Source organism: Perna viridis, chromosome 7 (genome assembly GCF_037379345.1).
Source record: "Perna viridis isolate PV_CMFRI_1.1 ecotype Kerala chromosome 7, ASM3737934v1, whole genome shotgun sequence".
In the NCBI taxonomy this organism is placed as follows: Eukaryota; Metazoa; Mollusca; class Bivalvia; order Mytilida; family Mytilidae; genus Perna; species Perna viridis.
Window position 1 is genome coordinate 30,498,061 of NC_142451.1, and position 237,320 is coordinate 30,735,380.

General features: G+C 32.8%; 10 protein-coding genes, 1 long non-coding RNA gene and 2 pseudogenes across 12 annotated transcripts; 5 read left to right on the forward strand and 8 right to left on the reverse strand.

Annotated features, from left to right (window-relative positions):
- Positions 1-28,148: 28,148 nt before the first annotated feature.
- On the reverse strand, positions 28,149-32,165 carry LOC148612240 (BTB/POZ domain-containing protein 6-like). The gene is made up of 4 exons (XM_088593501.1): positions 32,111-32,165; positions 30,475-30,731; positions 29,489-29,772; positions 28,149-28,842 (listed from the first exon to the last, which is right to left on the reverse strand). Exons 2-4 carry the CDS (start codon positions 30,729-30,731, stop codon positions 28,364-28,366), a joined length of 1,020 nt encoding a protein of 339 aa, XP_088449627.1. The 5' UTR covers positions 32,111-32,165; the 3' UTR covers positions 28,149-28,363.
- A 2,172-nt stretch (positions 32,166-34,337) lies between these two features.
- LOC148612241 (uncharacterized) lies at positions 34,338-38,620 on the forward strand. The gene is made up of 3 exons (XM_088593502.1): positions 34,338-34,713; positions 37,530-37,676; positions 38,237-38,620. The coding sequence occupies exons 1-3, from the start codon at positions 34,509-34,511 to the stop codon at positions 38,386-38,388; spliced, it is 504 nt and encodes a 167-aa protein (XP_088449628.1). The 5' UTR covers positions 34,338-34,508; the 3' UTR covers positions 38,389-38,620.
- A 1,258-nt stretch (positions 38,621-39,878) lies between these two features.
- Positions 39,879-44,410, forward strand: LOC148612242 (uncharacterized; annotated as a pseudogene).
- LOC148612243 (uncharacterized) lies at positions 40,225-40,947 on the reverse strand (annotated as a pseudogene).
- Positions 44,411-52,422: 8,012 nt separating the features above from the next.
- On the reverse strand, positions 52,423-56,372 carry LOC148612244 (uncharacterized). 2 transcript variants are annotated; one of them, XM_088593504.1, is made up of 4 exons: positions 56,243-56,372; positions 55,532-55,694; positions 53,877-54,083; positions 52,423-53,587 (listed from the first exon to the last, which is right to left on the reverse strand). In XM_088593504.1, the coding sequence occupies exons 2-4, from the start codon at positions 55,692-55,694 to the stop codon at positions 52,536-52,538; spliced, it is 1,422 nt and encodes a 473-aa protein (XP_088449630.1). In that variant the 5' UTR covers positions 56,243-56,372; the 3' UTR covers positions 52,423-52,535. The 2 variants fall into 2 exon arrangements, with proteins under 2 accessions (XP_088449630.1, XP_088449631.1); XM_088593505.1 differs by lacking the exon at positions 56,243-56,372 and adding an exon at positions 56,203-56,221.
- Positions 56,373-57,000: 628 nt separating this feature from the next.
- On the reverse strand, positions 57,001-61,161 carry LOC148612245 (uncharacterized). Its single transcript, XR_015924621.1, has 4 exons — positions 60,807-61,161; positions 59,443-59,578; positions 58,015-58,354; positions 57,001-57,141 (listed from the first exon to the last, which is right to left on the reverse strand). It is a non-coding gene; the product is annotated as an uncharacterized LOC148612245 (long non-coding RNA).
- A 4,396-nt stretch (positions 61,162-65,557) lies between these two features.
- On the reverse strand, positions 65,558-76,143 carry LOC148612246 (uncharacterized). The gene is made up of 8 exons (XM_088593506.1): positions 75,936-76,143; positions 71,983-72,054; positions 71,380-71,409; positions 70,650-70,840; positions 70,061-70,149; positions 69,152-69,412; positions 68,670-68,797; positions 65,558-68,410 (listed from the first exon to the last, which is right to left on the reverse strand). The coding sequence occupies exons 1-8, from the start codon at positions 76,058-76,060 to the stop codon at positions 66,841-66,843; spliced, it is 2,466 nt and encodes an 821-aa protein (XP_088449632.1). The 5' UTR covers positions 76,061-76,143; the 3' UTR covers positions 65,558-66,840.
- A 2,209-nt stretch (positions 76,144-78,352) lies between these two features.
- On the reverse strand, positions 78,353-136,494 carry LOC148612247 (protein timeless homolog). Its single transcript, XM_088593507.1, has 32 exons — positions 136,424-136,494; positions 132,857-132,962; positions 131,945-132,098; positions 131,383-131,500; positions 130,141-130,203; positions 129,387-129,488; positions 126,799-126,954; positions 125,313-125,377; positions 125,001-125,069; positions 121,845-122,109; positions 121,374-121,486; positions 120,799-120,903; positions 119,978-120,081; positions 118,051-118,269; positions 117,272-117,428; positions 114,111-114,191; positions 105,411-105,508; positions 100,719-100,784; positions 96,008-96,077; positions 91,503-91,710; positions 89,960-90,102; positions 88,331-88,413; positions 87,853-87,979; positions 86,728-86,810; positions 86,029-86,250; positions 84,482-84,625; positions 84,094-84,153; positions 83,031-83,149; positions 82,590-82,900; positions 81,548-81,730; positions 80,940-81,175; positions 78,353-79,774 (listed from the first exon to the last, which is right to left on the reverse strand). The coding sequence occupies exons 2-32, from the start codon at positions 132,942-132,944 to the stop codon at positions 79,647-79,649; spliced, it is 4,140 nt and encodes a 1,379-aa protein (XP_088449633.1). The 5' UTR covers positions 132,945-132,962; positions 136,424-136,494; the 3' UTR covers positions 78,353-79,646.
- Positions 101,705-104,064, forward strand: LOC148612248 (uncharacterized). The gene has a single exon (XM_088593508.1). The coding sequence runs from the start codon at positions 101,834-101,836 to the stop codon at positions 103,964-103,966; it is 2,133 nt and encodes a 710-aa protein (XP_088449634.1). The 5' UTR covers positions 101,705-101,833; the 3' UTR covers positions 103,967-104,064.
- A 2,426-nt stretch (positions 136,495-138,920) lies between the features above and the next one.
- Positions 138,921-148,822, forward strand: LOC148612249 (all trans-polyprenyl-diphosphate synthase PDSS1-like). Its single transcript, XM_088593510.1, has 9 exons — positions 138,921-139,079; positions 142,015-142,128; positions 143,299-143,435; positions 143,831-143,969; positions 144,597-144,708; positions 145,626-145,735; positions 146,561-146,641; positions 147,146-147,340; positions 147,875-148,822. Exons 1-9 carry the CDS (start codon positions 138,921-138,923, stop codon positions 148,013-148,015), a joined length of 1,188 nt encoding a protein of 395 aa, XP_088449636.1. The 3' UTR covers positions 148,016-148,822.
- A 6,155-nt stretch (positions 148,823-154,977) lies between these two features.
- LOC148612250 (endoplasmic reticulum junction formation protein lunapark-B-like) lies at positions 154,978-173,660 on the reverse strand. The gene is made up of 11 exons (XM_088593509.1): positions 173,502-173,660; positions 170,356-170,397; positions 169,494-169,681; positions 168,748-168,806; positions 165,441-165,481; positions 164,844-164,930; positions 164,294-164,339; positions 163,472-163,660; positions 162,761-162,934; positions 158,805-158,909; positions 154,978-157,572 (listed from the first exon to the last, which is right to left on the reverse strand). The coding sequence occupies exons 1-11, from the start codon at positions 173,526-173,528 to the stop codon at positions 157,313-157,315; spliced, it is 1,218 nt and encodes a 405-aa protein (XP_088449635.1). The 5' UTR covers positions 173,529-173,660; the 3' UTR covers positions 154,978-157,312.
- Positions 173,661-180,193: 6,533 nt separating this feature from the next.
- Positions 180,194-206,315, reverse strand: LOC148612251 (dolichyl-diphosphooligosaccharide--protein glycosyltransferase subunit STT3B-like). The gene is made up of 17 exons (XM_088593511.1): positions 206,119-206,315; positions 196,819-196,927; positions 196,371-196,480; positions 194,793-194,881; positions 193,060-193,148; positions 192,679-192,744; positions 190,735-190,834; positions 189,527-189,625; positions 188,848-188,994; positions 188,311-188,514; positions 187,804-188,018; positions 186,861-187,048; positions 186,189-186,360; positions 185,652-185,825; positions 184,581-184,694; positions 182,575-182,778; positions 180,194-181,983 (listed from the first exon to the last, which is right to left on the reverse strand). Exons 1-17 carry the CDS (start codon positions 206,286-206,288, stop codon positions 181,903-181,905), a joined length of 2,331 nt encoding a protein of 776 aa, XP_088449637.1. The 5' UTR covers positions 206,289-206,315; the 3' UTR covers positions 180,194-181,902.
- Positions 206,316-211,658: 5,343 nt separating this feature from the next.
- On the forward strand, positions 211,659-219,063 carry LOC148612252 (uncharacterized). The gene is made up of 6 exons (XM_088595464.1): positions 211,659-211,740; positions 212,677-212,833; positions 213,986-214,227; positions 215,047-215,271; positions 216,715-217,254; positions 218,497-219,063. Exons 1-6 carry the CDS (start codon positions 211,671-211,673, stop codon positions 218,757-218,759), a joined length of 1,497 nt encoding a protein of 498 aa, XP_088451590.1. The 5' UTR covers positions 211,659-211,670; the 3' UTR covers positions 218,760-219,063.
- The last annotated feature ends 18,257 nt before the right edge of the window (positions 219,064-237,320 follow it).

Here is a 237,320-nt window from a genome sequence, read left to right on the forward strand (position 1 = left end):
AAATCAGCATATCCCGTTCAAAATCCCATTTTACATACAACTTAAATATGACGGTTTACCCCCATACAAGGTGTACATGCAGTTGACAGGTCAATGTCCTAAAAGGGAGACAACTTATGTCTGCCACAGGAAAAACACAAAGGTGATACTTTGGCATTTACTACTATTTTAGTACTTGACTTATTTTACCTGTACAGAAGCAAGTTCAAAATGAAGCGAGGCGGGTCAGTCATAATGCAGGTCTCAATTACGTTTAAGGAAATGCAATAAAGCCTTCAAAGTGAAAAAAAGTAAGTGAAGAAGACTGTTGCACTGACTTTTATTACTTTTTGTTAATAAATGTATCATATATTATGCATGTTTAAGTGAGAAATGTTATAACGTTATTAAACTTGATTTAATGCAGTAAGGCACGTACGCCTGAAAAAAGTAAATGTCCAAAACTTTGGTACAGTTCTTAGACACAACTGAGAAAAATATAATGCAAATTAAGGAGTTAGACCTAGGGAATGGGACATAACTCTTGAAATCAGTGATTTGTTTGTACCATATTCAATTTCACCAAAGCCTATCAAGCTTTCATTTGAAACAGAATGTAATCAGTCCAAGTTACTTTCATGCTTACATGGTATTAATTTAAAAATCTCAATACAAACGTTCCAATGACTTCTAAGAGTTGTGTCCCTGATCCTAGGTCTACCTCCTAAAACTATACAGTCAAACTACTTCTACAGTATGATAAATGAGACTTGTTATTACAAAATGCATCGTTGAAAAAATGCTTTAATCATCGAAATAACTATTCAATAAGATTAACTATGTGATATTTTAACATTTTATTTTTGCAGTTTCGCAAATTCTGTGAAATGAACATAAACGCGTGTTGTGGTTTTATTAATAACTAGTGTTTCATATTGTTATAACTACATGTTAATAAACCTTGTATTGTATCATAGCATCATTTCAAATATTTTCATGCTCGGATACCTGTTTCTATACAACTATCCCTGTTTTATTAGTCTTCAAGTCTGATATCCTTTTTTTTGGCTATTATATCGAGAATCGTATGCTAGACTAACGATAGATGTTCAGTCAAACCGGAATAGGTATCAGAGAGGTCCACAGAAATGGGTCAGGGAAGCGACAGTAGCATTTAAATTGGTTTAAAATTGAAATATGCCATTCCAATACAACATAAAATAATAAAATAAAAGAATTATCAATAGTTTTTAGAACCGGTACGCTGAATTATTGTAAACAAAAAAAAATGGACAACCATTTCCATATCCTTTCTCGCCCCTTTCAGCTATATTCCTTTTTTTCAATGATATTATAGATGTAAGAAAAATGTATAATTGCGATGATCGATAGTAGGCTGTGCCTACTCATATTAAGGATGTAGATCTAGGGTAAGGGACACAACTCTTACAAATCATTGGAACGTTTGTATCACCATTTTACATAAATCTCTTGTAAGCGTCAAAGTAACTTGGACCGATTTCATTCTATTTCAGAGAAAAGCTTGAAAGGCTTTGGTGAAATTGTATATGATACAAACATATCACTGATTTCAAGTGTTATGTCCCTTACACTAGGACTACATCCTTAAAACCGCACACTAGTTTCCTTCAGGTTTGACGTAAATCAGAATATCAAAAACGGCTAAAACAATGTGCTGGTGAATGCACAGATGGAGATATGAATAAATGGAAGTACAAAATCGATCGATCATTTACCATATTTTTGGCCGACTCTGCACGTCGGAGTTTATGGCAACGTATTCGACCAAGGCGATCATATATTTGCTGCATCATGAAATTTGAACGATTGCAGTACGACCAATATTATTACATGGTCTTTTCTTGGCGGACAATGGTTATATTAATTCAAAATTGACATTTGGAAGTAAAAAAGGCAATCCGCTTTTTACTGAATAATTCAAAAATATACCTAACAGGATGCACATATTTTTTTCTACTTTTACCATATTCAATATATATCGTTGACAATTCAAGTTGTTAAATCATGTCATACGAGAAAAGTGTTGCAAGAATACACATACACAATCCATTTAAAATAAAAGTTAAAAAAGGCAAGGAATCAAACGAAATATATATATGTATAAGTTTTAAACATCGTATGGGTATTTATGGACGAACGCAATTCGAGATTCTGTATTTTATTAAATTGTCCTGTTATCAATAGGAGTTATTTCCCTTTTAGGTAGATGTCAAATTTAACTATTTATTTTAGTTGACACAACACGTATGCAAATCAAAACAGTGCCTGTGAGAATGTGTTCACTGTTCTTAAGTGGAATGATACTTTACACACACGATTAATCAGCTGATCTGTGAAATCATACTGTATCTGTGTTGTTCAGCCTCCAGGTGTGTCTATAGTCTGTTCGACTATGACCTGACAACAAGGGTTAATTTACGGCCACCACCTCGTCTCATGATCAAAGGCAACATTACCAAAACGTAATACCGAGTGATTATTAATTTTTTAGACTGTGTTAAGTAGTCATCCCAATTTTTAGTCATTCAGTTAAAACAACTGTAAACCTAATATTCGCACAGGGGTGCTTTATTGGCCGAAAGAACATATATCTTTATTTTGGACGTTTTGTTAAGAATGTTTCAGATTTTAAAATTCTCCAAAGGTATCACATAATCTGTTTTCTAGTGGCAGGGAAAAATCAAAAGAATTATGTCAAACATTTCGTTGTACTTTTCATACAAAATATCTTTCTCTAGAATACTCTACAAGATAATAAGCGATTTCATTGTCATAAATAAAAATCAATATCAAACTCATTCTCCAATAACAAACAAACAAACACACAAACGAACCAACAAAACAAATATGTGACTTTTTTTTTAATAAAGCAGTTTATTTGGTGACTTTACGTTGCCAATTAGTCTGATATCGTGGTAATTTTCTTTATTGTTAAGTATACGCCTTTGTAAAAATCAGGTGGTGGGTGACACATTGTATAAAAAAAAACACCATTTTGATAGTGTAATTTGACTATTTGCATATTAGAATCAAAGGGAATAGACAATATTTTCCATATCATGTTGATGCATTGAGATATAATTTCATTGAAATATACTGTAAATGAGCATTTAAAGGACAGATAAGTGTCACAAAACCTCATTTTTCTAGCATTCTATTAGAAAATTTACGAGCAAATACAATGATGCAGAACCAAATAATGTTTTTTTCGTACAGCATTCATGAGTGAAACTATATTGTCAGATCGGTGGCGTTTACACATGCAAGTTTCTGATTTACCCATTTTGCCTGATTCTTACAAATACTTACACGTAAGGAAATCAAATGTGGTTTGTTTAATTCCAATAAATGTATTATAATGTTCCGCAAACTAGTTGTGTATATTCCGATACATTTCCTATACAGTGAACAAACCGGACTATCACTGAAATGAACAAAGATTTCCGTGGTATAACTTGGCGGTTTTCTCACAAAGATCTCAATTTTAGATAATGTTTTTGCAACTTTTATAGGTTTGATAGGTTATAGGAAAAGCAAATTTCAATGATATTTTGCAAAGTTCTGAATTAAATAAATTCAGCAAAGTTCATTGCATAACATTTTGTTGACTTTCGGATGAATGTATATGATATCAAACGAAACCGCGTTAACGTAATGTTACAACTTCAATTACTCATACGTAACCTTTATATCATGGCTCAATCAATATCTCTGAAGTGGACATTAGGCAGACACGAAATTTAAACTTTGAACCCCCCTCAAAAGAAAAAAAAACCAAACAAACAAAAAATACAAACAAACAAAACAAAACAACTAATCAATTACAAATTTACAAATGTTACGACGTTTCATGTTTTTTTTATATAAATGTTAACTTAATCCTTTGACGACATGAAAAAATATACTCAATGTATATAAAAAGTTTATACTAAGTGCAGTGTCGATTGATAATTTCTAGAAAAGATGAAAGCATTCATCAGTATGATCATTTTTGACAGCAAACGAAACATCAGAGTGGATCAATATTGTTAATCTGTATATAAGTTTTGACATCTTTGCGTTATTTACTATATTTGATTTATATTTGATGGAAACAGTTTTAATACCTATTTATGTTCATTTTGGTAATCATTTAGTTTTTAACGGAAGTTTACAAAGCGATTAATATGAAAAAATCCTCGAGAGAATGCCTGATTGGATGCGTATATTGTGCCATAGACACCAGCTGATATATCGAAGAGAAAAAAGGTATCGAACTGGATTACAAATTTCTAGTCCACAGAACTTGTAAAGAGCTATAAAAGCGAATTTATCTTAAACAAGTTAGATTGTGCAGAATACGGGCTTATACTTTTGTGTTTTGTTATGAAGTGGAATACATGTACTAAATACGAATGAAATGATTAAAGTTATCTCAAATACTCCAATAAACTTCGATATTGAGCATTCAACTTTTTAGACTTAAGTGTCCCCAACGCCAAAACCTTAATTGAGTATGATATTTGTCGTGTTTCGGAGTACATACTTTTTAAACACATTTTTTTTCAAAACAAATCAAAAAACAAAAAAACAAAAAACAAAACAAAACAAAAAACAAAAAATAAAGCAAATAGAAAACTTACTGAAACAAAAAAGTATTGAGCTTGTTAATTATTTAAAATAAGTCGTTTTACTCCGAATTGTATATACTAAGAACATTCTATTCTTACAGACTATGATAAAGTACAAGAAAGCTATTTATAAGGAAAAAAGTGAAAGAAATACTCACATGTTTAATACGATATTCTCAAGCAGTTAAGTGTTAATACACTTTCATTAATTAACCTTTTCTCGAAAGTCATACATTTTATCTAAAGTAAAATATAACACATTCATTCCTTAATCCATGATGTACACTCCTTTAAAAGAATGGTTTTTATCCACTTATATACGTTATAGAGTAAATAAAGACTTACCATATTAATGAAGGTTTCTGTATGTTTTTCATGTCTATTACCCCTCCTTATCTGTTTGTTCCTGATGAGAATAGCCTAAAACACAACATTAATTACCACAGTGTAAGACATACATTTTAACTAATCATTGACTAATTCAACCGCTTTGAACTTTATTTGCCTATTCATACTACATGCGTTTGTAGTGGTGCGATAACTTTTAGAGAGTTCCGTCTCTTTGGCTTTGCTTAGCAATCATTTGTCAAATACTCCAAATATTCAGTGCATTTCAATGTATTAGCACGTATTTCAAAGTTCAAGTATGCACACTTGAAATCCGTTAAATGATAAATTCAGGGTATTCTTAGTACGTGCCGCCTCTAGTTGTACGATTTGATAGACATATATTCCCTGAAATCTGGTACTGATATGGAAATTAATCTTTCAAAATTGATGCAATTATCAAAACAATGATCAATAAACATGCAATATTTCATTTATGGTATTTTACTTGTGAACTTTGCAGCCTATGTCAAATTTAAGTGTCTGATTAATCAATTGATATGCCATAGACACTGAATAACAGCACCGTCTTCCACTTGGGATCATTAATAACCAAATGATCACCTAGTACTCAATGAATGGATTTCAGTATGAGTTCATTGGATTTTACTATACTCCTCATTATTCATTTTGTATTTTTCTTGTCTTCAAATGTTATATCATGTGGTATATTTAAATATTTCAATGCCATATACGGAAGTTAACAACATCTAGAACAAAAAGGGTACCAGTTGGAATTCGATTTTAATCCGCTGTATATTATATGCCTATTGTCGGTATTGTTTTCAGTCTGATTGCTCTGGTTATTTTCTTTACTTTTTCTATTCGTCTTGTTGATGATAGCATATATATATTTTACATTTTATCTTGAATTATTTGCGAATACTAAAAAGAAGATTTAGGGTCTAACATTAAGCTTTTCATGCTTTCATATACAGTATTTTACAGTTTCTTATAGCAAACTGCACATATCATTAACTCTAGTTTTATTTTTAACGATTTTTTGGAGATCTGTCAAAGATGCAAATTATTTGATATTGCAAATTGTATTTTTATCAAAAAATTGCAATATATTAAGAATGTAGTTGTCGAATTGTACTCCGATCTTTATTTATGCACTTCGTGGAAAATTAATAAAAAATGAATTTTCAAACTCATTCAAATTAAGTCTAACCATTACGAAAATACGTGACTGAAAAGGACTCACAAAAAAAAAAAAAATGATTTGCTCACTTAAAATATTCTACTCCTATAAAACAACTAGACATTATGAGTGGCAATTTCTAGAGGCTTATTTTACTCCATGATGTACCCGGTTCTTTAGATTGGAATTATTTTTATGAAAAAAATAATATCCCTATCAAACATATAATTGACAAAATAACCAATTTCCCTTTAATCTTTTTGTCGTAATATATTTGACAATACAATATACTATAGCCCATCTTATGATATCAATACATCATGGAGTGCTGAAATACAACAAGTTTTATCAACACCGGCATTATTTGCATGTTCAGATGCCAAATTGAAAGGAAGAAAACCACTCAGTTGCACATTGAAATGTCAGTCATTCTATATTCGGCAAAGATACAGTCACAATGTGAAAAAATCAGCGGAAGCGGAATTGCCGGTTATTACAGTTAGCGGGTTAAGATCAAAACTTAAATAAATCACTGACGTTGACTTTATCAGATTTCCAGGTATCTATTAAAGTGCGTAGCGGATAGTGGGTGTTACTCGGTTTATTTGTTGTAAATAGTTCGATCCTTCCACAGGAAGAAAATCTGTTCGTCATTTTTATGTCGTATTTATTTGTCGTGATTCGAATTTGAATTTCGAATTACGTGCATCACATTGTAAACGTAATGACGTCATGTCATTAGAAGGTGAGTTTAAAAGCAGGCAACTGCACAATGAACATTCACTATAGATAGATAATACAAACAAAATGAGAATTACATTTACAAAAAAGGGCCAGGCAAACTTTAAAACGGGTGAGTTTGAAGTGCACTTTTAAAACAGATGTCTATTTAATTATAAAATCCGATACCATAGATAAAAATGCTATCACATTTTACAGACTTTGCTTCATAAAAATCACACTAAATCCCATGTTAGTGTGCAGAGAATCTTTATGAAATTAATTCATCTCTTTTTCAATGAAATATGATACAAGATGATATTCCAATTTTTCCCTGTGTTCATTTGAATATTTGAAAAGTATATTGAATATCTAAATTTTATAATATATTCAACGAGTACTCGTTATATCCCCTTTAAAAATGCTTCAGGAACCTTTCCAAAATAGAATTTCTTATATTATTACAGTTAATTTGTGCTTTGATTCAGGTAAGCGTTAACGCTACAGAACTTGAAAATGTTTATCGACTTAAAATGATGGAGAAAACCTCTTCGAAAATCAAGCCTGACGATATTTTTTTCTTTGATGAAAATCAAACAATATAAAATAAATCAATCAACGAATCGATCCACATGCACCATTCATAATGATCCCCGTGATCCAGGTGTCAAAAGAATAGACCCGCAAAAGCGTAAAGCTTGTCGACTAAATAGTGCTCAGAACCCTAGCCGGGGTTAGGGTGCTCTCCCCGCAGAGCAACTGGGTTGTGTGCCCCAGGTGGTGAAATGGGGTACCGTGGCATGGTACATGCTGTGGTATTCGATAGGAGTAAGAACATTTGCGTAATGCAACAGGAGTCTAAATTGCCCGACCCAACCCCCTTTATACCTATTTTCAGTGGCAGCATCAAAAATTTGTTGACCCTAATATCATTGTGACCCATCCAATTTTTCATTTCATCACTATTATATGTTTATTTCATTATCCATTTTATGTTAATAAAAAAGCTGAAATATTGCTGTTCAGGCGTTAAACAATATTATCAATCACTCAATCATATTGCATTGAAGAAAGGGTGGTATTTAACATCATTGCGCAGGAGAATGATGTCTAATACGAAGATTGTTGCTCTTTTTTTAGCTTCTATCTTGAAAACATTAATGTTCTATTAATGGACCAATACTTCTTACCATGATTGGACGAAGGCCTCATTTGGTAAAATATTTATATTTTCTTTCTTCAAACGTTATGTCAAACGGAAAGCAAGGTTTAACTATTTTTTAATGTTTTTGCATGAAACAATGTCAAAGTACTTTTGGAAAAGTTACAGCCGTTGATAGTGGTAATTTTTTCCAAGTGCTTCCAAGTAAGTGTTTCAAACTCTCCAGGGCAAATAGTTCAACTTCATATTTGAGTTTTAATTAACTTCGAAAAATATGGAAACATCCCACATGACACAAATGCACATTTGAAACATTAAGATATCTTCATCTTTCCGGTCTTCTTGTAAAAATAGCTTTTTATTATGATGGTAAACATTAAAGTAAAATTCATTGATGAGCATAAATTAAAGTAAATATCATACTGGATTTTTATTTATATTTCTCTTGCTGTAAACTAAAACACTTACGATGAACCTTAAATTAAATGAATTAGCCATCTGTTATTTACAGAAATAACTTAGTGTATTGTTTCTGTTTCTGTAAAATTTAAAAATCATCGATTTGAACTTTCGAATTGAACGTAATTAAATGATTCAGATGGTATCATCACGAACATGGCATTTAAAATGTGTGAAAGCTGCAATAATAACCAGTGTCTCGAAACCTCTAAATTTTAACTGTCATAGAAATATGTAAAAAAAGAAAAAACATGAAAGTATCAAATCTATGTCTGTTTTCTATATTAGTCAATTTATTGTCGAATGTCATGTTTGCCCTCGATTTGTCGAATAGTCTAATGATAAATGTCGCACACATCGAAGACAGACGTTGTCGTGTCATATATGCTTGTTATAAGATGGTTGTATATATAATCGATTATAACGGCTAATATTAGATAAATACTGCTTGTTTACACCGTCTTTGATAGGTCTTGTCGTTTCTTATATTAAAAGCTATTGAACAAAGTGGATCTTGAATCTTGCAATTGCAGAATTACAGATTTGAAGGAGCCTGTCTAGAAATCTGATATCTAAGACGTTTTATTTCCTTTCTGAAAGTTTGCTCCAATTCTGATTACGTCGAAACTATTGTATCTTATGTAATTCAAATAGTCTGCCTGTCTTGAAAAGCCATTTGATAAATTAATGTTTGTAACTAAAAATCTAGAAAAAAGGCATACAGTTACTGTGTCAAGTACATTTTCCAAAGTTTTATAATGACACTTGTTCCAAAAATGTCATTGTTCATTATGTTAATTTAGAAGCATTTCAAAATGTTTTGTCATGGTTTGTTTTGGAATAAAATGCAACAACTCAGAGAAATAAATTTAGGCAATGCCATAATATGATTTTTGTTACGAATCAAGCAAACATTTTAAGTACTCCTCCGTCTAAAAATCAGGCGAAATGTATTAATGGTGTGGCACATGAAGAAAAAACACACAGAGATTGTATTGCATTATCCAAGTATTTATATCTCATAACCTCAAAAAATTACTGTCAAAGTGTTTGTTAAGTTTGCCTTTTTTTAAGATATTGATAGGTCAAACTTAGTTGAAATGCACCATGTAAAAATGGCGGGAAATTTTTTCCCAATTTTTCCTTATATAAGCAGTCAAAAAATATCTACGTCACCAATGCTTTCGGATAAATCTAAAAATTGCTTTTCAGTTGTTTTCTAGATGTATTTGAGTATGTTTGTGGCAAAAAAGACCGAATTGATAAAAATGATGTTCCACTCATTGCCTGATTCTTACACAGAATGGTACTTAACATATAATACACGCACAATTTATGAAAGACAAATCTTAATATGAATTTTCCGCAACAAGATTTTCCGTGTGAATCGGACATTAAATTACTTAACAATCTAAATTAATGCGATTTTCACTTAAAGGTTATTTTATATGAACGACCTTGTAATTGGAAAATTGATTTTAAATTAATAACAAGTTCCAATAATGCAAAAAGTAAAAGGTCCCAAGACATAGAAAAAAGCAAAAAAGAATAGTTGCTTGACGATATTTATATGTTCGCAAGAACGCGTTCATTGAGGATGAATTTGTATTCCAAAAATTAGTATTGCCACATGTGGGTAGACTAAAATGGTGTTATATAATATAAAATGAAGAAGTTATACAAATGACTTTACTGTTAATGAGCAACTCGGTGGTGTTGAGAAGAGAGCGTTTACCCTACCGATGCACCTGGTCCATGCTCTCAGTTTTAAGTAGAGTCCGAGTTGCTCATTTACTTTTGTTACTTTGTATGTATTATTTTGCTTATTTCGTGTTCTTTGTTGTGTTTGTCCGTTTTCCATGTCTGGTCTTTGTTCCTGGTTATCATTCTTTTGATTTCCGCTAGAATATTGGTTCCCTTAATTACTTTTTCACTATGCTCTTTAGCTTCAAACCCGGCCTATGATGAAATTTAAGTCTATCTCGTTTAATACATATATTTAGCAGGGAAAAAAATTAGTGATGATGATGATGATGGTGATGATATTATGGTTAAACTTTGTTTTACCAATTATAACAGGCATTGGCCAACTGCTGCAGACCTTACTACGTGCATTACCTTTTTTAATTTCATCACCACGATAATACGTCGACCTTTATAAACCCTCGAGCTAAAGCACTCGTGCTAATACTATTGCCGATATGGATAATTCAATGACATAATCTAAAGATACCTTTTTGTTGTATAAGTGTCAGATCTTGCCTGAAAAGCAATATAATTGGATAATACATTCTGTACTTAGATTGATAATGATTTTATGCTTAAATGTGTATATACAATTGTAATTGAAGCACCGCGTCTGTCCTAGTTTTGATGCAAAATTTAAAATAATAAAACGTATTAAAACATTCAATAGTTGAACCCACTGAAAATACAGAGAAAAACTCTTTCTTATTCCAAGTTTGATTGGAGTTTCCTTCCCAAATGAACATTGAAACTAGTTTTTTTTCAAACTTTACACAGGAAAAACCGCAACATAAGTTTATTATATGTTTCAAGAGAAACACATGTTTTTTAGCTCACCTTGACGAAGGACATGTGAGCTATTGCCATCACTTGGCGTCCGTCATCGTCGTCCGTCGTCGTTAACAATTTTTCAAACTCTTCTCCTCTGACACTACATGACCAATTGGAACCAAACTTAGTATGAATGTTTCTTCGGGTATCGTGCATAGAACAGATGTGGGGATTTTTGATTCGTCGAAAAAGATGGCCACCGTTAGTAAAATAGAACATACGGGTCAGACAGTAGTTTTTTCCATATATCTCCAAAACCGTTAGGTGTAGCCAAATTCTGACAGGGGTAAAATTGTCCAACATGATGAGATCTATCTGTGGTCAAATTGTCATTTTAATATGTTATGCCATGTTGGATTTATTGCTCTTTTTCGACGTTTTTTTTGCTATTTTTAATATTATTTCTTTCCAAATCTTCTCCTCTGACACTAGTTGAACAATTGAAACCAAACTTGGTATGAATGTTCTTTTGGGGTATTGTGCATAGAAATGATGTGGGGATTTTTGATCTGTCGAAAAACATGGCCGCCGTTACTGAAAATATAACAAAGTGGTCAGACAGTAGTTTTTAGCATTTATCTCCAATACCGTTCGCCACTTCTGACATGGACTTAAAGTGTTCAGCATGATAAGATTGATCTGTGGAATCAAATTTGGTATGAATATTCCTTGGGTTATCGTGCATAGACCTAATGTGGGGATTATTGATCCATCGAAAAACATGGCCGCTTTTACTATAAATAGAACAAAGTGGTCAGACAGTAGTTTTTCACACATTTCTCCAAAACCGTGAAGATTAGCAAAATTATTTTTATAGCTGAAATGACCCTTTTTATAAGGCCTTCAAACGTCTTCAGGGATCAAAGTTGTCAGGTGACTCCTTGTAAGAGTTATTGCCCTCGAAAGATGAATTCTAACAGTTTTCAGCCAATATCTTGAAAACTATAATAGATAGAAAGAAACTTTCTATCCATGAAATGATCCTTTTGATAGTCCTATCAAAGTCTTCTTGAGTCATAACTGTTGGACAACTCCTTCTTAAATTTATTGCCCTTGAAAGACAAACTTAAACCAGGTGAGCGATTCAGGCTCTTGGGAGCCTCTTGCCTAATGTTTCGGACCACCATTAAAAATAAAGGAAAAAAACATATGTTTTTGGGAAACACATTTAATGAAAACAAGTAAGTATAAATCATATGGTAAAATATGTTTTCCATTGGCCTTGATATATAAACAAAGTATGGTTTCATATAATGTTGGGAAAAACAGTTTCCATGTATTTTATAGGCACAAAAAATTTTATGAAAACATATTCTATATAGCATTTTTTTCTATGTATCTCTCTTTTAACTGTGTCTGTACTATTATTGCACAAGGGGTTCAGACGCAAAAAAAAACATGATATGAAACGTACTAGACTAGCTCTGGCTCATTGTATCTAAAAATCTCTATTACGATAAATATATACCATAATTACATCACGAACAGGATGTCTTCATATCTAAACACTCCTTGTCTGACTATTCAAAAAGTCGTGCTATTGTAATCTTACTAAAAACGAGTAGAGAAATCATAAACAAGATGCCAAGCTGCAGTCTTTGATCATAGTCAATTACACAGGATAATATGACACTGTGCCCGACTTGTCCCTGTCTCCCGTCTGGTTCAGCCTGTGAAAAATTCTTTCAATCGATGTTGATAATGGTTCTCCTTTGTGAATGATGTAGAATTACCAAATATAGAAATACAGAATCAAATCACACCTTGAATGTCTATGTTGCCTTGTTTCAAGATATAAATTGTAGAATAATGAAAGTTTACTACCGTCGTTCGTTGTAAATTACTTGATAATAAATACACTCTAGGCTTTCTAGTGTAATATCCATACAATCACAAGAATAACCTTTCAGGTTTTGTGATATAAATTGTTTGTACACATTTTTTTTTCTTACATGCAAGATCATCATGTAGACTGAAGAAATCACAATTCAATAATTTACATTTATTATTCAACATTAACAACTAATTAATGATGTATGCAATTAATAACTGATTACAGATTGAACCAAGTGCACCGTGAATGTAATTACCTTAATCATATTAAACTCGCAGTTATCCTGTTTGTCTTGATGACTTTTTCATTTTGATTTTTTTTTCATTTTGGATAATTTTTAATAACTCTTGATGAGACGGGAAAACGAAAGTAAATTTTGATGGAATAGTTCAGAGGTAAACTTGAGGAAAACTGTGAAAACGAAAGTAAATTTACATTAAATTGTAACCCCAGGATTCTTCTGAACAAAACTAGTAATGTAATGTTAATTATGAAGATATTGGAAGTCTATAAGTCTTGCAGTATTAAGTCAGTCCCAAGATTTGGACCAGTAGTTCATGTTCTCCGCATGTTTTGTTCAGTTCCCGAATAGGGATTTAAAACACCACTGTCATTCAGTTCTTTTCAATTTATGGTATAGGTTTTTGTTGCCGTTGTATATTGATCTGCTCTTACCCTTACCATAAGTGGATCGAAGTTTGTTGGGTTTAACCCGGTATGGCAAGACAATTTGGAAAGAAAATTATCAATAGTAATAAAAGATGTAAATAAATGAGACTAAAATTTGTGTATAAAACTGAATACAGATACTTAAAACAGGGTCACACGCAGCAACATAGAAAGTTCAGTAGAAATTTGAAAGTTAATTCTAACGCGTCCTGGTAGGACTGGGAAAAGTTTACCACTCGCAAGATACTTTTGTATATTTAAGTTAGTTCAAACCTGTTACACAGAGCATTCTTTTCTGTCATCTTGCAAAACTGTACATAAGTATGTATTTTCAATGACCAAATAATGTTTGAAATGATGCACGAAAAATTTCTTTTATGTTTGTTTGTTGGGGTTTAACGTCCGAGCAAACAAACATAAAAGAAATTTTTCGTGCATCTTTTTAAACATTATTAAATTATCTAAAAAGATTTTTCGGCATAAAACCATTAACGGTAAAATTAAACACATAATTAAAAAACATCTTAAAAGGGGGAGATAGTTGGCGGGAAAATGTTCTATGGAAATGTAAAGGGAATTGTATCTTTTTTTTATTATAAGAAAAAAAATCGGTGAATAATTTCAAATAAGTGTTCTTTTTACATATTTCAAAAATATGTTTGTTCAAGGTCGTCGTTCAGCAGTCTAGAGTCTGTTGAACGAGTGAAACGCTGGGTAACATGTGTAAAGACAAATATTTTCACAAGTGAAGGAAGTCTTAGTTTTATTATGGACGGGTGTAATTTCCTTTTTCGTAAAAAAATGCTGCATTTTTAAAGTAATAAACGGAGAGAAAACCTCAAAAAACTCCAATAACGGTCGATGTGACGGAAAATCATAAATCGCCTGTGACATCACCAAATTTCTTGTTTTGATTTGATTACACAACGAGTATAGACGAGCATCTTGACGTCTGTTGCATTGGTTATGTGGACTCAAAACCGCCCATTTACAAATGTATCTATGCATACCACTTATAAAGGCATAAAAAAGAAGATGTGACCACATGTCTTAAATATAAAACAAATCAGATATTTCAAAAACGAATTTCGCATGACAATTTTTTTTCTTCTGATTATAGCCTGGTCTTGTTATAATATCAATATAATTTCTTTAAATTCTTCCATTTCTTCAACTGGTAGCAAAAATCATACTCTTGTAACTTCTATTCAAGTTAAAAGTTTGTCAACATCGTAGAAGAAATCATAGATCTTCGTTTTTTTTAGGTTATTTAAACTTAAGTTTTAGGTAGGCAAAAACATCAGTAAAATTGATGTTGATACTCAATGAAAAAAAACGAAAAGTCATTTACAGGAAGTTGATTTTGTTAAGGCAAACCAAAAACAATGAATGGATGAGTAATCAAGGAAACTAAGATTCAAGCAGAAATTATAAGAATATATTCCAAGGATAAAAAAAAATTAACATGAAATAACCAAAATTACTCATACAAAGTAATCATTGAATTGGCCAATTGGGACTTGAAAACAAACTAGGATCATAGACCGTATACCGTAGAGTGAGTTTCCTCTGCTCTTTCAGAAACACCCGCCTAGATGCTCATAAAACGTCACCTCCAGACTAAACAAAAGAGGAAAGAAATTTATGACATGGTAATAAATCGGTTCTCATTTCGCAGATGGAAACATCGTAACGAGCCACGAGTTTATGATGACGACATTAAAACTTCTGATTTCAATCTTCTAGTAATATTACCACGTTCCAGAAGCCTAATTGCAAGAAATCGCGCACTGTGCAGAAAGTCCGCGTTGTTTCGGATAGCTCTGTCATAACGTATGTGGTTTGAGATGATAACTCACATGTTGCCACATATGAATACGGGTAAAAACGAAATTACCCATTCATAATCAAGTCAAATCCAAAATAAATCAGGCAAAATAGATATAACACCACCGGAGCAGCTGGTACTGCTGTAGTCCTGACGTGAATATACCAGTAATGATTTAACAGCACGTGCATATTATTGTCATGATCAGTATATCAGCGGTCACATTTGTACAATAACAATCATTTTTCATTCAAGGATTGATGTAAAAAAAAAAGAATTCGCTAATAGACCTTTTCAGACGAATTTCCTCTTACCCCTGATTCAGGAAGTCTATTACGCAGATATATATGGCGTTCAAGGAAATCAGAGTAGTTAGTACATGCTCTAGTGTAGCGAATCAATTGTGAAATATAAATACCATATACAGGAGATGAAAGGATATTGAATATTACTGCACCGGTAAGGAAACTTAATGATCTTAAAATTAGTCGTCTCTTTTATCATAAATCTTAGTGCTGAGATGACCACTGTTGTCCAATTCGATATGTAGATCCAAAATAGATGCTGAACAAATTGTTTCTGTAATCTCGTTTATCTCGAGCCCTGGTGAATATATAGGCGGTAACCATTTACCAAAAGAAGGAGTAATCAAAGGAACCAAGGTTATAGCGGTAATCAAAAGAATGTAATCCAGGGACAAAGACCAGACATGGAAAATAGTCATTCACAACAAAGAACATAAAGTAACTAAAATCATACATACAAAGTAACAAAAGTAAATGAGCAACTCGGACTCCACTAAAAACTGGGAGTATGGACCAGGTGCACCGGTAGGGTAAGCGTCCTCTGTTTTTCTAGAAACACCCGCCGATTTGCTCATAAAAAGTCAAGTCCGGGGTAGACAAACGAGGAAAGGAAAACCATGACCCGTTGAATACATCAGTTTTCATGGTGCTGATGGATACACCATAACGATCCACGAGTTCATGATGACGACCATAAAACTTCTGTAGTGATGACTTCAATCTTGTAGCAACATAACCCTGTTCCAGAAGCCTATTTGTTATAGTTCTAGCGCGATACAAAAAGTCTGCGTAGTTTCGGCAAGCTCTGGCATAACGTATGAGTTGTGATATGAACACGCCATACGCAGGAGCCGAAGGGATGTTGCCACAGATGAAAGGAAAGTTAACAATTCTGAATGAAAAGTCATCACGTTTGTCGTAAAGTTTGGTCAATAGTTTTCCTTTACCATCGATTTCTAAGTGTAGGTCAAGATATGAGGCTGACTTCACAATGTCTGTGGTATCCTTTATCTCAAGTTCTTTTGGGTAGATGCGATGTATCAAATCCCCGAAATTAGGATTGTTTAAAGATAATACGTCATCTATATAGCGGAAACTGAGATTGAAGGATCTAGCCAAACGATATTCTTTCTTTCTGATCAGATCAGCTATAAAGTCTCATAAGAGTGAAGGAATAGGTCAGCAAGTAAAGGAGCACAATTTGTTCCCATTGGAATGCTGACCGTTTGTTGAAAAACACGTCCACCACACTGGACAAATATGTTGTCGATTAAAAATTCCAGCATTTTGTAAACATCTTCCTCTGTATATTTGGAAGATGATTTGGAATTATTTCTTACAAAGTATGAGGAATCTCTACCAAGAACTATATATTTGTATCTAGGTGTACCATCTTTTTGGAAAAACAACGACGTATAATGTTTTTAAGTCGGGATTTTAACTGAGTATGGGGAATAGAAGTATACAGTGTTGAAAAATCATAGGTTTTAATGCTATTATATTCAGATAATAGTCTTGAACTGATTGTCTCCAAAAGATCTTTCGAATTTTTCAGGATCCACATTGAATTAATACCACTACGGGAGTAACAAGTGTTGTGGCAGGACTGTAGACCCTCTTTGACAGTTGTGAGTATAGAAATTAAAAGTTTTGAAAGAAGTTTGGTGGTACATTTTGCAGGTCCAGCTATGAACGTTGTTTGTATGGATTCTTGTGAAGTTTAGGAATCCAGTACATAGACGGTAAATCACAATCATCGTCATTGGTAAAGAGACCAAAAGACGATAGCACAGATTTATGGTTTTCCACAATCTCTTCTTTGGAGAGAGTGGTAACAGTGCAGGTCCTATCACTGCTATTATTTTCTACGTCTACCTCTGATAATAAACATTGGATATAAAACGTTTTGCAGACAAAAACAATGTTGTTTTGGGCTTTGTCTGCTGGTACGACAACATACTTGTCATGTATAGTAGACAATGTAGACAAGAAGGGTTGTTGATGGACAATACATCATCAATATATCTGTATGTAAAGTTAAAAGATTAAACATATTTTTTCATTCCTTACGAGATTTGGAAGAAACCCAGTCTCGTATGAATATAAAAACAAATCGAAAAAGGAGAGGAGCACAGTTGGTGCCCATTGGAAAGCCAATTTGTTGTTGAACAATAGCTACTCCAAATGCAACAAATATGTTATCAATGAGGAAATCGAGAATATTGCAAACCTGCTTTTCTGTGTAGCATATTTTGCCCTTCTGTGATGCTTTTAGAAGATATGTGGATTCATAACCAAGAACTACATAATTTTTGAAAGTCTTTTCAAACGAGATCTCAATTGATCATGTGGTAACGTAGTATAAAGAGTTGAGAAGTCAAAAGTTTGGAGAGAACTACTTTCCGAAATATTTCGGGAATTGAGGTTTTGAAGTAAATCTTTAGAATTTTTAAGTATCCATATGTGATAAATACCACTACGAGAGTAGGTGGTATTGCCTCTAGCTTGCTGTCCAATCTTCACTGCCTGACAATATCTTTGTAAAAAAATTGACAGCTCCTTCGTGGGACAAGATGAAGATCCTGCTTTATACCATTCTATGTATGGATTCTCATGAAGTTTGGGAATCCAATACAAGTAAGGTAAGTCCTGATTTTGGGAGAAGACATGAAGGACTTATGGTTGTTTAGGATTTCATCTTTGTCAAAAGTAGTACGTTTGTATGTGGCAATACCTGAGGTGTTACTGTCAATGCCCAATTCCTTGATAAGGAAATTGAGGTAATGTGCTTTACAAACAAATACAATATTGTTTGAAGCTTTGTCCGCAGAGTTGATAAAATATAATATATTTTTCATGTAGTCAGGAAAGGCAGAAAATGAAGCTTTTATTGACACATTTCCGGCGATTGTCAATACGATTCCGTACCAACGATCGGATGGTGCGTATCCAATCTTATAAGGACTCGATTTCTGGTTCTTCCTCATTTTCTTTCTCTCTCCATGATCTGACATAATCTTTAACACAACCCATTATGGTTTTGAAATTAAGTTTGGTTCTCTGACCAATGGTATGGACCATGAGGTACTACCTTACATGGGAGTTCACTCTCAATTCAAATCACCAGGATTTGACTGTAATAAAAGAGAGAAGCACAGTCACATGTCAAAGGGGATTTAAAGTATTTCTCAATGTTTAGATTCTGCAATGCCTTTTTATGATTGGAATTTTACTACTTATTGTCTCAGTGTAAGTAAAGTTGACAATACAGAATGAGATGTCATACCGTTTGTCGCATAGGATTGTCATGTATGAATAAATGGTCACAAATACGAAGGAGCACATGTGGATATATTAAATCTTTATACATAAAAAATACTAACCATATGTCAAGTTACAACAAACGATAAATAAAAAGATGAAAAATCATAGTCAAAGAAATACTTTGATGTACCAAAGAGAAATGTTAACATAAAAAGAAAATCCCGAGTGAATCATTTTATCTCAAATCTTAGATTGTTTTATTGCAAGTTTCAAGTAGAAAATTAAAACGGAATTAAACGTATATTATAGTATTGTGTGAAACTATATTCGAGTCCATTCCAGGAATAAAAAGAATTGTTAAGTAACACTAGCCATCATATCGACGCTCTTTTTATAAATGAGTCCTCTTTGATAGAAAATATTTTATGCTAGTAATCATCGTGTATGATAAAAAAGAAACATACTCTAGATAAGCGACTACTGTATTTAATAAAATAATGGCAAAAGAAACCCTCTCATAAAGGAGATTTCGCGTCCTTTGACATGTTGCAAAGATGTCTTTGTACCTTTCCAAAGAGACAAAGAAACTACAAAAACCTTCAACTTGAGATTCCATGAGAGTTGTTAGTATCACAGAAGCTTAATATCGATACCTAAGTGTAGCAAACTACTCGGTATGTGACATGCAAAAAATCGGTCGCGAGGAGTCCTCAGCATGACTCATCTAAAGTATTTTCCCTGATTCATCCAATGCAGCCTTGGCACGGTGTCAGTCTAGACGCCCAAATCGATACAGAGATACATATTTAGTCTTTATTATTTTCATACGTATCCAGAAGAATCAAATCTGAATTAATTTTGACATAAACAAGACGATGACCGGTCGTATATAGATATAAAAAGAAATTGGTTATGATTATCACGAAGAAATCTGAATTGTTCATAATAGATTATTTCATGCATGATTAAGAAATGTCATAAAATTTTCATTTCTAGATTTAGGGTAAATTTCTCCAGCCTTATCTATCACATCGATTGAAATCTAAACCTCTCAGACTGGTATCTCAAAAGGACTCATTAGTGCAAATTTGCTCAGAAGATGTTATAAAAGGATATAAGGCAGACTATGCAGATATAATTGACGTGTTTATCAACTCCTATTCAACAACCATCATAATGTTTTGAAAACCTTTAATAATCCAGTACTGTATTGCATACTTTTTTCTGATCCGTATATAATTTACCAGTCCGTTAATTACTGGATACCGTAATCGGCGAAGTTTTCGCGGCGTCTTATTTATTTATGTTTGTTTTTTTTTTGCGATATCTGTAATCAATTTTCTTTCATGCTAATTCGCGATTGTTTTCCAAGTTATAGCAGTATGTTCCCAAAGAAAATGTTTGCGAAAGTTTTATTCACGTTACCTATCTTATCGCAAAAATAGCGATATAACACTGCCACGAAAATGTCTGGAAAATGATCAGAAATCTACACATTTATTGTTTGCAACATAAAATATATTGTGTTTTTTTTTCAATTTCAACTAATATATTAAATAGTCCTATAGTTTGAACCGATGGTATTTGTCTAATCCAAATTCAAATGGATGACAAATGTACATATAAAAACATATCTTATCTGTAATCCACGTTGTATTAGTATTTTTACATCTAATATTAGCCAAGGTTTTGAAAGAGTAATCAAGGGAACCAAGGTTATAGCGGTAATCAAAAGAATGTAATCCAGGGACAAATACCAGACATGGAAAACAGACATACACAACAAAGAACATAAAGTAACTAAAATCATACATACAAAGTAACAAAAGTAAAGAGCAACTCGGACTCCACTAAATCATGAATTTCCGTATTACTTGTTACTGTAGAATTCATGTTTAAAAAACCCACTTAGATTATGAGTTAAAAAACTATGCAGTACAATTTCTGTCAATAACAATCTGTAACAACCGATTAAAGCAAGATATAAAGACAAGATTTTATGTTAATTAAGTGAGTTAAGTTATAAAAATATTTCCAAGTGAATATTATGTTGGAGTACTTTCATTTATGATATTATCAACATTCCAAGTTATTCATAGGTTAAAAGGAAATAGGAATGGTAAGCTGGTCCAGTTTTAAATTTTCTAAGAGTTATTTTGTATTATTACTCTATATCGCATTGAGGGCTTTGATTATTGATAAAAAAGTAAACAATGATTCAAGGCTGTTTAAGAAAATGTCAAGAATCTTTGAGTTCCATGTATTCAAGTATCACTTTTCAAATACAAATGCTAACAAGAGAGTACAAACATTGGTTTGATTGTATTATCAAATGTTCCCAGTGTACTAAATTTCAATAGTTTACTTGTGATATCTATTCTTTAATTTCACTATTTGACTTTTTCTCAACAAAACGTTTACATCAGTTTTCTCTTATGACCTTAATTACCAGTATTTTCCGTCCTGGGTTTTTCGTACATATCGTGGGTAGGTCAAATCCTTAATTTTGGTTCCCAACGAAAAGAAGATTTCCATTGATATGTATACTGAAAACGAATGGCAAGCTGCATGACAAATTTGAATTAAGAAACAAGCTTTATACCTATACCGAGCATCGCATGCGTGGCTAAAGGTAGACTTTAGGTCAAACCGAAATAGGTATCAGACAGGTCCGCCGAAATGGGTCAGAGGAATGAAATCAAAGTAAATGTAAAAATTAAAATATGCAATTCAAAATCCAAGAAAAAAATACAGCTACTTGAACCAGTATGCTTAATTTTTTTTAAATAGACAACCTATCCTATCTCGCTCATTTCATCTGTCGTCCCTTTTTTCAATGACAACAAATGTAAGAAAAAATGTATAAGTGCTATGCTCAGCTATAAGCTGTACCTAACTCATATCAACACACATTATCACTTTACAAATGCGTTCATGTGATAACACACTAGAAGTTAATATTATTGAAAGAATAAATAACACATAACGTACATAATAAAAGTGTAAACATTTGGAAAACTACAAATATGGATAATAATAGTGCACTGACTAGACTGAAGACTTATATATCAGTACAACACTAAGGAATCCAGGAAATGCGAGATTGAACCAAGTATTTTCACATATTAGAGCGGAATTTTTATATAAAAGTTCTTGACGAGTCAGCGCAATGATACACTCTTTATACTGCAACGAACAGTTCAAAGAAAAATAAAGTTTTAAACCATAAAATTAAAGCATCCAGGCAACTTAAGGAGATAGATCAAAGTTAAGTGACACAACTCTTACAAATCATTGGAACGTTTGTATTCAGCATTTTGTATCAATACCATGTAAGCATCAAAGTAACTAGGATTGATTTCATTCTGTTTCAAATAAAAGGTTGAAAGTCTTTGGTGAAATTGATTATGATACAAACATATCACTGATTTCAAGAGTTATGTCCCTTACCTTAGGTCTGCTTTCTTATGATTTACAACTTAAATTTATATTCAGACATCAACCATTACACGGTCAAATTTTGACTACTCAAAGAGAACGGATGCAGTATAAAATTCAATTCATGTTATTTTACCGCTAATATGCATGTAACTTCGAGAATTGTATTTCTAAAAATTAAACACTCCATATGGTTTATAACTGTTTAATGAAAAAAATAGATTGCGAATTGATATTGCATAGCATTCTCAAAAAAATGGGTAAAAATGAAAAGGCATAATAATTGCGTATACGGATTGTTTAGAATGCATTTACTAAAAATAATGTCATCATGACGTAGAAAGTATCTTTTTTGTATTTTTTTAAATTTCAGTAGAACTGTATATTTGGATAAAATTTTCAAACATTTCGAAATTACATTTCTCGAATGTACGATTACTAATTTCTTCAAAAGATTATTCTACAAAAATCGAGGTTTTTTAACCAAAACATGAAAATAAAAACAACTTGAGTGTATTTGGCCAAGGACAACTTAAAGTAGATTTTTGGTCATATTTTAAAACCTTTAATCGTCTCTTGTTTTCTCGTTCGTTTGCGTATTTTCTGTTATTGAAATTGTCGTAGATATTATTAGGAAAAATCTATTTTGAAAAAAAAACCTAACAAACAAAAAAACAAAAAAACACCGCTAGAACGAAAGGAGATATACTGGAAATTACAGACGTTAAACAAATTTTATAGCAGATGCTTTAAATAAAATAATACTAGAATGCAATCAAATAATTCATTTTTGCTTTAAAAATGCGATGACTAACCACAGCTTTGCCGCCAAAAACTAAAGAAACATGAGCCCTGAAAGTGAAAATCAAATCTGATAAGGCGTCAGAAATAACAAGAATTGATAAGTTATTTGCATAATAGAGATATTACTAATCAGGTTTACTGATTTAACAAAAGTGTCTAGAGAAATTGGTCCCAGTAGTCTTATGAATTTACATGTAAAAATGAAATATTATTGCATATCGTAAAGTACATTTGTATTGTAAATTTGAAAGCTGTAATTGGCACAAGTCGGCTAAAAATTGGATTTCTTCAACAGAGATATAAAGTGAAATCAGGATCCGAACTAATTTGTTATTACAAGACGAAAATCAGGAGTCAATGACTCTGATGATAACTCAGAGATTAGAGAAGACTACATGGTTTGAAAGCACTTTTAAGAAAGTGCTTTTCTAAGAAAGTATTGGGTTGAAATATGGAAATACAGTCTTGAGCTAAGATATGAAACAAATTACCTTCAAAGATTGAAAGTCTCAAAGAGAATTTCTACTTTCAGCAGTAGAAATTCTCTTTGAGACTTTATGAGCATAATACATTTGTACAGTTGCGGTTTTTTAATGGTGCATACTTTTTCCCCATCAAAGTCACGGAATCAAATATTGGCATTTTATTGGCGTATTAAAAATTGTGTTAATATTTTGGTATTAAAAGGTATGCTTTTATATATTCTGTATAGGTCAAAAGCACATTATTCATTTCATTTCAAGCAGACTTTACTACATTAAGGGAAAAATTTGGGATCTCTTACTCTTGCAAAAAAAAATAGAAAGACAAAAAGAAAATAGACCTACCTTCTTCGGAACTCCAACAAAAGCTAAGACTGTTTCTATTGTTTTATTTTATGTCCCTACTTTATAGATTCATGTCTAACAAAACATAGTAAAGTTAAATTAGCGTGAACAGTTCCAGGCTCTCCCTCAAGGGATACATTCAGACAATTTCTGACTGTGAGAAGACTTTATATAATGTCACATCCTCTTAATTAAACATGTCATGGCTAAAACTACCGTCTTAAGTCATACAATCATATGATAGTAAAGATGGACATTTATGTGAAATTACTCATTCTGGGATTTGCTATTTTGCGCTGATAACTTTTGTGAAACGGAAGATATAAAAGTTTCAAAGCGATTGCCAAACAAAATTTTAATTCTGATTTTGAAAAGATCTATTCTGAATTTCAGACATTTACGATCAGATAAAACAGGGAGACCGCAATTCTGTCTGGTAAAGGCTATCAGCTGCCTTCCTGTGCTGTACTCAATCCACCCTGTGGACAAGACTGTCTCTAATGATAAGGAATCTAGCAGTACAAAATTGCATCATAGCATGATGGAAATCTTGCCTTCAGTAATATCACTAGGTGCTTGGCCGTTGCACTTTAGTTGACCTTGGTGATAAATTTTGTTTACTGCATTTGTTTATTATTTGTTACTGAACAAATATTGTTTTCTCTAAGCACTTTGTTTTAATTTGCTTTTAGCTTTAAATTGACTTTAAATTTCCAAAACAAGATCCATGTGTTGCATTTAAATTTAAAATTCAATTAGATCATAAGAAATCAGATATATCTTATGCAAAGCATGAACACAATAAAAGCAAGCAAAAATGTTAAATGTGACACAATTTCAATAGGGGTGGTAAGTATCGTTCTCGAGTCATTCTTGATCCAGAATGACTAACTGTTGAAAGAGTAACCAAGGTTATAGCAGTAATCAAAAGAATGTAATCCAGGGACAAAGACCAGAAATGGAAAACAGACATACACAACAAAGAACCTAACGTAACTAAAATCATACATACAAAATAACAAAAGCAAATGAGCAATTCGGACTAAAAACTAAAAACTGGGAGCATGGACCATGTGCACCGGTAGGGTAAGCGTCCTCTGCCTCTTTTCTGGGATTCAAAACCGAAGTCGAATTTATATTATGTTTGCTACATAAGTTTGATACATAGTTTTCGGAATGTTCTGTTTTGTGTCTATTCAAGACTTATTTTCATGTAGACATATACACACAAGAGATTTTCGTTGAAAAGATCGTGGTCTTTTCTTTATTAACAACCACAGATATGCTTTTGAATTTGAACTCAATACCAATTCTCATGGATTCTCGTGGTCACGTGATGAGGCACACAAGGCCTGAAGAAGCAACAATATCCAAGATGGATTAACATATATCCACACACTGATATTATAAGATTTTACACTTTACACATTTTATTATCGCTAGAACCTTGGTTTCCTTGATTACTCTTACACGAAATGTTTGCTTATCATGTTAATATAGTGGAAAAAAGAAAAGACTGTACCAGGTCGGTTATAAATGGTACGAAGAGTTGAACGAGTAAAAAGGAAAAGAGATAATGCTGAAATTAAACAAATTTAAAGAGAAGGGGAAATGGGGAAATTGGTTATATAAGACATAATTATCGACAAAAGACACAGATAAAGGTTTGAAGGTGTAATCAAGGGAACCAATACTCTGAAGGAGACGTTATGCTGAAAGCATAAGCGATGAAAAATTTGTAGATAAAAATGTGCAAAGAAACTAAAATGTACACACAGAAAATGAAAAACAAGAACCCCATTACCATAGTTGTTGAATTCAGATGCTCAGGAACTGAGAGTAGTTCCTGATACTTGGTGACGCCCGTCTTACCACTCGTTGAAGATTATTCCAGAGTAGGAAGAAGAATATACATAACAAATGTTGTCGTTTGCAAACTATTAATCCATACACCCCTAGATCTGAAATAAGACAGGGTTCACTTGACGTGGACCGATGCTACTCTTTCCCGATGCATATTAAAAATGTAGCCAAGTCAATCAAAGAAATAATTGCCAAAGGTGGGAATTTATTTTTTAAGACCAATTTATCTTTCCCATGTCTTAAAGTAAAATATAGATATCAATTGTTTTTTGTTTCGTCATCCTTGCAGTTAAAACGAAGAAGTTTCAAATTAAATTTTCAATCAAATACATAAATGGCCGATTTAGTAATTATGAAAAAAAAGCCTCGAGCTCACTTCACAGCTAAAAATCATGTCACAGTGATATTGGTAGCCTTCACAAGGTTTGTGCCATCGAGTACACCCTGTTATTTGAGGTCATGGTAACATGATATCAGCGTAAAAACCAGTGATATCTGTAAAACTGCGCATTAAACGTCAATAATAATCCATCGTAAATTATATTTGAATTTAATGTAAATAGATATAATGATATTACATGCCGTATCTTTACGAACGACAACAATTCTTCGATATTTTTTCAACTACAATTTTCTAAGAATATTGTTCGAAATATTTTTTGGCGACCTTGGTTTTTTAGACAATTTCTTGGAATGACATAACATCTTTAATTTTGAAAATCAAGTCTCATAGGTTAGAGTTTTACTACATCTGTTTTCTTCCAAAACTGTGTTTCGGATTGCGTAGAATGTGATTTTAGGCTTTATCTATGAAAAAGGGGTTACTTAAAACATTTGACTTAGATGTCTAAAAAGATGGTTCCTTTGTTTAATCACTGATGTCTCGATCAAAACAGGAATTAACGAAACTTCTCTTTACACAACCTGTGTGTCTGCGTCCCTATGATTCTTGACAAATGCGGTTCATGGGTGTTTTATTGTAGCTTCTGTTTCTATTTTCGTCATTCATTGGCTCTAGATTAAAAAAATACCACTCATTGGTGCAGTCACTGTCATCTGTAATTTTGTTCTCATATCTTAGATTTTGTGAACAGATTAATCTCATTTGCTACTAATTGTTTTTTTTACATTTGAATTATTATATATACATTAATAGCAAAAAAAGAAGAATTTAAAATATGTCTCATGCTGCAAAATCAGTATAATCTTCTCAGTTCAATAGCACCGACGAGACTTCTTTTCTTTGACCTAAAAGACTACTTATGCTTGCCGAGTGTAAATTTGATGCTAATCGGAAAGTGATTCTATTTCGGTGAGTAACTTACTCTGTATCAAACAAAAACATCATCAACTCAATAAATAAGATCAAACCGTATCAATGATATTTGATTTTATAGCATTTTTATCTTTTATGGAAAAACGTCTATAGAAATGAGAGTGACTTTTTATACTCCATAAGGGCAACTGCTTATACTAAAAGAGAAACCTTGGTACACTTAGTTTGATTTGAGAGCAATTATGCTACAAATTAGTTCTACAGACATCCATAGCTGACTGAATTGTCGTGTAAAACGAAACCCACAGACTTTATATATTCATGTTCATGTTGACAGTCCTCAATGGGAATGTTTTGGTGGCTGCTGTTAAGCAATCCTAAATATGGAGATAATAAAGAGTAATCAAGGGAACCAAGGTTATAGCGGTAATCAAAAGAATGCAATCCAGGGACAAAGACCAGACATGGAAAGCTGACACACACAACAAAGAACATAAAGTAACTAAAATCATACATATAAAGTAACAGTAACAAAAACAAATGAGCAACTCGGACTCCACTAAAACCTGGGAGCATGGACCAGGTGCACCGGTAGTGTAAGCGTCCTCTGCTAGAAACACCCGCCGAGTTGCTCATAAAAGTCAAGTCCGGGGTAGACAAACGAGGAAAGGAAAACTATGAATCGTTGAATAACTTAGTTTTCATGGTGCAGATGGATACGCATGAAACTGTGTTTATTTGAAAATCAAATTAGTGTGATGATGCTAACTTGGAAATGGTTATATTTAAAGTCCATTTATTGCTATGCATTCCAATTTAAAAAGCAATTATGAATGTTACGGAGATTGCTTTCCAAGACCCATAAACTGATCTATTCACTCAAAGCTATCTTTATGTTGCCATTAAAAAGAAATTCACAGATGTACGAGAGGTAAATTCACAATAATCAGGATAACAATATCATTTTCAGTTCTTTATTTTTCAAAATCAGCCATCTTAAATACAGTTGAATCTGTGTTAATAGACCCCTTCTAGATTTCGGTTTAGACAGGTGTTGGGTTTTCCAAAGTTCATTTGAATTGACTATTAAAAATGTTTGTTATATTGATTTTTTTTATTGTTCTAAGTTCGGTTTGAACTGGTTTCACTGTTTCGTCATTAGCTTTAAAAAAACATCAACCAAATATTTCTTGTGCCTCCACATCTTTGCTATCTAAGTTATCCTCCCCATAAACTGGTTCCGCGGGAAGTTGCTCCAGATTCACTTTATTACTGGAGGCAAATCTAACATGTCTCTTTCTCGGTGTTGTAGTCTTTTTAGGAACAGGCGGTATTTCGTCCAATGCTTTAATTCGAAGTCGAGGCTTTGTAGAAAAGTTTGCAACTGAAACTTTCGACTTTTGAGAAGGCTGAACTGTGAAATACTTAAAAAGCTGTAACTGTTCTTGTTCTGTAAGGAGCTCACTTGAGACTACTGTATTAGAATATTGCTTCAAGGTTACACATGGTATTCTTATTTTGTAAAACAAGTCACCCAGTAAATTTCTTTTATTTTCACCTTCATCTGGTACACTGTTCTTTTTGCATTGCAAATCTACCCAGGCAACAACGGCTTTGAAAACTTCGATTTCAGAGGTAGAGAGCCTTTCTAGATCTACAAATAGATCAAAACTTAATACTGAGAAATTATTGATTCCCAAAAATACACCGAAGCGTCAAATTCCAAAACGTGACCTAAACGTGAACGTAAAACAAAAACGATCTACATATCCAATGTAGCGAACCGAATTTTTAGAAACATTTTTGTTTTCAAGTTGAAAGGTGTACTCATTGGTGCTAGGGAAGTCATATACTTTTTTAAAAGTTGCTCATCTTGCAAGCAAGGAAAATACGAAATAGTTGCACGCTTCCTCGTGCTTACAATACCAACACTCAACCATTTACGGCAAACATGAAGTAGATAACGGTAAGCCTGAAAACGAGAGGCATAGTACAAGTCAGTATGCAAAAGCAATAAACCAAATATCTATCCAGTAGAAGCTGAGACACCTTTTACGAAAATTTATTTCCATTACGCGTTTCCTAAATTATTACATAGTAGTGCGGCAAAACGGAAGCCTATTAGTGACCAATTTTAAATGGAGAAAACGGTAAAAGTCATCATGTAAAACCAAAATAACAAATTTTTGAGCATTCCCTCCAATAGAAGCTGAGAAATATGTTACAGATGTGTGTAATGGGCGGACGGACAGACAGGATGGTTGCAAAAGAGTGGGGTATAAAAATGATTAAGGTACTACCAAGAATGGAATTCACACTTGTGTATGACAACTCCAAAAATCCATCTGTTTTGAAGACCTCTCTTGAAAAGCTAGAAATAAAGTATAATGCACTTTGTTTCAGCGAGTTAATTTCGAAGTTGATAGCTTCTTCAAGAATTCTACAAACATTGTTACGGTTGATTGATTTTTCCATATGGGTTACACAAAGGTCAGCTAATCCTTGTATCTGGTATTTCATTGCTGCCTGCAGTAATGAAACGCTATTTGAGTTAGTTACTTTTGTTATATTGGTGTAAATGTACCTAAAATATAAAAGAAAAACCATGATGAGTTGGTTATTTTCTATGAGCGAATGATTTAAGGATTAAATAAACTTTATATGTGTCTTTTCAAATGCTCTTGCTCATAATTGATGTTTAGGATTCTCTTTTCAGTAGAATCTGGCTAAATATTTGTTAAGTACTCTATCAGAATGGTGGTATTCTTTTCTGAAAATATGTCGTTCCTAAAATTCTTGTATAACTGTTTTTCAAATCATTTCAAACCCAATTGGTTCACCGTGTCATTGTTTTCCTTTCCGTTTTCGTTTACACCGGACGTGATATTTTTATGAGCAACTCGGCTGGAGTTTCTGGAAAAGCAGAGGACGCTTACCCCGCCGGTGCACCTGGTCCATGCTCCAAGTGTTTGGCGCATGTATTCCTGGTTGCTTATTTACTTCTGTTTCTTTGTATGTGTTATTTTGGTTATTTCGTTTTCTATGTTGTGTGTTTCTGTTTTCTCTGTCTAGTATATCCTAGGAATACTTTCTTTTGATTTCCCCTTGAATCTGTACATGTGTTCCATTGAATACGCTTTCAATGACGCATCCCTTCATTTCCACAAAGACTTGTTTATCTTATTGGATTTGTTATGATTTCATGGGCCCGCATTTGGTTTATCACATATAAAATAGGAGTATAGGTGTTTACATAAATGAACTAAAATAAATTGAAAAAGTATACTTTAACATCATTTCAAAAATGTCTTTTGAAATATCCTCCACTAAAATGTCTTCGTGTGCTGCTCGCTCTTTAAATAGCTCGTCTTCAAATACAGCACTGCGCATGGCAAGAACAAACGTGTGAGCTGGTACTCTACCAGAAGTGTAGTCATTATCAAAAATAAAGTGGACATCTGATAACGTCTCTTTGAAAAGCAAATATTTTAGACAGTCTGAGGGAGATTTTCCCTCTCTCCAATCTTCAACCTCTTCTGACATCTGTTACAAAAATGATGACCAATTAAGTTGTTGTATTCTGATCTTTGCTAGCTTCCTTTTATGTGGATTCAGGCAAAGTACTATGTCAGGTATTGACAGTCTCTTGTTGTGAACCGGGATGCAAAAAGGCAATTAAGTCTTAATATTCAAAATCATTAGCTTAAAAAAAACAACTGAAAATTATTCATAGAGTGTTGAAAATCCATAACAAACGAGAACGCACAAATACTTTTGATAATTCTTTCGTTACAAAACAGTTGCTTGAACGTGACTAAATTCAGGTATTCGGTCAGTATTATGCTTTTTTTTTATCGACGTACGATTGTGGCACGTCAATGAACTAATGCCGCAAAACATTTATTCCCTTTTATTCATATGTTTTACTATGTTGTGAAAATTGTTAATATGTAATTACAACATGAATGCTATTTTGGACAATATACATAGCTTAATGTTCCTATATCTTAATTACACTGTATTTACATCTATCCCTATGTTTTTGACACTATCCATAGATTTTGGCATTAAAATGATTTAGCGCCGGTATTTAAGGAGGTAGACCTAAGGTAAGGGACATTACTCTTGAAATCAGTGATATGTTTGCATCATATTCAATTTCACCAAAGCCTATCAAGCTTCCATTCGGATCAAAGTAAAATCAGTACAAGTTACTTTGATTCTTACATAAGATTGATGTAAAATACTGAGTACAAACGTTCTAATATTTTGTAAGAGTTGTGTCCCCTACCCTAGGTCTACCTCCTCAAGTCAAGTATGTGAACGCATGTGTGATAGAAGAAAAAATATTTGATTTCCACCTGATATTTTGTTAGATGTGGGTGTGTTTTAGATTCCTTTTATCGTATTTAACTTGATCTTTATATCCAGCAGAGTGAACCATCTACCGACCTATTTAGTAATGAGACCGAGAATCTCGTGAGAGAGGTTTGTTTTGTTTGTGTTCCCTGCATAATATAAGTTTGTAACGTCATCAGAATAAGTATTTTTTGTTAGGTATGACTTAACGCACAGAGGTTCAGTATCATTTGAATTTCAATTGTTAAAGTGATGTTTTTTTACAAACAATATGGAAAGTGTGTCTTACATTATACTCATCGATTATAATATTTCTTAAATCTTAAATCTCGACAGTAAAATGACGGCATTTTTACTTGCTGCTCGTCATTTACCTACCTTTATTGAACAATTTTTTTTAATGACAATATAAGCTATTTTTCTCCATCTGATGTCCTTTGATGTTACCTGCTACGTTTTGTCCATAAACTCCCCCTCGATTGACACTTCGATATACCTACTTTTGACATCAAATAAAATAAATCTTGTTTGTTTATTTTGTATTTGGATACAATATATCTTACCTTTAAACCATATCAAAACATGGTGGAGTGAGAACTTCTCTAAAAGACTTTCTATGGGTAAGTGAATCGAGTCAATGATTTATAAAGCAATCCGATACATTTCATTACGTTTTGTCAATTATTTCGTTTAGTAATAATATATATTTTCTATTTTTATTTTTAAAACAGGATGAATTAATTGGGAACATTAGTTATTATTAGAAATACACAAGTTTAACATGTGAAGTGTTGGAAACCACTATTTGTAAAATGACATCACCAAATACCATGCGTAGCACATTCGGCTGTGTGAAGATAGTGATCCACATATGGATAGCAATTGAAAATACAAATTTCAAGCAGATCTTTCTCCAAAAAAAACCCCAACAAAAACAATATCCAAAAAAGTCACGAGCTGAAACCCTAAGCGACAATTGTTTCATTATAAGACAAACATGTTGTTTCATGACAGTCTGTATTGTTTTAACATTATATTAAAAGTAAATATTAATGGTTTAGATTACTCATCTTTGATGTCATTTTTTGTTCTTTCACTATCGATCATAACAGATATTACAAAAAAAAACCCAAACAAATCATAACAAAACAAGACAAGACAAAACAGATCTTTCATATTTGTATCTATAAATTAAAGAAACCAAGGTGTGATTCTTGTTCGTTCTATGAAGATGACATGTCAATCATAACCATAGTGAAGTTTCGATTTCATTTTAATCTTACATAAAGTAATAAAACGGCTATCTAAAATGTTAGATTGGAATATATAAGGAAACCTGTCTTAACAAAACCCTTGTTAATCCGAAGACTTATCTAAACATGACATTTTTAAAGCCTTTCTATAACTTAAATTCACTTTGAACCTATGTAAATAGAGCACCTGTTTTAACTTAACCTCATTTAAAATCCAAAATGGATTTGGTTTAGACAGGTTTAACTGTGCAACAAATCGGTTACTCCAAGGACAAGACTGCTATTTTTAGCATTATCATTAAAATAGTAATCGTCAACAATTAAAAGGTATGTTTTAGTGTATATCATCTGCATGTTAAAGACCTTTAATTATTGTTTACCAAAATTGATATTTAATTTAACACCTTATCACCAATAAATTTAAACTTTAAACAATAACTCTTACAATTAAACTGATCGAGATACAGCTATTCCGCATAACAAAGAACAATATTTTACGTTTTAACATAGCAATCGTAGGCCAAACAAAGTATTTTTTTTACTAATTTAACGTAATGCATTCTTACTCAATGCGTTGCTTCATTAAAATGCTTATTAATTATGAAGCTTGACATCGTGTTTGGTTTTTACTAGTTATTGTTGGTGTGCGTTTTTGTTTATTTCTTGTGTTAACTAAAAATGTTTTAGTATCATATTTCATAAATGTAGGACTCAAAACTTTTAACCTTAACACACGACACTTGTTTCAAGTCGAGTTTCGTTTTTCCTTGTAATTTGTAAATCTATTGGATTAAATTCATTTTTTTTTCTCTAGTCTTTTAACGTTGATGATTATTCTTTTGTTTCTGTGTGCATTCTCTTAGCTAGATGACTGTTATATATTTTTCGGTCAATGAAGAAATAACCTCAATCATTTGGTGCACACTAAATAACTTGCGTAGTGTGCACCACGATTATTGGGTTTTATTCAAATAGACCTACAAAATATAAGTCATTCCATATAATTTAATATTAGTATCAAAATTTAACGAAATAAAAAGGTTGATGACGTCTCAGTCACATAACAAAATTTGGTTTATGAGATGATGGACACATTTTGTTATCCAATCAGAAAGCGTGTTACATCTGAAATTGATTATGATGTTTTGTCTGTTGTCTGCGTTTAGATATTTCTCCCAGTTTATGATATCTAGTTCTGATCAAAGAGTCATTGGTTTATTTTAATCTTCAATTGACTCTAGCTAGGTCATGCTTATTGTAAGTGACGTTATTATGAGGTTTACTTTCTTTTTGAATTTCTTATTGTAACTAAACTTTACCTAAGACGCCAGAACTACACGCAATCTTCTAGGAGTTTTGCATCCTAGAACATATTGTAATTCAAATAGTTTTTCCGAGAAGGTTTGATCATTCCGACATAAAATTGCCTTTTTGTCCATATACTTTGTGGGTTACTGCTTAAAATTTATTCCGAGGTTTTAAGAATCTTTAATTACGAAATAACGTCACCTTTCAATGGATTATTTTATAAAAAAAAAAAAACACATAGGACAACGCAGTTGTATTTTAGAAAAACGCGAAATCTAATGTTTTATAGAGAACTATTTTCATTGGCCTATCAAACTTTGACACTGCCATTCTGGTCATTTATGGTTGTTCCTGTTCCCACATTAAATGATTTGCCATGTTTTTAACACGTTTATGAAAAATGCCAAAAATACATGACATTCCCGAATTTGTGTTAGCTTCGTATGTTATGTTTTTGCTTGGATTTTTGTTTCAATTCATCGGTTTTGTTTCTCCTGGTTGGTATAGCTATTCACAGTACGGAAACACAACAGTCTATGGCGGATTGTGGAAATCCTGTAACGATAACACAGGGTGTACTAATGTTCTGGATGCTGACGTAGCATGTAAGTACTTGGAGTGCATAAATAGAAATGAAAGTCACATGTAGGTTCGGTTCTTATGTAAATAATTCACAAGTCCGAGCTTAATAGTATTACATTCACAAATCGTATTTACGTCTTGTGCGCTCGTATTTGAATGATTTTTTACTAACGTTCGGATATTAGCCTAAATGTGATTAAAACTGCCAATACAATACAAAATACAAGCTAATACGGGATTTAGCCTTCCAATACGGGATTTAGCCGTCCAATACGGCTTTCACCCGTCCGATACGTCATAGTGGCCTGGTTAAAATCCATATTGCCCTAGGCCAAAATGACGTATTGGACTAGTTACTCAATAAAGGTATAATTGCGTAAGGTCTTCCATATTGGCTGAGTTGTTCATTCTCGGCTGGCAATATTGGACTTCGGCTACGCCTCAGTTCAATATGGCTAGCCTGGAACGAATAACTGAGACAAAATTACGCAAAAATATTATAGTATGTACTGAAAAATAAGCAATCATGGACGGCAATATTCATAACTGTTGTAAGGTTGTGTCTGAACAGAACTGTTTTACTTGAATGATTCTACTTCACATTTAAGTGTAAGAGTTTGTAAGAATCAGGCAAAATGGGAAAAATCAGAAACATTCATGTCAAAACCCTACCGATTAGACAATATAAATCACTCAAGGATGCTTTCTCTCATTGAAAAGACCATTATTAACCAATTACCCAAAATACGTTAAAATACCTCAAAAACTGACCAATTGATATGAATTCAAACCGGGCATCTATACGGTGCCAATATGGAAAAAGATGGCCAATATGGATCAAACCCGGACCAATTCGGCATCATAACTTCCGGTCATTTGACACCGCCATTTTTAGTTAGAATTGGATTTCATGAACCAGGACTAAAAGCTGCAGAAATACAAAAAACAAATCATCCATTTTATACAAAAAGGATATTTACGACAGATTAAGGCCAATGAATCTACAGTACATGTTCTTGGTAAAACACGAAAACAACTGTTCTACAAATCATCTAGCTGAGTTGGTTAATAAAATTGTCAGTAAATATGTAATTTCATATTGGTCCTGTTATAGGTATTTGGTCAATCATATTGGCCTCGACAGCCATATTGGCCCTCGGCGATGCCGTGGGACCAATACGACCGCCTCGACCAATATGACAGACCTCAAACTTATAACAGGGCCAATATGAAATTACATATTTATTAACATATATTACTTGATCTCTGCTTCCCTGGATTTGCTCAGAAAAAATTTCAACAGAACCTTAGAAAAAGAAGCTTTTTTGACAGAGTTATCTGCCCTTGAAATGTTCAGTTATAGTGAAATTGTAACTCAGTAGTCCAACATGATAATGAAAATTTTGTCTTTGATTCTGATGATGCAAATAGTCAAATTACACTATCAAAATTATGGGTTTTTCATACCATGTTTCACTGATTGCCTGATTCTCACAGGGACTGGCACTTAAAGATCGGCTATTATATTCGTTAAATGGCTATTCAAAAGGGTTTAAAGAGAAAATTTGGTCCCGTTGGTGAATTGTCAATGATCTTCATATTCCTTTTATATTGAAGCAACAAATGTGGAAAAGAGGGGGGAAAATAATAAATCAATCAACAAAAAAATCATTTTTGCAGTGCATGAAATTTCTTGATTGTCTTGAAGCCTTATGAGTTATAGAGTAATCAAGGGAACCAAGGTTATAGCAGTAATCAAAAGAATGTAATCCAGGGACAAAGACCAGACTTGGAAAACAAACACACACAACAAAGAACATAGAGTAACTAAAATCATACATACAAAGTAACAAAAGCAAGTGAGCAACTCGGACTCCACTAAAAACTGGGAGCATGGACCAGGTGCACCGGTAGGAAAGTGTCCTCTGCTTTTCTAGAAACACCCGCCGAGTTGCTCATAAAAAGTCAGGTCCGGGGTAGACGAAAGAGGAAAGGAAAACTATGACACGTTGAACAAATCAGTTTTCATTGCGCAGATGGATACACCGTAATGATCCACGAGTTTATGATGACTACCATAAAACTTTTGTAGTGATGACTTCCATCTTGTAGCAACATAACCCTGCTCCAGAAGCCTATTTTTAGAATTCTAGCGCGATACAAAAAGTCTGCGTAATCTGGCAAGCTCTGGCATAACATATGAGTTGTGATATGAACACTCCATACGCAGGTGCTGAAGGGATGTTGCCACAGATGAAAGGAAAGTTGACAATTTTGAATGAAAAGTCATCACGTTTGTCGTAAAGTTTGGTCAATAGTTTTCCTTTACCATCGATTTCTAAGTGTAGGTCAAGATATGAGGTCGACTTCAAAATGTCTGCAGTATCCTTTATCTCAAGTTCTTTGGGGTAGATGCGATGTATCAAATCCCCAAAATTAGGATAGTTTAAAGATAATACGTCATCTATGTAGCGGAAACTGAGATTAAAGGACCTTGCTAAACGCTATTCTTTCTTTCGGATCAGATCAGCTATAAAGTCAGCCTCATAAGAGTGAAGGAATAGGTCAGCAAGAAGAGGAGCACAATTTGTTCCCATTGGAATGCCGACCGTTTGTTGAAAAACGCGTCCACCACACTGGACAAGTATGTTGTCGATTAAAAATTCCAGCATTTTGTAAACATCTTCTTCTGTATATTTGGAAGATGATTTGGAATTATTTCTTAATTATAATTAGGTGGTTTCATTTCGTTCCAATAATCGCATTAGCATACTTTCCTATCATTATATTGTCAACCATTTTGAAAATTGCTACAACATTTTTTTTCTCAATATTTTAGCATATATGGAAGCTACGCAGACATTTGACACATTTGGTTTCCTGACTTTGTTAGTAACAGCTGCTATTTTTACAACTAAAGTGTACAAGTACAAAAACAAAACGGATAAAATATCCTGGATTATCATAATTTTGTTGTTCGTTAGCAGTAAGTATGTTAAAAGAAACTGTAGTAGATTTCGACGAAAAAATACCAAAGCGCCAGCAGTGTGATATTCCAAATAATTCAAAATAAAAAAAAGCATGATATAAACGTGAAGATAGGAAACAAACGTCAATCTCAATACACAACTTATCGAATAAAATAAAAAACGGGGAGTGACATCAGGTACTCCTGAAGGCTAAGTATGTACTGCTCCGCCAACGGCACCTATAAATACGCCATCCCCCTTCCCCCGACACGAGTCACAATGGGGTCTCATAAAAAATACTTCATACTAGGGCGATATCATTCTATTGAACAAAGTATCATGATGTAAACAAAGTATATGATGCAGAAATATAAGAAAATTATCCAAACTTTGGTTAAGTCCTTTTTCATTGTATTTTTTGCATCTTTTTTGCTACTTTTGTCATGCGATTTTAAAGTAAACAGAACTTCTGATAAAATTTCTATATGAGGGCCGCTTTAAGTACGAAAAAAAAAAGATACAACGTGCCAGTCCGTTGTTGATGCAAGCCACTTCATACTTCTTTTTCTTCGTTTAGGTTTTTTCGTCATGCTTGCCTTTCTCATTTTTGCATCAGCCAGTCCAATCAAGATTCAATTGAACGTTGGATACGGATTTGGAATGACCATTGTAGCTGCTGTTTTTCTGGTTGTGAGCGGCAATTTATTTGTTCTTGACGCTACAAAGTGAACGCCGAAAAAAACTGTCGTTTTAACTATTTCACTACGGGTTTTAGAAATTGACTAATTTATGTTTGTGTGTCCGACTTGGATTCATAATTCAATGTACACCGAAACGCTCCTGTGACGAATTTCACGATGATTGTCTATTTCTAAGCACACAAAAGAACTTTAATCATAGTATCATTCCATTACAATAGTGGAAGTATTTCATACCAATCAAATAAAAGATGATAGGGTTGTTTGCTTTCTCTTTTCTTTTCGAAATTATGAATACTGTATACTAATAATCTATGTACTAATTAGCAGTATTCTCTATTGAAATTCAAACTAGGAGGTCTAAAGTGTCTGAATCGCTTACCTGGTTCGATAAGCAACATTCTATTTTTTTTGCAAAAGCAGCCATATTTTTTCATGGATAAATTTCCTCACGCTCAAAGCTAGGAGCAATCATATCAATGTTCAGTAGTGTCTGAAAAACTTCTGTCTGACCACTATGTTCTATTTCTAGTTACTAACAGCGGCCATATTTTTTCGACGGATCAAAAATACCCACATGAGTTGCAGAATACCCTAAGAAATATTCATACCAAGTTTAGTTCTATTTGGTCTGTCAGTGGAAAAGATTTTTGAAAGAAATAACATTGAAATTAGCAAAAAAAAAAAAAAAAAATTGGGCTTAACCTAACGTCTAATGAGACATGTGCAGAAAATTTCTATCTGACCCCCCCCCCGTAAGTTCTATTTTTAGTAACGGCGGTTATATTTTTCGACGGATCCAAAATCCTTAAATCATTTCTATGCACAATAACCGAAGGATTATTCATAGCAAGTTTGGTTGAAATTGGTGTAGTAGTTTCCGAGAAGAAGAATTTTGAAAGAAAAAACATTAAAAAGCGAAAAAAGGAAAAAGGACAATACCTCCAACATTGCTGAACAGATTAACACGAAATTTTGACCAGCGACAGATCTCATCGTGCCGAACATTTAAACCCAGCCATAATTAAAATTAACGGTTAATGAGATATATGTGAAAAACATTGTCTAACTCCTATGCTCCGTTTTTAGTAATGGCGGCAATATTTTTTGACAGATCAGAAATTATCATATTGGTTCTATGCACAATACACTTAGAAACATTCATATCAAGTTTGGTTCCAGTAGGTCAAGTAGTGTCAGAGATTGGAAAATTTTTAAACGACGACGATGACGAACAACGACGGACGCCAAATGATGGCAATAGATTAGATGGCCATCGGACAGGTGAGCTAAAAAGAGTTTTCTGATGAACTCGATAAACCGGAGTAGCTATTAATTGATTAACAGTCAAATAAGTAGACTGTTTATGCGTTCAATTTTGTAGGTATGTATTTAAACGATAGCGGATTGCAATTATTAGGTACGTCAATTAATTTATTGAAATTATAAGAAAACTTTGGATAGATATTTCCAGGCGCGTAGCTGCCGTTGGGCAAAAAAGCTTTTGCCTGCACTTAATTTTGCCAATTTTTTTTGGAGATAAAATACATCCAGGAAAGGCATAAATGATGCTCAAAAACGCTATCTCTGCGGAGCTTCGGAGGGGGAGGGGCGTCGCCCCCTGGACCCCCTGCCGTAATTTTGCCTACACTTCAATTTGGCCTCAGCTACGCGCCTGATTTCGACGCATCATCAACTTAAAGAAAAGTTAGCAAGACTACTTTGCTACATTTGATTATATAAATATACAGTTTTATTGAGATTATAAAGGGATATTACTAACACATTCTCATATGAATATAAGATTGGCCATTCGCTTAATGATGTCAATCTACCACTGATCTATATCACAATATATCAGAAAATACTAGTATACAACACAATTATGCATTTTCAACCATCTCTTAACTACTTTTCCGTCTTTGGCTAAGTACTGCTGTATCTGTCGCTTTGATATGTAAATAATACAAAGAATGATCGATATTATTCCAGACTCTAATACAAATGCAAGACCACCGCGGACACACGATAATCCGATACAGTTCCTACCTTTGGCGTTCTTAGTCTGTTTCTCGTACAGGTGTCCAAAAACTACTTGAATCCCCATCCAACCAGGGCCGCGATAAGCATAGTCATTCCCCAGTTTCGACCGATATTTTTTAGGTAGAATCGTTCACTCATGGCAGTCGGTGACAATGTCCAGTACATACTAGTCCCAAATCCACAAAGAATTGTTGCTATAACCAACATAGCAAATGCTGTTCCGCCGATAATCACAATGGCGAGGCTCGCACAAAATATTACACTTGGTAATAGCAAAATAGTCATACGAGTAATCTTCGCTTTTATTTTATCAGAAAGAAACCCAAGAACTAAGCTTATGGATGCACTAAATACGGGTATCAAAATCAGCAGTGTGCTATCACGGTCGCTTAAGCCAACAGACTTACACACAGTCGTAAGACTGTTAAAAAATACCACACCTACGGATGAACCGAATACATGAAAACAAATGATAATCAACGTTGAGGAGGATATGAACCAATGTCATAGAATCGCTATGAGGTGTCAACTGAACAACAATCTGCATTTTTATCAAAATCAAATGGAACGGAATTTATTTCAGTAAATTGTGCATACTTATTTGAAGGAATGTTGAGTGATTGATCATTTGAGTCGTCGCTGTATATACGAAGAAATAACATATGGAGTCCGGGTTGATTATTTACTTCTGTTCCTTTGTACGTGCCATTTTAGTATTTTCATGTCTATTTTTTTGTGTGCCTATTCTATCGTGCAGTCTTTATCCTTGGAATATATTTTTTCGGTATTCTGCGAATCTTGGTTCCCTCGATTACTCATTGACCAAGTTTAAACCATTCGATAGAATAATTGTTTTGAGAAAGATAAAGAGTAACGGCTAATGTATAAACCTTTTTACTACGAAATATTATGATGAAAATTAGTGTAATGTATCAAAACGTGAAACAGATCACGAAAATCTTGTTATAAAATAGTAAAAAAAAATAGCTGTTAAGTTTTGCAGATTGACCTTTATGCTAAAAAAAAAGAATACAAAGAATTATGGGTAAATGCTTTCATGGTTAAAATTCTATTTCAATCGAAGGTAAGCTCTAGCTAATGAATCATTTTTCAAACATTTCTTAACCAAAGAAAAGCACTTACCACGACGTAAAAAAGTAAATAGCCATGAGTGGACTCTTGTCTCTGTAAAACGCCACATTTCTTGTTGTGCTCCATAACAGCATATACGAGCCAACGGACACAATCAAATCTGCTCCTGATGTCCAGAATGGGCCAAATTTATCGTATAATACACCAGGGATAAAACCTATACCCAAGCCAAGGTTCATCAACGAAGATTGTTACTCAACTGTTCAGAAAAATAAAACTGCATTATTGATAAACATTGTTTTATTCATGCGTTCTAAGTAATCCTCAGTAATAATATCATTGAAATATTTGTAGTGTGTTTGATATTGTGTGATAGGATTTATTTTTACTATTTCATAAATGTTCCATTATTGTGTATTGCTTGGCAGATTGCACACTGATCAAGGAGCCAATTTCGAGAGCAAACAGGTCAAGGAATTGTGTGAAATCACCGGTATCAAGAAATCCCGTACCTCGCCATACCATCCACAAGGCAACGGTCAATGCAAAAGGTTCCACCGCACACTAATCAACATGCTTGGAACGCTTGAGAAGGAACAGAAAAGGGATTGAGAGTCATATATCGCACCAATAGTCCACGCTTACAACTCCACCAAGCATGACAGTATCGGCTACTCACCGTACCTTCTTATGTTTGGAAGAGAGTCTAGGCTACCTGTTGACGTGAGCTTCGGACTTAACAACGGCGCAGAACAAAAGACCATGTCAAAATACGTAGAAGATCTGAGACAAAAGTTGAAAAAGTCATATGAGATAGCATCATCAACCACGGATAAAGCGCAAGGAAGGCAGAAGAGAATGTATGATACAAAAGGAAGGGAGTCATTCTACATAAAGGGGATGGAGTTCTTGCGAAGATACTAGCCCATGAAGGAACACACAAGTTAGAAGATAAATGGGAAGAAGAGCCATAGATCAGCCAAATACAGAAGTACCTGTATATGTGGTGAAGAAAGAAAGTGGTCATGGGAGAAAGAGAACACTTCACAGTAATAGTTTACTCCGTTGGAAATATTTGCGAGGATGACAATGGAGAGACCTCATCAACTCCAAAAAGACCAGTTCCTCGGTCTAGACGTAGACGGAGAAAGTCCGTGACACCTACGACAGATGTTGCACAAGTTGGAGTTGCATCAGACCACAACGATATGAGCGACGACGAATCAGTGGTGTTCTGGATTGTGGATAAACAGCCTCAGGACAAAGATCAACGAGAAAACATATTCAATCCGATGTTGATTAACAGATGGTTGAGGAGGAGGCAGATACTCCCAGTAACACTGCTGACGACCCGGTCCGCACTGGAGAGTTTGGCGCTGAATCGGAGGAAGACACTTCTTCAAGAAGATCAGGGCTCACGATGTCAGAAAATCAAGCTTCCAGTTATGACGATAATGATAATGATGCTTTAGAATCAGATGAGAATTTAAACATTGAAAACGCCTTAGAAACACCAATACCAAAAGCAGGACGATCCACCAGAGCTAAGACATCTACAGCGACAACGAGATACAGAGATTTTGTCTTACCACCTGTTTCCAAGAGCGCACAACCAGATTGGATGGTGCGCACAGACTACTTGAAAGCAGCCACATCCTCTGGGATGTTTGTGAACATGGGGGAAGAAGTATCCAAAGCGATGTTGAGGCTAAGTACGAAAACTGGTGAATAAACATTAAACCATATTGTTTTTTTTCAGAATCTCAGCTATCTTTCTGAGACGAGGTCGTCTTTCCTCATACCAGGGGAGGAAGATGGTTATTTTTGTCCTTGATATATACATTGTTTTTCAGTTATGTCCGGGACGACATTTTCGCAGCAGGGGGAGAATGTGATAGGGTGCATTTTTACTATTTTATGAATGTTCCATTATTGTGTATTGCTTGTCAGATATTGTGTATTCATTATCTTTTCCGTCGTCTGTTATATATGGTCTCTAGTATGTTTTGATCAGTCATACTTCATTGAGCCTGGTTGTAATAGTTTTCTGCTTTTACATTGCTAATTGTCACGCCTGATTTAGTTCTCTGTGGTCAGATCTGATTGGTCAGACAAAACTCATTGGGTTTTTAAAATTATACTTAAAAAATGGAAGTTCGATCTTAATACTATACATTTGAAATAATTCACATTCTCAGAAGTTTATCGCACAATTGTGATATAGATTTTAGTGCATATTTTGAGTGCAGAAGACAATATTCAAAGGAACCCTCGATTGATGTGGCTGAAAGAAGCACTTATCTGGTAAGTATGTTATCATATTTTGTACAGTGTAGAGTGAATGGCGTATGCAATATGTGTTATGTCCGTAGTTGGTAAGTTTGGCCCTTGCTCCGATTGATATGATAGATGCGAGATCGTTTATGAATCTGTGAATGACATGTATTATGATATGAATCTGTAGTTTGGTTGTAGTTTGAAATATTTTAGAGAGATTCTGTGAGCGACCTTGACCCTTGCTGTTATGGGTCTATATTTGATAACGCATGATGATTATTTATACTAGTCTTGTTTATTGTATGTTAGTGTCTACATGTATTAGTACTTTCATCATAGAGACTTGCTATATTGATATTTTTGAGAAATATATATCTCATAGATCGTGTAATAAATTTCTGTATTTTATGATGGGTTCATAGCTTTGATCCGAGTATTTATGTTTTATTCCTTTATTTCAGGAGATACTATATATACTGACCCTGTATGTTATACATGTAGCTGTAGACTATTATAACCTAGTCCCATAGATTGGTAGGTTTATATGCTTTATAGTGTACTTGGTTTTATATGAGAATTATTAAGCTTAGTATTTTGATAAAATATATGATTGTCATTCATTCATATGTGAAGAAGTTTGTTTATCTATAGCTATTATCTAGTATGACTGTTAGATTTATTTTGAACTGGAGTATTTTCATTGTCATTGTTTTCTAATTACATATCTAGAGTATGAACTGCATTCTATTAATGATAGTTTGAGAGCAAGTTATACTTACTTATATAATTTGTGATACTGGAATTACTTTATTGTTGTATTGTTGTAATTTCAGGGTTATTTATTTTACTGAATAAAGATCTAGAACCCTAGTAGCGTGTTCGATACGACCTGCTTTAATTGTAACTGAAACTAAGGGCAATCACGGTTAAAGTAATTAAAAAAAAAAAAAAAAGAGAGACGAAACAAAGGTAGGCTCAGTGAAATGGCGAATGCCAGGTTTTTATCGAAAGGATTTATTTAGAAACAATGAAATTCTCCGGAAAGAACCAAAACATCCGAAGATTCATGCAAAGGTAATCTGTAATGACTAAAAATTCAGCAGGTTGTTACATGTAAAAACCATACCACGTCAAATTGACTAATGAAATAGATTTGTCTATATGGTGGAGACAGATCATAAGTTAAGAAGACGACCGTTAAAATACGTCCATCTTGCGGTAACATACTCTTGTTCCAAAATCATTTATAAGTACTGAGAACAGTTGCTTTCATCCTCCCAAGTCATGGTTTTGAGTCCACTTTCGAGGGAGCAAGAGCAGTGAAAGATATGCGCCATTTAGCATGTTGAATATAAATCTGCCTTATAGACGAATTATAAAACTACTTTGTTTCAATGTGAAGTTTTGGGATACGAACAAAACATATAACATTCTACCTTCAGTTTGTGTGTAATTAAACATTTTTTTCAAATCATCTTGGTATTCATTGAAAGTAAAAAGTGACCCAGTCACAAATTTTGAGAGACAAACAACAAAAAGTCCAATTTTTTTCATAAATTGGAAAAAAAATTTGATTGTTGCATCGGTTATTTAAAGGCATCTGAAAAAGGGGAAAAAGTTGGTGATGTTTTATGAGTGAGCAACCCTGTCATTTGTGTTTTCTAAGAGTTTTCTGTTGTTATTTTTCCTTACTGTTTTCTAACGATTCCTTCAGTTAAATTATTTGTTTATTCTTCATTTTTTACCATAAGTTCTGTTCTCGGCTTTTTTTTTCAAATGAAACAACCTGCATTCATAAATCGAATGGTTGTTCTCTAATTAAAGATTTGTCTGTTTTGTAGAATTCATGTAGAAAATTTATTAATTCCTATTGCATTTTTAATGATTCTTTTATATTTCAATGATTTGCAATCATTTTAATGTTCCCCATATGAAAAGTTAGTTCTTTTAATCTTACCAATAGCATGCAAGTACATAAACTATATACAAATAATTTAATTTCAGAAATAACACGTTTTCTGATTGGATAAAAAAATTCGCCCATCGTCTCATAAACAGAATTTTGTAATGACTCTAATGTCAAAAATCTTTTTTTTTAATTATTTACTTGTTGAATTTTGATACTTAAATTAAATTATAAGGAATGAATGTTATATGTTCGGTCTATTTGAAGTAACCCCAATGCACTTGGTGCACACTTGAAAATAACCTGCTATACAGGTTTTCATTTAGTATACACCACGTGATTGAGATTATTTCTTAATTCAAGACTGAAAAATATACATGAAGGAGTCATTCCTTAAATAATTCTGTTGTAATTAATTTAGGATTAATGCAGCCGTGCATATAAATCATTTGGCTATTTGCATCAAGCAAGCATTTCATGGTATGAATAGAAGAATATATATATTTTTGCACTTTGAGTTAGTCGGTAACAAAGGTGCATTAGTCTGTTAAATTAAGACCCTGATCATGTGTGCGAAGCTGTCTTTAGTTTAAAGAAAGTTCAAACTTTACTGCCAAAAGTAACATAGTCTAATGTAATAGTGACTAAAAATACAAAATATTGCATGCCTTTTCATTCAAAACGGCAATTCTAAACCAGTGTGATTATATAATTATTGATAAAATGTTAACAAAAGTTTTTTTTCTCCCTAAAACAAATATTTGATGTCTGAGTACATTGAGATCATTGTACTCGATATAAGATTTGCGATTTATCAGCAACTAAACTGCAGTTACTACATGTCATACGTATACGATCAAGATGTGATGTTAATCTCGGTTTGGTCTTTGCGTGACGACTTTTCCTTATCTTCAATGTAATCTATTTTATTCGCTTTATTACATAGTGTAAGTAGACCGTCTTTGTTTTACCGATTTCACGTCAGGCCATTTTTGTTTAAAGACTTTGTCGTATTTGAATTACCCTACTGCTGTAACCTAGAAGTCCGAGTAATATTTTCGTTCTACAAGTTTCTCTCAAATCTAACCCCGGGTCACCAGTGATGTCTTCTGTCTTTTGATTGGATGAGCGAATATGACGTTATCTTATTTTCTTTATGCGTTCTTATAATATTCAAATTTAACAAAAAAAATATGTTTAAATATTTTTTTTATCTAATACCTTATATCATGTTCCGATATAAATGCACAATGATTAAGTTAATTTAGATAATTTCATCTTTGTTCTTATTTTATTTCATAAGCGGCAATTTCCTCATATATTGCTTGGTCAATATCATAAACGACCCTCGGTTCGCTAAAAATATAGACTCAGGTCACCATCGACAGATATGCACAATATATGAGTAAATTGCCGCTTATGAAATAAAATAAAAACAAAGATGAGATTATCTAAGTTAACTTTATAATTGTGCATTAATATCGAAAGATGAGATAAGAAATTTGGAAAACATATTGAAACGTATTTCTGTTTAAATTTGAATAAAAGATTTAGGTTTGGAATCACCACTGTAGCTGGTGTTTTTCATATAATATGCGGCAAAGGATGAGGGTCCATAAGGCCTGGTTCTGCCTACTGAAATAATTGGTATAAAAATTAAAACAAATTCGGAAGAAAACTAAATAATAATGATCTTTTGCCACTTATTTTATAGTGAGATCCATCCTCCCAAGTCAGAGTCCACTTTCGACCCCTCAAACCCCTGACATCACTCATCCATTATTAGCCGGTATCGTCCAACCAATTCCGATTGGTTGCTTCTCCGGGTGAGAAGCACCAATGAAAATCGATTTAACATAAAATGTCTGTGGAAAGGTAAACAATAATACGAGGTAATGGACGATCCGATATAGTAACTGAAAGTTGTATGATGTCACAAATGATGCAATATGAGCAAAAATGATAACTGTAGATTCTGTTTAGAGTCTTTACTGAAAAAAATGACGTTATGTGTAGCCACTTCGTAAGTTATATTGTAACGGGAGTCTTCTGTATGTGCAAGTTTCTCAGTGAAAATGGCCAGCTAAGACTTTGAAAACTGACTAAGAAAACAACAATACCAATCTAACCATATAAGTAGTGTGTTATTCTTTTAATAAATGATGGAAAATGTTCGAACATTCACTAATGCATTCGTTTTTCTAGATTTTACGTGTCTATATCAACTACTTCTATTCAGACTAAATAACCTTATTAAGACACCCTGTTGTGTGGTACGTTCGTGCACTGGGCTCTGTAATTGTAACACTGTCTAAATGAAAACTCCATTAGAAACACATAGTTTATTCGACAAGTACAAAACCTTTGCTATAAAACAATGGTGCATATCGCTTATAAATGCATAACGCTCAATAACTCAAAATTAACCGGTATGACAGTGCAACTGGAAGTGACTGACTAACACCTTAAACGTTTGTTCACTGCACCATAATTGTAGCTCGACAGAAAACCAGAAATATAAATAATTTCATAATACATTAGCGTATAAAGAAGCCGAATAAATCTAAACCAAAGTATTCTCTCGGAATGTTACATTCCTATGAGAAAACGGCATAACAGTAGATAAGTTAAGAGCAAAGAACGTGCAGACTGTAACAGTCTTACAGCGTAGAGACGGTGTGCTACACACCTGAATGGCTACCTATAGAAGAAGCGATAAATCGCCATGAACTCACTTAAATACTAAATGCCTACTGAATTGACCAATCATTGCGACGATTGTTACTCATGTGCTATTATTCAATCTCGTTTTCAAACACATTAAGCATATGTAAAATACAGAGACTCAACAGTTAACGGTAAAACACCGAGCTCAGCTCACTACTATTTATATGCATAACGAAATCATATGATAATCACGTGATAATAGCAAAACCATGTGTACATGTAAAAAGATTAAAGTCACTTCTATTACATATCGAAGAGTTTCTATTACCAGTGATTTGATTGGATTTTGAATCCGGGTTAAATTTAAGTAACTCATTAGATGGCGCCGGACGATACCCGCTAAATATGAATAAGTGATGTCAGGGGTTTGAGGGAGCGAGGGTGTACTCAAAACCTTGACTTGGGAGGATGAGTGAGATCCAGCGTTAACCAAAACAAAAGATTGAAACTGAAAGTGTGCATTTATTCATTCTTTCTACAGGAAAAAGGATTTCTTGGTTAATGCTGGATCTCTGTGTACATTTAACAAAAAAACTTCAAAAATCACGCCTAAAATCGCCTCTGTTCATGTATCATGTGACCTAGCTAATTGTCACATGATTAAGCACCTGGCACCCGTGCAATATACCCTGAAACCCTAATTGCACTGTAGCAAGTGGAGTAGATATATTAATTAAAGAGCTTTCATGGCAACTTTATGCCAAAGAATGAAATAAAGTATGAAATAATCTTTGATCAGATTTTGATATAGCCACTGCTATGAACATGCATGCATGTACGTGAATGCACCTACTTTGAACCGTGTCACTGTCCTTTACGTGGGATTTTTTCTATGGATTTAATACTTGAATCTAATAGTTTTCAATATTTGTTTGCTCTAACATCCGGATGAAAGATTGTTCTACATTTTGATTTATTTTTATGTTGAATGTAGTACAAACATGAGAGGCTTTAATGAATATTTTTTTAAAAATTTTTTCGCATTTATATGTGTATCAAATCCTGTTGCTTAGGTTTCTTGTATATAAAGTAAATTTTCCAACAATTCTTTTGTATTTTGCGCACACCTACAAACACGCAAAAACATGTAGACACTTAAAATACCCGTACATGTATTTATATCAAAATTGTTACCTGATGAAGTAATTTGATGCACCGCTCAAAAGGAGCATAGATGTATATGCAAATTCTTCACGTTCATTTTTAAATATATGTGCTTAATAGCCTACATGTAGTTTTAGTTTTTGTTGATTTAACTAAAAGTAATGATAAGTTTATCAACAATGATTTGTGCATGAACGTGCTTATTACGTTTCAGCTACTGTACTCAGAAAAATTTAACATATTGCTCAGTGATCTGTGTGTTTGTCTGTCTGTCTGTCTGTCTGTAGTAAAGCACGAGAAACATTAGTGACTTTTAACTGTATAGTCACTCATGCGGTGCTATCGTGTAGTTGATACGGTAACACATGATTGTAAATTTGCCTCATCTCTGTTCATTCTGTTTTCATCGCAGCATACTCTGAGACTGTCCCGTACTACAATACATCGTGTACTAAGTTACAGCCCTAGATTAATCCTATGAGGAGGAATGACCCGGCCAGCGAAAGCTATATTTTTATATAGCCTAGCTGGCCGAGTGTTCTAGGGCGCTGGACTTCGTGCAGGCGGTGTTGCCATAGATGTCACAGCGGTACGAGTTCGAGTCCCGCGGAGGGAACTACGACTATATATGTCTAACGGGCAGCCCTAAAACATAACACATAGGTGACTGTAATTGTTTTTTTTTTTTACTTTATTCAACATGTACTGATTGAATATGCATGTAACTTTGTTAATTGTTTTTATTAGCGAAAAGAATTCCTCTCTTTTGATTTTTTTAAAAACAAAAATGACACAAATTGTTTTAATTTTTAAAAAAATGGATCAATTTTGAGTTTTATTAAAGAGAGATAATTTCATTTCTTCTAGCTGGTGCTACAGCGCCTTATGTACCCTCATCCTTTGTTATTGACGTTAGGAAGAGAATGCCAAAAACAAACGGCGTTTCAACTGTTTCACTACGGGTTAAGAAATTGACTTATGCATATTCATGTGTCCGGCTGGCAGAGAATGTTTACCATACGGTGCACCTGGTCCTTACATCCAGTTTTCAGATGAGTACGGGTTGCTCATTTACCCTTTTTCCTTGTACTTGTTATTATGATAATTTCATGTTATTTTTAGGCTATGCGTGTCTATTTTCCCAATTCAGTCTTCATCTTAAAATGTATTCGTTTCATTTCCACTCGAATCCGAGTTCCCTGGATTACTCTTTTAGCTCACAAAAACAATTTAATCATAATATCATCCCATTACAATAGTGAAAGTAATTCGTATCAATAAATAAGGATGCAAATGTTGTTAACTTTCTTTTTGTCGAAGTAGGGGAAAATGTACACTAAGAATTCTACGTATTAAGTAGCGGTATTCTCGATTGTAATTTAAAACAAAGTACTCATGTACTGAATCACTTTATATCGATCGTATCGGCTCAAATAATCGTCAAATTGAAAAATAGCTAGGGTATAAAATGAAAGTTCAGGAATCGAATCCAAACGTACTTTAACACAAGCTTATTGTTGTAAATGGTTATTATTGAACTCCTTTATTTATTTTTAAAATCACCATTTTGATTACGAAGGACATTTAAAAAATAAAACCCGCACACATCAAATTTCATGATGCATCGTAGCAGTGCGCCAGTTTTCGTAATATTCAGGTTCGATGTCAGTTTCCATGGAACACCCAGATAAATGAAGACAAAATTCTCAAAATTTGATACAAAGTTTGTACACCTCTAATAAACTATGAAAATGATACAGTGCAATATATGGACTACTTCGTGTCATTCCGAACTACTTTCTTATATGTGCAGGCGACAGTGGTATAACACCACTAACTACTAGTTGGCCTTTCTCATTTATCGACCTCCAGGCTGAAACCATTCATCAATGAAATAAATCGTTCTAAGATACACGTCCCTCTCAATTAACTACATTTCTCAGTTGATACGCTTTATAGCTCCAGTGATACAAGTTATCGCATAGACACCTATGTGTCATGTAAAAGCGCTTAGTTTCGGGCACTTTGTTCCAGAGGCACGTACTTTAACACAAACGTCAAAGTCCTAGAATGTAATTTCAACAATTATGTCTGGTGCAGGAATCACTAGCCATGCACTTGTAAGGCCCTGGAGCGCCTACAGTTCTATTATCATAACACATGGCCAAAATAGCCAAATAGATTGATTACTACAAAAGGCAATATCACCAGACCAAAGTCTGACTCCATTTCCGAGGAATGCTTTTTCGAAATTCATATACCATCGTCTAAGCATAGTTTTATTTTTATTTGTCATCTCCGGGCTTCCGATTAAAATAAATATGCACCTTGAATATATCGACAGTGAACGACTAGTTAATTCAAGTAAATACATAGAAATAAACATGCACTGATCAGAGGTTAGAGGTCAACTATTTTTAATTGGATCGTTGTTACTACAAGCGAAATTAATCAGTAAATTAAATTACCAGTAAAAGTTGTTCATAGGGTTTGCTTATTGTCGTAAATAACAAAGAATTTAATTTGTTATATTAAAATTACCTACAAAGTGGACCTAACTATCTGCATTTGAACCATAATGGAGTATGCCAATTGCACTATTTTCATGCGGTAGTGTAAGATAATTGCAGATGCTATAAGGCTTTACAGATCATAAGGCTCTGGCTACTGCTGTATCAATTCTGATTTCGATCTTAAGTGATAAAAACGTTATGGGAACACATTAGATATATAATTGCTAATAATCGATAAACAATCAAAGGATTGGATTATCTGAAATAATTCTTTCGTAGGAATGCGTTTAAATGGTCGAAAATATCTAGAATTATCACTGGTATCGTTTCATTTGTTTAAATCATAAAAAGTCAGATAAAATATTTCGCTGCAGCATCAACTTCTAAGAAAGGTTAGCAAAACTACTTTGTAAAATTTAATTATGTAAATATACAGTTTTATTGAGATTATAAAGGAAAAATACTAACAAATGATGATATGAATATAAGATTGGCATATACATGTTCAACCATCTTTCAACTTCGTTCCCGTCTTTTGACTAAATACTGTTGTATCTTTCGCTTTGATATGTAAATAGTACAAAGAATGATCGATATTATTCCAGACCCTAATCCAACTGCAAGACCACCGCGGACACACGATAATCCGATACAGTCCCCACCTTTGGCATTCTCATTCTGTTTGTCGTACAGATGTCCAAAGATTTCCTGGATTCCCCATCCAACTAAAGCCGCGAGAAGTATAGTCATTCCCCAGTTTCGACCGATATTTTTGAGACAGAATCGTTCACTCATGACAGTCGGTGACAGTGTCCAGTACATACCAGTCCCAATGCCACAAAGAATGGTTGCTATTACCAACACAGCAAATGCTGTTCCACCGAAAATCACCATCGCAAGGCTAGCACAAAATATTGCACTTGATAATAGCAAAATCGTCATACGAGGAATCTTGTCTTTTATTTTATCAGAAAGAAACCCAAGGACTAAGCTCACGGATGCATTACAGACGGGTATCAAAATCAGCAGCGTGCTATCACGGTGGCTTAAGCCAACAGACTTAGACACAGTCGTAAGATTGTTCAGAAATACCAGACCTATAGCGGCACCGAATACAAACATCCATGAAAACAAATGATAATCAATGTTGAGTAGGATCTGAACCAATGTCATAGAATCGCTATCGTCTTTACCGGAAGAGGTGTCAACTGAACAACAGTCTGCATTTTTATCCAATTCTGATGGAACGGAATTCATTTCAGTAAATTGTGTATACTTATTTGAAGGAATGTTAATTGATTGATCATGTGAGTTGTCGGTGGAAATACGAAGAAATAACATGCATAGAAAATCAACAATTCCAAAGAGAATAGCAAAAATTATGAGAAATTTTGCATACTTTTCAGGACCAGTTCCTGTCAGAACTTTGAGATATATCTGAGCAAACACGGAGGGACTTCCTGCAAAGAATGCATTTAACAAACCGACTACGCTACCACGGTACTTCTTGTCCAAGTTGATAATATTGGTGTTGAGTGCAACCATGTACGTGAAAGCCGATCCCAAACCTGAAATGATAGAAAATATTAACCACAATATTCGATATATCATAGGCTAGTTGTAAAGAGAAAGGAAATAGTTACAGTTACTCAAAAAACAGTCTTGCAATTTCCTATTAAAAATAAAAAAATAATCATATAAATAGTTAAAATTTCGATTGGTTGTATACACGTGTTTCAACAAGTAACCTCTTATCAGCAGTATAACAATCTGCGATTAAAACGATTGAATGTCAATTTACAAAACGAATGGTTTTTTGTTGGATTTTATCTTCAATTTCAAAAGTACGTAACTTACCACAGAGTAGGAAGTAAATAGCCATAAGTGGACTCTTGTCTCTGTAAAACGCCACATTTCTTGTTGTGCTCCATAACAGCATATACGAACCAACGGACACAATCAAACCTGCTCCTGATGTCCAGAATGGACCAAATTTATCGTATAGTACACCAGGGATAAAACCTATACCCAAGCCAAGGTTCAGCAACGAAGACTGTAACTCAACTGTCCATAAAATAAAATAATTTTATTTTATCGATAAACATTATTTTATTATTGCGATTTAAGTTACAGTAACAAATTGTAATTTTTTGCAAACCATGGAAAATAATGCCATTGAAGAATTTGAAGTGTATGTGATATTTGCTACTAAAATTAATGTCAACCACGAGTGAAGGAATATATAAATAGACAAAGCAAAGGGAAAAAAAGATAGAAATTCACCGACTGTCATAGCGCTTACCAAAAGAAGCAAAAATGGAAGTATACTAGTTGTCGTTTCAAAAATATAAGAAAGAGCTGTATATAATCAGTTAAAAAATTACTTAACAAAGAACAAGTTGTTACATGACCTACAATCCGGTTTCAGAGGTTGTCACTCTACAGACACGTGTTTAAGTTCGCAGACTGCACTCGGACACTACACTGGTATGATTATGCTCGATTTGCAAAAAGCATTTGATACCGTGGATCATTATATTCTGTGTAACAAGTTTCAGACTATGGGTCTTTTATCCACTAAGTGATTTGAATCATACCTTACAGATCCACAACAGATAGTCAGTGCCAACGGCACAGAGTGATTTTCTAAAAATTAAATGTGGGGTCCCCCCAGGGTAGTATTCTTGGTCCTCTGCTTTTCTTGTGCTCCGTGAACATGTCAACCAGTGTGGGGTCCGACTGCAGACTGCTTCTCTATACAGATGATAGTGCAATACTTTTTTTAGCATAGAAGTACTGATATGATATCTGATAAATTCGGGAAAGAATTAAAATCATGTAGTGGATGTTTAGTTGGCAATAAGATGTCACTCCATCTTGGCAAAACAGAGTGTATATTGTTTGGTTCTAAAAGAAAACTCCGCAAAATAAAGGAGTTTAGTGTAAGTTGTAATGAACAAACAATTACAGCTCAAAATAGTGTTAAATATTTGAGCATTAATGTTGATCAATTTCTCTCTAGTGGCATTATGTTCCTTACCCTAGGTCTTCTTCCTTAAATAATACTTGAAACACACAAAAAATACATGAATAATAAAACCACTATAAATTGTAAAAAAATCTGTCGATATAGTTGAGATAGATATGAGCTATCGCACGTTTAATTTTACGACAATAAAAAAATGAGGTGATGTTTTTAATCTTCCAAAATCATTTGTAAGTACTGAGAACAGTACAAAAAGTTAAAGAGTAATCAAGGGAACCAAGATTCTAGCGAAAATCAAAGGAACGTAATCCAGAGACAAAGGCCAGACATGGAATAATGAGAGAAAACGAATTTTTATTTGTATGACGAAAAATTAATGTCCAGGAGTGCTTGAAATATTCCCAGAGAAATATGTAAAAACTGACATACATTGTTAAATTATGCACATGCGCTGTTTGAATGTGAAGTTTTGAGTTACCAACAAAACATACCAACAAAAACTTTTCTAATTTCGCCAAGAACCTACCTTCAGTTTGTGTGTAATTAAAGATTTCTTTCAAATCCTCCTGGTATACATTGAAGGTGAAAAGTGACCCAGTCACAAACTTTGCTAGACAACCAACAAAAAGCCCAAAGTATTTCATAAATTGAAAAAAATTTGGGTTGTTGTCTCGGTTAACTAAAGGCATCTGAAATGGACAAAATCTTAGTGAAACTTCATAAGGGAGCAACCCTTTCATTGCGTATATTCCACGACTTTCTATAGTTATTCATTTCCCAACTGTTTAACTACTAGATTTTTTAAAACTAAGTTCTGTCTGTTTCAGGTTTTCTTCCAAATGAACCAACCTGCACCTCTCAATCAAATTTTGTCTCCGATATAAAGGTTCACTGTGTTGGATTTTTCACGTAGAAAGGGCAAAAAGTCCTCCGTATTTCTCTTTCATAATTGTTTTATATTTTAATCTTTTATAATAATTTTCACGTGAAGCGTTATTTATTTTCAGCCAAAGCAATTGCTAAAACTATATTAAAGCATTTGCAGCGGAAAAACTATGCAGCTACGTACTTCAATCCTGCTTTAATGTTATTAGTGAATACTTAGAAGAAATAACTTTCTACGGCATGCTCAAGATATATACATTGTAAGAGTTTGCTATTAAAATAACGCTACTATGTGCTAAAAAGGTTACTTACAAACACATGACTAGAAAGAACAAAAAAAAACATGACATACCTTACTATTTTGACCTACATGGTCAAATATATACCAGTGTAAATACAAAATTATTTGATAAGATGTTATCAAGTTGTGTACACCTATCAGAATAAATTGTACCCGATGTATGATTATCAACTATCAGCAACTATCATTTACTATAATCAAAAGTAAACGATCAAGTCATGAAGGATTACAAGAAGATTATCCTTTCTTGTTGTGCCAACAACATGTAATAACAATATGTGTTCCTTGATATCATGTTCCATGATATACGTTTCATTTCGTTTGTTTCCGGTAATATATTATGCCGGGAGATCCGTCGTGACTTTGACGTTTCATTTTGATTTCATGTTATGGCACGAAACCACAATAAATTTTCTCACTATCTTCTTTATAGCCCTTCTGTCATTTAAAAAAAGTTCCATCGGCGCAATTCAATTCAGATTTTCAGGGATGTTAATATGAATCTTTCAACAACTTTTATAAAAATATGAAAAAAATTACCATTATTTTTTTCAGTTTAAATGCATAAACACAGTGATACCCTAAAAATGACCCAAAATGGCTTCCGGATGTTACGAACTTGACCTTTTTTTGACCTCACCAAATCACAACCTAAATGTCACATTTCTCATTTCAACACATCTATTTTCATTATTCCTCTTCCATTTGAGCACAAAAAGTATGAGAAATTCTGAAAAGAAGTGTTTCTAAAACTTTTTGAAAAATCCTCTATTATAATAGGAACTATATTCGTGGTCTCGTACCTATCAGATGTGCTAAAGTTAAAATATTGTTTTTTCATCATATATCCAATCATTCTGCAAAGTTTCGATCAAATCGGTCCATTATCATGTCCGCAAACCAGCTTCAGAGACACCTACCCAAAACCGTTTTCAGCTCTTCTTTCTTATCTGAAAAATTCCAAAAGTTAGATATGACCACTTTTATCAATATTGCAATAACTTTTTTACTTTTTAAGATATTTTTACAAACTAAAGTGTTTTTCTCTTGGATAATTATTGTATTTGAATTATAAATTTTCTTTTATCAAAATAGTCCTTAAGTTGTTTAATTTTTTTTTCAAATTCCAAATATGGAAAAAAATAGAATTGAATCAAATGAAGCAACAATTAAAAATACTTCTACTTCATAAAAAAATATTATAAATTACTTTAATAATTCAGAAAACAGCCCCAATTTACAGATTCTTGATAAGTTGAAAAGTATTTGTGTAAATAATTATTTTATACAGGTGCTGATATGACCTATAATCTAAAGGCTCAGGATTGTATACTCATACATAAAGTTCTTCAGATAAGAAAGTAATTACACAGGTATTTTAGGAAGTTTTCATCACAGTTTTTTTTCTTCACATTTAAAAGAAAACAAAATTGATTTATCACATTTGGGTCTCAAAGAAAGAAAATTATAATAAAGTGGTGCAAAAATGGTCAATTTCATTTTTTTTTTCTAACGGCAATTTAGTTTAACTAGCATCTACTTAAAACTACAAAAACAATCCCAAATCAAATATTTGTTATCAATAATTGGGAATTAAACCATCAGATTGGCTTTCTTTTGATGATTCTTTGACCCCCCCCCCCATCACACAGGGGTGATCTAGTATTCTATTAGGATCAAATTATCCTATCTAATGAGTAAAAGACTGCATCCTGAGTCTTATTAGGACTAAGTAAACATTGTCAGCATCTAGAAATTCTCATCTAAACTATCAAAAGAACCAAAAAGTATAAATAGTAGCCCTTTCGAGACTAAAATCATACCACATTTTGTTGCGAAACCATACAAGAAGAAGATTCCAATATGTTTACTGATGGTAATACTCCACACAACAAAGGTAAAACTGGTCTAGCAGGAAGCCACAAGGTTAGTAATGATGGACGGTTCAAGAAAGGTCATACTCCATGGTCGAAAGGTCTCGATTTTGAGAATGCAGTTTCATCAGATGAAGAAGAGTCAAAAACTTACATCCGAACGAATCTGCAAGATCACCAACAGGACGACATCAAAGCTGATTCCATAACCAGGACCGACAGCTCACAGGTGGTCAAAGAAGATGGAAGTGGTGTAAATAAATCCAGTATGATCCTGCGGCCACGATTCCTGAAAGCAGACAAAGAAAAGGTGACATCAAAAAATTCTCATATTATTGAAAGTGAAAAGATGTTTTACATGTTCAACTTGGCGTACCAACATTACAGGGGAACACCAAAAACATGCAAGAGGCCATGGATAGAGCCACATAGTGACAGAAAATGGGGTGCCTGTATCATGTACAGAGTTCGGTGTGCAAACTGTTGGTTTGCGACTCCAACACTAGCAAAGTTGTACTCAGAAGTTGAAAACAACAAGCCAGGGCCAAATCCAGCCGATACTAACATTGCACTAATTCCAGCAGGACTAGATAGTTCAATAGGAAGCACCAGGACCCAGGAGATTTTAGCGCGTGTAAGTGTTCCACCTCCATGCAAGAGTGGTATGCAGAGAAACACCGACAGAATTTCTAACGCTATGGTAAAGCAGAACAAGGACGACATGAAAGATAAGGTTGAACCAGTGAAGGCATACAACAAAAAGAAGGGACAACCAGAAAATGTGATAGATGTGATCTTAGATGGCAGGTACCAAACTGCAACGAGGTCCAGCAGGAAGAAACCAGGGTTAAATGCATCACAGGCACAGATGCCTGCGATTGAACAAAATACTCCGTCGAAGTTTGTAGTCGCAGCATCTTCACTAAACAAGATGCTCAGAGGAAAGGGATTTGATGCAGAGTGCCAAGGCCATGAAGGCTGTATTGCTACCCTTCATAGAACTTTACCAGTATCAGAATATGCCATGGGAAAGGACATTGGAAATCAGCTTGCACTGCAAGGTATGCTTATCCTTTATGCCACAACAGATGAAGATGCACGTTCCGCAAAAGGAGTAGAAGATGCCATACATGTACTGTATCCTATTTGGGAAGTGCAGAGACTGGCTGACCCAGTACATCTAAGCCAACATCAATTCCGAGCGGGAATGCGAGCAGAGTTGAGTGAGACCATGTTTCATGGAAAAACTAAAGAAGAGAACAAAGACTTGAAGAAAATGTTTAGCCTGGACTTGAAGTGTGGCAGTTCCATGATACTGAACCAGTTAATGAATGAATACAACAAGGACACATAAAAAGTTTGTAAAAAACTACCTACCATCCTTTCAACTACAGTCCAGTGTAATGGTGGCGACTGCTCATCTTGCTTTAAGGAGTCTGTGGTATGCAAAGGTACAGTCAGTGATAACTGCTGGACCAGATCCTTTTACCTCAGCACTTGCAACATCACTGTGCTAAAAATAGACGAAATTGATGAAATTATACTGCTCGAACTACTGAAAATAATCCTTAGTGAGGAAGCAGTCAGCGGCATGAGAATGTTCCACACAACAAATAAAAATGAAGGAGTTCATCGTGCATTGAGTGTGAGTTTACCAAAAAATGTAACTCATGGAAAAAACATGGAAGGCAGACTTCATTCTGCAATACACAGGACCAACAACAGACCAGGTACATCAGCCAAGATGAAAAACAAAGAGTCGAACATTAAAGTATCTGAAGACTGTGAGACCTTCTTCGATAAAATGGACAATGGGTATACTTACAATAGGACTTATGAGCAGAAACCTGAAGTAAAGATAAGGAGGTTACAACAGGCAGCTGTCAGACTGGAGGAATATAAGATTCATAGAGCTCCACAAAAAGAGACCGGACTATTTAAAAGGGCAACTAGATCCTTTACCAGATCAGCTGATGCATGATGCATACTTCAAGAAGAAAATGCCTAAGTAAAAGACAGACAGCTTAAAAAATTCAAAGGTCCTTTTAAGGACCACCCAAATCTTCCAAAAAGATTTCTTATATTGATACGAATAAAATGAAATTTAATGAATAAATGAACACTTTCCCCTGCCCATTTTCTTTTAAATCCATTAAAACACCAAAATTATTATTTGGCATCTTAAGGTGCACTAAACAGGGTGGAAAATGAGCAATGTGACCTATACATCCCCCTTTCGACAAATATGTTTGCCTACTGTTGTTGAAACCATGTGGTTCCAACACCAGACGGGCTACATTTATGCATTTGGTATTGTGGCACAGGTGCGATACATCAACAGCTGGTAACTGTGTAGCCCTATGCTGTATCATGTACGCAAGCCTGTGCACATATAATAATTTCCACCCAACTGCACCAAGAAATCTACAATTGATGACCCCATGTTTGTCATTTGGTGTACATGACCATGTCCAATGAAACACTCCATTCAGCCAAAGGGCACATTTTTCCTCTAGCTTTTGAAGGTACTTCTGAAAAAAGGCATCCACTTTGTAAAGTTACTTTTTCAAGCAAAGTTGAGTAGGAATATTTCTCTAAAAGAGGATTTGGTACCCCTCAAAACAAAACAAAATTTCCAAATTTGAGATATCCAACCCCTATCTTTTGAAAAATACATTAGATTTGGTATATTTCAATAGTACTGTACCTCTACTACACATATGAAACACAAAAATACTCACCAATATAAAAATGTAGCCATATATCAGCTGTTTTTGTATGCAAACACACCTCTCTATTAGGCACGAAACCACAATTAATTTTCGCACTATCTTCTTTATAGCCTTTCTGTAATTTAAAAAAATTCCACCTGTGCAATTCAATTCAGATTTTCAGGGATGTTAATATGAACCTTCAAACAAATTATCATTATTTTTTTAAATTTAAATGCATAAACACAGAGATACCCTAAAATGCCTCAAAATGGCTTCCGGATGTTACAAACTTGACCTTTTTTTACCTCACCAAATCACAACCTAAATGTCAAATTTCTCATTTCAACACATCTATTAAAATAATTTCATTATTTCTCTTCCATTTGAGCACGCACAAAAAGTATGAGAAATTCTGAAAGGAAGTGTTTCTAAACATTTTTTGAAAAATCCCCTATTATTACAGGAACTATACTCGTAAAAAACGAAAAGCTAAGGGCAGATAATTGTAGTCTCCTACCTTATGCCCATGAATTTCTATTTACATCGAGGTTGAACCTACTAATGTAACGTTCTTCAAGCTATATATTCGTCATGATTAATAATTCTCTCTATGTATTATTTCGCTGCTCGTGCAGTCAAATATCATTCTTTATTTTGTTTATCCAGCCAACCAGAAATTGCACTATTTTGACGAGTAACGAAAACTCTGGTTGGATCGATAATGATTGGGATTCCGAAAACGGTCGGCAACACGAACAGTCGCAAATAGTTAAAGGTAATTTTACATCGATTACAACATTTTAACATCTTGAAACAATAATAATTCATATATTTATATATTGTTGAAATATACTGGACAATAATTAAACAAATTTATACTGTTTACAGAATTTATTACTCAATTGAAACCTGACATTCAGAAGTACAAAATATTACACTGAAAACAAAATGTATTCAACATAAAAGTGACAACAACCCAATATAAAAAAAAACTTGAGTGGCACTTCATTTTTTAAACATATTTGGTAATTTTAAGAATTAAGCTCAGTCTGCTGTTGAAACAACGATCAGTTCGGTGTTATGAAGGAATTTATATATATATAGAGATGTGATATAAAACCATGAAAAAAAAAAAACAGATAGTAAAAAGAGAAATATGGTATATGTATTCGGGGACGTCAAGACGATTTGGCCAACAGATCAAGATAAATAAGAGGTCACAGACAAATATAGAAAAATACAGAAATACAGAACAAATATTTTTCCGCGATTTTTTCTAGGAAACTAGGAAACTATACATCGACGTTGAACTGATTTGTTCAACATGTCATAGTTTTTCTTTCCTCTTTCGTCTATCCTGTACATGAATATTTATGAGCAACTCGGCGGGTGTTTCTAGAAAAGCAGTGGATGCTCCCAGTTTTTGGTGGAGTTCGAATTCCTCTCTACCTTTTTTTACTTTCATGTATTGTTTTAGTTACTTTATGTTCTTTGTTGTCTTTGTTTTTCCATGTCTGGTCTTTGTCCCTGGCCTACATTCTTTTGATTTACGCTAGAAACTTGGGTCCCTTGATTACTCATTCAAACCCACTTACGTTAACTCTTACAAATTGCAAATTTAGTACAAAGTCTTTATATTTCTTTTCTCAAAAGTGCAATAAATAATAATAAATAAATAGCAACTATGACCAGTTATATGGCCTGTATTCGTTTCTGAATTGTAAAAAAGCTTATTTGGTGGGATTTTGACAAGCATGTATCGCCTCTTATTTGATTTCCTTACAGACTTATTGTAAACAATATTTTATTTCAAAACCAGATATCAAGATCCTAAACGACACAAGCATATGATAATATAGGATCAAAAAACAGTTGTCAGTGCAAAGTCCTTTTCAAAACTGAGCGTAGCATTTCCATCTTCCTTGTCTACCACAGCCATTAATAGTTAATATTAATATTAATAGTAAGTAATCTATTCAGTTCATGTGCCATACACAGTTACAGAGATTTTGAAAGAAGTTGCAAAATGAAAGGGGATTCCAGGCAATTTTGCTGTATTACCTATTTTCCTCGAAAGTAACAAAATGTTCTTAACCGCGGTCCCCCTTGGATCCACCACTTGGCTGTAACACTTTGAAATCCATCTATAAACAGACAGACTTTAAGACAACTAGAAGAATCTATAACGACTGACAACACTCTAAGGTCAGGTTCTATATTGTTTACGAGATTGCGTAATTCGCGTATAATACATGATGATGACAATTATCTATCTTTTCTATCTGAAAGTTTAATGACGTTTAAAAATAATCTTCAATGTTTGAAGCAAATAATACGCCAATCAAACTACTAAGCAACCAGTCTAGTTGTAGAGCCTATCTTATCATCGTTATAGTAGTCATATCAACTGGTTGTGTCGTCTTCGGGGTATTCGAAGTTTCTTATATTTCATCTTTAGTTGGAAAAATTACAATGTTTACCGAATTTCTGACGTATGTCTGGCGTCTTAAAAGGCATAAGTCTATAAAGCCGGTTTTATTTAATAATATTTCTCTAGTTACCTCCCTTTTTGTGATTGTATATACCACTTTGAATAAAGATTGAACAGTTTTTTTCTAATCTCTCAAAGCAATTTCATTTGAAGAGGAAAATCTCAGCGGTTTGAAAAATCATCACTTGTCCCTTCCAACAAATTCAGCATTATTTCTTACAAGAAGCTTTGTTTCTGATTGCTTAAATATCCATGTTGAGATGATATATTTTCAGATATTCTGCCTAGCCAATATTTTTATTCCTTTTTCGAGCTAGGGCCACCACTTGACGCCCAATACACTATATTGTTAACCATTATAAAGCATCGTGGAATAAATAGAAAATTTATTAAAACAAATTCAAATAAGTTATTATTGAGAACTCGGAATATCACATTTGTCTCAGTTGAGAAATAAAAAATGTATGTTGACCAAATCTTACCAAGTACTACACCTTTTTTACACAAAAAATATCGATTGTAATGAAATTTGAGCCAAGTTTTTAAGAAATCTCAAAAATGTTATGCGTATTTTATCAGTTTTGAAAAACTGCATAGGAAACTGAATTTTATTTCCGTCCCTCCAACTGTTAATAGCAATATCAGTTGGAGTTCTTTTAAATATATATAAATACAAAAATATACAAATTTAAGTATGTCAACATATCCGAAACTACCATCAGCTTTAAGTAAAAGAATCAAAAATATAGTACTGAATCTTTTGGTACTTTTTTATAAAATCTTGTACTGCCAACATAATCTTCACATTTTTTGCGAACGCAAAATTTTCATTTCCAAAAAGCAAGTTTTGCAAGGTGTAATGGACCTTTGGCAATTCCATACAGACATTCTGTTTATGAACATGTACTTCTGAAGTTGATAATAAAAAAGTGGTAGTTATCCTCTATGGAGTCTCTAAAGTGGGGACAGAATGGATCCTCAGCCAAGGGGTGAAGATGCAAATGAGATTTCAGTCTGCTATAGTAGCTTAACACCTTAGCTGGCAAATCCATAAATTCTCTTTTCTGTTACCAATGTTGAAGTACGCAGGAGCTCCAGGATTTTCAAAGTTTAATCTCTTTTTGAAAACATTATCAAAGAGACTATTCTTCGTGGATGTTGGAAGCTGGTACAGGAGACGAATATAGTAGAAGGCATAAAACTCTTTGAATACGCTATAATAGTATTGTAAACAGGCAAGCGCAAGTTATCATATTTAATCTGTTGTCTGATACTATAATCATGAATATTAACAATATAAGTTTGTATAAGATTTGATAGGTAATTTGGAGCAAGTCCATTAGTCATATTATACATCAAAATAAGTTGGTGCTTTTCACGTCGCTTATATAGCGGTTCCAAGTTCTTCATACATCTTTGATTTTAAGGAATTTACTCGTAGTCCAGTAATTATTCTTCCCGCTTCCGCTTCCGCTTCATACAATGTACAATTATCCTATACTTTACCAAGTACTGGTTTGTATTGTTTTGTCTACGGGATTTTCCCTCTTTCGTATCCATTGTATTGCCACTTCGTAACTACAGGATTGTCCCTCTTTTACCGCTAAAATTAACTGATTTGGTTAAGATCGCAAGTTATGTCTATAAATGGTAACTCTCTTCTTTAACCCTTGCTTCGTCGCTTGCTGTCTTTGCAGTTCATTTTTATATATAATTTTACTTTTTCTTATATTAAATTAAAGCAATCCAGACGAGAGGTGGGCAATTATTTGCGAAAATGAATAAATTTTTGCACTAACACTTGTCTAGATGTAAAGTTTGTAGCTTTTCTGTAAATAAGATTTGTGCATGGATGAACCGTTGCTTTCTCACAAAACCTCAAAGCCAACATTTTTCACGGTGGTCTTTTTTCAGGTGGCATAAGTTTCTACTGTCTTTAACTTTGTCGAACATTTCAGTCTTAATTTAAACCTTTAAATTTGTGGGATTTTATATCCAAGAATAAGGTACGCAGTTAATATCCATACAACAAAAAGCCACGCACGTCACGTTTTAAAGATACGTAGACTACTCCAAAACCAGTTTTTGGGTAGTAAAGTGACGATACATGACTAAATGCCTCCTCCAGAAGGAATTTGGAACTCCCAATATCATTGATGTAAAAATATCATCATCACGACGCTATTGGCTTTAACAGTCAATGGGAGACTGAAAACGAACGTGACAATCACCAACACAAAGGATAATTTCCTCTTGAAACTGAACTTCAAAAAGATAAAAATATAAATAAAACTGAGCAAATCTTTAATGATAAATAAGACAATACAAGTTTGACACGCCAATGAGTCACAATAACATTAATCCCGTGATCTTGTTTTCATCATACTGTTATAATTTGAAAAAATATCATTTGTTCTATCAAAGCTTGTTTTAAGGGGCATTGTTGAGTTCCATTTTCTTCGTGTACAAGTCCGCGTGCTGAGGAAAAACATTACTATTGTAATTAAAATGGATACTGTTTCTAATATATTTTGAGATCAAAATGCATTTCGATCACTATTTATCTTATCCCTTTTTGTAACCGACACAAAGAACGAAAATTAAGAAAAAAACTCACTGATCAACGAAAGGAAAGACGAAATGTCTGAAAAAGAGATTCACAAGTGCATCGAAATAATACAATTTACCTCCTTTTGAAAGGGAACACGTCACGTGTTTCGATTTAAACACACAAAGGGAGGTAATCGAAAAATAAGACTAGGAGTTGTCATGACTCAATACTGATCTACCTTCTACGGTATATTAACAATGAGCAGAGAGCATTTTACAATGAAGACATGAAAAAGTTTGCACTGTCATGAAATAATACTGATTGTGCACATGTATACATAAAATATTTGTAAAAAAATTAACAAGCAACAATAGGATAAACAAAAACTATAAACTATCACAGACAAAACAGCGATCCCTACCAGAACCATGCCAAAGGAAAAATTGTATAAAATCAATGATCCATAAAGAAAATTTAAAGGGAGATAATTGGCACATCTTAATACGCGAAATTCGGACCAAACAGACTCAAGAATTATGGTCGGTGGCTTGCGCAGTGTTCATAAAAAAAAACAGTTCGGCCATATTAAAGGAAAATACAGTCAAAACGTATCTATTTTTTCTCAACTTTTAGTCAGTAGGTTTTGCTATTCAAAATCATATTTTAGAGTTTGTCTATTGCATACATTATAAAAGCAAAAAAATGCCTTGATTTGAAAAAAAGACCCATTACAGAAGTTTGTCAGGTGCAAATCTCATACAACTGAATTACAAATACAACCTTAACACATACATGTTTATGATTTCGATTCATTTGAAGATTCTTTTGAATCATAAAACAGTCAAAAGAAAAAATATATAAAAAGCAAAATAGAAATACTGTTTTATCGTAAAGATACAGTTTTTCAACAAAGAATATTTTATAATACTGTTCGTTTCATCGTCAAAACTTTGTGTGCATTAGATTTGCCACACTAGATAAGCTGAAGTGCACTAAAGCCAATGGAAAAAAAATAAATATTATCCATGTAAAATCTGACCACTCATTCCAAAGAAAGAATGCTTCTTTCCCTTTATAATATTTTCTCGTAAGTCCGGATTTGATTCACTGAACCGTGAGTGGAACTTTTGTCTTACTGACGATTTTGAGAATGAATTTTGAATATCTAATAGTGTACTTTGTGGGCGTGGCTGACCACATCCGGGTTCCCAGCTGAACCTCATGTCATCTTTGTAACCTGTATGATGATAAGTTGGAAACTGGCTTTCATAAGCTGTTTTCATTGAAAACGAATGTCTAAGGTTAGTCGGAGCAACATTTGATGAAAGACTTCCAAATTCATCTCTATACTCAGTATCACCCATTGAAGTGGCAGCACGCCTTGGTTTTCTTTGTGTTATCACAGGCTTTTGTTTCGATTCGACAACGGTTTCTTCAGGTGGCGCTTGAATAGAGAAGATCGTGAAATTAGGTTCCCTTCTGCTGATATTAGTATCAGAGTTTTGTTTGTTATACATGGCGTGTGTACTAGTATATTGGGTTGTATTTGCTTCGCCCATTGAATCAATTAATCTTCTCTCCTCTGGTGTCAATCCACTAGAGGTTTGTCCAAACACTCTAATTGGACCATTGCCAGAAGCGCTAGCAACTGTAACATTTTCAGCAAATGAAACACTTTTGCCGTTTCCATTTCTAAGACCTGATATTCCTCGTACGTTCGATAACTTTTGATTTGATGTAGACATGACATTGAGAGGCTCGTTTCTGGCAAATCTTGGCAATTCGTAGTCTTGAAGAAATTTGTGTGTGTTATATGTTTCTCCCATTTCACTCTCTTTATTAAGGATTTCGCCCTCTTGGACGCGGACTCTACTTGATAAGTCGGTCGGTAAAAGTTTTTGTTTCTGAGCTTGCTTCAAGTCTTGAAGAGGTCTGATCACTTGTCTTCCATCCCTACGGTCTCCGGCAAGATTTGCCTGGGCAGTTGTCAGTGTCCTACTGTATCGGAGGGAGTCGTTCACTTCCTGATTCAGACGAGTTGGTAAATTCAGATCGTCGATACCTCGATAGGAATGAAAAGTGTCCATAATTTCTGCACTACTCTCTCGTGGGTTCATTGAATGGACAAGTTTCTCGGGTTCGTAAGTTGTTCTGTACATTCCGGCGCGCTCCTCGTTGTATTTGCCTTCATGGTTGTAGTATGTTCTCGGTTTTTCGGACGCCGTTGCCTTATCCATTTTATAAGCCAAAGACGACAGATCATGGTGTGGCTTCTGAGCTTCAAGAACTTTGAATCTGTTTCTAGCTTCCATTTCCTGAAAGTTATCGTCCTGGCGATCTTTTGTCGTCATCAGGTATTTTTCTTCTGTAGCCTCTGGTTTACCGACGGTTGGATAATATGGTATATCTTCGGCTGGTTGTCCTTCCTTTGCCTCTTCAACTTTCTCGAGATTAGGTTCTGGGTGCGCTGTATCGTTGATTTCTTTCCATCGAACAGTTTTTTCTTTGGCTTTGGCCGATTCTGGTAGATTAACATATTCTTTACCATTCCATAATCTGTCTTCCTCGCGTTCTCTTAGTGTCATCATCCTGTAGGAAAATAAAAATAATAGACAAATGTTGACTTGCATTTATAGTTCTTGGCTTTGGTACAAAGACATAATATACAGTCTTTTCCCTAAACATCTTTCAACGCTAGTTCCTACCTCTAGTAGACATTCAAATTCGAAATGAGCAAGACTTCCGAATGATCCAAAATTTATTACTAGCTTACTGAGTGGAAAGAATTTTATCATCTTTTTTATCAGAAAAAAATAGATTAAAGTAAGTAAGGTAAATATATTCATACCTCTTGTATGATGTGTTTTCTCCACATGACGAGCCAGGTTTTTGAGGAGGAGGTTTTGGTATCAGTTTCTTGGATATTCTTCCCTCAAATGGTCTTGGAGGATCAAAGGTGTTTTTAGACCTTGGATACTGAAATCAAAATTAAATGTTTGTAATTTACAATAACATTGAAGTAGAAGAGTTATAGAGAAAAAACATAAGAGCAAAAATAAACTAAACATAGGATTTTTAAACATTTTCCCTTTTTCTTAATGTTTTAAGTCTGTGCAAACACAGTCTATTAAAAGGTTCCAGATTATGACATCACAAAATATGCTTTTAGCACACTTTGTTTCAGGTTGTTCTGATGTATACCAGTGGTTGACATGTTTAACGTTTGTACCTGAATCAAATACTTTTTTCAAGTTATGAATTCATCAGTTTACACGTGTATGTTTTGGATTATATATAAAATTTGTTATTTGAAAAAAATAAGAATCTTACCAGTTGGTCATCATCAACACCAAATGTGGCATACGCATTTCTTTTGCTATTCAAATTGTCAAGTGCCTTCGGATTTGACGGTCCAATCCCAGTATGCTGTAAATCGTATGTCGTCTGCCATTGGTCACGTTCAATGTTTCTAAGCGCATTCGCACTGTGGTCAGACAAGTTCATATCCGGTCCACGTTCTTGGAGATTTGGAACAACAGTTTTTGGTGGTATTGGATAATATTGTTGCCTTCCTCCGTGTGATTTTACAAGCTAAAAAGGGGAGACGTATATGTACAATAAATTAAGGTATGTATATCTCAAATCTTAGCATACTATTAGTATATGTATATAAACAGAGTTATCATTTTTTCTTCTTATTTTCTCATTTTCTGTCTGGTTATATTTAGTCTGCTTGTGAAGACAATATCGTGAATGTTTTCATTAGTGTCTCAACTAAACTTCTTTCAGCGTGTAAAAGCATTGGCCGTAGCACATTTTCAATGAAGCTCCCTTGATATCCAAAATGTGTGACCGCTCAGCGCTCTAATAATAACATTTCATATGTTTCTCTTATTTTATTTTTATTTCATTTCTACATATCCATAGAAAATGGGCAATACTTAATGCTCAATAAAACTAGTCGACTTAATGTTGAACTTGGTCTATGTAAATAGTACGAAGATGTGTTTCATCGACTCATGAAGCATCATGTATAAAACCGATCACCCAATGAGATTAGCATATTTAAATGATATGCGCAGTAACTGTAATTATTCGGCACTGATACGTTTTAAAAACATATAATTAAGATAATCCTATGAAAAGTAGTTCACCTTAATTTTCCTATTCTTTGGAAGGCCACGTCAGAAAGGTTTGAATTGTTATATTAATCATACTAAGAGAACCAAATCTATTTACCTGATGAAATCCTCGTTCTCCCTGCCATTCTAAAGCGGTTTTCTCTGATTCTTTTGGGAGGGCCTGAAGTTCATGTCGAAGACCAGAACCTATAGATGTAAGAGTCAATAGTTAAATGCTAATATAAAAAATGATATTTCATAAAAAAGTTTAACTGAATGCCTGTATGCTTGACAGATTTTGAGCAAAAATAAGAAACTAAACAACTTCATCATCCAATTGCAGACGGCTTTGAAATTCCTAGTAAATGTATTTATCGTAACTCAAACTTGCTTTAAATCATCCCCATAAAAAACTAATATAAATTGAAATCATGAACAATTCGCAATTTATTGCAAAATATACGGGTTAAGGAGGTAGACCTAGGGTAAGGGACATCACTCTTCAAATCAGTGTTATGTTTGTATATTTATCATATTCAATTTCACCAAAGCCTATCAAGCGTTTATTTGATACTGAATGAAATCAACCCTAGTTGCTTTGATGCTTACATTCGATTGATGTTAAATACTTTACAAAAACGTTCCAATGATTTGTAAGAGTTGTGTTCCTTACACAAGGTCTACTTCCTTGAGTTAGTTCAAATTACCTTTCGTTTTATGGATAATCTGCACATCAAAGGCAGTGGCAGGCATTTCAGAATTGATCGGTTGTTGTCCCCTAGCAAAAACACCCCTTTTGGGGTCCTCTGAAGCGTCAAATTTTGGGAAAACTGCAGTTCTGGGCATATGTGAACTGTAGGGGTGTTCTGCTGGGAAATCTCTGTTAATCATAATTCTCCTGAAATACACCAGATATAATATAGCCTGTACAATCTTCATCTTCTTTAAGGGAAACTACAGACGAATATAACAAATCTATTCAAATAACATAATTGTCATTAAACATGGTAATTAAAAAAACAAAATAAAAAAGCAAAAATATAACAAAATAGTTTTTTTCCTCCTATATTAGGCTAATTTGAATAAGTTAGAAAAGTAAAACCAGTTAATGAACTAACGAATCATGATCCTAGCTTCTAGCTGTAGTAGATAATGGGAGATAAAGTTTTGCATAATTTGTTTGTGTTTTATTTTTGTCGTATATATGATTATGTCTTGTATTTACCCTTTAAATTTGCTTAATCAATGTAATGGTTTTCATTTGCCTAGAATAATTGACGAACATTGCATCGGTGATTTTTAAATAATTCATACTTTTTTTCTCTATTCTAAGATATTGACGGACCAGAAAGGTCCAGTAGAAGAATAAAAAGGCAGAAAAGAGGAGAATTTATTTGTTCACATGATTCTACGTACAATCAATATTTCATTTCTTACCCCATTTGACTTTCCTGTGGCTTGGCCAGCCTGAAACAATTATAAAGTAAATATTAACTTGTTTTGAAAGCAATAAATTGTAAAAGTACAATAAATATATTTGATGACACAAAGAAGAAAGAAAGTTCTTTCAGAAGATAAGTACTTTTGTTACCTATTTTTAACAAGTGTACATACTTTCACTTTGCAAACAGTTATGCTCCAGTATGGGTGCGGATTCAGAGATTTTGAAAAAGGGGGTCCAGAAAAAGGGTGGTTCTATGCTATTTTTGTTAATTTTTGCCAGAATTGTGTATGAAATTAACATAATATCTAACAAAAGAAGAGTTCCGACCCCCGGACCCACTGGATCCGGCAATGTAGTAGAAATGGTCATCGTTCCTGTATACCCATAAGAATTATGTATAGTTATGTACTGAAACAAGGACACGCCATAAATAATTTGGGTTGTTTGATAAGTCATTTCGCCATTGTTTGCTATCTCCATAAAATTTCAAACGTTAAAACAATTACAAATAAGTTTATATGTCCATATTAGGTTCACCAGTTCCTGTGACATTAACTATAGTGTAAATGTCAAGACTATTTTCCGAATTTACTTACAGTTGGTCGTTAGTTCTAACATTGCTCAGCTTTAGCTGTGTGAGTCCGTAGTGTTGTTTGATTGGTTCCCCTCTAAAATAAAACAATTTTTAACTTGAGATAAAACAAATAAAACAAATGTAAAGAACTAATCAAAACAATACAAATAAGAAAACAAAATTACGGTAAAACGAGAATGAATCGCAGGTCGTCTCGTGATGCGGTTCATGGTAATAAAAACATCATTTCATATGATCCTATAATCAACGTACCAGTTGATTTTCTGTTTTCTATATCACATATTATTATGTTCTAGTTTCTTGTAATGCTGTGAATGCAGATGCATTTTGAGGTACAAAAAAGTTAAAGCTGACGTCGTTTTTTTTCCGAGAGAGTATACTACGCAAATGTGCATAATATTCGAAAACAAAGCTATGTCATCAGAGAGGGTTAAAATTATCTAGAACAGTGAAAGAAATTGTCAATACTAAAATTTGAAAAAAAAACGGAATAAATGACAATGAAAAGAATGTCCCTTATTAATTTTAAAAGATGTTGATTGTGACCAATTGTATCAAGTTCATGATTTTTAAGTTATTCGTATTTTAATGTATAACTCCTAAACCCTACCGGTGCACCTGGTCCATGCTCCCAGTTTTTAGTGGAGTCCGAGTTGCTCATTTACTTTTGTTGCTTTGTATGTGTGATTTTGGTTGCTTTGTGTTCTTTGTTGTGTATGTCTGTTTTCCATGTCTGGTCTTTGTCCCTGGATTGCATTCTTTTGATTACCGCTATAACCTTGGTTCCCTTGATTACTCTTCCAGAAGTCTTAATCAATGGAACCTACTTCATGTCATACACATGTATCGGTCTACAAATATTGATTGCCAAGACTTATTAGATATTAATTTGTTTTGTCAATAATTAATCTTTTGGTCTCATTACAAAGGAGATTATACAAATATATCGAAAGTCCATTAAAGCTAGGTGTAATGTCCTCGTGATATAATGCATATCCATGACTTTAATCCGGTTTCTTGTAAATCCTTTTGGGTATTTTATTATATTAGTTTTCAACATCGAATTTCTAGTGTATTGGAACCACTTGACTGAAACAGGAACATCAATAACTAATAGCAGTCGAGATACGTAACGTGTTAGACGGTGTCGCATAAACTCGGGGTGCGCAATAATCCTTTGTCCGGCTGGATACAGAATATAGACATTATGGGTCAGAGGGTCCATGAATGTTAACGGTCTATAAATCTGTGTCTCCCGTCAAATTTTGGTCCGGTTTTGATAATTTCAACGCTGATAATAAGTAAGTGAATAATGAATAAACGAGTAACTTCATGAGTAACGGGCATCATACTTCTAGATGATATAGATTCCCTAAAAGTCTAACATACTTTGCCTTATTAAACAAATTTTCAACTTAAAGGTAATCGAAACATAGTCATTGTGAATGTACTAGGGGTAGCACAAGCATGAATGAAGCCAAAATCATGCATCATAAATACGCACTTTTCTTATTGGCCCCAGCTTTTATCTACCACGATGATGAAGAAACAAATTTAAAAATCAACCGACACGTTGCCAAATTAAGCCGCGACTCAATGTACATTTTCTAAAGTTATGCAATCATATGGATGTTACGGTTAAAGAATTGCTTGTTACGTCATTGAAAAACGATTCGCATACTATACACAGTGACGTGCATAAAACAAAACAACTAAATTTACAAATAGTTCAAAATAGATATAGACCAATTTAGGTATTTACTAATCGATATGGAATAACCCAATTATAATTAGTATTTATTGATTTAATTTCAAACTATTTATTTTTTTAACAAAACATTATTATCTACAATGTTTATTAGGTTATAAATCGGACTATAAGTACATTTTATCTGTCTGATATATCGATTTATAAGTTGATTGTATATATTGTTAAATGGAAACCCAATAGTATATGTCAATTCAATATTTAATCTGCTTTCTGTCAAAAAACATGACCCGTATACAAAGAAACACATCTGGAGAATGCCATTCAAATCTGGAGTCATCCATATCATTTCCGTAGAAATTTAATAAATAGTCTCTTAAAGAGGTGCAATCGATTCTGCAATCACTCGCACTTGTCCTGTATATAAGACCTCCACCAGTACATAGAAAGCCCCGATAAGGATTTAAATAGAAAGTTTCCTCAGAGAATGACTCCGCATAGCTAAACAAAATTGGAAAACATAAAAATTAATTTAACTTGAAGTGTTTTGTGTGACAGGTGAAATAGTGAAACTTTCATTAAAGTTTCAAAGGAGAAGGTAATATAATAGCTTATTAATGTATCGATATAAACGAAATTAAAAAAGTTCACTGTTTGAATTAAGTGTTCAGTCCGATGTGGGCCATTAATCACCAAGTTAATGACAAGACATTTCTTATTTTGCCCTCGCGTAGTGGTTTCTAGCATGGAACATTAGATAAATATCGGAAATACCTGATCACACCTAGAATCAAAAATGTAATTTTACAACGTATGTGTATAAAGGGGGAAGTGCATTTTGTTGTTGAAATGCAACGCATGTTGAAATATAACGCATTCAACGTGCTTTCTATGAAAATCTGTTTCTCACACTCGAAACTTCACTGGATTTAGAAAGTACATCAAGCTAAAAAAGTTACACATAACCAACAGAAAGCAGAGTTATGTTTTGGTTCAAATGAGACTGAAAATAAAACTACATGTATGGGAATACAAACCGTACCAAGAATTTTGTTTAAACTTGCATTTTATGCACAGGCACGTGTGATATTTACCATGCATATGATTGTAAATTGATCTATGAAATCGACAAGGGGATCATTTTATACCTTACTGTTATATGGTCATGTAACAAAGCTTAATTATTACGTCGAAGCCTAGGTTTTAATCCGGCGTCCTGCGATCTAAACTTTTTCGTTGATACCCATGGTGGGGTATACCCCCTTAGACAGTATCGATAAAAGTATACTGTGAATCGAATGACACCACACATTTCTAGTCATGAATTAGTCATTTTTGCATTAGAGTGCGTCTGTGTGTGTGCGTTGTTGGTGGGGCATATATATATATATATATATATATATATATATATATATATATATATATATATATATATATATATATATATATATATATATATATATATATATATATATCACTACAGGTGCAATACAATGTTCTCTTAGAACCTTACAGAATGATACATTATAAAACAAGAAGCATCCAAATTGAGAATTAAAGGTGCTTCACGACAGAATTAAACATGACTGGAAGTCAATGAAACGATCATCGACGAACACAATATAAAAAGCACAGCTAATGAAATCAGCTAGCTACCTAGAGACCCATGCTTGCACTTTTTATGCATAGTACATCATTAGGGTTGTCCCAAAGGAAGTGAAATTGCTTTAAGAAAAATATATCAATAATGTGCTCTCGGGCAAAACATGGGACATCGACACAGTAGATGTGTTTTAAGGGCAATTTCAACACTAGAAGCAAGTTTTTGATATAACTCAAGACAAATAATTCCACATACATGTATGGAGAAATGGGCGACTAATAGGTTTACGACCGAAATAGAGGAACTCACTGGACGTAAGGCCTTCGAGAAAGTTGTTTTTGAAAGCTTTGTTCTTTTTGGGTACTTAGGAGACTCAAATATGACCTTGGATATCATTAAGGAGCACAATTCTTTGGACACAAGTACATGAATACGTCTGGATCAGTTAATATCTTGTGATATATCATAACAACACTATGAAACTTTTGTGTAAAAAAGAAAGATATCTTTGTTTACAATCTCACAGACATACAAACAAATTAATCTTAGATTTAAATCATAAATGTATCTTAAACACGATCAATTTGGTTGGTCGGGTCCAAATAAAAGATGGACGAAAAAATCGAAACGTGAAAAAACTTACGAATACTGCCAAGTAGGTGGCCCAGGAACGTAAACATTCACATCCTCTTTGAATTTTCCAGAACCCCACTCCTTCGGCACTGCGGGCTCGTGTTCGGAGGGGCGAAATAGCTCGAGGGATGTCATTATCCTAACTAAAAATTGACACCCTCCACCTGTACATTCAGTTACCCTTTAGATCGCGTCTCGTTGCTAGGTTTATTGTTATGCTAATTAAATATTTAACACTAGTTGTATTTTAAACACCGAAAGCTTCCGAAGTTTTATACCCACTACATAGGCCTTTAATAAGCTTAACCGGATCAATATTTTCAACGACTATGATTTAAAAATTAAATCCAGAGGCACACTGTCGGTTCTAAATATAAATAAATGAACCAACCAGATAGACTATTATAAAAAGTCGTTCAAATACCTATTTCGTAAATGACAGATTCACCGTCACATTTCGCATTATCACTCTAAATAGTATTTAAGATGAATCGATAAACGGTCAATTTTTTTAATATGTTACAGCGGATTATCTTGTTTTTATTATCTTACAATTAAGTAAAAAAATGCAAAGGATTGTCCCGGGAAACGGGGATTCGCGGTCTTTTTCATGAAGTAACGGATCGACATACCATTTTTATTTCATAACAAGAAGCCGCTACCCATTACATCTAGTTAGATTTATTATTTATTTATCTTTGTTGTAAATCTATACGTATGAAAGGTAAGTTTACTTATCTAAGAAGCTAACGTAAGATTGAGCAAATATACTTGTTTATAGTAGTAAAGCGTCAACGTTTAACATGTTAGTTTTTCACGTTCCAATCCACAATTTGAACGACACTTATAAAGAACTGAAGAAAAACTTACTCAAATCTCAAGTACTACCTTTTCTTGTCTTTCATTTGCTTACGAAGCACTCGTATTTCAAATCCCTGGAATGACACTTATCAATTCAAGTAGTTAATCAAATTGAATACCAAGGAGCCAAATGAACTAGCTTCCAAGAGGTATGGATACCGAGTTCCAGTGGAGGATACGGGGCTGTAGGAGTGGGCAAATTGCGAAAAAAAAATTTTTTTTGCACAGATCATTTATTGTTGTTTTTTTTTTTTTGCGGGAGTTCATATTGCCAGTGTCATATTTTTTTTGTGAGACGTTTTGTTTTCCTTATCTTTAGTTTTTGTATGTAATCAACTTATTCGGTTCGCTACATTGTATATGTATATTGTCTTTGTTTCTTGTTTTGGCCATGTATTAGTATTTTGGCCTATTTGAGTTATCCCAATGTTCACCATTGGGTTTTCTGTCCGTTATCTATTTTACATAAATTTACATCTCTACCCCTGAGCGTAATATAAGAAATATGTGCATATTTTGCATTAATCGGGCAAATTCCCTCAAAAGAAAAAAATGACCTCCCTCTGCTTGGCAAATATTCATATATACGCCCCCCTCAAATAAAATACTCTATCCCCTCTCGAGCTCTACACACTTTAGGGAACCCATAAGCCAGTCAACAGGTTTCATATGGTGGCGTTTCTCATGAAGTAAATATGCAATAGCATTATCAGAGAAGTCGAGCATGACTCGACAAAAAATACCTCATCAAGTGGAAGGGTGCACCCAATTGATCTGTCAGTCTTGTATTCACCTATGCATGAGGGGTGTAATCTCATTACTTTTTCAGGTTGTATTATAGATGTAAATAAGCAACATTATAAGGCTTTTGTATTGGAACAAGTGCTAGATTTCTTGATAGACATTTTAGATTTTAAGTAATACCAACATACAACAATGTATGAACAATCTAAGTGTTTACATATAGGGGTTGAAACTTCTCAACATACATAGGCATTTAAGTTTATATTTTCATAGATATTTTACTAATCAATCAGATGAATTTTGTTGTTGCTTTTCCATTTGTAAACAATTCACCCCTTTAAAAACTACAAACATCAGTTCTAATGTTACATTTGGCTAAAACATTTTTTTTCATTCCTTATGTGAAAATCTCAATGTAATGCATCCTGGATTTGTTTAGAATCTCTGGTGACAATCACACTATTTTCAAGCAATCGTAAAGAATTGATTGGTAGGAACAATAACCAGCTAAAAGATGAATTACTCTGTATTTGCCAGTAAAGGCAGTTATCAGTCAGACTGCTTATAAGCAACAAGCAACATTGAAAAAAAAAATCTTGCAGATTTTGTGTTGTCAGATTATGATGTCAACAGATTTGGACAATTCCAAATTAAGTAAAAACTTGACACTGTGAATATGGACAACTGAATAAGGCAGGTGACTTGACTTGTTTCATTTATTTTCAAAATATTTTTTGTGTGATTCAATGCAATTGTTGACCCTGACTATAGTAATAAATTTACTTCTAAAGAACGAACTATATTTAAATCATAACAAGTAAGTTTACAAAGTATCATGATTGTTTTTAATCACAACAAACATGTCACAATGTCATAGCACTTATAATATAAATAGAGAAAAATAAGTAAGACAGTGAAACCTGTCTAAACTGAACCGTGAATAATCAGAAAACCTGTCTAAACCAGACACTGGTAAAATGAGCATCTGTCAAAGCTAAACAATTTTTTCAATAGCAGTCTTTGTAAGAATCATGCAAATTCTGTAATATGTGATCCACCTAAAAAAAAAGTGAGGAAAAATTTAAATTCATTGAAATTTTCTAAGGCCAAGGGCCAAAACTTCCATAAAAATCAATCAACCCTAACAAAAGACAAACTTAATCTGTAACTCTTCATAATAAGGCCACATACCAAAAACAAACTTATTTGGTAAAAGCATAACAAAAAAAGTGCGGAAAACTCGGACCGACGGACGCCCAGCATTTCCATGTCCCCTCGCAACACATCGCGGAGGACAAAAATTTATGGGCGTTCCAACCATGAATCACATTTTGCATAACTTTTACCTGGAGTGCTACTTAAGTGCAAAAGGGGTTCAGTTTTCCCTGAACTGTGTTTTGAAAGATAAATCTACTGCTCTAAATTAACTTGGTGTACACAATGATTTTTCATATATACAATAATACACTGACTATTAAGTGAATGTGATGTAAGGATTTAAAAGACAAAAGTATTTGAATTTTATAATGCAACAAAAAAAGAAGATATTAATGTGTTCATCAAACAAATCAGTTGCCTCCTGGCTGTTTAAGTGTAACCTATTACAAATTAAGTACGCAGTTGTGTTCACAGCTTTCCTCATTGAAATGAGACTGATAATGGAGCCACTGAAGTCTGAACATATTCTGAACTTCCCAAGTAAGTCCAATCAAAGTCTTTGGATTTATGATGTCACGGGTTGTTAAGAATATTTTCAGATTTCAGTATTTTTTTTCTTGTTTGTGGCACCAGGCCTAATGAATTATAAATGCTTTTATATATCAATATAACATTTTTTTCGTGAGGGGGATTAATGAATAGGCAGCAGTTTTTGGCAATTACTTGAAATATATGGATAAATTTGCCATCTGTCATTTACTAATATTGAAACATTGTTGAATGTTAATACATCAAATCAGCAATTTGTTCTCGCCTATAATAGTTTATGTGCAAATATTATTCAGTATAAATGCTGAATACACAATGATACACATGTAATATTGCACTCTATTGCTATGGCATCTACCATTCTCTAACACCTTTCTTAGAGTATGCACTTATCAGAACAATAAAATTTTCAATCGTCATCGTCACTTTCAATAATCTGTTTCTTTTGTATGACTTTACGTAGAGGAACATGGTCATCTTCTTCTGAGTCATCCGAGTTCTGCATTCCCTGACTGTGCATTGTAGCTGGGAAAGATTCTGAAATACACAATATACAATGAACTGGTGTCAGTAAATAATATTAATATTAGTAGTAACCTAGATTGAAAATACCCTGAATTATATAATGCAAGGAAGAATAATAAAGTGCTTAAATAGATAACTTGGAAAATCTTCAATTCAATGTCACATTAATCATCTCCTTTCTTACTTATCAACATATGATGCCACTCTTCCAATGAAATTTCATTAAAAACCAAGGAGTGGTTTGGGAGGAGTTACATTTATTAGGTTTTAACACATACAAGAAACCCAACTTGTTGATTATCTCCCTTGGCAGAATAAAATCATAATTTATCTCCTTTTGGGTATTTCAACTTATTACGCCATAAATTGAGGGATTTAGAACTGAATTTGGATTATCTCCCTTTGCAGGCATCACACCAATAATTAAATTCTTTCCTATAAAATTTCTATAAAAATTAAGAAGTTTAGGAGGAATAGTGCTTCCAAGGTGCATGAGCTACATAACCTTCACAACAATTCATTTCAACCCACCCAAATAACCTTCACTATTGCTTTTAATCACTTCTCAGGGATAAAAATTAGCTGTCGGCCAGTAGCCCATGGCTACCAGATTTTTAGCTGGGCTACCAAACTTTCGGGTAAAATTAAGTTTAATATATAGAAAATACTACACAAAAATATGGTCTGGGCTACCAGGTTGTATTTCCTAATTTCTACCCCTGCTACTGCTGAATACTCAATCCCTACACCATACATAATAATAGGCAAATGGAAGGACAGGTTATAGGGAAGGTTTTTGTAAGATCACAACAGTACTTTGAGTAGATTTCATAAAAGGACACTTTACATATCAGAAAAAAACTATTATGGAACTTGCTAATATTATTTTCCAGAAAAAAATATCATGGAGTAGTAACAAAAAAAAAACCCCATAAAGTTTCACAAACTGTCAGGCTAGGTATACCTCACTTTTACAGGAAGTTGAAATCAGAAAGCACCCAAAATCTCTCACTATGTCCCATCTAAATAAAACCTTACACCAAATTTGAAATCGATCCATCCACAGAAAGCCAAGATAACAGTGATAAAATTCAGATGGATGGACAAGGTGATTCCAATATACCATCCACTCGCCAAGTTAAAGAATTCAATTCTACTAATTTTAAAAGATCCATACCAGATTGTTTAGTTACAGCCAAAGGTTGGTCATCATCACTATCATCAGAATCAGATATTTTCTGACGTTTCAGTGGCTGGGACTCTTCATCGCTACTATCACCAAAGTCTAGAGGACGCTTCTGAGATGAGGATTCTTCTTCTTCATCGCCAAAGTCTAGAGGTTCCTTCTGCGACTCCTCCTCAGAATCTGCCTTTTCACCAGTCTCCCTTGCAACAACTGGGGTTTCCTTGTCACTAATATAAATAAGTAAAACATTCCAAGTAGTACAGATACAGATATTAATTTATTCCAGGCATTTGGCAATATTGTCTAAAGCAGTTTTATTCTAATATTTTTTGAGAAATACAAAAGGAATTTCTAACAATTTTTCTATTGATTTCTTACTTATACATGTATAATACTGGACAAATGCAAACAACATTCTGAATCTTTTATTTTTTTATTTTCCGAAAGATAAAGCTATACTTGTTTATTGTTGTAACAATAAATTAGCAAGGCATTAAATTCATTTTAGGGTCTTTTAAATCCAGACTGTATGTAATTTCAATTTAGTTCACCGTTTTCCTGCCACAATCGTTAGTTTCAAACACTAGAAAATCTCTTACCTGTCCTCACTGTCTGAGTCAATCAAACGTTTTACTCTCCTCTTCTTAGTTGAAGAACTGGACTTTTTCTCTGCCACTGATTTAGGTGTAGTTGCTACAGGATCAGGAGGAGGGGGTGGGGGTTCTGTTTCCATGGGAACATTCTCATCTGAGCTATCATTTAGTTTAGACATCTTTGCTTTCCTGGGAAAGTGGTATAATAGAATTTTTCATTTTACAGCAAATGTATCACAGTTTCCTTATAATATCAGTTGGGAGTACGATTCATATGAAAAATTTACAGCAGATAAGTTTTGCCAAGGTGTTAATTTTGGCACATTTTAGCTGTCTGTTAAACACCAAAATAAATTCCATGAAATTTTAACTCTGAGCTTAAGTACTCTGTTACCACAAATGCATCTGCCGAAATAAATAATTCCAAAATTTTTCGTATACTTTTTTGCCTACAAATTGCCAAATTTTACACCAATTCTAGTTTCAATTTTCATGGTATGTCAAAATTTCACGGATTCAAGGACTTCATTTCATTACCAGTCTATATGTAAATCACACAGGTGGGGATTCTTGCATGTCAAAATCCCACCAGATTCACTTTTGGCTCTAATTTAGAAACAGTTACAGACCACAAAACCAGTATGTCTTAGTTTTATCATTAGATTCTTGCACTTTCGAAATACGAATCAAATAGAATGTACATGAAATGGGCACTTTGCAAGAGTTATCATCATTGAATTGGCTTGGTTGATTTTAGTGGGAGATGAATGTATGGTTTTCTAAAAAATGCAGATCTGAATACAGAAAGGAGCATCATAAAATGAAATATAGAATAAGTAGTCCTATAAACATCATTTGTTTGATCATGAGGAATCCAAATTTCACAAAACCATAGTTATACTCCACAAACAATAGTTTGCCACAGTTAATGACTTGGGCACGATGTTCTAGGAGTAACACATATGACCCCAGTACTTTTGTCTGACATTGATGATGAATTGACAGATATAATAATACAAGGGTTGAAGAGAAATTAAATAAACATTACCTCCTCTCTTCTCCTCTTTTAACTTTCCTTTTCTCAGCCAAGGCTTTGAAGACATCCATCTTTTTCTTTGCACTAGCTTTCTTATCCTCCTTTTTGTCTTTTGTTTCTTTATTCTCTCTTTTTTCTTTTCGTTTCTTACTCTCCTTTTTCTTATCCTTCTTCTTGCTCTTTTTCTGCAGTTTCTTCGATGCTTTCCGAACTTTGATTTTATGGGCATTGATAGGTTCATCATTTTCATCCAAAGTGATACCCTCAACAATACCAAGTATTTCCTGACCATCCAACTCTGCTGGTATTCGCCAGAACGCTTCCTACAATACAGATAAGGAGATAATTTCACAATTTTTATTAGTACAGAGATGAAATAGAGAAGTTCCAAATTTAAAAAAAAAAAAAAATTTAGTTTGTTATAATTGCCTTGAAAATGGTGTACAAACATACTTGTTCATTAGCAGGTGCAGCAATACCAATCTGTGTAAGAAAGGATAAGAACATCTGATCCTCCATAGCTGTCTCGTTTTCTTCTGTCAAAGGTACTATAGGTACTGACACCTGTGATGCTAAAAATGAAACACAAAATAAGTACCAAAATGTCAAATGTAGAGAAATCATAAGACAAAAAAACACTGGGAACAAAGGAACTAATGAGAAATCTGTCTGCTAAGTCTCACTAGTGATACTCCCATCTTCAACCAAAATATAAGGACAATAAGTCCACAGTAAACAGGAAGTTGTCCAAATTTTCTGAAAATGAATCCCACCATATGGCATACTTACAGAAAGAATGTGTAGAAAATTTAAAGCTGATGTACTGAGTAGTTAGTAAGGAAACTGTGATGGAAAAAAGTTTTAGAGATACATGGAAAGAGAGAAACACAGAAACACTGACAAGGGTAAAAAAGTACAATCCCTCTCTTTCCATTGAGCTGGGATACGAAAAGTACACAGCAACACAGACCCCATTAAAATCAAGGGTGTGAACTACAGAGCTCCAGAAAGCTAAGATCCTGCTTCATACAGGACATCAAACATTATTCTTGTTAAAGGGCATGTCAAGTGAACCAAGGCATGTCAATGGAAGTCATTTGACATAACGTAATGTCTAAATTTTTGCTATTAACTAGGTAGACAGATAAGCACAAAAAAAAAAAAAAAAAAAAAATTGTTATCTTACACTATAAAATGCTTATCACTTTTGGAAATAATTATCTTCACTAGACAGAATCTGCAAAAATAAGTGACTGAAAAAGTGAATATGGGAAACTGATACTCCATAGTGGTTAATTAGTGACAGCTTCAGAGTTACATCAAAAACGAGTCATCAACTACATTATAAAAATATAACTAGTAAGAGCAGAGTTGTAATATGTTGATGAAATTCTTGCACACAGTAATTTTAGTAAAAGGAGACATGGAAAAACCTTTCATATAGACAAAACTATGTGGTTAATATCGTGACAGCATTCCTTTATATAAAACATTTTAATTTTAAGCTAAAACTTACTTCGGCTATCAGCACATCTTTTCAATGCTCTCTGTATCCATTGAATTTGGGATTTGTAACCTGAAATATTTTTGTAGATGCTAAATCTATAATTTTATTTATGCACAAGTAACTGGATGCTCAGCATACTATCAAAACATAATAAACATCGTTCATTCCCTTTTACTTCTTGTAAGATTATAGGCATTTTATTGCTTTTTTTTAAAGTATTTTTTCAGTGTATATTCTATTAAATAAGACTATTTCATCATCTTTAACTCTTTAATGTAATGCAAATACTGTTTATATGGAATTTACCATACTTCACTAAAATTACCTTAGAAATAAAAAAAAAATAGCATTTTGTCATGATTTTTCACCATCTTCTTTCTTTAATAACTATAGTCACCTTTCTGAATAAGATTTTTAATGACTGAAGCCATGTCTATATTTGTTGGTGTTTCCTCATTTTCTTTATCACTGTCTTGTCCTTTGTCTGATTCATCCTCACTTTCTGATGTTCCGATGTCTTCCTCTTCTTCAGAACTTGACCCTAAAAAAAACCAAAGTAAATGGATAAATTTCAGTCTTAATAGTTTTTAGTTAAAGTAGTTATCAAATCCTAAATTTACACTAGATATAATATCATAGCATAATATAGTATAATATATATTATGAGTAAGCCCAGAAAAGAGAATATAATTGTTCACACGTGTCAATAATAAATTTTTCCCATTTTTATACTAAAAAAAACCCCAAAACATTAGAACTGACTAAATAAGCCAGAAAAGCAATATTTTTTGCAAATCCTATTCAATCTGGATGTAGTAGCCATTTCGTACAAATTTCTGATATAATAGTTACTTTCTTAACACCCCAAAGTTCAGAAACATGACTTTCTCCAGTACAAATGTTCACCTGTTATATGGTTAATTTTTTAACATATAATAACTCTTGATAAATTAGTTAGTACAACATATGTATCTGAATATTCACTGGATCAACAATTATTTTCTGTGCTAAGTATAGTTAATCGAATTCTGTGCTAAGTATTGTTAATCGAATCAAAGTAACATATCAACATCCTACACTGTGTCCCTGTATCATCACTACCACAATGTATTTCAATGTTATACTTACCTGTGTTACAACAATATGTCATTCATGAATAAAGATATGCATTAACAATGAGTTGTTAATTTGCTACCTAGTACACTGGATGTGGAAGAGATTCCAATTGTAATAATGTGTTTGCAATATTTATGTAGTAACACCAGTGGGACTGTAAACAACAAATTGTACATGTCGATTTCAATATTGTTGCTAAAATAAAAAAAAAGAATATACCTTATCTCTGTTTTCATGTGTCTATGTAAGGTAAACTAAAATAAAAGTGATGTACCACAGACAGATAGTGGCTTACTAACCTGAAGTCTCCTAGTAAAGTGGAAATGTAAGTTACAGACCTGATATTACGAGGTTAACAAACAAAGTGGAAATTTGCAAAATGGTAGCCAATAAAGAGTAAAAAAAGGAATTGTAACGGTAAAATCAGATTTGAAAAAGCAGAATTCTACTAAAAACAGAAGAAAATCATCTCTGAAGTTAAATGTAATGTGAAAGTAAGTCAGGTGTATGTAGAGTGTAGTTTTAGGTAAGGTGAGTGTGAGTAAATAGTAAGGTGAGTGTAAGTAAAGTGTAAGGTGAGTGTGAGTAAAGTGTTATTTGAGTGTAAGTAAAGTGTAAGGTGAGTGTGAATAAAGTGTTATTTGAGTATAAGTAAAGTGCAAGGTAAGTGTGAGTAAAGTGTATGGTGAATGTACGTAAAGTGTATGGTGAATGTGAGTATAGTGTTATTTGAGTGTAAGTAAAGTGTAAGGTGAGTGTAAGTAAAGTGTAATATGAGTGCAAGTAAAGTGTATGCTGAGTGTAATGAAGTGAGAGTTACTGACATACCACTACTGTCACTGTCGTCAGATTTGTCACTCCTGACAACAAAACCTCCATCTTCTTCATAGCCATCTTCCATATCGCTGTCATCTTCTTTCTTGGACTTCTTACTACGTCTCTTGTATAACTCCTTCCTATCGTTGACAAGTCCAAGACCAAGCAGCTTCTCTATCACACGGGGTTTAGATCTATGGACTGTCATCATCGACATAATATTACCAACAGGATCTAAAACAGAGTTTAGATACAGCTGAAATCATTTCACTATACAATTAGCGGCAAAGACAACTGAAAAGCTTAAAACTAGTCACATATTATGCAGGTAAAAGACAACTAGTGAACTAATTTGCATTTACAACTATTTCATTTCTATAAAATTACTAGTGAAATACAGAATAGGTAAAATTCAATGCAAAACTTGAGCAATCCTAAGAGGCAGTAATCACTAAAATACTCCTAGAAGTTTTGCCTTTCCAGCCAATGTGAATAAGCTTCGAGTAGAAAGGTCTAAGAACATTTTTTTCTCTCTACAAAATGCCCCTCTTTACTTCTAATAACTAAAATTTCACTTTACTTAGAACAAGTTTTAAGTTTTTGATGACATGAAAAATGCAAAAAATCAGAATGAGAAATTATTTTAAAACAACCATTTTCCTGCTGTGACAGAACAAAGAAGCATGGAAAGATTGGGTTTTGTTCTTTTACCTGGAGATGATTTGTACTGTTCAAAAAGGCTGGTAAGCTCCTCTTCCTGTTCTTCTGTCCAGGGACCAGGTAGCTTCCTTCCTCTAAAAAAATATTGTATAATGGTTATCAATTTCATTTAACTTTTATTCCAATAAAGACATCAGTAAATTTTCTGAAAAATTCCTGATATTAAGAGAAACCAAACTGCAACTGACGGTCAATTCAATTTTTCATTCGCCTGAATATAGCTGAAATACTGCTGCTCGGCCGTTAAACCCCAATAATCAATCAATCAATATTTCGTAATTCAACATGGAGTTGTACACATTGACCAGGAATAACCTAACTCATACAGGAAGTTGGTATTGGACAGCAAGCAAATTTGAAATCAATCCGGTCATTGGGAATGGAAATAATTGTGACAAAATATGAATGGAATGATGGAAGCATGAGCAGACAAGGTGATTCAAATTTATCTTCCACATGTTGAGTATAACTTCTTCCCAATATTAACTTTTATTCAAATAGAGTTATCTTACTTTTGCAACATAGAAACAACTTTGCTTATAACAAGCCTTCCCAACACTCATGCTATAGCTCATTAATAATAATTCAGCAAATCAATACCAGCTTGTATACACTTGTCTTGTGGTATACCCACATCCCAACTAAGTATTTGGTAAAAATAGAAATCTAGACATTCTAAACCAAAACTGTTATCTCATGATATGACACACTTTATATTTAAATGAATTAAAATATCATCAAGTGGCTGTGGCAAGTAAATTCTAATGTAGAAAAAACTGTTAGAAAAGTATGATGGATGGTAAATCCAATGGACGGACATACAAATGGACTGACAATGGTAAAACAGTATACCCTCTCCTTAAAAGCAGGCATCAATTTCACAAAAACTCATTAGTTATGCTGATCGTAAATATTGATATCACAATCGAAAAAAAGCATTTTGAAATCACAACACAATAAATTTTACACTTACAACTTTTTGTGCAAAGAGTTGCAGGGCTATTATTATTACATCATTTCATATTTCTTTATGCTTTAGATACAAATGTTTTCTGTATCTAAAAACTAAGATAAGAATTGTTTTTACATGCATTTGTTTTCTTTACAGTAGTTTACCCCGGTTTTCTTTTGAGTTCCTTAGCACTAGCTACGAGGTTTTGTTTCTTTAGCTCCCTGATGATCTGTGACCTAGTTTTAGAATCATCGGTGATTCTCTCCATTATACATTCCACAATATCCTTCTCTGTTGATAAAAATACAAAACTTGAAAATCTAGGAAGCACATATGAGTTACAGACAACTACATTCACATTTGAATATGAAAGAAAAATATAAATAGTCAACAGTCTTGTGAAAAGGAGGTTTCTTTATGCAAATAAAAAGTCAATAACAAATATTCCTGAATTATACAAATGTAAATCATTACAAGTTCAGCAAGTCCTTATTATTATCAGCAAGACAGAATTTCACTTTGACTTTGGGTTCACACAACACCATGAAGTTACTTTTTGGATAGTCCTCAGACCAAGCAATGTCCTGTCTGATATAAACATGTTGTTTTGCCAAGTTTTGTAAATTCTTAGGTGAAAAATACCATTATCTTCAATAGAACTATATTCTTCAAACAAAGTCCTAAGTTCCATTTCCTGGTCTTCTGTCCACAGTACTTTCATGTTACTGAAAAGGTAAGAATACTGTTATTTTATGCTGAAAGAACAAGCATTAGGAGAGTATTGCATGGCATTACAGTCTCCTACCAGCACAGAAATCTGTTGATCAGAATAGAATGAAAACTTCATGCATACCAGTAGTTTGCTATCTAATTTTTTTGGGATCCATTAATTTTCGAAGTCCAAGGGTCATAACTCAGCAAAAAATTGGTCAAAAACAGTAATGGCCAGGTTGCAATAAAGTTGGTAAAGAGGAAATAGAAGTGTGACAGACATAAAATCCCACCCCACAATATGGGACTCCATACTGAAGTTGCCTACCAAATATCTTAAGGCTGTCATTTGTAGTTGCTGAGAAAAATAATACAAACATTTTTTCCACATTAGCCAGATAGACCTACATACACCATAGTATGGGCTGATTTGCACAAGTGCAAAACAGCCAAATATCAATGGACCACAACAAAATTCGAACATGATCTGCAACTTAATATGGTTAAGCAATGTACCAACCATCAAATGACATACGAAAAGAGTTCAAAACACACAAGACCTCCCTTGGCGAAAGTCACTGGTAGGGGACTTAGAAGCAGTTTTCTTCCTTTCCTATATAAAAGTCATTTGTCCTTTAAAACTAAACTGTTTAAAGGATATCAAAAGAATATTGGAATGAAATCTATTGAATATTTTTCTTCATAAAGTTTCCTTTCTTTATTATAGCAAAAAAATGTTGAAAAAGGCCAATAACTCCAACATGGCTTGACAGATTAAGACCAAAATTTTGAACACACATAGATCTCATTAAGCTGAACACTTTTACCCTAACAATTTGGGATATATAATCGAAAAAATACTGACTGTTCTATTTTTAGTAAAGGCGGCCATGTTTTTTGACGTATCAAAAATCCCCACATCAGTTCTATGCAGGATACCCCTAGGAACAGTTCACTAGGTTTGGTTTCAATTGGTCAAGTAGTGTCAGAGAAGAAGAGTTTTGAAAAATTGTTAACGACGACGATGGAAGCCAAGTTATGGCAACAGATAGATAAAACTGTGGGCTAAGCTCACTAAAGTATGCCTGATTCCTTACACAAGAAACCATATGGTCAAAAATATAGAAAAGCTCTCTAACAGGAAGTTAATGTTGGCAAGCCTCTATCTGTATACAAAGCTTTTCTCAAAATATCAAGCAGCTGTGATAAATAGTTGCAAGGAAAACTAATGAAAAAGGTGCTGATGGATGAGAAAAGACAGACACCATCATCACTTCCATGGAAGGTTATTAAGGAGGTACACCTCAGGTAAGGGACACAACTCTTACAAATCAATGGCACGTCTGTATTCAGCATTTTGTATCAATCTCATGTAAGTATCAAAGTAACTTGGGCTGATTTCATTCTGTTTCAAATGAAAGCTTGATAGGTGTTGCTGAAATTCAATATAATACAAGCCTATCACTGATTTCAAGAGTTATGTTCCTTACACTAGGTCTACCTCCTTAAAGTGCATACAATTAATTCTGATTAAGTTTGATTGCCTAAACCTTTACATACCTCTGATAGGAGCCATAACCTTCAATACATTCAACAGATTCTTTGCCACCTTTCCAGAACAAAATTTCCATGAACAGTTTCTTGTTCTTCTCTGCAGCTTGCACAAATTTACCAATAACATAATGAGAAAATTTGACTATCTCCTATAAAAGAAAAATGCATACACCATATTAAATAGAAGGATGGAAAAAAAATTAGAATAGTAACTTACGATCATAGAATATTAAAAGTAAAAAGAAAATGTATATCTGAAGTTAGACACAAGGTAGGCTGTTCTGGTTCTTTTTTTTTTTTTTTTTTTTTTTTAATAAAGTAGCTCTATTCATAAAATTAATGTAAATAGCTTTCTACCACGAGGACAATCATTGTACAAAAAATCAGTAAAATTTATCCAAGGCTTTTTTTTTAAGCTATCTAATACAAGTGGACAAATGGACAGTAGTATATCATATAACAGCCATCAAAAGATCCTACACATAAAACAGACAAAACCAATAAGTCACCAAATCCTTAGGTTTCAGTAAGAGAGATGTCAAGTAAACAGAAAGTTGATGTATTACAAAGCTGACATTTACATGGTACAACCCATCATGCTAAAGCTGTGTACAAAAGGAGTATATTCGCTTATATCAGTTACTGGCCTTTTTACTTGGTAAGAAATCAATGTTACCCACTATAACACAGATGTCAAACCATTTTTGATACAATCAGGAAAAGAGAATTGAGTTGTCCGTAATTTGGCACTTCTGTCAGTCATCATCATAAAAAGTTGTCTTGGATAAAAACTTGTTTTGTTCACTATTCAGAAACAATAGGTTTTATCTTAACCAAGATCGATAACATTTGTGAACCCAATACCCACTGCATGATCCAAATCCCCATTGCGCTCATTACAATAGTCTCCGTGAAACTTCTAAACAATCAGAAAACGTTATCTAAACCAGGTATGGCTTGAACCAGAAATGATTGGCAATCCATAAACAGTAGACTGTTGACTGTAAGACCTTATATTCTACCTGAAATTCTTAATCATAAAGGTAGGCGTCTATGCTATAAAGACTCAATGGCATATCATTATGTTAAAAAGACAACTGGAACCAGAAACAAAGTTTTTTTTTCCCCATGTGTCATATTCAAAGTTTTTGCATCTATCAAAGTAAGCATACATCTCAAAAAGATACAATATCCATATTGAATTGACTAAATTGATATTTAACGGACAAATTTGATACAGACCAAACAAACCAAATTTCAAATTATTTCCATGAAGGGCATAAAATAAAAATACCCCACTTTGCTAGCCAATCATTTCAAAAAGTAATATGTACAACCTTATACTGCCATTAACTAACTTGTCATGTTAAGCCTTTAAAAGTGGAGATAACAAAATTTTCAGGCCAATCATTTCAAAAAGTAATATGCATAACCTTGTACAGCCATAACATACCTTGTCATGTTAAGCCTTTAGAAGAGGAGATAACAAAATTTTCAGGCCAATCATTTCAAAAAGTAATTTACATAACCTTGTACTGCTATAATATACCTTGTAGCGTTCAGCCTTTAGAAGGGGAGATAACAAAATTTTCTGGAATACTCTAAATAGAGAGGCTTGGAACACCATTCCAATGTATCCTAAGTCAACCGATATCCTGTGTAACATCTTTATAATACAGTGGTTGGTATGTGTGGAATTCTTCTGGAAATCAGCCAACAACAGTACATAGTTCTTCAAGATATCAGCTTTACTAAATCTGAAGAAAAAGGTCCATATTTTCCTGTGATATTTAAATACAATATAACAGTAGTAACAAAGTCGAAATATTCAAAACTCATATTATTCTGTGTATTGGCAAGTCATGGTTGACTTGACTTAACATTTAGTCTTTGGTAATATCTGATACTTTGTTGTATCATAGCAGCAGACCGAGACATAAAACATCAGGCAGTAAAAACAATAGAAAAAAAACAAGCAACCTGTAGCCATATGTCCCTTACCCTCCCACAAACAATGTTGAAATGCAGAAGTCTGATAACTCCTGTAAAATTTGTGCAATTAAAATGATGACACAATATGATCAACTACAAATGGTGACTAACAATCCTACAAAATTTCAACAAAACCTGTCAAGTGGTTTCCAAGGAGTTGTATCTACAAGTGTGACTGGACAGATGCACAGATGGACACCAGTATTTCTATGTCCCTTTCCATGTAGTGGCAGGGGAAAATAACATTCCTGATTAATTTAACACATAGATAATCATTTATCTAACAAGAAGAAATCAGTGAGCCAATACCCCATTATACAGTGGATTCCGCTTAATTGCATAGCCTATTTGCCAGTAAAAATTATGCAAATAACCGGGCTATTCTTATAACCGAAATTATGATTTTACTGGAAGTGTGAGTTCAGGTAAGATGACAATACTGTGGATCAACCAGGGATATCACTGTTCGACATTTCTGATCTGGTATTTAATTGTTATAGACCTTCTCATTGTATTGTTCTTTTATCAATAAATAATAATATATATTGTGTTTGTCTTGTTTATTGACCTTCTTTACGTTGTGTGTATTTATAAGTAAAACCACGTGTTTCTCATCTATAAATAGTCAAGTAATTTCCTGACCTTTCTACGAAAGAAAATCCCATATTTCATATTTCAGCCAGGATTCAGTGTACTATTCATCAATGTTTGCAGTTGGTGGGCTTTTGAAATGGTCTGTGTGTTTTTATTCCTCTGTTCATTGTACACTTATAGTTGTGTATTATACGCGTCATTGACCTCGATATATTCCTATGAAATGTGGATAGTATGGGGCACCTTAGGGTAGTTGAATTTCATTAGACATTGTACTGAATGACTGACTTTTAATTTTCGTATGATATTTATGCCTAGTAACCCAAGCTCACTCAAAACTGTTCAGCTCATTAAATAAAATTAAATTTTTATTGATAATCATTTGTAGTCGGAAGAATTTAAATAGGGACAAAAAATACCCCAAGCCGAACCTCAAGCCGCATCATAAGGTGATGTTCGGCATGTCGTCAGAAGTCATTGTTCACCTAGGTGCTTGTTTATTTTAATGTAATTAGAAATCATTTATATTGTCTTTTATGTCCATTATTTTTTTTAATCCATTATTAACACCTCCTGATTGATGATAATCTAGTTTTTACAACAATAAATATGATTGACATATTTATGACCCGCAGGCTTAAAATAGAATTTGGGAAAACCTGTCTTTACCTGGACGAGGCAAAATTCTCTATGCAATAAACCGAAATGCACCTGCAAGGCCTATGTAAATAAGCGATTTTTTCCCTAATAGAATAATAGGAAATGGTTTTGTGCAGGAGAAAATTATGCTAATAACCAAAATATGCAATAAAGCGATATGCAATTAAGTGGAGTCGACTGTAATACCTCCACAATCCAACTTTAGTATATGGTAAAAGGAAGTTGCTGTTGCAAAAATCCAAAAGCAGTCACACAATTTGGTGTGGCTTGTATAAAAATATCAAGTGGCTGAGACAAGGGGTAGGAGAGACTTACTAATGTAGTGTGAGGCCAAAAAAATATGTCTGTTTTCTACTACCCTACCTACCCTAGTTTTTGTGCCTACCCTAAACATTTTATAGCAATTTTGGTTCAAGCACTGTTAAAGTCTTGATTGTTTCCCCATTAACTCAATATAAAATGTCTTTTGACAATTAAAATAATTTCCCAACCTACCCTATTTTTTTCATGCTGGTAGCAGGAAACAAGACAATTATTTTTTTTTGGCCTATTGGACAGACAATAATACAAAAAATACATATTTCTGACTAATTGCCGACAAGAAGCGTCAAGAAACTTGAATTAGCAACAAGAAGTTGGAATTAGCAACAAGAACCTAAAAGTACCGACAAGAGTAGACAGACTATATTTATTTGCTGCTTGAATAATAAAAAGATGAAAAAAAAAATCTTTTTTAATAGGAGAACTGAAAATGGAAGAGGATTGTAAGAAGTTTTTGTACATGCATAGTTGATTTGAATTTGCCGTGCTTAAAGTTAACCAAAGTTCAAAAATGATTGTTGTGTTTTTTTTTTTTTTAAATTTATTTTAGTTTAGTTTAAAATGAAGTAAATGTGTTTAAAAATTTTGAGGCACGTGTTTCAACTATTGAAGTCTCATCAGTAACGCTTTGTCAAAAAATAGCTGAATGATTGCATATCAATTTATTGTGGTTTTTGTGTTATACATGTGCTTAAAAGTGACCAAAATTCCAAAATGACTGTTGTTTTGTTTTTTGTTTTTGTTTTAATTTCTTGTTTTTTAATTTTAAAATGAAATAAAAATGTTTAAAAATTTTGAGGCACATGTTTCAACTATTGCAGTCTCATCAGTAATGCTTTGCCAAAAATAGCAGAATTAAATGCAAATTTAAAGGACCAAATTACTTTTTGGATTTCTTTCTTTTATAAATAAGAGAAAATAACTCTTGAACAGTAAAAGCAAATTCCATCAAAATCAAACCTGATCTTCATTTGACAGTAGATAATAACATTTTTGCATTACAGAAAGCTGCATAAGGACATTCTTTTTCTACCACCTGGAAAGTTGAAAAAAAAAAACTTCGTTATTATGAATTAAAGGGCAAATAACTCTAGAATGACAGCAGCAATTTGCATCAAAATGATAAAACATAAAATTTTATGAAATTTTCTATGTCCAAGGGACACAACTTCTGTAAAAATCATTCAACTGTAACATCATTCGAACTGAACTTGAAACTTGTCATGATAAGACTATATACCATATATGAAATCAATTGGATGAGGCATTACCAAAAAAACTCCAGAAAACATAAAATTTCATGAAATTTTCTATGTCGAAGGGCCATAACTTCCGTGAAAATCATTCAACTGTAAGGTCATTCAAACTTAACTTGTAACTTGTCATCATAAGACTTTATCCCAAATATAAAATCAATTGGATGAAGCATTACAAAAAAAGTCCGAAAAACAAAATTTCATGAAATTTTCTACGTCCAAGGGCCATAACTTATGTAAAAATCGTTCAACCATAATGTCATTCAAACTTAACTTGTAACTTGTCATGATAAGACTACATACCAAATATGAAATCAATTGAATGAGGCATTACAAAAAAAAAGTCTGGAAAACCAAGTGTGACCGATGGATTGACAGACAGACGGACAGAGTGCAAACCAAAACAAAACAACAATCATTTTGGAATTTTGGTCACTTTTAAGCATGTGTATAACACAAAAACCACATTAACATGATATGCAATTATTCCGCTATTTTTTGACAATGCGTTACTGATGAGACTTCAATAGTCGAAACACATGCCTCAAAAGTTTTAAACGCTTTTATTTCATTTTAAACTAAATAAAAATAAATTAAAAAAAACACATCAATCATTTTGGAACTTTGGTTAAATTTAAGCAAATTCATATCAACTATGCATGTATAAAAGTTTTTTTTTAATATAACTTCTTACAATCTTCTCCTTTTCCAGTTCTCCTATTAAAAAAGATTTTTTTTTTTTATCTTATCATTCAAACAGCAAATAACTATAGTCTATCTCCTCTTGTTGGTATTTTTTTAGTTTCTTGTCACTAATTCAAACTTATTGTCGCTAACTCAAAGTTTCTTGTCGCTAATTCAAGTTTCTTGTCGCTTCTTGTCACTAAATCAATTTCTTGTCGGTAATTAGTGAGACTGTTTCTGACTGTTTTCTATTGAAGACAGACAGGTTTTGACTTATAGAAAAGGGCCAATTACTTTCTTACCCACCTATGCATTTTTTACTCAAGTAGCAGTCTATAAAAATCACACAAAAGGTGATTTATGCGTGTCAAAACCCACCAAATTCGTTTTTGTTTTTGTTCAGAAACAGTTACAAATCACATAACCAGTCTTAGTTTTTCATTTGGTTGTTGCACTTTTGAGAGAAAAATCATAAAAATTGCACATGAAATTGGCACATTGTAAGGGTGATCCTTCTTGGGATGGGTACTTTAACAATAATAATTACTTGTTGACAAAAGCTTTGAAATCAAACTCCTGTTCTTCTGTGGCTACTGCTTCCATCTCTTCTTCTTCCACTAAAATTTAAAAAAAAGACATATCAAACATAAAACCTTAGGCCAAACATAACAATATGTTTGGCTGACATTCCTTACAAAGAGCTCAGAAAATGGGAAGATAGGTAGATATACAATTAAATTTCATGAACAGGCAATCAAACACAGACAAATAGAAGCATGGACAAGGGTAAAACAGTATATCCCCTACCCTTCAGAGCAGGGGTATAATACATTTTATAAATTCTGTCAGTGATTCATTAACTCATTATTACATCATTTATAATAGGATTGAACAGCTATTTTCGGTCGTTCATGCATATATGAACGGATCTCAGAGCTCCCGAACTCAATGACGGTCAATGGTCATTCATGTCACGTTTGCGAGTGAAGAGATCCATTCATACATACATGAATGACCGAAAATAGCTGTTCAATTCTTATAATTCTATCCGACAGTCAAACTTACCCTCTGCGAGCCTCAGTCGGTTATATTGATACACTGTGTTTATGTTTACGAATCAATACACACGCATTCCCTAACACATGTATTTACACATAATCATCTTAACGACAGTGAAGGCGGCATGGACGAAGTAATAGTTGGCATTGAAAAATACGAGATGTATACAATTCAACGAACGGTCAATGGTCATTCATGTCACGTTTGGGAGTGAAGAGATCCATTCATACATGCATGAATGACCGAAAATAGCTGTTCAATCCTTATAATTCTATCCGACAGTCAAACTTACCCTCTGCGAGCCTCAGTCGGTTATATTGATACACTGTGTTTATGTTTACGAATCAATACACACGCATTCCCTAGCACATGTATTTACACATAATCATCTTAACGACAGTGAAGGCGGTATGGACGAAGTAATAGTTGGCATTGAAAAATACGAGATGTATACAATTCAACAGGAATATAATTATTAAGGAAATACAACAAGAAAGAACAACAAGGTGTTTTCAAGGGTTCAGTCAGACTCAATAATAAGTTTCTTTCCCTCCCCCCGAGTTAAAAATACTCTCTGTAAACAAACTTGACCGGTAAAATCAATGTCCATGTAATAAACTATTTTTATGACTATATTACACCGTTCAATTCTTTGTCACCTTCTTTCGAACTACACGGCCGCCATATTGGTTTCAAGTTGACTGGTGTTCATGCATGTATGAATGATCTGGCGAAGCTCATGCATGTATGAACTTTTTGGCAATGACATTCTTGACCAATCAAAAACGGCTATTAGCATGAAGAATCTCATGATTAGAATTATTGCATCCTTGTTCTCTTTAATACATTCACTTTTTTTATTGTAAATTCATGTAAGTGTATTTTCAAGTGGTTTGTGCTTTTATTGAAGAATTTCATAGTTCATTGGCATGTAAAAGTGTAGACTGTAGCATATTTTCAATGAACCAGTCACCAAAATGTGACAGCAGTCAATGCCTTTACACCCTAATGAAACATCAAAATTAATCTTCTTATAACTACAGTTGAAATGTTTCTCTTATATTATGTCATCTGTATCAAACCATCCGCAAACAACATTTCAATTACATTTAATCTAATTATAGAAATGCAATACACGTAGCCCAGTCATTGTGGGTATGGCTTATATAAATAGAAAGAAATGCAATTCAATGACTCTTAAAACATCATGTGTAAACTAAAGCCTATCAATCATCCAATGAGACTAGCGTATTTTAATAACGTGCAGTAAACAAAACAACTTGGGTGTTGTTTACTTTTGAATCTAGATTACGCAGAATTTCTTTTAGTTTGAGTGACTAACAGTTTTACATCAGAGTTGCTGATTCAAGCATATTTGTTTAAAACAGCATCTAGACTTAGTATAAGCACTATTTTTCATCTACAACCAAATGTTTTTTTTGTATCTTATTTCTTCTCAGTAAATGATGATAATATTTCCACTAATTGACTCTTTGCTGGCACACCTAGAAGCACAAGTTTCTTCTCTTATTTCAAATTAAACATCAACGTTAATTATAACTGACAGATTTAACATATGATATTTTAGCCCTCATTATAATACAAAATGATGAAGAGTACTTGACACCTGTAAAACAAGGAGTTTATATTTAAAGAGTACTTGCCTTTTTTGAACTTTGATATTCTTATTTAATCATTTCTGTACTAACTTTCATTGTTTAGAGACCTTAAGAAGGTAGACTTAGGGTAAGGGACACAACTCTTACAAATCATTGGGATGTTTGTACTCAGCTTTTCACATCATTCTCATGTAAGCATCAGAGTAACTTGGATTGATTTCATTCTGTTTCAAATGAAAGCTTGATAGGCTTTAGTGAAAATGAATATGATACAAACATATCACTGATTTTAAGAGTTATCTTGCTTTCCTTAAATTGAACAAGTCTTTATAAGAATCAGGAAAAATGCATACAAAAAAACTCCCAATTTGACAATTTACTTTCAATGACAGGAGAAGTTTATTTTTTCCATTAAAATGTTAGAAAATTGTGATTTTTACTGTGTTACCATATCTTGATGCCCAGAAGACGTAAAAATGGGAAACTGAATATTTTATTAAATCATCTTTAAAAATAAAAAAAAGCTGTGATAGCTTAATATGAATATAATGAATTTAATTTTGAATTATTTAATTTTTCCTAAAAATCAGGGGTAGGTAACTTGTTTTCAATACTTCTTTTTTGTTTGTTTAGGTAGTAAGAAAAAATGTGGTATGAACATGAAGCTAAGATATCGCAGAATAGAAAACTGAAGGTTTTATTTCGATAAACGTAATACTTTTTTAGTTGTGATCATTTAAAGTAAAGTTGTCATTGTCAATAAAGCAAGTATGAGATATTGTTTCCCACCACATGACAATGTGAGATTTCAGTTAGTTGCAAATCTCTTAAATTACAGGTTTATGGAGGTAAAAACAGAGTCCGCGAAAAACTTGTTTTGCCGTCAGTCATGTGACTGGCTGGTTAGATTGTCCAGTCAGTGACACAGATATTTAGCCAGTCCCACTCATTTTCGTAAATTTACTGTTAGCGAAATTAAAATTCTTTAATGACTTTATGGTATGCCAAGTTGCTTTTCATTTTGTTGTATTGACTTGGTTGTGGAGTTATCTCAATCTGTTTTCAGAAATGACTATTAATACAGGTTTATTTATTTCCCATTTCTGCTCAAAGTCAAACTCATCACCACTGTCCATTTCCGTATTTGCTGTTTTTAAATTGTAGCTCTTGATTTTTTTCTGTTTTTGTGATCTAACGTTAAAACCACAAAAAAAAAAAAAAAAAAAAAAGTTCGAGCTACGTTTTGCAGCTATTTCCCCATGATCATCATCATCTTATATAGGCATTGTATTATTAGTCTGGGCATATGACAATTGCTTGGCTGTATGCCAGGAACGGCACCGGTAGTGTTGAATAGGCCACATTAGCAAGATGTCAACAATCTGGTACTCGATGTTAAACCGGAAATGGAATTACACAAACCAGTCAACATCTAATAACCAAACAAATAATGAAACCAACAGAGTACTGTGATGGCCATTTTTTACCGCGGCAGTCCTCGGACCATCACTCCTGATAAAAACATCAGACAACCCTGTTTTTTAACAGTCAGGACTGGCAGGACAGACAAATTTCACTTACTCTGGTATAAATAGTCAAGTCTCACTGTCAAAGTGGTGGGCTATTTTATACCATGTTTCGTCTTCTGCCTGACTCTTACAAAAACTTCTACTGAATTGCTTTTCTTTAACCATGCACAAATTTAAAACCTACTAATTAGTCCAAAATCAAAACGATTTTTGCATGGCAGTGAAAATCAGTGATGTTATACTAGGTGTGTCGGTCTTTCATAAGGCAAAAATTAAATTATTTCTAACAATAGGTAGGTAGGGTAATATTTCTATTTTTTTTAATGTAGAAACAATTTACAGTCATTCTGGCAAGCCAGAAAATTTAACATGAATAAAATTCTGTTTAGTTCTGGCAGTAACATTTTTGAGGTGCACAGTTCTTGAGGAGTTAGTAAGGATTAGAGAAACATTACAAACGATACTTCTATATTGATGATATATAACCATCTTTAATCCATAAAAAAACATCATACATGCATTTCCAAGTCTGTGCTTAATAACTCAAAATCCATAAATTTTGGGTTACCTCCCCTTGCAATAATAGTCTAAAGGTAATACCACAAGTTAACACACATAGAGTAAATGAATGTGCAAGGTAATGTTTACATAATCTCTCCCCTTTTGTTTACTTGACTTTTCAAAGTGTACGACCTATCAATATGAAAATTAATAGGATTCTAGATTTTCCAAAGGACTTTTTTCTCAATTTTACAATGTTTTAGGTATGTTGGTAAGAGAAATAGTAGAAAAAAAATGTTACACCTACTACTTAAAAACTTGTTCAACTGTTTTTTGTTGAGAATAATAATAAAATTTGTTACTCAGGGAAAGTAATTATCTAAGACATGTACTAAATTTCATAAAATCTGTATAAGAATATTGAATCTTGAATGTTCACAACTGTGATGGACAGATTGATGGTGGGATTTCCAGTTTTATCTATGGCAACTTCTAAGATGAGGGAAAAATTGCCAAAAGCTTGCCTAATTTGAATTATTCATATACATACCATCATCTCCACCATCTTCATACTCTTCTATTACATTCTGTGTAGTATGATAATCTCTTGATATCCCTAAAAACAAGAAACATTCAGTACAATTTTATCAAAACCAGAAGGCTTTATATGAAACTTTGCAAATCTTCTTTAAGTGACAAATATAAAATGTACAGAATAATATAACATATAACCCATTCACTAAATTTTCACATTATATGTTGTATTTTTTTTTTATTTTTGTGATGGCTCCTTTTCTCAATCATACCACTTTCACTTAAAGGCAGTGTTAGAAACTGAATTTTTTTTCAACATAGACCAATTATGATTTTACATTGACAGCACTGTACATTTTAAAGCAACTTGAGTCAATTTCATCATTAACCTGCTTGATTTCACACAGGCTCGGTCTGTAGGTCTATTGCTAATTTCTTTTCACTGAAAAGATCTTGAAGGGGTTAATCCTTCAAAACGAAAACACATGTGAAGTGTTTTTTCATATGGAAACTTGAAAAAATTTTAATTGCCATCAAACTTATAGCTATTCAAGTCACCTAATAATCAAAGTCACTGTTAAATATTACATGATGCTAGACGATAAACCCAACAAACAACGGAACCAAAATGATGTGAACTTTCTTGTGTTCACTACAACTGGTAAATATTCCCACCAGTATCATACCTTATAAGGATGCTGAGAACTTAATTCATCAACACTGTCGAAGGGAAGGGAGTCGCGGAACATTCTGACAGGCAGTGAGAAAAAATCTATTGCATCTCTGCTCTTGAGGTGCCGTTATTGTATTATTTATTGATAAGAAATGATCAAACAACCTTATCAATAGTGAAAAAATGATAACTTTCTAAATAGTCAAGTACCTTCTTGTAGTGGTCATGAAAAATCTTGAAACCTCTTGAGAAATATTGTAATTAATTGGAGGAAGTGGCTTCTTGTTACTCATTAAAATTTACTACCACATAATAATACAGAGTACATAAAAATCCTGTTTTAGAAACTAGATATTGAACATAAAAGGCACACAGCTGCAAAATTCATCACACCTTCAACTAAAATAGAATAGGTTGGGCCAGGAAAACTCAATTCTTCAAAAGGACAACTTTGTGTTATGAAAATGCTGAGAATCTTCTGTATTGTAACTTCAATAATTGTGATACATGGATTCAGCTATCAGTGCCCAAAGGATTGTTCATGCCATGGTTTTAATCTAGACTGTTCAAAACTGAACCTGACAAATGTTCCCGTAGCTTTGCCAAATATATCTAGAGAGCTCAAATTGGTGTATAACAACATCAAGAACATAGCAAGAGACTCGTTCAGGGAACTCGTTTTGTTACGTAGACTATATCTAGGATTTAATTTTTTAACAATCATTAAGGAAAATGACTTTGTTGGACTAAAAAATTTACGAAACCTAGACATTAGTTTTAATCAGCTAGAAACAATACACAAGAATGCATTAAGACCAATGACGAACCTGAAAGATGTTGATCTTCAAGGTAATAAACTTACCAATATTGATGGAATACTAAGTGGTCTGTCTATGGTAGACAGAATTGACCTATCAAAAAATCAATTTACAACAATAAACAGGGACTCATTTAAAGGCATAAAAAATCTACGTCACCTTGTGATTCGAGAAAACAAAATTTCTGAAATTGATCTGAAAGCTTTTCATGATAATCCCCTGTTGTCAAGCATTATGTTAACAGGAAATCCAATTGGGAATGTTGATGGACTCTTTGAACAAAATGCCATCTTGACATTCTTTGAGCTCACTAACTGTTCTTTGAAGACATTTCCTAAAGGTTTACCACAAATGACGGGATTTCTTTATCTTGACCAAAACCATTTAACTTCTATTACTCGTAAAGAAATAGAGAATAATAAAATGCTTATCAAACTTCACTTATCAGAAAATGCTATCACAACTATTGAAAAGGAAGCATTTACAGTGTTAAACATGTTGTCCGAACTTTGGCTAAGTTTTAACTCACTCACAGAAATTCCACTGATACCAATAAGTACAAAGTTACTTTACCTTGACGAGAATAACATTGAAGTGATTAGCAAGGAGAATTTTCCAAATGGATCCAGACTGGAAACTTTGTCCATACAAAGCAATAAAATTTCGTCAATAGACAATGGCACATTTGAATATTTGCCAAATTTAACAAAACTGTTTCTTGGTGGAAATGATATTACCAATATCCCTGATTTAGTATTTCAACCCATGCCCTCCTTGAAAGAACTTGGCTTAACAGGTATGGATTTAAATTTCATTGATGAATATGCTTTCAATGGCCTTTCAGATTTAGAAGTATTAAGCTTAGCTTTTACTGCTATAGATGACATTGCGCTACAAGGTAACATATTCAAGCCTTTAAAAAAATTGAAATTTCTAGATCTTCAAGAAAGTCCTGAACTTGCCGAGAAAGTTATTAATTCTAATCAAATGTTACAGTCACTTTTCACTGTCGAGGAACTTAATCTGAAAGACAATGGCTTAGAAAACTTGAATTCTGCCATTATGAAATACATGCCTAGGCTATTTAACTTAAAACTGGAAGGTAATAAGTTTCATTGTGATAGGAGCATACTATGGCTCTGGAAATGGATTGAAATGGAAGCATATAAATTTGAAAATGCAGATGAACTTCAATGTGACTCACCACCTGAGCTCCAAGGAAACCCCATAATAGGTATGAGGGTAAAACAATTCGTGCCAACAACTTTAAAACCACTTATTTTATCTACTAAAGGACAGCATTTGCATACAACAAAAGCACCTATTATCATTTTTAACTCAACCCACTTAGAAAATGGATCTTTAGAAAGACAAAACAACACAAACTCAGAAGCAGAAGCTAAGGCTACTGAAACAACAATGATATATGTGCCAAACAAGATTGACAGAGCAAAACTGCCGAACTTGGGCAAGGACGGTGATTATGAAGGAAAAATCAATAATATTCTTATCATAACAGTTGTAGCAACAATTGCAGTGGTACTTTTTGCTGTTATTGTGACCACTATTTCATGCTTGAAATGTGAACGTAAAAAGGAAGCTAGTTTTAACCGAACCGATACTTTTCCTGACAATGATGTGACATTTTATGTTATTAGCGATGAAGCACCTCCCCTTCCACCTCCTAATCCTGGGCGTAGGGATCGTGTATCCGTAAGCTCAACAAGGGACATAACTGATGAAAAAGTTTTTACAATAGACAATGATAGTTAACCAAAAAAAAAAATCTTAGAACATTGAATTCATGTATGTACTGTATGTGATACGTGATATTTGTATATTTATTTTACAAGATAAAAGTTAATTTCTTACCACTTCTAGTTACATAAGAGCCATTGAAATTATTGTGATCATGAGTTTAAGACAACATTCACTTATTGTAAAAACTGAGTCATTTATTTCTTCATAAAATCATATCCCAAATTCTTTTAAAAGGTAATAAAGTAAATATCAAAACCTGCCCCAACAAATAAAATTGATTTAAAAAAAGCATTGTCAAACCAGTCTTAAGTTACACAGCCAAATGTGCCAAATGTGCCACATGTGATAATCATATGGTGCTCCATTCATATAATAATCATATGTTAATTTTGGCTTGAAAACATATGACAATCATGTTTGTGAAAAAGATATATGATAATCATGCGATTATCATATGTAAAGCAAATCATAGGATTATCATATTGTGCTCGATTTATGATAATCATTCTGATGTGTGGCATATTTGTCAGTGTACCTTCCGTGTGAGAGCAAAATCATGGTTATATAAGACAGGTGGTCTTTACTTACAGGTTAACTGATTATTATACAGAGTAGATTCCCTTTAATTGCAATTAACAGGAATGTGCAACTAACAGATATTAACCTTTCAGAGGAAAATACCTAAAATTTTTAATGTTTAAATTTAACTTTTATCATGTCATATTAATAACCATTTTATCTACTGTTAAAACATATTACAAATATTCAGACTTTAAAGCAATATTTTATAAAATAAGGTCATATTTCAAGGCAAATTCCTGAAAAAAAGGTATTTTTTTGAAATTTTTAGGACATTTATTCCACTTATAATAAGGGCATATATCTACTGAAGCAAAATACAAAATTTAAGAGAAAACAATGTGTACACACCTTCACAGGGATGAATCCAGGGTATCAGGATAACAAGGGTGAAGTGAGGCATAAAGTTTTTTTTCGGATTGAAATCAAGATTTCATGCCAAAATTATTCGTTCCTATTTTAGGGCATCCATAATCCAAGGCTCATACAAAACTTGTAGTGTAAGTTTTTTACCAAAAAAATCAGGACTTTTTAAGGATTTTGAGGCTTTACTTTAATGAAGAAAATAAAGACTGCTCCAAAAAATGTATACTAAGGTTTCAAGTCAAAACAAGCATCACTGCATTAAAAATTGGAAAAAAAAACAAAAAAAAACTGTGAACATTGCCCACTAAACTTATACCCCGCTTTAAAAAATTAAATAGTCACTGCAATTTTTTTTTTAAATGATTGTTACAATAACAATACCTAATGTACTAAGCAGAATTTGCAATTACACCTTTGCACAGCTAATGTCTTCCATTACACAGAAAAACAACAAGAAGCAAATTCAAATTTAGGTTCATAGCTTGTACCATGTAATTACAGCTTTACTTACTTGGTAGGTTGGCCATGAATATTTCCCTCAGAGACATGAATTCTTCTTCAGGTGAAATGTCTTGGGCACCAAAGTTATCCCTCTCTGGCCAAATCTCCCTGAATAGGAAACAGAAATTAATTTAAAACCTAAAAAAATGGTGAGCAAAGGTTAATAATGTGATCTAGTGAAAATCAGAGAAACCTTGTAATCAGATAAAAATTAAAACTGATAGACTTAAAGGTGAAAAAAGATTTTGGAACAGACCCTTTTATGCAGCATGCTTAATATACACTTCTGCAAGGATAATTCTTCGGCAAATGTCATGCATGCTCAGTGGCTGAACATTAGAGGTTCTATTGACTTGACTTGATTGATTGATTATGGCAGATATTCCATGTATTTCAGGACAAGAACAATTGACCAATCGAACAGATCCTTCTTTGTATCTGAATGACATGCCGAGCTAGCTCCAAGAGGTACATCTGTATGCATGCCACCTCACTTGGACACATTATTCTGACTTCGAGCTACACAGTTATCACTCTATTTCCCTAATACTTGCTTTGTGGAGAAGCAGTGACTTCCAATTCTAAAGTCTTTGGTGTGACTGCGCCAAGGATCAAACCCATGACCTCTCTCAGTCAGGACTAGCACAGTAACCTGAGACTACCAAGGTGGTTATCATTGACTTGAAAATTGAACCAATGGCAAGACCAATGCAAACTGTGGTATACCATTTTATATTTAATAGTCCCAGTCTTTGAATCCAAAGTGGTAACCGAAAGAGCATGTTCATAAATCAAGACTAGACAGGGAAAATAGACATACATAACAAATGACAAAAAAAAACCCAACTTAAATAACACATTCAAAGAAAAAAAAGTAAATGGGTAACATGGATTTCACTAAAAACTGGGAGCATGGACCAGGTGCACCTGCAGGGTATGCATCCTATTTTATTAGAACATCCATTGAGTTTTAAAAATAAGAAGTCATTTCTGGGGTAGATGAATTAGAAAAGGAAAACTATGGTAAAAATTGATGAAGGATTAATTCTAAAATTTTCATCTACTTGTAACAGACAGAAAGAAGTGTTATTATATCACTTTTCAATTTCATTGTCCAAGGGATAATTAAATAACATCAATTATTGAAGACATAATGAAAGTTAAACAGAAGAGTCTGCAAGAGAAAGTTCATTCCATAAGATTCTGGAAAACAAAAGTTAATCAATCCCATAAGAGCAATCTATTAATTAAAAATATTACGTCAGGACAGAAATTTTACCAAAAACACAGGACACTCATTGGCTGAATAATACTTCTTCCCACAGGATATAGCTGATTGAAAACTAACAGAGCTTTAACCACAATGATGTTGAATAATTAAAAAACATTTAAAAATATTATGCACACTATCACGATGATTTTTTTTTTTAATTAGTGGTAAGTGGATCCCATTAGTAGACTCCCTCATAGCCATATTTTTAATGTACTAATTGACAGAAGAAACTGTAACAGAAATTTGAGACTAACTGTGCACATGACCATTGACACTTTCTCATATTTGAATTACTTGCTATTGATGTATATGAAATTACATCCAGTCTCTTTAATATCTGAATGGATAAATCACTTATCTGCATTAAACAGACCTGATTTTAGAAGGTCAACAAACAGAGCTGACTTGGCAATATCAGAAGTAATTGTATCCAGAGAGAAAAAACAAGACATGACAGGCTGAGCCATGCTAAGAATACCTCTAATCAAACATTTCTGTCAAATCAGGAAAGTAGATGAGGAAGGAGGTAAGAAAAAGGGATACATGGTATAGTCATCAAGCAAAAGAAATATACCACGTCTAAGAATTTCTTCCCATAGAAGTTAAAAATCTGCGACAAAAATTTTCCATTATGCATTACATAAAAAGTGGGTCAGAAAATACGACAGAAATGGCCGCATTTCATTAAACAGGAAGTAGATGTCCAGCAGGCCTAAAATCAGCTCCTAAAATATGGGGCCTGGACCTGATGCTAGATACCAAATTTCAAGAAACTGAGATTAGTAGGTGCTGTGAAAAGTGTTCGAAAATAATTTCCCTACCTGCTTGCCTGCCTGCATAACATTCACCATAAAATAAACCGAATTTCACTATGTGAAATTTGGCCAAAAAGTACTGTAAACATAAAGTAGAAAAGTGAGAAAACTGCAAAGGTGAGACATGGTACAAGTCTTCATGCAAAAGCAATATACTAAATATTAAAGCATTCCTTCAAATAGAACTGAAGAATCTCTTAAAGAAAAATGAAATGGACAGACAAACTGAGGGATGGACAAGGTGATGGCATACAGAATTGGAAGATAAACTAATCTCTTACCCAAAACAAACATAATTCAATGGACTGTTAATTTTAACACAAAATAAGTGGGCTTGTACTAAGAATTAAGACGATCCTGCATTTGTCAGCCTAGTAAGAACTACTCAGTTTGATGTTTATTCATTTTAACAAAGTAACATTTTCTGATTAGAAGTCAACCACTAAATTGTCTAGACCAAGCATATTCAACCTTGCATGATTATAAAAAAAATGATCTTATTTTCAATTATATTATGGTCAATTATGACACAATACAGGTCACTTACTGGCAAACAATCTTGAAAATGGGATGAAAATAAAGGATTAAGAACCCAAAGTATATTTCAATCAAGACTACATTTTTATCATCTACTTACAGTTGGTAATTAAAAAAGGGTAAATATAAAAATATTAAGAGGCAACTAGATCATTAGGGAGTACTGTATTATTTTTTTACGCCAAACAAGCATGACCTATTGCAGTGAAACTAGACCTGTCATTCCTAACCATAAAATAAATATGCTAAAGCATCTTATTCATCCTTGTAAATCCAGGGGTGCCTCCATCCCCACCTTCATCACCCCTGGGTCATTTAGCATGGCATCTATTGTTTTACTTAGAGCCTGTAACAATTCTTGAGTTAATTTTTATAATTATATTCATTGGAGACATAACAAAATGTGAAATGTTTGTTTTTTTGTTTGTTGGGGTTTAACGTCCGAGCAGCAATATTTCAGCTATATTCAGACAATGAACATGAAATGGATGATATAATGAACATGAAATGAAAAAAAAAGGATGGGTCACAAGGATAATAGGGTCGACAAATTTTGATTGCCACTGGAAAAAGGGGGGATGGGTAAGATCGGGCAATTTAGCTTCCTGTGGCGGAGCGCAAAGGTTCCTACTCCTATTGAATACCACAGCAGGGTTCTTTAACGTGCAAGGAACGTGGAATCTTTCCCAACACGGTGCACCACTATGGTTTGCGGTCAGGTTTTCCGTATTATAGCCTGACAACCCCAGCATGTAATACGCCAGGGGTACCCCATTCCACCACCTGGGGCACACATCCCAGTTGCTCTGTGGGCAGAGCGCCTAGCCCCCGGCTAGGTTTCTGAGCACTATTTAGTCGCCTTTTACGACAAGCTTAGCGCTGCTGCAGGCCTATTCTTTTTACACCCGGACCTGCACGGGGCAAAATGTGAAATGAGATGATCACTATGAAATTTGTTATTTTTAAAGTTGAGAAATATTCTTCTATATAAATGGAAAGGTTAACCTGAAATATGAGAATGAAATATTTTCATAATTGCGACAGGGTTCTTGACAAAAGTAAATCGTACTGAAAAATGTGATGGAACAAATCAGCATGAGAAATACAAACTTGTAGAAAACAAGAAAAGAGTGCCAAATGACTCAGAGGTGATGGAGAAGTAGATACAGACGAACATGTGGCAATCTATTCCAACTATTCCATATAGATTGGTTTATAGATTTATCACACTCAAACATTGTATTTATAGTTAAATACCAATCAATATAATTTCAGACAGTGCCTATAGTAGAGGTGATTCATGGTGCAGAAAAACCCAGCAAAGAAATGATTTTTAGTCTTCATATGGTATATTTTTACTGCAGTGATAGTGCTCTATGTATTCAGATCTGTATTTTTAAGAAAACCATACATTCATCTTTTAACATATTTCAACTGAATCAGGAAAGATAACTCTTACAAAGTGCCAATTCTAAACACAACCTACATAATTTTTATCTAAATTAAAGAACCTTATTGAGCACGCTCACATACCCCACGCGTCCCAATGTTGGATACTCAAGTAAATTTGTTTGTAAGAGAAATTCATGTAGAAGGACCCCGATAAAAAAAGGAATAAGGTTGTTTTTTAGGCTTTAGACCTTTATCTTGTAACTGAATTCTGTTACTCAGAATGGTAGTTTCAAACTCCAGACTCTGATTTCTTTGAGTTTTAGTTAATCCAAAGTAAATATCATCGTAACGGAACAAAACGTACACTTTTACTGTAACTTATCATTGGAGTGGAACCAACTACAAACTTGTCCTGTAACTTGTCATAATGAATTTCTGTACTAAAAATCATGTCAATATCTGCAAGAGTTTAGAAAAAAAGTCAGGAAAACTTTTTTCTGTTAATTTTGCTAAGTTCAAGGCGCATAATTTCAGTAACAATCATCAGAGTGGAACGAAACATTAACTTGACCTGTAACATATCATGGTGAACTTACATACCAAAAATCATGTCAATATCTGCAAGTGTTTAGAAAAAAAGTCTGGAAAACTTATTTTTGTGAATTTTGCTAAAATCAAGGCCTGTAATTTCGGAAAAAATCATCGGAGCAGAATGAAAGTTAAACTTGACCTGTAACATATCAAGATGAACTTATATACTGAAAATCATGTCAATATCTGCAAGCGTTTAGATTTTGGAAAACTGATGATGGACTGACGGACAGACGGGTAAAAAACATACCCTTTGCATATAAAAATGCAACAAAGGAATGACAAACTAAAGCTTGTCACGTTGGCTGTAACTGTTTCTGAATTTGAAATATAAGTCAATTACCTAGGTTTTGACCATGCATGAATCACCTACTACATGTATCAGATTTTCAAAAAACTACAACTTAAATACTTTCTCCTCATAAACTGCCCCTTAATTTGCAAGTATACTTCACATAAGTTATATGATATCATTATTTTAGGCATTGTTTGTGTTCATGGTAAAAAACATGATATATCACTCAGGTTACATTGATGTTTAAGTGCTAAAAATCACACCCAGTATAATTATCCAATGACAAAATACAGGAAGTCTGAATCATAAATGCTCCTTATTCTGGAAAAGTCAATAGTTATTGAAGTCCTTTGCATAGACTTGAGTCTCATGATTTTTAATTATATCTTAACAATCCAACACATCCACCACAATTGAATTTGATACAAATGAAACAAGCATTTCCAGCAATCCCAACAATAGAAATTGCAATAAAATATTCATATTGTGTAGATGATTTTGCCTAAACCTTTCCTGGCCTTCTCACACCTAACATTATGCGAAAATTGGTGAAATAATGTAAATATACAGTTAAACTAAGAATCATAACATAAAATCTAAATTTTGAAAATGGGGTGCTTTTGTGAAAGAATACCATCCTTCTATCAGTACTTTGATCTACTGTTAGTCCAAATTTGAAGCGATTGGGCACACTCCTATGTGTAGTAAAGAAAAAATAATATAACAGTTAATGTATCCATGTTTGTTTCTTAGGGAACAGATATATGTTTTTTTTTACCTAATATCATATACTTAACCAGTGATTGGGGTTACTGTGCGCTATGCGCCATAGTCACATTTCCTCTTAGAATAGCATACTGTGTGACGAATGTGTTGCGTCATATGCGCACATTAAGTTTTCATCATTGATGATGGAGTGTTGCCCACTACTTGTGACAGTAAAAAAGGCATGAACGTGTCTTTTAACAATGTTATTATTAGCTGAAGGCAGATGCTTTGATCGCCACGTTTTCGAGGGGATTTGAAAACCGGGGAATGAAATGGTACTTAGTCGATTTTTAGATTACATATTCTTGATCACGTACGCGTTTGAGAGAACAATAAACCTTGTTTTAACAAATAAAAATAAGTTGATAATATCAGAAAAGCGTGGACTGGCGGTCCCATATAAAATTGAAAATGCCACCAAAGACATTTTTAAGCTAGACCCAAAACAGAAGAAATTATGTTTTTCAAAGCCCCAAAAAATATTAATGATGGTAATTACCAGAATCAAACTGCAATTGTTGTAGAAACTAACTTGGCAGCTGGACACAGTTATGAACCCCTATTAAAAGTATTGATAATGGTGGAGACATATTACTTGGTCCTGAACTACCCCCCAAAAAAATCCAAAATCTGATTGCAGCCAAACAAAAAAAATAGATTCTTTCCTATCATTTGTAATAAACTAATAATAGCCAAGTTAGGGTCTAACTGATGGTGGGTCTGTGGACTATGATAAAAGGCTAGACAATACATTAGTATAAAAACTCAAACAACAGAAAAGAAAAGTGATTTAAGGTGACAATTAATTGACACATTAATTGTTAACTCTTAATAAACATTTGATCTGCAGTGTAAATTAAAGTTTGTTTATGCTACATTTGGTCTTCAATATCTATGTCTCACCGGCCTTAGCTGCTATTCCAAAATTTGTCCCATGTTTTTTTTTTTAGAATGGCCAATTGAAATTGAAAATGTCCCATTGAATTGAAGGGTAAGGGGGCCATGGTCCAATTGGCAAAATTTAATCCCAATCACTTCTTAACAGTTGTCTAATTCTAATATAACTATCCACTATGACCCAGATATTATTTATATATTTTTTTTTCACAATAGAGGTATTTTTCCAAGAAAAATTGTTATTTTCATATGAGTACAGCAAATATTAATATGGAAGGAGCATTAGCGAGGTCCTATATATGTAGAATGTAAGACCAGAGCTATGAATGGCTAAAAAATATTCTGACAGAAGTCAAAATTTGTCGACACGGAAGTAGACGATAGTGCAAGTGGGGAGATGCTGTTTTGTCGTTTAATACGTCAATGGATGCGATTTTATATTTATTCAATTAAAAGTAACAGTGGATAGAAATAAATACGAGAAGTCAAAATAGGGGCAAATGCATATTTTACTGTTTTTTCTTTTTCTACCCACCCTAGCAACATAACAGTGCACATTAACCAAAAAGCTCCTTCCATCAATGTTATAGCCTTAATTAAAAATTAGGAAACTTTCGTTAAGGATACCCTATAAAACAAAAATGTTAACTTTCATTGAATTCTGTAGAGCAGTTTCTGAGGAGAAGATTTTTTAAAATAATAACATTAAAAACAGCAAAAAACTTCCAAAAAGGGCAATAACTCCAATAAGGCTAAATAGATTAAAATGAAAATTTGACCGCAGATAGATCTCATAATGCTGAACACTTTTAGCCCGTCAGAATTTGGCTAAACCTAACGGTTTTGGAGATATATGCGAAAAACTACTGTCTGACCCCCTACATTCTATTTTTAGTAACAGTGGCCATGTTTTTAAACGGATCAAAAATCCCTACGTCAGTTCTATGCAGGATACCCCAAGGAACATTCATACCAAGTTTGGTTCAAATTGGTCAAGTAGTTTCAGAGGAGAAGAGTTTTGAAAAATTGTTAAAGACGACGACGGACGCCAAGTGATGGCAATAGCTCACATGGCCTTCTGCCATGTGAGCTAAAAAGGACTCAAAACATAAGACCAGTGAATTTGGCAAAATAAACATATATACCATGTATCAAGTAATTATGGCCGATGGAAATTTTGGCGCTTTCAATTTTTCCAAATATGTAACGGTGCACACTTTCAATGCTTAACTGCCTACATGCATTGATGGAAATTCCAGTCAGTTTATACACTTTTCAGTTCATGACAAATAGTATACATGTGTCCTTCTGGCAGTTTATAAATATAAAATTTTAAAAACTTGTTATTTGCAATCAGACTTCACTGGTATGTTTACGGTGAATTTGTATTAACTGGCAATTAAGCCTAAAACCAATCAGGCCAAAGTTACGCAATATATAATATTTAGGACAAATGCCTAATTGGTTTATGAGCTAGTGGGTTTACAGAGTTTGGTTCAGACAGAGAAAATCTTATTCTAGATACATGTATACTTATTTATACATGGACTTCCTTTTATTAAGAGCCTTTCAATTTGAGCACTTGACTTACCTCTGGAATGCACTTAGCAACTGCATCCAATGTAGGATACCCTTAATGATCCATCTTGACTGATATAATGGTTCCTAAACAACTATCCTGTCTTCACAGATACAAACTTGTTAAAATTTGTTTACTTTATTATAGACATGATATCATGTCTGTTACTTCTCAAGAAAACTTCAATAAAAGCCATCCTAAGGGCTATTCCAGTAAAATTTCCCTGAAGGGGGTGGAATGCCACAATTCATACTACCAAGAGAATTAATGCAATGCAATGCATTTAAAATGTGTAAAATACCAGAAATATCCCATTCAAAGTAAAAATATTAAGTGGTGTTCCACCACCTCCAGAGAATTTGACTGGAATTGCCCTTAAGGTTTCCTGCCTTGTACTGATATATTATCTGTGACTTTGACCTTTGACCCACTGACCTCAAAATTAATGTTTTTTCCTTGATGCACCTCTTTCCATCTGAGCAAGTTATTTCAAGTCCATTAGGCAAACTTAAGTTATGTGGATGAAACCAATTTAGCCAATAACCACTGTGGTAAAATCTTACCTGGCAGACCTGAATAATGCTATAGCTTCACCAGGTTTATTGTCTCTAAGAGCATCCTGTATCTTTATCATAGCATCAACTCTACAACACAGTATTAATAGTTATTGTTCAGTATTTAAAAAACCAAAGATTTTAATTTCTTTTCTAGACGAAATTCAACTTTATTGTAGCATTTTCCATACAAATAATACTTGTAAACAAATTATCAATACCAAACTAATGACACATTTTCAAACAGTTTCAAATCATTTTTCTATTAGTAATCCAATGGGAAGTCTCCTATATTAACAAGGGCATTTCCAAGTGTGGCACCACCATACCATAAAAAAACATCTGACCTTGAACTTAAAAACTGTTACAATACTAGAGTTCCCTTAACCTTCAACTTTGATCAGTGACCTTGACAATTGTTACAATACTAGATTTTCCTTACAACTAAGTATATGTATGAACTAAGTTGAGTTAAAATTCGATGAAAGATTGATTTGAATGGTAGGTTTATTACATGAATATCCTTTGGAAATTTTGCTTATGAAGGAATATGCCTGCAACAAGAATCTGAAAATTTTGACAGCTCATGTTGATCATTTTATGAAACTTCAGCAGAAGAAATTGTAAGTTGTGTCAGTCTTTTACAAGCTTTACAAACCCTTTTTTTTTTGTAGTCATTTAATAAAGTAGACCTAAGGTAAGGATAGCATAACTCTTACAAATCATTAGAACGTTTGTATACAGCATTTTAAATCAGTCTCATGTAAGCATCAAAGTACCTTGGATTTATTTCATTCTGTTTCAAATGAAAGATTGAAAGGTTTTGGTGAAATTGAATATGATACAAACATATCACTGATTTCAAGAGTTATGTCCCTTACTCTAGGTCTACCTCCTTAAATATAAATATTGGAATTTGTGTTATTTAATTCACATACTGTGTCTCTTACAAAATAACTGAATGTGTCAAAAAATAAACAAGGTCAGTTTCGACCACATGTAGATGTTCTAACAAGTAAACAAAACCTCATATCTCATGGACTTTATTATCACATTGGCAAATAGCCAAGAACTTCTAAGTGATGAAAATGTTGGGAAATAAAAGAAAATGGTGAATATATTGTTTTAAGGAGGTAGACCTAGGCAGGGTTTTAGCTAGGATTTTGAAGTCTTTAGTCACTTTTTGTGTAGAGCACGAACAACATATTATGGGCAGCAGAATTTTGCAAATAGTCAGTAGTATCATAAACTAAAGACATAAACACTCTTAATATATTCATTTCAAGTTTACAGATACAGGCATAACAATAAATACAATAAATGTTACAACAAAATAACTACAGTCAAACCTCGGTAGCTCGAACTCCAAGGGACCATTGAAATGTGTTTGAGTTATCGGGAGGTCGAAGTTCGTATATTTCCAAATTTTTTTCTGTGCCGGTCCGAGTTCGACTTTATCGTTAGAAATTGCCTACTTCCTACGAAGTTGTGTTAGTTCGTGGATCTTTTTCGTTCACTTTCAGAAGATTATGTTGATTTGTGGACATTAAAAATGCTGTGTTCGCTTTTAAAAACGTTCAGAGTTCAAGTTCTCTGGTCATTAATTTGTTTTCATCCGATTTTCTTTCATGCTTTTATCATACCGACTTCGAAACATTCTCGAACTTCAATCGATCAAAACTACCTAATTAGTGATGACTTAAATTTTACCTGTAATTAACTAAAATGACACCGATTAATGATAGGGTTTCAGTTTTTCACACCTTTTATTATCCAAGCTGACAAAATTGCTGACGAGTTCGAGTTAGTGAGGGTTATTCTCTAAGATTTATCACCGAACGACCGACTAGTCAGTTCAAGTGTTCGAGAAATCCAAGGTTATTTATATAGATCATACAGGAGAAAATTTTGACTTTGAATTGTGTTCGAGAAATCTCGGGTGTTTGAGCCATCCAAGTTCGAGCGAGTGAAGTTCGACTGTATTATCTTCTATAAGAAAACATGTGTAACTTAATAAAATAAAATAGTTACTATTAGAAAAATAGTAAAATAGAAATTTTTTACATCCTGACAAAGCTTTGATGCATTCAGTCTAAAAATAGCTACTATATGACATAAGCTACTATTGTGGTATGACCTGACATTCAACTAATAAGAGAAAATCCTCCTGTCCTTTGCCAAACACCACACCTCAAAAGCCCTCGTCAACCTAAAACTCCTCAAATCAGAAGGATGGACAGATCTTTAGAAGAGAATTGATTGAAGAAACCTTCTTGGTCAGATAGTACCTACTAAATCCCTTCTCAGTCACTGTAGAATGTTGCACTCTGTAAGCGGTTGCTGTGTGATATCTTACGGCTGGGTGGTAATTTTTTAGTGACCTTTGACCCCAGATCATGAGTAGAATTGAAGACATTCGTGATCATTGTGATTTCGTTTCAAGAAGAAAAGAGAATCGTAAGATAAATATTTATCACTGATTAATACTTCCTAACTGACCTCTATTGCGTTAAAATTAATTGAAATCCATGAGATGATCAGTCACACATCGGAGACATTGTTCTTGTGTGCATTTAAATTTCTAAAAATAGATAGCTATATATGTTTGAAAGGTTTGTGAAGGGAGTAAATATCGGACGGTATCCATTAAAGATAGAAATCGTTTAACACGACTAATCCTTAAATAAGGATATATATATAAGTTATATTTTAAACATATTTAAAAGCAGAAATATTTCGTAGTCAAGCTGTTTTCGGTGGTCAAAAAGACCTGCTGAAATTGATTGAGAACCCTGGGATTATCTTTTGTGGTCCTAATGATCAAACGATTGATAAATCGTTGTTATTTTAAAGGATTATGTAAAATGCTGAATACAAACGTTACAATGATTTGTAAGAGTTGTGTCCCTTACCTTAGGTCTACCTCCTTAAATGGGTTGTTTACTTCTGAGTTTAAAGGATGCAACAGATAAAAACTCTTGACTGATTTGTAATACTACACAAATGGTTTCGGCACCACTTTAATTTCCAATAAACAATTAGGAGACAGGTAGACAGGATATTTAGACAATAACAAAACCATGTAATGGTTGACGACTTTTTACATCTGATATTGGATTGACCATTTGTGGAGCCTTAGTCTGGAATCAAAATTATGTTTGAGTAAACACCTTTGTTGATCTTCCTGAACTTCTGATGCTGCATCAAATGGTGAGATATCAGTTGGTATGTCACCTCTCCCCTGGAACAAGGCAGATAACTCTTCTGACACCTCATCCCACTTATCATCAAGTTCCTGCTGAGACATATCTGGCTCTGGCTCTAGAGCTGTATAAGTAAACAAAGGTTACTTATGCAATAGAACTGTTTAAAAAGTCTAGACATATGTCTTTGGGGCAAACATTCGTTTTTGCAAAATAAAGTTTGTATCCTAAAACTGAGAGAGAGAGAGAGAGAGAGAGAGAGAGAGAGAGAGAGAGAGAGAGGGAGATGGAAGGACATGGAAGGAGTGGTATCTAAACCCAATTTTTCTTTCTCGAATTTTTCAATTTAAAAGGTTTTTTTTTTCAAAGCACAAAACATAGGCAAACAATTAAAGAAAGGAAGTAATCCTTGTGCCAATATTAATACACTATTTAATTCATCATTTTGTGTTAGATACTGGAATCAACAAAACAATACCTAAGATTCTGCAGTGGGATGATTCAAAATACCAAAGCCCATGAAACAGAGACGATCTATATACACAATGTAAGCAAGCCGAATAAAAAAGACGGACAGAAGCACAAAAGATAAAATAATCTAACATTACAAGTTCCTGTAATATTCATGAATCAAGTTAAAATGTAAAGGAGATTTTTTTCTTGATCAAAATGAGTGTTTTTTTTTTTTTAAAAACTATTCAGTTTTCTGTTTCGGATTCTCTCGTTAAGAAGAAAATCAAAAGTACCTTGAACAACAGGTTTCTTCTTTTTCCTTTTTGTCTTCTTTTTCTTCCTCTGCACAACCAGATGTGAGCTACTTTTCGAAGCATTTTCTAACATTTTAAGAAACAGATGTGTTGTTTCCACAAGGTCTTTTAGAAAGGCCATTGACTGCTGACTGTTATTAAATTTCTTCAGCAGTGTTAGAAATATATCTCTGAACTCCATCATGTAGAATATATTACCTGAAAAATTCAGAACTGTATGATTTTTGTATTCTAGAAGTACAATTAATTTTAATACAGAAATCAAGTAATTGGTGCTTATACTTTTTGCATTTCCAGTAGCATAACCTCTTGAATATACATGTAGAAGGCCAAAATTAAAATTAAAATAAGTTTGTTTCCCCTTTGCCGACCGGGTCTGAAAAATGCCACAGGTCAACAAATTATTTTCGGGATAATCCATCTGTTTTTTTTTTGTATTTTTTACTTTTGTAAATTCCGGAAAATGTGTCCGTCATTGGTCCCGATACAGGAATTAATCTGAAGTCACTTCAGGCAGTCACTAAAACGCTTCATCTCAGATGATTTTTCCTTGTGTTCCAGCGATAAATACGGAGGTTGATTAAATGCCAAAGCACAAAAAAAAAAACTGCCTGCATGGTCTGTCTCAAAATCATGACCCTGACAAAGGGGAAACAAAGATTCTTTTAATAGTGTCCCAAAGGTCAATGATATACATTTAAACCTGTCTATACTGACCTTTCAATGGCCATTGATAAAAAGGTTACTATAAGCAGGGGGTCTTTACGCAGATGTAATCAAGATTTTCAAAACAAAGTATATTTCCTTGTGTAGAGTATTGAAAATATGAATCAATTTTGATATGCCATTGTATTTGTTACATTTTCCTCAGATACTTTCTTTTTCTATGACATTTTATAATGGAGTTTTTAAGTATTTTAATGCATGAATAAGCAATTTTATTACTAAAAATTAAAATTACCAAAAAATGTTTACGTTATATATACAATTCTATCTATGTCATAAAAATGTCTATTAATTTTATTGAAAATAGATGTTTTTTTCAGTTAAAATGCTGTCTTAAAAATTATATTTATTCTAAAATAATTTATCTCGAGGAACTGTTCTCAGTCATTAAGCACCTCCAGTTTTCGTTCTTGTAAATTCTGAATCTGCATTTCCAGGTACAAAAAAATTCTGCAACTTTCTTTGCAGGTTTGCCGCTGTCTAAAGTTTTGTATCTTCCACTTTTTGGTTAAGACCCAATGCTTTTGTCTTTGTAGAAGCCACTTTTCTTAGATTTTCTTTAGCACTTCACCTCAAGAACCCTTTTTTTTTAAATTCAATTTTTGACTAGTTAATCTGAATCTCGTTCTTGAAGAATTTGAGAATTGTTTCAGGGACAGCCATAAATCCAGTTTCATACAAAATCTTGTTTTGAATGAGATTGAAAAATGTCAAATTCCACTTTCATCAGGGAAACAAGAAAGTGACTCAACACACAGGGATTTGTGTTTGGGAGGATCAGTGTTCAATGGTTGTTAGTGGTGTTTTACAAGTTGCTCATTTGCTTTTGTTACTTTGTATGTATTATTTTAGTTACTTAATGTTCTTTGTTGTGTATGTCTGTTTTCTAAGTTTGGTCTTCGTCCATGGATTGCTTTTTTTTTATTTCTGCTAGAACCTGGTTCCCTTGATTACTCTTTTGAACGTTAATGCTAATGTTGTCTTGATTATAAATTTGACAAGGAAATGAGAATGACCACAATCTAATATCTGGTAACAAGGTCACTTACCAAAAATGTACAAATCTCAAGGACCCACTTGAAATCTTGATTAAATTGACCAAATCCAATGAATTACTTTTATTTTGAAGCAAGATTTGACATATGACCAATAAAAAATGTAGCTTTTTTAATTATCTTACTCTTGATAACTCTAGAACTCTCCATTAGCTGTGAATTTTTAGATTTGTCCATCATATCCAATGTGTTCAAAAGCTCCTGGTAAGCTTTCAGTGCTAGATGTACTCTGCAAGAACAGGGAAGCTATTGAGTTAAGTACTACACTTTCTTAAGTATTGTAAATAAAATATTTAACATTTTTTGCATTCTAAAGCAAGTTTTTGAGTGCATCATAAGAGGCATAAATTTAGTAGTAACAGTTTTCCTTGAAAACAGCGAAATGAAATAATAGTTAATAAGGGCAATAACTCCAAAATATCATCAAGTAAGTATTCATTTAAATTACTTTAGTATACATGTAAAAATTTCTCAAAAACCAGGCGATACTGTACATTGGGATACTTTTGTTGTAGTTTTATTTTGGTTTATTTGGCGCCTCCTTTAAAAGTCCCAAAATTGAACATGCCAAAATATAATGTATGTGAGTCTTCAGACTGCCAATATATCTTGGTGTATTATCATTGTTGAGCAAACTACAAATGATGGAGCATATGCATTGTATTCTTATCTAAAGCGACCACCATTTACCATGATGAAACTAGATTATAAATGTACTATTTATTTCATCCACAAAAACTGTAGAAATTAATCAGTTACTGGTAGCAGTAGATCAGATTCTGATAAAAAGGCCAAAATAAAATGCATCAAATTTAAACATTCATGTTTTGTCAGAAAAATGCCAAAATAACCCGACACCAAAATATCCCAATTTACAGTAGTCAAACCAAGATCCAATCCTGTTTTAATCATCTACAGATAGTTACAGGTATGATTAACATTTTACCTCTTTCCCCAAAGCTGAGCTTCCTTTTTTTCCATCATTATCATTTCGTAATACTGAAAAAGCTGGACTTGTATGTAATGGAAGGTCTGTACTGACATGGTTTCACTGTATAAAACAATACACAAAATTTATTGTAAAAAAAATTCTTCATGTATGTATATAAGGATTGTAAAAGGCTTTAACAGCCCACAGCTTAAATTTTGGTAGTCAATATACAGTTCGTCATTATCACAGTAGTAAAGTATTTATGCATAAACATACAAAAGACCTTAATCAAGAAGATAAATGTATGTGTTCCCAGAATAATAAGTTTGTAATAAATAATGTTTTTTACAAGGTCAGCAATTTTATAGTATTAATGTTTTCTTCAAAGGTGACAGATTACTATAAAAATAATTATTTAAATCACTCATAATTAGGGACCCACACTCAAAAACAAAGAGATATCTGACCTAACCAAAATCACACTTCTTTCAATAATTCTGACATTAGTGCCATATGACATATCACACTTAATACTATATTAAGGCTTTTAGTTGTTAATTATAGAAAAATAAAAATACAGATTCAATCACCTGACTAGATCGACTTGTTTACTGTGGTGACGACAGAATTCCATGAAGAACCTCATGGCCCATAAATAGTATGTTTCATCATTATCTTGAGTCTTTTCTCTAGCAAGGATATCCTGAATAAAATAAAAATGTTTTTTTTTTCACTTGTTCATTTGCATACCATTGCATCATGAGCGATTATTTACTGTTGGCTGTACAACATGACACACAAGAAAACAAATAACTGTTGTACATCCAGCAATTCAGAGGGAATTATTTTTGACAACAGTCTCACCAACCTTATATAAAAAAATGTATTTGGAAAATAAATTATTTGAAAATTGGACCAAACCCCTTAATCTGTCCAACAACCTTAGCATCACTGTATCATAGTATATAATTTCAGTATTTGAAATAATTTAAACAAAAAAAAAAAATGTCCCCCTCCCCACCTCAAAAAAAAATGATGACAAAATCCTACACATAATTTACCTTCACAGCATACATCAGTGGGTTATAACAATTCTCTAAGAACTGAACACAGAACTCTTTCAGACCCAGACGAATACTCAACGTTGATCTCCGACTGACCTCCTGACCTTTGATTGGCGCTCTATTTTTTGCCTTTTTCTTTGGTTTCTTGGTGGTGTCAAAGGTCATTTCATTAACATCTTTCAATGGTTTGTGATAAATCACTTCCTTATCACTAATTGATTTCATGTTGTGCACAACAAACGTCCCACCAAATCTCGAATGTCTTCAATTAATATAAATACATGTAATGTCATAAATATTTTGCATTTGTTATGATACAAAATTTTATACAGGATAGGTATTTCTTTCAAAATCAAATTAAAACCAACTGTAAACATACTTATTTTTGCTGTATATTAATTTCCACCATTTTCATGTTTGAAAACAAAAGTGTGAAAAAATAGTATCCTTGTAATTGATTCGTATCCCTATACAACATAAATCATTTTTTAAAACCACAAAAATTGATACCCGACAGGGTTTGACACTAACAGTAGTCTGGTAGCCCTGTGCCTACCTAATTTCTAGGAGGACTACCTTGAAATATCAATGGTTGGTCCTTTGGGCTACCTCAATTAGTTCTTAAAATTTCATTAGTCCTAAGAACAGGACCACAAAATAATTTTGAAGACTACCTAATTATCTATCATGTGGTCCTATGGGCTACCTATCACGAAATTTTAGTGTCAAATCCTGCCTGAGAATATGTTCACTTGACAAACTCTGCCTGAGAATATGTTCACTTGACACACCCTGCCTGAGAATATGTTCACTTGATAAACCCTGCCTGAGAATATGTTCACTTGACAGACCCTGCCTGAGAATATGTTCACTTGACAGAATCGGCGAAAATAAGCAACTACAAAATATAACACATTAAGTACTCCTCCGTCTAATAATCAGGCAAAATGTGTATAAGATACAAGACATGAAGGAAAAAAAAACACAGAGATTTTATTGCATTATCCAAGTATTTATATCTCATAACCTAAAAAAATTACTGTCAAAGTGTTTGTAAGAGTAATCAAGGGAACCAAGGTTATTAGTAATCAAAAGAATGTAATCCAGGGACAAAGACCAGACATGGGAAACAGACATACACAACAAAGAACACAAAGCAACCAAAATCACACATACAAAGTAACAAAAGCAAATGAGCAATTCGGACTCCACTAAAAACTGGGAGCATGGACCAGGTGCACTGGTAGGGTAAGCGTCCTCTGCTTTTCTAGAAACACCCGCCGAATTGCTCATAAAAAGTCAAGTCAAGTTTGCCTTTTTAAGATATTGATAGTTTAAATATAGTTGAAATGCACTATGGGAAAATTTTCCCAAACTTTTTACTTATATAAGCAGTTAAAAAATATCTACATCACCAATGCTTCAGGATAAATTTGAATACTTTTCATTTGTTTTCTAGATGTTTTTGAATAAAGTCGAACCTCGTTAAGTCAAAGTCGAAGGGACCATGCAAAAATGTTCAAGTTATCTGAGGTTCGAGTAATCCGAGGTCAAGGATAAACCGGATATACTAGTAGTTTGGTCCATGATTGTTTCTGTAGTTACATCATTTGTTGTGCTTGTACATGTACATGTACTCCACTTTACACGGTACTTTGTAATGTCAAGCATTTCATATCGGAAGATATTTTTTTGTATGTTGTATCATGTTTGAAATACTGAACAGCACCGAGTGTTTTAGTGAAATTTCCTTTTTATTTTTTCTATATCAAAAACGTCATAGTTCATAACATGCTGCTTTGTTTGATTCACAATCAAAAGTATCGTCAAACCATGTGCTCTACAATATTACGATAAAATTTCAAATTCACTAACGAAACGAATGTAGTTGTTGAAATACCCTAACTATCATCTGTTTGATGTTTCATTAAATAGTCAGATACCATTACAATTCATCTGTATTTCTAAAAAAATTTTTTCAAAATATAAAAATATCCGATACCACTGTAAGTGTAAATTCCCACGTGTTATTCATAAAATTCGTTTCTTTTAACAACACGCGCAATTTTAAATTAGTTAAATAAACAAATCAAACCATAAAGAGTGTCAACAAATTAATTTTAAAAGACACGCTAACTGTTGTTAAAACACACTTCGATCATGGTTTGTAATAAAGCAATCAATTAGTTGACTAATTAGTTGACTTCGAAACATCAGGGTTAATTAACCTTGAAGTCCTATCGTGAGGACTGATTGATTACCTCGAGTTATCCGAGGTTTTGATTCATCCCAGTTCGAGTCATCCGAGGTAAAATTGTATTGAAGTAAGGGGAGTTTTGCTGGGACTTCGTAATTAGTTTGAGTTATCAAAGATTTCGACTAATCCCAGTTCGACACATCGAGGTTCAACGGTATATTTGAAGCAAAAAAGACCAAAATGAGATAAATAATGTGCCATTCATTGCCTGATTCTTACACAGAATGGTACTTAACAGTAATTTTACATTGAGTATTGAATCTTATTCTTTCTAAATAACTGTTTTGGTCAAATGTCCACTTTCAAGAAAATGTGACTATTTAGACCAATCGGTAGTAGATAAATGAAACAATTGAACTTTTAATCTTTTTGGAAAAAAACAATTTCAGCTCTTTTGAAGTGCATGTAGTTGTATAAGGATTTAAATATGACATTACAAAGATATATTATTATCAACACAACTTTTCTATAGTAAAACATTTCACCGACAATGATAGGATAGCACATTTGTTAACCCTTGGAACAGTTCATGTGGGAGATTCTCCTGTTAACCTTTGGAACAGTTCATGTGGGAGATTCTCCTGTTAACCTTTGGAACAGTTTATGTGGGAGATTCTCCTGTTAATCCTTAGAACAGTTCATGTTGGAGATTCTCCTGTTAACCTTTGGAACAGTTCATGTGGGAGATCCACCCTTAACACTGTCTCAAATGAGAAATATTATGAAAAACAAAATTTTTATACAAAAAAAAATTATTTAGTATTTTTTGCAGAAAACATCGCAGTTTCAACCAAAAAATTCCAAAAATCTTACATTTTTATGTGGGACATTCTATCTTTCTCTTTTTGTGGGAGAGTTAACAGGTATGGGATAGATATATGATGCACAACTATTACCTAGTGTTAAACTTTTTAACATTTGCTAGTTTCTGTAGCTTCTCCTGTTCTCTAACCATCTCCAGCTCTCTAAAGAGTAAAATAACACAATATAAAATAAAATACGGAGAATTAAAATTAAAACCTTTGATTTTGGTTACAGAAAATTTAAATTCTAACAATCAATCCCTAAAACACTTAATTGCATTTATCATGACACGCATACATTTAACTTATACAACGATGACGTTTTTCCTCCATAAATTATCCATTATTACAGTAAAGTATGGCATTCAGTCTAGTGCTAATTTTTAAACACAGTATACAACTTACCTTTCATCTCTCTGTTTCTCTGTCATAGACCTCTGTACACCTGCACTAGAAAGAGTCTCAGGATTCTGTATAAAATGTAATAAAACACTGTGAAATGTATGATTTTGTAAACATGTACCTGAAATGTTGAAAATCCCTTTTACATGTATTCTAAATAAAAAATAAAACTTGTCCCATAAGAATAAAAAAAAAATGTAAGGTACATTATATTGTTCTGTTCAGAGGTTTGCAATCATAAATTATAATAAAATCAACCAAAGTTTTAATCCTTGACCTTCATTTGTGTTTTGAAACAGGGCCAACTGGAAAAATTGTGAGCAATACCCACTAACTTGATACCCCAACTCCCCCATTTGATAACATGCACCTTTTTACCTCTATTTTGATTTGTATCATAATCTGAAATAGGTCCACAATGGGAACATGTAATAAAGTTTCTGTGAATGTTTCATTCAATTCTATTCAGTGGTATAGGAGTAACGGATAAGAGATGGTTCTCCCCATGTCCCATGTTCACAAATGACAAAATTCATGGTTTGCTAAGTGAGGCCCACATATTGATTCAGATCAAAATCTAAAATAGGAGGTGCACAATGGGAACATGTCATAAAGATTTTGAGAAAGTTTCATGCAGTTGTATTCAGTGGTATTTGAGCAGTAACAGGTAAGAGATGGGTCCCCATGTGTAACAGAAGGAAGGAAGGACTGACACCCCCATCACTTTATACCCTCCTTTTGCCAGTAGGGGTATACAAATTGAAATAAAAATCTACATACATAATAATACTTAGCATATGAAAAAATCCCACTTACAATAAAACCTGTCTTAAGTGACTTTCCAAAGGAAAGAAAACTCATGGTGACAGGTAGTCTTTATATACATAGTGATATCTTATAATAGATAACAGCCTTTTTCTGTTGCTAAATACAGGTGGTTTCAAAAACAGGTTTTACTGTATTCAAGACGTACAAATTTAAGAAAAAGCTTAACTACTGGACTATAACCCCAAAATTGACCCTACCCTGCCTTTAGTGATATGGAATACTGGGGAACATCAAACCAGAAAATGCTTGGTTTTTTCCAACCATAATGCTGATTAAGTAAAGGGCCATAACCCCAAAAATCAATCCCAACCTGTTATTTATGGTGTGATAATCTGATTACAATTTCATTGAGATCCTTTTAGTTCTACTGATGTTAATGTCCAGAAACAAAATTATCTACTGATGCAATAACATAAAACTGCAATTTTTTGTCAGTAGATTACTCATGAAAATTGACCTTTTATGGCATTACTCGTCTACAGTTCATTGATCTTCATATCACATTCCATCTAATAAAGGAACATTTTCAAATTTCTTAACAGGTCATAAAAATAACCTGATTTATGGTACTTAATACTTATAAACCGTTCATGTATGAATGATGAATTTTAATGGCTAACAAACTAACAAACTAAATCAACATTTATATTTTCAAATATACCTGTTCTCTGAACATCAAGGAAACTAACTCAAGAATATGCATAGCAAACTGTCTCTCTTCATCAGAGCTGGCAATGTATAGGAGAAGGTCTTCCATACCTGTACAATGTATTGACCATATCACTTGGTCATGAACTGAAGCATCATCATCAGTTCTCTGTAATAAAGGGAATACCTTAGCCTGACATTCATGAAAGCAAGTATGTAAAAAATTAGTAAGTAGTAAGTATGTAAATAAATACCGTATTTTGGTGTGTATAGTGCGCATTTGTGTATAATGCGCAGGGTGGTTTTTCCCTTAAAAGTTGATGTAGTAACTTTTTTACCGATGTATGTATGTATTGTACACGGTGAAAATAGCGTAACTTGTTAAAACCACGAACATTACTGACTTTAATTTATTTTTAAATAAAAGGGTCCATTTCGTCTGTTTTGTGTATTTATTTTAATAAAGAATATTGTTTTTGTTACTTTTTGTATTTATCTGTTTTGTCTGTGTTTATGTGTATTCATTTACTATTCGGGTAAGAAATGCCTAACACAGACAATAGCTGATATTATCAGCTTGGACATATGTTTTGATTACCTTTGATTGGTTTCTATTGAGAGTAATAAATTTCTGAAGATTGCTAATTCTAGAAGGACTGTTTTTACTACAATCAATTAAGGGGTCTGAGCGAACAATGCAGACGGTCATCAAATAGGATGTGTGTTGTTAGCTCGCCCAAACCTGATAATGAGATGCAGAATTTTCTCTGATGTGTATCGGGGATACATAAAGGGTTTATATTTATTAAAATTAGTTTTCACATTGGACAAGGATTTTTATATTAGTTCAATGAAAAAAGGAAGCCAATATTTTCAAAATATAGAATATCCAATAACTATGAAGTAGAGTTCAATACGATGCGTAAATAACGATATATTTTTTTAAAAACCAACTACTTTGTCCAATGGAAATATTTTAGGACTCTATGAGCAATGTACCCAAGATTTTGTTATTCAGTAATTAAATTGTTTAAACTTGTGTGTATTTTAATTACTTCTTTCAAATCGTTAACAAGTCCTATACATCGTAAAGACATAATTATATACACATTGCAAAACAATTTACAATCTCATTTGATATTACCAGTAACTAATTGTCTTGTGACCTCGTCTTGATTAATTCATCCCCTCAATGAATATGTCAGTTGCTTGTCAGATATAAAATTAACAGGTGAAACCATAATCAGTGACATCTAAATGCCTTTTGCAAGGCCTCAATAACCATGTGACAAATTAGTTACTCGATACACAAAAACGAAAGTATGGTGGTTGTAAACATAATCTGCCGTGTTCTTTTGGGAGGAAATAAATTAAAACCAGATTCTGTTCAAGAAGATTTTGTTGACAATCTATGCTTACAAAGGTAACAAGTCTACAAAAAAACTCATGAAAAATCCATAAATATGCTTTGGCAGCTCATAAGTGGTCTCTGATTCAATGTTGACTCCCTCGAGGCCATTAATGTTCAACTGATCTAAGGTCTGTAAAAATGTGTTGAAACGAACTATGGTTATATTATACGCACCCCATGTTCTGAAATTATTTTCCTGGTAAAAAAGTGTGCATAATACACACCAAAATACGGTATGTAAGTAAGTGGTAAGTCAGTACGTAAGTAAAAGTAAGTAAGTAAGTAGAAGCAAGGAAACAAGGAGTAGAAAGAGGAACAATAGATGAATTAAAAACACAAACTTAAAACAGTTTGGTTAAAACAGTTTCAGTTTTGTTGGTTGGGCTGATAAAAATAGCTTTAGGATATTTAATTGTTTACATTGACAAAACATTCCAAATGGCAGATGTTCTATATCCCTATTTAAGTTATACTTTGGTTTCATTTTTTTGTGGTTGGAAGAAACCATAGTTTTGAAATAAGGTATACATATATTTATGTGAAGCAGATATTTTCCTTATATACTATACACATTTTTCAAAACTGGAGTATATTTATAAGAAAATAATGATAAACTAAGGGCTCCCTCAAACTCTCATGATCACCTCCATATCACATTAAAGTGAATTTCTTGTATTGATAGGACTTATTTTTTCAGATTTTAAAAGTTTCAATTTAAATTTCACCAGGTCAGTTGCATATTTTTGCGGTTGCCAAATTTCATGATTTACTCAATGAAGAGGGTTAATAAATGTTTGTGGTCTTTATTTTTTACATCTTTAGATTCAATGGAAATCTACGTTTTAAGACAAAAAAACCTTCACTCAAATTTGCCAGCTTTTATTTTTGTGATTTCCCAATCCTCATGAAAATTTCCTGCTATATGTTAGGTTATTCCTAATAAGTTTTTTTTAGAGAATTCAGGGGTTTCATTATTTTCTTGCAATGCAGGTTTATAGGAGGTACTTTTCATCATTTCCTTTTATAAACATATATTAAATTAAAATACTCTGTAGGTACCTTTCAGTAGCTTAGAAGGGTAAAAGTACCTGGTACTGCCTCATAATAAAAGGCCTGGAATTGGTCAAGTAATTATAGAAGATGAGCAACAACCAAGTACAAGTATGTAAAAGTAGAAGAGTTATAAATACCTGTTCCCTGTCCCGACTTGGTGGGACATGAAGAATATTTCTAATCAGAATTAGCATTCTTTCTATCAATAAACGATCTTCTTCTTGTCTGTGTTCCCAGTCCTTTAATATATGTAATTGATTATTGTAATATCTAGAAGTTGTATTAAAATAGAAAATGGTAAAATATGGATATAAAAACTTAATGTCATGGTAAATATTGCCATTTAGAAGATTCTGGTAAGGCACACTACAGTTTCAACTGTAGTTTTGAGAGGTGCTTCGAATTGCTATGTAGTTAAGGCAGGTGTAATTTATAACTAATCTTTTTTTAGCACACAAATAAACTTGAACAGCTGATGTTCCTTTGAGTAAAGTTTGTTATGTTTTTACATGCAACACATGTCCTTAGTCTGGAACTTCCCTAATATTACATGTATGTCATGACCCATTGTTTATTAATTATGTTAATTCGTTTTCTACATCATACAAGATGTACTCAGCATAGAAGACTAGACAGTACCCTTTTGTTGCTTACATCAATTGTACATGGGTGGCTGTCTTGTGTACTTTTCAATACATCTTTACTTCACTCTGTGTGTGAATATTGAGTTTAAAATTGTAATGTAGTAGTATTGTGAATGTTAAATTGGATTTTTACTTCAGCACACTGTTAAAATAATACTGAGACTCAAAGCTGAATTCGGATATTTCTAACAGAACAGCAAGTGTTATTAAATGAAACCACTAAAGTAGTTCCTAATTTTGTACAAACCAATTTTAGCAAATCTCCTAATTTCTGAGTCAGTACTTTAAATAATTCCTCATCAACAAAGGCCTGAAATCACAAAATAGTATAGTTGGAAAAGTAACATAAAATATATGGAAAAAAATACATAAATATATGTATATATATAGTTTTATGACTTTTATGATGAAAGCAGGCACATAATACATGGATATCAAACACCAAACAAAAAAGTACTACAGTCCCAGAACCAATCCGTGCAACTATTTGACAGACCAATGACCGCAGACAGAATGATCTCTGACGGATCTATAACCGATGAGATGGCAGGTTTGTTATGTAAAATGACAGATGATTGGTTCATGTAAATTTAAGGATTTCCAGTGAAATGAATCCAGTATACTACCATATTGAATTTACCTTAAATTTAAGATATCAAATCCACATTTGTATTTTGTTAAAAATAAAACAAATGTAAAATAAAAATAATTTAATGATGTTTAAACCTATTGCGTAATGTAAATATGTGTAGAAATTGACAAACGAAACAATGGAAACCGTAAAATACATTGACCGCTATGTGGTCATGTGATGCAATCACCAGTTCAATGGATCGGTTTGTTGGATCGACGACCGATCAGAAATTTATCGGTGATCGATGATAGATCACAAATTCAGTTGTACTGATCAGTTCAGGTACTGTATAGATTTCTATTACTGGCACATTGCAAATATTGAAGATAAACTTTTAATTCTCCCAGTTTCATGTAGCTTAAACATCTCTTGAGCCATTTTTTTTTTCAAAATATCTCATAGAACGGTTATGGAAATCTCCCCAAGAAATCCTCTGAAAAATTACAACCTCCTCTAGCATAATGTACATTTGTAAAACCAATATATTTTCATGTACTTGTAATTATGAGTTTCAGAAAGAAGTTAACTTTGTTTCATACTGGAGTTTTTTTTCTCACGAAGACAATCAATTTGAAATTCAGACCTGATTTTAAGGTCAACAAACAATGTGGAAATTGTCAAATTAAAAGTAAATATACAGAAAAATAAAATCTTAATGGTAAACTCTGGATTTGAAAAGGCGGAATTCCTCTACAAAACGTAAGAAAATCACCCCTGGAAATTATTTTAAAAAATTGATAATTTGAAAATTAATACCATTTAACATATGTACCAATACATGCATTTCTTAACAACTGCATTAAAAGTTTATAATAACAATAAAATACATTATCCACCATATTTTGATGTAATTACCTCTTTATAACTCTGTAATATCGTCTCTATCTCTATGTAAATGTTCCTTATAGATTTCTCTGTAGGCACCTGGTTGTTGAAACAGAGAATGGCTGGCTGGGTCAAGTTGACCAGCAACCTGTAAATAGAGTGATAATGCTTCAATTTTGGGACTTAAATTCAGAGTAAAACAGATGAAGTTACAGCAGAAATAAAGTATGAACACCGAACTTTCCAAATTTAGTTTTCTACTTTGGTATTTTCTATTGTGATGTCAACAGAAGACTGCATTTTTACAGGTCCTGGCAACAGACTTCCAAACAAAACTTCCACTGTACTATTTACCACTGATCTATAACATCTGAACCCATGTTATGCAGTACATCAGTGTAAAAAGCAATGATACACTGAATGCCAAATTGGTTTAGAGATTACCTGACCGAACCTCATAATTTGAACTTTTCTTCTATTTGGGCAACTAAAAAGAAGAAATTTTTACTAGACATGTCTATCGGATCTGCGATAATTCATTTTCACTGCATAGTATTACTATTTTCGTTTCAGTGAAATATAAATCCTTTACCTGATGACAGCATCAAAGAGTTTATCATCAGTAGAGTACCACTTTAATATATGCAGCAAGTCATTCTGTAGAATCTGAGCATTTCCTAATTCTCTACGAATTTCAAATGTGTCATCTTCTCGCTTTAAAAATCTAATTAAATCTTTGATAGCCTCTGAAAACAATAGAGTATATATAACAAGTAATTTTTAGCAAAAAGAAACAAATTCTATTGGATTTCCAGCAACAAAACTACAGTTGATTTTTTCAACATTTCTTCAAAACAGTAATATTAAAGTAACATAACTCAAGTATTGGTTGTAATTTTGTTTCAGTAACTTAATTAAACTTAGACATTGTTATAGTACTGCATGTTCAGAATAGAACTTGATCTACATGTACAGGATATACAAAAACAAATGATATAAAAAAAAAGCAAACTCCTCTTTATCTTCATGTTCATTCTTGTCTAGTATTTACTTAGCAAAGGCCTAAAATAATGATACATGTACACGAGTAGTTGCTTGCTATTCCCCTTCCGACTCATAAAGAAGGCCACTACACAAAAATTTTAGATTTTGACTTAAAAATCATCGTTTTGCTTAAAAATAATTTAAATTAATAAATAACATGCTTTCTAATTGGATAAAAAAAACAAATTTTGTAATGTAACTGTAACATCATTAACCATTTTTTATGATTTACTTGTTGGAATTTTGATAATAAAATCAAATTATAAGAAATGACTTTCACTTTTTTGGTCTATTTGTAATAACCTCAATGCCAGTGGTGCACACTTGAAAATAACTTGCTATGCACAGTTTATTTAGTGTGTACAAGATGATTGAGATTATTTCTTCATACACTGTAAAAATATAACAGTCACTCCTTAAATAACCTAAAATTGTGTTCCCTTGATTATTTTTGACATACCAAGGCAATCTGGCTCCTTAATGTATTTGTTCCCTTCTATGTAACCCAATGAGCTGCAGGTGGCCTGCAATTCTACATGCATAACCATCGTCTACCAGTATAGCCTCTGAAAAAGATAAACTGAAACTAATCAACAGCATTCTTTTCACAGTGTTTATATGACTATAGATGTAAAAAGTATTTCAAAAGTAAATTTATTATGGATGAAGCCTCAGTTAAGTCCTACATATTTTTTATGTAGAATGTAAGACCAGAACTATGAATGACTGAAAAATATTCTGACAGAAGTATTTTTTTTTATGCAGAAGTAAATGATCGTGCAAGTGCAGAGGCTTTTACAACATTGAGCTTCTTCCATCATCAGCAAAGCCTAAAATCATATTAATTACTTTAATAATATTTACAAATGTATATGGCCTCTTTTCTGTGGTATAAACAATGACATGAATAACACTGTTTAAGTGTAATGATAAAACTTCTTTGTGAATGAATGTTACATAAATAGGACAGCTATTGCAAGCCAGTGTATTTTTTTTAAAAGAATTCACAAGAAATAAATGTTTCGTCTGCTAAGTTACATGCAACTATCATAACAGTCGCTTTATAAGCGCAGTATGATACATCTGCCCTCATGATGAAATGAAATAGAGCTTTTATATTTATTTATATCATTCTGTCATAATGGAATATGGTTTCTTAACAAATGGCCCCTTCAGATTGTACATGGATATATCTTTCATAAATCCTGAAAATGGCCCCTTCTTAAAATTTCCTTCACAATCACTGATAATAAATAAAAAAAGTGAAATTTGACCCTCTCCCTTTTTTAAAATACAGTCTCATAAAACAAGAAAAATAACTTCTACAATGTACATGTACATGTATACAGACCATTAGACTATCATAACAAGATATTGTGTGAAGTTAGGTGTACTGGACAGGAGGTACTTTTCTTCATTTTCTTTTATAATCATACAAGAAATTTTTAAATTCAGGAGGTACCTTTCACTAGTAATCTTTAATTAAAGTGCTGATAGCAGCGGCAGTCTTTGATACTTGTGAAAATTGCAGCATGAATTTCAAAGATTATATGATGTTAAATGAAATTGTGATCATACATTGAATTTAAAATATTAAAAACTGTCCTTTTTTAATATGTATAAACTGAAAGTCAATCCATACTACTGATCCAACTTCCAGACACTTACAAATTTTTGTTCCATTTCACCTTTTCCCCTCATTTTAAGTCTATCCAAAAGTTAATGTGCATTTACATTCAAAAGCTATATTAACAGAGTATCTATCCTACATAACAATTATACTTAAATAAAACCAGTATCAGCTTAAGAAAATAATTTCCTTAAAATCTAAACACTTAAATCAATTTGAATTTTCCCGTCAATTTTACTTGGTTAAAATCACTGCTCTTCACCTCCTGTTTATAAATGGTAAAATATTAATGATAGGATTGATAATTTGACTTATAAGTGTGTTAAAATGCAAATATTTAACACATTTTATCATTCCAGACACATTACAGCAAGAAATAAATTCTCTTACTGTAAATTTATTACTAAATATCTTTCAAGGCCAAAAAGGAGTCCATAAAATCTTGAGTTGATACGAAGACTAGATCTTAATTTTATTTGCATAAATAACAGAATATTATTGGGCAGATAAATTGCAAGCAATATATTTACTTGTTATTAAAGATGTATAGACTAATATAATAGGAATTACATTTGGACTATATTTTTGTGTAGTATTCAGAAATAGTAGGGAAGTTCCAGTGATAGACCGTTGACATAAGGTATTTTGATCCTGAAGGATCAAAAACCCGAAAAACGAACCAGTGACAGATTGACGAAGATAATTGCTCTCTGACAATGTTATATAAAATCATCCATCCGGGTTTTATGCTCTTTGGAATATACAACTTTAATAGTGCTAAAATATATAAACAAGCTATAAACGACAGCTTATTGGAAAAACACATTCCAGACTTAAGTCTTTTCACATGCAAATTTATGCCCACTTCTGGCATTTCATAACACATTCACACGTAGCGCTAACTAAAATCAATTAAAAGTGTGACATAAATAGCTAATTGCAACCAGATCATTTGGAATACCTGGTCATGTTTTTATTATTTATCAGTCATAATTATGATCAATTCACCAGATTAATTTCACACTTGGGTGCCCTGATTACATGTTCAATTTCATACACCTGAAGAAAGGGCTTCAGAGCAATTAACAGGCAACTGAATAAGACTAAGTAAACTTGCGTTCAAGTTTTTCTGTATTAAAAATATACTGTGGAAAAACCCTCAACTTAATCGCCAGTGATACCTACAGGGGATGACAACAGCCAGATACCAGAGACTAGATCTTTATTTTTCATTTGAAGTCGGGGCTGCTGGTCACGTCAGAAGGGGTAACTGTTTATAAGGGGTCAATTTGCACTATACGTAGGTCTTTAATGCAATTGAAATATGGTTGCATAAGACAGATAGCCGTTGGACCAGGGGGGGGGGGCATTTCAGAGAGGGACTAATAATCTATCAATATGATTCAAATGTAGTGAAGAAGCCTAACAGTCAGACTAGACAATAGAATCCTGTTAGTTTTGCCCAAAATCCCCTTAGCTACAAATGTACCCAGGTCGTTTTGCCCTGTTTTAACTTGTGAAAGAGTAATCAAGGGAACCAAGGTTCTAGTGGTAATCAAAAGAATGTAATCCAGGGACATAAGACCAGACGTGGAAAACAGACATACACAACAAAGAACATAAAGTAACTAAAATCATACCTACAAAGTAACAAAAGCAAATGAGCAACTTGGACTCCACTAAAAACAGGGAGCATGGACCAGGTGAGGCTGACTTCACAGTGTCTGTAGCAACCTTTATCTCAAGTTCTTTGGGGTAGATGCGATGTAAAAAATGTATCAAATCATTAAAATTAGGATAGTTTAAAGACAATATGTCATCTACATGTATATAGCTGAAACTGAGATTAAAGGATCTAGCTAAACGATATTCTTTCTTTCGGATCAGATCAGCTACAAAGTCAGCCTCATAAGAGTGAAGGAATAGGTCAGCAATTAGAGGAGCACAATTCGTTCCCATTGGTGGATTATATATGTCAGTTGAAATATAACATATCAATTAGTGGTTCTGCCTGACCTGATAATGTATAAAAACTCTAAAACCATGGAACATAATGTACAAGCTTTATTGCATTATTGCGGTGGCACGACCCAAGCGTGAACCCATTTAGGGCGAGCAGTTTATCAGGATGAAACGACTTGATACAAGGACAGGAGCCGTAATAAAATCAGAAGAATACAACCACAGAAGCTTGAAATCTTATCAAGCAAATGCTGTGGGAGCACTATCAGAGATTCAGACTCTCGTAGACCGAAAGTTTGCTGCAAATTGCAATCAATGAAATTAAAATGTTAACTGTAAAATGTAAAGGTGCATAGCACAGGTTTTTTTTTGCATATTGAAAAGCAAAATAAACTCCTTATTAAGTAAACTGTTCCATATACAAATAAAAATTACCTATATTTTGACGGTGGTCTAAATTTCGCGGGAAATATTTACATGGTTAATACAAAAAATGAATACGATACGAATTTATAAGAAATGTTATATTCAATCGAATAAAACATAAAATAAGTAAGGAAACATAACAAATCATAAAAAATAATATTAAGTTAATTAAATAAATTCAATGCAATATGATAATATTAATTTTAAAAAAAATCGTTTTACGAAACTCAATTCACATTTTTTTTCTAAAAACCGATTATTTTTAGAAAGAACAAAGCACCAAAAGGTCTGAAAAAGACCAACAACAAACCAACAAGCAAACCAAGGAGTTACATATAGAATATATATAAACAAACAAAAAAAAATTTAAAAAAAATAAATAACAAAAACATTCCATCAAGCACAAGACTATAGGTAAAACAACTCTGAACATAGTATTCAATTTATGTGATAACATAGTGGAAGACATTATGTTATCAACCTGTTTGGACATGTAATCTGGGAAAATAGTTAGCAACTAATTCGTCTATATATATGACGGAAAATTAGACCAGATACTTGTATTACTAAACCTTCTGCTACGGGTCTTTAATTGCCATAAGATAGAAAGTTAGACTAGTGGATAGAGAGAGAGGGGTACTACTTTTTCCCATTGGGATGCCTCTTAAATAAAAAATAAAAAAACAAACAAAAACAAAAACAAAAGTTTAACAAAATAAAACAGGCATCATATTAACTTTATCGGAACTTTTAACAGTACTGCGCTTATATATATTCGATATAACCTTTGACGCAGTTTAAACTGCCTTTCTTCTGTGCGCAAAACAAACAAACAAACATGCAAAAAAATTACAAACAAACAACAAACAAATAAAAACAAACAAACAAACAACAACAACAAAAAACAAAAACAATCCCAAATCACATATAGACAAATTGTTTTATATTATCATTATCATTTTTCGCAAATGAATCTTTGCCAGTATATTTTTAAACCACTGATTGCAAATTTCCTAATTTTTCTGCAAGGTTTGTGATTTCCTTTAAACTCCATGGTGGGTCTTGTATGAAGAGATCGAAGCGTAATAGAAGTTTCAAGATCGGCAACGCGGAAGAAGACAATCATGCATTTTTCTAATTGAAACGGGTCAGTTTCGAAACTGTATTTTAAATGGTAGTATACGAAAACGTTTTACGAGGAAAGGTGTATTCGATGATTTTATAAAACATTTGTAGAGTCAAGAGTAATCACAGTTAATGTGTTACTTAAGGAGGGAGGAAAAGTAGGATAAGGGACATAACTCTTGAAATTAGTGATATGTTTGTATCATATGCAATGTCTATCGAGCATTCATTTGAAAGAGAATGAAATCAATCCAAGTTACTTTGATGCTTACATGAGGTTGGTGTCAAATGCTTAATACAAATGTTCCAATGATTTGTAATAATTGTGTCCCTTACCCTAGTTATACGTCCTGAAATTAAAGTACAAGATCCAAGGAAATATAAATTAAAGCATATTAACAAAAAAATTAAGCATATAATGATAACGTACAAAATTGTTGTTAAATACGGTAAACATTCAGAAGTGTTTTTGATATATGTATCAAAATTTGTATGTTCAACAACTTTTTGTTAAAAAATAAAACAAGTCTTTACTAAACTTTTTAAGAGCTTGATATCAGCCAAAAGTAACATAAACCTCTTACAAATATCATTTTACTATCTTAAAGTACGACCAAACTTACCGAACTAAGTTTGCAACTATGTTTCTATACTTTGATATTGTTTAAATATTTAATATTTAAAAAAAATTGCTGCCTTTTCTAGAGTCTATATTCTAAATATCTTATAGAAATACAGATGACACATTATAACAGAGATAGTATTCAGACTGTTTCACCTGCTCGTTGAACAAAAACTGGTTGCATTCTCATTCTATAAAACTATTACAAAGCCTATCGTTAAGATAATAGTAGTAGAAAAATCATTCTTGCGTTTGGTCCCAAATTAAAAAAAATTCATGGATAAAAAGAGTTTAATTTACAGTATAGTGAACAAAAAGAATTTTTCAATTGTCTTAAAAAATGAAAAAGTTTTGATAATTTAAGTTGATGCCCTATGCCACGCAGTGGATTTTTTGCCAACCAAAACCAAATCACAGGTATGTGATGACATTACGAAAAACTCTTTTATATTTATATATATGTAGCTACAAGATTAAACTCATCATTTTAAATTTTCACTCGTTGTTCGATTACATATAACGAGGGTGCAAGTTCGTGCTTTATTTACAAAATATCTTTGTGGTCTTTAGAGATCAGCGTAAATAAGTAAAATGACGGGACGATTAATAAGTATATTTTAGTTTTATCATTATTAATCACGATAAAAATAACAAATAAAACATAATGTGTTTAAACCAAAATAAGAATAAAACTAATGGAAACATTTAAATAGTTGGGGATTATAATTTTCCTATTCGTTCCACATTTCGTTTGTCGGAATGGCGACCACCGGCTTGAGCAGACTACAAAATGAAATTCTGTCTTTATATCGTCAAAGAAATGTATTAAAGAGATGTTTGTCAACCCTTCGTGTTCAAATAAGAAGAAAAGATCACTATACACGCCTTTTTCGATCAGAAAGATGCAGTATATGTTTGGTATGGTTAAAAATGTCGTTCGACCTTGAGTGCGTCCGTTTAGCCACATGTTTCATAACTTAACGATTTCATAATTTCCTATTATTAGATGCTCATAATTTCTCTCCTAAGCATGCTAGTGCTAACTAGTTTTTTTTTCCTGAAGATATGTGATATATTAAGTTTCATTAATAGCTTAGGCCAGTTACTGACTGAGTTAGGCCACTTACTGACTTAGCCTAAGCCTTAGGCCGTAGTTAGGGGGAAATCTAGCGGGCCCAGGGCTGTCAACTCCCAATTTAAGCAATAACCTTTGGATTTTATAGTGTTTTCTTACTTACTTTAGCGATTTATTGGTAATGGCAACTTTTTGTATAAATCTCATGAAAATACAAAAAGAAGTGTTGGTGCAGTGGTGTGTACAGTGTCGTACCGATGGCCTGCAAAAGCCAGGGAGATAGCAGTTTAAGAAATTAGGAATAGTAGGGGCACGAGACATTGGTCCAGTTAAAAAAATAAAATGACTGGACCGAAAAATTTCAAGTGGGCCGACAAATGCTGACGGCAACGTGAACTTGCTTGGTGCGCTTACAGCCGGGGGTCTGGGGGCTCCAGATAAGGCCCACAGAAGCTCTGGCATAAATGAAGCTAAATTCGCATTCTAGTCCTCTCCTGACACGTTTTTTCACTTTTAAAGACTTCGAAAAACACCACTTTTTGGTGAGATTTAAAAAAAAAAGATTCTCTAGAATAAAATACAACAGTTTGTCAAGTTCATCTTCATTCATTTCATTATCTGTATCATCTTCATCACTTTATTCTGTTTCATCGACTTCATTACTTTCATCATCAAGTCCTTTAGAGTGTTGGATTATCTGTGTTATCAGTCCATCTAATAAAAAGATATCAAAGTTAAGTAGTTTCCCAAAATATCACACAATTTATTAGCATGCCCATTCACGTGTTGGAGTACATATTTCACGTACAATGAAAGTCATGCACTTACAATTTCAGAAGTCAAAACATTCTGTAACAGGGCGGTTTCGGACAATATGCTTATCCGTACCCCCTGTGTACTAGAATGGTCTAGAATTGCTTTTTTTTAATATCTGTATATATCTGTCAGAACAAATAGAAAGAAAACATGTAAAGTACTTTATATGAACCTTCAAACGAAACAACAGACGACAGACCTTATATCAACAGTTAACGACGACAGTGTGAACCATAATGTTGTAGCATTCTAGACTAGTTCGTTCCATTGACAACTGAGCTTTTTAAATGGCAATAAGACTCAAGACTTTATTAGTTTTCATATTTTATATACCAGAACTTCAACATTTGTAAACATCGGTATAAATATTTCAAATTCAACAATGTAAAAAGTTTGTGTAAATGTTTCAAAAATAGATGTTATTCATGCAATAGGACTTTTCAAAAACAATACGGCTTTTAAATAGACAGCACTGGCAAGGTAAATAAAGAGGGCGGACTAAAAATTAACCCTAAAGAGAACGCACAGTGATGACGGACCTAAATTAGCTAAGTAAGCTTTATATTTTACTTTTTACTTCATTTTAAAGTCAGAATTTAGTTTGAATTTTAGTAAAGTTAAAATCAAACTATTTAAGTTTTCAAACCAACGTTTTGATGGAGTTTCCCCTGACATGAATCAGGTTTCCAAAAGTTAGTAAGGAAATAGAAGGATTTATGCAAATCCTATGATCTATGAAACATACTTTGTAAAGCAAATTCCAAGACAATGTGTAAATTACACATTTAGACTATATGTAAATCTTATATCAAACTTGTTTTGGTAAAGAAGTAAAATTGGCTCTTCAAAATTTTAGTCTAAAAAGACAATTATTTAAAATGAACAATACTTACAAGTAATTGTTAAATAGGACTATCAAATCCTGGTATTGAAAAATATATCTGCCAAACAAGAGTAAAATTCACTTTACCTGGCCATGGACCAGTTGCACTGGTAGGGTAAGCGTCCTCTGCTTTTCTAGAAACACCCGCCGAGTTGCTCATAAAAAGTCTTCTATTCTACATTGTCCTTTTCACATGATATTGATTTCATGATCATTTGTACCCTCAATAAAACCTCTGTACCCCCAAATTCAAAGGCCAGGGGTACATGTATCCCCATTTGCAAAAATCAGTGGCATGCTGATTTATACCATTCATACATCAATATTGGGAAATATGTCATCCAGAGGTACATGTGGCATTTAGACTTTTAAAATACCCTAATGTATCTCTTGTAAGAGGTTACAAGAGATACATTGGGGTATTTAAGATAATACGGTCTTATATTTCTAAAATTTCATTATCAAAATTGATAGAAGACCTAGAGATCATAAGATAAGAATTTGTTGTTTTCACATATTCCCTATATCCATTCCTTTTTTTTTTTCTGATAGTTTACAAAATGTACTGACTTGAATCTATTGAATATTAAGATACATGCCAAGTTAAGTTCATTTGTTTTATTAAAATGAATACAACCTCCTTCATCCTCCTGCACTGTATGTGGTATTGGAGGTGGCAAGGTCATCGATATTGTTTGGGCTTGAGGTAGCGGGGCCATCATCAACACTGTCTTCCACATATTTTTAAAATGTGTGATATTTTTTTTTAATATAATGTGATAACTATACTGCAGATGAATCTTTAGGTTCAATGATCAATAAATTTAACATAATGATTGCTCAACACCAAGTATTAATCCTCTTGGTTCAAATGCCCATAAAATCCACTTGGTACAAATGCATATAAGACTCCTGCAAAGGCAGTTACATCTTTTTATTCTTATTCATGGTATTTCACCCTCAATAAACCCATATTCAAACATATATGTATTAATGATATAATGTTCTAACAGAGTGAAGTCTACATGAATGTATACAAATTTGTTTTACATGTATAAACACATTTATATCTTTTACAGAGACCTTTAGCTGATACATCAAGATATCAATCTACACTTTCTGAGAATGTAAAACTTCATCCATACTCTGTTGTGGAATCAGAGATTTCTTCTCTCTGTACCAGAATTAAAAAGGTTTGTATTATTATTTATGATAAATATGACTTAGGCAGTGTCTTGAGACCAATTCTATATTAATTTGATTGTATTTTGATTAAGAAGTGATTTTAAGATTCATCAAATAATGGGTTTTTCTAATTAGAAAGGGCTTCCAATACCACTAATCAATTTTTAAAACTGATGGTCAGTTAATTGATAAATATCAATTTTAGGAAATCATTTATTTATGTCAAGACTTGAGATTTTTTTGGTCTCATCATAACTTATGGTTTTCTTGAAAACTTATTTCCATGCATGATTTCTCAAAGCTTTCAGTTGATTTTTCTTTTCATAAATCTACAAGATGTTATTTTTTTTATATATGTATGTAGTGGTAACAATACAAATGAAAGTATATGTTTCATCATTTTTCATCAATTGCTTTTAGAGGTTCTGTTTCCAAAACTATTACAAAATCTTTATTTATTGTGTAACTTCATATTGAACATTTACATGATGTAAATAGATTTACAATGTTTCGATTTTTTTTCCAATAAACAATTATTATAAATAAATTATTTTTCAACAATAATTTTGAGTCTAAGAATATCTTCATTTTTAATGAATTCAGAATGATTCGTGCAAACAATGTAGGTCAAAGGAAGTCAAATCCTTCCCAAACAAAGACTTTCCTAGTGGTGCATAAATATATGATAAATTCTTTTCTACCAGCTTCATCACAGTAAAAGCATTAACTGGCATAATATTAACTTCTACAAAAAATGTTATTTTCTGTGGTACATGTACTCTTATTTTTACTGTCTTAATACATACGTTTGTTGTAGGTTCATATCTAGGATTAGGGGCTTCATTGTATGAGATATATATAGTTTTTACCATCTATTATACAGCAAAAAAATAGCATACATGTACAAGTATGCCAATTTTTCAGTGCATAGTGTCTGAATTGAAATCCTGTTAATTCTTATATAGTTGACTTTGAAGAAGTAAAATTGTTTTTAAAATTTTTCAATCAAATTTGAGGTGATTTCCTTGGTACATGCACAATGGAAAATTTTCATAAAATATATAATTCTTGAGCAAATATTTGTCTGGCAGTAGGAACAAAAATTTCAGAAGTGATAGACTACATGTATTAATTAATCAAACCCTTGTCAAAATTTATGTTTTTTTTTTCTTTTGTAGAAGTTTATACTGCAAGAGAAAGATGAACTTAAAGATATAGCAGAATATTATTTTGATGGGAAAGGAAAGTTCTTCCGTCCTATGGTTGCATTGTTAATGGCTAAAGCAGTCAACTGTAATAATGTTGAAAATGAAAAGTGAGTTATTATATTATTTCATATGTAGGAAAGTTGTTGCAGTAATGTGACTGTGTTTCTAGTCCAACTTCATCTAAATTGTATAAAAACAGCTCTTTTTAATAAATTAAGAACACTCTTTTCTGGAAATTATTTGGACATCTGCACTATGATAGCACATAATACCATGAAAAAAGTATGACCAAAATTGTTAATTGAAAGCAAATTCCAAAAATTGTTTTTTTTTAGAACTTTAAACCTGGATCTTTACAATTTGTACTTGACTTTGCTTTTGAAAAATATATTTTAGATTTTTAAATGTATAAGTGGTACCAACTTAAAAAAAATGCATACGAATCAAGTGTTGGCTTAGAATTTCTTCATTTCAAAATCTTTTTCTTTATTTCTTAATCTAGAGTGCTACCTTCTCAAGTAGAAATTGCCATGATAGCTGAAATGATACACACTGCAAGCCTTATTCATGATGATGTTATAGATGGCTCAGATACTAGAAGAGGCAAAATGACGGTAGATAGTAAATGGGGACAGAAAAAGGTAACTGGTTTATTACATTTTTTCAAGCAAAAATGTCATTTGGGTTTATGATATTACATACAAATTTACATTGCCTGAGGCTTAATATGAATTAATTTTTTTTATATAAAGTAAAGTTGAAATTTCTTTCCAATTGAAATTTTGAAATTGAGATAAACTGCTCATACCTTATTTAAGATAACAAAGTAAGGTTAAAATGGCAATGGTTATACTGATCAATTCAGGGACTGTAGGAGTATTGCAATAACTATCCATTTCAGTATGATTTATGGCAATATTTTTCTGAATTTACAATTGAGATGCATGTATTATTAGTGTTTGGGGTCTCTCACGCCAACACAGTGCTGCTTAAACTGTATTTATACCATTTGGCAGGTTATTTTGGCAGGTGTAAAATTTGGAAATTTATAAGCATAAAGCTATATGAAAAATTTTGTCATTTCTTTTTTTCTTTTTTTTGCAGATGCTTGGTGGTTCTAATTACTTATGTCCCGTGTAAATATTTTGTGGAATTTATTTATGCCCTTTTAGACTGACAGCATTAGAGCAACCTGCAAAAATTACCAGATATGTTGTAGAATTAATGGTGGAAATTTTTTTTAACAAGAGTTTGTTTCTTGGTTACAGGCAATTCTAGCTGGTGATTATTTACTATCAATTTCTTCCATGGCATTAGCAAGACTAGGGAACTGTGAAGTAGTAGAAGTTTTATCTCAGGTTATAGAAGATTTAGTAAGAGGTAAAGAAATGTGGTCTCGATATTTGAATATTTTCTTGAAATGGGCTTTGTTTTCATTGCCATTTCTAGAAAATGTTTTACAGCAGCTTGAACAGGAGTGATTCCTATTTCAATACAAATCTAAGTAAGCTAGCTGCAATTGAATAATTATATAGTTCTCTTTAAGAAGAAATCTGCTCTACATTATTGCAATGTGCCCTACTTAATTGCCACTGAACACCTGTGTTATCTTTTGGACAATGTCAATAAAGTTCAAATAACTGTCAATTATATTGATGTCCCTTAACTTTAAATTACCATCCACTAGTGTGTAAGGGTAGTGTGTGATCACACTGGTGTTCAGTGGAACACATTGGTATAATGTAGGGCATATTTCTACCAGTGAGCTATTTAAATTACTCAGTAGCCTACCTAGATTTGTACTGAAGTTGGAATCACTCTTTTTGCAAGCAATTGTAAAATAACAAAGTAAACCTAACATTGAATACTTTGCATTTACACATTTCATTTTTCATATTGAATATATTTAAACAATGTAGTTCCAGACATCCTTTATTAGATCAACTTCTCCTTAACCACTCAATGGATCTTGATGAAAATTTGTATGAAGGGAAGGTATTATATGCAGATGTGTATGATGAAAGATAATAAGGCCTGAATGTGTGTAAGGGGAGGTAATCTATCTAAAGTGTTTCTCATGTGAAGAATCCTGAAGTACTGAGTGTGTTTTAATGAAATTCTTCCTACATGGGAAGGTAAGGTATATGTTGATGTGCTTGAAGGAAGATGAATACTAAACCTTTGGATGAATGGCTACTTGTGCTTTTAAAAACTGAAATGAATTTTGTTATACATGTAGAATGATGTAGAAGTATTAGATTTATCTGATTATTACATGTATTTCTTTGTGGTTTCAGGAGAATTTATGCAGTTAGGATCTAAAGAAAATGAAAATGAAAGATTTAAACACTACCTCAAGAAAACATACAAGAAAACTGCCAGTTTATTGGCCAATAGTTGTAAAGCAGTAAGTAGTTGCCATGATCTTACATGATGTAATATTAGTCAGTAACTTTCTATGAATTTCAAGAGAGCCAAAAATATTTCAGACATAAGTAAGGATTTGAGTTGTTGTCATAGAAAAACTTAATCTGCTAAAGTGTTCCTTATGTAGTGATAATTATATTGACAAATCAACAGAAATTCAACAGCCACTGTTACAGATTAATTTCAGTTTGTTGCATCTTTATCAGACCATAAAACCCAGGCTGCATGGGCTTCTGTAATACATATATGTACAGGATTTAACATGTTTTTTTTATATCTTCCCCACCCCCCTCTTCAAAAAAAAAAAAAATACAGTCAAACCTGTATTTAGCAATAACCTTGCTAACTCTTTTTGTTGCAATTACCTGTTTGGCAACTGCTGCTACTGAGAACATGAGTTGTTTTTTTCCCATAACTGGATTTTGCTGGTCCACCATTGTGTTTGAATCACTGAGGAGACCTTTAGATTTCACCTGATATTACGAAATATAAATCAGTGTTATCTTTGCATCATAATCTGTGTACTTTCTTTGGAGAAATATACTTTTTTTGTGTATCTCCATAGACAATGAAGTTACAAAAGCTTAAAATTAAGTGTACGGTTTAATAAAAAATATCAGAAAAATGCAGCAGTGGCAGACAAATGCTGTATTTACTGTGCTGTGATGAAAGGGTTAAAATACTAGGATTGAGTTATCCCTATGTAACATATTATGCAAGAATTAACCAGCATATATAGAAATAACCTGTCTTTCAAGTTATGTTTTAAAAACTTAATGTACTGATTGACCTTTTTTCTTAACAGGTATCAATTTTAGGGCAATCTAGTGAAGAAGTATCAGAAGCAGCATATCTGTATGGGAAAAATATAGGTATAGCTTTTCAGGTAAGTGGTTTTAACTCTCTTAAACTGTTTATGATGATCCTCTAATTACATGTTTAATGTATTACTTATTTTGTCATGTCATTTCAGATACTACTTACGCATACCTTCCAATTTTTTTTCCATATTATATGGTACCAGAATAGCTCTTGTATGCTTAATTCATGAAGTGAAAATTTATTACTATCATTCCATATACAAAATTTCTTGTGTTTTATATGTATATCTTCAATGTGATTGATTCATTACAATACTGTCAACAAATTAATTTTGAAGGTGTTCTTATTTTCACTATTTTTGCTGTGGACATAAAATCATGAAAAGTAGTACCCATGAAACCACAGCAATGGATACCTGCGAATATATTCACTTGACAGAATCTGCAAAAATTAATATGTTTACAGTATCTCAAATCAGTAGAAAATCCATAAATATTTCAGGATGCTTAGCCACTATGGCTGTTTGTGTAAGTGTTTTTACCTTTATTTACTTGATATTATTTTACAGTTAGTAGATGATCTTTTAGACTTTACCTCATGTGATGCAATAATGGGTAAACCTACAGCTGCTGACCTCAGACTAGGCCTTGCCACTGCTCCAGTATTATTCGCTGCCTACGACCACCCAGAGCTCAACCCTATGATAATGAGGAGGTTCTCTGAAAAAGGAGATGTAGAAAGGGCAAGGGAATATGTAGCCAGGGTAAAGTCTTCACAATACTTGTTCATGTGTATATCATTGTCTTTGCTGGTTTTGGTAGTCACTGCTTCCCCACCAAGTAGGCAGTAATTAAGGTGAATGATTGATGACTAGTTGGCTCCGAGTCATAATGGTGTGTTCAACTTTGGTGGCATGCTTGTTGCTTCAAATAAAGATCCAGGTCAGCATGTTGAAATAGTTCAAAGCAGGGTCTGTTTGTTTGGTCAGTCTTTCTTGCCCTGAAATGCATGAAATATCTGCCATAGGATGTTAAACAATGATCAATCAATTAATCATTGCTAATTTTAAAAAGTTGTTTGTAATTGTTTTTTCTATAATTGGGAGAATACTCCGTACTGAATTGCCTGCACAATTTATATTTAGTGTTGAAAATAATTTTGCTAAGGTTAAGATGGTACCAGTGTGGTTTATTTTTTTGTTTGTATTGAGGAAAAATCCTTATTTCATTGCCATATTCATTTAACCTTAAAAAAAATCAGCTGCCAATATAAAATATCCCCCACATATCTTTTACAGAGTGATGGTATAGAACAAACACGAATTTTAGCAGAAGAGCACAGCCAAGAAGCCATCAATCATATACACAAACTGAGTCCATCTATACCCAGGGATGCTTTAGAACAACTAGCTATTCTAGTACTAAAACGACAGAATTGAATTTAGGAATTTTTAATTTTGTTTATTTCAAAAAGAGTTTATTTTTATACAAGTCCTGTTCAACTGAATGAAGTGATTTTTTCTGTAAGAAATGTAGAATTTTTTCTGTGTGATTATAACAACCAAGTAAGCTGGTCTTAAGGTTTTGAGAAAATTTAAATAGAGTATTAATTATGTTTAATTGTCAAATTATGATGAAGTTTGTTTAAAGAGGGTGTCCATACAAAAACCATTCAAAAAATTATCACCCATTTCATATCACAAATGCATCCTTTCTGAAAGATGAATGTTGGTTTTGGATTACCTGCAATGATAAAAGAGACATAAATTACATAGATAACATTGAAATTTATTGAAAAAATGGGATGTAACTTTTTGATATGAGCAAAAGAAACTTAATACTTTTTGACATACATATGGTATATACATTACATTGGAACAAAAAATTCAGTAGGATGAAACTTACCCAAGCCACTCATATCATTTTTCACATGGACAGATTCTTGATAGCATGCTTTTCGTGTCTCCTCTTAATGAGGCTAAACATTAAAAACTTCAAATTTTTTTTGTAGAAAAAAGAATAAAAAATAATTCCAGTTAACATTACCAGTATTATTGAATTTAGAAAAGAAAAATTATAGGTGAAAAAAACGAAGCTTTATTAGATCTGCCTTTGCTGTTATACAAGTGTATTTTTTGTCTTGTTCAGTGGTCCTTTAGTCTCTATTTCATGTGTAGAAAGTTAGGTTTGTTTTGTCTTGTTTTTGTTGTTTAAACTGATACAGTTATTAAACAAGTCTTTACCCATCCTTCTTGAGGATTATAATTAGCTTTTTTTATTAGTCAACTAAGTGTTTACATTGATGATTTAGTGAGGTGGAGAAATGCCATGAATGGTAGTGTTCATATCATTGGAATTGATCTCTGTCATTGGACATGGGATTTGCATAGACATGTGTGTCATTTCTTCATTCAGATGGAAAATAACAAAACACAGTTTAAGTACCAGTTCATATAAAATTCAGACACTGTCCATATTGAAGTGATCCATGGCGAAGAAAAACCCACCGTACAGACAATGCTTTTTCAATCTTCATATGCTATATTTTTACGTAACAGTTTTCCTTTCCATATTCAGGTCTGTACTTTTGAGAAAATCATGGATTTATCCCCCACTAAAATCAACCAAATCAAATCAAATCAGGAGCAATAACTCTTGCAAAGTGCTAATTTCATGTACAATGTATATAAATTTTATCCCAAAAGCAAAACACCCTATGAAAATCTATGACTGGTTATATGGTCTGTAACTGATTCTGAAAAGAAATAAAAGTGGGTTTTTGACTGCATGAATCACCTCCTGTCTTTTTTTTTTTCTTTTTTTTATAAAAAATGCTTCTTAAAAACTGATTATTTTATATCTAATGGCTTGAATTTTAGTGCTATTAAGGAATGACTCATATTCATGTGCATTAATTTTCCTGTTTTTGATAAATGCTAAAATGAGTTTCTTTTTATATGGTTTAAAACCAAAAAAATTAGCACATAGAGCTTTGTTTTTCATTTTATTGTATCCCAATAAAAAGTGGGAAACATGGCACTTTTGAAAAAGACGAGGGAGGGTCTTAAAATCATTTTTAGTTGGCATGAGACCATTATTTTTCTGAACAGAAAATTAATGTCCAATATCTTAACTGAGGCTTGATGATCAATATTTAAGCATTGTAAAAAAAAACCTAGTACATAGATGACCTCTCTTAACTGAACTGATCATAATGGTATGTATGATTTATAATTGAATAAAATGTATATGCAAAAATAATCATTGTAACAATGGAACCAACTTTTCAAACCTGCTCAATGCATTTTTAACTCACCTGGCCAAAGGCCAAGTGGGCTTATGCCACCACTTGGCGTCTGTCGTTGTCGACAAATTTAAAAAAAATCTTCTCCTCTGAAACTACTGGACTGACAGGTTTTAAATTTGGCATGACTGTTCCTCAAGGTGTTCTGCACAAAATGACCGTTGGGTTTTTTGATCCATGAAAAAACATGGCCGCTGTTACTAAAAATAGAACATAGGGGTCAGATTGCGATTATTTGCAAATAACTCAAAAACCGTTGCCTTTAGCAAATTTCTGGTGGGGTAATATTGTTCCACATCATGAGATGGACCTATGCCAAAATTTTCAAATCGATTGGTCAACTGATGAGGAGTTACGGCCCCTGCAACAGTTTTTTGCATTTTTCGAAAATTTTGTTCTCCAAATCCATTACACAGAATTCAATGAAAGTTGGCATCTATGTCCTAGGGTATCCCACACAAATTGACAGTTGGGATTATTGATTAATTTAAAAAGACATGGCCGTCGTTACTAAAAATAGAACATAGGGGTCAGATGGCAATTTTTGGCAAATAACTCAAAAACCATTGCCTTAAGCAAATTTCTGTCTGGGTAATATTGTTCAGCATCATGAGATGGACCTATGCCAAAATTTTCCATATGATTGGTCAACTGATGTAGAAGTTACGGCCCTTGAAACAGTTTTTTTTGCATTTTTTGCATGTGCAACTTTGAAAATCATCTCAAAATCCATTGCCCAGAATTTAATGAAAATTGGCATACATGTTCCTTAGGGTATCCCACTCAAAATGACTGTTGGGATTGTTGATTCATGAAAAAACATGGCTGCAGTTACTAAAAATAGAACATAGAGGTCAGATGGCAGTTTTTTTTTGCAAATAACTCAAAAACCATTGCCTTTAGCAAATTTCTGGCATTGGTAAAATTGTTAAGCATCATGAGAAGGACCTATGCCAAAATTTTCAAAACCATTCATTGACTAATGTAGGAGTTATGACCCCAGAAATAGTTTTTTTTTGGTTGTGTTTTTTTTTTTCACATTTACAACTTTGAAAATCTTCTAAAACCATTTAGGATCATTGCATGAAAATAGTTCTTTAGTGTATTGTGCTCAAAATGACTTGTGATTTTTAATCTGTGAATAGATATGGCTGCCTATACTAAAAATGGAACTTAGGGGTCACGAGACAGGTTTTTGAAAAAAATTAAAAAATTGTTGCCTTTAACAAAATTCTTGTTCAGGTCATGAAAATGCTATGAAACGCATTTCCTGCATTTGACAATTTAGTTGATTTTAACTTAGCCTGTCTCATTCCTCAAGTTTTTCAAATAAGCAAATGATTAACCAGGTGAGCGATTCAGGCTCTCTTGAGCCTCTAGTTTATTTCTAGCAACCATATTTTTATGGAATCCTGTTTATTATGCATGATACCGTTATGAATGAAGAGTTTTAGTGTGTTGCAGTTACCCGGTCCATACTGATATATTCAATTAAATATATTGTGAAAAGTATATGCATGGTATTATTTGGCCTTTTTCCAATATTATCCACTTGCGGAAGATCCAATTAAAGGTCAGAAGTCATGCCTAATTTTTTTTTACATCATATAGGTCTACAAATTTCACATGTGTATGTGGATCAGTTGGTCCATTTTAATACCTACCTATGTATAGTAAGTGCAACTCCTCTTTAATTCTTTGGATTTCTGTGAAAATTTAGGTGAAGGTTAGGAATCATATGTCAATAGAAATGCATGTTAAAAGGAAGATTATTTTTATCCTATTTTTTACAAAAATACAGGTTCTACAAGTTGCAAGTATCACTTAATGAGCTAATTCGGTTCCATTATTTTTATAATCATTTTAAAATGAAGTCCAAATGAATATGAAGTTGAAATGTTTATGTAACCTTCAGAGGGCAGTTGTTCTAGGGAAAAAAGATAAGCATTGAACATTTTAAAATTTTTCTACAAGTTACATGTTGAAGCATTGATTGATTTACATAGGGTGTCACTAACCAGATTACCCTATAGTTTTAAAAACTCCCTATGTAGGTGTAGAACAACATTTTCCTTTATGCTTGTTTACATATGATGTCTAACGTTTTTATAAATTTTTTTGAAATCCATTGGACAATTTATACTGGTGCTTCAGGATTTGACACGTACTACCTTCAAATTAGATTAACTGTCGTTGAAGGCATCAAAGAGTTATCTTCCTTCTTTGGGACGACATGTGATGAAAAGACTTCCTATAAAAGCACATCAAAATGCATTGAGTTGTTTACAGGGTTGCACTTTAAAGGTTTTATCATGGATGGCTCTTCCCTTTGCATGCGTCTAAATAATCTTTCTCTTGAAAATCTACATATGATGACTACTAGTATCCTTCAAATCAAATCTCGTACCATGGAGTTGATAGCACTCACAAGATATGTGGACAGACACACTCATTCCTATATACCCTTGAAAAAATATTTTGCTGGAGATGTAATTTGTATTTTGCTATTAAAGAGGGTCTTGAAAGTCTTTTTTAATCAACCAGGTTATTCTGATGCTGACTTAGATTATAGGCTGTTCATTAAACAGATGTAAAACGGCAAAGAAATAACAAGGCATTTGAAATTAAAGGAATTTTTAGTCAACAATTTTTTTTCAAGCACACAAACAACATTGGAATGAGTACACATGTAAATAAATGAAATGTACATGTAAATAAACAATTCATACCGGTATATAACTGTACTTTTAGAAGAATATCTATTTTATACAATACAAACGATTTATTTTTTCACATTTCTAACTTTAATGACTGGCTTTTTTCAACTTTCAAGTATTATTATAAGTTTAAAATATGATATAGGACTAAAGCAAAAATATCTCAACTCGTATATATTGAATAACACCTGATAAGGTGTACAGACAAAAAATTGACTCAAATTTAGTACAAAAAATTTAATTGTTTAACACGTTTTATCCAACTCATTGTACACATATACATTCAATAAATTGTTGATATTTTTATAACAAAACAAAGATTGTGGTCTAGAGGTAAACACACTCAGATGATATTGCTTTAGCTACAGTGAAAACTATGCAAACTAAACCCCTTCAAGACTGAAGCTTTGTTAAGTTAGGCAGGTGGTCGATTATACAAATTCAAAATGCATTGAAAACGGTATAAACGAACTTCAGAGGCTGTCGGATTTTGAACACACTTTAAACAATGATGTACCAATATTTCAACAAAACCACAATGAATTTTCCACAATCAATACCCTACAAAAATCACTGGATTATCAATTTTTCCATATGTCAAGAGATGGTTAAATTTCCAGATAAGAGAATATTTTAGCATCTTATATTGCAAGACATATATAAACATATTTTCTTAGAGCTACTATGCAAGTTTTAATGGACTAGAAACCAGACTGAAAAATACTTTCCCCCAACTTCGTTGGCAGGTAGGAAAATTCAATCAAAATTATTCCCCCAACTTTGTTGGCAGGTAGGAAAATTCAATCAAAATTATACTTAAAATTACATGTAATTATAAAAAAAATTCCATTTCATGGGATTAAAAAGATATAATAAGCATACTTGTACATCCATTACATTGCACAGATCTTATAAAGCACATTTAAGAACCAGAAAATTTTATTCAAGTGGTAAACATTTAAGCCCAGTAGAAAATGACTGGTTATGATATTAATACTAATCTAGGTTGGGTACTAAGTATTTAAATAGATTTCTATGCAGAAATCTGCCCAACATTATATCATGTCCTACTTCAATACCTCTTTGTCCTTTCATATGCTGTCTTTCATGATTGAATAGCTGTGCCTGTAGACCTTAACATTTAAATTTTATTACACATACATGTACATTGTGCCTACCCACGATGTGTTTGGATAGCTTGGGCATGTTGGAGACTCACTAGTACAATGGGCAGATTACTACCAAGAGATAAAATTAAATTACTCAGTAGCCTACACAGATATATATTAAAATTGAAACCAGACATTTTTAACTTGCCATTAGCAGATATAAATATCAAACATAACTAGAAAAAAGTATTTCAAACAAAATGATTTTCCATATTCCCATTATTGGCTATTAATAAAGAGAAAAAAATGTTTTTCCCTCAGTTTAATGCAGTCAAATTAAAGGTAATGTATGCATTAGTTGGAGTTTCTGTTTCTTTTGGTTATCATGCTGGGAACACAATATTTGACACCTAAACTTGATCAATGGTGCATGAATATCCCTGAACATACTTTGACATTAAATAAAATGGACTGTAAACAAACGTATTTCAAATGATACTTTATGATTTTTTCCCCAATATTCTTAAATGTGTGATGACGACCTTGACTACAGTAAAACCTGTTTTAATTACCACCTGCATTCAGCAATAACCTGTTTTAATGACACCTGTATTTGGTAATAACCTGTCTTAATGACACCTGTTTTTGGCAATAACCTGTCTTAATGACCACCTGTATTTGGCAGTAACCAGTCTAAAATGATTATGATTACAATATCCTATGTAGTGCATTCTGTGCAAAATTAACCTGCATATAAAGACCACCTGTCATATGTGACCATGATATTGCTCTCCATTGGAATATCACTTAAAGACAGGCTTCACTGTATAACGTGGACAGTGATGTTTTAAAAAAGAAAACAAAAGGTGATTTACAGTACTAGTATTTCATGAAAGAATATTGTAAAGTTTGGCTGCAACAATGCCTGAGACTAAAATCACACCAGTTATTGCAAATGCGAATTATTGGAGTTTTTTGTCTTTCAAATAATTCACCAATGTTTATAACAGCAAAGGATAACTTAGCCAAGCTAGGCAAATTGATACAGACAAACAAAAGAACTTCAATGAAGAATAAATATATAACAAGACATCATACATGTACCATGCCTTCTCAATAGTTCACATCATATATCTCCTTAATTTATACACTACACTGTTTTTTCTGTGTTAGATTTTGAAGCTCACTTCTCACATTCTAAGAGTGCATAATAAATTGCAAAAAAAATAGCATTTTTTTTCAAAACAATATAGCACCAACAAATATTTTGTCATGGCTTTAAAACATTACTTCTTCTGGGTACATTTCATCAGTAAAATCAAAACATCTAACATAAAATAAATAAACCGCTGTAGTTCTCTCAATGCACTAAGTTTTCCATCACACATCACTGTCAATAAATTACAAATCTGAAGAAACATTAACAAAACAGTCTCACCTGTACATGTATCTCAAACTTTCCTTGCACTTATGTCACTCAGCATACCTTAAATATAGTTAATCATTGAATAAGATAATAATTCACATTAAATCAGTACAGTGAAACCTATTTAAACCGAAACCTTTTCAGACTATACATTTTCTTCCAATAAGGCAGATATTCAATTAACAAAGATTTAAGTACCATTCTTTGTAAGAATCAGGCAATGGGTGGCACATCATATTTTTCAATTTAGTCTTTTTTCCTCAAATGTATGCAATACAAACTGAAAAGTTATTTGAATTTATACTAAAGCATCTGTGACATAGATATATTTTGACGGTTTATATAAGGAAAAAAATGCGCGAAAATTTTCCCTTACCTATCAATATTTTGAAAAGGCAAATTTCACAAACACTTTGATGATTATTTTTGGAGGTTATCAGGTATAAATACTTGGTTAATGCAATAAAATCTGTGTTTCTTTCCTTCATGTGCCACACCTTATACACATTTTGCCTGATTCTTAGACAGAGAAGTACTTAAAAACCATTGGCATTGACAAACTGAGACTTCGGAAGATGTCTAGTTTAGACTAGGTTCCGTTCAGACAAGTTTCACTGTATGTATAAATTTTAGCAAAGACAAAAAATTGTATGCGTGTGTTTCTATGTAAAATCAAAGCAGGCTGGTCCCATTTTATGGGTTTACAAAAGCTTTTTTAAATGAAGATGAAATCAATGTGTTCTATATGAATAAACCTTTTTGTTTCACAAACATACCTGGTTGCATGTGGCAAACAAAGCAGACATGGGCCAAATCAGATTACATTGAATTAAATTTATAGTAAAACAATCAAGAAGGAAAAAACAAACTTTGAAAAAAGCGATAGAAAATCTGGTCTGAATGAATTACATTTTACAATGTGACAAAAAAGACAAAAAACAGGATGAATCTAAAAATTCAAACATTACCCTAAAACTAAGTTTTGAAAGCACAAGCAAACCAAGGAAAAATAAATACTTGAAGAACAAAGCACAGCAAGAAAAGACAACAGAAATCTTCTTCATAATATCTAGTTACCTCCCTTATTACATACATTTTTTAATGTCAAGACTTCTTATCAATGCCACATTTCAGCATTTGTGACACTCACAAAAATTACATTGGATTTAAAGGTCAAACCCTGAACAAAGAATAATATATCACAGATTAAGTATAACAATTACATTTGCATTACTACAATACACAATAAGAGTTTTCAATACATGTATAAAAAAATGGTCAGGTAGAGTACAGGTTGGTGTAAAAAATTGACAGTTACCTGTATTGCATAAATTGGCAATGAAACTATGAAAACTTATGAATAATAAAGAAAAGGACATTTTTTCTTCTTACTTAAGGCAAAGTGCAAAGCTAAGAGCCAAATTTATAATTAAAGAAAAAGCTACCAAACATAAAGAAAAAATTTCAGTTTTGTCACAAATGCTTTAAAAAAAAAGCTTTTACAATGGCAAGATAATTTTGGCCAGGCAATTTAGTAACAACTGATTATTTCCTGGTATGGGTAGATGTGATGGGGTCTCTTATACAAGACCTGAGTAATAAAATTTGTTCCCGTAATATCATATGTAACAAATGTAAAATTATTTTCATAACAATGTTTCCATGTGGTGTCAAAATATAATAAACTTGGTGTAATATTACAGTTCTGGGAATATCTTGGAATCTGTACAGCGGTGACATACATGAATATTGAAACTTTTTCTTTTTATTTTTTACGTAATTGCACCATACAAAAATGCATGCAATAAAATTCTTAAATAAACTACATATTTATGACAATACAAGTTTGATTCATTTTAAAAATATTACTGCATACGTATTATTTTTTTTTTTTGGATAAACTTTAATAAATATCAATTGGAACACATTTCATCTTATATTCTGATATAATAATCATTAAAAATAAATATCGAATCATTCACCGTCAACTATGATTATCATTCCAGCTCTCCCATGGCCAAATCACATGGAAACATCCTCATGGATACGCAGAGCTGGTCAATTTTTATACATGTAAAAATAATAATACAGATCATTCAGTAATAAGCACTTCACAGGATTGCTGCAAACTTTAGACTAGCCCTCAAATGAATTAGACGAGGCACAGAGCACAAATATCATCAACTGGTTCTTTTTTCTTGTTCAGTTTCTTCATCTGTATGGACACCATTGACTGGAGGAAGAGAATCAGATTCGGATTGTCTCCCCTCCTTATTTAGTTGCCTCCCTTTGTCAGTATCTACTGTGGAGATACCACTATCTCTGCTGTTATTTGGTGCTGTGTTGTTACTCTTATCTTCATCACTTTGATTTTCTCCTTCCTCATCACTTTCATCTTCATCATCGCCCTCTTCACTATTGCTGCCTTCTTCTATTATCCCTGAAATAATTGAATTATTTCATGTCAGTCCCCCTTTTTTTAACGACCCCCATAACATAGCCAGCACTCCACAGTATTACAGAACTGCCTAATTTTGGTCTTTTAATCTGATGCTTTGTAACATTAATCACTTTAAAAAATTGTCAATCACCTGTAAATCTATATATCTAGAAATAGCTCAATCCAAGACCTTCAAGATGCAGTAAAAATTTTCTGGAAAAACATTACCCACAGCAAATAGGGTTACCATAGAAACCATGCAAAAATATGCAAAAATTAGCAAAAAAGTTCATAAAATCAGGTTTAAAAATATCAAATTTCCAGCAAAATATCTTAAATTTTTATTTCATCCCCTGAAACTGTCCAAACTTTTTCCTTAGAAAACCCTTCCTTATATGGGCATCGCTGGTTAGATTTTGAGCTAGTTCACTTTGTAATCCACTTAATAAATTTAGCATTGTAAACAATTGACTTACTTTTAATTTCACAATGAAGTCAAATTGTCATTGAAAAAAAAGCCCCTTTAACACTGAAAATATATAAAACATTGCAAAATACTTTTAAAAGTTCCCTTTTCAGAAAATGTTTTATAAACAATAGATTCTTCATTTTTAAACACTATAGCAACCATCGGTTTCCATTTATGTAATTTTTCACCCCTAGCTAAAAGTGCGAAACTAAACTAAACTGTGGAGTGCTGGCATAAAAAAATTCGAAAAAAAAGGAAAAGAAAAACAAGAGTACTTCTTCATATACAGACAGACAATGTGACAAGAAATAATTAAAATCTCTTAATGTGATTTAAGTTATTGTAGAACATGTCAACACAAGCAAGCCTTGAGGAAGAACGCACAGGTACTTCTTCACATAACCATATTTGGTTAAAGTCACAATTTACACACAGGCATTCTAACTTCAGAAAAAATGAATGAAGTTTGGGTTTCTTTTCACACCAACATACTTCTGCAACAGGACAAGTGCAGTTGGGTTAGCATAACCTCAGGATGTTTGAAAACAAATTCAATTAATTGTATTACAATACTAAATATTTTCTTATTGAAAAGAAAACCATCTGTGTAGGGGAGTATGACTTACTATTTTGATGAGTTTAGATAAAGTGATATTAAAATTTAATTCTAACCACCACTATTTGCAATGAAAAAATTACATGTACATTTTGTCTGGACACATATTACATGTAACTTGGTACATTATCTGCATCCAAACATTACCTGGTTTTTCTTGTTTTTTGGTAGCTGGAGGAATTTCAAGCTTCGGTGCAAATGGCCTCTGTTTCTTTGCCATGTTCATTTGATAACAGTAACAGCATCTGAAACCTAGAAAAAAGCCAGTTTTTTTAAATTTAAGTACCAGTCCATAAAAAATTCAGACACTGCCTATGGTAAGGTGTGTGATTCATGGTGTAGAAAAACCCACAGAACAAATGATTTTTTTTGGTCTACATATGCTATATTTTTATGTGAAAATAATCCTTTCTGTATTTAGATTTGTACTTTTGAAAAAACTACACTTCAACCTCCCACTTAAATCAACCAAATCATACCAAATTAAAAACGATAACTCTTGCAAAGCGCTATTTCATGTACAGTCTATATAAGTCTATAAAAAATATAAATAAGTTCTAATCAAGAAATTTAACTAAATTCGGTGGGTTTTGATATGCATGAATAACCTGTCTGATTTTTATAGAGCCTGCTACTTAAGTATTGTCTAAGAATCTGGCAAAATGAGTATCACGAGTGGCACATAAAGAAAAGAAACACAAAGATTTTAATGCATTTTCCAAGTGTTTTTACCTCATAACCCCCAGAAAGTGATTGTAAAGTTTGCCTTCTCAAGATAGTAATTCATCAAGTTTAGTTGAAATTCAATATGAAAAAATGGAAGGCAAATTTTCCCACACTCTTTCCACATATCAGTAATAAAAAAATCTATATCACAGATGCTTCAAGAAAAATTTATATAGCTTTTCAGCAGTTTTCTGTATGTATTGGATATATTTCAGGCAAAAATGACTAAATTGGGAAAAATGATGTGCTACCCATTGCCTTATTCTTACAAAGAATGGTATTTAATAACTGAGATATAATACAATTCATATAGGTCCAGAAATATCAAAAAGTGACCAAAAAAAAAAAAAAAACCAATATCAAAAAGTGCCAAAAAAAAAAAAAAAAACCGAACTAGAATGTTGTTTAAGATCTCCAAAAGTAATTAGTATTAAAAAACAAATAGAAACTTGCTTTGTCATCATTATGGGAAAAAAAGAAAATAATAATTTGCACATCTCATATAAATAGTAACAAGGGAATAATAAAGTGTTACGAGTATACAGTGAACAATATATGAGGCGTTGTATGAAACACCTATTTAAATATATTAATACCGTATGGTCAAAATGTAAATAAAATTGTCAGACAGGAAGTTGATGTCAGCAGAATCCAAAATCATATCCCATTATGAGACTCATTTATAAAAAAATGTGTCGAAATATCAAGTGACTGTGACAACTAGTTGCACAGAATACTGTAACAAAAAAAAGGGTGACAGACAGACAGACAAGGGTAAATAAAGAAATTTCCCTTACTTTGGAGTGGGTGTATAACAGAAATGTTCTTAAATAAAACAGATACACAAGGTGTATTCTCAGTCTTAAAATAACTACCGTATTTTCCAGACTATAAGTCAATATTTTTTTTTTCAGCTAAGTGTCAGCCTCCACTTATTGTCTGCTTCGACCTAAGGATTTTTCAAGAATAATGTTCATCAACAATGCATTTCATTAGATTTGTTTTTGATTGCTTTAATTCAAAATTTTTGGTAAACTGCAATCAACGAAAGCTGTCACTCAAACAGTCAAACCGGCAATCGAATTCGAATATTATTGATCATTGCTGCTATCCTTTATGAATGAATACAATGATGTTAATAAAAAACTCTGAAACCGTTAAAATATATAAATAAACTCTAGAAGATACATTTACAAAACTCTTTTTATTTTTAACTTGGAAAACATTATCGAGCGTTTTGGAGTTATCAGTTACATCATACAGAATATTCTCAGCCTGTGAATATTACACACAATGTGTTTTGAGGGAATTTAATGGTTTTTTTTACATAATTGGTATTTTTTTGTACTTGCTTAACACAGGAAAAGTACTAATGTGGAAAATTATTGGTTGCGAACATTGTTTATATTTTTCAAAGAAAAAAAGTTTAAACCCACAGGTCCCAAAAAGTGGATAGCAAATATGTAATGGTAAGTAAAATGGTAACACTTTCATGGAACGAACAATAACTTGAAGTTACAGTTATGCTACTATTATTTTGAATTGTCCCATCTCAAAGCTGAATCCATTGAACAGTTTTTTAAATATATGCATTGAAATATACTCCTTCAAAGTATCTACTTTAACAATAGTTTGGATTCTTATAAATTTCTTGCACATGTTTTCATATTATTTAAAATATACATGTACAAAAAGTATATATAGTTCTGATGAAACTTAATGCACTTCAGCCATAAGTATAATTCCAGTAGAATCAATTTTCACATAAAACACTCAAATTGGAGCTGTAAATCATAACACTTAATCCAGAACAACAATTACAATGAAAATAAAATTAAAAAATATTCTCCATATAATTCCAGTTACATGTATATCATTTCACATAATCCCTAGCTGTACTTCCAATGAGAAAAAAAACAATTAATCAAAACTTTAATTCAGAAATAAAAAAAATGTACAAAACTACGGTAACGAAAATCATTGCACTTTAATAATCCACTAAAGTTTCAAGGAAAACAGCATTTAAATCCAAAGCTATAAATTCTATGAACTGCACTCAATCCAAAGAAGTTTCAATGTAAATAACAGTTATTCCAAATCTCATTCAAATTTCATTGAAATCATTGCACTTATAATCCCAAATTATAATTTCAATCAAATTCAATTTACTAAATCCCAAACTATAACACAAATGAAAATTATTATTAACATGATACTTAATCCTAAACTATGAAAACCAGTGCAGTTAATCCGGAACATCATAATTCCAATGGAAATCCTTCACAATTAATAAAGCACTTAATTCACTTTTAAGCTTACTCATACTCAAAATTGAATAAAATAAACTCATAGCACTATTTCAAGAATTGTAATTCACGTGAACCTCAAACTGTTTGCATTTTGTGTAACACTTGTTCCTTAACTATAGTATGAATCACATACTTTCCATAAAAGGGCACCTTGGTAGGCCTATTCCAGTTTTATGAAGGAGGGAATAAATATTAATTGAGTTCTCATTTTTATAATAATATATAAGACTTCTGTGCAATGTAGTTAAGATAAAATAAATACTTCTATATACTATGGTTTTCAACCTTGTCAACAAAATACAATACAAAATTTAATTTATTAAATTTGAACTCCCCTCACCAATGATAAATAGAATAGCCCAAGTAGCTGCTTCAGATTTAAATAACTAGGAGCTAGCTATACAAAGATTCATACGGGATTATTCATCAATAGCAACTGGTCAGTTTAAATGTCCCAATAGCTTTGTCAATCCTTTGTATTTTTCAGCAGATTAGTAACAAAAGAGTGTCATGGTTGTAGGAAAGTCACTGTAAAGTGTTAACTAAATGGCTAATTGCAACCAAATTTGCAGGTAACAATTATTTTTTATTGTATTTTGTAATACCACATAATATTGTTAACTAATTACCGCTAGTTATTACGACCAATTCATCAAACAAACTTCCCGCATATTTCACACATGGCAGCCCACATTTGACATGTATACAATTTTGTACATGGCTTCAGAGCCATTGACATGCCATTCAATAAAAATAATTAAACTTGCAGACAAAGTACACTTTAACAAAAACACAGATATTTATTTAATTCAGAAATCTTATACTTAGTAACATCGCTGGAATAATATGCTGTTGAAAACAAACCAGTCAACTCGGATCTCCGCTGACATGTACGATATAAATACACACATCTGACCCTTGAACTTCGACTTATCTGCCAAATTCGACTTATCTATGTTTTTTTCGTCAATTTTTGTCAAAATTGGGCAATTTGACTTATACTCCACATCAACTTATACATCTGGAAAATACGGTACACATTCATGTAAATAATAAAGTGGTACTTACTAACATACTCAAATTCTTCTTTCAAGGCCATTCCATTGTGAGAATGGCAGAATTTACAAATTAAAGCATATCTGTTTTGTGGTCCATCTCCAACTAGATATTCTAATATCTTGTCCATGGTTGATCTATCTCTTGGTAATACAGGTCTTGGTAAAGGTGGACCTCGAGCTTGCTCTACAAGAATAGAATCATTGATCAAATAAATTATAGAGAGGCTCTTTTATATTCTTTTCATTTATCTCTAAACATAGCAGACAAGGCAAGCATGCAACGCTGAGACCACAGAAGGGGTGGTAGCTAGTTGATGACATCATTTTTATTGTTAAAATCATAAATACTTTGTACTTTTTAAAAGAAACTGAACATTCTGTTAACTAAAACCACAAAGTTCAAGTATTTTTCTCTATTTTTAAGAAAATTAGCATTTTTGGTAAGCTATTAGCTTATTGTATGAAAACTCATTTTCATTTATTTCCATTCATCTTATTTAACATATTTTAGTAGAACCTGAAATTGATTTTTGTCCCTTTGACAGCTTTTCCACTCAAACTAGAGAGAAGGAATGCCACTTGTCTTAATACATAAGCCAGTCTGGAACATAAATAAGAATGACAGTTTTGTCCCTCAAACCCCACATTCTAGGTAAATTTAACTAAAAAATCCTTTTAATATCTAATGTGAATAACGTAAGACCTGTGTTAATATTCTTACCGAAACTACCATTCATTTGAGGAGTAGCTAAAGCTCTAGGTCTAACACCTCCTCCCTGAGGTAACCTGGGAGTGACCATTGGTGTACCCATCCTAGGGCGAGGTGTCTGCTGTCTCACTGGGTAAGGTGTACCTGGTCTCATTACTGGCATCTGTTTGGATGTGGACGGAACATTTCTCTGCCTCAAAGCTGGAAGTTAATAAAACATATCTGTAAGTCAAACATGATTTCACAAGCCAACAAAGAAGTGTAGACTGGCACAATCAAAGGTGAATATCAGATGAAGAAGTAAAATTGTTTTTGATAAATCCAGATTTGATAAAAAGTGGGATTTCACTTCAAATCGAAAGTACACATGTAAATGATGCCAGATATATATTGTTTATGAAAAAAAGCCAATATTTCTAAAACAAACCTTAAAAGATTGTTTTAAAAGTAATAATTGACTCACAGAAAACAATCTGGTAACCTATTCTTTACCATGACAGTGTTGGTGTCAATTACTCACTTATCACTAACATATGTATTAAGAAAAAAATCAATGACTAATATCCCCATAGAAGTCTTTACTATTTGATCTTTGCACATGGTTGGAAATTTTATTATTAGAATGGAAAAAATTGATATTTTTGACAGAGTAATGTGCCCTTAAAATGCATTTCATTTAAACAATATCATATTACCTCATTGACAAAGATAAGAAAATCTTGTCATTGATCCACGAGTCTGACACAGCAAATAGTCAAAATGCAAAGTCAAAAGTAATGGGTTATATTATATAATGTTTCACTCACTGCCTGATTCTTACAGAGACTGACATACCTGATCCTGCTGTCTCTACTTTTGGTGTTATCAAAGGACCTGGTGTCTGTAATAAAATTTGTACCAGAATGTTAACTTACCAATGAAAAGATCATGGAAAAACAAGTTTTATAGTTGATGCAAAAAATACAGGAATGACAGCAAAGATGCATCAGTTTTCATGCTTGATATACTCCCAATCATACAGAAATCTGATAGCGTACAGCAGCTAAAATCACTTACAACCTATGCCTAATCTATACAAAATAATAATAATAATAATAATAATAATAATCTATATAAAGACAGACATCAAATTTTAGAGGGAACTAATTTTGAAAAAAAATTATGATGGATGGAATGACAGGCAAAGTGATTCCAAAAAACCATCCACTGGTTGAGTTGGGGTACATTATTTAAATTTTGACTTATGATTTAACTTGAGTTCAATCAATTTTTTTCTATCTGTTTTTTTTTAACAGATGTTAATAAAATAATATTATTCGAAATGACAAAAAAAAACAATGTTCCTTATGTTAAACAAGATTTTTATCTACCACTGTATAAATACCTCTAATTGTTTAAATCTAGCAGGATCATATTTCTGTAATATTTCCCTTGCTTTCTTGTATGTCTCTTTTTCCATCACCTCTTCAAGCTGAAAAAAAAAGGAAAAGACAAATGCTGACATAAGACTATAAATTGAAAACAATAAAAAGCATATCTAACAATCTTTCAAATCAGAATCAGTTCTTCCAATTGTTTTATGAAAAAAACTCATTGGTAATACGATTTAATTTTCTCTAAAGAAAAAAAATATGATTTAAGTAGGCACTCCATTGGTATAAATAACTTTAATCACAAAATTAAAAGAAAAATGTATATTATCAGGTGAACCCTCAAAAATAAATTATTTGGAGAAAAAAGTGAAACATCTTGGTGCAAAGCAGAACAAAATGAACAGCCAGATAATTAGGGCAAAAGGACTCAATACAAGGTATAAATTGTGTTAAAGACAAGCAAATAATAATAGATTGAGGCTTTGAGTAAGCAGTAATATGGATTTAATTTACAAGAAAAATATCAAACTTGTATATTTTTTTTTGCTTCAATTATAGTTACTTTAATTATTAACCAAATATATCTTCATTATATAAAGTGCACTTACTATCTTTTTCTTTTCTTCTTGTAACTCATTTAGTGCTGAATCTAAAAATGAAACAAACAGACAAAATTAGAATTTGTTTTTGCCTTAAAATTGTTGGTCTCCCCCTTTTCCATGAAATGTTGAAAAGACTATGGAAAATCAATAGAGGTATTATTCAAAACTGAGCTTCAGTAAGTAACAAAGAGACATCTTTTAATCCATAAAACACTAAAAGCTATACCAAGACTACAGGTACATTTACAATCTGCTTCAGTGGAATATTTCATAAAATTTCAAAGATATTAAAGACTTCAACAAAATAAATCAAATAAAAAAATCCTGATAACATGCAGAACTACATACCATGTCAAAACTACATAAAAAGTTTAAAGGGAATTCAGCTTGGTGGCTTTCATGGAGTTGGGCTTATCAGGGTTCTCACTAGGATTTTACATGGTGAGTATTGGGACTCATCACTTTTTGGAAAGGTGAGTCCCAGATGAAATTAGTGGGTCCCACCCTTTTTCCTGGTTTAAAACCAGTTCCAGTGCTACATTCATTATTTTAGTGTGTACATCAGTACTACATACATTGTACATGTATATACAATCATACAAAACCATATCTCACTGCAATTATGCATGTCATCCATATTAAATTGTGTTGAGTAAACTCAGCATCTTTTTTATTTGAAAACAAACTTGTTATGTTTGCTGGCTTAATGATATAGCTCCATATATAACATGTATTTAGTTACATGTACCTACATGTAACTACATTTATAATGCTAATGGTCTTGAAACTTTCGCTTGAAAATAGACTGTAATCATTGTTGACTCATGTTGAAACTCATACATGTACCAACATTGAAATAACAGGTCATTTTAAAGAACCCCAAAATTTTTATTGGCTAATGTGGAAATAAAAAAACAAAAATATTGTTGGTCATGCACCTCACAGTACAGTTGTGGCTTCAAAGCCAATTCATGACCATGTGAATTCTGGTCTTGTGACCCAATAAATTGTTGATTTACATGTATGACTTCTATTTTTTTCACATTGAATATACATTGCATCTTAATATATGTACATGTACATGTGAACATTAAACTATAAGTTAAAAAACTTTATTAAAGACATTTCTGATATTCCATTACATATAATTTTTTTTCCCTTTTAATGGGAAGATAAAAAATGTTTCCACAAAAGACTTTCCTTTCCTCAAATTATTCAAAACTAGACATGAAACATTAGCTTTAATAAATTTGGCTTCTGTTTAATCTCAAAATTTTACCCCAAGCCGTGCAATCACCATTATTATGTAAAAATCTATCAACTAGACTGTGACTAGGTCTAATTCCTGTGCAGTATTCACAGTTAAACATAAACAACTAACACCTAATTTAAGTGAATCTTAATTGCTGATAATGAGTGTGTAAACAAATAACACTAATCATCTTTCATCTATTATAGACTGACCCCATTTTTCAGTTTCAACATAAAACAAACAATAATTGCCTTAATTAAATGAAGACCTAAAGAAGATAGCCAACTGTGAAGTAAAATTGCAACATTAATTTGGAATGATCTGTATTTCTAATTTTGATTATGTAATCAAGATGTCACAAAAGTACAATGATGTACAGGTAACAAAAATCCAGTTCCGAACAGATTTCATAGTGAAATAAATCTGGTTCTTCTTAATATAATTTATTTTTACTCATTTTGGAATTATTTGTCACAACTTTTTATCAAAAACTTTATAACACATTTTTTTTCGTTAATTTTTTTCAGTTAAAAAAATTGTATAATAACATCATGTATAAATAACTGTAAACTTCTGGTTGTCCAGTTGTCAAAAAATGTTGAACAAACAGTTTTTCTACGATTTTTAGGATAGTTTTAATGATTTTTAAATAAATTACAGATGTTAGGATGCAGCTGATATTGTGAGTACGCAATCCTGAGGACGCACAATGTTTTAACTTGACACATCTAGCAAGTTTTCCTTGCGTCCAGGATGGGTATGTACACCTTATCAAAAACTCTGGCTTATAAATATGTGACGAACAGGACACAAGCAATATGTCACCAAAGTGAGGGGAACATAACTACTAATTCCCTGTATTAAAGTAGTTTTGATTAACAACTACAAAGTACAACATTTCCTACATTCAAAGGGTTATTATAACTAACTAGAGAACATTGTTCTGGTGAACATTCTTTTTGAAGTTAAAAGGATCATAATACCTAAATTGAAAATGCCATATACATGATAATCATGAACTTGGCGTGTTTTTTATGGTAAAAAGCATTTTTAGATTTGAGAAGACGGGTTGAAAGGTCCAGCAGGGGGTATAAAAAGTGTTTCTTTTCATTTAATAAGTGTTGCCATGATCAAAAGTCACTTTTGCTGGACTGTCCTTTGATGTTTAAATTCTTCATGTTGCCATTCATTTCATAATACCATTGTTTTCATTTACCATTTTTTAAAGCAGAGGACGCTTACCCTACCGGTGCACCTGGTCCATGCTCCCAGTTTTTAGTGGAGTCCGAGTTGCTCATTTACTTTTGTTACTTTATATGTATGATTTTAGTTACTTTATGTTCTTTGTTGTGTATGTCTGTTTTCCATGTCTGGTCTTTGTCCCTGGATTACATTCTTTTGATTACCGCTATAACCTTGGTTCCCTTGATTACGCTTTAAATACTTAAACTACATTTAAATAGCTAAATAGGTATTAATGCACAAATTGAAATAAATAATGCCTTAAGGGGGTAGAACTACAGTAAGGGACATAACTCTTGAAATCAGTGATGTTTGAATCATATTCAATTTCCCTAAAGCTTATCAAGCTTTCATTTGAAACAGTATGAAACCAATCCAAGTTACTTTGATGCTTACATGAAATTGATGTGAAATGCTGAAAACAAACATTCCAATGATTTGTAAGAGTTGTGTCCCTTACCCTAGGTCTACCTCCTTAAGTAAAATTTAAAAGGAGAGCAAAACCATGCTCACATTAGATGGGTGGTATTTTTACAAATAAATTTTACACAAAATGATCTACATTAGGATATTTTAATCACAGTCTTTTGCTGAATATAGGTGGTCACCAAGGTAGATTTCACTGTATATATTATTAAATAAATGTATATATACCTTTAAAATGATTTGACATAATTTACTTTAGAAGTACAATTTGTAAGCTTGATGACTTTCTCAAGCAAAACTTACAGGTTTCTACTTAATTGTTAAGTTTGTTGGCTCTTCTTCATTATTTCGACTTACTTTCATACTAATTGAAGGTTATATTTATAGCATTACCATTTTTTGTTATCCTCTTGACATAGTACCAATGAAGAAATTTTTTCAGTAACCAAATTCTGAAATAAAATAAAATTATAAATATATTCACACATGTGCATCATTCACATAAACTCATGTTAAGTTTAATTAATATATGACAGACAGTAATCACCATTTTAAGTTATAGGGACATAATAAGATCTTTTTTAATCATCTGTGAAAAGTATTGCATTTAGCATGATTCTTATTCATTGTTGAAGGTAAGATGGTACAGATGTACCTTCTACTTGGATTAATTTTCTTGTGACTCATTGGGTTGTTTTCTCAACTCTCATGGACATTTCTCCTTATCTTTGCTTCACTATTTCAATTATCTAATCAGTAGTAAAAAAATATTGATACATGTAATTCACTTCTAAACTTGGATGTAAATGCATGACCATAAAAATGAATTAATTATAATATCTGTCCCAACAAAACCATGAATAATCCAAAACCTGTCTAAACCAGCTACTTGTATAAGTCCTATTATAAATGCATGACAGTGAAACCTGTCTAAACCAAACCCATAATTATCTAAAACCTGACTGAACCAGACACATCTTAAAATTCCTTACATCAGTTTAAATGTATTTGAACCCTGTTCAACCAAACACCTGTCTAAACCAAAACAATTTTAAAGTCCTATAAGGGCTTGGTTTAGACGGAGTTCACTGTAATTTAAAATCTTACAATATAGGGAAAGAGTAGTAATGAAAACTTACAATATAGGGAATATAAGGAGTGGTGATGAATGAAGTAATCGCTTGGTCCATGTGTCTGGTAAATAGTAGAAATAGAAGATGAATGCGGCACCAATGTATAACACAATGGAATAAAGAATTAGACGACCAATTGATTTCTTCTGTCGTTCCTGGTTCTGTCTACGAAACTGTTGAAGACTGGTTATCTTCTGCCATAATGTAAAAACATTAAAATCATAAATTAGTTATCATTGTTCATACACATATTTGATTGTTGTGTCCTCCCCACCCTCCCCACTTTGAGAGTGTTTGAGGTCATATAACTTTTGTTACTTTGTATGCATAATTTTAGTTACTTTATGTTCTTTGTTGTGTAAGTCTATTTTGCATTCCTGGTCTTTGTCCTTGGATTACATTCTTTTGATTACCGCTATAACCTTGGTTCCCTCAATTACTCTTAAACAAAAAAAAGATAAATGATTCCAATCCTTATATATTCAACTCCTTGATAGACGACAAAAAATAGGTTACTTATATATATACAAACCTTGATGAAACTTTATTTAAGTCCTATAAAGTATTTTTAATCACTGAATGCCGTATGGAAGGATAGAAAGAGAAATGGACTAATAGATGGAAGGACACTCAATTATAAAAAAAGAACATATAAATAAAAATTTCAAGTATATGAATATTAAAGGCATCTGATCTCAGTTATGCAAAAGATCAAGTACACTGTGTAAGGTCATATCAGTCCACATTAATATAAATTTAGTTCTTTTGGACCTTGTAGGACTAATATGTCCTCAACTCACTGAAACTCATAAACACCTCAAACATTCAGAAAAGAAGATCTAGCCAAATCTGAATAATCATATATTACCTTATCAATGTCATTCAATACCTCTATTGTTGACTTCTTTTTCTACAAAATAAGAATTCAGAAGTAATCATGCATCTCATATCTGTTAATACAAGTATCATCAGGGGCGTAGCTCCATATACGCAAAAACCCACTTGCGTACACATCGAAAAATTAGCAAAAAATAAAAGGAATGTTATTTGCTGTTCAATACCAGTCTAAGATAGTACCTTTTGATTTTTAAATACTTTTTCATCTAGGATGGGTTGTTCTTTCTAAGACATAATAATACTTTTTCTTCTATGCCAAAAATTTCCATTCCTGTTATACTTTCATATATATGTACTGTCATCATGGATCCAGAAGTGGTAAAAATTCCGGTCAGTGACCGACAAATTTTGCAAATGTCCGACGACCATTATCCAATATCGGACATAAAAATTGTCAACTCTTATAAATTTCAGTCTGTGTGGTTTTACTAGTGTATAAACATCCTGTCTACCTGTCTCATAATTGTTTATTGGAAATAGATTGATAGGTGTGTGTCAATTTTAGCTGATGTTCAGCCACCTGCAACTGTGATTTACCTGTAACTGATCAGCTGATTGCATAATTGAATTAGCGATACACATGCAGCCCCATTGCATAAACGAATTAATTGAAGTGACTTGGACAATTTTCATACATTTATTACTTGATTTATTAAGAAAAAGATTGAGATGTCCATCGATCATTTTCCTGCTGATCTTTCAGAGGTAACGAAAGCACATATGGTGCAGAAACTTTGAATCAGTCGTATTTTGCAATTATTCATTGAATGAATCTTTTTAATACAGAAGTCAACGTCCCATTTAAATCAATATACAAATTGTATTCAATATTTTCTTTTACAAATAATCAACTCTTTTTCATCACTCAGAAGTTTTCGGCTGTTTGCCGATGAGATAAGAAAATCCAAGAGATACAATATTTTGTTTACATGTTGGAATGTCCACATGTGGTCAAAACCGAACTTGTTCAGATATTTTATAAAAGACAGAGTATGCGATGAAATAACACAAATTCTAATATTTATCTTAAAATAACTACATGTACATGAACAAGTTTTTTTTGTTTTGTTTTTTTTATGAAGTTTTTCGAACTGAGCAAGAATGACACAAAGTCTGCTGAAGTTTGATAAAATGACTAGCATGGGCTGTCAAAATTTTCTGACCCTTGACTGTCATCCAGTATTAAAACCAGAATTACGGATTTCAAGTTCAAAATAGCAAACAAGAATACGAAGGTGTTTGTCCACCTTATCCTAACATATATAAGTCTGAGTGACAGTGAAAAATACAGTGTAATGACAGAAACATGAGGAAACGTTTACCATTATATACATGTAATTAACCTACCAGGTATGGATTGATCTAATAAAAATGAAATGTATCTTAACCCCATTCCATTAATTCATTCATGAGATGGAGAAATGTTACAAATGGATCATTGCCCAATGCACAGTAGATATATAAGAGTAATCAAGGGAACCAATATTCTAGTGGAAATCAAAATGAAATCCAGGGACACTGGCCAGACATGGAAAACAGACAAACACTACGAAGAACATAAAGTGACTAAAATAATACATTCAAAGTAACAAAAGTAAATGAGCAGCTGCACTTAAAACTGGGATCACACCCAGGTGCACTGGTAGAGTAAGCGTTCTCTGCTTTTCAAAAAAACCTCCGCCGAGTTGCTCATAAATATTCAAGTCCAGGGCAGACGTAAGGAGAAAGTTAAACTATGGAACATTGAACAAATAAGTTTTCATGGTGCAGAAGGATACACCGTAACGATCCACGAGATCATGACGACGACTATTGAACTTTTGTAGTGATGACTTCGATCTTGTACTTGTGAGATAAAGATGTATGTTTGTTTCCTAGGATCTTATAGTCACGTTCTTGGTTTCGCTGGTGTATGTCTGTCTGCCTGTTGCATTTATTTTTTTACACCTGTCCCAAGTCAGGATTGTCTGGTTCCTCTGTTAGTCTTTTTTTCTACTAAAGTCTTCTTTCCTGTCGCTAAAATACATGCATGTAAACTACTGTCAACACAAATTTGAATTTCTCCACTCTCCACAGTGGAGATATTTTGAGTGGAGTCACAATGTCTCTACTCTCCACAGTGGAGTCACCATTTCCAAAATTGTATAAAATTAACTTCTCCTGTCTTTATGCCAAGATATATTTTATGGTTCTAGTAGTTTAATAACATTTCTGTAATGGGTAGAAAAAAATACTGAAAACTATTGAAATTTGGCAATTTTATCCTGGTTTTTACTTTGGTGGAGTCACAGTGGAGGACATGAGTGACTCCACTGTAAAGAGTGGAGAAATTAAAATTTTGGTTGATAGTAGAGTACTGGTACATAGTATAGTGCTGGGCCTGTGTGCAATGTTTTCCTTTGTCTTGAGGCTTTCCTTGTCAGAGCTGCGGTTCATTGAAGACCCTGGTTGTTCACAGCTACAGGCTATCCATGAGTGAAAATAGGGATTGATGAAAAAAATAATTGGAGCTTCTATCGTGATTAAGTTATTCAATGTCATTGAAATTGTATGTATCGACAAGATCACATTTAGTTCAGTCAGAGCCTTACTGATTCCCATGAAATATATTTTTTCTAACAGCAATTGAAGTGCCAGAAAAAGGTAATCTGCTCCAGACCCCCTCTCATAATGCCAACTCTTCGAGGTAGTTGTGATCCTAATGATTTGTTTTGAGTACACATCATTTAAGCCTAGCTATGCCCCTGATAATGAACATCTGTGCATCAAGAACAAGTACAAACAATACACATTTTTGTAGAATGTTGAGTTTGGATTTACTTAAAAGTGTAAGTTCCAAAGTAATATCTCTGAATATAAACAAACACATTTATTTATTACACGAGATCTACTAAAATACCAAAAAAATGTCATCAAAACAGGATTTCTCGCGTCAAATGATATACACTTAAAAAAGTTTTTGTAACGAATGAAGTATCGGCATAATGGAAAATAACTAGGTAGTTGTGATACACGATCGTGGAAAGAAGTGTAGTGTTGACTTGTCAAAATAATGAATCACGATTTGCGTTTTAGTTCTTTTAAGTCAGAAGATAATGAAAACAATACTACACATACTCTAAATCTTGAAATAATTAGCCCCATGGTTTACACACTCGTATCTGTCAGACTAATATAGTCGAAAGACGAAAATAATCGAACAGCTTGCACATTTCCCTTTTTCAATTTTTGGTGTTGAGCGTGCTGCCCTCTCTCCGGATCCGGAAGTACAAATGTGGTGACCAAACGTAACTTTCTGATTGGTCCAAAAGACTATATGAATATGAATTAGCCACGTGTTAATGTTGATAACTGAACTTAATCCAATTCTACTGATAAAAATAGCAGTAAGTACATCATATACCTGTGATACACGTATTATCATTTATCTAGTGCAGAGCTTTACTTAATACTCGGCAGAAAAATAGTGTGTACGTTTTATATAATTGCACTGTGTAAAAGGAAATGTATGCATAAGTATATTCAACTTCATCTATTTCAAGTCTCACTGATCTTACTGTAAAGTATATGCAACACTAGAAAAAAAAAGACACTAAAATAATTTTAAAAAGTTCATATTGTAGATATCTCTGACACAAAGAAAATATTCTGTATAGCTTGAATTGCTTTTTATGAACTGGTCAGTGCAGTGTTCATTTAATAAACAACCTCCATTTGTTCAGTTCTTCCTCTTTAACCTGACATGACATTCTATTGGCAACACAATGTATGCCTTACAAGAAGAAGGTACCTCTCACTCATTTAGGATTCAATTACTCCTGCAGTGCCAGAGGTTGTCTGGCAAGCTATTTTCTGACTTGGTGCCATTGGGGTATGGAGGAACTGAATTCCAACCTCTTACATTGTAGGAGTAGGATTCCATGGGATTTCAGATGATCACTTCTGTATGTATCTTCAAGAACCTTTTTGATATGTTAAACTTATTTAATCACTAAATATTGCCTTTTGAATTTACGGGCTGTTTTAGTCCATCGTGGATGTTCCCTGCCCTGGTTAGACAATTCTATATTACTCCATTTTCTTCTTTTAAGGTAGATATGCCTATTATGTGGAGTATTCTTTAAATTTCTGTCATCTTGTAAACCACAAAGACATATAGATTTTCTACCAACTAAAAGTGTATGAAATGCTGTAAAAGTCAAATATTCAATTTTTTTCAAATTACTTTTTTAGATAAAATTTAAACGGTAAAACTAAAACCGTTATTTTTATAAAGCCTCTTTCAAGGGGAGATAATTGGCAGGAAAATGTTCTGTGAATTTTAGTTTTTTTAATATTGCAAGAAAAAGAGTATGGTGACCCCTAGTTTTTGTTTTGAAATATGAAAGAATATCAGTTAGCTTTCTTAATATAAAGTTATATGAAATTTTGACAAGTTTTTTTTTAGAATCTTGTGAAATATTGAAAATTCTCTACAGAATCCAAATAAAATGTAGTAAAATATTGGTTTTGATAAGGCTGAATTATCTCAAAATCAAGTTTTGTTACCTGTGTCTTTTACATTTAAATTATTCATGTTCATTCAGGATCATCTTTGAGAAAAACTAAGAAATTTTACCATAAGAAATATTAGGTATGATCTACCCTAACATTTCCCTTTCATGTTGTGTATTTTATTTACCTGAGTCTAATAGTTTGTGTGCTGTCTGCTTGATGTATGACTAACACAGAGCCTCATGTGTATGAGAATAAAGAGATCATATGATATGCTGCTTAACTAAATTTATTGGTTTTGAAATGCATTTGTGCTGCTATGATTTGTAAAAATATTGAATTATTCTATGTTTTTCTGTGCTGAATTTGAAAAAAAGTTTAAAGCCCATAAATAATTTCTTCATTACTTAGGAACTTCAAAATCAAATTTTAAACTAACAAAAAGGCTATATATCTTAAAATTTAATAGTTTAAACTTTAGTAATTTCATCCTGAGTATTTTAAATGTTTTCTTGCAAACAAACTCATACCATCAATTTTTTTCATTGTTGAGAATTTGGAAAGTGGTCTTCACATCAACTTAATATAGTATTGATTGTCAAAAGGATGTTTGATTTCTCAATAATTTAATGCTGCTTATATCTGTCATTAAAGGGACCAAATGATGCCTTCATGAAACCTTGAACATTGGCCTGCCAAGTCAAATTCATACCCAAGTAAAGAATGATGACAAGATTTGTGATTAGCAGTTCATTTCTAAAAATGTGTTTTACATCCAATAGTACTTTATTTGGATATAAAACATGGAGTTAGTTCATATGAAAAACTTAATGGATGAGTCCCTATATTTTTGCAATAGTTGTCAAATATTTTCTATGGTGTATTCTTTGCTCATTCAAAGCTCTCCTTTCTTTTACAATATGAAATCAAGAGCAATCATGGTTAAGATCAAGAACCATTTAAAACACACAGAAAACTACAAGTGAATGAGTAATACAGATTCAGTATAACCTAATTACAGCAGATTCAGTGATGATGTTCAAAGAAAAGAGTTGGTCTCCACTTGTTTTACTGACTTTCAAGTGATGAACTGTCCTCATTCTTAACAGATTAATTGAAAAAGAGATTTAAACTTTTTATAATATTCTATACTGTCTCTTAATCTAAACCTGACAAAAAAAGATACAGATTAAAATTTTTCAACATTCTAATTACATCCTAAGGAAGTTCATCTGGTGATTATCAGTAAAAATAATAAAAAAAGATCAACACAATCTTCTTAACATCAATAATTGTATCAATTTAAGGAGGTAGACCAAAGGTAAGGGACATAACTCTTGAAATAAAAGATATGCTTGTATCATATTAAATTTCACCAAAGCATATCAAGCTGCCATTTGAAACAGAATGAAATCAATCCAAGTTACTTAGATGATTACATGAGATTGATGTAAAATGCTGATAACAAACATTCCAATGATTTGTAAGAGTTGTGTCCCTTACCTTAAGTCTATTCCTTAATCAGTCACTTGCATTCAACCAAAAAATAAAACTTTTCTCTTCAAGCACTTTTATTGTTTTAATGTAGTCTTGCTTTATTTTGAAGACACCAACAAATGCTTAAACTTCATACAGAACATATACGGTGGATTGAACTGCTCAGGGTGTAAAAAATACAACACAGATAAAATATTGAAAATTTTAATCCTCAATAAGAAACAACAATTATAACCTGACTTGACACTAACAGTCTAAATTATTACCACTCTCTCATATCTCAAGTCTATTACACACAAATAAACATTCAATATTAACTCTAGCATATCAATTAAAATAATTTATCTTTCCACGATGTCAAAATTTATTGAACCAACTCAATATTAAAATCCTACAGATATATGTTGAATTTTTTTACAACAGCACTAGAGGATTGGAGCCTTCTATCTCATCATTTATGTAAAAAGAGCAACACAATAAGATATTATCTCAGTTCAAAAGTATGATACATATGCAGGTGGAGGCCAATTTTTAAAAATCTGCCCGAAAGTTTTAAAAAATTGTCACTTCTATACAATAACAATAAAGAAAGTTAGATCATTTTCTATCCACCTAAGAGATGATTGCAGTCAAATATACTATAAATTTGTGATATATGTACTAAAGAGATCAACAAAGACATGAGAACTGAGGAACCATAATAGCAAATTATACTAAACTTGATCATGGATCATTTATATATCTACCAAACATGTATTTACTAAATGAGCCTGGTACAGATCTTTCTATGTCAAATCTACACATAATTCATGCAAAAAAATAAATGTTGTAAAAAAAGGAATGTTGTGATATACTAAATTCAGGATGTTGAACACTACACATAATTCTGAAAATTTATTAATTGGACTTAGCCTAATTCACCCTTGTAAAAAATGCACTTAACAAACACAGTGCATTATTGATAGTAAAACATCAGACAAAGTATACAATAAATCTAGTCAACTTCAAAAAGTCATACAAGAGGTCAACCTTTTAATTTTTTAATCCACCATGGTTGCTATAGTAACTGTAAGAACTGACTGGCTTTCCCATACCGAATTCGGTATGTGCTTTTTGGGGTAAAACTGGAGACTACAATGAGATATTGTTTAACAAGTGGGACAAACTAAGCTATTTCAAATTTTTGTCAGAGTTACAAAATGAGCATAGTAAGTAGTCTATCAAAAATGTTCAATAAATCAATAGTAATTATTTTTTTTTTCTTTTTCAACACAACAAATTATAAAGTATTTGCTAAGATATCAATATTAGTATTGAACATAAATGAAAGGGACATCTTCAGGGTCCCACTCAAAAATGGCCGCTAAAATTTGGCAAAGGCTACTAAAAATTGTCTGCACTGTTCAGAACTAAACATACAGACTACCAAAATCTAAGCTGTGGACTACCAAGTCAACATTTTAGGTTAAAATCTTGCATCTTGAACTACTAAACAAAGACCTTCTTCTTGTAAACTACTGTATTATCACAAAGATTGTTTCAGAGTGGTTTAAGATGGTCTACAAATAATCTTTTTTCTAGTTAGTTCTTAGACATTTCATGCAAAGGGACTTAACTCACACAATTGAAGAGAGAAGAACAGTAAACATTTTCCCTTAAACTCTGGTAACTAATAGGTTTTAAATATTTTTTTATCAAAATTATTAAGATATAACCATAATTATGTTGGAAGAAAAAGGTTAACTGGTCTTCCAGTTCTACCCGTACATGGGCAGCAAATCAGTCTGTCTGGTGTTTAAGTTTGAACATGAAATGTCTAAATACCAGAGTGAAAATAGTCACCGGAAAAGGACCATTCGCTTATTTGAATAAATATCACCAAAACAAAAACAAAAAAAAACAAAAAACACTTTATTATCATTTATGAAGTACATGCACCAATTTATTTTGAGACTTAGTGGTGTACAATATTATCAAACTTAATGGCACTAAATGTGGACCTAATGAACGAAACAAAACTTGTACAAACATATAAAACCTACAAGTTATGTGACATACATCAATAAGTATTTTTTACTGATTAAGTGTACCAAATTTACTGAATAGGAAACTTTCAAAAATATTCATTATATACATGTTCATGACAGGTATTTTACAACAGTAGAGCCAATTTCAAGGTCAAAATTTAAAAAAACCTAAAACCTGATAAATGGTATTATTTAAGGCAAGGTTATTCCTTTAAATGAATTAATTAAAAATATTTTTAAGAAGCTTAGTTATCAAAAATGTTACATCGTAAGTAATGATTATCTGTAGGAGTCAACAAGCATTGAACATTTCTGAAAATAATTTTTGCTGGATTTCAGAACTGTAATATTTCAAAAGTCTAACTTGGGTACATTACATATCTATTCATTTAAATGATCTCAATACTTATTTTCTAACTGAAAATACTGATAGATTTTAATTGAACAAACATGCTAGAAGTGATAAAAAAAACCACATATCTCACATTGGAGTCAGTAGTCAACACTGAAAATTATTTGCAAATAACTTTAAAACAAACAATGTGGAATTCTTGTTAAACTACAATATACTAACAAAACTATTATCTATGTGATTTCAAGGAACAATTTGGGCAACTTCCCGCTAAACTTCAAATCTTACTTATTGAAAGAAAGTCATTACAATTCTCTTATAATCTGTTTTTCAGTGATAATTTCAATGATAATACATATTTACATAAAATTTTGAAAATGTAATTCTATGATTTTGCATAATGAGAACAATCTATCACACTTTATTTCTTTCAAGTTTTTAAATGGATTTTACAGTAACTGAAGTCGGTCAAGTAACATTAATAAATACTAAATTCTACAGTTTCATTGCTACTAAGAACACATGGAAGTGACACAGTATTTTTAAAGCTGTAAATTCAGAAATCATTGCAATGTTTTTATTACAGGAATGATTTAATGGGAAAAAGGAATGGAATGCAGCATGATAGAACTGCATCATGTTGAACTTGGGAAATTCAGATTTAAAAAGACAGTAAATGAATGGTACAATCCAGATTTGAAAAAGCATATATAGGCTAAAAAGTGGACTAGAGTCTCCTCTGCTAATATTATCAAATGTAATCAGGGGCGGATCCAGGATTATAGATTTGAGGGGGGGGGGGGGGCGCCCAGGTAAAATTGAGTGGGTGCAATGTAGATATCTTTTGTGGTAAAATTGACGTTTCAACCTAAAACTGCCTAAATCTACCCACGACAACCCATGCTTTGCAAATTTTAGGGGGTGCACACCCGTCATGCCCCCCAACCACCCCATCCCACCCCCGAATCCGCCCCTGGTAATAACAGTGGACCTTCCATTTGATAAATATCACCACTACACAAGACGCAAGAAAGATTTTACTAAATGACTCTTATTAGTTTTATAACAACAAAATTGCTGCCAATTAATTTCTGAATTCTCAACTCACTCTCACAGTTAAACATTCAGAAATGTGTTGACTATTTAATGTGACCTAATTAACTATAACACATTTCTCATCATATTTCATTAGACTATTGCAAGTATGCATTGCACCAAAAGTCAAATATTATAGTTCATTCAAAACACTGGAAGATACATCTACATGTATAATGCAGAAGGAATGAAACAGACGAAAGCTGACTGAATGCCAACATATGGTACAAGAAATAATAAGCTCCCTATTAACCATAGACAGCAAAATTATTCTAAAAACAGTATCCATTTTTTTGTGATTTTTTCTAAACCTCATTGAATCACTTGTGATTGGACCAAAAAAAAAACAACAAATTTTATTTTACTCTAAAACCTAAGAATTCTTTTTACAGAACAAATGTGTTTCTTAGGATACATATGAGAGATAAATGCTTCAAAAGGATTTTTTATGCAGAAGACAAGAAAATTATAACAAGTAAATAAAATAAAAAAAACATCCAGTTCAGAGACATAGGAAAAACTAAAGATAATGCCCTTCAAAGTTGAATTCTTGGTTTTCAGGCCATTTTCATGAGAACTTATATGGGAAGGAGGCATTTTGTTTTCCCTTTTTATTGCCTCCCATCAAAGTGACAAGAGTGCCTTTTACATAAACACAAGTACCTTTAAAACAGATGAGGGTGGGCCTGAAAACCAAGTAATTAACTTTGTAAAGCCTAAATGCTAATCTTTTAGACTGTCAACTTCAGGTACATGTTCAATGTAGCAAAAAGAAAAGAAGTGAATAAGATATATCCTGGAAGCCAGGAAAAATACAATTTTGCGTAAATCATCATTCCCTTTGGAAGACAGCCAAATTGTCCTGTGTTCATTTAGTCAACAACTGATAAATAATTAATTTTGATAAATCAATGACATAAAAATAATTTATCCCCATTGATGCACCCTTTCACTGAAAAGAAAAAAAAAAGAATTTGTATTTGTTGCTGAAATATTCTACACCAAGTATCACAATAATAAGCTTATATCCTTTCTATTTCACAGTCTGAGCACTAAGTATCAATATATACATTTAATTGTGCAAGAATGTAAAATAGGAAAATAATGTTACCATAACAACCAATAAGAAATACATAGGAGGCAAGAACAGTCATTTTGAAGTGTTAAATGAGAGAGACATACAATGTACTAATGACAAAGTTTGTAATTTCATGTATGCAACAATTCAAAAACTTGAATACTCTTCTATTCTTAAGGTAAAATAATTAGCATATTTTAGTATATACATGTTATTTCCGTCACTGTCCTACATAACCAATGAAATAAACATTTAAAAAAGCACAATGCACCATTTTTTTTTAATAATATCAACAAATTTTAATTGCTAACATAATTACCAACTCTGAGTTTAATGACAAATAATGAATATCCATTTTTACACAGAAAACTTGTCTTTTCATGCACATGTATATTTGTCAAAAAATTATTTACCAAAAATAGCCAAATTTACATCAGTAACATTAAGTGAAATGAAACTTACAGAATATGAAACCAAACAAAACTTTTTTTAAAAAACAATACCACTATGACTAGGATACTAACAGGGGTAATAACAAATTTAGCAAGCTGATAAAATCTTGGCAGTAGTCAAAAGAAATATTTCTAAAGTCATGAACAGCCAATCAGATACATGTATTTCTATTACAAAACATATAACAAAACACAAACATCACAGAGCAAAAAACAAAAAAACACAGTAACTTAATTACAAGCTAAAATTGGCAATTATTGTTTCCAGCAATGCATTGAGCCCATTTTTACATATTGAAGCAACCAATCATTTCAAAACCTCAATACATGTGCAGGTTTTCCCTCATAATTTTGATTTTTTACTTAACCTTATCAACCATTTATAGTATAAAACATATCAACTCCTGAAGACATTGTAGTCTGGCATAAGCCAAAACATTCCCATATTACAAAGAGCTGGATGGCCATCGTAACTATGGAAACCATACTAAATAAATAACAGAATAATCATCTATGTTCCATTTCAATTCTTTGATTTGCTGGGTTTCTTGCCTTTCTTTATAACAGGTTTGTGCTTGATAGATCCTGCTTTCCTCTTGGAAGTCTGAAATTAATCATTTTTTTTCATTAAACATAATGATCCCGCCTTGACTACAAATATACTTATGATACATCTATTCTGTTGTGTTACATGAATACATAACATGTAATTTCTCTACATTGTATCATTGTGCATTGTCTTATTACATTATCTGATGGATATAAATGTTGATACCCCCCACCCTCACTAGATTGGATTATAATGAAATTTGGATTTTGAATTTGATAATAAAAATCTTCAACGAGTACTGTAAATGCATGGTTTTTTTTTGCAGATACTTTTTTTTAGCAATTAAATATGTAAATCTCATTTCAGAGAGTTATTTACATGTTTTTTTCTCTTCAATGCAAAATTAACAAAAATGACAACATTCAATTTGACTTAGAACACAATGTAAAACACACAAACATTCAATTTGACTTCATGTTTCAAGGCTTTTTGTCATCAACATATAATTCCTAGCCCACTATATCAGAAGTCTATGTTACACTAAAGCTGTACTGACACCTGATTAGTCATCTGACATTTTGTGTCACCATGTCTAATTAGAAGTATGCTTGAAACATGGCAATAACAACCTCAGCATAAATTTACCTTTTTGGTCTTCTTCCTTGGCTTAAACTTTGGCATAGTTTGTTTCTTGACAGTGTCCCTATTGGTTAGATCTTTAACACGGTAAATTCTGACCAGCCAGTGTTCTGTAGTGTAAGCCTCCTCTAAATGGGTCAGGTCAAAGTTCTTGTTTCCAATCTCTACACCCCTAGTCCTGTCGAAACCTGGAGGGCTACGGAAGTCCAGCTGTAAAATGTTAAAATATGGATAATGTGTAGCGTTTTAAAATGTCCAGTTCATTTAAAAACAAAACTTCTTTTTTAGATATTAATATTTAATATGTTAAATTTAGTACATGTATTATCGTATGTTAACAACTTCTTTCATGCCATTATTATACATTTTTTGTCACTGAAACTTTTCTTTTTCTGAGTTTATAAATACATGTTGAAGGAGTGTAAGTTTCATATCTACACAATTTTGTATCTGATTAGATACATGTACATGGTGTTATACCATATCAACAAGTATTAAAATTCTTATTAGTACATATGCATTTTGGGAAAGGGAAACAGATTTATCTTAATCTGCTTGTATAACTCTTCCAAGTCTGTGCAACATTGGTTTTGTTGATCTGTTTGAACTTTAAAATCAGCATAAAATTTTGGCATTTCACAATTTGTTCCTTCAGATCGAATTTTTCAAAATGCAATTTTAATTGCAAAATAATTCTTGGCGTAAGCTGATACAACCTAGGTATTAAATGGTATACAGTGGATTCTGCTTAATTGCATAGCCTATTTGCCAGTAAAAATTATGCAAATAACGGGGCTATTCTTATAACCGAAATTACGATTTTACCGGAAGTGTGAGTTCAGGTAAGACGACGATACTGTGATCAACCAGGGATATCACTGTTCAACATTTCTGATCTGGTATTTAATTGTTATAGACCTTCTCATTGTGTTGTTCTTTTATCAATAAATAATAATATATATTGTTTGTCTTGTTTATTGACCTTCTTTACGTTGTGTGTATTTATAAGTAAAACCACGTGTTTCTCATCTATAAATAGTGAAGTAATTTCCTGACCTTTTTATGAAAGAAAATCCCATATTTCATATTTCAGCCAGGATTCAGTGTAATATTCATCAATGTTTGCAGTTTCTGGGCTTTTGAAATGGTCTGTGCGTTTTTATTCCTCTGTTCAATCACCATTGTACACTGATAGTTGTGTATTATACGTGTCATTGACCTCGATATATTCCTATGAAGTTTGGATAGTATGGGGCACCTTAGGGTAGTTGAATTTCATTAGACATTGTACTGAATGAATGATGACTTTTAATTTTCGGTTGATATTTATGCCTAGTAACCCAAGCTCACTAAAAACTGTTCAGCTCATTAAAGAAAATTAAATTTACACTGATAATCATTTGTAGTCGGAAGAATTTAAATAGGGACAAAAAATACCCCAAGCCGCATCATAAGGTGATGTTTAGCATGTCGTCAGAAGTCATTGTTCACCTAGGTGCTTGTTTATTTTAATGTAATTAGAAATCATTTAAAATGTCTTTTATGTCCATTATGTTTTTAATCCATTATTAACACCTCCTGATTGATGATAATATAGTTTTTACAACAATAAATATGATTGACATATTTATGACCCGAAGGCTTAAAATAGAATTTGGGAAAACCTGTCTTTCCCTGGATGAGGCAAAATTCGCTATGCAATAAACCGAAATGCACCTGCAAGGCCTATGCAAATAAGCAATTTTTTCCCTAATAGAATAATAGGAAATGGTTTTGTGCAGAAAAAAATTGTGCTAATAACCGGAATATGCAATAAAGCGATATGCGATTAAGTGGAGTCGACTGTAGTACCTTATCCCAATCTCTAATTCTAATTCATGTTAAAAAACCTTCTGAAGTCAAACCATGTGAATCAAAAAAATTCTTCAGCTCAAGAAGTACAGTTTAGATGTGTTTCACTGTAATGCATACTATATAAATCACAAAAATAATAACTTTAAACATAATCTTACCTGGAGTTCTCCAAATCTGTAGTATGAAAGTTTGTACATCAAACAGTTCAATAAAGTCTTAGATCCTGCAGAATCTACTCTGAATTCTCCTTGTGGTGTGAAGTAATCACTTTCCTGCAAATTTATGTTAATTAAAAACAGGACTGACAGATACATCAAAAATATTATACCCTCCCCAACTTCACTGGACAATAAAGTGGTTTTGAGCTTGAACAGCAACCAATGCACAATTTTTGTTTATTAGTCTGTAATTTAGGAAAAGGAGAAAGTTTCTAGATGGTAAAGTGTAAATGAAATAAGTTATGTGTCAGTCCCTGTAAGAATCAGGCAGTGGGTCAAACATGGTATAAAAAATAAACATCATTTTGATACTGTAATTTAACTATTTGCATCATCAGAATCAAGAAAAACAGACAAGATTTTCCATACCATACTGGACCATTGAGTTACAATTTCATTGAAATGCACTGAAAATGAACATTTCAAGGGCAGATAACACTGTCAAAAAAACCTCATTTTCTAAGATTCTAGTGAAAAAATTGTGTGCAAAGCTAGTAATGCAGAGATTAAATAATGGTCTTTTCAAACAGAGAAAGTATCCTTGAGTGATATTACATTGTTAGATTGGTGGGGTTTTGACGTGCATGTTTCTGATTTTTTACACTTAAGAATAAAACCAATACGTATAGTGTAAAAGTTATCTAATGATATTAAAATTATATCTACTTTTTAACTTAGATTATCTCCCTTCAATCATCTTAATAAAATATAATTTCTTCTTGACTAATTTTAATATCACGCTTCATTAAAATCTTTTGAGCTCTTCAAGAGAACAAATGCTCTTAGCTTTAAATTTGTTGTGTTACCTCTCTTTGCAATAATTTGATTTCACCTTGTTACATGCACTTAAACAATAATATGTGAAGCCAAATCTATGTATAAAGTTTAAACATTTCAGAAAGAATGAATTATAAACAGATAGAAAGAAAAATTTATTTTTAGCTTGTGGTAGAAAAATGAAATTTAGGAGATTTTCATAAATTTTGTCCATATTTTTCTATAATAACTTACCCTGATGTCCTTGGGGTGTTCACCTTCAGCAATTCTGACCATCCACAGAAACTTATTGATATCATCACCAGAGTAACCGATAACACCACCAAATATAACCAGTACATAATCAACATCTAACATTCTCATAATGTCATACGCTGCTGTTTCATTCGATGACATGGCCTTTCCAACCTGCAAGTGATAAAATGGACCAGTTGAGTAAAGTGTACATGTGTTTGTAAAGAACTTTGCATTTGTCACATGTCTTTGTAAAATGCACTGGAACTTATTGACTCCACAAAGATCAGTGACTTTTTTAATCCATATATCAATTTATTACTTTCCGATGACACGCCTAACTTCATTTAACTGCAGCTCTTCAAAAAAATGTCCCTATTTACAATTCATAATAACATGTCTGAAATTAAAGATTTCATGCTTTCAATAACAACCTGTTTTACACAAGAGAAAAAAAGAGATATTTTCAGAACTTTGTGCTTCATAATATTCCGAAATGTCTAATTCTAAGGGTCAATACAACCATATAAACCCTACCAACGCAATATGACTGTTATTCCAAGTATTATTATCCACCAGTGTGGTCCTATTCCCCATGCCAGCTATCTGGTACCCATAATCCCACCATGACATCACTCGAGCCTTGTCTCCTGTGTTCTGCCGTAACCAATAGTAGGCTTCACGGAAGTCATCTAAAATTGTTCTGCTCCTATAAAAAAAAGCAAACTAAGATTGAAGTTGATAAAAATGTACTAATGGCAGAATAACTAGATATCTTAAGGAAGGACAGGGCCCCAATTTTTACACACTGTATAAGTACTTTAATTCATGGATACCAATTTTCGTGGATCACAGAAGAAACATAATTTCGTGGATTCTTGAATTCCTGGTTTAAAAGTTTGAATTCAGTATATACATCAATGGGAATCTACAATTCTTTAGTAACCAATTTTCATGGCTTGACCTACCCACAAGTAATACTACTTTCACAGTATATTTACTGCATTCAAATTGTATAGTCCTGGATTAATGGTCTGACATCTTTATACCTTATACATGTATTAAACTATTTATTTAATAAATAACGACCAATTTGAAGTAATAGAACTTAAATCTACGAAGGATTTTATTACCTTTATTACTGTCGTAACTAGTTTGTTAGAAAGATTTAAGAACACTCTTGATGAAAAGTGAGCCGAAAATACTTACCCATCATGATTATATGATGCTAAAACAATGCTGGGACTGGAATATGCACTGCTTGTCACCCATGTACAATGTACGGCAAACAGCATAAGCATCATTAGTAGGGCTATAACAATGATTGTCTTTATGTTCATTCCAACACTATCTTGATCCTTAGGCTTATCTTCCTTCACCTTTTTGGGCTTAGCAGGCTGTAATCACAAGTTATTGTAGAACTATAACATGTATAAAACATGCATTTCGTTTTTTATTATTAACAAATTCATTATTAATTCAATTAATTTTTTTATTCGTTTTTGAGTGTGTAAGAAAATTTTGCTGTTCACACATTTTCTGATCATATAAATCTTAGAACAGTTTCGGTATGTGCTTTCATTGGTGGCTATAAATTGGTAAAAATGAATAAGTAAACTTAATTAAATTTTCATATTTGCACATTTTTGCTTTCAACAGGACATTTGAATTTTGTTGGGTATTTGAATTGTGCAGTACGACTGATTAATGAAATTAATGGAGATTTATACTCTGCCATTAACAGTGAAACCTGTCCGAACTGAACCTCTTTTGGACTTTGTTGCAGTTTAGTTGACCAAAGTTCAAAGTGCATTTAAATCAATTAAAAGACTTTCAGAAACTTTGACAAGTTTTATGACTTTATAGGGTCGGTATTCTGATTTTTCAGGGTTTGGTTTAGACAGAGTCACTGTACCTGTACAATTTTTCCCATTTTAAAGCATCATTTAAAGAGGTAGACCCTAAGGTAAGGGCCACAAATCATTTGAACGTTTGTATTCAGCATTTTACATCAATTTCATGTAAGCATCAAAGAAACTTTGATTGATTTCATTCTGTTTTAAATGAAAGCTTGACATGCTTTGGTGAAATTGAATATGATCAAACATATCACTGATTTCAGGAGATATGTTTCTTACAAATGGCTACAAACCTGAGGTTTATCATACAGCCGATCATTCTTGTTGTCTTGTTTTTTCTCCTCCTCTTCTTCTTTAACACTAGACTTTGGTGTGTCATCTTTCAGGTAAATCTCAAATGTTTTGGAAAAGGCTATAGCAGCCAGAACACATACAACAGGTGTCAATGTCAACATCAAACGCACCATTACACCAGCAAAGTAACTTGCAAAGATTGCATAAAGTACCACTGAAAAAGAAGTAAGCCAAGGTGAATACAATGTTTTTTTTTTTTAAATAAAAAGTATCATTCAGAAAAAGTAAACAACATTTCATAATCACTTTTTTAGTGTATATTGTTTTTATGTAAAAAACCGCTATCACATTAGAAGACTGGTTAATAGAAAACAATATTGAACTTACAAGTTTTCGTAAAGAAACGAAAGTTTGCTGACAATAACAACAGGATAGTTTTGCGGTTATATAAAATTAATATAATATTAATGAAAGGCCTTGAAAACACACGAAGATCTTTCCCTTACCAAAGACTCTCTCATCATTGATTTCCTTAACACAGTACCACACACCAGCTGGAAATGCACACACTAAGATATGTAAATCAAAGAAGAATGATACCCAGGTTGTAGGTTGATGTTCAGATACACTAGCAATGATAGGGATGTGAATTTTGGCATAGCCTGTGTCCCATAGAGAGTAAAATCTTCCACTCCATGGATGGATATAACCTGCAATATCAATTAAATCACATCAATAAAAGGCATCAAAAGTGCTCAGCAATTGACTGTGGTTTAACATCCTATGGCTGATATTTCATGCATTTCATGATGTGAAGTACATGTATATCGGTAATTTGTATCCAATATTCACCCAAAATGCAACAAAAACATTTCACAAAGGTCAACGTTAAATGGGAGAATAATGTTTATTTTTTTAAGCAATATCTGATTCTTTGTTGTGTAAGATGACATATATCCAATATCCACACATTTCAGCTTTCCAAATATTCAAAACTAAAATTTCATTCAATGAAATAAAAATAAAATAAACAATTTACATACCTGCCCAGGTAAGCCCAACAACAGCACAGAAAATGATACCAGCAGAGCCAACTACAGCTACCAGGAAGAAGTATTTAAACTCTGCCTTCGTTAAAAATGATTGTGTATATTTCAGTGTAGAATAGGCTATCAACAGAGCAAATACACCTGGACAAAAAAGAATATGCAATGATATTTGTAATTCAATATGTTAAGGGGTAGATCGTAATTGAATTGGTTGATATATCAAAATTGCATTAACCTTTTTTCTAGCATACTTGATAAACTGGAACTACATGTACACACATGTTTAAATTACTATAAGTCATGTCAATACTTTTACGTAAATGTAATAGAAAATCTTCATGTTTCTAGTATCAATTTCTTTTATTTTGGACCTTTCAAAAGTAAAATTCTGAATAATGAAATGTTCAAAAACTTACTACTATAAGATTTTAACCTTAATATTTTACAATAAACCCCAAGAAAGGACTTAAATAATTACCTGTGTTTCTGTTAACCCAACCGACCCCCTTTGTCTAAAAAAATTATGACAAACACTATTTAAAGTCTGAATGTATCAATGAAACATTTTTAATAAAATTTATGTTATGCCTACCCTCTAAACGTATTATTAGAGCATAAAAGTTGAAACACATTTATTTTTTTTCTTTGACTAAATTGGGCAGTATCTAGTTACCTGCTGAAGCCATATGTTCACTAGTTTTTATTGGCTGGAATCCTACAAATGGGATCTGCATTGATAATATTAAACCTGTGATGAAGAATGATGTATATGCTGAAAAATAGAAAACAAAGCAGTGATTAGAAATAATACATTACTCTAATGCAATGTGATATTTAACACTAAATGAATATAAAATATGAAATTAAGAGAAAGTTGTTTGTTTGTTTGTTTGTTGGGGTTTAACGTCCGAGCAGCAATATTTCAGCTATATTTCAGCTATATTCAGACGATGAACATGAAATTGATGATAAAATGAACATGAAATGATGATGAAATGAAAAGGGGATGGGACACAAGGACAATGGGATCGACAAATTTTGATTGCCACTGGAAATAAGGAGAGGTGGGTAGGGTCGGGCAATTTAGCCTCCTGTGGCGGAGCCCTATGGTTCCTACTCCGGGAGAATACCACAGTAGGGTTCTTTAACGTTCGAGGAACGTGGCATCTTTCCCAACACGGTGAACCACTATGGTTTGCGGTCAGGTTTTCCATATTATAGCCTGACAACCCCAGCATGTAACACGCTAGGGGTACCCCATTCCACCACCTGGGGCACACATCCCAGTTGCTCTGTGGGCAGAGCGCCCTAGCCCCTGGCTAAGGTTCTGAGCACTATCTAGTTGCCTTTTACGACAAGCTTAGCGCTGCTGCAGGCCTATTCTTTTAACACCCGGACCTGCACGGGGTAAGAGAAAGTAGACCCCTGAACTGCAGTTAATCATTTCATTTCCTATCTGAACAGACTTGATATTACAAAGCCAACCAAAAAAAAAAAAAAAGAAAGTAAAAGTATAGTAAAACCCAGATTCAAAAAGTGTAATTCTGTTTTAAATCAGAAGAAAACTGTGTCTGTCTGAAGTTAACTCTTAAACAGCCATTATTTTAAATATTCATTGTAGAGACAATTCATTTACTGTAAATTCATCAATTTTACATATTCTGTCATATTCACTTTATCTGTGAAAATCACAAAAAATAGTACATCGTGAAATATGCTATGTTGAAAGTAGGTTTTTAAACATTCACAATAAAAAAAAACAATCATATTTAAGTATAATGTCAGATCCAAGTAGGTTTGAAACATTTCAATTTCCTTTGTATGAAATGATCCAAAGATTTTGAATGTCATTTTTCCACTCTAAAATAAGATCATACATACCTATGAAGGTTCTTCTAGAATATCTACCCATGAGAAGTAATACAAATACATGTAGTGGAATTAAATTTATAATGAATACATAACCTCCCCATGCTGAAACCTGCAACACAAGAAAAAACAACTCCTATAGTTTACACTACAAAAAACAAGAAGACAATATGGAGGATATTATCATGTCATAGTTTTCCTTTTCTCTTTGGTCTACCCCCAACTTGACTTTTTATGAGCAATTCGGCGGATGTTTCTAGAAAAGCAGAGGACGCTTACCCTACCGGTGCACCTGGTCCATGCTCCCAGTTTTTAGTGGAGTCCAAGTTGCTCATTTGCTTTTGTTACTTTGTATGTATGATTTTAATTACTTTATGTACTTTGTTGTGTATGTCTGTTTTCCATGTCTGGTCTTTGTCCCTGGATTACATTCTTTTGATTACCGCTGTAACCTTTGTTCCCTTGATTACTCTTTCCAACTGCTGCTGTTGTCAAGAACCTAACCCGCCTCCGAAAAAAAAATATAACTCCGATTATTTTATCAAAATCGAAGCATTCCCGACTTGCGAACCAACGTTTTGTTAAAATTTATCTCCTTTTATAGCAGGTATCTATTCGAAACACATAAGGTTTTCCATCCGATCTCGACGATACTTTAGAAAATCTCAAAAGTCAAACCTTGGTTCCCTTGATTACTCTTTGATTACCGCTGTAACCTTGGTTCCCTTAATTAATCTTTGATTACCGCTATAGCCTGGTTCCCTTGATTACTCTTTGATTACCACTGTAACCTTGGTTCCCATGATTACTCTTTGATTACCGCTATAACCTTGGTACCCTTGATTACTCTTTGATTACCACTGTAACCTTGGTTCCCTTGATTACTATGTCATATATATGTTTTACATTGTAAAGTGTTGTCTGTTGTGCAAAATTTGGGACAATTAAAATTATATTAAATTACATTTGACATGGTTTTGTTAAATACTTATACTCTGCGTCACATAAATAAGATACTGTTAAAATTTGAATAAAAATATTTTCTACAACTTTATTGACACCTACCGTCGTTTAAATTGTCTTAAATGACTTGCACATTTGTTTAGCCAAATGGCTTCTCCCTAAACACTGAATCGTTAAATTCCTGTGAGATTTTTATTCTTGGTCCAATATTTACATTGTCAAAAGTCGGCCATGTTTACAGTGATCGGGTTGCTAGGAGATGTTGTTTACGTTTAAATGGTTTGTCCAAAAACCGAAGAACCGAGAATGCATTTCGGCGTAAGTTCGGATATCTTGGATTTATTTTACGTGAACAATGTACAATACTGAGAAGTTGAACAAGCAGACGATTGTCACCGGAGTTCGACAGGAACTTACGAACTTTGTTCGTAAACAAATCGTCCCGTAGAAACCAACATGGCAGATATTAGTATGGGATTTTCCCGTACGGATTTGTTATGCACGATTTAAGCCAATAAGCGACTCGTTGGTACTAACACGTCATGCATATATGCGAACTATCTTTAGATTAAATAAAAGAGAGACAACTCTAGCGGTAAGTCCCGATGGTTTAAAAAGTAGAGCTTGAATTCGAAAATGTGCTGTATGTGACATTGAGTATAATAGTTTTAAGCTTTAAAGTAATAAATTCATAACAATCAAGTAGCTGACTAAATAAAAACACATGTATGTACTTTCAGCAAAATATTTTGTGGGGATATTTCATTTTTAGAAAAAGCAACACACAAATCTAATTCTTGATCATTTTAATTTGTTGACATGAACAGCCAACAGTTTATCTAAACAGTCCAACACATGAGAATAATATGACATGCAACATATGAATATCATATTAATTTAGCAACATATGATCATCATATTTGGCACGTTTTGCTGTTTACTTAAAATAGCTTACCACAATGTTAATACATTTGTATTTTAACTCTTACTTACCATGTAAAAATATGATAAAGCTGTTAAAACTGCCCAAAACACTGAACCTGTTTTTACAGCTTTTATCTGCAAGAGACAAAGAAAATCATGCATACATCAGTTCTTGTAAATGATTCGAAGTAAACAGAGTAAAGGGAATGATTCAAAAGTAACTAGTGAAAAATATCTCTACAGGTATTAAAATTTTAGGAACATTAGCTCACTGAAGGATACCCCTACCCACCTAAATAAAAATATAGTCAAATAAGTTAATGTTTTTTTCAATTTTTTTCAGTATCGTTCATGTCTGCAGAGAAGCTTTTTCACAATTAAAAGTGGGATGTGCACTAATGATTATGACGATAACCTTTTGAAGTGAAAAAGAAAGACAACAAAGCTTACCCATAAATAATAAGTAAACATTAAGGCAAATATAGCTATTCCTTCATTGTCGTAACTTCCAGCTACTGATCGACTGATATAGCCTGGCACTGTAAAATAAATCAAATCAACTTTCTGGGTTGGGAATACATAAAAGAGACATGACTTTGCTTACTGTAAAAAAAAGTAGGAAATTGGGGGTTAAATAGGAATAAAGGGGGAGGGTTTAGAAAAACACAGTTTTCTGTCTGTTCAGACAAAGATCTGTAACTTTTGATTCTGGAATTTCAGATAAAAAAAGTAGGAATTCTTATTTAAGTAGGAAGAAAATCATGTCTGTCATGGAAGTACATGAAACCAAATATTGCACCAGAAGACTCCGAGATATTAAGATATTACATAATGTGTGGATAAATAAGTCTGACAAACAGACAGATCGACAGTAATATGTACATGTATATCACAATATGTCCATCAAAAGAAGGATGTATAAAAACTTTCAAAAAAAATTAATGGTGCCTCATAGAAACATTTTCAACATAGGAATACTCTGACACAATTTTACCATTCAGAGCTGTCATATTTATATCATAATAAGACATTAGGAGTTTTTTTTTGTGCAGAAATGTGAAGTTTGATTTATCAAAACCACACAATTATGTTACCACAAAAATGTCAACAACATACCATACGAAATTAATGTGCAAAATTTAAATTACCTCCCTTGGCAACAGAATGTAAAATATTTATTCTTTGGTGTGGGGGGGTTATATCATTAATTCTATTAATGTCTACTGAACAATCTGACAGAATGTGCTGTAAATTCAGAAAGTTGGCATGTTAAAAACATGACATGTCATACATGCAGTTTTATAATAGAAATTATTACATAACCGCAGCAAAAATAAATAAAATTGCCATTTGCCCTTAACTGACAAAATCACAATTACATGCACAGTAATTTATGAATTCAGAGTGTAATAACTGCAGTAACGAGAATACTGTAGATTTTCTTTTTAAAAAATACTGAATTAATGGCATTTGATTTTGATAGTAACTTAATCAAAATTCTTGTCAGGTGAGCTTACCAGGGCACACCTAAAGTTAAAATAAAAAACAAAACAATAAATTCCATTCATTATTTTAACTATAGTTTATCAATTGTTAATCAAATTGTGCATTTTGTTTCAAAATATAGCTAAGTAGTATACCATAGAATGAAAAAAAACTTAAAAATATTGACTATTTCCTCAAAATTAAGGAGGTAGACCTGGAGTGCTGTGTAAGAGTTGTTTGTCTTACTTGTGTATGCTTGTATTCAGCATTTTACATCAATCTCATGTAAGCATCAAAGTAGCTTGGATTGATTTCATTCTGTTTCAAATGAAAGTTTGATAGGCTTTAGTGAAAATGAAGTTGATACAAACACATCACTGATTTCAAGAGATATGTCCCTTATCGTAGGTTTACTTCCTTAGAATCAATTCTATTTGTCCTCTTTGTTTCATTGGCTTTCTTAAAAAAAGTAGTTCCTTCCCCATTAGTTGTCAAAGAGAAAATCATTATTGCCCAATCTTGACACCCAATACCACAACATGGCATACCTGAGTAAATATCAAGTGGCTATTACTAGCAGCTGTAGAGAAACAGTTATGAAAAAGTGTGGCAAACAGATAGACAGACAAAGGTAGTACAGTTTAACCCCCTCACAGAGCACCTCTAGGTATAATTACTGACTATAAATGAATACTAACCAATAGCTATAAAACAGGCAGCAAACAGACCTGCACCTTGATTCCATACCTCTTTGGTAAAAAAGTAAGTGGCTAATGCTGTTAAACCACTGAAATGTCAAATGGTAAACATTCAAAGAATACTATACTCGGCGTCACATAAATAACATACTGTTAAAATTTGAATAAAAATATTTTCTACGACTTTATTGACACCTACCGTCGTTTAAATTATCTTAAATGACTTGCTCATTCGTTTAGCCAAACGGCTTCTCCCTAAATAAGTCGCTTATTAGCTTAAATCATGCTTAACAAATCCTTACGGGAAAATCCCATACTAATATCCGCCATGTTGGTTTTTACGGGACGATTTGTTTACAAACAAAGTTCGTAAGTTCCTGTCGAACTCCAGTGACAATCGTCTGCTTGATCAACTTCTCGGTATTGTACGTTGTTGGCGTAAAATAAATCCGAGATATCCGAAATAACGCCGAAATGCATTCTGGGTTCTTCGGTTTTTGGACAAACCATTTAAACGTAAACAACATCTCCTAGCAACCCGATCACTGTAAACATGGCCGACTTTTTACAATGTAAATATTGGCACCGAGAATTAAAATCTGACCGGAATTTAACGATTCAATGTTTAGGGAGAAGCCGTTTGGCTAAACGAATGAGTAAGTCATTTAAGACAATTTAAACGACGGTAGGTGTCAAAAAAGTCGCAGAAAATATTTTTATTCAAATTTTAACAGTATGTTATTTATGTGACGCCGAGTATAAATGTCAGTGACTTTTTAATAAATGTCAAGATTGAAAATAGCAAAGTTAAGGCTGCAATTAAAATTGCTGTTGATGAAGTTTCCTCTTATGAGCTTATAAAAAATTACATTTCCTGTGAGTAAACTTAATGATTAATCTGTTTTATATCAGTAACTAATTTTGTATCAGATTTCTTACATGAATAAAGTTCATTAAACTTTAAGAAGCTCATCTGAAGAGAAATTTTGCCATCAAACCATGACATTGTTTCTCTATTATTATCTCTCCTCTCTTACTGTATCATGTTGTCATGGTTACCTCATAGACTTTGATACAATAGAAACAGTAATGGTCCTCAACAAGGATTTTAATACATACATTTTTTTCCAAAGTTGTAAGTTTTCATGCTTTATTTCCAAATTGAAAGGGCTCCAGACCCTTTCCCCAATAACAGTAGGAAATTAGAAAAACCGTGAACAATACTCACTGACTTGATACCCCCATTCCCCCATTTAATACCATGTACCTTTTGACCTCCATATTATTTTCGGATCAAAATCTAAAATAGGAAGTAAATTGGGAACATGTAATAAAGATTCTGTGAAAGTTCAATTCCATTCAATGGTGTAGAAGAAGTGACGGATAAGAGATGGATCCCCCTTTGTTCTCATATTCAGAAATGACAAAGTCCATGTTTTGATATGTTTAGACCCCCAAACTGATTTGGATCAAAATCTAAATAGGTGCACAATGGAATCATGGATTCTGCAAAAGTTTCATTAATTTCCATTCTGTGGTGTAGGAGGAGGTATAATCATGTCCATTTAGTACACATACCTAAATACTGGAGCTAAGAATACACAAATATCTCGTATGTGTACTGGTATATTGAGGAGATTGAGAATCCAGTGTATAGTACCTGATGTCACCATGAGACCAGGGTACACCTGAAAAAAAAAAAGACAGTCCAATAGAATTCTCAGGACAATCAAAATTAATATCTTGGTTCTCGGACTCTCCATCATCCCAATGTGAGGTTTCTCATTACTTATCAATTTAAACCATTGATCAATAAAATGAAAACTAAAAAGCAACTGCCTCTGACATGGATAAAAACACTTGTTTTTAATCTGCAAAAAAATGATACTTGCAAATATGCTCACTTCAAAGAATCTGTGAAAATTAAGGTAGCAACCACAAACATTAATATGATTACAGTATCCATTTTGACTTAGGCCAATATAAACTGAATGTACCCCAAGAAAAACTTTTCCCATTTACTTACTGTGCCTCCCACAATTCTTCCAAGTGGGTACCATGCTCTATCATCAAACCAATTCAGAAAATTATAAAATCCATTCTCTACCATGTAATGTGTAGATCTGTAGTTGAACCTGAAATGAAAAGACAGTTAATGTATTCGAGCTGATGTGCTTCAACAAGGTCAACAAAGCAGAAATTGGTAAAATCTGAAGTAAATATACATTGTAAAGTAAAAAAAATAGAAAGCAAGAAAAAATCAGGTCTGATTCAAGGTGTTTTATAAATTTGTTTTGCACACACATTTTTTTATTGTTTGAACTGATTTATTAAATACTGGTATATGGATATGGTGAATATATCAAAGAGACAACAACCCCACTGCAAAGAAAAATGTCAGCTTCAAGCCACCCATAGGTCTTCAATGAACAACAAGGAAACCTTCATAGACACGTAGTTTGACAAGTCCTATATCCTGCATATTCATGTTACTTTTATCCTTTTATATCTATGATTCCTACACATTTTTTTGGAAATTGATTGAACAATTCTGCGCTACTGTGGGTAGTAGCTATGGTGAAGATCTTTATATATAAACAAAAGGTTTGACTAGGGCAGTGTTTAGAAAGGTGTTTTATCCTTTGATGTTAATCTATAAATAAATACTTTCAGTAACTAATCAAACACTTATACACTACTGCCAAAAAAATCATGGTGAAAAATGACACATCCATTATCATAAAAAAAATCTACAAAAAAATGCATGTAGTAGGTCTAAACTAGAACAATAAATGTCTGGACCTGCATCACCATCATATACAGATATACATAAGTGCCGTCAATATGTGTATAGACAAATTAAAAAACTACATTGTGGGCTACGAATGTCAATGTGTAATAAATATAGCATATACTGCTGAAATAATGGCTAATTTAGCATGCCAAAAATACAGGAAAATAATTTCAAAACTTCTCTGTAATAAGAGATCCACACCTTCAATATCATACATACATACTGCATAATTACTGTGCAAAATTTGAATAAAATTGCTTTCATACTTTTTTGAGCTGAAGATTACAAGTTGGTACCTTTCTGAACATAAAGTGACAAATGGCTTATTTCAACATGCTAAAAATGTAGGAAAAAATTTATCAAACCTATAAATGATAGGAGATGCACATTTTCAATATGTACCGGTATATAATCACCATGCAAAGTGTGAATAATATTGCTTACACACTTTTCGAGTTACAGATTACACGAAGTAGTATTGTATTCCAAATAAATTTGTGAAGGCATGGTTATTTAAGTATTTTGAGGGCACTCAACCATCACAGAAGATTAAATTGGGGGACCACCTAGACATGAGGGCAAACTGCAATAAAACATCCTTCACCCTAGTATGGTATTGTAAAAGTATCATAGATGGGTTCCAACACGACAGGAGTACATGTTAACATGCAAATATATTAAGATAATCAAAATAATCCTTTAACTTTAAAGTTGAGTTTAGCCATTTGGGGCATATCCTAAAATTTGTGATGAGGGCAGTGTGGTGCTAGAATGTGAAGGCTTGGTGCAGCGCCATGTTAAATTGGTATAGGGAAACCTCTAAAGAAGGTATCCCTAAGCCTGACAGATGGTTTGGATAGATGAATGGACAGACAGACATCTAACGTCAAGCAGCTACATATACTTGACCAGCTTTCATCGTTGGTGATACAGGTTAAAATAATATGATTATTCAAACTTCTCAAATCAATAAACTGCTTTGTGTTAAATGTCAAGATTTAAGTGCAAATAAGTATTAATTTTTGTATCTAAAAATAACCCCGAATGTTTGTAATACAACTGTATGTATGCAGAATTTACATTTCCATCAATCAGTAATTGATTTCCACAGTGTATGTCCTACAAGAAAGGGAATATTGCAAAACTTACATAAAGTAACATACATGTATTTATGAAACTTAGCAATGTATCACTAACCAGCAACAAAAATTGATATTTAAATATCACAACATATGCAAAACAAAAATAAATTCATTAAACATGAATTTTACCCTACTACCATGTATTTAGTCATAACCATCAAAACTGAGTAAAATATTATGAAAATATTAGAGATATTGAATAATTTTTAGGATAAACAAACATTTTGAATCATGAAATGTTATAAAATTGATCATTTTTTTTCACTGTGAACAAATTTATATTTGACAGAACAGCTGACACTCTCTACAATGTTGAAATATCAAGTCAGAAGTTAAAACTAAAGTCCTTTCCCATAGGGGTTCAATTATTCTTTCAGGAATGAATGGTCCTGGACTTCCTGTATCTTTCATGAAAGTTCCACTAGTAGAAAGAAAAGGCACCTCAAAAAGAGTTAATGTGAAGTATCATGGTAGGTACAGGACCTATATGAGTTTTCAACTGTCCTACTTCCAGATCTGTTTATACTACTTGATGACAATCCATATTTTTCACAGTATTCTATAGAAATGATCCATAAAATCCTAAACTGTCTGAAATTTTATCAAAGGTACTTTGGAGATATTCACAATCAGTAGAGCTTAATTTGCAGTCAAAATCCATAGAAAATACAGAAAATCTGTACAAGTAAACACCTCTGTACTTCTGAAGTTCAGGGTCCTTGGCATTGTACCAGTGCCAATTAAAACCAAATGCAACTTCAAAGAATGAACCACAAACAAACTTGTCCTGGTTGTAAATTGATATCAATTAGCAGATATTTCACACCTTCCAAGACAAGGACATAGGATCAATCCAGTAGACCCTGCTACAGTTGTTGGACAAGCCTAAATGAAGTATCATTGGATCCAACAAAAACAATGGTATGAAAAAAAAAAATTTTCAAAATGGACCATTCTCAGCATGTTTAATGTGTCTTTTTAGACATTCTAAATAAAATTCCATAACTTTTATGGGACATTTCAGCTTCAATGTACCTACATATATGACCTACCCTGTGTCTTTCCCAAACACTGCAAATTATAAAATTTTAAGAAACATGACACTATTTCCACTTTTTAATCCATTACTTTGACTCAAGCAGCATTTTTAAGCTTTTGAGGCTTTTGGACATAAAAATTTCATTTCACCTAAATATAACTTAAAATTTGTTACATACAACATTGATGTACATGTTATTTGTAACAAATTAATGTAATTTATAAAAAGAAAACATTATTTTGAAATCATGTTAATATCAACATCACCACTGTCCATAAATAATACTTGTATCTGTGTTTTAACCAAGAATTTTTATAACTGACTATAAAAATCCTTGTTTTAACACATGTTACAATGTAGTAAATGCACATTAATGAAAGAGGAATGAAACCGGAAAAAAATGACACGCATCAGAAATAAAAAAATTAACTTAATTAGGAGAAATAATATTAAAGATGCAAATTCATTACAAATATTGGCTATTAAACAAAACCAATACAAAAACACAAAGTACAATCTGTCCAAACCAAAAAGACAGGTGTACAGTTTACCCACGTTCAAAATACCAGTACATTTAAACTAATACAAAAGGACGTGGCAAATTGTCTGGATTACACAGGTTTTGGTTAAGTCAAGAATCGGTTCATACATGTGTCAGTGTCTTGAAAAAATCTCTGAAGCATCATGTGCATGTACAAATGCCACATTCTAATTACCACGAAAAAAAATCATATTAATGATGATGGTCTTAAAATCACTTCAACTGGCTTGTTTTATCAATATCCTGAGGGTCTACATATACATTTTGTATATGTATGACCTTGCAATATACTTCCTCCTATTAACCAAAGCATGGATATGTTTGGCAATTAGCTAAGTTCTAACAATAAACTTCTAAATAGCTGATAATTTCATGTAAACTTTAGCTTGTTGTATTACAGGTTCAACATGTACCATGTACAATTCAGGGGTAAAACTTGGGAATTTTTCAAATTATATGTACTTATAGTAGCAGATAACATTTCTGTTGAAAATGTGCAAATGTTCAACTAAATTTTATCCAAAGGTTTGGTAGCCTATCTCAAAAATCTAGTAGCCATGTGCAACTGGGCTACCGCCAATTTTATCCCTGTGTTTCATACAGCCTAATATCAAGGAACTTTAAAAGGTGTCTAGATTTGAAAAGTTTTTGGATTATTCACGGTTTGGTTTGGACAAATTTCACTGTATATAGACAGCACTATCAGGAATATATACAATAACGAGTAAGGCTTACAACAGTTTCTTTAAACATACATGTACATGTACATGTACATGTAGATCATTGTCTAAACAGATCAGACCCATTAAACATAGACCTTTTATCATATTTTCTTGATAGAATAAAATGATCACAAAGGAAACTAAATGGTCAAGAAATCCAAAACATGGTTAAATTAAAGATCTGATATACTATAAGCACAAAAAGTTACTGCAAGATGGCAGGAAGTGGGTATCCATCACATATATTTTCTCTAAATTTATTACTAATGAGTAGGCACATGACTGTCTTCGTCATCTACAAATTGTAATGATATCACAATGGAACATATGAAATGTGGGTCTAAGACTAACATGTATGTTTCAGATTTTTTCATGATTACAGTTATTTGAAAGTTATTGCATTTCTTGAACATTGGATACATTTGGGGCTAATAGCCACTAGTCTAAGCTTAAATTGATTAAAAAATGGTTTTGGCAAGGGCAAATATGGTGAAATTTTGTGTGGTTATTTAAAGATAAACAATAAAATTTACGGTTCAGGCTTGCAGCTGAAAAAAGAGTTTTAGATATAGTCTAGCTGACAGCAGCTGCAACATAAAATTGGCTTAACTTTGCAGGACCAAATTCATTTTTAACATGTCATAGCCTCCAGTTCTAAGGACCTTAAGAATCACAGACTAATATCTGGAATGTGGGTGAATAGACATACAAGTCAACCAACGACATCTCTAACATTGCAAAATTGTGAAAAATTTAATACTGTATCCATAAAATTATAATCAAATAATGATTGGCTGCCTTAAAAATAGTTACTAAAACAAAGGTACAAGGGACAGATCAAATTCTCTCACTCGTCAATGGATGGCCTTGATTAACCTTTTGCCTATCAATGAATATTTACTTGACATAAATCATTCCCTTACAGTTTGACATTCCATGTAATTTAAATCAAATGTACATGTTATGCCATTTGCTGCTTATATGGTCTCTTTCTCAACAAATTTGCTAAGATTAACAAATGAGACAGCAGCATACATCCAGGCCAGAGGTACAAATTTACTTTTAAGAGTGATGGGGCCTGGATTTTTTTTGTATCCTTAAATGAACGACCTCAATAAGAGTGAATAAAAAGAATTGATGGGCCCAGGACCTTCAAGAATGTAGGAAAAGGGAATTTCAATGGTCCTTAATCAGAAACTGAGGTTTCCTGACCTCTGGACCAGCCCTAATTTGAAACACTGGACTTGCAGTGACGCATAGCAATTACATGTAAGACCATACACATATATGTCTGTCTTCAGTTACATTCTGAACAAAACTTTGCTCACTTGGTGATACCCAGGCTTTCCTCCCTAGAAACCATGTAGGATACCCATATATGATTTAAGCATTAAGATTGGAGAACAAAATATGAGGTACACAACTGCATCATGTAATAAAGAATCTGTGAAAGTTTCATCAGTCAGAGAAGTATGCAGATTAGAAAAGGGTCTCTCCTTGATCTACAAATGACAAAGTTTTGCATTAAGAAATCCCAAAAATCATTCAGATGGGGAAACTAAAAAAAAGGTGCACAATTACAGTAAGTTCATTTTGTACATTGTAATAAAGAATCTGTGTAAGTTTCATCAAGTTATATTCTGCAGTTTCAGAGGAGGGTTCCTCCTTGATCGACAAATGACATATTTATCATCAGGAAACCCAAACAGTCATTCAGATGAGAAAAAAAAGAAGGAAGAGGTGCACTAAAGCATCATGTAATAAAGAATCTGTGGAAGTTTCATCAAATTCTAGTAAGCAATTTCAAAGGAGTAGCGGATTACAACAGGGGACAGACAGACACCATGATCATTATATACATGTACATCCACTTTTCAAGAAGAGTATAAAAAGGCTGATGTGTAGAGATTCTATTTTTTTATATTTTTTTCAGCACAGGTTTCACCCTTACTGCAACCGCATCATTAGTCTTGGGAGGAAAATTTCATGGTCCTTTTCCAGTGGTACTGGTCCTATACAGCCATGTTTATTACACCTCTTTCAGTAACCACAGTAGTACATGTAGTGTTAAATCTGGGATTAGAAAAGGGCATGGTAATTTTTTTTCCAAAGGGCCCTTTTTGTCACGATGTTTGATTTTTATGGCACATTGATTTATTTAAAAATTGTTATACAATTTTAAAAAATCAAAGACACATCAGAATTAAAACCTTTTTATTTGAACTAAAACTTAATTTGAGAAAGTCACATACCTGCCAACTTTTGAAAAAAGCCATGGGGGTGTTTATGTGGGACAACATGTGAATCGACATTTTTGGGACATGTTTTGCAAACTGTATGGGTTTTACTGTAGAAATGTACCAATGAGACAATCACTATAGCACGAAAGGGCCTTTTACAGTTGAACAAATTGTGCATGCAATATAGTCTATATTATATTAAAGTTTGTTTTCGTGTTTGATTCCTCCAAACCCATTTAAAATTCCTGTTTTTTTTTCAAATTCCCAAAAAATAAATGAGAAAACTTCTATTTACATTCAAATTCAATTCTACTATTTGAAAATTCATACACTGAACCCAAGTTTCCTTCATGCCATTTATGTCAGTTGAAGGTGAGTTAGTATTCACATTGTGAACTTCCAAGTTTAAAATTTTAAAATTTGTTAACATGTGGTTCTACAAACTGAAGACCTGTTAAAATGACAGTATTGTCAAATTAATTGTGGAGTAGAATTTAATCTTTAGAAAATATTGGATGTTCATAAAAAAATGGTAGATCCAAACGGGATTCATTTTCTAATTGTCAAACCCTGATCAGCTGATAGCTCCTAGGAGATTATTTACCTGTCATAAAACGTACACTTACCTGTTTAGAAAGCAATTAACACCTGTTGTCAGATAAATGACTATTAATTAAATAAATGAGATTGAAACATGAATTAGGGGTTTGATTTCATAATTTTTAGGTGGTTTTGTGTCAAATTTGACCTGAAAATCGTTTAAGATACACAAAAATGGCAGCGAAGTTTCATGGTTTTGAGAGGGCTAAAATTCTAACAAGAGCACATTTTCTCGACCGAAAAGGGCACTTGGTGCGTTGGAAAAGGGGCATGGCATCTGGAATAAAGGGCATGGTGCCGCACCATGCTGCTTTGCTTTAGATTTAACTCTAACATGTACATGTATCCATATGACAACAATTATTACAATGTATATTTCAACACGACAATGCCAATCCATATGGCATGCACTATGCTTTTTCTATACCACTGTATAGCAGATGTACTTTGGTGAAAGGATAGACACCTCGTAAACTCAAAGGCTGGAATTACTTAGCAGAAATGTACTTTTGTTTTCAATCGGAAATTACATAGTTCTTTTATTTCAGTTTGCAGATTGAATGACTTTAGGTTGGGGCTAAAAAGAGGGTCGGCTGGATTACTGTAAACAGACTTGTGTATATTTTTCATGGCCTAAAGAAGTATTTGGGACTTTTTTTTAAATTGTTCAAAAAATTGTGTTTGTGGTTGATATTGTGCATCTAAATTAGTGTGTATCTCTTCATTTCAATCTATATGACACTTAACAGGCCTAATGCAAAGTGTTCGCAGCATCAACTTTTATTAGCAATACATGTTAACTTCTGCAGAGTTTATCCTGTTAGAGTCATATTAGGTACAGATTACAATTCACCAACCCAGTTGCTAAATATATCAATGTACATGTAGATTGTTGGAAATTCATGTAGGTAACAATTATCCTTTAGTGTGTGGACTTAATTGATAAACAATAGAAAATTCAATAACTGGAGCCCATCGGAAAATGCAATTTCCTTATTTTTTAAATATTAATCCCTCAAAAATAAAAATCAATATTGTATTACCAACTAGGTCTAATACAAATTGTTGTAAATGTAATTGAGAACCAAACCAGTGTAGCCCTAGAAATTTATTTTCTAGCTTCAATGATTAAATACAAATTGATTCATAGCTTGTCCAAGATAGGGTTGGCAGTAACAGTCAACAGTATTATTATATCAAAATGTTAACAAAAATGACTCCTATCACAGCATGTATATACCAAATATCAAGTATAATGTATAAAAAATGTGTACGACCTTCGCAGAGATGAATCCAGGATATCAGGATAAGAAGAGAAGAGTGAAGCTAGGCACAAAAACACTTTGTTAAAATCAAGTCTTCATGCTAAAAATATTTTTTTCTTATTTAGGGCAAGGGACTTACTCTGCATCTATCTACATGAATCCATGACTAATTCAAAATTTCTTACGTGATGTTATAGGGAATTTGAGACTTTAGTCAGGGAAAAAAGGAGTCGACTATTGTAAAAAAATGCCAGACAATTTTGCCAAAAGACATTTTAGACTGTGATAATTATCATGGCAACTTGAAATATATTGGAAAGTAATTAACTTAACAGGGCTGACAAAATGAAGGATGGTATGATTTTATATTACATGTACAAATGTACATCAGGGTCATTACATGTTCACCTGTCTCATATAATTTAAGATGAGTAAAATTACCATTTTAAATGATGATATGGGAGAAGACTTCAAAATACAAGGAAGATAGCTCCAGTAAATTTTGAATTCAGTTTCAGGGATCTACATTAATGTCAGAATTTGGGACGCTTTATGTTGAAACATATCAAGCATCCATACGCTTCTATACATGTATTTCTTAAACATTTTATTAAAGAAAGAAAATGATATGTATTGACTCTACTGGCCATTGCAAATAATACATTTTAGGATTCAGTGTCTGGACTTGTTTTCAGGTTTATTAGAAACTGCAATTAGGTTTAGTTACACTGAACCTCAAAAGGGATTAACCAAGAACAGTATTCGACAGAAATGCATCAATTATGCACTACGTCTGTTACAGTCGCAGAAATCCTATTTGCTGTCAGCGAGATAGAAGTTCATGCAAATAAGCAAGCAAATCATTATTGATAAGGAACACGTATAATCGGGGCATATACAAACGCTTAATTGAGAACAGTAAATGTTGACATACTGAAAAAGAACATAACAGGAACACGAAAACCGCAGAATATCAACCTTACCATGGATCGAATTCGTGAATGATGCTTTCAAAACGAATGACAGCAAATAATCTTGAGCTGAAACCAACTAGCCAGGCTAAACTTAAAATAACAAAGGTCAATAAGCTCTGCAAGCCACTAGGATTCCACATTGATAAACGAATGTCTGTTTTCACACCGGCATCCGCCATATTGAATTATTCTGGTTTCCGCCACGTTATTTTCGGTCATCCAATCAAATCGTGGCAAGTGCCCGTTCTACTGTGATAACAATGCGAGTCGACTAAAACAATATGAACACAGTTAAATTGCTTACATAAGTGGGTCAGATTCACTAAATTTTTTGAAAACATTTTATCAGTTGTTCGAAGATCTTTCTCTTTTAGAGTTGACTGCATATTATGAAAATTATTTAAAAAGATCATTATAGTGGTTTACAGCAAAAGCAAGGAAATCATTGAAGGACTGTTAATGACACACATTAATAGCGGTAACAAAATCAGGAGCAACCATTATATACAACTTAAATTATACAACAAAAATTAAATTACAAAGTTACTGTTTTGTGTTTGGACTTTATATCAACATTGAATGTCGCAACTGTATCAAACTGGAGGAAATATTGGAAATAAACAAAATATAGATTATCACAATATTTTTAGCAAGATATTGGCTTTTAGTGTCATAATTTCAAAATTAATGAAAAATATCATATTATAGGGCGAATCATCTTTCAGTTTGGAAACTGCTTTTTTCTTACGAAGAGTTGTACTTTTAAAAGTACTAAAGAAATTTTAAAGATATTGGAGGAGTCATAATAAAAATTTACTTGAAAATGTGATTAGTGTAAGCCTCGAGTAAGCTAGGGGACTCGAGCTGATATACGTGTATCGTGATGATTCAGCGTGCATTTAAGACTTTTTTTAAAGTTGCAATAGCAAATGGTGTTCGTTTTGTACCATTAAATAATTAATTAAGAAACCGATCACCATTAATTTTCATGAAATGACTCATATCGGGTAAGCATTGTGACCTGAGTGTGCATGGCCAATGCTTGCTTAGGCCGAATCAGAAAAGATATTAGTGTTACCAATTACCCTACCCACCATATTTTTCAGTTAACAGTAAAACAAATTAGTTTACAGTGAAGTTTATTTGTTTGTTGTGTGTGTGTTTTTGTTTTTGTTTTTGTTTTTGTTTTTGTTTTTTGTTTTTTTTTGGGGGGGGGTTCAATTACCGATATAGAAATATAAAAGTCCCATAGACTCAATGTAAAAATAAACAGTAAAATAAAAAAAATCCCTACCCACCTACCCTATTTGTAAAAAAGGTGTAATACATGAATTTAATTTGGCCTAACATCAAAATAAGAATTACACTGCTGTTACACTGATCTTCGGATTCCTGCTTGCCTATGGAAAAAAGGCTGAGCATTACTTTCTGTTTTGTAAATAGTATGACATTTCATCATTTCTTATTGTGATATACGTTTAAACATAGCCAGATTGATTTGGTTGTTACGAGTGGATCTGTGATGATTTGGATATACAGAACATTTACTTTTTTTAAATCGGATTCATCACAGGTACGATTTATAGAAGGCGGTTCCATGCTATCAGTCGGTTGTTTTTTTCCTCCATATTTTCCACAAACAGCATTTTTTTCAAACATTTTTGGGGTTTCTATCCATGGACCCCTCACATGGATCCGCCACAGCACCGTTTATCTTAATTTCAGACTGTTTGAAAAAACGCAAAGCCACTCAAAATGTTAATCCCTATATATATCTTTTATGCATGAAAATGGGTATTAATATAAAGTTGCATATATACTATGTTTCAAGAAGTAGGATGAGCGTGAATGAAAAATTTACATTCCAATACCGAATAATCAGATTAAAATTAACAAGCATATACGGTAAGAACGGCCATACTGATTAAGCTTTTTAAACGTACCAATCTTCGTAAGAATCATGCTAATTATGTAATATGTGATGCTTAAGACTGCACGTCTTTACTGTTATCATTAAGTTGATTGATGCCTCTATGTAATGGAAAGGTATAAAATTATGCATTCCAATCTGTCTGATCTCGAGAGACAATTCACAATTGCAACATTATTAGTTTCTATTTTATTTCAGTGTCATTTACAGAGTTATCTCCCAAAATTCTGAATTCTACAGTACATTCTGTATAATCTGTATCTCCCGAGACCAAAGGTTATATGGAAAGCCACATATTAATTTCTGCTCAATATAATATTTTACATAAAATATAAAAAAAGTATGCAAACTTTCCAACCATGTATCACATTTTGCATGATTCTTAGCTGGAGTGCTACTTAAAGTGCTTTGACATCATATTATCACTGTCATAACTTTAATCTGTAATCTGGTTCTTCAATCTCATCACAATTCTTTTTCCCCAATTCCATTTCATTACGTTTTATTTTTTGCCTCACTTAATAAACCATGGGAAACAAGCTAACAAACAAATAAATAACATGCTGCTATTGTTAACAATGAAGTCAATGGGAAGACTTTTCATGTGTACATTAATAAATATAAATCCTGAACAGAAGAAATCAAACATACATACAGCCTTCCAAATCAATATATGTGACACAAAAAAAATTAATAAGATCGGTATTTTTTTGGTGACAGGTCAAAATACGGTTGTTTTTTGTCACATTCCACTGGAATGGCAGCGAAAGCTGTTTTTAACGGATACGTCATTTTACTTACATTTTTTGTTTGTGCAGGTTAGTATTCACTACATGCTTTAACTTGACGTCTATGCAGATGGCTACTCTTGAAATCATTATTCAATGGGGCATGGGTAAGGGGATTTTGCCTATCATAGATATTCTTCCTTTTTTGCCAGACATGGCTTTCAACGAGTAGCAAGGTGAATATCTTACAGAAAATATAACACGAGTTCGCGTTTTGAAGGGTTTCGACCTGTTGTTGTGTGTGTTTATTTCGTTTGTTGAGTTTTTAGTGTGTTCGGTTATTTTTTGTCAACGATTTTCAACTTGTTTGACTCTTGGTTACCAAACTATTCCTTATATCTAGATTTTTTACCATATTATTCAATTGAAATGAGTACAATTGCGATGCTTGTGATTCATAACCTTTTCGCAAGCGGGTGGTATAGCCTATAGTTTACATATTTAGTACAACGCCACATACCGATCGATATCAAATATAGTCCCACGATTTTTTGACTTCTCATATAAATAATTAAAAGCTTATTGCTAAAAAAAATGATAGAAATTCACTTTCGTAGATGAGTTTAATTAGATTCCTATGGCAAGCCAAAGTGGACAAAAATGAGCATTTTCCAATATTAAAAAATGAATTTTTGATATGACCAATTCATTTTCTAATAATACAAATTAAATTTCTTATATCACAAAACACTGTTTTTAATATTAGACAGTCATTTTTTAATATTAAAATTCAACTGAATTTCTAATATTAAAAAAAAACTATTCTTTTAATTTAAAAAAAATCATTTTGTAATGTTAAAAAATGTTACTGATTTTGTAATATTGCAACGAAATTTTATAATATTACAAATCCATTTTCTAATATTACAAATTCAAATTTGTAACATTACAAAATGTGTGATATTTTAGAATAATACCAAATCAGGAATTTGTAATATTAGAAAATGAATTTTTAATATTACAAATTGAATTTCTAATATTAAAAAATCTTTTCTAACATTAAAAAAATGATTGTGTAATATTAAAAATTCATTTTCTAATATTACAAAATATTGATTTTTGTCCACTTGGGCTTGCATAGATTCAATTCATTATCGTTCTAATTTTCATAAGCTTGCCCATTCCTAGAATATATATACATGCATAGTTTTTTTTCGTTTTAAAAGATGAGTTTCCACGGTCTCGTTTGAGGACTTAAGCCAATGTAGCTTAAGCAGGCTTTCAATGATGTAAATGATCTAATACAAATGTATATGAGAATATGAGAAAAGAAGAAAATATTTCAAAGGTCTTTGTTTCGTGGGTGATTTAAATATTATTTTTATTTACATTGCTCTACAACTGTACAAGTAAAATAATGTTTTTTCCTGATTTTTTTTTTCATTACAAAAAAAATTAATCGGCAAAACAAAATATCTAAGCATTCAGTTATCAACCGTCTGTGTAAGACTCGTAAAAATAATAATGGACATTACAATGAGGGGGGGGGGGGGACGACCCGGATAAAAAAATTTTTGCTTTGCAAGTGTAATATTTTTATTTATATTTAACCAGAAAGCAAAATCAATGTTTCTATTTGAAAATATGTCTTGTCAATTGATGGGGAGTTTTTTTTCACTAAACGAATAACTTAAACAATTTTCCCCCAAAATTCCAAACCCATACCTTCTTTCCACTCGCTCTCAAAATGGTCAATAACTTTATAGCACTTCGTGATACTTTACATTTTTTATCCCTCACGGGCATTTCTATGGCAAGACAAAGTGGAAAAAAATCCATATTTTGTAATATTAGAAAATGAATATTTAATAATACAAAATCATTTTTCTAATATCAGAAAAGATTTTTTAATGTTAGAAATTCATTTTTTAATATTAAAAATTCTTTTTTTCTAATATTACAAGTTCCTGATTTAGTAATATTATAAAACATCACACATTTTGTAATATTACATATTGAATTTGTAATATTAGAAAATCACTTTGCAATATTTTGAAAATCAATTTCTAATATTAGAAAATACTAATTTTTGTCCACTTTGGCTTGCCACACATTTTTAGCAACATCCATTTCAGTTTTGGCCTGTCAGATCAATCTGTACAGACACCGGAAATATTACAGTTCTCCACGGATGGTGGGAATATTTTACACATATCGTGTGGCGTAAACAAAATTCAGACGACAGTTGCAAATTCCAAACAAGAAAATGATTGCCTTTCCTATCTTAGAAAAGCTATTCCCTACTTGCGGAGCTCGGGATACGGTACCAGTATCGTATTGCATATCCCTGAGTGGGTGTACGTCAAAACATGGATGCCATAAAAATATAGTGCATTTTCTTTTTGCCTCTCTACAAACTAATGTTCTGTCAAAAGACGTGAACAATGACTTAAAAAATAGAGCAAACATCACACTGTAAGATGAAGAACTTTTTTAAAAGAAAATCTAACATAATATCATAAAAATGTTCCACTGAAAAGGTTGGTTTGGTGAGTGCAAAACGAAAGTGAAAGTAGGGAAAATGGCTATTTATAGTTCAAGACTACTTTTCTGTCCAATCTTCATGGACTCACCCTATTTTCTTTGCGGGAAATTATTTTTTCACATGTCCTTAGAAATGCTACATAAGTGAAAGTTTTATTGAATCAATTTACATATTTTTTAAAAAATCCTTAAAATATGCATTTCACTATAGAAGTCTATGGGAAAATTAATACGATACTGAGACCATACAGCCATATTTTTCCCTGTTTTTGCAGAGTTAGCTCCCGTAAGAGCAGGTATAATTTCGATGTCTCTCTAATCGATGTTCGGATTCGGGGGCAGAAAAAGAGGTAACTCGAATGAAAACAGAATCCCCAGCAGACGAACACAACGGTGTTTCTAAAATTTACAGGGTGTTTCATTTTGTTGGTAGGTTACATAAGGATGATTTTCATCTGTATCCCGGATAAAGAAAATTTATGGCAGGGTCAGTAAAACGAGAAATTCCCTTTTGACTTTTGAGATTTTCTAAAGTATCGTCGATATCGGATGGAAAACCTTATGTGTTTCGAATAGATACCTGCTACTAAGGGAGATAAATTTTAACAAAACGTTGGTTCGCAAGTCGGGAATGCTTTGATTTTGATAAAATAATCGGAGTTATATTTTTTTCCGAGGCGGGTTAGGTTCTTGACAACAACAGCAGTTTGAAAGAGTAATCAAGGGAACGAAGGTTATAGCGGTAATCAAAAGAATGTAATCCAGGGACAAAGACCAGACATGGAAAACAGACATACACAACAAAGAACATAAAGTAACTAAAATCATACATACAAAGTAACAAAAGTAAATGAGCAACTCGGACTCCACTAAAAACTGGGAGCATGGACCAGGTGCACCGGTAGGGTAAGCGTCCTCTGCTTTTCTAGAAACGCCCGCCGAATTGCTCATAAAAAGTCAAGTCCGGGGTAGACAAACGAGGAAATGAAAACTATGACCCGTTGAATAAATCAGTTTTCATGGTGCTGATGGATACACCATAATGATCCACGAATTCACGATGACGACCATAAAACTTCTGTAGTGATGACTTCAATCTTGTAGCAACATAACCCTGTTCCAGAAGCCTATTTGTTAGAGTTCTAGCGCAATACAAAAAGTCTTCCGTACATCTATATAATAAAGGCATTTCTATCATTTTGTCCATACTATGGGAAATTTCGGTTTCTTCAAGTTCAGTGAATATGAACTCAAATATTTTTCACATGTTTGTCAGATGAAATATTCTTTTATGAAAAAAGCCAAGAGAAATGAATAACCTTCTATTCACTCGATATTTTCACTCTTATTTTTTGGTTTCTTCAGGAAACGTGGGTGGACAGATAACCTTTCAGACGACGAATGCAAGCACATGGAGGGACGGGAAATCACAATGTCGGTCTTTAGGCATGAGATTGGCAATCATTGAAGACAATGTGACATATAGTGCATTGAATTTCTATCTATCGGGTCTAAAATTAGAGTATGTAAATACGTCGGATTTATAGGAAAAGGGATGCGAAGGGAAAAAGAAGGAAAACTAAAAAAAAACAAAAACAAAAACAAAACAAACATACAAAACAAACAAAAACAAAAAAGCAAGAAAAAAACAAGGAAAAAAAAAACAAACGAAAAATTATAACACTTCGCTTACAACAAGTAAACAACAGGTAAATATAACAACAACTACACCAATTACACCACTTACATTAAATTGGGGGCATCAGCAGGGTTTTCGTCTTCTGCTTTTGACCGAATTGTTAGTGGCGGTGTTCGAAGTACATTTGAACCACCGGTTTAATCTACTAATGTAAAGCTAGTGAGCAATTCTGCTGTCCAGTAATTCTTAGCAAGCAATTTTTTCGTTTGATGCGTTCGACAAACCCACTACAATCATTTTTTTTAAATTCAGAAATTTCACTTATTACTAATTTTTGAGCATAATTGACCTATTTTCAATCTTGGTGGACACAACTCAAAATAAATGCTCACACGCCTCCTTGTATATCAATAAGCAATCACAGTATTATCAGAAACAGCATTAACAAAATGAGAGGGAAAATATGATTTCATTGGGAAGTCATGCATACAACACCTATGGAGTTTTCATATCACAACTCGTAAGTTATGCCAGAGCTTGCCGAGACTACGCATACTTTTTGTATCGCGCTAGGCTACTGGAACAGGATGTGTTGCTACAAGAATGAAGTCATCACTACAGAAATTTTATGATCGTCATCACGGACTCGTGGATCATCTGCACCATGAAAACTGACTTGTTCAACGTGTCATAGTTTTCCTTTCCTCTTTTGTCTACCCGGACATGACTTTTTATGAGCCATTCGGCCGGTATTTCTAGAAAAGCAGAGGCAGATTACCATACCAGTGCAACTGGTGTATGTTCCCATTTCTTAGTGAAGTCCTTTACTTTGTATGTATTATTTTGGTTCCTTTGTGTTCTTTGTTGTGTGTGTCTATTTTCCATGTCTGGTCTTTGTCCCTGAAATACATTCTTTTGTCTTTTGATTTCCGCGAGAATCTTGGTTCTTTTGGTCACTCTTTCTATCCATAATTCCATAAAATCTCGATATTTCAAAAACTAGATTCGGCAATGTGTTAAGCATTATCATTTCAGCACCTATTGGATTGGGCTTCAATGGAATCCAGCGGAGAGGACTTTCTTATGGTTAGGTGGAAGAAGGTTACAATCCTTTACCGATTGGTTTCAGGGTGAACCAAACTGTATGACGAACAACACATTGGTAACAGAATCTTTTATGTGCTCTATCAGTGATGAAAACTGTGTGTTAGTCCAGCATAAATTTGGATGGAAAACTGAGCCTTGTCAAACACAACTCTCCGCGCTTTGCATGATGGGTAAGATTTCTCCTTTCTGTTTGGAAGGTGTATAATTGTTTTGAAAAATATATAAACTAAAATAAAATGATAGATTTTTTTATTATGGGTGAACTAAAACTTTGCTACATCTGGAAGAGCGGGTCTAAATCCAACATGAATGACTCGATAATAACACAACGAATACTTCAATTTGTCATCTTAAAATCGCGAGAGACTTGGGCAGTTTTACATAAAATATTGATAAATCTTGTAGTGATTTCTTTCATTTGGATGGATTTGTCGTGTAGTGAAGTGTGATAATTTAATACCATTGAGTTTTTCAGACAGCTGGCTGCAATTAAAATGCTTGTTCAGACCGCATACACACAATTCGTCTATGAACTTATCATCAAGATAAAACTATGTTTAAAATGTTGTAAAAGTTTCCTTTTTTCTACCAAGAGAAGAAAACAATTAGAAAAAAGAAAAATTGCAAATATATAGATAGATACAAATAAGTTAAATCTACATTTTAACAATGTCTTAAACAATAGACCCGTTGAATAGTGGAAGACATGCGTGCGAAGCACGCTCAAAATACAATTCCGTGAGGAAAATTCCCTTTTCTCTACCCAAAAAGACCTCACATAAGTATATATCACATACTCATCGATTTAACAAAAAAGGGTCTATTCAAAAGTAAAAAAAAGCTCACTTAATCACATTGCAAATGGACTACTATTCTTCTTCATAACAAGCATGATTGTTGGTAATGAATTTTCAATTAATGCATGTTTTATTACAGTAAAATCTAATTATACATTAGTTTGTTCCATGTCAAAGCTATATCTATTACAGCTAAAAATGACGAAAGTACCACCGATACTACAGAAATCGCAATGTATACTACAGCAAGCAAAGTTGAAAATGAACACATCGACGAGGATGGAAATATCTATCACGACTCTGATGCAGACATTGTTGGCAGAGGAGAACAAACTCTTCTTCCAATTACCAGTCCACAACAAACCAGTAAGAAAGATGACGAAGCCATGACAACTGAGATATATTACGCACAATCAGGTATCTTCAACTACATCCAGTTTACCGTACAGGGGAAAATTTTTCGCGAGATTCTAATTTTGCTATCTTTCCTAGGTTTGGGTAATCTTGAAAATATAACATGCCTACCTTTGGGCTGTTGCTTCAGTGAGCTAGCACAATAAAGGTACGGCTCAGCGTGTCGTACTAGTACGAAGCATATTATGTTATTATACGACACTATTGAAGAGATCTGGGATTTCTTCCACGAGTATGAAAAATTCCGTCTTTTGACGAGTGAATTGGAACAAGTAAAAAGACGAACTTCAAGAATTTCTCACACGAAGGGAAAAAATCCCAGACCTTTTTAAGATGACGAGTGTAAGAAAGTATTTTTTTTCTGTTTTACAGCTACAATAAAGGTCAAGTGTAATTTGCATAATATATGTGTCGTATTTCTGGACGACGATTAACGACGTGCGATTAACAGTAATCACCCCGAAAATTCCGTTATATAGTACTAGTAATTAATTCTAAAGTTTTTGTATGATTTGAATTTATTAACATAAATTGTCATACAAAGATGTGGACCTGCGTACAAAAAGTTGGGTTCATTCATTCATTGACTCTCTGAACTTTATTGGACTACTTTTACTTAGCATGTTGCGATTGGGTATTTTACTCATGACAGACACGGTTGCGTGCACCTGTCTGTCATGGGCTGTCTGCCATAGAAAAACAACGAAAACTGAAGAAGGATCTTTGGTCAATAGTTTTTGTCCTGAACTGCGTGAGTTGGCCGTCAGACATTAAACTACAAATAATACTAGTCTATTTGTACTCAGGCAAAATTATTTGTTTTAGTCTTTTGTGAAAGTTTATATTTTTATGGCGTAAGTTTTTTGTGGTACGTCCTATCTCCTGTTTTATATGTTACAGTAATTCATCATATTCGGAACTATGAATCAGTGCTTATATTGTTTTGCCCCAGAAATGCTAGAGGTTGTATTGCAAGCTATTTTTTTATTTGTTGCCCGTTGGAGTATGGAGGAACGGAATCCCAAACTCTGATGTTGTAGGGTTAGATCTACATGGCCGATTCTTTAGTAATGTATACAAAATAAAGGCGTTAAACAAGTTTCACGGTCTACACGTATAACCTTTAGTAAAGTTTGGCACATTGTCGAAGTCCTATTAGCCATCACCGCGTAGGTTTTCTAACTGTAGTATCAACCATCGCCAGTCGCGTGATTATGAGGCCACGCAGGTTTAGGTTGAAATTGCTTTCCGTAGGAAAAACATACACTTTAATAAAAAAAAAAAGAAAACAAAACATGCTGAACAAGAGAAAAAACTTCCCATATAATTACTACACTCAATAGATTGGAGTCAACGGAATGACTTAATTAATGCATAACTTCTGCCGTTGGTGATAATTTCTCAAATATGACTAAACCCGTATTTTTGGTTTGGTTTTGGTTACAGACACAGCTTATTCGACGCTAAGGGACAATCTTTTCAGTACACATAAACCAAAGGTTATTGATCATGGAAATATCGATGTTTCCGTTGATTCAGGACCAGGACGAAATCTTGGTAGCGGATTTACTGGAACTACTAATGCGTTCACCAGTCTTAAGGGTACCAGTAAGAAAGACGAGACTCCGACATCTACCACTAAAAACTTCGAAAAAGAAATACTGTCGACAGAAGCTACGAACGAGGACCATCTCGTTAAAAGTCAGTCGACGTTAACTAAGTACTTTCGAGAAGACAATACGACAGCTGTTACTGGAGAAACAAAACTAAGAGGCTATGATGGTACTCCAACTAGAACCGTAACAGTTGAACGAGAACAAACAACAGAACATCAAAAACTGAGCACAAACAGCCGTTACGTTGACAATAGTATAAAAACTACCACCAGCAGTATCGATCACACTAGATTTAACGATCAGACCATTGTTGTAGATATTAACCAATCCTCATTCGTTTCCGATGACGTAGATAACGGCAGTACTACAAGTAAGATCATTAACTATGTTTGTATGATGATTGTTATGTTTTGCGTTAAATCAGGCCGATGAACAATTTACATCTATAACTAAGATGCTTTCAGAATAATTCCGCTTGGTAGTGGATGCTTGTTTTACGTTGTAACCTTAGTTCTGTCATTTAAAAAAAATAAAGTATGATTCTGTTTCAACTTAACAGTTTATAAAATACAAAAATGGCAACACGGGCTTTCTTTTTAAATCGATAAACTTGCGAGACATCTATACTTCCGGGAGGCAGGGCATGCGTAGAACCAATCCCCTACGTAGAGGGTATAGCTTTACGAAAACTGTCACAGTCATAAACCATGCCTCTTTATGCAAATTAGTCCAGTACAACAAAAACACTCCGCGGATTTGTAATGAATGGTGCTCATGCTTTGTGAATTTTTTTACACCCTGTTTATCAGAGTCCTTAAGCTAGCGGGTTGATATGGAATAAATCAGGAAGCGGTTATAGGTCTGCGGAGGAGATTGGAAATTGTGTATATGAAGCATGCTTCACGCAGGCTCTCGTCGACTATCCAATTCAAAACACGTAAAGGTACTACAACCACAAGCTCGTATGTACAGATATAACATGAAATCGATAGGCAATGGTAAACCCGCTAGAAAAAGGATTTTTCTATTATAATAGCGGATTCACCAAATAACCCGGTGCCGTCGGTCTTCCAATTGTTTCTACACAAAAGCCAGTGCTGTAATAAGTATACATAAACTTAATAACAAAAATCATGAAATAAATGAATATATATTGTCTTTTAAAATATTTTTAGTAAGTACTGGTTATCGGGTAAACGATAAAGCTAGTTTAATGAAAGTTAAATTCATGTACAATGATGCCGTAGTAGAATCCGGTTTTCGACAAGCCTTTATTATATTTACGTCATTATATATCTGTTACGCGTCCATAAATGGAGATCTTCCAATTAAATCTCTGCTCATATAGTACACACGAACTCAAAATTCAAAAGCTTATTGAGCTTTTTGTTTAAAAAATGACAATATGTTGTCATAAAAATATTTTCAATAGATGAACATCAAAATTCTAAATGCCGACAACGCCCAGTCAGGTTGCTTTTTTCCTTTATCATCTATCTAATCCACATAATTGATGCGTTAAAGATTAATTAAAATTTCTCAGTAAACCGAAAACAATATCATATTGCGAACAAAAAAATTATTTTATTTCTAGAAAGTGTTCCTTTTGCAGACGACAACAACAACTCGACATGTTACTGTGATTGTCAACCGAATCCAAATGGTGGAAAAAATCCTGAAGTCTTAGCCATTGAAAATCTGTACAAAGTGGACAAAAAGAAAACAAGGTCTTTTATCCGAAGTCGTACATCTGCCTACGATGGAAGAATATCCTCCAGGATTATAGGATGTACTGGAGCGCTGATCATCGCGACAGTTCTACTGGCAGTAGTCTTTCTTGATTTAAACCAGGTTGTGAAATGTAAAAAGTCATAAAGAGGCTGTTCATGTTGATAACAGGAAGAACCTATGAAATGGACGGCACAGAGACAATTTTATCCCACTGCAATGTTAAACTCATAATAATGTTAAAGAGATCAAGGATTTTTTAATTCAATACCGGTATCAAAAGTGGACGACTCAGAATACATTCTCAGAGTACATATAAAGAAATCAAAGAGCGATTTCTATTTTTGTTAATTTTAGCAAATTCCAAGTTTTTGGAGACAAAGGTTTGACATTTGCCGCCCACTGCATGAGTTTCCCATAGACACCCTCATATTTGAAACTGACTTGTGGTACTTATTTATAGTTCTGGTTCTGTGATACATACAGAAATATAAACGCAAGGCAAAGCGAAATCCCTTTCTTTATCTTATGTTTTATAGACCCTAAGGTTATTTTGTTTGAAATTGAGTAATAAAACGTCAGGTTCTGTTCAAACATAACAAATTCTGCTTTTCTTCTCGGGGCTGATCGATCGATGTCCTATCTAACTGCACTTTAAACAATGTATACTTTCTTTTTTTCAGAAGTTTACGTGTTACTCATAAAAATGAGAATCCCATATGATTATATGTATGAATTAAGTGAAAGAAAATCACGAGCATCATTCAACACGGAGCTTTGAAGATGCTTAAGATACCTTTGCTTTACGACCCTCCAATGCTTAAATGAACATAAATGGTCTTGCTACCACCTGGCACTCAGTTTATACCTTCAGTAACACAAACATTTATTATACTGCGAAGAAAGTGGAACCAGATAATATGTCAGAGAGACGGAAACCTTACCAGACAGTAAAGAAAATGGAAAAAAAAATTAAGTACCACGCCATATAAAATTCAGACACTGCCTAATGTATAGGTGATTCATAAAAACCCACCGAACAAATGATGCTTTTTTTGGTCTACTTATGCTATACTTGTATTAATTAACAATGATATTACATCAATATCAATCACTAAATGAAACCCTCAATTTATTCACTTTAAATATCAATTTAGCAGATGTACAATGGCTTTTGAGTAACAATAGTCCTTTCTGTATTTATGGCTGTACTTTTGATATACGTTGATCTACCACTCAAATGAAGCAAATTAAGTCGAATTAAGAACGATAACTCTTGCAAAGTTCCAATTTTATACACGATCTATATAATTTTTTTCTCAAAAATGTGCAAGAACCAAGTTACAAAGAAAGACCGTTTTTGCAATCTGTAACCTTTACTGGGTTAGAAATAAAAGTGAAAATGGTGGGTTTCTGACATGCATGAATTACTTCTTGTCTGATTTTTATAAAGACTGCTACTTAAATAACATACGTCAAATGCAGTCTATGGTAAGCTGTCTATCAACGGTGAAAATTTCCACGTTACTTTCCGCCGTCCACCTCCTAAACAAAATATATAAAATGGGCACCAAACTTTACCTTAAACTTGTTAAATGAATACAAAAAAAACCAGGTTACTCATAGTTAGAAGGGCCATCACCTTACCTTATATCTATTTGCTACACTGCTCCATCGGATAAAATTGATACAGGGAAGATAACGTAAACTTATAGAAAGGTCTGAAAAATTCCCAACGATGTTAGAACTGTCAAATTTGCGATGCAAATTTTTGGTCGTTCTCTCCGCGGGACTCGAACTCGTACCGCTGTGACATCTATGGCAACACCGCCTGCACAAAATCCAGCGCCCTAGACCACTAGATAGATAGATGTACATTTTAACAGGGTTATTTAAAACATAATACTATTGTATATCTATACTATTTATATCTCTGATTTTGACAATACAGAGAAATAAGGTGTGTACCGAAAAGATGGAAGTCGGAATAGTATCGAATAAATACGCGGACGCAAATGAAAAGAAGACCCATTTATACACGTCCAGTAGTAATTGGACATATTTTTTTCATTTTTTGCTCATGTAAGAATGTTGATCGCAACTTGGTTCACGGGCATCAACCGCACTGCTCACTTCAGTGAAAGAACTGTATTTTTCAGGAAAAAGACGCGCAAGGTTATTTACAGTATTAAATGTGAAACCCTCCGTTCTCATCTATTATGATGAAGTATGCTATTGGGTTTTTCATGGTCATAACATTTAGCGATTGTTCATCAGCATGGACAGACCCAGAAGAGAGGGTTTTTTTGCGCGACAAGTTAAGTTGATTATAAAGTAAAAACTTCACTTCTGGATCTGCTACTGATCAGACATTTTTAATGGTAAACAGAAAAAAAGGAAAAAAGATACATTTTTTTTTAAATCTATAAATATAAAGTCGGGACGACACATGTCTTCTTTTGATCCGCCTTTGATCATACACAAGCTGTAGTTATATTTGTTGAAATTATGAAAGAAGATCTGAAGATGAATATAGGACTTGCCATCTGACGTGATTGTCATTCGTCGCATTGGAAGGTGAGATTAGACTAGTAAATGTTAAAGTCAGAAATGCAGAAATGAAAATTGGCATAATGAGAAATAAGAAAGGGATTAGGAACAACATTAAATTCCATGATGACATTACACAAAGAAATCGTGGGCTGCCTACAAGATTGGGAAAAAAAGAAGCTTTAGACAATGTCTGGTTTTAAAACTGTAATGTTTACGGAAAACTGAAGGACAGTTAACACAGGATAAAATTTGATCTGTTTGATAATAAAGATGGTTTTTTTAAAAAAAATATCAAAATCCTATTTTTTTTCAGTGAAACCGTTAGCTTCATTGTGAAGCAAAAGATGTAATGATCTTTATATTATTTTGTATAGCGTAAAGTTATAGGGGAAATAACTCATTTTTTTCTTGGTAAATGATATTTTTAACTATGAAATGCAAAGGGTGATTATTTCATTTATTCATTTATTTTTATGATTGCGACGTAGTCGGTATAGTTTCGCTTTTTACCCTTTGACCTTAAAGACGCTCTCCCATGGAAACACAAGTCATCTGATCGCAATTCTGTTTCCCAATAATTATTGGCCAAATATTGATAACTTTGTGGCGTTCGAAGAAAACTTCATCGAAAATTGAAATTGCGTGCCATGTGTTATTTCCTTAATGAAATGTAGAAAATTATAAGCAAAAAGAACAAATTTTACTGGGTCGACTATCTTTATTTTTAAAGATAGTACTTGTTTTTTTAATTTTAATTAAAATGCTTATTTATTCATTTATTTATTGTTATTTAATGTTTATATGTATTTTTTTAGTATCCCTTTAGTTTTGATTTATTATACATTATGTGGCCATTAAGTTTAATTCCCAGTTGTTGAGAGATGCTGAATATACACAAAACGTGTATAAAAAGACTGTATTAATGACAGTACATCTAAGCTTTATCTTTCAGATGATATTGAGAGCCATTTTCATGTAAAATTTACATGTGATGATCATTTTTTTGACTCCTGAAGATGAAAATCAAATCTATATCAATTACACATTAACTTCACTACCGAACTTAGCTCTGTCGCAGTTAAATGAACTAATTTTTTTATAGAATGGGAAGACAGAGAGAATAAAACACCCTTATTGGAGATATCTCACAGGGAGGGCTAAACATGGGTCATTTACCTTCTTTCAATAATTATCTAAAGTTGTCTTGGGTTTTTTTGTCAAATTCTGAGGGAAATTGGCAATCCTTACTACTATTAGAGCTGGGAAAATTTCGTGGTGACAGAGTCTATAATTTTCAGAAAGATAAACTGGTTGAAGTGTCAAATTATGTAAACATCCTTTTTTTGAAAGACATACTCTACAGTTTGTCTTTGGAAAAGCCTGTAGTTAAATCTTGTGCAAAATAAATTATGTCATTAGATATCTTAAACTTTGCACCGGTAAAAGACCTTTTTATTTATGTTTATTGACAAATCCCATGTTAGGCTAAAACAACAAAAAAATAATATAAAATAAATAAAACCAAACAAAACAAAACAAAACAAAACAAAACAAAACAAAAACATAGGAAAGGGAATAAAACACTGATATTACATCAATATTAATCACTAATGGTGAAAAAGTGATTTTGAATTAATATAGGGTAATAAAATAGACCACTCTTTTTAACATATCAAAGTCCGTGTTCAGCTAATGAAACCCTCAATTTATTCACTTTAAATATCGATTTAGCAGATGCACAATGGCTTTACCTCATAATTAATTATTCACTGAAAGTATCCTATCTTACCAAGAGTGATGAAACAAATGGGTAACGGGCGAACGGACGGACATTCTGATCACTGTACCTATACATGTATACCTTGTGCCTATCAGCAGGGTGTTCTTACAAAATGATTACTTATATTCAGCAAGCATTACTGGCAAATGATGACTAAATAATGTGCCGTGATATATATTGATTACCAGTAATATTACATCGAATAAAACATTTAACTTCAATGGATACAATAGGTCTGCTCTTGGTTGTATGACCAGAACATGATTAGATGCCTTTAAGTAGTTAAATGGGGCGTTTTCCTTTTGCGCCACAACTCTTGCGCCAGTTTACTTGTCGATTTTCGTAGTTAAATTGCTCCAATAAATTAATTATCCTTTTGGACCGGAATACAGGTAAATTTATATCTGATATTGTATTAGTGCTACATTAGATGCGTGGTGTGTTTATTGTATGTTATTAACCATTTTCTTTTTTTAAATCTCTTTATAATTGGTTGTTCATCTCTTTGGCGAGTATAAGTATAAAAACATAAGAAATATGAGACTTTTATTTTAGTTAAATAATGTGAATATGTTAAATAAACATACAAATATATATATGATAATAAAGGAAAGTTAAACCGAGTTAATTACCAAAAACAGTTTTTACTTTAAAAATTTCTTTTTCATCAAAGAACAAATGGGGATAGGAGCCAAGTTTTCCAACTGGCATGGTCTTCTCCCCTTCAATACAATTTGTCAATACAACTGCAATATGAACACAGAAGCATGCAAAAAATCGATCAATCATTTCTAATGGATATTTACATACAAAAATAACAACAACAATAATAATAGAAAATAAAACGACGCATGCATTTCGGACTGGACAATAGTAGACACTTTTTTGACAAATGATCTATCAACTTACGAGGAAGCACTTCAATTTTTTTACATATCATAATACCTCATCTAAGATAGTCATATTGGCTCTCGTCACCGCTAGTGGGGGACTAAACATTAATTTCTATGAGCATATTTAAGTTGGTATAATTTTGTATAAAAGTTTCTCGGATCTCAGTGTAATTTAGACATTCCGTGAAAAAGTAATAAAAATATTCACACATTTTCACTCAGTATCCCACATCTGCTCTGTGGATATGATATTTACATAGAAAAGGTCGGTATTAAGTAATGAAGCTGAACGTCGAAGTTGAGTGGATATGATATTAAGTTTACGGGGACCGTGTGAGTAGTTCTCTTTATAAGCTAAGTACCACATGCAACTGTAGTTCATACAGAAATGGTCATTCAATCAAAACAATACCAACTGTATCCATGAAGTTAACTAGTTCACGAGTTGTAAAGTAATTAATGTAATCAATAATCAAGAAAGATGGCATGTCCTGGTTTATTTCTAGTACTATTGTTTGCCTTATTTCAAACCAGAAAGTATTACAACAAATCTACAGAATTTAAAAAGAATGAAAAAAAAAATCATGGAATTTAAAATAGCTTGTTGTTTATTTGTCTCATTAAATCATGCAATACGTTTACAAAATCAATTTTTAAAGAAATAAGAAATCAATGTTAAAAGAATGAACACTATTTCATACAAATACCAGCTTACAGTGCATTCATTCGTTTAGAAAACCTACAATAAATGTCACATTTTTATCGTTATCCAGATAACAAACATGTTGCTTTGAAAAAAAAAATGCAACTACTGAGGTTTGTATTCAGTTTTTAGAAAATTAAGGTCGTCATCTCAAGGCGTTTCTGTTCAGTTGCACTTTATTTAGACTGAAATTTATTTTAAGATAAGGGCAAAGAAATGTCGGTTAGTTTCTTTGGTAAGTCAGCAATCTGATCATTGCGCATTTAGAGGCAATTCCAGTTAAAACGGTGTCTTGAGTAAAGTCACAGTTAACGAAGATAGGAAAAAAAACATCCGAAGTACTGAATCTGAATTAGTAGCAATGTCTATATCAAATCAACTAAGCATTGACCAAGATCAATTGTAGGGAAGCGGCTTTTTAAACCAGGATACCAGAAAAAAAAACTTAACGAGAATATGACATATACAGTTAAACCTGTCTAAACCAAACCGTGAATAACCCGAAAAATGACACTTTTAAAGTGTTTTGACACCAATTTACATGTTTTTTAATCTTGGTAAATCAAACCAATTCTAGAAGGTATAAACAGTTTGCACATCATTTTTAGCAGTTTTGAGGGATGGCCATTAATGACGAATTTTCATGGTTAGAGTAATCGTTTTAACATTCTAGTTTAAAGTCGTTTATAAGTTTAGAATAATGTTCACTAAGCTATGAAATATAGCTTGAGTTAACCAGGCGACACTTCTTCATCCTGTTAACAAATCTAAAGCGCGAACGTTATCACATAATACATAACTGTTTGGTAACCTCTGGTGGTAGGAGCACAGAATCTGCAACGATGTACAGGTACAACCTCCAAGTAATATACGTTTAAGACGTCTATTTCTACCATCTCACTACCAGGACATATGCATGGAAAATTATTGACTAACGTTTGAATATTAGCCTTAATATGATCAAAACTGCCAGTACAATAAAAATACAAAAGTGCGCCAATACGGGATTTAGCCGTCCAATACGAGATTTAGCCTCCAATACAACTTTTACCCGTCCAATACGTCATATTGGCCTTGGCCATTATTAGGTATTGGACTAGTTAGTTAATAAAGGTATAATTGAGTAATGTTTTCCATATTGGCTGAGTTATTGGTCCTCGGCTAACAATATTGGACTTCGGCTTTGCCTCAGTCCAATAATAGCTAGCCTCGGACCAATAACTTGGCCGATATCGAAAATCTTAAGCAATAATACTATAACATCATGTACGGCTGGATATTGATACAAGCATGAATATGTATACATCAGATAAAATCTAAAGTTACATCCAAACTCAAGAATCGATGGTTCGAAGCTGCATTCATCAATAATTCAAAGAATTAACTGCAAATACAACTGAATACAGGCATTAGTTAATACACACACTGTATTGTATTTTAAGTATAAATATCCATGCGTTGGACGAAAAACGAATTTTCTAACCAGTGAAAAACAGCGGACTAAACAAAACTGGAAACACCTTAAAATCACACAACACAAGGAACTAAAAAATTCTAACAGGAATGACCAGCAATAACCCCAATTAAAACACAGCATTTTGTGAGACACTCTCAATTTCGCTTTGTTTCATTTCCGGTGAAAGTGGATGATCATCTTTGATAGATGGATGGCAATATCCGTATTGAAAACGAACAACTCATATTGTTCAAACGCATTTTTTTTCTGAGCGACTTACGACCTTAATTATAAGGCCAATAAAATAATACAATGTAGTCAAGTAGCTTTTGTGTTAACATCTAAGTCTATTCGATGAAATCGGTGAATGATAGAAAGGTCCTAATGTCAATTTACAATTAAAATATAAATTTCAACTGTTTCCTTACAACAAGGCTTTTATTTATTTATTTTTTTTTTTGGTTTTATTCAAAAGAGACCAAGTCTAATCATGCAAGAACACAGCAAAAAAAAAAAAAAAAAAAAAAAAAAAAAAAAAAAACGTAGTTCTCAACTTTTGGCAACAATTTAATAAATAACGGGTACAGTAAAACATGTCTTACCCGAACTTTCGAAGGAGAGCGAAATCATGGGTCACGTAAGGGAGAAGGCCTTTATAATAGATTTATTTTACCTAGAATATACTACATGGGGATATTTTAACCATAGTCCATCCAGAAATGACCGACGAAAAAGTTGGTCAATGCAAGGGTAAGAATCCATGATCGACACAAAATATGGAATTGTACGGACTAATGAATAGATTACCATTGGCAAGCATATTTTTTTATTTATAAATAACCTGAAAAGAAAAAATATCGATAGCAACTGCATTTGTCTTTTTAATTTCAGAATGTCTTAGGTCTGACAGGCGGAAGCATATTTTCGGCAATAAAAAACCCAAAATATACTTACTGACTATTGGAGACTTTGCAAAAAAGCGCTTTTAAATACCGTCAAAAAGAAACCATAAGTTAGCCTTGGGGTATCTCATAAAATAAGCAATTTTTAGGACATGCGTTGTGCTGTCATCGTATTTGTGTGTTGAGAGTGATACACATTTCATTTCTTTTGAAATCTTCAAGTAAATTTTTGGCCCTATGTTTATTTTTATCGCATCATTTATTTCATTGTGATATCAAGTTCAAGATCAAATTCTCAAATTAGAAAAAAAAATATAATAGCATATGTTTTATCGTGATTTCTTGTTATTCTAATCAAATTTGGTCAATTTTGGATATTTGTTTCTTATTTTCTAGCTATCTACTACGATTACAACATGATACTTAGTTAAAAATGAATGATTACGCCCTAGTGTCAATAGTGTTTGACACGTGTCGCGGAAATGCATTATTGTTGTTAGATTATTGCCGGATTATACTCACTTGCAACACAGCGGCTGCCGCTGGCGGAGCAAGACATGCTTACCATTCCGAAGCACCGGATGTCACTCCCGTTTTTTGGGGAGTTCACATTGCTAGTGCTTTAAGTTGTTTGTGTGACGTCTTGCTTCCGTTATTTTCAGTGTCTATGTGTGCTCTTTTTATTCAGCTCGCTACATTGTGTATGTAGTTCATCTCTGTTTCATGTGTTCACGTTTAGTTATTAGTAACGCCAGTTATCAGTACTTGGTCAAAATAGAATTGCAATAAGGTGACTTGCATTTGGTTGTAAAATATGTTCTGCAAAATGTTCTACGATATGTTCTACAATATGTTCTATTTTTTTGAAAAGGTTACGATACAAAATATGGGAAATTTACATTTCTATCAATCTTTAGCTAAAAGTTGGTATTACTTAAAAGCACGATAATGAAAATATGAAGGTCAAATACGGACTGCAAAGATTGCACACTATATAAAGACACCAAAGCATTCCAGGTCATATGATATTTTGAAATATTCAAGCACTGGGTGAACAAGAAAATATACCAAATTTTCTACACGCCCTTTGAAAATAAGGGATAAAAGGTGTTATTATTAAAATTGAAAGAAAGGGTCGACTGTAAATCTGATTTTGATGATACATATGTCAATGTGTTTCTTTTGAATGTTTTTGTCAAAACGAATATTTTCTGCACACATGCCCAAAGTAAACAGAGTTCAATGTGCCGCGGTCGTATCATGCTATGCCACACAAAGCTCTTTCTTCGCAATGGGAACGGAAAATTCATATTGGTAAATCGTATTTTACTGAGGGAGGACCTTTATCTTTTCAGTTTCAAGTAACTTTTGGTTATTCAAAGTATGCATTGTTTGAGTACATATCCTCTAGGAAACGGTAGTGATATAATGTATCGCTAAACAATAGTCAAGTTCCATTACATTTCTCGTGCGGACCTAGTAGATCAAACGTATTGTTAACGCAGCTGTGATGCTCTGCTTCATTCCTGAATTGTGATCTTTTTCGTTGTCAATGTGGGAACGAGATAGAAGATGCTTATCATTACTTCATTGAATGCCTCCGGTGTACTGACGCAAGACATGTCTTACTTCAAAATCTGAGATGGCTCCCTCAAAATTTATACACTTGTACATATTTGTCGTGCTCGTATTATTATAAAATATGCTATTTTGGAGAAGACGAAATAAGTTGGTATAACTTGTATCAGATCTATTACTTTATAAGTAATAAAATATGTCTAAATTAAAATTAGAACACAGCAAAAACAAAAAAAAACAAAAAACAAAAAAAAAACGTAGTTCTCAACTTTTGGCAACAATTTAATAAATATCTAATTAAAAACTTTCTGTGTAAGCCGCTAAGGCTATTCGATAACATCGGCGAATGATAAAAAGGTTCCAATATGTTTTAGTCGGCTTTAATTTGGCATTGATTAACCATTAAACATATAAATATAAACTGTTTCTATACATCAAAGCTACCATTTATTTATTTTTTGTTTTATTCAGAAGAAAAAAATCTCTTCCTACAAAAACTACCAAAATGATTAGTTGCAAAAACGTACTTTTGTCAATGATGTAGTGAACAACAATTAGTCAAACCTGTGCATGTCACGGGACCTTTCAAAGGAGCGTTATATATTGGTCGCATTAGACAGTCGGTCTTTATATACAGGTTGATTTCCCGTTGATTGCACTATATAGGAGTGTTTTCATCAAAGTTTTTAAGACAGTTTATAACTAAATGCAGGTCGTTTAGACAGGTTTAACTGTAGATGCATTAACCTTATTGTAAAAAAACCATAAAAAACAGGATGTTACATAATAATAATAATGACAGTTGCAAAGAGAATGAACAAAAAAACTGACTAATTCAGAATTCGTTATTTGTCACATTGCACAAGATTATTAACATGAAACTGGTGAATGTACATAAAATAATATAGTTCAAGTACAAATGCATATCATTGAAAACTTTAATGTAGCTAAATGGTTTTGGTATTTAATTGAAATTGTTCAAATGAATATACGAGCTTTGTATTGTTGCACCTGTCAGGGGCGGATCCAGGATTTGAGTTTAGGGGTTGTTAATTGAATTAAATGCCGTGCAAAGCAAGGCAAAAAATATTATGGGGTGAAACTAGTGGTGAAATTTGTTTTTCTTACCGATTTATGGGGTGGGGGGCGTACGCCCGGTACGCCAGTCGTTGGATCCGCGCCTGCCTGTTACTAGATACGTATTTACCTTGTTTATTATTCCGACGCAGTCGGTATAGTTTCGCCTTTTGCCCTTTGACTTAAAGACGCTTCTCCATGGGAACGCAAGTCAACTGATCGCAAGTCTGCTTCCCGATTGGCCAAATACTGATAACTTAGTCGCGCTTGAAAAACTGTATCAAAAATTGAAATTGCGTGCTATATACGTTATTTCCTGAAAGAAGTGCAGAAAATTATATGCTAAAAGAACAAATTTTACTGCGTCGGCTATCTTTTTGTAAAGATAGTGCTTGTTCTCTTTTCTTAGCACTCCATGGTATACTTTGTGCTTTTGTTATTTCATGCATCTTTTTTTGTTTAAAGCGGTTTATAAATAATAACGAACATAAAAAAAAATGAATAAAAATGAATATATGGCAATGTATTTTTTTGTTGGAAAAATTAAACATCTAGTGTTATTGTAGGTCTGGATTAAAAAAGGACCGGAGTCATGAAGTAACACACTTGTGTAATTTGACAAATTAATACACGCATACAAAGTCTATAATATATGGTCTTTTGTATAGCATTCTTGAGTATCTTTGTCTTGGTAAAACACTAGTGAAATACTATGCACAATCTCAAGATAAACATGACCCTTTCTGACATATTCGAATTATATTGACACTCATGTGATTGGGATAGATCTCTTATCAGAAATACTAAATTTTAAGAGCTAAGTTTATTGTCTCAAACCTTACTTTAAATTTTACAATGTAGGAAATTCATTACAAATTAACACATGGATCTACTATTGTTGAAGTCCTGTTTCTTTACAAACTTGATAATTCTGTGTGGTGGAGACCAATATCAAACGAAATATCTGGCAAAATGCGGAGACCTTCAAGGATCTAATACAGTATTTCGGATTAACGAAAATGTTGGTGAATATGTGCTCTACAATATAAGCAATGTCGGAAATTTGACATTTTACATTAATCAAAGCAAAGACTTTATAGATGCCAAATTACGAGATGATTTCGGGATTGTCAAGTTAAGGAAGCCAATGGATTATGAGATTTCACGGTCATACAAGTACACACTGTATTGTCAATACAAATATGACATGAATATAATTGTTGAAAATATTGTTGAAGATAAGTTGTCTTTTTATAATTCGACTTACAAGGCTTCAATTTCTAAGGACGTACCACTTGGGACGGTAGTTTTAGAAAACATTCGGGTGAAATACGGCGATGCTAACCCAAATGACTTAGAAGTCAGTGTTAGTTCTTCGAACTTTTTCTTGTCGTATAAAGGCGTAGCAACATTTCAGCTTCAAGTACAAAAAATGTTAGAAGTGGGAATATACAAGTTTACCATAACAACATCAATGTCCAAATTTACTGACAAAAATGGGTCAGCGGAAATATCTATAGAAGTACTCGATGACAAAATTAAATTGATTGTGCTTGATTGCAAAGATGAAGATATTTTCAGAAATCTAGCTATAAGTTTTGGATGTCTAACCGGGATTCTGTTGTGCGCAGTTTTACTTTTGATGTATAAAATACACCGAACAAAGACGGGATTCGATGAACCCGTATTCCAACCTACGATAAATTCTGACGATGCACATACCAATATAGAACCACCGAAAAAAGATGCAATTGGAACTATTTCAAAATTATAATCATAGACACGTGTTTTCAAATCAAGATTGAAAATACCCCTTATCACATTATAACACTAGGAAGTTTTTCGCATATTTGTTTAGGTATTCGATATGTAAATTTAAAAAAAAATCCCCATTCATGATTATAAATATTGAATGGTGTCAAAGGAATTCGTCTGTTGCGTATAAGACTCCTTAAGTAATATCTCTCTACACAACAAAAGCTGTTGGTCCAGTTTCATTCAATTCTGCGATTTAAACCCTTGCCTTTTAACACGAGAAAGAGACGTGTTGAAGGCAGGGGTGTGATGATGTTACTTTATTTAAGATCAACTCCTCGGGCGAAGTGTTTTTTTTGTATATAGTATCTTTACTATATGTGTTTCGTCTGATTTACTGGTCTTATCTTTTACCCCTGATCTAGGACCAGAAATATATTGTCCTTTGTTTTAATCATGGATCATTGATTTTACTCTGCATTGTGAATATGCAATATGGATAATTACAGAATGTTGTATCATTAAGCAATTTAAAACTGCAAAAAACATTAGGTTGAATTGAATACTTATCAAAATGTTTAAAAATTCATTTTAACACAATTGAAACATTTGTCAACTGAAATTATAATCAGTGAGAATTAGATGGAAGCAATTTACTGTTATCAATATACTCAGGTTGTTAGTTATATTAGAATATAATGATTTTTGAGTGTTTTGCTAACTTGTGCTATCCATCTCCAACCATTTATTAAAAGCAACATGGTGTTTATTTGATTTTTTGATTACATTCTTTTGATTACCGCTGTAACCTTGGTTCCCTTGATTACATTCTTTTGATCACCGCTGTAACCTTGGTTCCCTTGATTGCATTCTTTTGATTACCACTGTAACCTTGGTTCCCTTGATTACTCTTTGATAACTGTTCCATTGAAATGCAAAATGTTTATGTAGACATATTTGCCATGTTCCTTTAACTGTTAATGATCCCCAATAAACGGTATCTTTGTAAATGCCTGAGGTACGGAGACATAGTTTACACAGGTTGGTTTCAATATTTCACATCGTCTTGAAAAAAAAACGAGAGAGAGAGAGAGAGAGCCTTTCAAATATCTACTCACAAGTGTCGAGATCATTACATTATCGAAAATGATTGATCACCTGTCACTGAAAATGTTTATGAAGGTCAGCAAGACAATGCTTTAGCCAACAAGACATTGCTTTAAAAGTCAATAAAATAAGGTTTTCGTAGTTATTTTTAATTAAAAATAAAATTTTTATTACACTAAGAAAAGAATGGGAAAACTTCTCGCCTCCATTTCCATACCACTTAACTCCAAAACAGTTATTATCAAATAATATCGAACATTCCTCGGAAAACGAACAATTCAGGGAATATTTATATGGTCTAATAAATATACATAAACAAGAAATCACGAAGTTCACGATGTAAGTAAATAAACAAATTCCTCTGTAAACAAGAAGTTGTTGACGATTTTTGCTGAATATGGATTCTACCATATGGCATACCTAAAGAAAGAATGAATTAAAATTTCAAGCCGCTTGGAGCAGGGGTATAAAAAAGTGTAATCAAAGGAGTGAAGCAATATTCGATTGGCTATTTTAAAACCATATAGATTAAGCATTACATACCTTTAGACGGAACCATACTTTATGCTTCCTATTGAATTTTAAGAGGAATCAAATCTCGTGCATGACATGTTAGGACAACTAAGGATAATTGGACATCACCTTACCTCACCTATGCTCTTTCTACCATATTGGACATACGTGTTTCTGTGGCATGGTATTCTTCCTGGACGGAATTGTTAGTCACATGCGTTCACCATGATGGGAAAGTTGTTCTCTTGGTTGTGCTCCCCATAAATGCTGGCAAAACTGTGCTTATTGTTGCATCAAACCATGTTAGATGCTTGAGTTATGTTTCGTAGCCTTTAGTATCAAAAAGATATCAATAGACAGTGATACTGTACCACCCATAGCTGGGGCTAGGTTGATGAGTGTAAGTTACAATACGTGGGCCTACACTTTGTACCCTTATGGTCCCTACCATTCCGAATTCCCCATACAGATACTACCTGGTATAGTCCAAGCCCATGTTTCGCAGCGATGAGATACTGTATGGAGTGTTGGCATTATAGTGGCCAACCTTTCACTTTCATTCGAAAGATAGGCAGCGGAAACTGGTGTCAAGTATCGATTGCACTAAATGCATATCACTGTCATGTGGATTCCAACAAACAAATCAACAATCTAACCTGACTCCTTAGTATGATACATGGTCAAGTTGATGTCGTTATAAAGAGAACCCCAATCGTACCAGATTTTTCAGTAATTGGTTATTTCATCAACTATAAACTCTTATTAGCCTGAATAGCTCACCTGTCTGAATGAGCCACATTCTAATATATTTTTTAAATCAGTCATATTTTTTTCTTGATCAGATATTCCTCACGCTCATACCTAAGCAACAATCATATCAACTTTCTCTTTAAAATGATGTACAGTAATTTTACAGGAGAAGATTTTGTAAGTAACAACACAAAAAAAAATAAAAATAAAAAAATAAAAATACAAAAAAAAAAAAATGAAAAAAATATAAATAGATAAATAAATAAAAAAATAAAATAAAAAAAATAAAATAAAATGTCCTTAAAGGGCAATGACCCCAACATGCCTCAACAGATTTTCTTGAAAATTTGACCACAAATAGATCTTGGCATGCTAAACACTGTTACTTTGCGTTTGACTAAAAATATCGTTTTTTGAGATATGCGAAAAACTACTGTTTATCCTTTATGTTATATTTCTAGGAACGGCTGTCATGGTTTTGACGGCTCAAAAATCCAGTATCTATGTTAGGCAGAATACCCTAAGGAACATTCATACTAAGTTTGGTTCTAATTGGTCCAGTAGTGTCAGAGAAGATTTTTTTTAAAGAAATGGTATTTAAACAAAAAAAAAAAAGGACAACATGGCCTTACAGATTTACACAAAAAATTGACCACAATTAGATCTCATCATGCTGAATGCTTTACCCAAATCAAAATTTTGTTAAACCTAACGGCTTTGGAGATATATGCATAAATCTGCTGTCTGACCCCAATGTTCTATCTTTAGTAACGGTGGCCATGTTTTTTTTTAAGAACAAAAAACTAAACGGTCTTTTTGTGCAGGATTCTCTAAGGAACAATCATCTCAAGTTTCATCCAAATTCATTCTGTAGTTTCAGAGGATGTGTGTAGAAATTTGTAACGACGACGACGGACGCCAAGTTATGGCAATAGCTCATCTGGCCTATGGCCAGGTGAGCGAAAAAGACATAATGTTGTGAAATGAATTTTTTAAGCCAATAATATGAAGCAAAATGAACAAAGGCATCATTTGCTGAACTAATACACCTTTATCACGTTATGAAAATGCCACATTTTAGGGTTCAAAATTTGTTTTCACGAGTTTGAAACAACAATGTATTAATTTTTAGGGGCAGCTTTTATAATTTAATGGCGTAATGTCAAATCTGAATTAACTTTAATGCTAACACAAGTCCCGCTACTGGGACTATTTCAAAATTATAATCATAGACACGTGTTTTCAAATCATGATTGGAAATACCCCTTATCACATTATAACACTAGGAAGTTTTTCGCATATTTGTTTAGGTATTCGATATGTAAATTAAAAAAAATCCCCATTCATGATTTTAAATATTGAATGGTGTCAAAGGAATTCGCCTGTTGCGTATAAGACTCCTTAAGTAATATCTCCCTTTCTACACAACAAAAGCTGTTGGTCCAGTTTCATTCAATCATGCGATTTAAACCCTTGCCTTTTAACACGAGAAAGAGACGTGTTGAAGGCAGGGGTGTGATGATGTTACTTTATTTAAGATCAACTCCTCGGGCGAAGTGTTTTTTTTTTGTATATAGTATCTTTACTATATGTGTTTCGTCTGTTTTCCTGGTCTTATCTTTTACCCCTGATCTAGGACCAGAAATATATTGTCCTTTGTTTTAATCATGGATCATTGATTTTACTCTGCATTGTGAATATGCAATATGGATAATTACAGAATGTTGTATCATTAAGCAATTTAAAACTGCAAAAAACATTAGGTTGAATTGAATACTTATCAAAATGTTTAAAAGTTCATTTTAACACAATTGAAACATTTGTCAACTGAAATTATCATCAGTGAGCCTATGGCCAAGTGAGCTAAAAAGACAAAATGTTGTGAAATGAATTATTTAAGCCAATAATATGAAGCAAAATGAACAAAGGCATCATTTGCTGAACTAATACACCTTTGTCACGTTATGAAAATGCCACATTTTAGGGTTCAAAATTTGTTTTCACGAGTTTGAAACGACAATGTATTAATTTTTAGGGGCAGCTTTTATAATTTAATGGTGTAATGTCAAATCTGAATTAACTTTAATGCTAACACAAGTCCCGCTACTGGAATAATTTCGTAACTGTTTAACATGATGTGGATCGAGTCAGGGTATATACATGTATATAATATGTTGTGGATCGAGTCAGGGTATATACATGTATATAATATGAGTTAGGCACAACCTACAACCGAACATAGCGCGTATATATTTTCTTATTTTTGTTAAGTAACTTAAATGATTATTATATGTTTCCACGCCAAAATTAACATATAAATCATATGATTATCATATGACTATCATTTGTATATTATCATATGATTATCATAAGATTACCATATAATCATCATGTGTAGTTTATTTGGCTGTGTAGAACATGCATCTGAATATTTGATTCACGAAATAACCAATATTCAACATATACACACTGATAATTTGAAAGAAACCTTTAATCACTGTGACTTTTGTGCTTTCGAGTATCTTTTATCAGATAATACCAACTTGACTGATAAATGGAGGTATTAGAGAAAAATATTGTCGATGGTCATACAATAGTAAAATGGCGCTTCAATATATCTTATTTACAACTTTTCTCATGATGTATAAAGCAATAAGTGATCATGCTATAAATTTGGATAACTGTTCAGATATTGGAGTGGGAAATACAATATTCAGGGTTGATGAAAATGTTGGTAATTACATAATGTAAAATATACGCAACGTAGGAAATTCCACTTTTCATGTCATTCAATCCAACAATTTTGTTAGCACAACTTTAAAAGATGGATTTGGAATCGTAGAGTTACAAAGACCATTCGATTATGAGAAGTTACATACATACAACTACCGTCTATCGTGTAAATACAATTATGATATGGTTATTCAAGTTAAAAATATCGTTGAGACCAAACTTTCGTTTAGCAATTCGACATACAAAGCTTTCATTCTAAAGGATACTCCGAAAAGTACAGTTGTCTTACAAAGTATAGAGGTAAAATACGGAGATGCAGATCCAAACGATCTTACAGTGACAACCAATACTTCTAAATTTTCCATATCGTATAAAGGTGTTGGAGTTTATCAGATAAATACATGTAAATTGCTAAAAGTTGGAACTTACAGGTTTAAAGTAACTGCAACATTAACTAAACATCCTAAGAACTATGGAACAGCGCTTATTACTATAGAGGTAGATGATTTTAAAAGAAAAGTTATTGTTCACGAGAGAAAAGGCCAAAATACCCTCGCAATTGTGTTTAGTGTCATTGCCGGAGTTTTTCTGATGATAATAATTTCACTGTTAGCTATCAAAATATTTCGAAAATAGACACTTCATACAAAAGGTTAGCCTGCCATTCTAATCACTGAGCTTCTTAAATTAATGTAAGCACATTATATGCAAAATGCTATGAAGTAACCTATATTTATTTATATATGTTAATTGGAACAGTAAAATATTATGTAAATATGTCATTATTTTAGAAATGTTGTCGTAATGATTTTTATGTACTTCAGTTATTTTTCAATATTTATAGTACAATTCTTGTGTAACTGTATCTAAGTTTATAATACTCAAGTAAATGAAAACTGAAAATGAGT

Coding starts and splice junctions, on each gene's coding strand:
- LOC148612240 (XM_088593501.1), bottom strand. CDS start 30,731: ATGTCAGAAGAGGTTGAAGATTGGAGAGAGGGAAAATCTCCCTCAGAC. Junction 29,773..30,474: donor ATTTTTGAAATGATGTTAAA/GTATACTTTTTC, acceptor TTTATATTTTAG/GTACATTTACACCAATATAA. Junction 28,843..29,488: donor AAGTGTGAATTCCATTCTTG/GTAGTACCTTAA, acceptor ATCTATTTGTAG/ATCTAGAAAGGCTCTCTACC.
- LOC148612241 (XM_088593502.1), top strand. CDS start 34,509: ATGCCAAAAATACATGACATTCCCGAATTTGTGTTAGCTTCGTATGTT. Junction 34,714..37,529: donor TCTGGATGCTGACGTAGCAT/GTAAGTACTTGG, acceptor TCAATATTTTAG/CATATATGGAAGCTACGCAG. Junction 37,677..38,236: donor AATTTTGTTGTTCGTTAGCA/GTAAGTATGTTA, acceptor TTCTTCGTTTAG/GTTTTTTCGTCATGCTTGCC.
- LOC148612244 (XM_088593504.1), bottom strand. CDS start 55,694: ATGCCTTTAGTTAACCGAGACAACAACCCAAATTTTTTTCAATTTATG. Junction 54,084..55,531: donor TAATTACACACAAACTGAAG/GTAGGTTCTTGG, acceptor TTTTATGGACAG/TTGAGTTACAGTCTTCGTTG. Junction 53,588..53,876: donor TATTTACTTCCTACTCTGTG/GTAAGTTACGTA, acceptor CTATCATTTCAG/GTTTGGGATCGGCTTTCACG.
- LOC148612246 (XM_088593506.1), bottom strand. CDS start 76,060: ATGACATCCCTCGAGCTATTTCGCCCCTCCGAACACGAGCCCGCAGTG. Junction 70,841..71,379: donor CCACAGGAAAGTCAAATGGG/GTAAGAAATGAA, acceptor GGTGTATTTCAG/GAGAATTATGATTAACAGAG. Junction 69,413..70,060: donor GAGAACGAGGATTTCATCAG/GTAAATAGATTT, acceptor TCCCCTTTTTAG/CTTGTAAAATCACACGGAGG.
- LOC148612248 (XM_088593508.1), top strand. CDS start 101,834: ATGAAAATGCTGAGAATCTTCTGTATTGTAACTTCAATAATTGTGATA.
- LOC148612247 (XM_088593507.1), bottom strand. CDS start 132,944: ATGGTTATGCATGTAGAATTGCAGGCCACCTGCAGCTCATTGGGTTAC. Junction 84,626..86,028: donor TGACGACAGTGACAGTAGTG/GTATGTCAGTAA, acceptor GGTTTTTTTTAG/GGTCAAGTTCTGAAGAAGAG. Junction 81,731..82,589: donor AAAAGAGGAGAAGAGAGGAG/GTAATGTTTATT, acceptor CCACTTTCCCAG/GAAAGCAAAGATGTCTAAAC.
- LOC148612249 (XM_088593510.1), top strand. CDS start 138,921: ATGGCGACCACCGGCTTGAGCAGACTACAAAATGAAATTCTGTCTTTA. Junction 143,436..143,830: donor AATAATGTTGAAAATGAAAA/GTGAGTTATTAT, acceptor TTCTTAATCTAG/AGTGCTACCTTCTCAAGTAG. Junction 144,709..145,625: donor TATAGAAGATTTAGTAAGAG/GTAAAGAAATGT, acceptor TTGTGGTTTCAG/GAGAATTTATGCAGTTAGGA.
- LOC148612250 (XM_088593509.1), bottom strand. CDS start 173,528: ATGGGGCTAATTATTTCAAGATTTAGA. Junction 165,482..168,747: donor CAAGAGGATAACAAAAAATG/GTAATGCTATAA, acceptor TTTCATTTTTAG/ATTCAGCACTAAATGAGTTA. Junction 163,661..164,293: donor AGTAGAGACAGCAGGATCAG/GTATGTCAGTCT, acceptor ATTAACTTCCAG/CTTTGAGGCAGAGAAATGTT.
- LOC148612251 (XM_088593511.1), bottom strand. CDS start 206,288: ATGGCGGATGCCGGTGTGAAAACAGACATTCGTTTATCAATGTGGAAT. Junction 185,826..186,188: donor ATAACAGTCATATTGCGTTG/GTAGGGTTTATA, acceptor TATCACTTGCAG/GTTGGAAAGGCCATGTCATC. Junction 184,695..185,651: donor AACACCCCAAGGACATCAGG/GTAAGTTATTAT, acceptor ATAAATTTGCAG/GAAAGTGATTACTTCACACC.
- LOC148612252 (XM_088595464.1), top strand. CDS start 211,671: ATGAAAACAGAATCCCCAGCAGACGAACACAACGGTGTTTCTAAAATT. Junction 211,741..212,676: donor CAGGGTGTTTCATTTTGTTG/GTAGGTTACATA, acceptor TGGTTTCTTCAG/GAAACGTGGGTGGACAGATA. Junction 214,228..215,046: donor CTCCGCGCTTTGCATGATGG/GTAAGATTTCTC, acceptor TATCTATTACAG/CTAAAAATGACGAAAGTACC.